The sequence below is a fragment of the Apodemus sylvaticus genome, chromosome 1 (assembly GCF_947179515.1).
Source record: "Apodemus sylvaticus chromosome 1, mApoSyl1.1, whole genome shotgun sequence".
Classification (NCBI taxonomy): domain Eukaryota; kingdom Metazoa; phylum Chordata; class Mammalia; order Rodentia; family Muridae; genus Apodemus; species Apodemus sylvaticus.
This window is the reverse complement of record NC_067472.1, coordinates 156816530-157104887: the sequence shown is the minus strand read 5'-3', so window position 1 is coordinate 157104887 and position 288358 is coordinate 156816530. Positions and strand designations below refer to the sequence as shown.

The window sequence follows — 288358 nt, the reverse complement described above, 5'->3', positions numbered from 1 at the left end:
TTTGTCATACAAGAATACACACAAATATAAACATAAAATATAAATCTTAAAATACCATTGAGTGCATTTTGTCTTGCACAAAATGGTGGTCCTGGGGCCTACTCTTGACTTGTTTATGTAGGCAGTGAGATTCCACTGGAGAAATACAAGTTTTCCGTGGCAAACAGTTGTCAATCAGACAACTTTTGGGGAGTGGGAAATATTGTGGTCCACTTCCCAATCTCAGCTCTGGGACTCTATTTGGCTTGGACGTCTGCAGGTCCCACGCATGCTGCCACACTGTCGGTTCATATGCGTGTCGGTTCTGTTATGTCTGGAAGACACTTCCTTGGTGTCAGCCATCCTTTCTGATTCTTACAATATTTCTTCCTCCTCTTCCACGGAGTTAAATGAGCTCTGAGGAGAGGGATTGATGAAGACATCCCATTTAGAACTGAGGGGCTCAAAGACTCTACCTCTACACATTGTCCAGCTATGGATCTCTGAAGATGACTGAGTAAGACACCAATCTGAGCACATATCAGAATCTCCTTAGAAATAATTTTATTGCTGTGTTCTTTTATCAGAAAAATAGAATTTTCCCTTAGGTCCATGGCCTATCTAGTCTCATCCTCTTGGGCACCTGAACAGTATCAGACATGGGCTATATCTCATGGAGTGAGCCCTAATTGTAATCAGACAGTGGTTGATTAATCCTACAATGTCTGTGCTACTATTGTTCCAGAGTATCAGGCAGGCAGGTCACCATTGTAGACCGCAGGGTTTGGAGGCTGAGTGGTGGTTACCTTTATCCTCTGGTAGCATGCAGATTGCCAGTACCTCGAACACTAGCCAGTAGAGGTGAAGGCTCTAGTCAGGCCCAGCTCAACTCCTACATGTTCACTGAAATATGCAAGTGTTAACGTCAGCAACAGGGCCTTACCATCAGCTGTGGAAAACAACAATTATCCTTAGTAATTGTCTGAGTTGTTCAGGGGTTTAATCATGCCCCTTTGGCCAAGACTTAATTAAATGGAACCCACTCCTGACATGGAAAGTTTCACTTAGTGATGGAAGATGTCTAGTTGGGGCATTGTCTCCCTTGTTATTTGGCGGTACATTAAGATTTCTTTCATATATGTATATATTTAAAGAAGCTTCTACAGTAGTACATTTCCCTGTGACCCTCAAATGGCCCTTAGTGCTAGATGTTCCTCTTCATATTCCCTCCCTTACCTCCTAGGACCTCAGTCTCTCCATTTAATCCATGCATTATAGTCTCCCCCACACCCATCGCTCCGTAACTATATATCCTATTTCCCCTTCCTTGGAGAATCCTTCTCTCACCCCTAACCTTTTATCTATACCTAATCTTAACTTCTGTGGTTGCATAGATTGTAGCACATCTGTTGTCTTAGTTGGGTTTTATTGCTGTGAAGAGAAACCATGACCACAGCAACTCTTGTGTCTTGTGGAAGACAACAAGTTTCTGACCTGGATCTTGGCATGGAGATCTTGAGGCATAGTGTCTATGAAAAGCTTGGGCCCAAGCAAAGTAGTACTTTAATCCCAGAAGACTAAGGCAAGGAGATCTCTAAATTCAAAGTCAGCCTGGGACAAAACAAACCCCAGATCCAGGCGCGGTGGTGCACACCTTTAATTTGGGCCACACCTTCTGATGGAGACCTACATAAGGACGTTGGACAAAGGAAGATTGACTCTTCTTTGACACTTGCATTGACCTGCCAGCATGTCTGTTGACATCTACTGCTTCAGAAGATCAGCTGAAACAACTAGCCTTGTGGGACTGAGCAACTACTAGATTCTTGGACTTCCCATTCACAGCTGACCACTGTTGGGGAGGTGAACTATAATAAATTTGCTCACTATAGAAAGGTAATCTATATATTCTGTGAGTCTAGAGGACCTTGACTAATACAATTATTAAATGTGGAATAGTTCTGTTATCATAAAAGTTTTGCTCCAAGCCTCTATTCTGTTTAGCCCAGCGACGGTTTTATTGTACCTATATACTTTCCTTTCTGTGTTAAAGAACACAGAAAAAACTGATTGAAAGCTGTTAAAGAACTGATTAAAAGCTGAATTGATTTGAAGCAGTTTGCCATTTAAATCTGAAGAAGTGTTTTTAAAGATATGTTTGTTTAAAAAAAATAACTGGAGAAAGAAGAACCAAAGGTCAACTCTGTACTTAAAAGTTTCTTCAGAGAGCTATGCTTTATTAATATAATTGTATAATTACAAAGTTTAAATTTTTAAAAAGTTTACATTTTTCTTATTTATTAAACTTACATAGAAAAACTCAAATCCATTTATTTTTTAAATATAAACTAACATTTCAACAATGTGATATTTGCAAGAAAAAAGTTTAAAGGAAAATCAACTTTAGAAATGCATTTCTTGACACATTCAAGTAAAACACATAAGGTAGTTTACATACACTTTTGCGTAATTATTCAGAAGTAAAACATATCTATATGTTTTGACTCAATTTTTCCAAATAATATTTTTACTAGTTATATTAAAGTTTGTGTCATACAAGGACAATGTCTTGGCTTTCTAATCTCTAATACAAGAATAGAAACTTTAATACTTTTAAATTTTTTTTTTTTTTTGGTTTTTTTGAGACAGGGTTTCTCTATGTAGCCCTTGCTGACCTGGAACTCACTCTGTAGACCAGGCTGGCCTTGAATTCAGAAATCCACCTGCCTCTGCCTCCCAAGTGCTGGGATTAAAGGCATGCACCACCACTGGCCGGCACTTTTACATCTTAATTTGAGGAATTTGAGAGGAAATTTCCCTTACAGGATGTGTTTATTTTAGTACTTGTTTTCACCTTTTCTGTTAGGTGATAGTTCCTCTATTTGATTTTTTAGAAAACTCTTTTTACCTGTTTTATATTCCTCTCTTTTAAAAGTGCCATGCATATATTATCCAATTGTCTTGTATATCAAGTATATTATAGATATTTCTTTCTTATATAATTATTATGGGTTTGCATTACTTATAGTAGACTACTTTCTTTTAGCAGCATTTCAAACATTTATTTTCTAAATATTTCCTTTGTTTGCCTTGGGAATGAAGTACAGAATACTCTCATTTCTTTTCTCGTGTACTCTCTTTTTACTTACACAGAAATTTTGAAAATCTTTTTTTTAACACAAGAAGCACATTTACGTACTTAACACTGCTCTGTTTTATATTCAGTTTTTATAGTATTAAGGTACTATTGTGGAAATGAAATGGAATTGATTTCATCAGTGCTAGAATGGGAAGAAATTTAAGTTGAATACTTTAAATAACAAACAGTTGGTTGTAATGATTTATCACTAACACAACTGTATTGCTAAAAGCAAAATTTTACTTTTCCAAATAAGAAATGGTGTAGGGGTGCCCACAAAGGAGTAGAAAGGAAACTCTGTTAGCACTATTTTTCACGTCAGGGTATAAGATGAATAGAAGTCATGAAAGAGATAGTGAACTTACAGAAAATTAAACTAGACTATCAATGGTGTAATTCATATCAATCACTTTGTAACCAGCGATGTTACAGTAGTATTATCTGAGTCTACTTCACACTTAATTGAAAGCGAGAGAAAAGTGCTTACACCCTTTGAAAGTTAAGGAAATAATATCTATTATAGAGTAAAACAGTTACTGTTGCTACTATGGAATGTAAGGAGGGGGGCACAACATAAAACAAAGATCAGCAGTCATTTGGAAAGAGCCAGACAACAAATAAGATACAAAACCAGGCTGTTTCAGTCATACTTAACTGAGCAGCTGCAGCATGAAAACAGCTGTAGATACCATCACAAATTAATGTACCCATGCTCCAACAAAACTGCTTTAAGCCATCAGTCTGTGTTTGCCTGACAGACACAGTATGCTAGTTCCTAAAACGATCAGCTGGGAGCCTAGATAGTGTGACAGGACAAGAGAGTGCAGAGGTTTCTCCATCTTGTATTCTTACAGTGGCCGTTTGGTGTTTAACTAGAATTTGACCTCGCTGAAAGAGAATCTCATAGAAAATAACCCAACTGTATTCGAGGAAGCTGAGTTCTAGATGCCCCAGTTAACTTACCTTAGCTTCTGCAAAATAGCCTGCTTGGGCAGAAGCCCCTCCAGCTAACTGTTTGTTTATCTGTTAAATTGCTTGCTTCTTCCAAGCATTCCCCTGTCCCTACCTTGTAGCTGCTGAGCAAGAGGCCACGATATAGGGGGGTTTGCCTTTAAAACCCTGTGCTCTGGACACTTGGGACTACATATAGGGCCAGAATACATGAGTGTGTGGTCTCAGCTGACTGAAAGAAAGACTTTCAGACTGGCAGGCCTTTAATCCTGCAAAGGATTTAATGCATAGGAAGGCCTATCTCTATGCACTCAAAGCCAACCTGATCTACATAGTGAGTTCCAGGACACCTAGGGATATGTAAGAGATGATGTCTTCAAAAAAAAAAAAAAAAAAAAAAAGACTTTCAACTGGCTATAATCTCTGTCTGAGTGGTAAGTTCTGGCAGACTCCCCAAAACAATAGGAATTGAAAACCTGATTGCTTCAAAAGAAATCAATTGCCCAGCTCTCTCAATCCACAAAACCCAGTGGGATAAGGTTAACATTTTTTCTATGTACTTCATGAGGACCATTGAAAGAACTTAGGCCAAATTTTAGCTTATCAATTTACCTTCCAAAAAAATGGGATCTTTCTAAGGTAAGGGCATAGGGAAGATAGCAAACTGATGGATTCATGGGTGAGCATCATGTTTTTCTTATAGATATGAGAAAAAGAATAGTCAGAGGCCTTTGAGGTAGCCCAGGGTAGCCTAGGGTAGCCAGGGCTGTGTCTCTGAGGTGGAGAGAAGGGTAGACAAGGGCTGTCTCTCTTGAAAGCTGGGGAAATCCTCCCAGATTATAAAGGCGAGGAAGCTGCAGATGCTGGTGGGGTAGCATGATCCTGTGACTTGGGACGGTCTGGAAGTTAGTGTAGGACTTTCATATTGCCAGTCAGTAGGGACCAAGGGAGCCTGGAGGTTAGTGTGACGGTTTGTATATACTCCACAGAGAGTTACACTACTAGAAGGTGTGGACCTGTTGGAGTAGGTGTGACCTTGCTAGAGTAGATGTGGCACTGTGGGTGTGAGCTTTAAGACCCTCATCCTAGCTGCCTGGACATCAGTATTCTGCTAGCAGCCTTCAAATGAAGACATAAATATTAATTAATGACTGTCTTAGTTCTGGTTTTATTGCTGTGAAGAGACACTGATCAAGGTAACTCTTATAAAGGAAAACATTTCGTTGGGGCTGGCTAACAGTTTCAGAGGTTTAGTCAGTTATCACAGCAGGAAGCGTGGCAGTGTCCAGGAAGACTTGTCCAAGTGTGGCATGGACCCACAATCATGGAATCTACCAGTCTTACCACATTGCCCACCATCCTGAAGCAGCTAGACTAATAGAAAAAATGGAATGGCCTCATGAAGACACGGTTACAGTGCCAATTACATGGCAGTAGACTGGAGAGCTGTGGCAGGGTTCTCCAAAGGTGGTATAGGCTTTGAATCAGCAACCAATATATGGTACGGTTTCTCCCCTACTGTAGCTTGTAAGTCATTCTGACAAACCACCCTTTTAGATAGATAGATAGATAAATAGATAGATAGATAGATAGATAGATAGATAGATAGATAGATAGATAGATAGATTCATTCTATTAAGCTCTATTACTCTAGAGAACCCTGAATAATACACAATGGGATAGTGGGAGGGAAAAGAAGAGGTGGTAGAAGATAATAAAGGGGAATATAAAAATTTTTCTGCTACATTGTACTTAGATACGGTGTGCTCACAATGGTCTGGCTGTGGACACATGATGTATCAGAAGGAAAATGTGAATCTGAAACACTTCACTTTGTAGACTGAACATCAACAAATAAGAAAGCTTTTAAACACCAGAAAATAGAGAATGGCACTCGGGAGGAGGCTTGCCCACTTCCTCCTTTGAGGTCACTCAGAACTCGGTAGCTTCCTCCTCATAAGCCTCCGACAGCCCCAGACGCAATCACACACAGCAGGTGTCTGAAACACAGATGCTTGCTCTCTTATGGTGCAGGAGGTTATAAATCACAAGTCATGCTCCTTGGGTGCCAAGCAGCATGTTCCGTGAGTGGCTGTCCCTGAATGGATCATGGGGACTGTCACCCCTTGCTTCCCCACTTCGCGGAGGCCATTGTCATCCTTATCCCCTTGTCACCACTCCCATCTCTATTCTGGGGTCACATGGCCTCAGCTCCGAATTAGCATCCCATCTCCCTGTGCTTTTCCCTTAGGGAAACCCTTGTGATTGGATTTGAAGGCCATAGATAATCCAGGGTGGTCTCCAATGGGCAAAATCCTTACTTAGTCACATCTATCAAGACCACTCACAGGTGGAAGGAAACACCTATAGGTCCCAGGCAGTGGGTCCTGGGTTTGTTTGGACGGAGCTACTCTGTGGCCTTTGCCCCAGGATGTTTGTCTATCTGAAGCAGCCTCCTTTATAATCTTTGTTTCCTTCCTCCTGGCCTTGTGGTTTTATATATATATATATAAAGCAAGAATGTTTAGGAATCAGTATCTAGCTGTCCTGAAAAGATAAAAAGCTGTAAAGAGGATGAAATATTGCACACTGTGAGAAAACATCTAAAAGTAGGTGACTGTATCCATGGCGTGTTAAGGATCCAATAAAACAGCTTATAAACAAAAAGAAATCATTCCAAATTCAGAAAACAAGACACTATTCAACAATAACAAGCCAGCTACATATAAAATTTTCAGAGAATAAAATACAGCATGCTTAGCCCCACGCAGGACATCTATACTACACTCTACCTCCCAAGGCTCAGGAATCCTTGCATAGGGGAGGAGGAAATGTCAGACCCAGAGGCAGTGAATGCGTACAAGGAACAGTGGTTGTGATAGCATGTATAAGACCTGTGCAAACTCAAGCCAGGCCAATTCCCAAAACAGAGAGGAGTTAGACATGGAATCCTGCACCCTAGTTGAAGAGTTGCTAAGAAAGGGAGAGTAGGTTTTCTTTAAAAGTATGGTGCCTGGTAGGGTTGGCCACACCCCAGTGGATTCACACCCTGTAGGTTCACAATCAAGAGTATATGGGTAACACAAATAGGAATCAATGGGTGTTACTTAAAATGAGAACATGAGGGTGGATAGATAGGGAATATGGGGTGGATTTGATCAAAATACATAGTATAAAATTCTCAAAGAATTAATAAAAACAGCTTTGAGACAGTCTCTTACTGTGTAGTTCTGGCTGATTTGGAACTCATTATATAAACTAGACTCATTCAAATCACAGAGATATGCCTGCCTCTACCTCCAAGTGCTGGCCTTAAAAGAGTACACCACCATATCTAGCAAATAAGTTTAAGTGTGTGTGTGTGTGTGTGTGTGTGTGTGTGTGTGTGTGTAAAACATCAAATTCTATGACATGAGAAAGCATAAGAACCTAATCAAATATTGAAAAATTTCCTAAACAATCCTCTTAGGCTAGCTGACAAAACAATGTCTTATGATTGACATCTAGCTGGGAGATACAAATCTGAGACAGAAAGGAAGTGCAGATCTTCAAGGTGAGGACTTAGACGTGGCGGCCACCCAGACCACACCATTGGCAGCTGTTTAACTGGCACTGGATGAGAACTTGTGTCCTCCTTTTGTGTCACATTGATGATGGTACTGTGGTTGACACCTTGGGAATCAGTCCATAAGATGTGAGGGGGGAAAAGTCCCAGCTCATGCTTTACAAATCTCATATGCATGCCTCAGTGGCAGGAAGAGAGCTGTTCCGTGCCAGCAGCTCTGCCGCCAGTAAGTAGCACCAGTGTGTGGAGAGCTTGAGGCTCCTGCACAGCAGGCAGCACGGGAGGAGACCAGACATGGTTCTCTTCTTATTTCTAGCTCTGCAATGCCCACAACTCATTATGTGTTTCCTGGATAAATGAGTGAGCAAACAGATACTGGCTTCAGTTCATCAGAGATCTTCCTCCTAAGAGGAGACCTGAGACTAAGAAAAGCTCGTAGACTCATCGCTGTGTCCAGATCCACCCCAGTGCTGTAGGGAAGTCCCTCAGAACTTGCTCTCTAACCTTCCTGACCCCTTCCTCCCTTCCTTCCTTCCTTCCTCCATCCTTCCTTTTTTCTTCCCTTCCTTTTTGTGCATATGTGTGTGCATATATTTGTGCACTCACACATGCATTATTCATGCACAAGTGTGGCTATAAGGACCAGGGTTGATGTCAGGTGTCTTCCTCAATGATTGTCTGCCTCATGAAAATGTTTTTAACATTTATTATTTTATGTGTAGCGAGTACATGTGTGCACCATGTGCATGCCCAGTGTGGATCAGATTACGATGTCAAAACTCTTGGAACTGGAGTTATAGATGGCTGCAAGCCACCAAATAGGTGCTGGGAATTGAACCCAGGTCTTCTGTAAGAGTAATAAGTGTTCTAAACCACTGAACCATCTCACCAATTCCTCCATCTCATTTTTTTTTTTTGAGATAGGATCACTCACTGAATCTAGAGATAACAAATTCAGGTAGAATGGCTGGATGATGTGCTCTAGAGATCCTCCTGTCTCCGCCACCCCCCCCCCAGCCCTGGGATTACAGATGTGCAGGGTCATGCCCAGATTTGTATGTACATGCTGTGAATCTGAATTTAGGTCCTCACGCTTGTGCAACAAGAACTTTACAAACTGAGCTGTCTCCCCAGCCCTCCTTCCCTGCTCCTTTCTGCACCCCCACCCCACCACCCCGCACCACCCCCTCTTCCCCTCTGCCCCATCTCTTTGATGTCTGACTTCTGAGCTTTCATTTGCTCTCTGCAGATAGGAGGGAAGATCTGGGCCACCTGCAGTCCCTAGTTCCTCTTCTGTGAGCTGAAGTCTGTTGATTCTCTGCTGCTTTCCCAGTTCCTATAAGTGAGCCCTCCAGTTTGCTCACTCACAGGAGTCCAGGCCATCTGCTGGGATGCTGCTGCCCCAACTGCTTCCCTTGCTCTGGGTGATTAAGTGGGCATCTGGAGACTGCATTACTCTCCCTAGAGAGTTCAGAGGTACGTATCCATTCCTGACAATGGAGTATCCGTCACTGAGTTACAGAGTTACAGTCTGTGACGGTGCAGGAGGGTCTGTGCGTCCTTGTGCCCTGCACAGTCACTGAGTACCCCATGAACTCAGACCTTGTCTTTGGGTACTGGTTCCATGAAGGAGAGAATACAGACCGTGACTCTCCGGTGGCTACAAACAACCCAAGTCAACTAGTGCAGAAGGAGACGCAGAGCAGATTCCACCTCTCTGGGTACCTGAGGTTAAATCACTGCTCCTTGGACATCAGAGATGCACAGAAGGGTGACAACGGGTCTTACTTCTTCAGACTGGAAAAAGAAGGTGTAAAGTGGAATTTCTGTGAGGATAGGATCTTTGTGCATGTGACAGGTAAAGTACTGGCTCCACGTTAGCCACAGAGGACGCTTACAGGGCAGGGCTAGGACCCCAGCCTGAGAATGACTGGGGTGACACAGGAAAATGGAAAAGTTGAATCAAAACCTGGGCTTCCCCATAGCTGTTCTTCATCCCCATCCTGATCCCACATGTCTTTCTCTCCTCACCAGCCCTCACTCACACCCCCAACATCAGCATCCCACAGACACTGGAGCTTGGTCGTCCTACCGATGTGATGTGCTCTGTGCCCTGGGCGTGTGAACGGGGAACACCCCCCATCTTCTCCTGGATGTCAGCTGCCCTCATATCCCTGGGCCCGACGACCGCCTTCTCCTCAGTGCTGACCCTCACTCCCAGGCTCCAGGACCATGGAACCAACCTCACCTGTCAGGTGACCTTCCCTGGAGCTGGTGTGACTGTTCGAAACACTGTCCAGATCAATGTCATCTGTGAGTTCAGGCCAAGGCTGGGGATTCATGGTAGCTGTGTCAAAGATCATAGTTGGATTGGGGACAATAGACCCAAACCTCTTCCTTCCTGCCTTCTATGCTTTCTGGACAGTTATGAGAAATGTTGCTGAAACCTGAGATGTTAAATTCTTTTTTTTTCCCTTCAAGATACTCCACAGAACTCCACAATCCATGTCTCTGGAAGAGCTGGCCCAGGTAGGGGGAGTCATCTTGGGTTGGAGGAACAGGATCCCTTTAGCCCAGAGCAGGGTCCATCCCTTTCTATCCTGAACACAAGCATCCCCTTCTTGGGAAGCTCATTCACAGCACATTCATGTTCTGGTGCACCTGCCCCACCCCCATTCTTCCTCAATCCTTTGGGCTTCTGGACTTATTCCTGAGCCATTACAGGGATAGGTCAGCATTCATGTGACAGAATTACACACCCTAGACACTTTCAGTCCATTCTTGAATCTGCCTGCAGCCTCAGCACTTAAGTCTGTCAACAGCTTTGATCTGAATGCTTGCGCAGAAGACACGGTCATATGGGCAAACATGCAGAGAAAACACAGAGGGCTGTCCACAGAAATTCAGTTCCCTTCTCAGAACAGACCAGGGACTACACCCAGTACCAAGCTTCGGTTTATCCACGTGTGGCCTGAGAAAAGTCAGGATTCAGTAGCCTACTGACCATTGTCCCCCATGACTCTGGTACACACTGATTGGATCTAGTTCTGTGAACAGTTTCTACTCTCTGGCAGCCATCCCACTGAGGCTATTTAGCCAAAAATCAATGTGTAGTAAAGAGTTTATTATCTATCTTCACAAGTGTGTGTGTGTGTGTGTGTGTGTGTGTGTATCTGCCCACCTTTCTATCTGTCTACATGTCTGAATTACTAGTTCCCAAATGCAAATTACAGTGGAATCTGGTGTCTCTCTGATATAGAGAATGATGAGCAAATGTTTCTTCACGGGCGTTGGACAGTGGAACATTCCCAAAAGGGAGCTAGGAGAGTTTGTACTTCCGCCAAGGCACTGTGGATGAAACCCTTTCTGTTTTGTTTTCATTTTGGTCCTAAGGACTGATCCTAGGATAAGCATGGACCCGTATCCCTGTCCATTGGAATCTTTTGTATCTTTGTCAATATCAGAAGAACGTTGGCATTGCCTTGAACTTTGACTAGATGTAAAGATTTTATGCACTTTGAACAAATAAAAAGAAAATGTAGCAATGGAGAGAGCTCAGTGAATAAAGAGCACTTACCTTACAAGGTCCTGAATTTAATTCCCAGAATCTACATTTCACACACACACACACACACACACACAGAGAGAGAGAGAGAGAGAGAGAGAGAGAGAGAGAGAGAGAGAGAGAGAGCTGAGTATGATAGTCATTATAATTCTACTGCTGGGAAGATGATGTGTAGCTTACCAGACTGTTAACTAAATGTTAACAAGGTGAGTTGCAGGCCATTGAGCAACCCTGTCTCAAAAAAGAAAAAGAAAAAAAAGATTGAGAGTTGGTCATTTGTATACGTTCAGAGAAGTATGAATTTAAAATCCTGTGACTATTATGAGCAGCATTGTTGACCTCTTTGTAATTTGTTTTTGAGCCAGGGTCTCACTATGTTACTAGGTTGGCTTCAAACTATGAATCCTGAGGGTTGAGATTAAAGGCATGTGAGTTCCTTATAGCTTTAATTGTAATGATCCTTCCCTGGAAGCTGTCGAGCTGGTTTACTGGTAAAGCTGCTCTTGGAGAGCACCTGGATTCACTTCTCAGCATCCACGTGGTGGCTTGTAGCTGGCTATCTGTTACTCCAGTTCTAGGGGATTCAACAGCTTCTTTTGACTTCAGAGGGCACTAGATCCTCAGGTGTGCACATACAGACAAGTAAAAATATAAATTTTTAAAATAGTTCTTTTCGTGTGCTTGACAACAGCCCCTTACCACAATCCACAAACGTGCTCCCAAATTCTGTAGGTTATTTATTGATATTTTTCCATTGCAATTGTTGGTTTTGATGTTTGATACAGAATCTTGCTACATAACACAGACTGACTTTGAACCCATAATCCTATTGCTTCATCCTTCTGAGTAGCAGGATCACAGATAGCCACCATGCCTCTGTGACAGAGGCCTTAATTATGATAGAAAGTGTTTTTTTGATATATTGTTGGACAATGGGATGAAGGAATTATGGAGGCATGGACTGAGGCAGTCTCAGGTCTGGGGATGAAGTTTGGAAGGCCATATCTAAGCGCTACTGTGAGAAGGCGGGCTCTGTCTGGGATTATCATGTAAATTCAGCTCTATCCATCATTCTCCAGGGAAATCAGGGCCCCTGGCAGAGGTGGTGCAGGTAGCCATGGGAGAAGCAGCACTCAAATTCCTGCTTCTTGGGATCTGCTTCTTATTCCTCAGGTGAGTGTTGCTCCTTGGATAAGACAGAGGTGTGAGGAAGGCAGAGGCCAAAGGTTAAATCCCAGATCCCCAGGGCTGGGAGTCTTGAGGTTTGCGATCCAGGCAGGGAGTTTGTGGGTACTAACAGTTCCTCATCATGATGGAGCTGTCTGTCTAGTGTGGCCAATTGGGGAAAGTTAGGTCAGAGTTTTCTAGAGAAACAGAAATAAAATGTATGTACATGTCCCGACCCGCGGGACCTAGAAATTCGGGGAGCCGAGGAGGACCCAAGCCTGAAAGAGAGAATGGGCAGGAAAGAAAAGTCAGACCAAGCAAACAGCGTGTTCTTTGTCAAGGCCTCTTTAATGAACCGCAAAACACCTGGTTTTGAACCCACCGTAAGAGGAAGTAGGGAGGGGCTGAGGGGAAAGCTAAAGACACAGGAGGAAAGGTTATCCGGAATGGATGCTGGCTGTGGCTTCCAGCAGCTTTTCTGGAATGCTGGTTCCACCTAGACAACCCCAGGTGTTCGGCCAGGATGAGAACCAGTTGATCAGCTTTGTGTGAAGAAGGGGGTGGTTCAGCTGTAAACCTAAAAGGTCAGTGGAATCTCAAGGTGAGAGCTGTTGAGGGTCTGTTTTTCCACAGTTTGGTTTCTGACGTGTGCATACACACACACACACACACACTGGATTTATTGAGTGGCTTATGGATTATGGTCTACAGTCCTACTATTTCGACAATGGCTCACAGAAAGTCCAATAATTTGTTCAGTCCACAAGGCTGGATGTCTCAGCTGGTCTCCTGTATACACTGGAATCTCAAAGAAGTAGACTCTTATACTGCTGAAGGAATGAACTTGTCAGAGAGTAAGAACAAGCAGGCATAGAGAAAATGCTTCTTTCTTCCGTGTCTTTTATATAGACTGCCGCCAGAAGGTGTGGCGCAGATGTAAGGTATAGCTCCCTACTTCAAAATATCTATATTTAGGATAGGTCTACACAGCTTAAATGAATCACTCAAGAAAAATCCTTCACTGGAGTACTTTATCACTTGGCTTAATGTCAGACAAAGTCAAAATGACAATGAGAAGAGCCATCATAGGAAGAAGGCTGTCATCCACAGCCAGGAGGTCCTGTGGTCCATGTGTCTATCTCTCCCCCAGCCACCATTACAGTCCATGACGGGTTCAGGACAAGAGGTGACTACTATACCTGCTCCCCTACATGCTCATACTTAAGTCTCTGTCTCCTAATTTAGCATGGGACCCCATAAGAAGAGAGTGAGGAGACCAGCAATATACACGGTTCATGCAGACACTGTCATGGATTAGTCTCTCAGGTGAGTGATGTGGGATCCCAGCATTTGATGTGCTTCAGGACTCTTCCCTGGGACGTACCCAGTATGGCCTGGTTTAGCATAGCCATTGGTAATCTGCTACCCTCCTGTGACTCTATATCCCTGTTGTGTCCCATGATCTCCTGAGTCAGTGGTCCCATCGTTTTCTGAACTGGCTGTGATTCTCTATGGTCACCTCTCTTCACTCTTCACCCCATGACCCATACTGGTCCCTTTATTCACCCAACCTTGATCATTCCTGAACCTCATATTACCATGGTCACTGATTCTCCCTTGCCTCTGTAACAGGGCCCCAGATCTTAGTAGGCCTCCAGACCTTAGCACCACTGATTCCATAGTGGAAGTACTATTCAGGCCATAAAACTCAGCACATAAACAGTTGCACCAGCCAAAATGAAAACAAAGACCTAATCCATCAAAGTCCATAATTCTGGGAAAGTCTTTAAAAATACTAATCTGGTCTTTTGGCTTCTATAATTCTGCTTCTGACTAATTGTACTTGTTAACTTAAGTATGTCAAACTACAACAGTGTTTTTGTACTTAAAGGCACATGCAGAGAAAGGTTCAATTGCTACATTGGGATCCCATACACCCAGTGCAGTCACCAGCCAGCTAATGTAATTTTTCTACTGGATTAAACCCATATCTGAACAGTCTTCTCTGGTGGACACCTCACAACATTTCTGGAGGTTCCACAGAGACCAGACCCTGAGACACTGGGGGTCTCAGAGCCCTTCAAAATGGGAAAGAGTATGGTAGTCAAAGAGCTCCTTGGGGTGCACAACCTGAGTTCCAGATCCCCCAGACTGCCTTTTATCAACTGCTGCCTGAGGTTTCAGAAGAGTCTGACACCTCCCTTATAAAATGAAATGAATTAAAAGTCACCTGGTCTGTCACCTCCAGGAGTAAGTCTGGTTAAGGTGCCTTCTGCTTAGACACTTAGGACAGGTCGGGCTGCTGATCCAGTGTCCAGATTCCCCAGGTCTGTTCAGGTGTATGAATGTATGCTGGCCACCCCTACTTGTTTTCTCTCTCTCTCTCTCTCTCTCTCTCTCTCTCTCTCTCTCTCTCTCTCTCTCTCTCCATATATATTATATATATACATATATATGTATATATATACTTATAAAATCATATACAATCTCTGTGGTGTGTGTGTGTGTGTGTCAGTTCTGTATTGACCAGTGTGTGAGAATTAAGACCTGTGCCTCCTCCTAGTGGAGACACAAGCCCTTTTGTCTCTGTTGCTCAGAGACACTGCCCTCCCCAAAAGATAAAAACTTTCCCTGTCCATTCCACTCCCAGGGTGAGAGCACTTGCTTGTTTCCTTGCTTGACTCCTGCTGGGGTTGGTATGGAGGTGGGGTGGGGCTGAGCCTCTCACAGGGAGAGGGGAATAGCTCCCCCAGGTGAGTGGTCCCTCTCCTCAGAGCCCTTTCCAAGCAGCCCCAAGGGAGGGGGAAAGTTCCCCTGGAGTGAGCTCAAAGGAAAAGAAAGTTCCATTCTTTTCTCTTTTTTATGATTTATGTCTCATTTTCAACTAATGAACAGTATAATTGGAAAACTCAAAACACATCATTTTCTTAAAAAAAAAAAAAAAGTAGTAGAACCGTCCCTGGGCCAGGCAGGGGGATCGCAGCCATGTGAGACAGCAGGGAAAATCCATCCTGTCCAAAACTGACCAAGGAGATTTAAACATCCATTGGGTTCCTTTATAAAAGGATTAAAGACAGCTGCTAGAAAAGATTTCCTTTGTCACTCAGTTGGTCCCAGATATTAGAAAAAATTGCAAAAGTTAAAAAATTAAAATATAACCAGGTTCCAGTTGCTGGAGGTAGCTCAAAAAGTGTTTAACCACAAAGAACTGAATGGGACGAGACCTTTTGTACAAAGTGAAAGTCGCCGTCACCATCTCTGATAATGAGACACAGTTAGAAACCCAGAAAAATGTTGGCATCTTACCCTCTGTCAGAAGAAGATCTCCTAACTGAAATTTCTGCCTCCAACCAAAGTCCAAAATGCAATTGGACTGTCTCTCAGATTGATAACAAAGGTTTCTGAGGATAAGGGCAGAAACCAACCCACCAGGACTGGCCCAACACCAACTTCCTATAATTGTTTAACTAAGAAGTTCAGCTACCCCAGATTAAACAATATCAATGGCCCTGGAAACAAAAAGGGAAATTGCAGACCAGATTGCCTCGTTTGGAGAAACAGGCATCCTTGTGTGCTGCCAGTCACCCTGGAACATGCTTCTCCTGTCTGTGAAGAAAACTGTGACAACTGACTCTCATGAGTCTGAATCTTCCAGAGAAACAAGTCCACACTCTTAGATCTGAAAGATGCTTTCTGCAGCCTTCCATTGGTAGAGGCGAGTGAACCATGTATGCTTTTAAACAGACAGACCAAGAGGATGTTACAGCAGGCAACATATGTGAGCCAGGTTACTCCAAGGATTTAAAGACATTGAATGCAGACCTCCTGCCCTTCTGTCAGAGGTTTCCTGGGGAAATAGATTATAAAGGGACCACTGAGATACTGCTGCAAGAGTTACAGGCCTAGGGCTACAGAATTTCAGCTAAGAAAGCTCAACTTTGTGCATCAGAAGCTGCCTATCTTAGCTACCTGCTAAGGCGAGGCAAAGGGAGCCTGTCTCAGTAGGAGTGCTGTCATCCTTCAGATACCAACTCAAAAGACAGGTTTGCAAGTTCCTAGGTACCATTAAGTATTGCTGCCGCTGGATATCAGAGTTTGGGGAAATGGCAGGGTCTCCATACACCAGCACAAAGCGGGACACTGAGTTCTTGATCGGAACTGAAACTAAACCAAAAAACATCTGAGGCTTTAAAAATGCTTCTGGTTTTGGCTCCAGCCCTGGCACCTCCAGATGTCTGAAAACCTTTTTCATCCTTTTGTCCCTGAAACAAAAGATACTACAAAAGGGGTTGTATCTTTAGGGCTACAGAAACTTGTTCAAATAATTGGATCCTATAGTCACAGAATGGCCCACCTGTCTAAGAGCTGAGGTAGCTACTGCTAGGCTGACGAAAAACAAGCAAACAAGTTGACTCTGGGTCAAGATCTTATACTCACAGCATCCCATGGCACAGCTCAGGCCCCTTCCAAGGAACCCCAGAACAATGGCTGTCAAATGCCTGTGTGACCTAGTGCCAGGCCCTACTCCTGGCCCACCCTTGAGTCCCGTTTAAGAAACTCACCACCATTATCCTGCTATCCTCTTGCCTGGTGACAACCCCCAGGTGCTCATCCGTGACTGGCATGAGATGAAAGACGAAACTAAGTCTGTGGGAACTGCAGTTGTCACTTTAACCTAAACATTTTGGACCCCAGCTGGATACCTAAGGGCAGAGAGCAGAACCAATCCATCTGACCCAGGCTCTCCGACAGGAAAAAGGAAAGGACAGTTGCTATATTTTTACTACTGTGTGTGTCTAGGGTATAATCATCTGTGGAGAACAAAGGCTTCTCACCGCTGGAGGAAGAACATTATAAACAAACAGAAAATCTTGGCCCTCCTAGAAGCTATCCATCTTCCCCTACTAACTGCTATCCTGGGCCATTGACCTGGCTATCTGACAAATCACCCTAAGACCAGTGGAGCCTATTGATCTGATGGCAACCCAGTGCTATCTGAGACTCCGTGGTAAAGAAAAAATGGACAGCTCAAACCCACAAGGTGATGAACAACAGAAGGAAAGATCATTCTCCCAGAAACATCTGCCAGGACTCTGGTAACTCACCTTCACCAGGCTCTGGAATCCACAAAACAGAGTTGCCCAGACCAAGGTGTATTAAACCTAGACTGGATGCCTAGCTCAGTATATCTCAGCCAGATACCAGTTTTGTGCTCAAGTAAATCTAAAACAGACAGCCCTTACCCAGGAAGGAGTCCAAATGAGTGACCAACACTCTATCAGACCCTGGGAAGTTTCCCTTGCTTGAATCTGCAGATACTCTCTGGGTCAGGCGGGTAGCTAAAGGGGCACTGATGCCAACTTGAAAGAAAGCTACAAAGTGGTGATTCTCTCCATCCCTTAGGTTGTGGAGATAGCTGGCATTACACCCTGGATCTGCCACACCCAGTTCAAGAGAGTCAGGGATGATGATGCCCACTGAACAGACTCCAGACTGTGGACCTATTGAAATTACATTTTCATCTTGCTCCTCTGCTCTCTGCCCCTCTACATCCTCTTAAGTCTTGTGTTTTATTCTATGGGTATGAATATAGGGTTATGGTCCTATACCCACAGCCCTCAGGCCTGGAACTAGGAACTGAGAAAGATGGATACAGGGAGGGTATTAACTAGTGTGACTATAGGCCACCAACCCATAATCATCTTGACCTCTGCTCACGGATGCCCACTTTAAGTGTTTGGTTGTACTGGAAAAAAACAAAGATATGGGAGTTTATCTTTTGAGGTAGAAATACAGAGTTTAACATCCTATGCACACTCCCTAGTTACCAGGAACAAGAGATATCTGTGGCAAAAATTGGGGTGATGAGACTAAGGCTCATAACATTTCCTTTATAAAAGATTTTAGCCTTTGGAAAACCTGGGAAAATCAGACTCTATGCCACAGGAAGGGACAGAATCTATCAAGGGATAGAGTTAACCATTCCCAGGCAGAAATCAGCTAAGTCTGCTGGTTATCCTTGGGCATCCAGCCCTCAAACTTCATAGGATAAGAACGAACAAGATTGTCATCCCATTGACTGACCAAACTCTCTGTGACTGGGGCAGCCCAAATTAACATTAGAGAATTTACAAGAGACTAAAATTTGTCTACTGGGGCAGCCCAAATTAACATTAGAGAATTTACAAGAAACTAAATTTTGTCTAATACTCAAATCCTTCAGTCTGCACACTTTCCCTTATTCTGATGCCTGCTCTTCTGCCTTGTGGGTTAACACATCTGGAAAACAGCAATATGACTGAGACTACTTGGTGAGAATGGACTAATGGTTTGACAGAAAGTTCTTCTTCTGATGTTTTCCAAACTAAATAGACAGATTGATCAGGACTTAGAGGTATTAAAAGCTTCTGTTTCTGAATTAAAACAACAGTTAAATTCCCTTGCAGAAATGTCCCCCAAAGGTGAAGAGGCTTAGACTTAATTCTCCTGAGATAAAGAAAACTATGTACGGATTTGGAAAAAAAAATCTGTTATCTCTATGCTAATTAATCAAGAGCAATTAGAAAAAAAATCCTTGTCGTGGTTAAAAAAATAAAACAAAACTCAGTACTCAAGAGGCAAAGGCAGGCAGATCTCTGTGAGTTTGAGGTCAGCCAGATCTACAGAGTGAGGTCCAGGACAAAAATAAAGAAAGAAAAACAAAAAGAGAAAGAATGAAAGAAAGGAGAAAGAAAGAAAGAAAGAAAGAAAGAAAGAAAGAAAGAAAGAAAGAAAGAAAGAAAGAAAGAAAGAAAGAAAGAAAGAAAGAAAGAAAGAAAGGAACTCAAAAAGAGATGAGACAAAGACAAAAATCACACAACATCAGTATTGTTCTCTTGGTCACCCTGGCTAGCTACTCTGCTATCAACACTGGCTGGGCTGTTAAGTCTCATTCTGACTGGGTTAACATTGGGTCCCTGTATCTTAAACTAAAACAGGCTAAGTCCACCATTTGACTCATTCACTAAGACTAGTGGGGAATGCAACAGGGTCCCAGACCTTAGTAGGCCCCCCAGACCTTAGCACTCCTGACTCCATGGCAGAAGTACCACTCAGGCTATAAAACTCAGCACTTAAACAGTTACACCGGCCAAAATGAAAACAAAGACCTCATCCATCAAAGTCCATAGTTCTGGGGAAGTCTCAAAAGGCACCAACCTAATTTTTTGGCTTCTGTAGTTTCGTTTCTGGCTAACTGTTCTTGTTAAAAGAAGTATGTTAAAAGCTCACCCTGAGAAAGGCTCAGTGGTACACCAGCATTCCAAACACTCATTGTCCCAGTGTAATCACCTGTGACTAATAAAGATTTTCTGTTGGCTTACACCTGTGTCTGGGCAGTCTTCTCTGGTCTATAACCCACACTACCTTGCTAGCATGGACCCCCAGGATGTACTTGAAGATCCAGCCATTACCTCCCTCCTCCACAGTTGTGTTCTCACCATGGGTAGAGACTGAAGAACGTGGCAGTCTGCACACTGAGCCCTCCCACCCTGCATGATGATCCTATCACACTTCGTGTCCTTCTGTCCCCCACACCAGAAACTGCGCATGTGCTAGTCCCACTCCTAAATACCCTTCCATTCCCTTTTTCATCTGTTCTCATTCTAACCTTCCACAGGCTTAGCCTGTGTGTCCCTTTGGGTGATAACGCTTGTGATGCACACAGGGCTGTGTAAAGGAATAACATCATCCACTATGTATAGACCATATTAGTGACTAATACCAAGCTCCTACCAGGGACTACCTCCATTTTGTGGGGAAGAAATTATCAATGATCTAATGATCATAACTGAAATGAAAAGAAATAAGCAATTAGGACAAATTAGGGAATATGTGCGTTCAGATAAATCATGCAGGAGAGGGGTTGGTGACTCTGGGGACGGTCTCTTCGTCTGAAGGCATCAAGTGATGTTTCAACACCCTCAAAGTGAGGAGGAAGGAGATCTGGTGCATTTGAGGGGGTTGGGGGGGACATGCCAAGAAAGAGAGAGCATTGGCTCAGGGGTAGGAATAGATTGCCCAGCAGGTCATTTGGGGACCTATATCTGATATCATGTCACCCAGAGATAGAGGTGGTGATTTAGAGCAGAGAATGGCAGGATATCAAATGAGAGGCCCTGAGGGTAAATCAAGATTGCAGAGTCTTTGTGGGAAACAAAGCTGTATGGATTTTCACATTAACAGGATTCCATGGCTGCCCTGATTCAACCGGACAGGGCAGGTCCAGAGCTGTGAAGGGAATGGTGTGTTTTCCATCACTGTGGAAACATGCCCTAGTCAAACAATTCAGAGGGAGGATTAGTTCACACTGTTATTTGGCTCTGCTGCTGTTGGCCTGTGGTGACAGTGGGCATCATGGAGCAAACGCACATTGAGGAGGCCTGTCCACCTCATGGCAGCTGGGAGGGGAGCATGAGACCAGGGAATGTGTCAAGGTCCCAATAACCATTTCAGATTCACATCTCCAACGTCCTGTCTTTTACAAGGCTCTCCTCCTACAGGGTCCATCATACCCGAGTAACAGCATCGGCTGAGGCCCAAAGCTTTAACTATGAGTCTGGGTGATGGACGTGCATGCTCAGACTGTACCTAAGGGGAAAGGGCTGCTACACTCTAAAGGGGGTGATGGTTGCTTGAACCAGGCAGGTCCTATGAGGACACGTGTTTGGTGCATGTTGACAGTCAGGCTAAAAGGAGTTCTAGAGGGTGGGGGGAGGCAGAAGACTCACTTAATTTGATGAGCAGCTTTGCATTTTGATCCAACCCCAGTTTTGTATTTTAACTTTTGTTTCCTGTTGAGGTGGACTGGATCATATTCAAGTACGTATAGCTTCCCAGATTCAAGGTCCAAGGCCTGCCCAGTGGTCTAAGGCTCTCCAATGGTTTTTTTTTTTAATTGATTCTTTGTGAATTTCACATCATGTATCTCCATGCCTTCTACCTTTGCAACCTCCCCTCCAAAAGAAGCCAACAACAATGACAACACAAACATCTCACTATGGAAGCTGTGGTGTGCTACACAGCTTTGCTTGCAGCTGTTCATTGCAATGAGTCAACGCTCTGGTTCGAGCTCTCTGGCTTCTGCTACCCTGTCAATTCTGTATCCTCACTGGGACTCCTCTCAGATATCCTGTGGTTGCCCTGTATCATGGAGATCCTGCTGCTTTGATTTCTAGAGGACCAGCCCCTTTATGCACTCCAGAAGTTCATTGAAGGGGTGGACGTTGGAGTGGGCCAACTCAAAGCTCTGGATCTGGGTCTGGATGGTAGCTGGATTGCTTAACTACTCGCTCTCTTATACCTGCACCACCAGGGCCAGGGCTCTTCTACTTTGCCCAGGCAAGGAAGCCAGACAAGGGGTGGGACCAGCTCTTCTGTCTGCGGTAGTGGCAATGGTCCATTTTCAAAATGAAAATGCTTTGAGCCAGCTTAAGTCTATCTATAGATGAACAAAAAGTCTAAGAGTAGAACAGAGAGTTGCTAACAGCCAAGACTGCTTATTACCTGCAGATGTGACAAGGTTATGTACCCAATATGCTTTCAAATGAACAGGATGGTCATGAACCTCCCAGCTTCATCTTGGGCCTCCTGTTCTCGCTATTATGAAGAAGGAGTCCATGTTTCTCACAGTATTGACTGGCTGAAGACCCCCCATTTGACACTCTTGTCCATTCTGAGCTGTTCAGCTATGTAGCCCAAGACCATTCACAAGGGATGTTCTGATGGAGCCACGGGAACGGATGTGAGATTTAGTTGAAGAAAGGTCAGCAAAGTTGAAAGTGGACTGGGGGAGCACAGGCAGCCCCTTGGGAAGTGTAGTCAGATAAAGAACAGTGTGACATAATTTGGGGGGAAATGAGCAGAACTGGAGATTGATATGCTAAGCAAAATAAGTTAGACTAGAAATTCACAAATGCCATGCTGTCTGTCATATATGGAATGTAGGTTTCTTTATGTACACACACATAGAACATGAAAGAGGGTAGGGAAAAGAAAAAGAAGGGGCAGGGAAGATGGAAGAAGATAATGGAAATGTTTATGAGCAAAATGTGTGGTGCACTGGACTGAAAGATGTTAAACTGTTCCTTCACAGCCTGAACACACACTAGTAAATACAATTTAAAACAAAACAACAACTGAAGACCCTCTGTCTTCTTTCTTCTCTGTGGTCTGCTAGGTTAGGTGGATGCCTCCCCCATGAGCCTCTGATGGACCCTGACAGTGTCAGGCACAACAGATGTCTAAATCACAGATGTTTCCTCTTTCCAATCAGCAGGCCAGAATCTGAGATTGGATACCCTGTGGTGAGATCAGTGTCACATGGGTAGCTACCCCTCCAGAGAGCCAGGGACTGTTCCCCTGTCACCTCTCCAGGTGGTGGAAGCCATTGACCCCCTGGCCTCCCATGAGTCTTGTCTCTGCCTCTGCAGTCCCTTGAATCTCCCCCTGCATCGGCAACCCATCTCCCTTTGCTTCTCTCATAGACGGACAACTGAGATTGGATGTGAGGACCAATTGTGTGATGCAGGATTGCCCCTGCACTGCAAGATCCTTTAGTCACTCCGTACTTCACCGGCACACACAGAATCCTGAGTTTTGACCCCAAAACTGCTGAAACTGAGTGTGGTGTTTCGTGTCTGTTGTCCTAGCACTTAGGGGGAGGGGGTAGGATGGTCAGGACTTCAAGCTCATCCGTAGCTACAAAACTAGTTTGAGGTCTGTCTGAACTGCATGAAACCCTGTCCTAAAGAAATCTGGAAACAAGAAGAAATAGCTTCTTTTATTTCCTTTTGAAAGCGGCAGCTTCGAAATAAAGGAAGGATAACTGCAATTAAAAGTAGTCCGGGGATATGGACAGACATCTCTCCAAGCCAGACACAGACATAGTTGATACACACATGACAAAATGCTCAACATAACCCGGCATTTGAAGTGCAAGTCAGAGCCTCAAACTAGAGGCTGGGAATGCATCCCAGTTGGAAGAGAGCTTGTTCAGCATCGTATAAACCCAGCATGGTGGCTGTGGTGGCTTGGATGAGTATGGTCCCCATGGGCTCATCGATTTGAACGTTTGATCACCAGGGAATGGTACTATTTGAAAGAATATGGAGGTGTGGCCTTATTGGAGGAAGACTGTTACTGGAAGTGGGCTTTGAGATTTTCAGAAGCCCAAGCCAGGTCCAGTGGCTCTCTCTTCTTGCTGCCTGTGGCTCAGGATATAAAATTCTCAGCTATTTCTCCAGCACCGTGCCCTGCTTGCATGCCAGCATGCTTCCTCCATGATGACAATAGACTAAACCTCTGATAGCACAAGCAGGCATCAATGAAATGTTTTTCTTCCTAAGAGTTGCTGTGATAGCAGTGTCTCTTCACAGTGATAGAAATCCTAACTCAGACAGTGGCCCATGCTTACAATTCCAGCATGTGGAAGATAGCAGCAGGGAGATAGGAAGTATAACAGCATCCATGGCTACACAGTGAGTTCAGGGCAGACTGAGAACTAGAAACACGAGCATAAATACATAAATAAACTCAGCATCGTTATGTTGCTCCTGGGAGAGCAGATGGAATGGACATCATGGTGTGAGGTGAGAGAAGCCAGACTGAGAAGTACAGGTAGGAATTAGTTTCTGCTGTGTGCAGAATAGCAAAGACACTGCTATTGCACTTGTGACCCCTAAGAAAAGACCATAGACTCAATCCAATTAAAGTTTAAGAACTGATTAGTTACCGCCAGCAGGATAACAGGACAACAGTTTCTGAGCCAAATTTGAGATGGGCTGAGAAAGAGGGTGAGGAAAGGGTTGTTAAATGTGAAATCCACAATAAGACCTTCAATACCTACCCAAGCAATTAAAGACTAGTCTGTTCTGCCAAGTGAAGTGGCTAAAGCTACTAAAAAAATCCTTTGGGTACCTGTGTAAGAAGGTTATTGAAGCTAAGAAAGCAATTAGTCGTATCATCACAAGTAGATGGTCATAGCTGTACATTTCAGAATGGGGTTCACTGAATCAGGGATGCTGGAACTTATCATCCAGGGACTGGAGTCAGAGACAAAGGCTAGTGGATACCAAGATAGATGCTAGGCATAAAATAGGGTGTCTTTAGTCATGATAACACAAAAACATGAAAATAGAAGATACTGGGGAATATCCAAGTAGGGAGTAGGGATATTGGGGAACCGGGCTGGTGGGATGGGACTGAGGTGTAAGAGAGAATAGTAGAGGATAAATGTGATCAAATCACACTCTGCACGTGCATGAAAGTATCAACATGACCCCTCAAAACGAACATATGCCAATAATCACTTACAACCACAATCAAATACCACTTCAAGAATAACTATTGAAAATGGGAAGTGGCAGGTACTGAAAGGGACAGAGGAACTGGAACTCCAGGGCACTTCTGCTAAGAATGTGACAGGATGCAGCTGCTGCGGACAGCTCCATGATGGCACCCCAAACAGACACAGACACAACGCGCTGATCCAGCAGCTCCACTCTGACTGCGCTGCCTTCTCAAGGCTGAGGGAACTTCCACGGTCCGTGATCACATCAGTGCTAGTCACCGCAGCTCAGAGCACGGCGAAGCATGGGTCCCCACCACAGAGCAGCGAGGCACACACAAAGGAACACTATTCATCATGTATGTGGGACTGCATTGCTAAGTGAAGCCATGAGGGAAACAGGACAGGAATGTGGGAGTTCACTCCCAGGAGGTGGCTCAGGTGTGCAGAGTCACAGATGAGCAAAATAGAAAGTCACTTTTATTTTTAACATACTGTTTACATGTTTTTAAATATTTACTTATTATTATATGTAAATACATTGTAGCTGTCTTCAGACACTCCAGAAGAGGGAGTCAGATCTAATTACCGATGGTTGTGAGCCACCATGTGGTTGCTGGGATTTGAACTCAGGACCTTTGGAAGAACAGTCAGTGTTCTTAACCGCTGAGCCATCTCTCCAGTCCATACTTTTACGTTTAATACACACACACACACACTCCAGTCTAACCAAATGGAGTCCCAGCCCTGAGAAAGGAAATGAACACAAGCCCCATCCCTAACCCAAAGCTATTTCTAGTCCATCACCACTTGCAAAGAAAAAATTAGTTTTTTTCAACTGAGTCTCACTTGTGTATACAAACCACTCTTTTTTTTTTTTTTTTTTTTTTTTATACAAACCACTCTTAAAGCCAGATCCACACCCATCAGTAGATGGCCAACACAAAAATAGTTCTATTGTATTTTCAGAGAGATATTTGGTCTTATAATACTTTTTCTGGGCTTTTTTAAAAAAGTATTATAGATCTTTTGCTTATATATTATGCTTTCTGATTTTGTTTTATGGGTGGTGTGTGTGTGTGCCAATGTTTGTGTCTCTGCATCTGTATGTGTTTCTTCAACTTGTGTGTGTGTGTGTGTGTGTTTGTGCATATGCATATGTGCATGTCTTATTTAGTCCTATTCTGGTTTATTTCTTTTTATCTTATCATTTTTTTTAGATTCCTGTTTGCTGTCTAATGAGAGAGACAAAGAAGGAATATAGATTTGGGTGAGTGGGACAGTGTGGAGAATATGGGTGGAGTCCGAGGAGGAGAGATCGTAATCAGAGTACATTGTATGAAAAATATTTATAATAAAAAACAGAAAAGTGTTTATTGTGCATTAATGTTTTGCATGTATACATGAATATCCACCACATGTGTTCATTTCCTTCAGGTGCTAGAAAAAGTTGAATGATTGGAACTGACATTACAGAGGATTGTAAGCTACCAAGTGGGTTCTGGGAACAAAACCCCAACCCTCTGTAACAGCTATAAGTGTTCTTACGGACTGAGTCAACTCTCAAAACCCTCAAGACCCTCAGGTTTTAAAAAAGAGATTTATTTTATTTTAAATTATGTGTATGGGGTTGTGATCACGTGATCTCAGTGCTCACGAGCTTAACACTCTAGAGGTGGTGGGACCTGGGAGAATGGAGCTGATAACCGTGGCACACTAAAGTCTCGTGCATTTGCCAATTTTATACTCTGCACCAGGCAATGTACACTCCAAGGGTTAAGTAGAGTCACATGAGTCAATTGTACATTCACAAGAACAAGCCATACATGGCAAACAAGCTGCCTGTGACATACAAGCAGCATGCAGCAGACAGGCTACATGCACCAAAACATGTTTTTCCTAGAGGCACATAAAGAAATAATAATATCGATTTGTAGTTAACAATCTGAAGTAAACTCATTCCTATCTGTTATACCTTTGAGTATCACAAAAACATAATCCAAGAACAGGTCTGTCTTCTGAGGAAACTAAGATCACAGGACTCTTGTCTTGTTTTCTCACAAGCACTCAAAAAGCTCCTCACATGACTCCATCCTTAGAACATGTTCCAACACCCACTGAGTCCAGAAGACACTGAATCTCACCAAGTTGGAACTGCAGGTGGTTGTGAGACACCAGCTTGGGTACTGGACACCAAGTCCTTGAGAGTTTTTGAGACAAGTTCTCACTGCGTTACTCAGGCTGGCCTTGAACCCACAATCCTCCTGCCTCAGCTTCCCAAGGATGTGTACCATCTATCACACTTTGGAGACATCTCTCTTTAAACACAAAAATTCCAACTTGGAAAGATCAAAGGAGTTGTGGAGATGGCTGGTTCTGAAAGCTACTTCTTCTGAACGTGCTTCTTTGCTTAACCTACTGATAAGTTTAAACAGAAAAATATGGTAAATTTCTAATACAATGTTACCATAATAAGGCAAAGGTCCCAAATACATTGGTGTTGGCTTCTCCAAAATCATCATCATCATCATCATAGGCACACACAAATACATTTAACATAGTTTGCTGTTAGGGAATTACATGTGAAAACCAGCGTGAGATGCTCACACATGACAATTAGAACAGCTGAAAGCGATGCATGAATAAGTCATAATTCCCAATGCTAGACTGGGTATGGCACACACACAGTTCAAAAACTTGCTTAGTGGGGAATGCAAATGTATAGTCATCTAGAAAGCTGTTTGCTATTTTCACACAGATTTAGACCCGATAGAGCACAAGCTCTAACGTTTATGGAGTAGAAAGTAGAACAAAGCAGTGGACAGGATCTTGAACAGCATGGAGACTTCGCAGTAAATCCATTTTAATGGCCCCGAGGTGGCAACCCATTCACAGCAGTCCACAGCCATGGCCTACACAGTTGGAACACCTTTCCCTCCATAGCAGCAGAAGTTGGCTGCTAACTCTCTTAGCTACCAGCACGGGACCTTCCCAGCCTAGAAGGCTCCACTCCAGGCCCCCTGAGAACAAACACCAGAGGTGTCTGTCTCTGTATTTCCCACCATCCTGTGTACAGATCCTTGGTCTTCCTCTCCTGAGAGCTCAGAAAGCTCCAGGCACGTCTCTCTACAATCTGCCTCCGCCCCGCTGGCCAGCTCGCCCACCCCGATCCAACATCCACAGTCTCAAGGAAGGCTCCTGGCTGTGGTCAAGGGAAACCCATTTTTCACTGTGCAGAAAATATCAGCCGATGGGAAGAATGGTGACAAGGAGGGAGGGAGAGGAGGTGATAGTCATGTATGGGATATGATGGTCTTAGGATTCCAGAAGTGGGCCTGGGTGGTGAGTGGCTGTTCTTCAAGGACCAAGGGCCCTGATGGCGCTGGGCTCTACAGCTCCCCCTCTGAGGCAGCCACAGTCCTGGTCTCACCCCTGCTTCTAGTGGGGCTTCTCTAGGCCTTCTATTTCTTCGTTCCTCAGAGAGGAGCCCAGACAGATACATTTCTCCTCAGTAGCTCAGCAACTTCAACTGGCCATGCTGCTGCTGCTGCGGCTGCGCTGGAGGATGTATGTGGTAGAGGGTAGGGTGGAGGCCAAGAAGAGTTACACTCTGGAGATGAGGAGGGAGGAGATGGGACAAGAACGGCCTGAGTATCCTTGTACCCTATAAGCTTTGGGCCAACAGTCGTTCTAGCTTAAAACTTGTTTTATCATTGTGGTGGTTTAAATAGGTTCGGCCCCCATAGATTCATATTTGAATGCTTGACTATAGGGAGTGACCCTATTAGGAGGTATAGCCTTCCTGTTGGAGGAACTGTGTCACTATGCAGGCAGGCTTTGAGTTCTCCAAAGTGCAAGCTTTGCCCAGTGAATTAGTCTCCTGTCTTCAGATCAAGACATAGAACCCACAGCTCCTCCAGCACCATGCACATTGCCATATTTCCCACCATGACAACAGACACCACGACAACAGACCAAACCTCTAAAAGTGTAAGCCAGCCCCCGATTAATTGTGTCCCTTATAAAAGTTGCCTTGGTCATGGTGTCTCTTCATAGCAGTAAAACCCAAACTAAGACAACAATGTCTTCTCCGACACATGATAGTTGTAAACAAACTCCCTACCATGCTGATTCCAGTCAACTACTATGAAAAAATCCAAAGCCTACTGCTCAGTCAAGAAATAGTATTATTATTGACCCCCTCAAGCGAGGATTCATCCTTCTAATGCCCCAAAAGCTGTGTATGAGGATAGGACCAGAGAATGGGGCAGGAAGGCAACAGCACCCAATTAACATACAAATAAAGGCTGTTGTCCGGGAAACTGGAAGCTTCCTCCTCTGAGCTTTTCACAAATGGAGAGAGCTCAAGCCAGGTGGCAGAGGAAACAGGCACACACTTGCAGTGTGCCTTTCCACAATGTCAGAAATTATTGAATAGCAATACATTCACAAGTCTTGCTGACTTTAATGATAGCAATTTGCCATAAAAATCCATCTACCTTAGTAACTTAGCCTAGGTGAATACAAATTCTGTATTCCAACCTAAATTACTAATATCAACTCTCATATCACATAGCACACATATCCAAATCTGTCTCTGTCTCTCTCTGTCTCTCTCTGTGTCCCTGTCTCTTTCTGAGTAAGAGTGTGTGTGTGTGTGCGTGTGCGTGTGCGTGTGCGTGTGCGTGTGCGTGTGCGTGTGTGTGTGTGTGTGTGTGTGTGTGTGTATAGACTTACAGAATGGATGAGTTCAAGAGGCTTCGGAAGTGGATGGAGAAAAGATCTGTATAAATAGCAAGTCAGACCAGTGCCAGGAGAAAGCTACTGGTAGAAACTGCTGGTGAAGCTACTGGGGCCCGGCTTGAGTGGCAAAACCTGGATACAAGACAAAAACAGCAATTCCTGGTCTGGAGCAGGAAATAAGTCAGGATCAGGACAATGCGGATTAGCTCCAGATCCAAACAGGAGAACAACTGGGCTTTTGAGGCAGTGGGGAAGGCTACATCATGAGTGGGGGACTTAGCCAAGTCCTTGATGCACGCACCAAATATTAGGTTTGTGAGTGGCCATAGCATCACAGTGTCTAGCTAGGTGTCTATCCCTTATAGGATCCAGTGAGGGAAAGACAGCATTTTCTCCATCTGGTATGTTTGATAAGTCTTTGGGCCTGATTTGTTGGACTTGCCCTCACAGTTCCAAGTCTCCCCCATTCAACTTACAGCGTGGCTCCCTTTCTAGTCCCAGGGACAAGTTAACAGTCTTTGTTTTATCCGGGTGCCTGTCTGGTGCTTTTTCTGGGTCCATTCAGCCACAGAATGGAGTCCAAAGCCTCTTGTAAAACAATCTCCTGGGGCAATGCACAGCTGGGGTGGGGGTTGGGGGGACAGCTGTTTCATTCAATATGGAGTAACTTAGCCTGACCTCAACAGATTCAAAGTCCTTCCTCGGGAGGGATTCATCTAATGAGCAAGCAAGAGAAGGCAGCCAGATGCAGACTGGGGTGGCAGGTGCTACATAAACGTGACTGACTCATAAAGGTTCACAGCTTCAGCTGGCACTCTGGTCACTTTACCCCTCAGCTCACTAGCCCACTCCTACTCTCAAGAGTGCTTTCCTATGTTTTTATATTTTTAAAAATTACTTTTTTAAATTTTATTTCGTGTGGGGTGGAACTACACACACCTGGAGATTACAAAGCTGCGTATGGGACTTGGTTCTCTCCTTCTACCGCGTAGTCCGGAGGATAGGCCGCAAGCAGCCAGGCCTGACAGCAAGCAACTTTATTGAGTGACCCAGCTGTGAGGCCCTCTTCCCCGTTCTTGAGACCTTGTTTGCGGGCTTTAGCAAGAGAGCACTGCAACCTGTATTAGACCAAGAACCAGTCTTCAGTAGCGAAGGTCCGCCTAACCCAGAGCTTTGGGTGCACAAAGACAGTTACAGAAAAACGTCCCTGGCCATCAAGTGGGTGGCAGGCAGCTGGCCTTCACAGCTCCATTTCACCTAAGAAGCCAGCAGTTTTCAACATGGTGGGCAGTGACCCCCATAGGGGATCGTAATTTACATTACGATTCACAAACTAGCAAAATTATAATTATAAACTAGCAACGAAATAATTTAATGATTATGGGTCATCACAACATGAGGAACTCTATTAAAGGGTCACAGCATTAGGAAGCATTGTAATGAATAAACGGACACTATCTCTCTTTTAACCATATGTCCCTGGTCTAATCAGAAGCATGTGTTTAGTTGGGGAGTCCTGAGAGTCCAGTTTATGTCATCTGGAGGAGAAAATGAAGCCCGGAGCATGTACAAATAAGTCACGATGTTCAAAAATGTCGGCAACTATACCCTGAACAGAAAAACTGGTTGCCTCAAAATGCATCATTATTTAAACCATTAATCAAGAGTATGCAGAGTTCCTTATTAACAAATGGCTGATAATAAGTAACGACTAGCTCTCTGAAGACACTCAGATTTTGCAATGTGCAAACAGAAAGAGCACATCTCTCTCACACACACACACACACACACGCACACGCACACGCACACGCACACAAACACACATATGTACTGCATCCAGCAAACAAAATCCAAGCCCGTAAGCACCGCCCGGGGAAGCACCGCCCCCGGACTGCCTGAACTCTCGCGGAAACACCCTCCATGTCTCGAAAGCCCAGTGCTACGACAGGCAGAACTCTCGCGAGAACCGTCGCCGCATAGTCGAGACTCCTGATAGGTAGGTCGTGGAAATGGCCCGGCTTAAGCCGTCCGGGAGCCGGATGGACAGACAGCTGGAACGCGATGTGTGTGAGCTCGTCCGGCAGGTTACTGGCCTGCAGGACGAGGCGGATCCCAACTTCCAGCTGGCCTTGGACTTCGTCTGGTCCAACTTCAGGTGTGGGATGGCGGCTGCGAGCTGAAGTCGCGCGGGCGGGTGGGTCCGGGGCGGGAGTACGGCCTCCGGCAAACCTGCCGCTGCTGCTGTGCCTTGGTTTCCCCTGAGTGCCCTTGCCAGAAACACGCAGTCGCAGCGGCACACTCCTAGAGAGCTGTTGACTCTGCTCTCCCTCACGCAGTACGTTGCACGTCCAAAGTCATTTAATGGCTGGGAGCGTGAATTTTTAGCGCCAGAATCTGATGACATCCTAGTAGAGTTTTTAGTCTCACCCCCCCCACCCCCACTCCCACCCCCACCCCCTCTTGCTGGGGCCACTCACAGATTTCCCTGATTCTCTGTCTTCCCTTTGCATAAAACAAATTCAAATTCTACTATTGAGCAACACATATCATGCCTAGAAAAAAAAATCATCTTAAACAGTGAACAGTTTGTCAGACTCTATGATCCTGGCTCTAAACGCAGACATGAGTGTCTGCCTAGCTTGTGAGAATACAGACCTCTGAAGTTCATGGAAAACATGCCAGCTATCCAAAAGAACAAGTGCAATTTCCAATTATAATCTATAAAAAGAACAGTGACTCAGATAAGTCAGGTAACTCAAAAAGCAATTGTATCACAAGTGATTTTTCTAGTGGCAGACAGGAGGCGGGTAATAATCATTTTAGAGTTGGGAGAGACATAGATGTTGCACAATATAACAGCAGGAGTAAAAGCATACCTATAAGTCTGTCACCAGTAGAAAACAATGGCAGTCATGTCCTATTACAGTTGCTTTATTTCCAGATGTTCGTTAGTACAATAATGACAGCCTTTGGTCTTACGGCTAAATTTTAGGTTTTGTTGATGATGTGTATGATTTGACTGTGTGTGTGTGTGTGTGTGTGTGTGTGTGTGTGACTGAATAGAATCTAGGGACCCTGGAATGATGACAAGGGCTCTTAACCCCGAGCCATCTCTCCAGACCCTTTCAAAGCTTTCTGAATATTTGATAATTGTGCTTGAATATGCTTGCTTTTCTTACTTCATTTTGTACACTTAGCAAAATTACTCAGAGGACAAATGTTAAGATTTCACTGGGTTTCTCTCTTACATTAAAAAGAGAAAGAAAATCCAGTCACCATGGTGTATGCCTGTAATTACATCAGAATTTTGCACTAAAAATTATACCCGCTTGGGTGGCTCAGGCAGGAGGACTGCTGTGAGTTGAAGGCTATACTTGGCCTCCTAGTGAGTTCAGAGCCACATAGGAAGATCTAGTGAAAACCCTAGGAAAGTATGTCATACTGAACATAACTATAGAACATATAAAAAGACAGAGGAGCGAGAGGACAGGGTGTACGGGGTATCAGATATATGCAGGGATGTGAAGAGCTGTGACTCAAGTCTACTTAGCTACCTGACATTAAATACTGTCATGTAATATTGGCATTAAAAACTGTATTTTATCTTTACCAGATTTCATCGTTTCTTGGATGTCAACAGTCACAAAGTAGAAAAAACAATAGAAGGGTATGTTGATTGTCTGTGTATCTGTATGTATTCATTGGTATGTTAAGTTATTTAGGTGTCAATTGATTTTTTTTTTATATATTTTAGAATTTATGAAAAATTCACCATTCATTCTGATCTCAGCAAAGCTGCCAGTTGGGAGAGGTTAACGAAGGAGTTTCTAAATGCATCTCTTCCCAGCACAGAGAAAACAAAGGTAAGCCTTCAGTCGGGAGCTCTCCATTTGTATTCACTCTTCTGATTGCCGTTGCTGCCGTTTCTGCCGTTTCGTTGTTCTGAGACAAGGTTCTCTGTGAATCTTTGACTGTCCTAGAACCCACCTTGTAGACCATGCTGGCCTCGAACTCAGAGATCCGCCTGTCTCTGCTTCCAGAATGCTGGGGCTAAAGGCGTGCGCCACTACTGCCCACTGCCCGGCCTTTGTATTCATGCTGTTCAGTATAATCATCATCAAAGTGTTATCTCTTCATAAACACTCTATTTAGTGGTAGCCCCTGCTGGAGAAGGGCCTCCTTGAGCATGCGTTACCTGTTGCCTCAGGTTTGTTATGAAATACGCAACATGCTCTTGTTTGCTTGTCTCACTTGGAATTTACTGAGGTCACAGAAATCAGCGCTGCTCGGTTACCTTGAATTTCTCAAATAGCAACTGTATTCTAGATCCCAAGTGTGCTTTTATATTATGTCAGGGACTCCAAGGCCAGCCTTGGGTACAGTGATTTGTACCAGAATTGTTAGCACTGGAATCTTCTTCGTCTGGGATCATCATTACTATAGCTTATTACCATTAACTAGTGTAGAGTACAGCCAGGGAAGAGATGAATAGAACAGAGACTAAGCACACGAGTGATAGGCTTTAGGTTTGTGTAAGTGTAATCAATGAGGTTCACTCACACAGGGACAAAACTGCCTAATGGTGTATTTCTCAAAATGTTAAGTGGCACTTGGTGAAAATTAAATGGAGATTACATCATTTGTTGTGTGCTATGAGGGTTTGTATATGTGCACATGTGTGCTCTATTTTGTTGTTGATGATGTTTATAGGGTCTTCTGAGAATTTCATACGGTGAATTTTGGCCATTCTCACAGCCTCTCCAACTCCGCTCAGACCCATCCCTCCTTCTGTACTCAGCCAATTTGTGTCCGTTTTTATTTTAATGCATAAAGTCTTCATTCATGCTGCCTCTGTAGTAGTCACGAGGACGTGGGCTTGTTCACCTGCCCTGTTGTGGACAGATAACAGACTGCCACCAAAACTGATGAATGGGCAATGCAAATATAGTGTATTTATATAGTGAATATTATTCAGCCGTTAAGAAAAATGAGGTTATGAAATTCACAAGCAAACTAAGCTGGAAACAGTCATTCTGGCCGAGGTCATCCAGACCCAGAAGGGAGAAGACCACATGCGTTCTCTCATTCATGAATGTTAACTTTGAATCTTGTTCCTGTCCTCTTAGTGTGAGAAAAGAGAGAACTTGAGAGTTGTAAGTTCAAGGCCGTCTACATACCAAGACCTTGCAGCAAAGCATTTCCTGGCTACATTTACTGAAGTTCCAGATTTCCTAAAGAAAAACCCATAATTCTTCAAAAATATGTATATAAAAAAATAGGACTGTATGATTCTAGACATGAGCTTTCTTATTACTGACCAGTTAAAAATTCTAAGAACTGTTAACTAGAAGTCAGCTGCAAGCCATCCGTGAAATCAAGCCCTTTGGGAGAATGTTCAAAGCTTTGGCTACTTGGATCTCCATTAACTGTTTTCTGCATAGCTTACAGTTTAGACATCAGTGCTGTGAACAAGGAAAGACTTAGAAATTTGGGTCATAGAAAGGCTAACATGCAAAAATATTTTCATTAAATAGATTTTATTGGTTTATGAGAATCATAACAAAGATCTATTAAAACTTGAAAAGTCTTGACAATATGGTTTCTAATAAAAGAAAATCAAAAGACTTTTAGGTTTATTTTTAAAAATATACTGACCCCTCCCCCCATAAGATAAATGCAAACTCAACACTAACAGGGCTGGAGAAATAACTCAGCAGTTAAGAGCAACTACTGCTTATCCAGAAGACCTGGGTTCAGTTCCCGCACCACTTACAAACGCCTATAAGTTCAGTTCCAGGGGACCAACACCCTTTTCTAGTCTAGGAGAGTGTTGCATGCATTCGTTGCATATGCACACATAGAAGCAAAATACCCACACACGTGAAATAAAAAGTAAATCTTTAAAGATCAAGACCATCTCTCACTTGTCTGAATGTAGCAGACAGGTACAGTTGTACTCTGTACTGCAATTATAGATGTATTTGTGCTAAATATAAATGTGATTCTTATAGAGGCTATAATCAAACTGTTAGATATGTCTAATCTTCAGGATACATATTGCTACTGGAGAATAACTTCACTTTTAGCCACTTTTAGAATTATATTACAGTTCCTATAAAAATAAAATATTTTGGGCTGTAGAGATGGCTCAGCAGTTAAAAGCATTGACTGCTCTTCTAGAGATCCTGAGTTCAATTCCCAGCAACCACATGGTGGCTCACAACCATCTGTAATGGGATCCAGTGTCGTCTGCTGGTGTGTCTGAAAACAGCAACAGTGTACTCATATAAAATAAATAAATCTTTAAAAAAAAATAAAATAAAATTTTTAATCCAGTCAAATGTCTTACACTTGTTAAAAATATGGAACCAAACCTCATGTGACTTAGATTCTTTCTACGTAAACATTTGAATTATGAAAGAAGTTTAGAGACTACAATTTATTTTTTGATAACTCATGTTTCCTAAAATGTGCAAAGTAGGTATATAAACAGCTGTTGTGTAGCTCTTCCATCACTCAGTGTGGTTTCCGAAGCTCTCGCCACGCTCAGGCTGATTCCCTTTCCTCTGTTTGTTTTAAAGACAGATGCACACTACTCCATACTGTCCCTCCTGCTGTGTCTGTCTGATTCTCCTTCAAACAGCAGTTATGTGGAGACACCGAGAGACAAAGAAGTGGGTATGTTACCAGATACAAATTTATTTTATTACGTATAATCGTCATCAGAATTTGTATTAAAAGCTGTAAAATCACAGCCAAACTACACAGAGGAAAAAAATTGTTCTTTTGCTTAGGATAGATGCAAAATTTCATTTAAAATGTATGCTCTAGCTTTACTTTTTTTTATGAAGAGAAAACTCGATACCTGAGGGTGAGGTAATTCAAATGGTTAAAGATATATTGGAATTCCGATTTATTAAGTGTGTCTTGCTTGCTCGATCCCAGGCTGGCTTCACGCGACTTGACCTTCCTGAAGGTCAAGGTGTACATTACCGGTGTGCGCCACTTTGCCCAGCCGTCTGTCCTTCAGCTCCATGCATGCTAGGCAACATCAGCTTCTTCCCACTCCCAAGTGTCTTCGATATTTTCAAATTAGTTCCTTGAATGTATTTTAAATTTTATGTGGATTTTTTTACTTGTAGGTTTATGGGTTGTTGAGTTCTTTCTCCCAGATATTTATGATAAAGCTAACACGGTTCCTTTGTTAAATTGTAGAAAAAAAGGATGATTTTGACTGGGGGAAATACTTGATGGAAGGTGAAGAAATTGGTCTTGGTCCAAATATTGATACACCGGTAAGTAGCTGTTGTTTTGGTAATGCAAATATAAGTACTTGCTCACACGGTAGCAAGAGTTCTAGTGTATCCTTCTGCCAGGGAGGATTCCTATTTAACAGGAACTCTCTTCACTAAACCAGTGAGTCTGACTCCTCATGTAACGGTGCTTCCTGCCAAACCCACACACCTCACGTGCATGGAGAGAAGAAAGTCCTGCAAGCCGGGCGTTGTGGCACACACCTGTAATCCCAGCACTTGGGAGGCAGAGGTAGAGGCAGGCAGATCTCTGAGTTCGAGGCCAGCATGGTCTACAGAGTGAGTTCCAGGACAGCCAGGGCTACAGAGAAAAACCCTGTCTCAAAAAGCCAAAAAAAAAAAAAAAAGTCCTACAAGTTGTCTCTGATCTACATATGTGAGCCGTGGGTGGACATACTCACTCATGTAGATAAAATGGAAAAAGTTAACTTTTAAACATGTGGATTATGGAAGATGTATTTATATACTGGGCTAAGTCAGCGTATGTCAATATAATTCACGTATTAAATAATACTATAATTATTTGCTGTTGTTTTAAACAGAAGAAAAAAGGGGGAAATTTTCAAATTATAATACCCCTCCCCCAAACTGTTATTTTTAAGCAGGTCAGTGCAATAAATGTACTATTTAATTATATTTAGTTCCCATTGTACTTTTAGTCAAGGAGATTAAAGGGCATGTGTAACTCTTATTCACTGCTTCACAGCAATAACATGTGGGCCTCTTTTGGAATTCAGAAGTGGCTCTCGCTGCTTTCATTCACAGAAAATTGAATTCACATATTCACCACAAAAAGGAAAAATGGTTGAGTTGAAACTAGAAACAGATTAGCTTCCTCTCGCTCTTCATGACTCACAGGCACTTGTGTCTGCGCTCTGTCCTTCCTTGTCACCTGTTTCTGCCCCTTCTCCACCCCCTTCCAACACTTAGCCTTTGTCCACACTAATCCCACGCATGTAGGCATCACGGACGAAGATCTTCAGTCTTGGGATTTTTTTTTTTTTTTTTTTTGGTTTTTTGGATTTGGTTTTTTCGAGACAGGGTTTCTCTGTGTAGCCCTGGCTGTCCTGGAACTCACTCTGTAGACCAGGCTGGCCTCGAACTCAGAAATCCGCCTGCCTCTGCCTCTCAGAGTGCTGGGATTACAGGCGTGCGCCACCACCGCCTGGCTAGACTTGGGATTTTTATCACGTCAAATCAGACTTTTGTCATTATAGAAACTTATGAGATAAAAAAGGTTTTATTTGGCTTTTGTTTCTCTTCAGGAATGTTCTTCATTTTTAGCCTAGGTTGTCACAGTCTCAAGAGTAAGATCCTTTTTCTCCTTAAATCAGAATTGGTCTGAAGACAGTGAAGATGAGGACGCACAGCAGCCCTTGAGCAGAGAAGACTCCGGGATACAGGTGGACAGGACCCCATTGGAAGAACAAGACCGCAGCAGAAAAGGGGGGTCTCAAGTCTGCTGGGAAGGTATCAGATGTGGCTCAGTGCCAGTGTCTTCTCACAAGAGGGCTCAGGCTTGAGGCTGATGGCACTGATGAGACTGCTGAGCTCTGACATTCCTGGTACAGCGGTTCTCAGCATTCCTGATGTTGCAGCCCCTTAATGAAGCTCCTCAGGCTGTGCTGACCCACAACCGTAAAATATTTTCATTGTTCCTTCATAACTGTAATTCTGCTACTGTTATGAACCATAATATAAATATCTGCTATTCAGGGTATGTGATGTGACCCATAGGTTGGAAACCACTGTGCTAGTAGATCTTTAGTGTGTGCCTAAGAATTAGCACTCTAGCTTTTATCCCTTCTGTCATTTCAAAAAGGAAACATAGCACTAATATTCTAATATTTTTAGTACTATTTTATGTGTAGGGGGCTGCTGTGTTTCTGTTTACACCATGTACAAGTCTGGTGCCCTCAGGTAGAAGAGGCCATTTGGTTTTGTATCTACTGCTTTTTCTGCTACAGTTCTTTGTTAATGTCAGTTTTTAAGTTAAACATTTTGTAGATCACTTTTAATTATCTTGCTTAAATCAGAAATAATCTCTGTTCCTCATATTTTTCGATCAAACCTGAGAGTTTGAACCACTGAAGAAGGGGCTGAGCACTTGAGAGCATCCTGCGCTCTAAGGACCAGTTCAGTTCTAAGCTTCCAGGAGAGCTGCTCAGAACCACCTGGAATCCAGCTCCACAGGATCCAGCCCTCCTCTAGCCGCTCTGGATACTTCGAGCCCACGCACATACATACATTCACACACTCGCATACACATAAATAAACATTTAAACTCTTTAAACAAAACAATTTTTCAGATGCTTAATGTTTGGTCTTAAAATTTTTGCTCAAAACTGACATTTCCGTGTATTTTTGTGAGGGTTTGTTTTATTATTGTTGCAGGAACTTATTTTCTTTATTTTTTTTTTTTAGGGTATTAAAATAAAAAAAAAAAAATAACTTCATTTGCCCCTTTCCTTTCTCTACACCCTCCCAAATGCTTCCTCCCTTTGTTCTCTTATAAATTCATACGTGAATATAAACTACTTTAGACTGTATAATGTTAATTTGTATGTATGTTTTCAGGGCTGACCATTTACATTTGGTGTTGGAAAACCAATTGGTGTGTTTTCCTGGGCAAGGCTCCCCCCGCCCCCAGCTCTCAGCATTCCTTGGTTGCTTGTAGTTCTTTGTGTAAGGTTGAGGTCTCATGAAGTTTCTCAGATCTACATTGGCATGTCGGTTGGTGGTGTCCTTGTTCAGGTCATGTTCAGGCAGCCATGTCGATGAGGCTTTATGAGATTTACTGACATTCCTAGGAGACAACCTCAAAGCAAACTCCTTGTTTTTCTACAGTCTTTCTGCTTCCTCTTCTGTGGTCTCAGAGCCTTAGGTGCAAGACTCTTGTAGATGGATCAGTTGGGATTGGACTCTACAAATCTGCATTTTGATTGGTTGTCTTTTTCTGTAGTTGTCCCCATCTGTTGCAAAGAGAGCTTTCCTTAATGAGAGATGAAGACTACACTTACCTGACTAGACTCTAGATAGGATCACATTTGGATCATGAGGTGTCTCCGAAGTCTGCTTTTTATATGCCATGAGATGCAAGACTGCAGTTTATTTTTCTACCATCTCATTAGACAGTTTACCTAGCAGCAGCATTGTGTGATGGTTTTATCTTGATTATGCATCTCCTTTGTACTCTATTATAGATCTACTACATTAGTGTTGTCTACACAGGAACAGACTTTGTGGTTTTGTAGCTTGTAGTTTTCTGTCTTAATGTATGGAATACATTTCCTATCCTTCACTGCTTTCAAAATTGTCTTCTCTCTTTGTGAATCTGTACTCTTTTGTGGACATTTTAAAAGCAGTGTGACAGATAATTCCAACTGGATTTTTAATTAGGGCTTTAGTAAATTGATAGACTTAACTTGGGGACGCTGTCAATACCTCCTTTTTTTTCTAATTATCTTGTATTATGTTAGACTTTACTTGGAAGTAAACATATGGCTTTGTGAATGCTAGTTAAATGCTCTGCCACTGAGCATACCCCCAATCCTTTAAGATTTGTGAGTTGTTTGTTTATTGGTAATATTCTTTTTTATATTCTCAAATATTCATCTAGTAGTTTCTGTGTCTGTTAGAATTTTTATTGTGAATCTTGAGCAATTTGTTTTGCTTTGTTTACATAAGTATAGAAGAACACTTGGTTTCTGTGGTCTGTCTATGTTGGGCATTCTGGGTGAATCTTCATTGTTAATTTGATAGTTTGTTGGCTTCTTTGGGCTTTTTATATAAGTGATTAGTATTAATTTGTAGGCATTCACAGTTTTATCTCCTTTTAATTCTTTTTGTTTTTCAAGACAGGGTTTCTCTGTGTAATCTTGGCTACCCTAGAACTCACGGTAGACCAGACTGGCCTCAAACTCAGAGATATGCCTGCTTCTGCCTCTCAAGTGCTGGCATGAAAGGCAGGCACTGTACCTTCTAACTCTTAAACCTTCTATTTTTGTGACAACTTGAGTTGTCTCACAGACTGGCCTGTGGCCATGGGAGGGCCCTCATAGACAGGGTTTCATCCCAAGGGAACTACACTTTCAGTCAAGAAGAGATGAAAGTACCTAGTCACTATAAAAATTGATACATATTCCTCTCTTTGTGGCAGATGAGCCAGATAACCGGAGCTGGCTGGAACAGCATGTAGTTCATCAGTACTGGACAACCAGGCGCTCCCGAATTCCACACAGTTCACATTTACACTCCAATTTAGCTGCTGTCTGGTAAGCTAAACTTCTTGTTTAATATGACAGAACAAACTTTGATGGTTAAGCATAGAACTTTGATTTGTGATTTAAATCAACAGTCAAAACTTGTAAACTTGTCAATTTTAAACAAGTGTAGTAGGATGTATGCACGAGTGCACATAACATGGTGTTTGGGATGAATTGAAGGCCTTATGCACACTAGACAGCACTGCTGTGCTGAGCTAAGCCTTGCCTCCCTTGAGCAATTTCTAATTAATATTGATATCCTGAAATTACTAATGGTACTATGTTTATCTTCCATTTAAGTAGATTGGTGTATGCTAGCCTGTATCTAATTTCCATTTTAGTGCACTTACTATAAAAATACACTAATGTTTAAAACCTTGCATAGTTTTAAGCAGTTGATTGAAAGATAAAACAATTGTAATTGCTCTGAACATGCTTCACTAAAAAGATTTCTGTGAATCTGAAAAAACAGGTATGGAGTGAGCTTAAGGCATTCGTTGTGTTTGTTAATCGCTGAGTATGAAATTGTATATATTCATTGAGGCAAGTAGTTTTACTTAAAACTTTTCTGTTGATTTTTGATGTTTGCTCTTTAATAGGAACCAGCACCTGTACAGCAGTGACCCGCTGTATGTTCCAGATGACAGGGTGGTGGTTACTGAGACACAGGTCATTCGGGAAACTCTATGGTAAGATGCATCAGCCTGGGAGATTGTGTTATTGAGAAGTAAAATTGGTTTGTTCTGTTTTTAAGGAATATACTCAAGAAATTCTACTTGGAGGCTAGAAATAGGCCTTAGGGATGGATTTCAGACTTAAGAGATTTCACTGTGAAGATTGTGTAATTTTGATATATTCGTTTCCTATTTTAAATACTTTGGAATTGAGTTAGGCCATCATTTTTGAATATCTGAATTTAAAGCAAGGTTTGCTGCTGACTGTTTTCACTTGAAATGTGTCCATGAGAGTTGTCTGTCCTGGTACCCAACACTGTGAGTCTGCTGCAGCCTCTGATGAGCCTCTGGGTCCAAATGGGACTAGCATTCTATCAACATTCTGACAGTTTTAGACTTGTAGGGTTCTCTTTGTATCTTAGAAATTTAGTGATTATGTATGTATATGTGTATGTGGGGGGCGGATTGAACTTCTTAAATGATGCTGAAATATCTTGAGTCTTAATCCTGTGAAGTTTGATAATCTTCCCATTTTTGTGCAATTGACCCATTTTGTTCCCCAATTCCAAATTTTCAAAATAAGTTTCTCAGCTATACTTTAATGATTATTTTAATAAACTTCAAGCATATTGGTCTTGATCTTTTTTTATTTTATTTCAGGTTACTTTCAGGGGTAAAAAAGCTGTTTATATTTCAGTTGATAGATGGGAAGGTAACTGTGAGAAACAATATTATCGTAACTCATTTGACATATGTAAGTATCTTGTTTATTGTCACTTAAAAATTAAATTTAAAATTAAACAGAAGTTTTTTAAATGTTGGTAATATACCTTTAGAGCATTTTACATTATCAAATTTATTGAGTAGAGTAAAAAATCTAATAGAGCATTTTACATTATCAAATTTATTGAGTAGAGTAAAAAATCTAAAAAGCAAAATTAAATTGTGCATCGTTACAGGCTTAACCAGTTCTTACATATTTGTGACATTTAATTTTTATTTAATTTTCTTTTTTCTTTTTTTATTAGATTTTTTTTTTATTTAAACTTCAAATGTTATCTCCTTTCTTTGTTTCCCCTCCAAAAAACCCCTATTCCATCCCTCCTCCCCTTGCTCACCAGCGCACCCACTCCTGCTTCCCTGTCCTGACATTCCCCTACACTGGGGCATCGAGTCTTCACAGGACCAAGGGCCTCTCCTCCCATTGATTTCCAACAAGGCTATGCTACATATGCAGCTGGAGCCATGGGTCCCCCCATATGTACTCTTTGGTTGGTGCTTTAGTCCCTGAGAGCTCTGGGGATACTAGGTGGTTCACATTGTTGTTCCTCCTATGGGGCTGCAAACCCCTTCAGCTCCTTGGGTCCTTTCTCTAGCTCCTTTCTTGGAGACCCTGTGCTCAGTCCAGTGGTTGGCTGAGAGCTTCCACCTCTGTATTTTTCAATTTTCTTTTTTCTTATATTCTGTATCGATAAAGCTATAACTATTTTTTCTATATTTTATGTGTGTTTTTAAAAAGTGTAAGCTGTAATTCTGTATTATGTACAAATTGATTGTTCACTGCTTTTTTTAAATATCAACTAAACTCATTATGTTACTTTGTCATGTATCACACGGTTTCTTTTACAGTTGACCATTTGTGGTAGGCCAGCTCTAAATATGTATACTTGACTTCTGTTGTAGAACTGTTTACGATCTGTGCTGGAACAAATAGCAGCATATGGCCAGGTTGTGTTTCGGCTCCAGGAGTTCATTGATGAAGTCATGGGGCACAGCTCTGAAATTTCATCCCCGGGAAATGGTCCCATTCCTAAGAAGCCACCTGACGCTCCCTTCAGAACCTACCAGGCCTTCATGTGGGCCCTCTACAAATACTTCATTAACTTCAAGAAGGAGCTTACAGAGATTGAGAAGTGTGTCATCAGTAGTGGTAGGTCATCTTTTTTTTTTTCCCATAAGCTACCTAACTCATTTTGAATATTTTTAAAGCTATTCAGTTACTGGTAAAATGTTTAAAAATTACATGGTGAATAGGTAATTCTCATGAATATATTCATTTTTAAAGTGATTTTAGGGCTGGAGAGATAGCACAGCAGATAAAGGCACTTGCCACCAAGCCTTGCAGCCTGACTTTAATCTGTAGGGCCTGCATCATAGCATGATAGAGGAGAAAACCAGCCTACACTATGGCATACACACATCTACCTACTACCACCACCCATACATGCATGCACACTCATGTGCAAGCACACGCACACATGCACTCATGTGCATGCAAATAAGTAAATGTAATAAAAATATTAAAAAAAAATTTGAAGCTACCTTAAATTTTTAAGTGATTTGTCTCTAAAAATCCAAAAACTACCAAACAGCTTACAGTGATCACTTTTTCTTATTCTAGTTCCCCTCCCAAGACTGGCAGCTTCTATACATCCATTTAGAGAGCACTGTGTATGCATAGACAGCTCCCTTATTTCTTTTTACAAAAAAAACTGTTTTGTTCATCCCATACCCCAGTTCTCAATGGTGGACATTTGGACTGTTTCCACCCTACTGTTAGCAGTACCTGCAGTGGTTACCTCTTAGGCATTGCAGTAGTTGCACACATGCAGAATGGAACTGATATATCAAAGAGTTTATATGATAATGTGTGACTTTTGCTAGATTTTTCTCTATTTCTCTACAATAAAATATAGATAAGTTTATGCTCTTGCCAGCAGGGTCTTGTTATATATTACTAAACTTTTGTTCTTCGCAAATTTTACAGATGTAAAATGGTCAACTAGTGTGTGGTTTTGGGTTTTTTAACAGAGCCAGCTAGGAAGCTGCCGTGTCACTGCAGCACATTAGCCAGACTTGCACTGTGGGGAGACGTGCCATCCCTGCAGCGTGCCAGTTTACCACACGTGTAGAAGTATACAACTGCTCTGATGGTCAGGATAAGGAGCTGGGTCACTGCCATTCAAGAACTTGATTGAGCTGCCTTTTTGTAGCTTTACCATGTGTAATTTTAGTTTGTGTTCTTTAAGTGAAGTTTAGTGCCCTTCTATTACATTAAAGACCACTTCTCTTCTCTGATATTTGTCAATTCCCATATACATTATTTTTGTCTGAATTATCTTTCTATCCTTGGCATATGGATGTTACTTCTTTAAGGAAGATACAATATTAAAGATAATGATATTAAGGCATGGTATTAAGGTGTGTGAAGAGATGGCTCAGAGTTTTAAGAGCACTGGCTTATCTTCCAAAGGTCCTGAGTTCAATTTCTAGCAACTTATGGTAGCTCATAACTATCTGAAATTTGGTGTGTTCTCCTGGTGTACAGGCATGCATACAGGCAGGATGCTGTATACATGATATTGAAGAAATCTTTAAAAAACAATACTTAAAAAGATACGATATTAAAATTACCACCCTTCATTTGGATATGCCTTTCCATATGTCAAAGAAATAACATTATCAGCATCAATATTATATGTTGGTCACAGATGCCTTTCCTTGCTATTCAGTTTGATTTGTTGATACTTAACAGATACAACAATAACACTTGCAATAGTGGTGAACAAGTTGGCACCTCGACTGGCACAGCTAAAGGTCCTGGACAAAGTGTTTAGTACTGGAGTGGCAGAAGTTCCACCTGATACTCGCAATGTTGTCCGGGCATCTCACCTGCTTAACACCCTGTACAAGGCCATTCTTGAATATGACAACGTTGGAGAAGCCTCTGAACAAACTGTATGTTGGACTTCTGGATGAGCTAAAGTATATGATGAAAGGACAGAGGATAACCTGTAATTCCTTGTTAAATGATGTTTAATTCATGGTATGCCAGGCAGTTTCACAGCTTCCAAATTTGTGACTAGCTTACTAGTTTAAATTACCAAAAGAACCAGAAGGATGAAGCAAAGAAAAGCAAAAAGTGAAAAATCCTTATGCAGCTTATATAGATAATTATTTTTTTAAAAAAACAAACGTTTTTTGTTGTTGTTGTTGTTGTTGTTTTTTTAACATAAAACACGGCCAGGAATAGTGGCATACATCTTTAATCCCTGGCTCAGGAGGCAGTAATAGGCAGTTCTCTTGAATTGAAGACCAGCCTGATCTATATAAGAAAGTCAGCCCATCAAGGGCTACATAGTTAGACCCTTCCTAAAAAGCAAAGAGATCACAAGCCTGACATGGAGTATCTAAAGTAGCCACAGCGTGTGTGTAACAGACTTCTAGGAGCTGGGGTGGGAAATTTTCAGTATACATGTATTTAATGCTACTGAACTTACATACTAAACGACTAAGATGGCTATGAGCATGTAAAGTCAGGAGGCTGAGGCCAGAGGGTGGTGAGAGTGTGAGGAGTACAAACCCAACTAGAGACCCATTGGTAAGTTACTCATGTGTTCCAGTGCTTGGCAGGACTCTTATCTTCTTTACATTTTAATGTCGAAGTTCGGTACATAAAACAATTTGACTTTTTTCATTTATGCAGTATTTTTTCCTATTAGTAACCAGAAGAGAATAAGCTAATTCTCTCATTCTTTTTTATTTATTTGGGAGTAGGAGTGGGGACGCATGTGCCACAGCATGCCTGTGGAGGTCAGAGGACTTGAAGAACTTAGTAGAATCAAATTCAGGTTGTCAGGCTTGGCAGCAGTATCTCCATTAGCCATCTTACTAGTGGTACCGTGTCGACAGTGCAGCTGAGTGCCTCTGCCTTGGCTGTCTCAAGTTCAAAATTGGATCTTCATTCAAAGAGATAACTTAGTCTACCTTCAGCTGCTGATAAACATCTTGTCCGAAAGCAACTAGAGGAGAAAGTGGATTATTTGGCTTAAACTTAAACACTTAAACTTACAAGAACATAGTTGAGGGACGGTATCTGGGGCCAAGGTAGGAACCTAACAGCAGGGACTGGAGCAGAAAGTGTAGAGAAATACTGCTTCATGGCTTATTCTTTGTGGCTTGCTCAGCCTACTTTATTGAACAATCTAAGACCTCATACCTAGGGTGACACCACCCTGGAGGCACTGGAACCTTCCACACCACTCATTAATCAAGAAAATGCCCCACAGGCTTGCCTGCAGGCAATCTGATGGAAGCATTTTCTTAACTGAGGTTCCCACCCTACCTGCATCAAGTTGACAAAAGTTAAGCAGCACAGTTGACCCCAAAACACACAAATATGTCATTATTAAGCCATAACCTTTGCTTTCTAGTTTATCCCTAAGATCTTACCATTACAACATAAAACAGTATAACTTCAAAAGTTCAGTCTCTTTAAAACAAAATGTCTCTAAAAATCTAACTATTGTGTCCTCCTAGATGCTCAAAATAAGTTATATCTTACTCTAAGAGGGAGAAACCAGGGCACCGCTATAATATGAACAAAGAAAAATCAAATTCTCTTTTTCTTTCATTGTTTTTGTTTTCCGAGACAGGGTTTCTCTGTGTAGCCTTGGCTGTCCTAGAACTCACTCTGTTGACCAGGCTGGCCTAACTCAGAAATCTACCTGCCTCTGCCTCCCAGAGTGCTGGGATTATAGGTGTGCGCCACCACTGCCCAGCCGCAGGTCACACTTTCACCAATTGCCTTCTGGCTTCTTGAGGGACTCTGGTTCTTCCAAAAAGTGTCAAGCCTCCACCTCTTTCTCTGTAACTGAGGCTGTACTATCACCAATGGCCTCTTCTTGCTTCTTGTGGTGCAAGCCCCAGCTACTTTGCATGAAGTCTTCATGACTTTAAAACCAATACCACATGAGAGACCCTCACACATGACCAAGTTTGTCAAAAGCCAGATCTGTATCCAGGTATACTGAGGAAGGCAGCGAGATGTGACATCTGCAATTGGGGTTGGTGCTAATAGTAGCCGGTTCCTGTGCCCCTGCATGCCACCCCTCCCCCACACCACCCCCAACTCCTGCAGGGGATCTACAGGATCAGCACTAGTAATGCTAATAGCATAAAGTATCTGGGACCAGGCTTCTTGCCAGCTTTTAACTCTTAAGTGGCCAGTAAGAAAGAAAAGGATAGAAAGTCATACACACACACACACAATCAATCTCTCTCTCTTTCTCTCTCTGTTTCTCTCTCTCTCTCTCTCTCTCTGTGTGTGTGTGTGTGTGTGTGTGTGTGTGTGTGTCTTTCTCTGTCTCTCTCGGCTGGACCCAACCACCTGTTTCATCTGTTTTTAAAGTGCACATGTATACATACAAACACACATTTACATATATACATACATATATACATATAGCAGAGTCCCAACAGCCACACTTTTTTTGTTTGTTTGTTTGTTTGTTTTCCCGAGACAGGGTTTCTCTGTATAGCTCTGGCTGTTCTGGAACTCACTCTGTAGACCAGGCTGGCCTCGAACTCAGAAATCCGCCTGCCTTTGCCTCCCAGAGTGCTGGGAGTACAGGCGTGCGCCACCACCGCCGGCCACACTTTATTTTTTTCTCAGCATTTTTATAGCTTCTTAGACAAAAGATCTTTATTAAATTACCTCACAGATAAAATGTTACACAAAAGGAAGTTACAGAGGGATATCAATAAGTTCAAAGCAGTGTTTCATTATAAATTCAAAATAACAGTTTCACATGACCTCGCTTTATCATAGTGCAAATGTGTAGCGTCATCCTTGGAACTGACCTAGAATGAATATTATCCTTGATCACAGATTTGTCCCAAGCCTATTTGTCTTCTTAGTGCAATTTATAAAAGTTCATTGAATTCCTTATTATGCAGCCTTTGCTTACTATCTTATGAGGAGGAGGCTCTTTCTATTCTTTTTTTTTTTTTTTTTTTTGGTTTTTTGGATTTGGTTTTCTCGAGATAGGGTTTCTCTGTGTAGCCCTGGCTGTCCTAGAACTCATTCTGTAGACCAGGCTGGCCTCGAACTCAGAAGTCCGCCTGCCTCTGCCTCCCAGGTGCTGGGATTACAGGCGTGCGCCACCACCGCCCGGCTTGCTTGTGTTCCCATTAAGGCATCCTTTTTTTTTTTTTTTAAAGATTTATTATATGTAAGCACATGGTAGCTGTCTTCAGACACCAAGAAGAGGGTGTCAGATCTCATTACAGATGGTTTGAGCCACCATGTGGTTGCTGGGATTTGAACTCAGGACCTTCAGAAGAACAGTCAGTGTTTAACCGCTGAGCCACCTCTCCAGCCGGCACTTTCTATTCTTGATTCTAACTTTATTACATCTTTCTGGCAAAACAAAACAATCTCCTCAAACTTTTTTCCTAAAATTATTATTTGGGGGAGGGGGTGGGTACTCAGACCACTCTTTCCTTTTGATTCAGTCTTAGACCCAACTCATGGAATCGTGCTACCCACATTCAAGGTGGATCTTCCCACCTTAGTTAATCTACTCCCACCCTCACAGCTGTGTCCAGATGCTCATCTCCTAGGTTATTCTAGGTTTTTCTTCTAAAATTATTTTAATCAAATCAGGAATTCTACAAAGTCATTAATAGATCTATACAGCATTATTTTTTTTTATTTTATTTTTTTATTTATTTTTTTTTTTTTTGGTTTTTTCGAGACAGGGTTTCTCTGTGTAGCCCTGGCTGTCCTGGAACTCACTCTGTAGACCAGGCTGGCCTTAAACTCAGAAATCCGCCTGCCTCTGCCTCCCAGAGTGCTGGGATTACAGGTGTGCGCCACCACCGCCCGGCTCTATACAGCATTATTATATGAACTATATCTTCATATTGATCTTCAGAAAATCTGCTCAATAGGGCAAGCTGATGCCGAGGAATTATTAGGCTATGTAATAGTGATAGAAAAGGCATATCAGCAGCAAGAAGCAATTCTGGACAAGGTATCTGGGATCCATGCCTCTCAGAGCTCATCCATTGTAACCATGCAAAATGGTAGGCCATCTCCAGAAAAGTCTCTTGCTTGCCATAGCCTTTTCTTCATGGCTTGTGCCTCAAGTTAATCTGCCAGGATGATATGCCGCCTTGACCCCCTCTGGATCATAGCTTCTGTGGTCTTACCCCAAGGAAATACTCCCTGAAGATTTTGACTCAGTGTTGCTGATCTATTAATCACAGTTGATTCTTCAGTCCTAGTTGACCAGAAACCACAGATTCTTAATTTACATATATCATGTCCCCAATAGAGTATTAGAAGGAATCTCAAACTTCCTGCTAAATTCACAAACCAGGTCTCCATCATCTTCATTTCTCTTAGCATTCTTCCTTGTGGAGCTCCTACACATCTCATTAAACTCTAAGGTACTCAGTGGCTTTTTTTATACCAAAGTTCCAAAGTCCTTCTTCCCCAAAACAACATAGTCAGTTCACAAATACCTATACCTGGTATAATTTCTGTGTTAAATTGCTTTCTCTTGCTGTGATAAACACCATGACAAAAGGCAAATTGGAGGGAAAGAGTTTGGCTTATACATCCATGTTATATATAGTACATCATCCAAGGAATCCAGGCCAGAAAGTCAAGGCAGGGGCAGAGCGAGGCGGGAGGCTTGGAGGAATGCTGCTTACTGGTTTGCTCCTTGTGGCTTGCTCAGCTTGCTTTTTATGTAACACAGAACTACCTGCCTAAGAACGGTACTACCACTGTCAATGGACAGGGCCTTCCACATTAATCATTAATCCAGAAAATACCCCCATAGACTTGCCTGCAAGGCCAGTCTGATGGACAGATTTTCTCAGCTGAGGTTTCCTTTTTCCAGATGACTCTAGCTTGTGTCTAGCTAATAAAAAATAAATCATTGTAGGAGGGCTTGCATACGAATGATGAATGTTACATTTATCCCATATTTAGATGGATTTCCAAATAAAGATCTTACAGTTTACATTTTGAGAATTTCTGTTTCTTCATGTCAAAACATAGGAATACAGTCACTTTTTAAAGGCTCTTTCAAAAGAGCCTGTTTAAGTTTGATCTCAGCCCAGTGAGATCTCTGAAGAGTAACCAGGCAAGGTCTCATCCATAGGTCTCCCTCCTGTTCTCTCTCTGGGTGGAAACAGTGCGGCCCTACCTGCAGACTGTAGATGAATGGATTGTCCATGGACACCTGTGGGATGGTGCGAGGGAGTTTATCATACAGAGGTGAGGCTTTGCATGGAGCTCGGGGGATGCTGGATGGATGTTGCCATTTACTTGATAACCACATCTAAAATCTTTGGGCATGCAACTGAGAGGGTGGGTTGCTGATAGCACAGGCATTCCTGCTGCTGCTTTATAAGGAGATGTCAGGTCCCAACCAGTAAAGATATCCTTGAGTTTTATGGCACTTCGCATCTTTTCATAGCAGTTTATATTTGTGAATGGAAATTAAATGCTTCCTATGAGATAGATGAACCAAGATGATATCACGTTATAACCTACCTCCATTGTAAGTTATCAATAAATGTGACAATAGTATAGAATATGACTTTGAGGCATTTATTTCTTAAAATAAGGTACATATTTTCTTAATATAATATTTAATAAAGCAAACAAAGAAAATGTTAATCCACTTACAACAGTTTCCCATTAGTTAATTGACTTTTCTGAACAAACTCATAAGCTGGAATCGAAAACTTTTTGTACTTTTATAAAGGGAACTAAAGTAGTTCATATTCAGTTTAATTCCAATTAAGGAAAATATTTCATTTAAGTTTTAATTGAGAGTACTTATTTTTACACATTAAACTGAATGAGGATAGATAAAAATTGTTCCATATTGAAGATCATTTTACTAGCAGCTGATTCTGCTACAGTATAGAATGTCTGAACAACTAACCTAAACTAAAACAAAGAATACTGTCATTTTAAAGGAACATAAATTAACACTTAAAATGCTTTTGAATCTCCTTAGGAATAAAAATGTTCCAGTAAATCACAGAGACTTCTGGTATGCAACGTACACACTGTATAGTGTATCTGAGAAGACAGAGAATGAAGACAAAGTGAGTGACAGTGCCAGCGCCAGCTCTGGCAGCGACCAGGGGCCCTCCAGCAGACAGCACACCATGGTGTCCTTCCTCAAGCCTGTCCTCAAGCAGATCATAATGGCTGGCAAGTCAATGCAGCTGCTGAAGAACCTCAACTGTGCAGAGGGCTCTGCGTGTCAGGCAGCAGCCAGAGGTAGCCTGTCTCTTCTGTGCACGACTTCTCTGGCCCCGCTAACTTTCCCATTCCCTGTCGTCATCCTCAGATACAAATGGCCCCAGCTGTTTATGTCGGTAGAAATTAGCACTGTGCTTTTTGTTTGTTTGCTTGGCTTGGTTTTTTGAGACAGCGTCTCCCTACATAGCCATAGTCCTAAAGCTCACTGTGAAAATCAGGCAGGTCTTGAGCTCAGAGATCCTCTTTCCCCTGCTTCCTGAGAGCTGGGATTAAGGGTGTGCACCAGCATACCCAGACATCACCCTGGTCATTTAAATACATGTTTTCCTTTTGAAATTTCAAGCATATATACAATATATTTTGATACTCACCTCTCAGCGTTGCCATGTCCATCTCTTCCTAAGCTTCCCCCAACATACCTCCCTCCCAACTTTATTTCCTCTTAACATTATGTTCTTATAACCCACTGACTCTAATTAGCTCTCCTTACAGGTACATGGTACGGATAACCTAACATTGGCCACACCCCCAAGGAAAAGTTTCTCTCCCTCAGTAACCACTAACCTATAATAGTGCCTCCACTTGGAGTGGGCCTCGAAAGTCTCCCTCATTTTTAGCTGGCTTAGTTTTGTGCAGGTGATCACTGCTGCTGTGACTCGACAGATAAGTACGGTGGCCTTGTCTTGTCCTTAGGCAGCATTTCACAACACTCTGTATACCTTAGTGCTTACCCTTTCTCCACCCTCTCTTCCTGGATGTTCTCGGAGCCGGGGCAGGGATTGATGCAGGTGTCCCATGAGAGCCTGAACACTCAGTCACTTTGTCTCATCACTTTGAATACTTAAGGGTTTCTGCATTAACCACTACCTGCAGAAAAGGAAGCTTATTTGACCAAGGTTGAGGTCTGTGGTGTTGTGGTCAGGGTTTTGTTGGCTTAACACTATCTAGAGTCATTTGAAAAGTGGGATTCTATATTGAAAACATGTATTCGCAAAACTGTCTATAGACAAGTCTGGGATTATTATTATGATGACTGATTAATTGGTAGATATGGGGAGCATAGCCCAGTGTGGGTGTTGCTAACCCTACACAGAATAGTCTTGAGTTTTGTAAGAAAGCAGACTGAGGAAGCCATGGGGAACAAACAGTAAGCAGCATTCCTCTGTGGCTGCTGCTTCAGCTCCTGCCTTGAGTTCCCTTCATGATGGAGTGAGACTGTAAGCTAAATAAACCCTTTTGTTTCCAAGTTGCTTTGGTCATGGTATTTAACACCTTAATAAAAACCCTAACCAAGACATATTGATTTAATAGTAATAAATATTACCCCTATTACTAAATACTACTGAATTACTAAACAGTACTAAATATTAGTAAAAATGTTTAGAAGGCAATTTGACAACATAACCTTTTAGCTAAACAAATACTAAGTTCCCCATAGGGTTTATAACCATGAGAATGAGCCCTAGGTCTTTCACCAAGTTTTCAGTACCAACATAAATTTCTTCCTATGGTTCCAACCCAAAGCAGCAGGCTTACCACACAAACTCGATGCAACTATTATACCTCTGTGCATGTCTTTCCTGACAGGTTGGCTTTGCAGCATTCAGGGTCCAGCACTAAATAAGGCTGTTGATAATTTTTCTTCCCTAGCACCTTCTACTACCATAAAAGCTAGCCAGTGAGTTTTCTGTCAGTTTGAAATTGATTTCACTATGCCTACAAAGTAGTGTTTTAGGCAGTAGTCTTGACATCAGTTGAGTAACCAAGAGCAATGGTAGCAATCTATATCATGATTGAATGAAGTCGTACTGTTCTTTATAGAAAATCCAATTTATCTTCTTTGGAATAGTCAGTGCTGTTTAGAAAGAGACTGGCAAGTTCTATTTGCATTTTTTGTCATTGTCAGTTTCTTAGGACTGCTTCTTTAAAAATAATTGTCTGCCTTTTTTTTATTCTTTTAAATATAATTTCCATTTGCTTTTATTTTTCTCAGAAGATATTTCTTCTGTCCTTAGGACACCAGGTCTTTCCATGGGGTCTGGTAGAAGTCATGGGGCAGCACCAGCAGGACTGAATTGTGGTGAAATGTTTGGTCCTTCAGGGTTTCATGAGACAGTTACTGGACCACCTAGCTGTGGATGGTACAGCTCACACAGCGTAACGTGGAGCTTGCAAAGCAAAGACGGTTGATGACATTTGCTTTGGGGCTGTCCCTGATGGACAGTGGAGCAGTTGCCTCCACTGTGTCCTTCATTTTATGTGTATTACTGTTTTGCTTACATGTATGTATGTCTGTGTACTACATGTATGTCTGGTACCCACAAAGGTCAGAAATGAGTGTTGTATTTCCTGACATTTTAAGTTGCAATGAGGCTTTTAGGAATTGAACCTGGGTCCTGTGTAAGTACAACTACTCTTAACCAATGACCCATCTCTCCAGCCCCCAAGTTTCTTGATGGCCTTCTCCTTGAACTCCAGCAGACACTGTGTGTGATTAATACAATGAAGTGGGCATAGGCCTACAGTTTTCGTTTCCTTTCTCTTTTCTCTTTGGTGTAAGATAAGAGTCAGCACTTGACAGGATCGAGTGCCTCTGGCATTTTTAATGTGGTACACTATTTCACTTATGAATGTACCCTGGCAAATTTAAACTTGGTAATTCAGTTCAGACGGTCTTCATAAGGATTTTTTCCTTTTTAATCTTTTTAGGGGATATAATTAAGTAATTTACTTAAGCTTTATAAGCTGAAAACACTTGAATAGGGTCTACATTGTTTGGGTTTTAAATGACCTCAATACTCTATTATTTTTTAATTAACTTTAATATTTTTTACTCTATTAATTATTTTATTCTACCATATCTACCTTAATATTTTTTTGCCTTGTGGAAGATTTCTTTTTTAACAAACTATAATGGGCCAGTTTTGAGAGTGTCTTTTCCAGTGAAATTGACTCCTGTAAGTCTTCCTCTGATCTTAAACAGTATGTTAGTAACTTAATTTTAAGTACTTTGCTTCAACAATTATTTTGTTCACAAAATTAGCCTATGTAGCATTATAGTTAATTGGAAATGTTTCATTTAACTGAGAATAAAAAGTGGTCTTGATGTACTGTAAAGTTAAAACAAAAACAGTAATAGGTCTTCATAGATAATAGAAAACTATCAAGCTCTATAAAGATGAAATTCATTCTTAAACATTTTTAACATTTATTTTTATTTCCACACGCATGTGTGGTGTGTGTGTATTTTGTATATCATCTATGTATGTGTATGCCTAAGAAGGCCAGAGAGGACATTGGAAAGCCTTGGATTTCTTTCCCTTTTTTTTAACGACTTATTTCATGTATATGAGTGCTCTCTCTACATGTCAGAAGAAGACATCAGATCTCAGTATAGATTGTTGTGAGCCACCCTGTGGTTGCTGGGAATTGAACTCAGGACCTCTGGAAGAACATCAAATGTTCTTAACTGCTGAACCATCTCTCCAGCGTAGCATTTGATTTCTCAAAGCTAGAGTTACATGCAGTTGTGGCCACTTGAAGTGGGTGCTGAAAACGAAACTAGGATCCTCTGCAGACACAGTATGCTTTCTTCGCTGCTGAGTCATCTTTTCTCTCCACCCCAACACAGTCAGCCTTTTCAAAATATGTTATGTCTGTGTGAGTCTGTGCCACAGGTAAGGATGATGATGATGGAGACCAGAAGAAGGAAGGCATTAGATCCTCTGCAACTGAAGTTAGTTAACAGGCAGCTGTGAGCTTTCTGATGTGGGCACTGGGAACCACACTGATCCCCTGGAAGAGCAGGGAGAGTGCTTCACTGCTTCGCTCTCCAGCCTGTGAAACTTACTGAAACTAGTTTGGGGAACAGAATTCATCCTACATATTTGTATTTCAGATGCAGAAAGAAAAAGCTTATATACCCTCTTTCTGGAATCTATACAGTTACGTCTTCAACATGGAGAAGATTCTGCTCCACACATTGTTAATGAAGAGCAAACAACCAAAGAGAACCTAATAAAGATGCAGTCCATTGCTGAAAGGCATCTTGAGCTAGATGATATTCATGACCCTCTGCTGGCCATCAACTTTGCAAGGTGATAGCATGCATACCGTGTTTCAGTGACTGAGCTAGCGGTGTCTGTGGGATGCTTTGTAGTTGTTTCTGCCAGGTCCAGCTTTCCCTCCTTAAAAACAAAACCCTTTTCTTTCTAACAGATGGACGACAACAAGATGTTGTGTTCACCTGTGTCCGGTGTATAGTTTGCTCCCTTTTATGAAAGTATACAGATGTGACTCAGATGTGACATCTCTCTTGTACTTTAGCACCCCTAGGAATATTGCTGCCCACCTAGAATATGCCTTTGAAAGGTGCAGATCGGCCCTGTACTGCCTCCCTCTGTCTTACATGTGTTTGGGGCTGAGAACGATGTGAGGAACTTAACTCCAGTGGAATAAGCCAACAATGCCCTTCATTAATACCATTCACCATGTGTAGCACTAATGAAGGACTAATTCCAACACACTGACCGTAATGGCAGCAGTGATCTAGAAAGGGTGTTCTGGGAAAAAGGTTTCTTTCTGTAACGACTGATAATCTGAAGCTAAAGGTAAAATTGGCACTCTAGGTTTTGGTTTATTAGAATTCTGTCAACAGCTCATAAAAATGACTCACGTTTTAATATTGAAGGTTATATTTGGAGCAGAGTGACTTTCATGAGAAGTTTGCTGGTGGTGACATATGTGTGGATAGATCATCAGAATCTGTGACCTGCCAGACTTTTGAATTAACGCTGAGGTCTTGCCTCTATCCTCACATTGATAAACAGTATCTACATTGCTGTGGAAATCTCATGCAAACCTTAAAGAGAGATTTCAGGTAAAAAAAAAAAAAAAAGAAAGAAAGAAAAATGCAATTTATCTCTGGAAGTAATGTTATTAATAACCAGTAGAATTTTTTCCCTCCTTTTCCTCTTTTTTTTTTTTTTTGGTTTTGTGTCTACTTGTTTGGGGAACTGAAAGTCAAGTGTAGAACCTTGTGTAGAATAATTTTTGAAGTCTGTATTCCAAGAAAACTTTAATTATAAAGAGTATATGTATTTGTTAACAATCTTTTTTGAAAAGATTTCTTAACTGTCAAGATTTAAGTATATTGTAACTTTAAGTATCTGAGGATCTGTGTCCAAATACATACCAAAAGAAAGAAAGAAACCCTCAAAATGTGCACAGTGTACTCTCAGAAGAAAAATACAAGTTACTTGGTCATAGATAACTAGTTCCAGCTCCAGCTTGCTCATGTCCACGCATGGTCTCCTTACAGTTCACAGAACTAAGGGTCCTAGTGTGCTTTCAGTTGCTGTGATAAAACACTGACCAGAAGCACCTTGGAAGGAAAGGCTATGTTGGCCTACAGCTCACATTTCATCATTGACGGAGAACAAAGGAGGAAGCCAGAGCTGGAGCAGAGGCCGCAGAGTAGCTCTTCTTTGGCTGGCTCCCCTTGGTTTGCTCAGCCTACTTTCTTAGATAACCCAGGGCCACCAACCCAGACAGAGATGGCATCATCTATAGTGGGCTGGGCCCTCCTTATCAATTGTGAATCAGAAAAATATCCTACCGGCCAGTCTGTCTGATGGAGGGGTTTCCTAACTGAGGTTTCCTGTTCCAGGATGACCCAAGGTGTGTCAAGTTGTGAAAAACCAACCCGCATATTAGGTTAAATACAAGGTTAATAAATAGGATATTAATACAGTAGAATCTGTCTTTTCCTTAATGCTCAGCAGAAGGCTGAAATGAAATATTCAGTATAGTAACTATTTATATGGTAGAATTTTAATTTTGTTTCATTTTTGTGATTTGCCCAAGTTTTTGAGAAGAATGGATATTTCTAATTTCAGTGGCATCTGTCTGACAAGTGACTTGGTGTATAAGCCTGGTGTTTTTCTATAATTCCACAGTACAGGCATAAGATGTGTTCACTTACATGTCTTCTCTTTGTTCCAAGGCTGGTGGAGTACTTGCAGGCCATGAGGAATTTTTTCTTGATGGAAGGAGGAGATACCATGTATGACTTCTATACTTCAATTTTTGATAAAATAAGAGAAAAGGAAACCTGGCAGAATGTGTCTTTTCTTAATGTCCAGCTTCAAGAAGCAGTAGGACAACGCTATCCTGAAGATAGTTTACGGTAACATAAACCAAGAAATCATTTCTAGATTTTTATATATGAGCATTGTTACTTTTTGTCTTTATGACCAAAATACCTAATAGAAGGTACTTCAAACTTGAATATTTTAGCTCACAGATTGAAAGGCTTGTGTGTGTCCTGGCAGGCCAGATGTAGTTAGGCAGAGCAGTTAACACCTTGTCAGAGGGAGTACAGTAACTCAGTAGGAAGTAGGGTAGAAAACAGCTCAGGAATAACAGTCCAGAGGGCATCTCAGGGCACTGCTCCTTCCAGCTTGGCCCACCTCCTACGTTTTCAGAACCTCCCAACACAGCTCTAGCATTCAAATAGAAGACAGAATCACTGCCCCATAGAAGACAGTACATATTCAGACCACACCGCACATGTTGCATATTCACAGTAATCCTGCAAATTATTTTGCAAATTAGAAAATGAAAGCTGGGCCAAGCAGTGGTGGTGCACATCTTTGATGCCAGCACTTGGGAGGCAGAGGCAGATGAATCTCTGAGTTGGAGGTCAGCCTGGTCTACAGAGTATGTCCCAGGACAGCCAGGGCTGCACAGAGAAACCCTGTCTCAAAAAAAAAGGAACAAAGGGAATTAAAGCTGAGCTCCTGCAGTGCCGGGGGTTAAGGTCTGAGATGGGGAACTCTGCTGAGTCTGGGATTTGGGGCCAGCCTTTATCTCCAGACAAATCACAGGAAGGGCTAAGGTGTGGTCCGTGGATAAAGAACTTGCTACACAAGCATGAGGACCAGAGCTTGCATCCTCAGCACCCATCTAAAAAGGCATATTGGCATGGCAGTCCATCTGTAATCCCAGCACTTTGAGGGATCAGGAGGTGGGGACATACGTGTCTGCCACAAGCAGTCTTAACAAACTTCAGGTTCAGAGAGAGCCGTGCCTCAGTGAATCAAGGGAAAAGTACTAACCTCTGACCTATACCCAGACACACACAGATACACAAACACATTGCACACACCGCACACATGTACCGCCTACACACCAAAAAAGAAAGGAGAAGGGTAAGTTAAGTCAGCAGCTGGTATTTTAAGATATGGTAAGGCTTCTGAGTGAGAAATCAGTAGGTCAGGACCAGCCAGCTTGTCGAGTACGATGGCTTCCATGATGGTTCTTGTCTTAAGCTCCTATGCATCAGTATTACTAACTTGTAACGGCCCTGCCTCCTTGAAGACATCCATAGCCTCTCTGGCAAGCCAGGTTCTCCTAATGACTCAGCCTTGCTCTCCCACCACAGGGACTTAGCTCAGGATGATACCCTTCGCTGTGCCTTACACCAGACAGCAAGGGAACTTTTCACTTTCAGCCTTCATTTTTCCCGGCCTACCACACCGTGTTCTCTCTTCTGCTGCATTTCACATTGCAAGTATTCACACATGTGCTTTCCTTCCCTGAGTGCCTCCTTCAGTGGTGTGCTCTCCCATTCATGACCTGCCTGCCAGTCAGTTTGTCTGCTCTTTAGTGCACCCTGTTTTCTGTGCCATGAAAGCAGCAATACGGATCTGCTCTGGAGGCACGAGAATACGTTTCTGTCATGTAAGTGAATGTTGATGTAACAAACTGCTAAAAGCTAAGGTAGCTTTATCTCGTCCTTGTGCCGTGGCAATGAGTCGGCTAGTTCCTAGTTCATGCGCTGCCCTTACCTCTTACGTCCTTGGATGCCTTATTAAATCTTCCATAGTCTGCATCCAGGTTATCCACCAGGATTCTGGAACTGTAGCAAGATCACTATCAGGACCTGTAAATCATGTGAGGAAAGGACAACAGTTGCTGGCACATGGATAGTCCCCTGTTCTGTTTTGCTTCCTTCCTTGGGGAAAGGAGTGCATAGATAGAGCAGTACACAGCACCTGCAACAAAAGCAGACCCCACTGTACAAATCAGGAGGCTCTAGGAGGCACTAGAGCAGTTGTAGTCCTTGCCCACAGTGCCTCGATGTAAAGTTCAGTCTTTTTAGCCTGGCTTTGATCAGATTTAGGTTCCCAGACTATTTTCAAAGTTTGTTTTTAATTCCATTTTCCTTCTAACATTGTCAAGTACTTCTTATAATAAAATTCATTATTTTAAAACTAATTGGATGTTGGAGCACACACAGCTACAATCCCAGCACTACAAAGGTAGAGTCATAGAGATCTCTCAAGTTTGAAACTAGTCTATGATACCTAGTGAAAGACAATCTCAGAAACTAGACATGTTGGCACTGTCATTTGGGAGGCTGAGGCAAAGAGGTCACCTAGAGTTCTAGGTCATCTACATACCCAGATCTTGTCTCAAAAAAAAAATATTGCTAGTTGAGGTAGCGTATATCTGTAATTCTAACACTCAGAAGTCTGGGGAAGGAGGATTGCCATATATCTGAAGCAAAGCTGGGCTGTACAGTGAGACCCTGTCTCAGAAACTCGGGGTAGTGATGAGGGAGGAGGATCAAAAACAACTGCTGCTCGTTTCTAAAAGCAAGTTCCTGTTCTGAGGTGTATGCCAGAACCTGGAAGGAAATCAGCATATTTGTACTGTGAGATGTTGCAGGGTGGGGAGGATGGTTGTGTGGTACCTTTACTGTCAGGACCTCGGTCATAGTACCTAACTGCTGGGCCAGTGAGAGTCCCTCCCTGGAACCCTTCTGTAAGAATATTTTTCTATGAACATAGTATTATCACAAACTAAAATGGTAACTTCTTCATTTAGTTTATCTATATCTTTTGAAAATGTTGATTCAACTAAGAAGAAACTACCCGTTCATATCTTAGATGGTCTAACCCTAAGCTACAAGGTAAGTACAAACCATTTTTTTTATATAAAAATTGTTTTTTAGTAAAACTGAGGTATGTAAATAATACTGTATTTTGGTTTTTCTGTTTTGATTTGGTTTTTGTAGGTCCCATGGCCTGTGGACATTGTTATAAGTGTAGAATGTCAAAAAATTTATAATCAGGTGTTCCTTCTCCTATTGCAAATAAAATGGGCAAAATACAGCCTGGATGTTCTACTATTTGGTGGTAAGACTTGATTGCAATAAATTAACTAATTTGATTTTGGTCCTGCAAAGTTTTTTATAGGTTGCCTTAGGGCTTTATTGCTGTAAAGAGATACCATGACCACATTCAACTCATAATTGGGACTAGCTTACAGTTTCAGAGGTTTACATCTTGATCCAAAGGCAGCAGGAAGAAACTCTGTCTCACTGGGCAGACTTATGAGACCTGAAAGCCCACGCCAGTGACACACATCCTCCAACAAGGCCACTCACAGATGTGCCCTTGTTAGGTTCCCAGCCATGCTGATGCCTCATCGCTCACCTCTTGTAAGGGAACAGTGGCTCTCAATTAATTCCCTGTGTGTTCATTTTGTCCTTTCAATCATCCATAGAACTGGGTAATGCTGCTGAAAGATCCCAAGCAAAGGAAGACATTCTACGTGACCAAGACACACCCTCCCAGTTTGGACCACCAAAAGAGTCATTAAGACAGCAGATTCATCGCATGTTTCTCCTAAGAGTGAAGCTCATGCACTTTGTGAATAGTTTACACAACTACATCATGACCAGGGTTGGTACTTGTCCTTCTATCTTCTCTGTTGTTTTGTCTTGTGTAGGTGTAGTTCAAAGACAACACTTATCACATATTTAGATCTATACAACAGTCACAGAACACTTAGAGATTATGAAAAAAAAGATAAATAATTTCATCATAAAATAACAATGAGAGATAATATGGCCTCTCTCTCCCAAAAGCCATCAACTGTCTTAGCTCTTCAGTTAAAGTGGGAGTTTATGAGTCTCCATGTTAGAACGATGACAGGCTTGATCTTATAAAGGTACCCACAGCTGCTGTGTGCTTCCTGAGTGCACTGGTGCTGTCATTTCCATTGGACACTGTTCGGCTCTGCCCTTCCTGATCACCTGGCCTCACAGTCTTTACCTCTCCTCTTCCATGACGGTGCCTGCCTTAGCGGGATTTGGGGGGCTATAATGTAAATACCTCATTGTGTCTGAGCTTTCACACAAACCAGCATTGTGTCCAGAGACTAGTTCTTGTCGGCATCCATAAAAATGGGCACACCAAAGCTCCTCTTTTAGAATGACCTTTAGAACTTGCTCAGCAGCATAGTAGATTTCATCCCTGGTGATAGCTGTGTCTGGAAAATAGCGTCAGTATTTAATAATAACCCAAATCCTTGGTAAGGGTGATATATAAGGAAGAGATTCAACTGAATTACATGCTTTTTTTTAAAAGAAGTGGGCTAAGGAGACAGCTCAGTGATTAAGGTGCTTACTGCACATGTCTGAGAACTACTGGGGTGTAGCTCTCCAGAACACAAAAGCCCAGCAAGGGTGTGGTAACCTGCTTGTGATTCCTGCCCAGGGAGGCAGAGACCTGCCTCAGTAAATAAAGTGAAGACTAGCTTAGGAGCTTCATTTTTTACTTTCTTTTCTATTTAAAGTAAAGTTAGGTTTCTCTTAGAGAAAGACCAATACTATATTGTGTAAACTTATCAAAATTCATTTGAAGTTGTTTGTATTGTAAAAGTGGTGTTAGAGTTACAGCAAACATTTTTATATTTTTCAGTGATGTTTTTGGATTTTTTTGGTTGGTTGGTTGTTCTAAGGAAAGGTCTTCATTTTGTGTTCAAGTGGCTATCCCAGAGGCTGGTTCTGCCATTGTCCAGGGCTCAGAAAAAGAAGCTTTTAAAGAAGAGTATTGGGGGTGGGGGGGTGCATACACCTACAGCTCGGTGGTAGAGATTCTTGTTCAACGTGTGGGAAGCCTAGGGCTCTCTGTCCAGCACCGAGTGAGAGAGCTCAGTTGGTAAAGTGCTCACCAAAGAAACATTAGTAACTGAGTTTGAGCTTGGATCCCTAGAACCCACCTAAAAATCCACACTTGGAGCTGGTGGCACACGCCTTTAATTCCCATACTCGGAGGCAGAGGCAGGCATATTCTCTGTGAACTCAAGGCCAGCCTGGTCTACAAAGTGAGTTCTAGGACAGCCAGAAGTACACAGAGAAAACCCTGTCTTTAAAAAATTAAAAAAAAAAAAAATCACGTATGGTTGCACAGACCTAGAGAAGGAGCCAGAAGCAAGAGGATCCTCCGCTAGCTGGCCGTGCCACCTGCACACAAACCGTTGCTAATTTAGCTTCTTGTCTTTTTTTGTCTTCTTATTCAAGATTCTTCACAGTACAGGGCTGGAGTTTCAGCATCAAGTTGAGGAAGCCAAAGATTTAGATCAGCTGATTAAAATTCACTACAGGTATTTGTCAACCATCCATGATCGATGTCTGCTGAGAGAAAAGGTATGTCAAATGCCATGTCAGGGAGAGCCAGTGGGGAGAACAGGCATGTGGGAATGTCTTCCCACTGTGGAATCTTGAAGTCTAAAACTACTGTCATGTGGTCATTTTTTAGGAAAAGCTAGGTTAAATGGGGTTATAATGTGTGGTCCACTACCAGCAATAACATTTAAGAAAAATATAAGAATATAGAACCGGAAACTTAAGTCTTCAGTTAGGCAATAAAAGTGTACCAATTCATTATGAATATGTGGAACTGAATAGTTTTACAGCCATTGGGACTTCTGCCTCGGGTTCACTGATAAATCTAAATGGCATTTAAGAATGAAAGGCTGCCGTCCTGGAATGCAGATTTACATCCCATGTGGGCTTGGTTCAGAGCCTCATACCTTCCTTATACATAATGATAGTCATTATAATAGCGTGCTTTTCCTGTGACTTAAGTTAGGCAAAACTATTGGTGTTGTTGTTAAATAGTTACAAAGCCCATATTTTATCTCGCACATTGATCTTAGGTCAGCTTCGTGAAAGAAGCCATTATGAAGGTGTTGAACTTGGCGCTCATGTTTGCAGAAGGTTGGCAGGCAGGCCTAGGGGCTTGGCAGTAAGTATGTGCTGTGTGATATGCAAGCTGTATTGTAACCTCTCTAACTGGCTGCACTTGAGGAGTCTTTCCACCCCCAATCTTGATAATGGTTCACACAATAGTGACTGAATTTAAAAGTGTAGTTCATTGCCTTTCCTGCTCTGCAGAAGACCTGAAGTTCAAGCCTTTGTAACAACAGCACCTAGAACCTGATTAAACTAGACCGCAGCATCAGCAAAGTCAGCTGCCCATAGGCACAAGCAGTTTAGCAACCTAAGGTCTTTTAGATAAAATAAGCAAACATTCTTTGATTATCCGCAGGGCTCAGTTTCTTATTGTACATACATTCAAACATGGAGAAGTCTACAGGGCAGGATAACACCTGGATGACTCCCCTCAGCACTTTCTGAGGAGGACTGGTTCTGGATCATGAGCCCTGCTGAAACATTTTAAAGTAAATGGTGGATATCATAATATGCTGGGTTACTTTCCAAATGTCTATGTAAGCTTTAAAAGATGGTGTATATGTTACTTATAGAATATTTTTCACTTGTGTCATTTAGAAAAAGCAAAGGACTTAAAGTCGATAAACAGAAAAGAGCCAGTCTATAGGAACATCTCCAGTTTTTGTTGTTGTTGTTTGTTTGTGTTTGTTTCTGTGCTAGGGTTTGAACTCAGGACCTTACTCACATGTGCTATGTAGATGCTTTACTATACTGGCTACACTACCAGCCTGGCTATGTTCTTATGTCAGTTTGAATGTATAGTTCAATGCTTAGCCTCTGTCTCCTTAATAAATTCTATGCAAGGATTATTCGCTGAACTAAAGCTTCATGTCTTGTGGCTTGGAGGTTTTACTTGTGTGTTTGTGCCTGTATAAGGAGTGTATTCACACGAATATGTGAGGATGTATATCCCTTTGCACATGGAGGCCAGAAGAGGGTGTCTGGGTATCTTCCTGTTATTCTCCACAGACTCCTCTGAAATAGAATCTCCCTGAACCTGGGACTTAAATGTTCTCAGCCACACTGGAAGCCAGTAAGCCCCGGCAAGCCTTTTGTCTCCTCCCTCCTCAAAGCTGTGGTTCCAGCCATGTGAGAGATTATTGTGTGGGTGCTGGGATCTAGATTCTAGACCTCACGGCTGCACAGCAAACCCAGTTAACACTGAGCTACCTCCCCACCCCTGACAGATTTCATAGCAGTCTGTACTTCGTCCATGCTAATACAGAGGGGAAGAGTTCACCTCGGTGCTGCTGTCATTCAGAACCTTAAACTGGAGCCGTGTGGTAGTGAGGACATTCCTAAGTGAAGGTTTGAAAACACAAGTGTGGGCTGGTGCGATGACTCAGCACATGAAGGCATTTGCCATACGAGCCTGACAGCCTGAATTCAAGCCTCAAAACCACAGAAAGGTGGAGAAAAACTCACTTTGTAAAGTTGTCCACTGACATCATCACACATGTAGTGGCACACACATAAATACACACACATTACTCACAGACATGCACAACAATAGTAAATACAAAGAAACAAAAAAAACAGAGGCTAGGAATATAGCTCTGTGGTGAAGCACTTGCCTAGAATGGCCCATGTCCTGAGTTCTATTCCCCGCAACACAAAACAAGAAAACAGACACCTTCTTGACTATGTATGTCCTCTCAAAGTAGACAAAACTACTTTAATCCCGTAGCACTTAGCTAGATGAGGGAATTACTATTCCAGATGCTTTTCTGAATTTGAACTGTTTTTATTTCTACAATAAGTTGTCAGCAAAAAGCAGGGATTAGGACATTAAGCATTTCAGAGTTGGTATGGGGACATAAATTTTTGCCTATTTAGAAAGTAGAGGCTCTAAGATCATGAGTTAAAGGCTCTGTGCACAGCAATATTTATGAAAGGTTTGTGCTATATGAAGTTTGCTTCTAAGTAAATACTACGGTGATGCTGAGGAGGGTTTTTTTTTTATACTTTAGGTAGATAACTGCCAGAGCTGTGAACACACACACACACACACACACACCTGCTCACCCCAGAAAAGAAACCATGACAGCAAAGTGATAAATATACCAGAGTCAAACTCAGGAAGCCCATGAGTACACACTGGGGTTATTAAAAGGAGTACAGATGATAGGTCACTTAGAAGACCAAGAATAACCGAAAATATATCAGCTATGCCAGCAAAAGGGTCCCGAGGATTGGGTGATGATTCATCAAAGCCTCAGCCCGTTCCAGGCTCCCTCTGCAGGGCCTGCAGCCAGCTTGACAGCCTCTCCTCTGTCGCTCCTCTGGGCAGGTCTCCTCCCCCTGCACTGACTCCCTTCTGTAACGGTGGGGAGGGGACATCAAGAAGCTTCCTAGTTTCCACTTCCTGCCTTGTGACCCGTGACCTTATTTACTTCATGAGTTCCTGGCACTCCCCTCTCTCCTAAGAGCTGTGGGTAGGGGGCTGATATCCAGGAATGTGTGAATTTGGAGCAAACCCCTGTACAATATGAGCATGTTATGAAGTGTTTTTCTATGTGTGTTTTGGATGTCTGAGTTCGAGGACAGCCAGGGCTACACAGAGAAACCCTGTCTTACAAGGAGGGGAAAGAAAGGTAGGATGTGAGTCTAGCTGCTACTGGGAGCCTGAGCACACTCCTTTCCTGTCAGTCCTAGCCATATGAGCCCCTGTCTATGAAAAGTAATTCATGTAAGGCAGTGTTGACTGTTTTATGATCATTAGTTAGCCTGTAGGATTTTAGAAATTATTTCAATGAGAATTTTATAGCCTGCCTATTACTAGTTCCTTAATACAAATTGAAATTTGCTTTCTTTCTTAGAATGGAATCTATAGAGAAAATGGAATCTGACTTTAAAAACTGCCACATGTTTCTGGTAACCATTTTAAATAAAGCTGTCTGTAGAGGATCTTTTCCCCACTGTGAGTACATCTTCTTATGTTGTCACTGCCTTCTAATTTCATTGTACCTAAGTCTGTGTGCCAATATTTGTTACTGGTCACATGGAGAGTTGGGTTTTTTCAATTTCAAAACTGGAAAATACTTAATCATGATGGGCATCACTAAACTAAAGATCTCCATACTCATGTGCCTTTTATTCCAGAGGATTTCTTTCTTTCTCTCTTTTTTTTTTTTTTCTGGTTTTTGGTTTGGGGGATTTGGGTTTCTCTCCCCCCCCCCCCCCCAGACAGGGTTTCTCTGTGTAGCCCTGGCTGTCCTGGAACTCACTCTGTAGACCAGGCTGGCCTTGAACTCAGAAATTCACCTGCCTCTGCCTCTGCCTCCTCTGAGTGCTGGGATTACAGACGTGCGCCACCACCGCCTGGCTTCCAGAGGATTTCTAAAACTGAGCTGCAGTAGCTTGGGGAGTTGACCTCTCACTCTTGACTGTCATATGGACCCTTTGTAACTATTCCTTTCTGAATGACATCGACTTGTAGGAAATTCAGAGCTTCTAAAGCTGCCTCTCATTGCAAAGAAATATGGATTTTTACAGTTCAGAACATAGGGTGTGAAGGAGATATTTGTGAAGTGAATTATTGAGGAGTTTTTAGTCTGTTGAGATAGACTAAGTGGTGTCTCTACCTGTCCCTCCTTTTTTGGTAAAGAATGTATATGTAATGTCAAGCCAGGTGGCAGTGGTGGTTCACACCTTTAATCCCATCACTCAGGAGGAAGAGGCAGGTGGATCTCTGTAAGTTTGAGGCCAGCCTGGTCTACAGAGTGAGTTCCAAGATAGCCAGGGCTACACAGAGAAAGTCTGTCTCAAAAATTAAATAAATAACAATAATAATAGTGTTGACCCCTCTCCATTTGTGCACTGACTGTTAAACACTTAAAAATAGCCAAATGTGGCCGGGCTGTGGTGGCTCATGCCTCTAATCCCAGCACTCTGGGAGGCAGAGGCAGGCGGATTTCTGAGTTCAAGGCCAGCCTGGTCTACAAAGTGAGTTCCAGGACAGCCAGGGCTACACAGAGAAACCCTGCCTCAAAAAACAAAAAAACAAACAAACAAAAAAAGAATAGCCAAATGTGAAAAAAGTATTGCAGTCTGTCTGTGTAAGCAGTAACATTGGTGCATTTGTCTGTTTACACCGGGCCAGGGTTATAGAAGCAGATGCCATCCATAGATTAGAATGTGGCACTGAATTGTGAGCTAACCCAGGATTTACACCATGTAGAATAAATGCTGTGTTCAATGAAAGGCTTTTTTCAAGATTAAAAGATCTGAGATAAAAATGTCATCAACTTTTTCCACTTATATTAACAAATGTTCTCTTTATTATATATTAAAAATACTGATATTTTAATTAAAAATAATACATCTTTAAATACTTTTAAGTTTTAATTCACTGCAAACTTATTCAAACATTTAAACATATTTAGAACTAATTTTTAACCTCTTTTTTTATTTTCTTCCCACAGTGGAGTCTCTCGCATTGTCGCTCATGGCTGGCATGGAGCAGAGTTAGATATCTCTAACTTAACAAGTACCTGGGACTTCAGCATCCATGCACATATTTACTGTTTACAGCTGAGAAATAAGAACCTTTTTATTTTTATTTATTTTTATTGTTAAACCTGCCTAGATAAATGGATTGTAGGTATTTTTCTGAAGATTATTATCAAGTATGTATAGTTGTGTATATAATGTGTATGTAATTGTAAAATAATAGTCATTGTATAAAAATAGACTATTGACTACTATTTCTTCTGAAGGATTGGCTTATTTTAATGTGTATGTGTATTCTACCTGCTTATGTATGTGTACGTACATACCATGTGCTCAGAGGCAATATGATAACATCAGATACTACAACCTGTAAGTTTTACATTTTCTCTTACCTAAAAGTAGTCTTAGATTTGACTATCCTTAAAGCATTTTTATGTGCATAGAAAATCCCAAAAGAAAAATAGCAACCAATATCAATGTATAAAGTGTACTTTACTTAAGGCCAGCTGTTATATATTGATATTTGTCATTTATTAGCTAACCAGTAATATCTCAAATAAAAGTATGTATATCATTCCATTTCTCAACATATTTCCTGTGTTTTTCTTAGTAGGCACTGTATGAGAACAGATGGATGATGTAAGCAGATAAATGGCAAGGGTGTAGCAGAATGTACTTTAGCCGGCTGAGTCAAACCAATAGCCCTCATCCAACCATAACACAGTGTATATTCCTAAGCATTTCTAATACATTCACTGAGATAGTCTGTCTATTCCGTGCATGAAATATGCTCGACCTGTTGTTTGTTTTATTTTGGTTCGGTTTGGTTTTTTGGGTTTTTTAGTTGGTTGGTTGATTGGTTGGTTGGTTGGTTGGTTGGTTGGTTGGTTGGTTGGTTGGTTGGTTGGTGGGTTGGTTTTTAGAGACAGAGTTTGTGTAACAGTTGGGGATGTCCTAGAACTCACTCCATAGACCAGGCTGACCTCAAATCCAGAGATCCTTCTGTCTCTGCCTCCAGAGTGCTAGGATTAAAGACATTCATCAACAGTCTATTTTTGGCTTCTTGAAGCAGTCTTACTCTTTTTGCCAAGGCTTGCCCTAAATTCAGGATCCTCCTGCCTCAGTTTCCTAAATGCCAAAATTACAGGCATGCACAAACAAAACATATCTGGCATTTGGGTTTATTTGGCTTATCCTTCCATATCTCTGTTCATTGGAGGAAGTCAGGACAGGAACTCAAGCTAGGACCTGATGGAGGCAGGAGCTGATGGAGAGCCACAGAGGGGTGCTGCTTACTGGCTTGTTCATGGCTTACTCAGCCTTCTTTCTTATAGACCCCAGCCAAGGAATGGCAGCCCCACAGTGGGCTGGGTTGGGCCCCATCAACTAATAATTGCGAAAACGCCCTACAGGCTTCCTGCAGCCTGATCTTAAGGAGTCATTTTCTCAACTGAGGGTCCCTCCTCTCAAACAACTTCAGCTTGTGTGACGTTGCCATAAAACTAGCCAGCACACTCTGTTTTTTAGAAACAAGTCACATAAAAAAAAAAAAAAAAAAAAAAAAAAAAAAAAAAAACTCCAATCACAATACAAGTAAAATAAATGCACAAAAAAAGCTATAGGAATCAGGTTTTATATTATATAGTACTTAGTTCAAGATCCCAGAGCAGTGGCTCTCAACCTTCCTAATGCTGTGACCCTGTGTTCCTTATGTGGTACCCCCAACCAAAAAATTATTTCTGCTGTTTTTTCATACATAGCTATAATTTTGCTACTATTATGAATTATAATATAAATATGTGTTTTTCAGTGGTCTCAGTCAACCCCTGTAAACAGGTTGATTGATCCACAGGTTGAGAACCTCTGCCATAAGGAATCAGTTTGGTCAGTATCAGTTTTGTGGCTGACAGAGAAGTTAAATCGCTTAGACTGAAGACCACATGGACTGCCCAAAACCAAATGGACTGTCCAATAGGGGAACTAGCCACGTGGGCCTGTGGTAGGAGATTCACAGGCAATAAAGAAGTCCCTGTGGAGCTAAAGTATCCGAGCACCCTGGAGCAGTGTGCTTTTGGGGTTCTGCTGCACTCAGCCCTCAGTCTCTAGCAGGAACTCTAAACCAAACTTTGCTCTAGGTGCTGCTCCTGGTACCTGCTCACGGAACCTAATCTCTTTGTGATTCTCTGTCAGATATGGCCCAGAAGCTCTGGGAAGGCACTAGAGGTATAATGGACTGAATAAACCATTGTCTCAGTTTACAAAAAAGTATTTTATATATCTAAGTAACAAATGAAAATTTAGTTCTTGAGGGCTAGAGAGTGGCTCTGATTGCTGGTCCAGAGGTCCTGAGTTCAATTCCCAGCAACCACATGGTGGCTTACAACCATCTGTAATGAGATCTGGTGCCCTCTTCTGGTGTGTCTGAAGAGAACTACTGTACTCAAATATGTAAATAAATCTTAAAAAAAAAAGAAAAAAAATTTAGTTATTATAATACATATGTGAGAGTACTGAGTTCGCTCTTTTTATATAAATAACCAAGATACTCCAGGATAATTTATTTAAAAGACTTCTTTCTCCATTAATTTGTTTTTTAAGATTTATTTGTTTTATGTATATGAGTACACTGTAGCTGTCAGAAATACCAGAAGAGGGGATCGGATCCCAATTACAGATGGCTGTGAGCCTCCATGTGATGCTGGTATTTGAACTCATGATCTCTGGAAGAGCAGTCAGTGCTGAGTCATTTCTTCAGCCCTCCATTGAATTTTTTTTTTTCCTTCAAGACAGGGTTTCTCTGTATAGCCCTGGCTGTCCTGGAACTCACTCTGTAGACCAGGCTGGCCTCGAACTCAGAAATCCACCTGCCTCTGCCTCCCACAGTGCTGGGATTATAGGCATGCGCCACCACTGCCCGGCTTCCATTGAATTTTTTAAATCTACTAATTATGGATGTGTGAATTTATTTCTACTTACCTCTAGTCTCTTTTCTTTTATATGTCTATCCTTATTTCTTCCATGATCAGACAAAAAAGCAGGCACATTCAGGGTAATATGGTGAAGACTTGTATGATGTTTTAAAAACTATGTTTGAGTCATGTAACTATTCATCTTTTAACCTAAATTATTTTTGTCTACTTTAAACCCTTTGCATTCTCTTATGGATTTTAGGATCAGCTTTTCTAGATGTCAAAAAGACCATTGGTATCTAGATAGTGATTGTGTTGAGTCTCAAGACATTGGGATCCAGATAGTGAGCATGTTGAGCCTCCAGACATGGGGATCTAGGTATAGAGTACATCGAGTCTCCAGACTGATGTGAAGTGTGTTGTCAACAATCTTCTGACCCAGAAACCTGTGATCTTTGCTCTGTATTTAGTCCAATGTTCTTTCAGCAGAGTTGTTTTTCAGTATAAAAGTTGTATGCTTTTGTTAACCTTATCCCAGAGAATTTTCTTAATATTGAGGATTTGTTTTCTTTTTTAATTAGTAATTGTTAATATATAAACATAAGTGGTTTATATCAGTCTTATATCCTGCAGCTTGCTGGCCATGTTCAGCACCAACCCTCTCCTATTGTACGTGTTTCCTTTATGCTTGTGTGTATGTGAGATCATGTTATCAGCGAGTGCGGTCCTCTGGCCTGAGGATGGCTCAGTCAGCAAGCATGAGAGGACCATGCACCTTTGATCTCCAGCACCTTACGTAAAAAAACAGACATGGTGACATATACTTAGGATTTTAGCACTAGGTCTCTCACAGCCAGCTAATCCTAACCTGCAGATATTATTATAAAGATAAAAGTTGGAAACTGGAGAGGTGGGCTCAGCAGTTAAGAGCGCTGGCTGTTCTTCCAGCGTGCCTGGGTTAGATTCCCAGTACTCACGTGGCAGCTCCAGTTCCAGTGGATCAACCTTCTGCTCTCCACAGGTACCAGGCATCCATGCCTGCACAGACACATGTGCAGGCAAAACATTCACACATAAATAATAATAAAATTCTCTTTTAACAAGTGGTTGGCTAGGAACAACACCTGGTGACTACAAGTTTTAGTTGTTTTTTTGTTTTGTCTCCCTTGTTCTGTGGATCTATCTATTGGTTTTATTACATTGGTTTTTGTTTGTTGAACAAACCTTTTTGATTTATAATAAATGCAACCAGATCATGATGTACATTCTGTTGGGATCAATTTGCTAATGTTTTCTTGATGATTTTTATGGTTTTGGATATATGGTAAAAAATCACCAGTAAAGAGATAAGACCTTAAGCTTTACTTTATTTACTTCCTGGTTAAACTTGATGGATCCCAGGATGGTCCTGTATCTGGACATCTATAGACAACTCTGGTGTTCCAAGAAATGACTTTGCCTTTGAATGTTTCTGACCTTGTGGGAGGAGAAGCAGCCTCAGAGGTTTCTGAGATAACAAGCCCCAAGGCTCAGCAACCAAGGGCACTTGGAACTCTCCAGAAGACCCAGGTTTGGGCCCCTGCACTCACAAAGACAGCTCATGGCCACCTGTAACTCCACATCCAAGTAATCTGATGATTCTGACCTCTGTGGCCACCCACACACATAAGGCACATACTCATACAAACATACACAAACAAAAATAAGAGATTGTACAAAGATTTCTGAGATCCACTTGAATTCCTTTCCTTTAGCCAGTGTTAGACTCTTCAGAGTTTTTTTTTTTTTTTTTCTTTGCTGCTGTTTAGACAAAACTGGATTTTCCAAATCACAGACAGCTGTCCTCAAGGATCCTCATTGGACCCTTAAACTCTTTAAGTATGTGCCCAAGTCACTCCATTTGACATAGTTCCAGATGTACTGTCCTCTTGCTATATTCTTTTTATTCACCAGAGGTCAAATATTTGGGGCTCTCTCGTCTTGAATTTCCAGTCTTGGATGCTGAAGGTCTAAAAACCTGTTCATAGAATTAATTCAGTTTAGCTTTCCATTATAGTAATGCAAACCACTGTGTGATTGAAAGTGCAGGCTTCTCCTTCTGGAACTGTTGGGGATGGAACCTAGGGTCTTGCATATGCTAGGTAGACAGTCTACAACTGAACTTCATTCTCCACAACAAAACTGACTAATATAGAAGAACAGGAAATTGGTACTTGTAGTGGAGCTTGAGTATACGGAAGCATCTTTGGAACTATCACAAGAGCTGATCCAAACAGCATTATAGACACAACATATGCATAAAGAGACAGGTAAACTAGTCAGTCTCCAAGGAAAGAACTCATTGGCACATTGTGGGAGGTAACACAGTCAGTACAGCACTTGCCTAGCATACTCGGGACCCTGGGTTTCATACAGACCATTGGATACACTGGGCTTGTTAGCATGTGCCTGCAATCCCAACACTCAAGAAAAGTAGGATTAGACATTCATCATCACTGGAGATCAGGCTCCGAACGCATAAATCCTCCGGGAATATATCAAGCTCTTTCCAGACCACTCTGGATAGCCCCATTAGCTGCTGAAGTATTAAATTTGCATGTAGCTATAAAAGCTACCAAAAACACTGGAAGTAGGAAAGTATTCAATCTAAAGGACTAAAAAAATAAGATTTTTAAAATGTTATTTATATGTGAAAGACTTCTTTATTCCTAGGGTTAAGAATAAAAGAAATAAGCTGGGCAGTGGTAGCACACGCCTGTAATCCCAGCACTCTGGGAGGCAGATAGGCAGATTTCTGAGTTCGAGGCCAGCCTGGTCTACAGAGTGAGTTCCAAGATAGCCAGGGATACACAGAGAAACCCTGTCTTGAAAAACCAAAATAAAACAAAAGAATAAAAAGAAACGTATACCTGATTCAACATTTCTATTCAGTATTATACCAGAAGTACTACGTGATACATAACAAAAACATATTCAGATTGGAAGATAAGTGAACTATTCATGAATTATATGGATTTATATGTGAAATGAAATATGCCTTCCCAATGAAAAGTCAATCCACCACTTAGAGATTAATAAAGGAAAAACTTTAATAGTACATGTCAGGTTCTGGCTAATGCACAAAAGGAAAATAACCCTAAGCAGAAATCTATCTGATTTTGAGCAATCAGACATGCTTCACATAGACAAAAATTCTAAAGTTTGGTTGTTTGAACAAATGGTGGTATTTATTTATTTATTTATTTATTTAAAAGTCTTAACTTTTATTCTTTTTCTTTTTTTTTTTATTAAGATTTATTATATATAAGTACACTGTAGTTGTTTTCAGAAATACCAGAAGAGGGCATCAAATCTCATTACAGATGGTTGTGAACCACCATGTGGCTGCTGGGATTTTAACTCATGACCTCTGGAAGAGCAGTCGGTGCTCTTAATCGCTGAGCCATCTCTCCAGCCCGGTGATATTTAAAATGTAAAATATTACTATAGCTTTTAACCAAGTTCATCCGGTTTGCCTGGCAGAATTAAGCTCTTTCTGATAGGAGGACCAGCGTGCCCCTTTAAATTCTATCTTGTATAACTATTTCCTGATCAAGCTTAGTAGATCCTTAGTAATATTAGTTTATTATTCCCACTTTTGCATATATTATAGCAATAATTACAAATCAAAACTTTTTAGGTATCAATAAGCAAGTGTTGTGTGGCAGATTTGGAGAACACAGCACATATGGGTCTAACCCCCCCCCCCCCAGAAAGAGAGCTCACTCAAGACCAGAGTAACAATATCATCAATGTCAAATCTGGTAAATTGATTAGTTTTGGACTTTTGTTTTTGTTCTGAGACAGGATCTCTACACAGCTGCATGTGAATAGGCTTGGCCACCATAGACTCTTGTGTTTGAATAGTGCCCACAGGGGTGGGCACTATCAAGAGGTGTGGCATTGTTGGAGTAAGTGTGTCATTGGGGTGGGCTCAGAAAACTCCTTTGCTCAGGCTCCGCCCAGTGTGGAAGACAACTCCCTCTTGGCTGCCTTTGGATCAATATGTAGAACTCTCAGCTCCTTCTCCAGCACCAACCATTTCTTTCTTTCTTTCTTTCTTTCTTTCTTTCTTTCTTTCTTTCTTTCTTTCTTTCTTTCTTTCTTTCTTTCTTTCTTTCTTTCTTTCTTTCTTTCTTCCTTCCTTCCTTCCTTCCTTTCTTTCTTTCTTTCTTTCTTTTTGGTTTTTTGCATTTGGTTTTTTCAAGACAAGGTTTCTCTGTATAGCCCTGGCTGTCCTGGAACTCACTCTGTAGACCAGGCTGGCCTTGAACTCAGAAATCTGCCTGCCTCTGCCTCCCAGAGTGCTGGGATTACAGGCGTGTACCACGACCACCCGGCTCCAGCACCATTTCTTTTTGCACAATGCACAATTCCTGTTATGTTCATAATGGACTAAACCTCTGAAACCATAAGCCAACCCCAATAAAATGTTTGCCTTTGTAAGAGTTGTCTTAGTCATGGTGTCTCTTCACAGCAATGGAACCCTAACTAAGATACCCTGGCTGGTCTGGAGCTCACAGATATCCACGAACCTCTGCCTCAAAAATACTAGGATTAAAGGCATGTGGCACCATGCCTAGCCCCCAGTGAGTTTTTTAAATCGAAGTTACAAACAAGTACAGATGAACAGTTACGTACTAAGAAGCAGAGACAACTCAAAAGCAGCCAATTCATTCACCAGAAAGCATGCATATGGTGAAGAGACTTTGACTAGTTCCAGCATGATAGAACTAGGCCCTGGAAGGCCTTGCCTTTCCCCTACCCTCTCCCTTGTCAACCATAGATCACATCCCTAGGCTAGCCATCAAGGTCTGTTCCCTTTTTTGAACTCTTATGCCAGATTCATTTCTGAGGCAGACTACCGAGGACCATCAAAACATTGAAATCCAGCGATCAGAAACTCCCTTTGGGGGCTGGAGAGTGGTTAAGAGCACTGACTGCTCTTCCTAAGGTCCTGAGTTCAATTCCCAGCAACCACATGGTGGTTCACAACCATCTGTAATGGGATCCGATGCCCTCTTCTGGTGTGTCTGAAGACAGCTACAGTGTACTCATATACTATATATAGTATATGAGTACACTTCATATATATAAGAAGCTCCCTTTGGTTCACCTAATTAGCATGCCAAATCAAAACATCCCATCACGTCCTAGACCATTCTAACCCAGACCTCCCCCCCTTCTCGCCTTGTAAACATTACACCTGCAAGGTCATTTGCTGCATTTTTTCTGCCTGAGTCAGCAACCACTTTTACTTTTCTTTCCCACTTGATAAAAGATCTCTCTACGAAACAGGTATTTGGGTGTGGTTGCTGCCTAATCCGTGGTCTAAGAGGGAGGCCCCCCACTGTGCAGGGGTCCCCTTCATGTGGTACACAGACATACAAACAGACCTAACACCCCAAAGAACATTAAATAATTTTTGTCACACCTTGTATTTCACCCAGCTTACAGCCTCTGAAAAGTAGGAATTGTAGGGAATACCAACAGTTACACTTCTTATGTAATATTGAATAGGACAAATTATAGCCTTTTCTGGTTTTGAAAATTATAGCCTTTTCTGGTTTTGAATCTTTTCAAATAAAACATTTTAAGTCACACAGAAAAACATGATTGGTAGCCATGGGCGTGGGAGTGGAATTGTCACCTCAGGACACACTGCAGATCCTGTTCCTGTCTTGGAAAATCAAACGTTTTAAGTATCAATAAGCAAGTGTTGTATGTGACAATTTTAGAGAAGAACACAACACACATGGGTCTAATCACCCCAGAAAGCAAAACTACACTACTGATGCACCATGGTTGCACTGTTTAGCCCTACCAACTCCATTTCTGAGAGTGCACAATGCCCACTTGAGCAAACATCCTATGGCACCCCCATCCTTGGCAAAAGCTAGTCAGACTATAACAGCAGTGTCAAGTACACATAGGCAACCTAAGACATCCTGCAGAAAATAGATAACCTAGCCATCCTATTTGTCAAGTGGTTTTGTGCACATGTTTGGTTCCTGAAGATTACACCAGAAATGTAATTTTTAAAATATTAACTTGCTGACCCATATGGAAATTCCTAAAGCATGCTGTAACTACAATATCCTGCACCCCTAGAACTTGGGGCTCTCACTTATGACCCACTGTGACAGTGATGGTTAGAGTCCTTGCTTGAGAGCTCATATTAAAGGTCCTTATGTGTTTGCATTGGAATTGTCTCACCAGTGGTCTTTGGAATCCCTGCAGCATAGACAATAATGACACCAGAAATGAAATGTGAAAGATAATTTGTTTAAACTCCACAGTAGAAAAGTATACTCCAAATCTGGTTATATAGATTTCAATCTTAATTGTAAGCCATACCTCTCTCAATTTCTGTATTTGTTGCTTTCTGTTGCTGTGACCAGAAGCAACTTAGAGGAAAAAGCATCATTTGGTGTATAGAGGATTTCCTCATCCCTGGGGGGGGGGGGGCAACCAAACCCTGGGAGACTGGTATTCAGCAGTACAATATATAGCAAACAGACCAACCTCAACACACCAATATTTTTTTTCTTTGGTGGGATAGATTTTGAATGTCTTCCTTTTCTGTGGTGTTTCATGTACCCAAATGCAATTGTGGTTTGAAATAGAAGACAGGCTTGTAGTTATCGAGGGGATACAGTCCATCATTGTGGCGGCATGCTAGCACGAGCCATGAGGCTGCCCAGACAGTCAAGGAGCAGAGAGAAAACATGAAGTGAGATCAGGTGTAACCACAGAGCGCACCCCCAGGCACAGATTTCTTCCGGCAAGGCTCCAACCTCATGATTCTGCAGAGGCTACAGTGTAGACTCCTGTGCATGTGCTTTCCAAGCAGTGTCATCTAGAGGCCCCACTGTACAAACACACAAGTCCGTCTTCTATTTCAAATCACAATTGCAGCTTGGCACATGAAACACCACAGAAAAGGAAGACATTCAAAATCCATCCCACCAAAGAAAAAAATATTGGTGTGTAGAGGTTGGTCTTTTGCTATATACTATACTAATAAATACTAGCCTCCCCCCAGGGTTTGGTTGCCCCCAGGGATGAGGAAATCCTCTGTAGACCAAGTGATGCTATGTAAACTCATTCCCCAAGTTATCCCAGATTGGTTAACAAAGATGACTACAGCCTGTAGCTGAAGAGGTTTGCTGGGCTTGGGATCAGAGGCAGAGACCATGAGGAGGAGATCAGAGAGGGAAGAGAGGAAGATGCTATAGGCTAAGGGACCATGCGATCCCATGTGGGCGGCCAGTCAGTGTGAGGGCAGCCCGTGCAGACCATGGCAAGTCATGTCTCAGATTATTTGACAGGGAAGTAGATGAAATACCTTAGAGAGTTGATATCAGCTCAGCTCTAGTGCTATTATGGCTTATTATAAATATAAAGGTTTTGTGTCTTTTATCTGGGAACTAAACAATCAAAGATGGGGTAGAAACCCCAGAGTAATTTCTTTTTTTTTTAATTTTTTTTATTCGATATAATTTATTTACATTTCAAATGATTTCCCATTTTCTAGCCCCCCCACTCCCCGAAAGTCCCGTAAGCCCCCTTCTCTTCCCCTGTCCTCCTTCCCACCCCTTCCCACTTCCCCGTTCTGGTTTTGCCGAATACTGTTTCACTGAGCCTTTCCAGAACCAGGGGCCACTCCTCCTTTCTTCTTGTATCTCATTTGATGTGTGGATTATGTTTTGGGTATTCCAGTTTTCTAGGTTAATAACCACTTATTAGTGAATGCATACCATGATTCACCTTTTGAGTCTGGGTTACCTCACTTAGTATGATGTTCTCTAGCTCCATCCATTTGCCTAAGAATTTCATGAATTCATTGTTTCTTAATGGCTGAATAGTACTCCATTGTGTAGATATACCACATTTTTTGCATCCACTCTTCTGTTGAGGGATACCTGGGTTCTTTCCAGCATCTGGCAATTATAAATAGGGCTTCTATGAACATAGTAGAGCATGTATCCTTATTACATGGTGGGGAATCCTCTGGATATATGCCCAGGAGTGGTATAGCAGGATCTTCTGGAAGTGAGGTGCCCAGTTTTCGGAGGAACCGCCAGACTGATTTCCAGAGTGGTTGTACTAATTTGCAACCCCAGCAGTGGAGGAGTGTTCCTCCTTCCCCACACCCTCTCCAACACCTGCTGTCTCCTGAATTTTTAATCTTAGCCATTCTGACTGGTGTAAGATGAAATCTTAGGGTTGTTTTGATTTGCATTTCCCTAATGACTAATGAAGTTGAGCATTTTTTAAGATGCTTCTCCGCCATCCGAAGTTCTTCAGGTGAGAATTCTTTAACTCTGTACCCCATTTTTTAATAAGGTTGTTCGGTTTTCTGGAGTCTAACTTCTTGAGTTCTTTATATATATTGGATATTAGCCCTCTATCTGATGTAGGATTGGTGAAGATCTTTTCCCAATTTGTTGGTTGCCGATCTGTCCTCTTGATGGTGTCCTTTGCCTTACAGAAACTCTGTAACCTTATGAGGTCCCATTTGTCAATTCTTGCTCTTAGAGCATACGCTATTGGTGTTCTGTTCATAAACTTTCTCCCTGTACCGATGTCCTCAAGGGTCTTCCCCAGTTTCTTTTCTATTAGCTTCAGAGTGTCTGGCTTTATGTGGAGGTCCTTGATCCATTTGGATTTGAGCTTAGTACAAGGAGACAAGGATGGATCAATTCGCATTCTTCTGCATGCTGACCTCCAGTTGAATCAGCACCATTTGTTGAAAAGGCTATCTTTTTTCCATTGGATGTTTTCAGCCTCTTTGTCAAGGATCAAGTGGCCATAGGTGTGTGGGTTCATTTCTGGATCTTCAATCCTGTTCCATTGATCCTCCTGCCTGTCACTGTACCAATACCATGCAGTTTTTAACACTATTGCTCTGTAGTATTGCTTGAGGTCAGGGATACTGATTCCCCCAGACTTTCTTTTGTTGCTGAGAATAGTTTTAGCTATCCTGGGTTTTTTGTTGTTCCAGATGAATTTGATAATTGCTCTTTCTAACTCTGTGAAGAATTGAGGTGGGATTTTGATGGGTATTGCATTGAATCTGTATATTGCTTTTGGCAAAATGGCCATTTTAACTATATTGATTCTACCGATCCATGAGCATGGGAGGTTTTCCCATTTTTTGAGGTCTTCTTCCATTTCCTTCTTCAGAGTCTTGAAGTTCTTGTCATACAGATCTTTCACATGTTTGGTAAGAGTCACCCCAAGATACTTTATACTGTTTGTGGCTATTGAGAAGGGGGTCATTTCCCTAATTTCTTTCTCAGCCTGCTTATCCTTTGAGTATAGGAAGGCCACTGGTTTGCTTGAGTTGATTTTATAACCTGCCACTTTGCTGAAGTTGTTTATCAGCTGTAGGAGCTCTCTAGTGGAGTTTTTTGGGTCACTTAGGTAGACTATCATGTCGTCTGCAAATAATGATAGTTTGACTTCTTCCTTTCCAATTTGTATCCCTTTGACCTCCTTATGTTGTCGAATTGCCCGAGCTAGTACCTCAAGTACAATATTGAAAAGATAAGGAGAAAGGGGGCAGCCTTGTCTGGTCCCTGATTTCAGTGGGATTGCTTCAAGTTTCTCTCCATTTAGTTTGATGCCGGCTACCGGTTTGCTGTATATTGCTTTTACTATGTTTAGGTATGGGCCTTGAATTCCTGTTCTCTCCAAGACTTTAAGCATGAAAGGATGCTGAATTTTGTCAAATGCTTTTTCAGCATCCAATGAAATGACCATGTGGTTTTGTTCTTTGAGTTTGTTTATGTAGTGGATTGTATTGATGGATTTCCCTATATTGAACCAACCCTGCATTCCCGGGATAAAGCCTACTTGATCATGGTGGATGATCATTTTGATGTGTTCTTGGATTCAGTTGGCAAGAATTTTATTGAGTATTTTCGCATCAATGTTCATAAGGGAAATTGGTCTGAAGTTCTCTTTCTTTGTTGGATCTTTGTGTGGCTTTGGTATCAGCGTAATTGTGGCTTCGTAGAAGGAATTGGGTAGTGTTCCTTCTGATTCTATTTTGTGGAATAGTTTGAAGAGTATTGGTGTTAACTCTTCTTTGAAGGTCTGGTAGAATTCTGCACTGAAACCATCTGGTCCTGTGCTTTTTTTGGTTGGAAGACTTTCTATGACTCCTTCTATTTCTTTAGGCTTTATGGGACTGTTTAGATGGTCTAGTTGGTCCTGATTTAATTTTGGTATTTGGTATCTGTCAAGGAAATTGTCCATTTCCTCCAGATTCTCCAGTTGTGTTGAGTACAGGCTCTTGTAGTAGGATCTGATGATTTTTTGGATTTCCTCAGTTTCCGTTGTTATATCTCCCTTTTCATTTCTAAGTTTGTTAATTTGGATACTTTCTCTGTGCCCTTTGGTCAGTCTGGCTAAGGGTTTATCTATCTTGTTGATTTTCTCAAAGAACCAGCTCCTGGTTTTGTTGATTTTTTGTATGGTTCTCTTTGTTTCTACTTGATTGATTTCGGCCCTGAGTTTGATGATTTCCTGCCTTCTACTCCTCCTGGGTGAAATAGCTTCTTTTTGTTCTAGGGCTTTCAGGTGTGTCATTAAGCTGGTAATGTATGCTCTCTCCATTTTCTTTTTGGAGGCACTCAGGGCTATGAGTTTTCCTCTTAGCACTGCTTTCATTGTGTCCCATAGATTTGTGTATGTTGTGTTTTCATTTTCATTGTGTTCTAAAAAGTCTTTAATTTCTTTCTTTATTTCTTCCTTGACCAAGGTATCATTGAGTAGAGTATTGTTCAATTTCCACGTGTATGTGGGTTTTCTGTTGTTTCTGTTGCTATTGAAGACCACTTTTACTCCATAGTGATCAGATAGGAGGCATGGGATTAGTTCGATCTTCTTATATTTGTTGAGGTCTGTCTTGTGACCAATTATATGGTCGATTTTGGAGAAGGTGCCATGAGGTGCTGAAAAAAAGGTATATTCTTTTGTTTTAGGATAGAATGTTCTATATATATCTGTTAAATCTAATTGGTCCAAAGCTTCAAGTAGTTTCATTGTGTCCTTGTTTAGTTTCTGTTTTCCTGATCGATCCATTGAGGAAAGTGCAGTGTTGAAGTTACCCACAATTATTGTGTTAGGTGCAATGTGTGCTTTGAGTTTTAATAACGTTTCTTTTATGAAAGAGGGTGCCCTTGCATTTGGAGCATAGATGTTCAGGATTGACAGTTCTTCTTTTTGTATTTTTCCTTTGACCAGCAAGAAGTGTCCCTCAGGGTCTCTTTTGATGACTTTGGGTTGAAAGTCAATTTTATCTGATATTAAAATGGCTACTCCAGCTTGTTTCCTGAGACCATTTGCTTGTAAAATTGTCTTCTAGCCTTTTACTCTAAGGTAGTGTTTGTCTTTGACCCTGAGGTGTGTTTCCTGTAAGCAGCAAAATGTAGGGTCCTGTTTACGTATCCAGTCAGTTAGTCTGTGTCTTTTTATTGGGGCATTAAGTCCATTGATGTTAAGAGATATTAAGGAATAGTGATTGTTACTTCCTATCATTTTTGACGTTATTTTTTAAATTTGATTGCTTAACTTCTTTTGGGTTTGAGGAAAGGTTACTATCTTGCTTTTTCCAGGGTGAAGTTTCCCTCCTTGTATTGGTGTTGTCCTCCTATTATCCTTTTTAGGGCTGGGTTTGTGGATAGATATTGGGTAAACTTGGTTTTGTAGTGAAATATCTTAGTTTCTCCATCTATGGTGATTGAGAGTTTTGCTGGATATAGTAGTTTTGGTTGGCATTTGTGTTCTCTTAGAGTCTGCATGAGATCTGCCCAGGACCTTCTAGCCTTCATAGTCTCAGGTGAAAAGTCTGCTGTGATTCTGATAGGTCTTCCTTTATATGTTACTTGGCCTTTTTCTCTTACTGCCTTTAATATTCTTTCTTTGTTTAGAACATTTGGTGTTTTGATTATTATGTGACGGGAAGTATTTTTGTTCTGGTCCAGTCTGTTTGGAGTTCTGTAGGCTTCTTGTATATTCATGGGCATCTCTCTCTTTAGGTTAGGGAAGTTTTCTTCCATAATTTTATTGAAGATATTTGCTGGCCCTTTAAGTTGTAAATCTTCACTCTCATCTATGCCTATAATCCTTAGGTTTGGTCTTCTCATTGTGTCCTGGATTTCCTGGATATTTTGGGTTACAAGCTTTTTGCATTTTGCATTTTCTTTAACTGTTGAGTCCATGGTTTCTATGGAATCTTCAGCATCTGAAATTCTTTCTTCTATTTCTTGTATTCTGTTGTTGATATTTGCATCTCTGTCCCCTGATTTCTTCCCAAGGCTTTCTATCTCCAAAGTTGTCTCCCTTTGAGTTTTCTTAGTTGTTTCTACTTCTGATTTTAGATCCTGGATGGTTTTGCTTAGCTCCTTCACTTGCTTGTTTGTGCTTTCCTGTAATTCTTTAAGAGATTTTTGTGTTTCCTCTTTCATGACCTCAGCCTGTTGACCAAAGTTCTCCTGTATTTCTTTAAGTGATTTTTGCGTTTCCTCCTTGTTGGCTTTTATATTCTCTTGGATTTCTTTCAATGATTTTTGTGTTTCCCTAGTAAGGGCTTCTAACTTTTGATCCATTTTCTCCTGAATTTCTTTAAGTATGTCCTTCATGTGTTCCTGTACCAGCATCATGACCAGTGATTTTAAATCCAAATCTTGTTTTACTGGTGTGATGGGGTATCCAGGACATGCTGGTAGAGGAGAATTGGGTTCAGATGTTGCCATATTGCCTTGATTTCTGTTAGTGGCGTTCCTGCGTTTGCCTTTTGCCGTCTAGTTCTCACTGGTGTTACTTGGTCTTGTCAGTGCTGGACTCACCAGTGCAAGCTGCCCCTTCCCCGTTGGCCTCTGGTGCACAGCTTACACCCTGCACTGCCTGTAGACAGGGTGCTGCTGCCCAGGCTGTTCAGATCCCGAAGCAGGCTCCTGAAGGCTCCCGCTGGGGCCCGCAGGATTTATTGGAGCACACTGACTTCTCCCAGCTGGCCGCCCGGAAGCCCCCGCTAGCCTCTTGCAGGACCTGGAGATGTGGTGCGGCAGCCCAGCCCAGGCTGATCTGAAGCGGAGAGAGTTGAGCTGAGGGCTTCCGCCTGAGGCCTTGCCCCAGATTGTGTCTGTGGACCAGATGGAGCCCGTGTGCACCCCCAGGGAGCGCCGACGTTGACACACAGATGGTCCACCAAGCCACCCAGTTCTTGGGGTCAGTCCTGTTCCTTTAGGAGCCTAGACCCCCGTTTTGTTAGCCTCAGGCTACGCTTGTTAGCCGTCTCTGCCCTCCTGAGCACTCTGGGTCCTGTAGGCAAAATGGCGGTGCGTGCGCTGGCCAGGGCAAAAAAAGAAGACTCTGCACTGACCAGCTAGCTGTCTGGAAGAAGCAGAAACCAGCCCAGCTACCTGGAAGAGGTTTGGATCAACAACATCACTTACAAATGATTCTCCAACCTGTTGGCATACCTGCTGGCTGTGTAGTGCACCACAGGTTCCAGCTTTTGTGAGCTGTCACTCATACTGGGGTGGGCTTTGTTGATGCAGCTGTCTTGAGGCATTTCTGCCCTAGTAGTAATCTATCACCCATATGCCTGTAAGTAACCTCAATAAACCTCTCTGGCTCACCAAGTTGGACTTTGGTGATATTGGTCCTTTGACCTGTGTAGGCTCCCTATGTGGGATGAGTAGATGTATGTTAGATCTTCTCAGGAAAAGTCCATCACATAACATTTGCCTAGTCTTCCCCAGATTTCTGTAGGCCATTAGGTCAGACTGTAAATATTCTGAAGGGATAAACTGCCATCGCTAGTTTTTGTGTACACTGGTCCATCTTTAGTCACTCAGAACTTCCTCTGCTCCTTATACCTAAGTAACCTCTTGTCTATCAGTTTGATTTGAATTATTAATACCATCCTGTAGACTCTCCTACATAGCTCGTGTAAGAATTGCTGAAGCGGGGGTTCTGCTCTCCTAGGTGACGATGATAGGCTGTGCAACTGTCTTCCTTTGCTCTCTATTGCTCTGATAAAACATCACTATCAAAGGCAACCTGGAGAGGAAATGGTTTACTTGGCTTTCATATGATATAGTCCATTGAGGGACTGATTGAAAAGGCAGGAACCTGGAGTCAGGAACTGAACCAGAGACTGTGGAATCACTCCACTGATTGACTCGCTCCTCATGGCTTGCTCAGCATGTTTTGTCACAGAACCCAGGACCACCTGCCTAGGGGTAGAACTATCATAATAGCTGGGCTTCCCCTATCAATCATTAATCAGGAAAATGGCCCCATGGACTGGCCTGCAGGCAATCTCATTAAGGTTTCCTCTTTCCAGATTACCCTAGATTGTGTCAATTGTCAAAAAAATAAATAACCAGGTCAAACGCCTCTCAGCCAAATGCATAGTCTGGGATTACAGACATGGGTTGATATAGGATCCATTGAGAGTTGATATAGTTGATACTTGACATTATAGATGGCTGACATCCCAGAGCTGCCTTCTTTACACGGCTGGTATTGACAAAGCAGGTTCATTTGGTTTTTATAGTACAACAGTTTATGCCCAGTTCTGCAGGATTGTAAGTAACTCTTTATAAGATATTCTGATTACTTGTGGGTTCATTACTAGATCACTGGTTATAATGAGACAAAAACTGCTACATTGACCTTGGTCTCTTGGAGAATTTAATCAAAGGTGGATCATTAATACAATTGACTTGATTGTGAGTTCCTATTTCTCCCTTATTGGATGTGGAAATGATCATTTGGGTCCCTCCATTTCAGGATGGGCTCTGGATGCACCTACACTGCCTGAAAACTGAAGACAGGAGCATTCCATTCACTAATTTAATCAAGTTATTAATATTTAGACTACATATCAAAATGTGGAATACCTTACATTCAATCCATATTTGTCTTGTACTATATATGTATATGTATATATGTATATGCATATATATATATTTCTTTTAATTTAATTTCTTTTGTTTTTTTCAAGATAGGGATTCTCTATGCAATGGAATGGATGCCCTGGAACTCACTCTGTAGGCCTCGAACCCAGAGATCTGCCTGCCTCTGCCTAGTAAGTGCTGGGATTAAAGGCATGAGCCACTACTGCCCAGCTATAAATATATTTGTATTCTTCACTAAACAGGAGAAAGGGAGGGAGATAGTGGTGCCCTTGTCATAAATCATGGAAGCAGCTGTGACAACCTCTAGTGGGTTTAAATAATTTCAAACCCATTTCCAATTATAAGCAAAGAGTTCTTTAAAATACACTTGTACATTTCACCTATGGCTGTGTATAACCTCATCTTTAGTGTGTTCTCATATCTGCTGGCATTGAAAAGACACTAGTGGGTTTTCTACTAAGTATATTTCAAAGAATTATTTTCTCAACAAAAGTTATTATTTTCTCTCAGGATGACAAAAATTTAAATCTCATGTGTGTTCAATAATAAATAGGTCATTTTTAACTTCCATTTCCACTTGAAAAGTTCCATTTCATTTAAAAGTTCACAATTTTTTAAAAATAAGATTTATGCCGGGCGGTGGTGGCACATGCCTGTAATCCCAGCACTCTGGGAGGCAGAGGCAGGCGGATTTCTGAGTTTGAGGCCAGCCTGGTCTACAGAGTGAGTTCCAGGACAGCCAGGGCTACACAGAGAAACCCTGTCTCGAAAAAAACAAACAAACAAACAAACAAAAAAAAGATTTATTTATATTTTTACTTATATGAAAACACTGTAGCTGTCTTCAAACACACACCAGAAGAGGGCATCCGATCCCACTACAGCCACCATGTGGTTGCTGAGAATTGAACTCAGGACCTCTGGAAGAGCAGTCAGTGCTCTTAACCACTAAACCATCTCTCCAGCCTTCACAAATGGTTTTTAATCTTTATTTTTAAGTATAAAAAAGTTGTATTGATGGCATATTGTAAAAAATAATAAATCCGTTTTTCCTTCCAGCCCCTGCTTCCAGAATGACTGTAAGACATTAATTACTTATTAATAAATACCTAGGCCATAAGCTTTGGCTCAGTCCCTGATTAGCTCGTAACTTACCTAACTCATTTAAACTATTCTGTCTCACACGTGGTTAGTTACCTCTCCCTCAGTCCCAGCCTGCTTCTTCCTTCTCCTCAGCTTCTCTCCCTTAGAGACTCACTCTCTTGAAGCCTTTACAGTCTCTCCCTGTGGGCTCCTTTTATACTCCCACTATTTCCCAGAATCCTCTCTCTTCTTGCCAGTGTCCTACTCCTATTTCCTGCCTCAGCTCATTGGCCATAGGCATGTTTAGCGACAGGTGATAACTTACTCTCTACAGCATATAATGACATAACTTGAATTGCTTGTAGGATAGTTACATGCCAGTACTGAAACTTAATCTCTAGATTACAGTCCTGTAGAAGCAGAGGAACATCACCAAGCCTGTGTTTTGTATTTTACTGCACCAAGGAATCAACATGTTACATTTGTATTATCACTATAGTTTAGTTTTTGTTAATTTTTACTATACTCTTGTCATGCATATGTAGAGAAGCTATAGGATTATACATTTAAGTTTAACATCTTATATTTTGTGATAAACCCGAGATGGTTAAAACACTGATATGTGTCTGATGTAAATACAATTACATGAGTTTTATTTTCTGATATTAAGTTAATTAATAAAGATTTATTTCTGTTAAGTCGGGGAAAACAAACTGGTGCGGGAGTTGGGCATGTTGGTGAATGCCTGTGATTTCAGCCCTTGAAGGATGGAGACACGATTTGGTGTTCAAGGCTAGCTAGCCTGGGTTACATTAGTTACCGTCAGACCCCAACTACAAACAAAATGTCAGAATTCTTAGCAGTAAAGAGGGTCGTCGGGAGTGAAGAAGGGTAGGACGTTTGCAGCCATTTTTCTCCTAAGTTCAGCATTACGATGCATGCTACTTAACCTTTCCCTTCCTTTTCTTGGGGTTTGGGGAGGGCAAATTCAAGTCAGGTTTTCTTCTGTCAGCTATTCCTAGGAGTCTGAACTTGTGTCTGCCAGTCCTCAGCAGACAGATGAGAAGGTAGCACTGTTACTTTAGGGGCCAGGGTGGGTTCTTACCTAGGTCTGGAGCATACACATGTCCCTCCAGCCTTGCTCCCACCATTTAATACACATATGTATATGCGCCCCTTCTCTATCATGGTTGTACCTTCTGTATCTCTTTTGAAGTTCAACCAGAGACAAGACAGGAAGGCAGTGAAAATTTGGGGGACATGCAGAGGAAGATACGCCCATCACTCATGGATTTACTGAGGCTTCTCACCAGCACTGAGGACAAGTTATAGTCAAATGAGCCACTCCGTTGTTATCGCAGAAAATCGAGGCTGAATTCCCACAACCCTTGTATCGGCTCACTGGCTCACACCCAATTGCTGGGGGGAGCCTGCGCCCTTTTTGGACCTTCGCGGGCACCAGGAGCTCTCGCAGTGCACAGATACACACAAGCAAGCCGAACGTTCATAACAAAATAAAATGAACGACTTTTTTTTAAAAAAAATATCTTTAGTGAAATTTCCAGCTCTATGCTGGCTAGTCCTGGAATTCTTTCCTCATCCGGCCTTAGCCTCAGCAGTGGTCCCCCAAATCACGGAAAACTTGTGAGGCTGGTGAGCCTGGTAGTGCGAAGCTGAGTCTCCATCCTCTCCCAGCCGGCTTGACGGGTGGAGCCCACCAAGCACATCCCGGCTTCCTTTGCAGCGGTGACCTGAGCAGCAGGCGGCAGGCGGGGCTACGGCACGGGAGCTTGGGGGGGACTTAGGATCGACCGGGCCGGCCTAGAGGAGCCGGACCCAAGGCGGCCGGCGGGAGGAGGGAGGGAGGAGCGCCGGGAGGAAGAGGCCGAGCTGCGGAGCGCCGCCCCGGAGGAAGGGGAGGAGGCCGGGTGTTTCCTGGTGCATTCCCGACCCGCCCAAGTGACTCATTGGGGTAGGAAAGCTCCCGGGGGCCCGCCCTGGACAACCGAAGGCGGCGCAGACCAGGTAAGGGCGGTCGCCTGGCCTCGGGGTCCTTGCTCCACTCGTAGTCCTGTGGGGCGAGCCTGCAGACGGCCTCGGTGCAGCCTCTGGGACCGCACGGCCTCCCGGGATTGCCTCCTGGGCTCTCGAGTGCCCCGGTCTCTGCACGGCAGCTCCCGAGCCCGGGACTCCCGGCCCAGCTCGGCGGCTCCAGGGCTCCCTCCTCGGAATCACGTTCCAGAATCCCCGGGCCATGGGCTCCCCAGTGCTGATCACCTGGTCCCTCGGCGGGTGCGCAACCTGCACTCCGGTGGCCCGGCCCCCGCGTCCGAACCCCCAGTCCCCGAACCCCCGCCCCGACTCACCCTGGATCCTTGAATCCCAGAGGATCCCAGATGTCGCGCTTCCGGCACGAGGTTTAGCTCCAAAGAGGAAGAGACAACGTTAATGTTTAGTATTTTACTGTTGAACTGTAAGGAGCGACGGATAGTTAGGGTTGCACTAAAGTGGCAAAACAAACCCGAGTTTACCGTGGTTCTGCCTTCAGAGTTGAAAGGACTGAGAGTGGAGTCTAGGGAAGTGGTTCTCAGATTCTTGGAGAGAGGCATTTTGGGCTTTGTTAAGGAAACGGGATTGTTCAGGAGCAGTAGTGCGCCGCCGCACATTCATACCGAATTTTGTACTTTAAGCCTAAAGCATCTGCGTAATTTGCAGCATTTTGTGAGAGTGAGAAAAGAAGGAAGAAATTTTTGCAACTGGGGGTTGATGAGGGGGCTGGCTGGGCAGAGAGAAGCATCAGGCAATCCGAGTGTTACTTGGGACAGTAAAAGGTGAGCCTAGAGATTTCTCTCGGTTGTCTGTGAACTGATCGCTCAGTTGAGTTGTGTTTGAAGCACCACTGACGGATACCGGGGTACTCCTCCAGGTACTGTTACTGCCATCAGTGCTTGCCAAGGTGGGGGTATTGCTCCTAGACCCTGACCGCGTTCACTGGCTGGAGGTTGAAGCACCGGTGGTATGCCTGAATACCACACTCCCCAAGTCCTGAGGATGCTAGTGGGTCTTAATAAAAAGCCTACAGGCACATAGCCTGAAAGAATTAATTCAGTTTTTAAATACATGTAAGCTACTGCAGTCATGCATTGAAAGAATTCAGTAGGAACATTCCTACTGGGGAGTGGGGAGTGTTTCTCTGCTGCTCTCTCACAGCTCTCTCACTGTAACACTGATAAATGCTGCAGTTGAAAAGTCCCTCTAAGAACATGCATCCACTAAGTGTCTGTGTATTTGAGGGAGTCTGTATTAAGTTTGTTTTTTTTTTAACTAAACATTGTGTATTTGTGGTATGTGTATTCTTACATGGTACACAGGTGTGTGAATGTGATTGTATGTGCATGTAGAGGCCTGAGGCTGATTTGGAGTTTTCCACCTTATTCTTTGATGCAGGGTCGCTCAGCTGAGCCCAGAGTTCACTGATTGGACTAGTCTTGCTAGCCAGTTTGCTCTGGAGATCCCCTGTCTCCACCCTAGAAGCACTGGGACTTCAGTGGACTCCCATTGGCATTTATGTGGGTTCTGGAGGTCTGAACTCTGTACTCATATTTGTGTGGCAGGTGGCTATCCACTGAGCCATCTCCCTGGCACTTATGCATGTTTTAACTTTATATATAGTAAAACTCGTGCTTTGGCGTGTTGTGCTGACTGCCACTGTAATTAAGATGCAAAACCGGTTCCTATCACCCCAAGATTTTCTTTCCTGTGTCCCTTATAGTTAACTCTTTCCTACCATCAACTCCTGGAAACTGCTGATCTCTCTTCATAGTGCTATTTTGTTTTCTCCAGAATGTCCTGTGGTAATCTTTGAGTCTGCATTTAAGATCATTCTATGCTCTCAGTATAAAGTATGGAGGTATTGGGGAGAGGGTTGCTACATTTAAGGCCATCCAAGGGGTTTTACAAGCCAAACACTGTTAAGTGAAAAATGTATGATGATATATATAATATTATTTGTGTTGCAAAAATGCTACTCAAATATATAAATCCAATGTTTTGAAAAGTAGAGCTTTGGGAAGGTGGGGTGACTTAGTGGGTGTAGGTGGCACACAGTGGGTGTAGGTGGCACACAGTGGGTCTAGGTGGCACACAGTGGGTACAGGTGGCACACAGTGGGTCTAGGTGGCACACAGTGGGTGTAGGTGGCACACAGTGGGTATAGGTGGCAGACAGGTCTGGCAACCTGAGTTATAACCCACAGTGGAAGGAGAGGACTGATTCCTGAAAATTGTCCTCTGATGTCCACAGAGACACAGTGATTTGTACCCAAATGCATAACCCTTCCTCCCCATGAACACACACCATACACAAATAGCATAAAGTACTTCTTTAAAAGGAAAAAAATGTGGGCAGTGGTGGCGCAGGCCTTTAATCCCAGCACTTGGGAGGCAGAAGCAGACAGATTTCTGAGTTCGAGGCCAGCCTGGTCTACAGAGTGAGTTCCAGGACAGCCAGGGCTACACAGAGAAATCCTGTCCTGAAAAACAAAAACAAACAAACAAACAAACAACAAAAAAAAGGAAAAAATTGTAGCTCTGGATGCAACCTGGAAGAAAGGCTAAAATGCTATTTCTTCTCTCTTTCCCTTTATCTTACCATTTCAAAAAAGCCTTTTAAATATGGATTTGACTGGTGTGTATTTGTTGCTGCGTGCATGCGCTTGTGTGCACCACGTTCATGCAGGAGCCTGTGGAGACCAGAAGACGGCATTGGATCTCTCGCAACAGGAGTTAAAGGCTATTGTGAGCTTCCATGTGGGTGCTGGGGGCTCAGTCTAGCTCCTCTTGAAAAGCTCTTAAGTGAAGAACCGTCTTTCTCCCCACCCTCTCTGAGACAGGGCTTCATTACGTGGTCCAGACAGCCTTGAATTCGTGGTCCTTCTGCATGAGTCTCTGTGTGTAGGGAGAGGAAGGGGCTTGAGACTGGGTCTTATGAAGTCCTGGAGGGGCTTGAGCTTCTGAGTCTCCTGCCTCCGCCTTCTGAGTGCTGAGACTGGAGGTGTGGGTACCGCTCGCTCTTCCTCTCCAGCTCAGCTCCTTGAGTTCTGACATCACAGAAGGAAGATACAAGCTAGCCTGAAATAGTACTGTTAAAGGCGAGAAAATTTACAAACCTCACCTCAATAATTTTTTAAAAGTTCAGAACTATATACAACTGTGTGTGTACTGAAACATTCTGCTCTGCCTTTAGCCTTTTATGTTTGATTAGGAGTTTCTGTAACACCGGCTGCATTCCATGTGTTGTACATTTTCACTCACTGATGCGCAGCTGGGTAACGATCCTGGAATTCCTTAAATGTTTCCATATACAGAGAGTTCAATAATTCTTTCTATTGATTGATGTGTTGCTCAAACTATAGTGATATATTCTAATGTATATCTACACAATTCCATCACTGCATCAGAATTTAATTAGACAAATGAAAATAGGTACAGATATTAATTATGTCTTACGGTTCTAGGAGTGCCGTGATCACTGACTGAAACATTGGTAGGCAGTGTTCAACTGTAATCTTTAGTGTGGGTGTGTTATAATGTATTTGATCAGTCTTCTGGATATTTTTCTGACATGAGTGTCTGTGCACTGAGTGTACCTGGTGCCAGAATATGACATTGGGTCCCCTGGACTTGAGTTGTAGGCGATGGAGCTGCTATGTGGGTGTTCAGAATCGAACCTGGGTCCTCTGGAGCCACTTAACCACTCTTAACCACCGAGCCTTCTCTTCAGTGCCTGACATTGCGTTTTAACATTTATCTCCACTGAAGGTGATCTTGTGGTAATATCCTTGAGTGCATGCTCAAGGTCATCATTCAGAAGGTGTCTGTCTCACTGTTGTATTGGTATGAAGAGACGCTTTGGCAAGGGCAAATCTTAAAACACTTAATTGGGGGCTTGCTTAGAAGTGCCAGAGATTTAGTCTGTTATCATGGCAGGAACACTGTGGTAGGCATGGCACTGGAGTAGTAGCTGAGAGCTACATCCTGATCCAGAGAGAGAGAGGGGGAGAGGGAGAGGGAGAGGGAGAGGGAGAGAGATGGAATGAGATTGGATCTGGCATGGGCTTTGGAACTCTCAAGTGACACATTTCCTCCAGCAAGGCGACACTTCCTTCAAATACAGCAGTTCTCAGCCTGTACATTGAGATTCCTTTGGGGATCGAGCAAGCCTTTCACAAGGGTTGCCTAAGACCATTGGAAATATTTACTTTATGATTCTTAACGGTAGCAAACATGACAGTTATGAAGTATAACAAAAATAATTTTAAGGTTGGGGGTTACCACAACATGAGGAACTTTATTAAAGGGTGGCAGCATTTAGGAAGTTAAGAACCACTGTTCTAATCCTTCTTAAATAGTGCCACTCCCCAATGATGGAGCATTCAAATAGACCTCTGGGGACCATGACAATTCAATCCACCATGGAAGGAAAATTGTTCTCACTCTCTTAAGATGTCCTATGTTTTGGGCATCATTGTAAGCCAGTGCTCCTTTTCTTGTAAAGGTGCAGATTGTGAGTAGTCTCGGTTCTGCTGGCCTTGTTGTTTATGTGCTGTAGCGTTAGAGCCTCACGGAAAATGAATGGGCATGGCTGTGTGCCAGTAAAACTGCTTATGTAGAAAGACAACGTCCTGTAGTTTGCTGGCTTCTCACTTCACATATTATTCGCACTACGCTTGAAATAGATGCAGCTGTTCTTTACACTTGGTGGATGAAGATTCGACAGATGAAGTAGGAGTCCAGGATTATATGGAAAGCCGGGTGTTGAGTTCAGTCATCGGATCCTTAAGTTTGCAAGTTTAGAAATTAGAAGAAAAGGCACAAAATACTGCCCTCCAAATGTTAGACCCTCAGGCATCTGTTGAATCAGTATCACAACAGGGCTCCTTCTTGACTTTAGCTAGACCCTCAGTGTCTGTCTAAAACATGGTTTTTGATCTGTATCACTTAGTAGCAACTGCTAGGCATACATTTTGGTTCTATTTTTCTAGAGTTTATACAGGTTATTAGATTGGCTTATGATTTAGGAGCTAGGTTGTTCAGTAGTAACTGTTTACATGCTTTTTTTTTATAGTATTGTTTTACATCATGTGACTTTGTTGAGAATTCTCTTAAAAACTGTTTTATGCAACCAAACATTTTCTCCTTGTCACCTGTAGCTTCGTGCGTTGACTGGGTTGTCAGGTACCTGTATGCTTGTAATTGTTATATCGCAATGCTGGATTGTGATCGATTTCCATAATGCCTCCTCATCCCTACCCTGCCAAGGCCCTGGCTAGTCTGGTATCCAGGATGTACATAACTGATGTAGTCCAGGATGGTCTCAGACACACAGTCATCCTCTTGCTTCAGCCTTCCGAATGATGGGGTGCCCGGCAAGTGCCACCATGTACGGCTATGTTTCTTTCAGTAAGACTGTTTTTTATTTTCAGGTTACTTTCTCTGTATCAGGATAGTCACTACTACCATTATTTTTTGGTTTTGCATTTCATTTTTTATCTTTGCTATTCTTCTGACAGGGTCTTACTCTGTAACCTTGGCTGGCCTGGCACTTACTATGTAGACCAGTCTGGCTTTGAACTCATGGAGATCCACTTGCTTCTGCCTCCCCAGTCCAAGGTTAAAGGTTTATTGCACTGTGCTTGTTTGGTGTATCCTTTTCCATCTTTTGTTTTACTTCCTTAGTGTCTTTAAAATGTGTTTCTCATGGTCACTAAGTAGTTGGCTCCTTTGGATTTTTTTTAACTATTTTTTATATTTCTGCCTTTCAATTTGAACATCTTGTCTATTTACATGTAATGCAAATTAGGTAATACTATAATTTAGCCATTTTACTATTTGTTCTGTTTATCTGGAGAACTGATGGCTACCAGTAGCCTTTGTAACACAGGCGCTGGCCTGGTTACGAATTATCTAATATAAGGCTTCTAGAACACAGCATTTGTGTTTGCAATATTTTTAAAAGATTTTTGTTAACAGCTTCTGAGCAGATGGTCCCAAAGAAACCATGTTGTCCTTCAGCTTCTGGGGAGGTGGCAGGGACTGGGGGGGGGGGGTGAGTGAGCCTAGCAGAAACTCTCAGTTCTTCCTGGTTGCTCACCAGCCAACTTTAATATCCTTGCTTCTTCATGCCTGGCAGTGAAGGCAGAAATGGTGGACTTTATTGGACTTCAGCTTCCGAGGATTTTAGTTATGAACGAAACAGATGGACAGGGATAGCTGTAATGATGCTGAATCCAGAACGCCTGTGATTTGTATTCATGTCACAGCTGTTCTCCTGGACTAACTCGTCAAACTCTTTACTTTGCAGTCCCCAAAGGATTTTTTTCCACAGAGAAGAAAAACTGATAGTCAGAAAGCAGTGCTTTCCATCCCTGAATGTGATTGCTTGTGAGTCCTTGTCCTGGCTAGGGCAGTCGGCACGAATATCGGATTTCTTCTTAAAGCCACCCGATGAAGGAAGACTTCGGTCTGAAGAATTGTCCGTGGGAACCAAGTTAAGGCACAGCCCCACACTGAATCCCCTTAATATTTTGGGGCTCTTGACTCAGGTGAAACCAGTTCCTTGCCAAAATATCAAGACCGGCCAGTTTGAAGTAAAGGTTGCAATGTATTGAAAGAAAATGTTTACATGAATATTTAGTCCCAGAGTTAAGAGAGACATGCTTAATTGCCCTTACAATAGCCATGTGAGGTGTAAAGAGTTAGGATATCTGTACTGTGAACAAAATTAATAGTATTTGTGTGTGTGTGTGTGTGTGTGTGTGTGTGATTCCCAAACAAATATCCAGGATAGGAGTGAGGCCCTACTGTGCTGGTTGACTACTTGTTTGTCAACTTGACTAACCTGGAGCCACCTGAGAAGGGAGGGGAGTTGCAGTGAGAGTGTGTCTGGATCTAGCTGCAGCAGGTCTGTGGAGGCTGTGTTCATTGCCGATTGATGCTGGAAGACCTAGCCTATTATGGGTGGCATCATTCCCTATGCAAGAAAAATAGAGAAATTAGCGGAGAGCAGGCAAGCCAGGGTCCATGCATTTATTCTGTCTCTGTTCTTGACTGTAGATATGATGCTTTCAGTTCTTGACTTATTTCTCTGAAACAATGGACTGTAAGCTGGAATTGTAAACCAGATAAGCGTTTTCTTCCTTAAGTTGGTTTCTGTCAGTGTATTTGTCCTAGCAAGATAAATGGATTTAGAACATCTGTTGAAGGTCATACACGTTAAGCCTGGTTAGTTGCTATTTTAACATTCTCTATATAAAGGAGGCCTTGTCTCTGTTTCCGTAACCCTCACGGCAAATGTGCATTGTGCTGGAATTCTTGAATTTCAGCTGGTGACTCCGGAGCGAAGGTCTCCGTTCTTATGCACCCGTAATTTACCCCGCCTTTCTGTTCTGCCTCAGAATCACTCGCCCAGAGCCTTCCTTGGCGCCGCCGCAGCTCTAAGCTGTACCCCAGCCTAGAGCTCTTCTATTTTAAAGCATGTTCTTTTGTTTACCACCCACAAGCCATGCAGCAGCCTCTAAGAAGCAGGGAGCTAGAAAGCCACTTCTCTTCCTGGCTCCCTAGGGTGAGCTACCTTCAGAGATCCCCTGTTACTGTGAACACACTGTACTCAATCTCAGAGGCCGTCGAAATTCAGCGTGGTTTCTGCCCCCACACCAGGCTCAGAAGGATTTTGTACAGACCCGTTTGTGTTTTCTTGTTTGCTTTGATGGCAGGAGTCGGGGATGGAGTTCTCCAGAAAAACAGAATAAATAGGGTATACACGTGGGGCGGGGGAGGCAGGCAGAAACACTGAGATCCACTTGAAGGAGTCGCTTCACACAGCTGTGGAGACTGGCAGGTCCAGAGTCTGCAAAACAGACTAGGCTGGCACCTCACAGAATACTAAAATGCTGCATGCAGTCTGAGACCAGAGACCACGCAGAAGCAAAATTCCCTCTTTCCTGAGGGCTGTCAGTGTTTTTTTCCTAAGACCTTTAGCTCATCAGATGAGACCCATCTAAATTGGGGTGGTCTGCTTTGCTTAAAGTTGACTGACTTTAATATTTATCTCATTTAAAGATTATCATTACAGCTACATCTAGACTAGAATTTGACTTTGACCATAAACTTCCTAGATAGTTGTCATCGGGGTGATTCTTGGTATTTTAATAACTTGTGTTCTTGAGAACTGCCATCTCCAGAGATGGGGTCAGTGTTCCTTTTGTGGAGATACACTAAGTTGCTTGTCTTCTGGAATCTAGCCGGGAGGAAACTTGGCACTCATACATACACACTGTGAGAAGCTGTGAATCCCACTTTTCTTGCTGTACGCGTCTTCCTAAGTCATCCCTCTCTGCCTTCCGTAGCTCACATGTTCTGTTGTTGCTCTCAGCATCCCGGTCACTTCTTTTGTACTGTCTCGTGGGCCCCTTTGCACTTCTCTGGGTTCTCCCCACACTTATTCTTTCTCCCACACAGACCCTCCCCCCCACCCCAATCCCCCTAGACATGGTTTCTCTGTGTAGCCCTGGCTGTCCTAGAACTTGCTTTGTAGACTAGGCTGGCCTCGAACTCAAAGATACACCTGCCTCTTCCTCCCAAGTACTGGCATTAAAGGTGTGCTTGTGCCACCATAGCCTGGGCACATATGTATAGATCATATCCGTATGTGAGAGATCATGTGGTATTTGTGTTTCTGAGCCTGGGTTATCTAACTTAATCCAAGGCTTTGCATTTGTTCATAGTAACTGTCGTTGTCTGCACAAGGCCTGCACAAGAGTAAGCCAGTCAATAAGCCTCTACTCGTAACTGAGGAATTGTGGATGGCTGGTGGATTCTGGGGAAAAGTCATTTTGCTGTCAGGTGTGGCTCCTGATATGTTGACCGTGTTCCAGTGGATGGCCCCACACCCAGGAGTATGTGGGCAGCTCAGGCTCAAGACAGTGGATTATTAAAAAAGCAAAACAAAACAAGAAAGCTGGAGGTGGGGCAAGGAGGTGAGGGTGAACCCTGGGGGTGGGTTGGAGGTGAATATAATAAAAACACATATAGGAAGTGCTCAAGGAGTAAGAAAGGAATTTGCAGCTCCATTTTCCTGCAGATTTTTCAATTTTATTTTTTTAATGGCTGAATAAAATTCCAATGTGAGCCTGGCGGTGGTGGTGCACGCCTGTAATCCCAGCACTCTGGGAGGCAGAGGCAGGCAGATTTCTGAGTTCGAGGCCAGCCTGGTCTACATAGTAAGTTCCAGGACAGCCAGGGCTACCCAGAGAAACCCTGTCTCGAAAAAAACAAATCCAAAAAACCAAAAAAAAAAAAAACAAAAAAACAAAAAACAAAAAACAAAAAACAAAAAAACAAAGCAAAACAAAAAAAAAACCCCCAATGTGTATATATGGCCTGTTTTTATTATCTTTTACTCTAAAAATGAATGATATCTGGGCTAATTTTGTTCCCTGACTGTTTTGAAAAGAGGGGCAGTAAAGATGGATGTGCAAGTGTCTCTTGTAGGATATGGAATAGGGGAGTGGCTGTAACGGTTGGGTATTGCATCAGCTGTAAATATGGGTTCTTTCCCCATATCCTCAATGGCATTTTTTGTCCTTTTTCAAGTTTCATTTATTTTTAATTACGGTATGTACACCTAACTAGAGGTGCCTAGAGAGACCAGAAGAAGGTATTGGCTCCCCTAGAGCTGTAGTTGGTAGTGGTTGTCTGTTGCCCAACATGGGTGTTTGAGAACAGAACTTGGCTCTTTTGAAGGAGCAGTGTGTGTGTTTATCCATTGAGTCATCTCTGGAGCACTTCATCTTTTTTAACTTGATGGTAGTCATTCTGACTGGGGTGAGATGGAATTTCAAAGTAGCTTTAATGCACATTTTTCCGATGTCTGAAGATATTCAGTTGTTTTAAAAACATTTATTGATTATTTGTCCTTCCTTGGAGAACTGTTTTTGTTTTATTTGTCCATTTAATAGGTAGAAGTTTTGTGTGTGTTTTAATTTTCAGTTCTGCTCGTCAGTTTCTGTTACCTTGACTATCTGGCTTGAACATATCTGCGGGGAGAGGGAGTCTTTGTTGAGAGATTGTCTCCATGGTATTGGCCTGTGGGCTTGTCTGTGGGACATTTTCTTCAGCACTGACTAATGAGGAGGGCCCGGTCCACTGAGGAGCCATCCCTGGGCATTCAGAAAAACAGGCTGAGTAACCCACAGGGAACAAACCAGTAAGTGGAATTCCCCCACAGTCTCTGCATTATAGTTCCTGTCTCCAGATTCCTGCCCTGCCTGAGTCCTGCCTGACCTTTGCTAGTGATTGACTGGTACCTGGAATTTACATAAACCCTTTCCTCCTAGGTTTATTTAGTCATGGTGTTTATCACAGCATTAGAAAGCATACTAGGACAACACATATATTCTAGACACACACACACACACATCTCATCATCAATTTATTCAACTTGGATCCAGATTTTACTTTTAAATTAATTCTCTGGTATTACTCATTGCCTTAACACTGTCTGACATGAGAGGGTTTTTTGGCTTCTGGGAGTGACATCAACAGTTTGCTGAGTTGTGGACTATTAGAGACCACTTCCTCCCCGGGCAGGGCTGGCACTGTTTGGTAAATTTAGAAGTGAAAGAGGAAATTCCAGAGTGGAAGGCTAAAACCTTTGGCATGGTAAAAGCATTTAGACCTTGCAATATCTACTCAGTTCAGTCTCCAGCTCCCCAGCCCCCAAGAAAACAGAAGTTAAGTTTCCGAAAAAGCAAGCAAAATGGAAAAACAGATAGCTTGACCTGGAAACGAGTTTGCTGCAGTTCTGCCAAAGTGGTAATGGCAGAAGGGTAGCGAATGACTTCATGAATGGCTGAAGAAGAGGATTCAAAGCAAAGTAGCAGTCAGCCCGCCACAGCAAATCATTGAAAAGGTGGGGGAGGGTGGTGGGGGGGGGGGCAGGGGCGCTGCAGGGCACAGGCTGGCTACTGTATAGGAATGTGCCCAGTCAGAGAGGCCGCAAAAGAAATGGAGATTAAAGAACAGTTATTATAGGCAGTGATAAAAATAAACAGGATTCTAGTTGCTTTTTTGACAAAGTGGTCTTAATTCCTTGGATAAATACTCAGTAGTGGAATTGTTAGCTCTTATGGCAGACCTATTTTTAACTTTTTGAGGAACCATGTACTGTTCCATAGCGACTGCGCCAGCTCACTGTCATCTAAGGATTCTCATGCCCCACATCCTCACCAGCTGTTTTCTTTTAAATAATGGTCATTCCCCTGGGAAGTGGGGAATCCCTCCCCACTTGTGGTTTTGATTCATATTTCCTTGGTGATTAGTGATACTGTTCGTTTAACTTCTTTTGAGAAATGCCCGTTTGTCCTTTGTCTAAATGTCCTTTGTCCATTTCAAAATGGAACCATTTGCTTTTCTGTTGTTAATTGCCTGAGTCCCTTGCCGTCCTTATTAGCCCCTCGTCAGTACGTAGTTTGCGGCGCTTTCTCTCATTAGATGCTGTTCCACTTAGTGAATCGTAAGCGTGACAGTGGTCTATGTCTGCCTTGCCTGCTGGTCCCAGTGAGAGTACACCCACCCTGGATTCACCTTCGCTTTAAAGTTAGTCACGTGATCCGAGAATCCTCCCTATGCTGTGTCAAAGATGGCCTGAAAATACAGCACACAGCCAAGGCTATCCCACGGGGTGTCTTTCTTAGGTATGCTCTGTACGCAGGTATTTTAATGGTGATGATTCCCATGAACTTTGTGAACGATGTGTTCCCTTCTTCTATCCTGCTGATAGATGGCTAAATAAATACCTGGGAACAGAAAGCCAGTAGGGAGCCAGCTGGGTGATTAGAATTATGATTCGCCTAACACCCAAGCAATTGCAGCAATATCTACAAAACCTTCTTCCTCTAGTTCATTGCTGGGAGAGGTGCACTGTGGTAGTTGTAGCTTTGGCGTCTCTGGGTCAGTCTCTTGTGAGAGGATATAGGCCTCTGTGCCCTGTGAGGTCTATGGGGTCTCTTGGTCTCTAGAAAAGGGAGATGTTAAAGACATTTTCAACCCAAATAAAGTGAGGGCAGGAACCTTGGTAGGTATTGAGAATTGAGTGTGGAATAGATAGGCCTTTTATTGGATCACAGACAAGTTATTGATGATCTTAGGAAATCCTGGATGGAAGCTGGCCCGGGACCATGGAGGGCTGACATTCCTTGTGGCTGTGCCTACGGACAAGAGGCTGAGTGCGGATGGTAAAAGGCTGGATTGTCCAATAGAACTGTGCCCTTTCTGGGTAAGAGGAAGGACGAGGCAAAAAGGGCATGTGTTGGCAGTGTGCTTGCCAGGGACGGATGACGTTACTAGCTGGCTTTCTAGTCCTGTGATAAAACACCATAACTAAAAGCAATCTGGGGAGAAAGGGGCTTATTTGGCTTTCGTTTCCTGTCACAATCTATCATTGAAGGCAACAGTCCGGGCAGGAAACTCAAGGCAGGAATACAGAGGCAGGAACCAAAGCAAAAGCTAGGGAGGAAGGCTCCTACTTATGGCTTGCTTCCCATGGCGTGTGCAGCCTGGTTTGTTTTTGTTTTTTGTTTTCTGTTTTTGTTTTCTTTTTGAGGCAGGAATAGTCCTGGCTGTCCTGAAAATCACTAAGTGCAGTAGGCTGGCCTTGAGCTCACAGAGATCCACTTGCTTTCTTTTTTTGTTTTGTTTTGCTTTTTTGTTTTGTTTTTTTGATTTTGTTTTTTTCGAGACAGGGTTTCTCTGTGTAGCCTTGTCTGTCCTGGAACTCACTCTGTAGACCAGGCTGGCCTCGAACTCAGAAATCCGCCTGCCTCTGCCTCCCAGAGTGCTGGGATTACAGGCGTGCACCACCACTGCCCAGCAGGAGGCTTCTTTTCAATTGAGGTTCCTCTTCATAGATGACCCTAGCTGTGTCAAGTTGACAAAAAGCTAACTAGAACATGGATCAAGTGGTTGCTGTGTATCAAAACCTGTAGCCTGCTGCTCTGGGGGGAGCTGGGAGGGTAACAAGGGAGAGGTGGGGACTGGGGAGTATTGATTGTGTGCAGGATGGCATCCTTAGCTGTATGCTTGCTAAGAGTATGAGCTTGCAGATAGATACATACATAGCCTGTTAGTGATAGGCAGCAGGCAACTCCTTTCTGGAGAAAACGTAACTTCTGGATGCAGCAGTGAGCACTGGGCACTGGGAGAGGAGGTGTTTGGTTATGCTCTCGGGTGCTGCCTAGCACATGAGTGTAGACCCGCTCTTCTGAGTGGAGCAGATGCACTGTAGTTCTGTCTGAGCATCCAGGCTGACACAGGCTGTTCCCGAGTCAAGGTTGTGGAGGTGGTCCACGGGTGAAAGGGAACCCTGGGAGCCCATGCTGGCCTCCGAGCTGCTCAGTGGGAGGCTGGAGCAATCTACTTCATACCTCAAGGCTCTGCTTCTGCTTTTTGTAAGTCAAGACTACGCAGCAGTCTGTGCTGGACACTGACAGGCCCCCTGTCTGGGGTATGGCAGTTCTCCTAAGCACAAGAGGCCACCAAGGAGGAACAGTTCTAGTGATATAATAAGAAGCCCACCCCTGTCCCCACAAGGGAGATCCATACCAGCCATCCACGCATGGTCAAATTGGTCAGCCACTGGAGTTTTGCTAGTGTTTTCTTTCTGAGAGATATACTGGGAGCAATGGGAACTGCAAGGACTGTGTGAGTGTGTGTGTGTGTGTGTGTGTCTGTCTGTCTGTCTGTCTTTAACTTGCTCTATAGTCCAGGCTGCTCTCTGCCTTCCAAGTGCTGGAATTAAAGGCATTTACCTCCACCACCTGGTTCTTTCTCTTTTGTAAAATGTACTTTTTATGTAAATCCTTGGCATCCTCCTAGTATATGAAATATACTAAGCAGGGGCTCAGGAGATGGCTCCGTGGGAAGAAGTGCTTGCTTTGTAAGCCTCATGAGACCCCTGGATGTCAAAAGCCAGATATGGGGGAGGTGGGGTGCAGCTGGCACATGTCATCCCATCATTCCTACTTGGAGATGGGAGGCAAGACAGAGATGGACACAGGAGAATCAGCTGGAAACTAGTGAGCCAGCCAATGTGGTGTTAGCAGTGCAGAGACAGAGACAGCGCCAAAGTGAAAGGTGAAAATGCACTCTGCAAAGTTGTTTTCTGATTTCTACATTGTCTCACACATCCACATGGGCACACATGTACACACACTGAATGGATGGATGGATGGATGGATGGATGGATGGATGGATGAATGGATGAAATCTACGGAGATTTGTACTTGTTGCCATGGTGAGACATACCAGAATTCCGTGGAACATGGATTGCAACGACAACACAGCTCTGGGCAGAGAAAGCTATTGGAGATGTAAGCTTGAGAGTGACATGATCAGAAGTTTGCATCACACAGTTGAAATAAAAAGGAAGAGTGGCAGTTTGGAGCGGTCCAGGCTTCTTAGTGCACAGGCTGCTTGGGGCAGTGTCATGAAACCTAGTGTGAGAGTGTGTGTTGGGGCGGGGCAAAGAGACCACTGTGTCATGGGAGTGGCTGTAGTTGGTGGCTGCCCACTGAGCATGAGGGCCAGTGTGTGTGGTCCGTGGACGTGGACCCTAGAAGACTGAAATCGCTGTGCATCCTGCGTTTCCAGTTTCATTGCCTCATCCTTGTAATATTGCAAGCCAGACTGATTTTGAAGTTGAAATTTGGAACTTTTGGGTACTAAAAGTGAATTTCTTCTTTAGAAGCACTAGACAAGGGTCTGTTGTTTTGTTTCTTAAAATTCTATTTATTTTTATTTTATGTATATGTGCAGTGTCTGCTGAAGCTGGAGGAGGTTATCAGATCCCCTGGGGCTGAAATTATAGCCATTGTGAGTTCTCATGTGGGTGCTGGGACCTGAACCTGGGTCCTCTGCCAGAGCAGCAAGTGCTGTTACCCACAGAGCCATTTCTCCAGTTCCTTTGCTTGCTTGCTTTTTTGTTTGTTGTTTTGAGACAGGGTCTCCATCCTGTAGCCCTGCCTGATTAGATTTGCCTGCCTCTGCCTCCTGAGTGCTGGGATTAAAGACGTGCACCTCCACACTTGGCCCGACAGAATTTAGTTATAAGCAACTTACGCACCTTGTCATAGCAGTTACTTCTGTGGTAAAAGTGGCTGCAGATTAAGCCTTGCTAATCTGACTTAGTTCCTAGTTTAACCATTTAAATACAAGGGAGAAAAAGGAACAGTTCAATTAGACAGGCTTTAGAAGTGAGTTCTTAGGAGTTTGAACAGTTTGAAACTGGACAGTTCCGCCTTTCTGAGAAGGGCTTTCATTTGCATATAGAAGAGGAAGAAAATCAGTTGCATGTGTTAACAGGAACATGTCATCGATTATCTTTCTGTGTGTGTTATAGTTAGGCAAGCACACTCCTTCCTTTTTGTTTTAAAGCTTACTATATGGAGTACTAGGTTTCATCATGGCGTTCAAACACAATTTGGTTTTGTTGATCTTCCTCCACATTCCTTCCCCCCAGTCTCTCTACATGGCTTCCCAGTCGTCTCCTTTCTGCTCCTGTCCCCTGTGTCTTACTGGCTTCTCTGCTTCCTTGGAAGAGAAAGCAGCAGTCTTTCCCCTTCCTGTGGTCTCCTAGTTTCATAGCCTATCCTTATACTTAGACCCACATATATGCATGGCCTTTTTAAAACATGAACCTTGTGTTTTATGTGTATGATTGTTTTGCCTGCATACATGTGTGTGTGTATGTATACGTATACACACACAATAAATATATATACATATATATGTGTGTGTATATATATGTGTGTGTGTGTGTGTGTGTGTGTGTGTATGTATACACACACACATCACAATAAGTACAGTGCCTGTGAAGGCCAGAAGACCTGGCATTGATCCTCAGTACCTGTCTGGTCACCCATAAAATATTATCTCTGTGTAATCCCAGCCACTCTGGGAGGCAGAGGCAGGCAAATTTCTGAGTTTGAGGCCAGCCTGGTCTACAAGAGTGAGTTCCAGGACAGCCAGGGCTACACAGAGAAACCCTGTCTCGGAAAAAAAAAAAGAAAAAGAAATCCAAAAAAAATCCCTGTCTGTGGCTGGTTCCCTTGATGGGAGTCTGTGTCCCCTGGCGGTGCTGTCCAGCTGAGCATATACCTAGACTCACTGTTCTCTTTTGTCCTTCTTGGTCTCCTCGAATTGTGCCAGCAAACAGGCTGAACCTCAGTCCTGGCGTTCTGATTTTTACTGTTTTGTGCAGCTTACAGCCCAGGAACTTGTTTGGGTTTTTTTGTTTGTTTGTTTGTTTTTTTAATCTTTGAGACAGTGTCTTGCTAAGTTTGTAATCCCTCAAATTCTTGGAAAGTAACAAAGCCTTATGGGAAAGTATGGTGTCCTATGGTTCTGTCTGTTAAAGCCCCTACAGCACATGTCTCGGGGCCTCTCAGCTGGAAATCCCAGGTAGTAGCCCTGACCAAAGTCTCTGTCTTGGTCAGTATTTAATAAGGCTTGCTTCAAATTTGTCTCAGAATGGTAGAACTGGTTTTTCTTCCGTGAATCTCAGGATTAACGAGTTACCTGGGTTGGCTTAGAAATTACTCTGTAGCTCAGGCAGGGCTTGAACTTGTTATCCACTTGCATTAGTCCAGTGACCTGGAATACAGGCTTGCGCCGTGAGCTTTTTTTTTTTTTTTTTTTTTTTTTTTTTTTTTTTTTTGTGAGCTAGAATTTCCAAGGACAGCTTGTCTAAACATGAAAGCATCTGTTCTCAGCTATCTGCCTGAAATTGCACAGAGATGGGGAAAATTATCAAGTCGTAATCGGTTTTGTAATGAAACAATAGTTTAAATTATTCACCATTCTTTGTTTCAAAATGTGGTTAACTGTCTGTCTAATGATAGTTTTGCAAAAGTCATTTCACTTTTTCATTGGGTACTGACTTTATGGACCCCTGGGGGTGGGGATGGCTTCTCCCAGAACCTGGTGCGTTTGAGAGCAGGAGAACAGCAAATGCTGGGCTTTGAACATAGTGTGCAGCCAAATGCTGGGCTTGGATCACAGTGTGCAGCATCAGGGCCGGATGGAACTGTCCCAAGCTGCATTTCCAAGGTTGGTACAAGTTCTCTCAGGAGACAGTGCGTTTAGGACAGGGCTTGTGTTTTTCCACAGGACTGCCTCACTCACAGCCCACTGGCATCTCAGGACTTGGTGGGGCCAGAACGGAGGAGGGCGCGGCTCTTACTCTTGTGTTGCTGGCAACTCCTAGGGATCTGTCTGCTAACCCTGGCCTGGACCCCACCAGTCTAGTTACTCATCACTGGATAAGGGACACACATTATTCAGGACTAGATCCCTCCCTCCCTCCCTCCCTCCCTCCTTCCCTCCCTCTCTCAGTGCCTCCCTCTCTCAGTGCCTCCCTCCATGCCTCCCTCTGTGCCTCCCTCCCTCTTTCTCTCCCTCTCTTTCTCTGTGCCCCCCACCCCTGTGCGCGCACGTGTGTGTGTGTGTGTGTGTGTGTGTGTGTGTGTGTGTGTGTGTGGCTCCAAGCTCAGACTGGGTCTCTCACTGAATGCTGAACACTTGCTCTATGCAAATTACCAGCTAGCCTCCCAGAGGAGGGGAGGGCTCTCCTGAGCCATGAAGACACTTGGTGACTAACTTGGGAGAGCCCTTGAAAAGATCTTTTAGAACATTCTGTAACAAAAATGAATTGACGACTTATTAAAATACCAGGTCCGATACGAGATTTCAATTAATTTTTGTGACTCAGGAAGTGTGGGATTTAGAAACAACTGTGAACGTGGAGCTGCTGCCTGTAGAACTCAGTCAGAGAAGCAAAGCATCCTGGATGCTGCCTAAGCAGACAAACCACAGCAGTGTTCTTTACGGCTCAGTGCAGGGCCTGAGCAGGCTACAGCACCTATGACTTGGACACGTGGAATACCAGGCTCTACAGGTCGTGCTTGAGCAGGTGGTTGTCTGCTACAGGAGCATACCTTTGAGTATATATTAAGCATGTATTGCGTTCCTATCAAAATGCCAGTGCATACTCTTTTTTTTTTTTTTTTTTTTAATCTGACAATCCAAGGGCATCTGGACCCGGCCCAGGTGATTCTTTGTATATATGTGTGAGAGGCCTGTTACACAAAATAGCACAGATCAGTGGGAGCTTTTGTGCTCACTGTTCTGGAGGCTACAAGTCCAAGGTCACAGTAGTAGGAGGGCTGGTTTGGTCTAGCACCGCCCTAACATGGCCTCTCCTAATCTCTCTGCTCACACATGATGTGCTGTTCTGACCAGACCCAAGGGATGGACATCTGTGTGTCTGATTATGTCATTAAACTGTCAACTGCTTACTGGTAGCACCAACAGAAATAAGAGTTATTCTAGGTATATGATTTAAATTTTACTGTGCAATATTCATATTATGGTATCTATGTTGGCTAGTTTTATGTCACTTGAAAAGAGAAACTTCAACAGAGACATTGCCTCTGTAAGATCAAGATATAAGCAAGCCCATGGAACATTTTATTAATGGCCTGTTGGATGGTAGAAAAAAAGGATTCTCAGCCTGTGAACAATTTCCAGCCTTGAGCCAGTTTATAAACCCCCTTAAATTAAGGAGTAGTCAGATTCCTCTGAGAAAGGAATCTGATAAAATACCTTTTTTGTTTGTTTGTTTGTTTGTTTGTTTGTTTGTTTTGGATTTGGGTTTTTCGAGACAGGGTTTCTCTGTGTAGCCCTGGCTGTCCTGGAGCTCAGAAATCCACCTGCCTCTGCCTGGGATTACTGAGCGCTGGGATTACTGTCGCGCGCTGCGCTGCCACCACCGCCTGGTTGATAAAATACCTTTAAAGTTTACTAGCCTTCCTCCATTCCTTCCCCAGAGGGACCTACAGCTTCTTTTACCAGGGTAACTACACCATGGAAAAGAAACAATCAGCCTTCTCCAGGTCTATTAGATCCTGGTTCTGAATTGATGCTGAGTCCAGGAAATCCTAAGAAACATTGTGGCCCTCCTGTTGAAATAAGAGGTTATGGAGGTCAGATGATAATGGAGTTTTGGCTAAAGTCTGACTCACAGTTGGTCTGGTGGGTCTCTGAACTCATCTTGTGGTTATTTCTAGTCCCGGAATGTATAATTATAATAGATATATTTAGAAGTTGGAAGAATTCTTATATTGGTTCCCTGACCTGTGGAGTGAGGGCTATTATGCTAAATGGAAGGCTTTAGAGCTGCCTCTGCCAAGGAAAATAGTGAATAAAAAACAGTATTGCATCCCTGGAGGAAAAGCAGACATTAGTGCCACCATGAAGGACCTGAAAGACTCGCGTGGGGGTGGGTAGAGGGCTTTCCACCGCACCCCCTTTAGCTGTCCTACTGGCCAGTGCAGAAGACAGATGGATTGTGGAGAATTACAGTTGAATATTGAAAACTCAATCAAGTTGTGACTCTGATTGCAGCCGCTATACCAGATGTGACGTCTTTATTGAGCGTACTAACACATCTGGTATATGATATCCAGCTATTGATCTAGCAAATGCCTTCTTTTCAGTACCTGCCCATAAGGACCATCAGAAGCAATTTGTTTTAGATTCTCAAGGCCGGCAGTATACCTTTACTGTTTTAACTTAAGGATATATTAACTTCCCAGCCCTGTGTCTCCAGTTAGTTAGAAGGGATCCTGATCATCTGTCTCTGCCACAAAACATCACACTGGTGCGCCGTATTGCTGATGGTTTCTGATCGGACCACATGAGTAGGAGGTAGCAATCACTTTGGACTTGTTGGTAACATATGTGCGCATCAAAGGAAGGGAAATAAATCCAACCAAAATTCTAAGACCTTCTGTATCAGGAAAATTTTTATGCGTCTAGTGGGGTGAGACATGCAGAGATAGTCCTTTTAAGATGAAGGATAGATTATTGTACCTGGCCCCTCCTACCACCAAGAAAGAAACTCAGTATTTTGTTGGCCTATTTCGGTTCTGGAGTCAGAACATTTCTCGCTTGGGTCTGTTACTCTGGCTGCTAGCTTTGTGTGGGGCTTGGAACAGGAGAAGGCTCTTCATCAGGTCCAGGCTGCTGTGCAGGCTTCTCTTCCACTTGAACCATATGATCCAGCAGACCTGATGGTTCTTGCGATGTCAGTGGCAGATAGGGAATGCTTTTTAGAGCCTTCAGCAGATGCCTACAGGTGAATCACAGAAGAGATATTTGGAACTTTGGAACGAGACTCCATCATCATCTGCAGACAGCTATTCTCCCATGAGAGGAATCTCTTGATCTGCTATTGAGCCTTAGTGGAAACTGAACATTTGACAGTGGGTCACCAAGTTACTATGCAACCCGAGCTGCCCATCATAAGCTTAGTGTTATCTGACCCACCAAATTATTGCATGGCAATAATCCATTATCAGACAGAAGTGGTATATACATGGTTGGGCTTGATCAGGCCCTGAAGGCACAGTTTATGTGAAGAAGTTTCCCAAATGGCTATGGTTTCTATTGCCATTACTGCCATGCTGTCCTCTGCCAAGTACACCATGGGGTGTGCTCTGTGATTGGTTCATGAGGAAGAGAAGACTAGGGTGTGGTTTACTGAAAGTGGTGTATACATGATCCACCCCAAAGTAGACAGATATGGCATTACAACCCCCTTCTGCCACAACACATTAAAGGATACTCATATATGTATTTCAGGATGCCCTAAAATATAACAGTGAAGGGAAATCTTCACAGCAGGCAGAGCTTCAGATAGTACACACGGTCATACATTTTGTTTGGACGGAAAAAATGGCCAGATTTGTGAGTGTTTCCTGGTTCATGGGTGGTAGCCAGTGGATTGCTGGATGGTCAGAGACTTGAAAAGAGTGTGATTGGAAAGTTGGTAAGAAAGACATCTGGGAAGAAGTATGTGGATAAGTATCTCCATAATGGTGAAGGATATAAAGATACTTGTGTCCCATGCTCATCAAGAGGTGACTTCAGCAGAGGAGTTGAGTAATCAAGTAGATAGGATGGCCCATTCTGTGGATAGTTAACCTCTTTCCCCAGTGATCCCCATCATTGACCAGTGGGCCCATAAACAAAGTGGCCATGGTGGGCTCAACAACGTGACTGACCCTGACCTGGCCATAGCTACTGCTGAGTGCCAGATATGCCAACAGCAGAGCTCAACATTGAGCCCCAGATACGGCACCATTTTGTTGGGTGACCAGCCAGTGAGTGACCTAGTGGCAGGTTGACTGCGCTGGACTACTTCCATCATGGAATGGACAGTGCTTTGTCTTTCCTTGAGTAGATACTTATCTGGTTATGGATTTGCCTTTCCTGCACATAATGCTTCTTCCAAAACTACCATCTGTGGACTTATAGAATGTCTTATCCACAATCGTGATATTCCACACAGATTTGCTTCTGACCGTGAAACTTATTTCACTGCCAGAGAAGTGTGACAGTAGACCCATAATCACGGAATCCCCTGGTCTTACCATGTTCTCCACCATCATGAAGCAGCTGGTCTGATAGATGGAATGGCCTTTTGTAGCTACAGTTACAGCACCAATTAGGTGGCAGCATCCTGAAGGGCTGGGGCAGGGTTCTCCAGAAGGCAGTATGTACTTTCAATTGGCATCTAATATATGGTACAGTTTCTCAACTGTACCCAAAGCCAGGATCCACAGGGATGGAAAACGGAATAATTCTACTCACTATCATACCTAGTGACCCCTTAGGAAAATTTTTGCTTTCTATTTCATAATCTTAAATTCTGCTGGCCTAGACGTTTTGGATTCAGAGCAGGGAATGTACCTGCTAGGACCCTGAACAGTCATTCTATTGAGCTGGAATGGTCTTCTGATGTCCTTAAGCCAACAGGTTAAGAAAGGAATAACAGTGTTAGGAGGGGTGATCCGATTACCTAGGGGAAATTGGATTGTTTCTTCACAATGGAGATAAGAAAGCATATGTCCATAGTGCAAGAGATTCCTTAGGACAGCAGTTCTTAACCCATGACCCCTTTGGGATTCAAACAACCTTTTCACAGGGATCACTTAAGATACTTGGAAAACACAGACATTTACATTATGATTCATAACAAGCAAAATTACAGTTATAAGGTAGCAACAAGTATTTCATGTTTGGGAGTCACCAGAACATGAGGAACTGTATTTAAGCATCACAGTATTAGGGGGCTTGAGACCCACTACTTTAGGGTGTCTCTTGGTGCTACCATGTCCTGTGATTAAAGTCAGTAGGAAACTACAATCACCTAATCCAGGCAGAATGACAGAGGACACAGATTCTTCAGGATTGAACGTACGGATCACTCCTCCAGAAAAGAGCCAAGATCTGCTGAGGGACTTGCTGAGGAAGGAGAATATGCAAATAAGGAAGTTATAAATACCAGCCAAGATCATGTGATCAGCTACAGAAACAAGGATTGTAACCGACACAAATGTTGATTTTTGTAAAGAATGTGTTTGTACCGTTATTTGTGCTTTCTTTCCTCCATTTCTTTCTCATGTAATGTAACATCAGTTAAGAGAATATCAGTGGATGATATCACATTTAAGTTTGTGATACTAAAAAATGTCCCTCAAGGGACATTGCCACCTATTTTAAATTTCCAAAGTGTTTGCCATTGTACAAGGGATCATTATATCACGCTAGGTATAATTATGACTTGGGTATTGTTTTCATTTAGAGATTAACCATGACATGAGATGTGATTGTGTGTCAAGTTGACAAGGGGTGGACTTGTGATGGCTGTTCTTGGTTGTCAACTTGACTACCTCTGGAATTAACTAAAACCTAAGCAGCTGGGCACTTATTTTTCTTAGATATTTGTTTGTTTGTTTAAGATTTATTTTATGTATATCCCATTACAGATGGTTGTGAGCCACCATGTAATTGCTGGGAATTAGACTCAGGACCTCTGGAAGAACAGTTGGTGCTCTTAACCTCTGAGCCATCTCTCCAGCCCAAGATTTATTTTATTTTATGTGCATGGGTATTTGGCCTGCATGCACAATTGTATGCACCACATGCATGCCTGCTGCAGTTGATCACCTCCAGGGAGCTGGAAGTACAGACAGGTGTTAGCAGCCATGTGGGGTGCTGGGGATTGAGCCCTTGTCCTCTAGAGGAACAGCTTGTGCTCTTAACGGCTGAGCCATCTCTCCAGCCAGATTTTTTCTTAGTGAAATCATTTAAAGTGGGAAGACCTTCTTCTAATCTTTTGAGGTTGGAGGACCCACCTTTAATCTGGGCCTCACCTTCTGCTGTCAGCCTATGTAAAGGACATAGAAGAAGGAAGCCGGCTCTCTTTCAGAAGGAAATGAGAGACATTTTATTAGAATTAGAGGAAAGTAAACAGGTCGAGCAAAATGGAGATCTCAGCAGGTTCTAGGAGGCAGACTGATAAGAGGAAGAGAGAAACCTATGCTTTCTAATGTTCAAGAAAGCAGAAAGCTCAGTGCTGGAGACCAGAGATCGTGTACATGGCGGACGAGGGGGACGCTCGGGGCCAGGGCTGGGAAGATGGCTTGTTCAGAGAGCATGGTAGTTCTCTGAAGCTGGCTTAGAATTTTGGCCAGTGTTCATAGAGTTCTGCTTCAGACAGTCTTAGCAGTGAGGGGCTGTTAGCATTAAAGATTGGGCTTCAAGCATTGGTAAGTACATATGCCATTGATAGGGGAAAAAACCATTTTGTTTCAAAAAGAAAACAAAAATCGAGTCACGCTTTGCCAGGAGGAGACAGCTTTTCCTTGATGGGCCTCCGCTTTTTCAGATGGCATTTTCAGTTTTGAGGAGGGACAGCTGTGGTGCTTTTACATGCCATTTCAAATTCTAAGGGGGAGGAGTTCTGATATTTCCTCCTTCCTTGAAACTAGTGTGTTGCCAGGGAAACCAACTGCTTCCCAGCCTTCTACTAGCTGGCCTGCGGTCAGTCTCCAGTTTGGAGATGTGTATTTTCCTAGTTTTCTTCCCAATTCTGTCCATTTTTTGCAGTGGAATTTGAAGGTTTTAGGCTCAATGCAGACAGAGCTAAGGTTATTCTGCCTTTGGAGTGTCGCTCCTTTTATGATGGAAGGCCACTGTTTAGCTACAGTAACCTTCTTTCTCTAAAGGCTGGTGCCCAAACCCACCAACTTCCAACTTCCTTTTGACTAGTTCTTACCTGTTTGCTGATTTCTCTTCTACTTTCACTAACAGATCTAACAGTTAGAGAGATCACTAACTCTTTAATCTTTTTAGATCATTTATAGTTAATGTAATTATTGATATGTTTGGATTTAGCACTCTTCTTTATTATTGTTGTTGATATATGTGCTATTTTTATTATGAATTCTCTTTTCCTTTATTCTCTTTTCTGGCTTTGTGTTATTGGTTTGTTTGTTTTGGTGCTCAGACTTGAGTGCAGGGCTTTATGCACACTGAGCAGTCTGTCACCGAGCTACACTGTCAGCCCTCTTTCCACCTTCTTTTAGAATTTGAGCATTTTGTAGGATTCTAATTTATCCCATATTGTATCTATTTAATAATAATTTCCAGTTAAACCTAGGACTTTGTGCATTTAAGAAAAACAATCTGGGGTGGTGGTGGCACACGCCTATAATCCCAGCACTCTGGGAGGCAGAAGCAAGTTGATTTCTGAGTTCGAGGCCAGCCTGGTCTACAGAGTGAGTTCCAGGACAGCCAGGGCTATATAGAAAAACCCTGTCTTGAAAAAACAAAAACAAAAACAAATCCAAAAAAACAAAAACAAAAACAAAAAAAGAAAAACAATCTGAGCTAGATCTTGAGCCTAATAGTTACTTTATTTTATTTTTATTTATCTTTTGATATTCTTTATTTACATTTTCAAATGTTATCCCCTTTCCCAGTCCCCCCCTCTCCTAGATAGCCCCTATCCCATCCTGCCTCCCCCTACTTCTATGAGGGTGTTCCTCCACCCACCCCACTCCCACCTCCCCACCCTCAATGCCCCTACAATGGATGCCAAGAAATGCTGAAAGGAGTCTGATATGGCTGGCTCCTGAGATGCCCTGCCAGAGCCTTACAAAAGTTACTTTTTTAACACTGTAGCTTTTTTTTAGTGGGTGCTGTAAAGATTACTGAGTACATGCCTATTATTAACTTGCCCTAATCTTTTAGGACTAGAGAATGTGGAGATCTTACCACCATGTAGGTGTGCTTTTCTCCAGTGAATTGGAGTTCCCTTTTGGGCCTTTGTAATCTCAGTAAAATAATTGAAAAACAGATTTAGAAGGTTGCTTGAGAACCATTTTATTAGAGTTTTTGAAAACAAACAAACAAACAAATGACAGGGTGGGCAAGCTGTAAATCTTGGCAGTTTCCAGGGAGAAAGAGATGGGAAAATGCTCCTTGAGTTAGGAACAGCAATGCATGTCTCTAAACAGCTGTTACAGAAAGCCTGCTTAGAGCCATGGGAAGAGACACAGAGACAAAGTATGGAGTAGAGACTGAAGGAAAGGCCATCCAGAGACTGCCCCAACTGGAGATCCATCCCATATACAGTCACCAAACCCAGACACTAATATGGATGCCAACAAGCACTTCCTGAGAGGCCCTGCCAGTACCTGACAAATACAGAGGTGGGTGCACTCAGCCAACCATTGGATTGAGCACAGGGTCCCCAATGGAGGAGCTAGAGAAAGGACCAAGGAGCTGAAGGAGCTTTCAGCCCCATTGGAAGAACAACAATATGAACCAGCCTCAGAGCTCCCAGGAACTAAACAGCCAACCAGAGAGTACACATGGAGGGACCCATGGCTCCATCTGCATATGTAGCAGAGGATGGCCTTGTTGGACATCAAAGGGAGGAGAGGCCCTTGGCCCCGAGAAAGCTTGATACCCACCCCAGTATAGGGGAATGCCAGGACAGGGAAGTGGGAGTGGGTGAGTTGGTGAACAGGGGCAGAGGGATTATGGGATAGGGTGTCTTCGGAGAGGAAACCAAGAAAGGGGAAACATTTGAAATATAAATAAATAAAGTATCTAATAAAAAAAAGAAAGAAGAAAGAAAGCCTGCTTAGGATTTTGGCTGGTGTTCAAAGAAGAGGTAGACAGGAGGAAAGGAAGAAGTTACAGCTCAAAAGATGGGCACCCTTTGCAGAGAAGATCTGCGGGCAGTCACCCTGAAGGAGGGGCTTCTGGGTAATATAAGTACTTTAATTCATTAAGGGAATGATTATTTTTCCCGTGTCCTTAGCATGGTGAATTGGCTAATCAGGTAATCTCGTGTCCTTAGCATGGTGAATTAGTTAATCAGGTAATCTGGCCAGGAATTGACACATCTAGTTGGATTATCTATCTATCTATCTATCTATCTATCTATCTATCTATCTATCTATCTATCTATCTGTCTGTCTATCTATCTATCTATCTATCTGTCTGTCTGTCTGTCTGTCTAGTTGGATTATCTATCTATCTGTCTGTCTGTCTGTCTGTCTATCTATCTATCTATCTATCTGATCGATACCCCATTCCCAGTCTTTACCCACCCCTTCCTCTGAGAAGGTGGAAGCCCCCTTATCACTCTCCCTCTGATACATCATGTCTCTACTGGGCCAGACAAGGCTTTTCCTCTCTCTACAGGGTGCTGGCTGGCCTTGAACCATAGAAATCCACCTGCCTCTGCTTCCTGAGTGCTGGGATCAAAGGTGTGCTGTCATGCCCAGCAGCTGGGGTAACTTAAAAATTTTTTTTCCACAACATTGTATTTTTATTAATTATTTAGGAATCTCATACAATGCATCCGATCACACTTGCTTCCCATTCTCCTAGGTCCACGTTCCCACCCTTGGACCCCCTCCCCCCATGTCCCCACCAAGCCCCATATAGTCACTGGAGCATGGTCACACTCCCAGTGGCTGGCCATTTAAAGAAAACTGAGGTGTTCTGTCTGTCCCGTGTCGATTGTGTCATGTCTCCCTGCACTCCCCGCCAAGCTCCAGAAGCCATCAGCTGTGAAGAGCTACACTTCAGCATTTTTATCACAATCTGTAAGGACTCTCTTCAAGAACTTTCTGTCTGGACTGTTTTTTGAGGTGGGGGGTGGGCTGGGGTGGGGAGGAGAAGGTCATAGAAGCCTTCAGTGTCTCTTTCTCAGTTCTGAGTCTGCAGTCATCACTCTTAAGGTCTGACACAGTAGTAGGGCATCGAAGGGGTATTTAGTAGGCTACAATTGCCTGAGATAAATTGTAATCAAGCTTTAGAGCCACAGCAGCTCAACCTCTCCACACCACTGAGGGTTTGATCAGGAGCCGGCCTTTGTGGACACAGCTTCTTTCCTGGAATTCTCTTTACAGGACATTGACCTAAGTACTTAACACTTTTCTTTTTTTAGCCCATATACCCCTATTGACTTTGTTTTTCAAGTATGGTTATTAAATACCCAGAAGATTAGTTACACCAGTATTGACAAAGGAATCAAGAAGTAGGGTCCAAAGCTGACAATGAGGGTCCATTCTTTAATTGCCTTCAGGCCTGCATGTCTATCTAACACTCCCTTAAGCTATAGTCATTTTATATAGCATATATGATTGCACATAAGTATTATTTGCAGTTGCATTTATTACGTGTTATATGGGGCTACAGCTTAGTGATAAAGTATCTTCTTAGTGTATGCCAAGACTCTAGGTTTGCTCTTCTGCACCAATATAAATAATTAAATGCTATGTATTTATATAATTGCCATTTATATAGACTGGATATTGTGGTAGACTAGGTGTGATAGACTGTCTTTCAGACAGAATTAGGAGTCATATATGCTGGATAACTTGAGTGGAAACTGGACATTGTGGATATTGTGATATTGTGATACGAGTCTTTGGTCTTACCATAACCTCTGGAGGATGTTGCTGTTTTTATGTTTATTAAGCAAACAGCCTGTGTTCTCTGGGCCGTGGCTCCATATCAGTACTCCTTCTGCTATGTCACTTAGACCTGTCTTCTGCTGTGCGTGTTTCAATGGCTGTATCAGATCTTACTGTGGCCTCATACTGAGTCTTAGATCAATACTTGGACTGTTTGAGGTCAGTCTGGAATTTTTAAAAAATGTTTATTTATTCATTTTATGTATGTGCGTACACCATAACTATCTTCAGACACACCAGAGGGCATCAGATCCCATTTTAGATGGTTGTGAGCCAGTCATTCAGTCTGGTGTTTGAAAAGCAGTTCTGAGGACTCTGCTCCTCAGCACACTGACTGTAGACTTACTGGGTCTCTGGAACCTCCCTTTTCAGTTTTCATGGTGGAAGGTAACTCTGTTCCTTCAGAGGACGCAAGGGCAGCCTGCCAAGGCCTGGGGGTCTTTAACTTCCACACTGCCGTTTGGCTCATGTGTGTGACTTCCATTTTAGAACACAACTGTCCTGTGGCTCCACCTGTGGACATAGCCCAGGCCTTCATCTCTCCCCCAGGAGAGTAGACGATCTTTGTACCCCACCACCTGTCCTGCTAGGGCCAGAACACTTTCAGCGCGCTTTCAGTGGGAGAGAGGGTATGCGTGCTTCCTCTGCATTTTGAAGCTGGCATAGAAGACCCGTGTTATGCCTGAATCTCTCTGCGTCTCTGGACTAGCCTTCGTGTGTATGGCTTTCTCTCCAGCAGCCTCCTCCCTAGTTCACCTTGGACATACTTCTCTAGTAGCGTCTCTGTGATTCCAGCCTGCCTGTGTAGCTGTACTGCTGGTGGCCAAGGGCAGTGCTCTGTGACCTACATCTGTCCCTTATATATTTGGGATAACCATGCAGGAGATGCTGCCCTCTTCCAGTCATATGAAGGGGTTAGCATGGAGGGTACTCTGGGGCCGTAAGCACCAGCAACTAGGACTGGAGCTCCAGTGTGGAAAGGGTGTGGGAAGTGACAGCAAATGTAGTAACCAGAATACTCTATAGTAACCAGGTATCTTAGTTAGGGTCTCTATTTGCTGCGATGAGATGTCATGAAACTCGTATAAAGGGAAACATTTCATTGGTGCTGGCTTACAATTTCAAAGGTAAGGTAATATCATCATGGAGGGAAACGTGGCAGCATGCAGGCACACACGGTGTTTGTTGGAGGAGCTGAGCGTGCTACATCTTGATCCATAGGCAGCAGAAGCAATTGTTGGGTATAGCTTGTGCATAAGAGACCTCAGAGTCTGCCCGCACAGTGTCACGCCTTCTCCTATAAGCCACACCTCTTAATTGTGCCACTCCTTATAGGTCAAGCATTCAAACACATGAGTCTGTGGGGCCCATTCCTATGCTCTCCACCACACCAGGGTAACCCTGAAGGCTGAGCCTGGAGGAAGCAAAGTGTCCTAAGGACAGTCCCCAGGCCCTGCGCTCTGGTCATCGTTAGTGCCCTTGAAAGACAGGGAAGAGAAGCCCATGTAACCCACTGAGAGCTTGTTGTGTATTCCAGGTCACGTCTTTCCTCACGGGTGACGCTGTGCTTTGTTCTATTGCAGGATGGCTGCCCAAGTGACACTAGAGGACGCACTGTCCAATGTGGACCTCCTGGAGGAACTGCCTCTGCCTGACCAGCAGCCCTGCATTGAGCCCCCACCCTCGTCGCTGCTCTATCAGGTAGGTCTTGGGGCAGATGTGACACAGCTGGCTCCTCTGACCTCACCGTGATGGTGTGTTTGTTTTCCATTTTCCTTCAGCCAAATTTCAACACCAACTTTGAAGACAGAAATGCATTTGTCACTGGCATTGCAAGATACATCGAGCAGGCAACTGTCCACTCTAGCATGGTAATGTGTCTGTTTCTTTCTTTCTGTCTTACAGGTGTCATATTTGAACAGCAAACAAACTATATATTTCCTGATAGTCTAGGTAGAGAGAAAGATAAGAAAATGGCTTATAGTTTTAAGAAGTCTTTGCCTTTATTATAAAACCAATGCATATTCTTCTAAAAAATTTAAAATATACATATATATAATTTAAGATAGGTGGTGGTGGCACATGTCTTTAATCCCAGTAATACCCAGGCAGAGGCAAATGAATTTCTGAGTTCAAAGCCACCCTGACTTATAGGGTGAGTTCCAGGACACCTAGGGTTACACAGAGAGACCCTGTCTTGAAAAACAAAACAAACAAACAAACAAGCATGCATTTCTCTGGCCCAGAGAAATTCTTTGCTGGCATTGCAAGGGTGCCTCTTTTGGTTAGTGATCTTCCTTGTTCTGTATCTGTACTTATATATGTTACCTGTATACTCACATGGGACTTGGGTTTTCTAAATGAATTCTGTTCTTGTAATTATGTATTTTAATGGTTTCGTGAACATTTTCTGATCATGGCATTTACCTGAGAAAATGAAATATCTAAAAAGTCTGCATAACCCATTTTGCAATATCTACAGTTGACTATTTTACTACTGTATTTCCCCTTTTGTGTAATAAAGAATACAGTGATGAACATATTCCTAAATATTAGTGAAGTTATAAGAAGAAAAACAGCAGTACTTTTAATGCATCTTAAAAACCATTGCCAGATTTCTGGTCACATCTTAAAGAATACCTTTGGGTTTTTACCCTTTTTTGCTTGTTGGTTGGTTTTTTCAAGACAGGGTTTCTCTATATAGCTCTGGCTGTCCTGGAACTTACTCTGTAGACCAGGCTGGCCTGATTTTTACCATTTTTACAAAAGCAAATAATATGGAAGTAATGGAAAAGAACATCAAAAAGCAGATTTTAAAAATGATGGTAGCCCTCTTCCTGTGGATCCCATCCCTGAACTTTTAGTGGTGTGAGAAGTATTCTGTCTTTTCCTCCTGTATATCCTGGGCTGGCAGACCCTGTCTGAACCAGGGAGCTTGGTGTGACTGGAAAGAAGCTATGTCCAGGCTTTCACACCCCTAGCTTCGGGTCTGCATTAGGGTTGAGTGGGGTCACCTCGGTGGCACCTCTCCTCAGAAATGACTGCGTTGTCACCCAGAATCCTTTGCAGCCTGCTGAAGCTGAAGGGGATGTTTGTAGTAGTTATGGTGGTCTGTCATGTACAGTATGCTTCTTGTCAGGCTGCCATCTCTCAAAGGGGTAGGTAGGTGCTCTGTGGGACTACCAGCAGTTTCCCTCTCTCTCTGTGCTTGTTCCCTGCTTGTGTGTCATTTGTCCCGTGTGTATTTTGCAGAATGAGATGCTAGAGGAAGGCCAAGAGTATGCTGTCATGCTGTACACCTGGAGGAGCTGCTCCCGAGCCATCCCTCAGGTGCCTCACCCTTTTCTGCCTCTCCTGTCCCAGGCCCTACCGGGGCGCCCCATTTTACAGCCCTTGCGCGGTTGTGACATACCTGCTTCAGCCTGACAAAACCTGACTCTGAGTTTCTTTATGCTCAGGTGAAGTGCAACGAGCAGCCTAATAGAGTTGAAATTTATGAGAAAACTGTGGAAGTCCTTGAACCCGAGGTCACAAAACTGATGAATTTTATGTACTTTCAGGTAAAACATTAAAATAATTACATGGGTTTAATGCTAAAGAGTACGAGCAGTGTAGTCTACCGCAAGATGGCTGCATCAGGCAAAGGAGGACTGACTAAGTCCTCAATAGTCTTCAGAGCATTTCACCTCTCTTTTAGCATGGATTTTTATCCTGCACAAAAGCTTGCCATCATCACTTCCAAGTGCAGTAGATGTCTAGTTTTTCAGCTGTTTTCTTGTCTTCCTGGTACCTTGTGCTCGACCTCCTTTGACTCTTCAGCTGGGAGTTGAAAGGCCACATGGAAGACACTTGCTGGTTCTTAAAGTAGTGGAAATATCTAAACAGTTTTTAACTGTAGCATTCCTTGAGTTTTGTTGTTGTTGTTGTTGTTGTTTAATCTTAAAAGTTATCAAAAAGGATCCCCTCTGCTTTCACCTGACAGTCAGTATCAGTATTGTAGACGTTGTATTGGAGCATCTTCAGTTGTTTGCTGTTGCTATAATAAAATACCCTAGGGAAGCCCTTAATGGAGAGAGGGTTCATTTTTGCTCACAGCTCAAGAGTAGAGTTCATCGTAGAAGGCTCTTAAGGCTGTAGGAACTTTAACCACCTGGTCATGTCACTGCCGTCCATAATCCTGACACAGAGATAAGAATGCGTACTGTGTCCCAGCTCCTTTCTCTACTTCTATGGCCCAGGATCCCAGCCAGAGATTGGCATCACCTGTAGCAGGTGGGTCTTTGTACCTCGTTAGTATAATCAAGGTAATTCCCCCATAGGTAAGCTCGCACACCCATCTCCCGGGTGATCAGAGATCCTGTCATTTGACAGTCGACAGTAATGGACACCATCACAGTAGCTTCACTGGATTAAACAGCAAACTTGTTTTGCTTTAGTAAAAGATGCAATTGCTAAACTGCAAAATAAATAATGGTTTTTCCAGAGTAAAGGCATGGAAATTGCTCAGACAAGGGTCTCTCTGTGAGGTTGAAGGGGATCCTAGAACCTCAGAGAGAAGCAGTGGCTGAGGGACTGTCCTTGAGGCGTAGCCATGGCTTTGATAAGCTGTTCACTGTGGCTCTTCGGCCCTCCCTTTTGTGTGCTCAGAGGAATGCTATTGAGCGTTTCTGTGGGGAAGTGAGACGCCTGTGTCATGCTGAGAGGAGAAAGGACTTTGTGTCTGAAGCCTACTTGATCACCTTGGGTAAATTTATCAACATGTTTGCTGTGTTGGATGAGCTGAAGAACATGAAGTGCAGTGTGAAGAATGACCACTCGGCATATAAGAGGTGAGCTCGGACTTGCAGCATGTGGTGGGTCTACCCAGAGAGGGCCTATCTTAGCCTTACAGGTAGCAGTTGCATATCTCTTATGTGCTACAATAATCATTTTAAAAGATTTATTTATTTACTTATTTATTTTATATGAGTACACTGAAGCTATCTTCAGACACACCAGAAGATCCCATTACAGATGGTTGTGAGCTACCATGTGGTTGCTGGGAGTTAACTAGGACCTTTGGAAAAAGCAGTCAGTGCTCTTAACCGCAGAGCCCTCTCTCCAGCCCATCATTTTTATTGGTAGCAGCTACTTATCAGTCTTGGGACTGAATACATGGCACCAAGAATAAGGTGCAGGAGTAGCTGACAGTTTGCACATCTTGTGCGGCCCGGAGTTTTCCAGTGAGCTTTAATGGTTTTGGAGGAATATGGGTGCTTAGTTCCCTTGCGATGATAAATATACACATCTATCTCTGTGGATATGTGGAGGTGCTTGCCCTAGGGAACTGCTTATTGTGGGGAACATGGGTTTTTTTATCCAAGCATACCAAGTTGACGTCTCAGAGAATTCATCTCCCTTTTCTGTCTCTTGTGTGCTGAGAGACCCTAGCACTTGATTGCAGACATGAGGTTGTACGATCTTGCCCCATGCACAGTTGGCAGGTGTCTTAGGATCACACTGAGCATTCCGGGGCTTCTGGACAGCTAGCTTTTTTCTATGGCAACTTTGGCTTTCTTTGTTTAAGGCAGAGAACTCCTGGAAAGAGGCCAGCAGGGGTGTGGTAATCAGGTTTGATGTTGCTATGATAAAATACCTGAGGTCCAGATTTAGGGTAGGTCTTCTGACCTTAAATGATCTAGGATTAGGATGAGTCTTCCCTCTGCAAATGATCGATCAAGAAAATCCATCATAGGTCTACCAGGCTACTTGGGTTTTACCTGATTCCAGATGTAGTCAGGTTTACAGTAAGATTAGCAATCACACTACCCTTTATATTCTCATATTCATTCATATTATATTTCTCTCTCTCTCTCTCTCTCTCTCACACACACACACACACACACAGATGATAACTCCAGTACATATTCTGAGTAAAATGCAAAGGTAGCCCACACAACTGTGGTGAGCCTTGACAGAAATAGAACACAGTGTCCTTAATCCCTTCCTTCCTCGGTTGCCATGTCTTCTACCCTAGCATGTACTGGAATCAATAAGGTGAATACATGAAAAGATAGAGCATTATTATATCAGTGATATGACTGAACTATATACAAGTTTTTAAAATACTAATTTTTAAAATTTTGATTTAATTATTTTAGTTAGGAAGTTATCGTTCATCATATGTTGTTCATGGTTGGTATGGCTGCTTGAGTTCTGCCCCCAGTTTACATCTGGTGAGCAGGGAGGAGAGAGAGCATAAAGCTGAGCTCTTTCTTAGAGGTAACCATTCAAGTTCCTGACAGGCTTTTGCATCATATCTCATGGCCTATCCTTGGTTACCTGGCCATAGCCACTGCAAGGGAGACTCATCATTTCTTGGAAAGTTCAGGCTGATCATGAGGAAGAAAGGAAGTGAATTCGTTGTGAATATGATCCTTCCTTGCAGAACCATAAATGTTTGAGATTCTGGGTTGCACAGATAGAGAGAGCCTTGTGGGCAGTTTCTGTGACGTGTAAAGATTTTTTACAGTTTTTCCACCCAGACTCAACATGCACCTTTGAGGATTTTACTGTGCAAGCCCTTTTGTTTGTCTCACACTGTGTAGCTGACTAGTTGGCAAATCTAGGACTCTGGGAAGTTCCGGTGCTAGTAGACTGAAGCAGCCTAAGTGGGGAGGGGCACTTCCTGTTGGAAATAGTGGTGGCCCGGAGAGGCTTTTGGAAAGATCCTTAATGCATTTCAGGACTTTTTGGAGTCAGAGTATGCATAGTCAAGGTCTTCTCTGACACAGAGCCTAGGGCTGGACTCTTTGACATAAAGGTGACATTCACCTATGTATAGGAGAGTGCAGAGTATAGGTGCCTGTTGATGAAGTCCATTGGCCGTGGACAATAGAGTACAAAAGCTCTCAGGCACTGTTTAAGATGTGTCTGAGTTGGCAAAAGCTTCCCCTAAAGTCAAGTCATGGATGCCTCAAGAAACTGAAACCATAAGCAGTTCTGCAACACATATCTCTGCAAATAACTGCAGTAGGGGAGAAGAATAATGATCCCCCCCCAAGATCCCCGTGGGGCCTCCTCATCCCCCCTCCCACCCTCCACCCCCACCCCTCATCAATTTATAGATATGTTTTGGAATTGACTCTTTCCTTTCTAGGGCTGCTCAGTTTTTACGTAAAATGGCAGATCCACAATCCATCCAGGAGTCTCAGAATTTGTCCATGTTCCTGGCCAACCACAACAAGATTACACAAGTAAGGCCCGCGCCTCTGCACACCATGGACGCCCTGTGTTGCTGGGGAGGCTGGAGTGGGCGGTAGCTAATGTCTTCCCTTCGTGCTCCAGTCTCTGCAGCAGCAGCTTGAGGTCATCTCTGGCTACGAAGAACTCCTGGCAGACATCGTGAATCTGTGTGTGGATTACTATGAGAACAGAATGTACTTGACACCCAGCGAAAAACACATGCTTCTCAAAGTACGTGTGTGGAGGAGAGCTTCGCTTACCACCTCGGCTCACGGTTGCTCTGGGGCACGGTCTGCTCAGTTTGCCTGCTGCTCCAACTTGTGGCACATCCTTGTCAGGAGAGCACCTGATGGGTGTGGTCTGTGATAGCAGACTCCTCATGACTATGACTGTCTACGGGACAATGGTCCCAGGACACATTGAGACTGTGCAACTGGCTGTTACCAGATTGAATTTATTATTTTATGTAGACACCGAAAGTGAAGTTAGTAGTAATGCATGGTTGTGTCTTGGAGAGAGCAGATCTGCAAGAGCCTTGTTACTCAGGTTAGGCTAGTTAGTACTGCTTCCGTTTTTAGCAACCAGCCTGTAACCGAAATTACCCTTTTTAACCCAATTTCAATGAAGGAGAAGATGCATACAGAGTGGAAAACATAGGTATTAAACCATAATAAAACCTTTAAAAATACACAGCTTAACACAGTCACAGTCGCTGTGAGCTAGGTAACTACCGGATCTGACCGTGTGTCATTCCAGAGGTTAAGTACTCTTGATTATATGCTTGTCCACCCTTGTTCATGGTACTCCGGGAACAGCGCTATTGTCATTCTAGCACTTGGCTTTAGTAGGCAAGAATGAAACCTGTGGCATTACTGAGGAGCCACCTCAGAATTCCCTTATGCAGTCGCCTGCACCTATTATGTAAGCACTGTCCTCGCTTAGCAGGCACTAGCACCGGAGTGTCTGTGGGGGAAGCTGACATAGCCACAGGAGATGACATGAGGAAGGGAAAAGGTTTTCTTTCAGAGGGAAGCTCTTTATTTCCTAGCACCACTGAAGGAAGGGTGATTTGTGATTTCAGAGTTACCCGCTCTGGCAGTGTGCGTCTGTGTGGGTCAGCTCACAGGTCTGTGCGTGATCTTGTACCTTTTTGTGACTTTGCAGGTCATGGGATTTGGTTTGTACCTGATGGATGGGAGTGTGAGTAACATCTACAAACTTGATGCCAAAAAGAGAATAAATTTATCCAAAATAGACAAGTATTTCAAGGTGAGTTTCAGATGTATGTGTACATGGGCTATATGTGTATGTGCATAAAAGCATATATATATGAATCTATACATGTATGTATACATGGGTTATATGTGTATGTGCATAAAAGCATATATATATATATACATATATATGAATCTATACATAGATAAATACTTTTGACAAAGGCTTTTGCTTAGTTCTGAGCACTGATGATAAATGTCTTTATGGATATACGCACTGAATTTTTGCCACGTGAATCTGTGATTGTGATGACGCATATGACTTGACAATTTCCCTTCTGTAAAGGTGGCTGCTGTCCCCTTCCTGCTCCTTGCCTAGCTTTTCCGTGGGCTGAGTAGTGTAGAAATGGAATCGTATGGGTTTTTCTTTTCTCTTTTGCATCTTGCTGTGTATGTCCAACCTTCTGATTGTAAAAAGAATCCCCATGGAGCCTGTGGGGAGAGCCTGTAGGTTTGCTTATTTTTATTTTATCTTGTACTAGAACCATTTCAGTAGAATGAAATATACCTGCAAGATCCAGGAAGGAAAAGGTTATGCCTGTATGTCTTTCAGTAAGACCTATAAACATGAAGAATGATGATCTAGCTGAGTTTCAAAGTTCTCCTGTTTGACCAGTGTCTCTTTACTGTTAGTCATAGTAACTAAATTACAGATAAATTAGTGTCCCTTTGCTTCTCTCATTCTTTTGCTCTAGAAACATTTTTACTAGGAAATTATAATGCAGTTCAGTGATTGTTGACTCTGAATCTTCATATAATGATGACGTGTTTAGTTACAGAAGAATCCCTGCAGAGAAGCAGTTCAGGCTTGTACCCAGTACCAGGAAATCGTGATTTTGAAATCTAGCTCTAATAAAAAACTATAGATGAGTAATTTATATTAGACTCACATAACTTTTCTTTTAAACTACACATTATTAACTAACATTTTTACATTTCTTTTTTTTAAGTTTTAATACAGGTATATCTTGTATATTTTCTGTCCTCCCTTTTCTTTCTACAAATATTACACTTTAAATAAAGTAGTGCTTGTAGGACAATCGGTTACACAGTTCACTCGGCTCTGAGTAGTTTCTCGGTGCCAGCTGCCAGTCGACATGCCATGTGAGTGTGCTTGATGAAGGAGTTGACGGAGGGTTGGTTAAGACACTGGATTGCTGCTCAGCTCTGTTTTTAGTGGTGAGTGGTTGCATATGGTTTAGAGCATTTATTTGATCAGTCGCTTTGCAAATCAGAAAAGGCAATTATCTAATGCATAGCATCTTAAGTAGGTTGCTCCGGCTGTTTTTTGGTGGTGGTTGTCAAGGCCACCTCTAAGACCCTTGACATTTCCTTCTGTGGTTTGTAGAGCTCTGATCAGAGGAATCTGATAGTTACCTCTTCTTTTTAGCCAGTGTCTGGCTAAACCTAGATGTCTCGCCTAGAGCATTTAAAGAATATCCATATAAAGATCCTACAGGGCTTCATAAACCTGGATTTTCCACAGGAATGTCTGATCTTTTTAATCCAGGCAGTTGGTACTGCAGGTAAGCTTCCCGGAGACACTTGGTCCTTATAAAGCAGTGTATAATGCCCTGTTACATTAGTTAAGACCCAAGCTTGAAGCTCCACATGCCTGGGTGGGAAGGGAAGCTGGGGGCTGAGCGAGCAGGTTTGACCCCGGTCCGGGAAGGTACCGGTGCAGAGGATTCAAATAAGATCCTCTATCCGGGGCTGGGAGATGGCTTAGCAAGGTAAAAAGCATCTTCCGTCTAAGCTTTATGGACGGAGTTTGGTGGCCAGAACCCACGTACAATGCCAGATGTGGTGCTGAGTATCTATAACCCACTCCTATAGCAAGGTGGGAAAGTAGAGACCAGAGAATTATCTGGAAGCCCATGAGCCAGTTAACATGGAGCATGTAGAACAGCTCTGTGGTGCTTTGCATGAGAAATGTTCCCCTTAGTCTCAAATGTGTGGACACTTGGTCCTCGGTCGGTGGTTGTGCTGTTTAGGGAGATGGTGCTGCCTTACTAGGAGTCCCAGGTGGGCTTTGAAAGTTTATGTCTTCAGGCCACTTCCAGCTCAGTCTGCTTACTGTCGTCATCTGAATGAAGATGTGTTCTCTCAGCATCCTGCCTCAGCCATCTGCTGCAGTGCCTCCCAGGCCATCGGAATCTCTCTCTGGGACTATAATCTAAATTCTAAAACCTCTTCCTTCATAAGTCATTTTTGGTCATGGTGTTTTATTATAGCAACAGAGAAGTAACTAAGACAAGGAGGGAGGGAGGGAAGAGGGAGGGAGGGAGGGAGGAGAGAGAGAGAGAGAGAGAGAGAGAGAGAGAGAGAGAGAGAGAGAGCAACCCAGCTGCAACAAGGTAGAAGGAGAGAACTGATTCCTGAGGATTTTACCCTGGCTTCTACGTGATTGCTGTGGCATGTGCAGCGATTATATAATAATTCACAATGATGGTGATGATGGTGACGATGATATTTTAAAATCTACAGTCCATGGCCCCCAAACAGGAAATTGAGTCAGCAGACATGACTGGTACAAGGCTTGAATAATGGGTAAAGCCTTTGCGTATAGGAGTAGGTAGACAAGGGCTATGTCAGCGTGGAGGCGGAAGCTGTGCTCTAGAGGGACACAGTGGAACTCACCCACCACTCACATGCTGTCCCACTTTTCTTTACAGCTTGATGCTGCTGTTGATGGCCACATTTAGCTTTTTGATTTTTGTTTTTAACTGTAGTTTTTTTGAGAACTTTATATATGAGCACTGTGTCTACATCACTTCTGCCTCCTTCACCAACTTTTCCCTTGTCTTCCTTGAAAATTTATGATGTCTTTAATTTTTGTAATACACATATACATATGTGCGTACACACCCATGCATACTCACATGTTTACAATGTACTCAGTCCGTTTTGCACAAGTGTCTACAACTTGGGTTTGGACAGCCTGCTTCCTTGTTCAGCTGTATATTTTTGCCTTCTTCAGTTCTATACAATAGCCTCATCTCCTAGTTTTTTTCATTAATTAATTTATTCACCTTACATCTGGATTGCAGCCCTCCTCTCCTCCCAGTGCTACCCTCAAACCCCTCTTTCCCAATTTCTCCCTCCCCTTCTCTGACATACCCATAGGTACCAACCAGCCCAGGCGCATCAGGACTGAGCGCATCCTCTCACTGAGGCAGGCAAGGCAGCCCAGCTAGGGGAAAGGCCATGGGCAGGCAACAGAGTGAGTCAGAGATAGCCCCTGCTCCAATTGTTAGGAGACTCACACGAAGACTGAGCTGCATATCTGCACATCAGTGTAAAGGGGCCTGGGTCCAGCCCCTGTGTGCTCTTTGGTTGGTGGTTCAGTCTCTGTGAGCCTCCATGGGCCCAGGATAGTTGACTCTGTAGGTCTTGTGGTGTCCTTGACCCCTCGAGCTCTACCTGCTGTTTGGGTTTCTGTATCTGTTCCCATCAGCTACTGCATGACAGTTACGCTAGGTTCCTGTCTGCAAGCATAGTATCATTAACACTGTCAGGGGTTGACTCCCATGGGATGAGTCTCAAGTTGGACGAGTCATTCGTTGGCCATTGCCCCATCTCTGTTTCCTTTTTATGCCTGCATATCTTGTAGGCAGGGCAAATTTTGGGTAGAATGTTTTGTAGGCTCACTTTCTCATTTAGCTGTCTACAATAAACCCACTCCCTTGATTCAGCAGTTTAAATTGAATGTGCCGAGTTGTGCAGCAGCCTGGATTTTGTAGCCTTTGCGTTGGTGCAGGACCACCCAATCCCAACTCTTCTGTACTTGTTAGGCCTAAGCCATGCAGGTCACGGAATTCGAGGTTTAATTTTGTCAGTTTGGCTCAGTCTAGTAATTCAGTCCTGACTTTTACTTTTTACAGCCTAATGGAGTGCAGGTGTTTAAAGAATTCCCTTAATATTCTGCATTTCTTTGATGTTTCTGTTCACTTGTGGTTCTATCAATTCGCAGTCATTCTTTCCTCTCATTAGTTGGATAAAGGACCGGTGATCGTGTTTATCCTACAGAACCAGCTCAGAGGTTTGTTGATTCTTTGTATTGTTTTCCTTGTTTCTATTTCATTAATTTCTACTCTGATTTTTTTACTAATTCTTGCTGTGTATGTTTGAGTTAGGTTTTTTTTCCCCTTGATTTCCCAAAATTTTGGATTGCATCGTGAAGTCATTTATTTGTTCTCTTTATGCTTTATTGTTACGTTATGTGTATGGATAATTGCCTGCATGTATGTCTGTAACATGTTGTACTGGCTGGTTTTGTGTGTCAACTTGACACAGGCTGGAGTTATCACAGAGAAAGGAGCTTTGGTTGGAGAAGTGCCTCCATGAGATCCAGCTGTGAGGCATTTTCTCAATTAGTGATCAAGGGGGGAGGGCCCCTTGTGGGTGGTGCCCTCCCTGGGCTGGTGCTCTTGGGTTCTATAAGAGAGCAGGCTGAGCAAACCAGGGGAAGCAAGCCAGTAAGGAACATCCATGACCTCTGCATCAGCTCCTGTATCCTGACGTCCTTTGGTGATGAACAGTAATTTCTAAGTGTAAGCTGAATAAACCCTTTCCTTCCCAACTTGCTTCTTGGTCATGATGTTTATGCAGGAATAGAAACCTTGACTAAGACAAATTGGTACCAGCATAGTGGGGTATTTCTGTGACAACCTGACCAAGCTTTGGGGAGGACTGTGGAAGGACTTTGGAACTTTGGGCTAGAAGATCCATTCGGTGTTAATAGCTCTGTGGGATGTTGTGTAAGAGCTTGGAAGATAAGGTTGAGAACAGTATCGAAGATGGAGGCCTGGCTTATGAAATTTCAGAAGGAAGATTAAAGACTCTTATCAGAGCTGTTGCTATTTTGATTGTGAAGATTCTGTGGTTTTGGTTAGCTGGGGCTGAAGAATCCGCTGTGATTACCAAGATACCAGAACTACTAAAGCTAAAACTTTGCATTACTGGGATTATTGATGCTGGTTAGTTGGAGCTAAGACATTAGTGGTGATTAAGAAGAGACCAGCATCATTGAGGTGAAATCTTCTGGGAAGTGTTTTCTGAGAGCAAAGAGGCTGTGTTCTAGAGATAGCCAAAGTTGTACTTTGTGCTGTGGCTGGACTTGGAGATGTATAAAAGTCACCCACATGATACTGGTTTTGAAGGCATGAAGGGGTCATGAAGAACAGCTGAGGCCTGGCACTGTGAGAGGCTGTGGAAGGCCATTGGTGAAGATGCAGCCTCAGCTGCAATTGATGGCCGAGGACTGACGGGGTCATGGGAAGGAGCTGAGGCTTGACACCATGAAGAGAGGCTATTGGTGAAGCCTAGTAACAGCAGAAGACAGCAGTGTATTGTAGATGTCAATACCATGAATTACCACCAAGAACAGCAGCAGCAGTTGAGTATAGGCAGCTGAAGCCTAGAAGACAAGGTGTGCGTTACAAAGGGCATAGCTGGAGAAGTGACCCAAGCCCTTGGAAGAGCCCGGAAGATCATGAGTGGATCCCAGGCATTGAATGGTTGGGGTTTGATTTTGCTTTTGGTTGTGCTTTGCCCTTATGTTTTTCCCTAGAAGTAAGAAGGTATTTTAGTGGAGCCCACTGTTAAGAAACTTTTAATTTTTAAAAGACTTTGAATTTTAAAAGATATTGGATATTTTAAAGGGATTGAACTTTTAATCTGTAAAGACTGTAGGACTTTTAAAGTTATTTAGATCATAGGGATGAATAAGAAAGTAGGGGTTGCTATACCTCTCCTGGGCATATACCCAGAGGATTCCCCAGCATGCAGTAAAGACACATGCTCCACTATGTTCATAGCAGCCTTATTTATAATAACCAGAAGCTGGAAAGAACCCAGATATCCCTCAGTGGAGGAATGGATACAGAAAATGTGGTATATATACACAATGGAGTACTATTCAGCAATTAAAAACAATGAATTCATGAATTTTTTAGGCAAATGGATGGAACTGGAAAATATCATCCTAAGTGAGGTAATGTAATCACAAAAGAATACGCATGGAATGGAATGCAATCATTGATAAGTGGATATTAATTAGCCCTGAAGCTCTGAATACTGAAGATACAATTAGCATATCAAATGATTCCCATGAAGAAGGAAGAACAGGACCCTAATCCTGGAAAGGCTTGATCCAGCATTGTAGGGGAGTACCAGGACAGAGAAAAGGGAGGGGGAAAGACAGGAGAATGGATGGAGAGAAGAGGACTTATGGTACATATGGGGAGGGGGGAACTGGGAAAGGGGAAAGCTTTTGGATTGTAAACAAAGAATCTAGAAAATAATATATATATATATATATATATATATATATATATATATATATATATATATATATATAAATATAAATATAAAGAAAGTAAGGGTTGAGACTTAATAGTGATGTGTTTGTCAAGTTGGCAAGGGGTCAATAGTACTGGCTGGTTTTGTGTGTCAGCTTGACAGGCTGGAGTTATCACAGAGAAAGTAGCTTCAGTTGGGGAAGTGCCTCCATGAGATCCAGCTGTGGGGCATTTTCTTGATTGGTGATCAAGGCTGGGAGGGCCCCTTGTGGGTAGTGCCATCTCTGGGCTGGTGCTCTTGTGTTCTATAAGAGAGCAGGCTGAGCAAGCCAGGGAAGCAAGTCAGTAAGAAACATCCCTCCATGGCCTCTGCATCAGCTCCTGCTTCCTGACCTGCTTGAGTTCCAGTCCTGACTTCCTTTAGTGATGAACTGCAACGTGGAAGTGTAAGCTCAGTAAACCCTTTCCTCCCCAACTTGCTTCTAGGTCATGATGTTTGTGCAGGAATAGAAACCCTGACTAAGACACGTGTGTTTCTTTTATCTATGTGTATATATGTGTGGGATATGTACATGTGGCAGTAGGTGTATGTGTATGTGGATGACATGGGTGATGTCAGATGTTTCCTTCAGTCTCTGTAACTTACTTTTTGAGATAGGATCTCCCCTGAACCTAGAGCTTACCCAGGCTGGCTGGCAGTTGAGCTTTAGCGATCCACGCATGCCCTGCATTCAGCTTTAGCGATCCACGCGTGCCCTGCATTCAGCTTTTTCGTGGGTTCTTGGGAACTGAGCTCAGGTACTAAAACTTGCATAACATGTATGTAACGCACTCACTGGATCTCAAGCTCATAGTGTTCTTATTGGCTGATATTTCCTGGTGTGTCCCTGGTGTGTCCCTTTTGGGTTAATGCTATTTCATCCTTACTGCTCTTTTTTGCTATTGATTTGTAATTGTCAGTATGTGTAAAGTTAAGGCTTTTATTGGATATATGTTTTAAGAATACTTCAGTGTAGGCGCAGCTCACAGAAAGCCTAGAAGGTCCAGAATTGGGTTTTTTGGGGGGTTTTTTTGGATTTGGTTTTTTTCGAGACAGGTTTTCTCTGTATAGCCCTGACTGTCCTAGAACTCACTCTGTAGACCAGGCTGGCCTCAACTCAGAAATCTACCTGCCTCTGCCTCCCAAGTGCTGGGATCACAGGCGTACGCTGCCACCACCACCTGGCTCAGAATTGTTAACTATGATGGCTTTTTATTTTCTTCAAGGAAAGGAAGGAAATGATGCTTGTTCACCTGAAAGAGGGTGGAGTCAATGTTGTCTGACACTCTGGTGACCTTTTGCTCTTCTGTGGAGCCAGCCTCCTGAATTCCCCCAAACCCTGGGCATTGTTTAGGCCCTAATCCTGAGCCTTGTCTCTCAGTGACTAGACCCATCCTTATGAAAAAGGTCCCAAGTACTTTGCATCCTTCACCAATAGAATCTATCCTTATGCTTATTGGAAATCATTCCTCCTCAAGCCTTACCCTGAGCTCTGTTTATCATCAGTCAGTAGAACTACTTTACGAGGGGCTTTCAGTGTAGCTGTCCCTGAAACTCTGTATTGGGAATTGCATGTGAAGACTTTTCCCTCAAGTTTGACTGTGTCTAAATGTGTCAAAAAATTAAACCAGAGGATCAGGCTCCGAAGTTTCGATCCAGTTTGGGTGACTAAGTCCGGCTGGTCAGCTGTAATGAGTTTTCATTCTCATCTCTTTGCAGTTGCCCTGCTCGGGGTGAAATCTGCAGAGATACCCCCACTCCACTGTAGTCGTGCACCCCCTTTTCCTGTCTCAACTCTCTCCTCAGCTTTAAAAAGACAGCTGACAAATAAACCCAGGTTATATTTATGGTGTATAATGTGATGTCTTAATACATGCATCCTCTGTGACCTGTTCATACTTATTTTTCATGTAGAGAGCATTTAAACATATTCTAGTAGTGAATTTCAAGCAATGTTAAGGTTGTTAATGTTGTCAGCGTTAGATCCATTCCAGGGCTGAAACTTTGCGCCCTTAGACTTCATCTCCCCTTTCCCTTCTCTCATTCAAGTCCTTTGCTTCCTTTTGCTGCTGGGGACTGAACCCCAGGGTCCCACCCGAGCTAAGCATTTGGCTCTGTCATTGAGCTGTGAGAGGTTTGTCCTCAGCCCCTCTGCCCTTCACTTGCTTTATGGTGTCATTTGGTCGACAGAAATTCTTGATTTTATTGTGTCTTTGAAAACTGGTCTTTTCATTCATATATATTTTATAAGGCATCCCAAGAATCTTCTACTAAGTTTCTTCAGTGAAGCACTCTGTTTCCTTTTTCATTTAGACCTATAAGCCCTCTCTGGACTGGCTCCATATTTATTTGTGTATGGAGAGGGTGAGAGTTGACATTGTTGGGATTTTTTTCCTAGTATGGTTACTCAGTTTACCCTGCTTATTTGTTACACACATGTATGTCTCCATTGCTCCACAGCCTCTCCAGCTTACATTAGTGTGTGGATCTGACCCGGGTGTCCGCCTCATATTCCACCATCCTTCCTATCCTCAGCTTTCTTCCAGGTGTACTTACGTATTCAGAAGATGCTCTCTTCCAGTTTTATTCTTTAAGATAATCTTAGATACTTGTAGGATTAGGCAGAAGAGGGGAGCTCAGTGGGTCCCGGCCAAGGTATGCCATAAAGATCATGTCACGTGACAGATCTGATCCAAGAGGTTTACTGGGGGAGGGGTGAGAATGAAAGGCTGTCTCGGAGTGGGGACAGCAGAGAGAGAGAGAGATCCTTGATGTTCAAATGTTAAGGGACCTTTTGAAGGGTGTGTGCATGCGCATGCTTTCCAGTATACATTTTGAACTGGTTTGCTGGTTTACAAGCAAAAGTATTTTTCTACTGAAATGTCGATTGAGATTCCATAAATATTGATCTGGCCTGAGAATATAGCTTGGTAGTAGAAGTGCTTATACTTGTTATATTTACTTGATCCTGGATTTTGATTCCCAGCAACAACAACAAAGAATAAACTTAATGAGAACTATCAAGTCCAAAGGGAACTTCATTTCCCAAATCCCAGAAGGCAGAGGGGAAAATGGCTACCTGTGGTGCCTGTCAGCACACTGAAGCCTTGCTTCACCGTCCACGCCCCGCCTTCCAGGCTCGCTCTGATTACATGGCCCTGGTACCCATTTCAGTGTCCACGCTGCCCCCCCAGCCCTTCTCACCTCCTCCCCCACCCTAAAGTCCCTCCAGCTCCTGGGCTTCCCCCACCGCAGCTACTCCTACTCCTTATAACTCCGCTGTATTTGATATTCACAAGCTCCTGCGGTCCTCGTTCTCCTCCTCTCTGTGTCCTCACTGCTGCTTCTCACTCGTTTCTCTTCATCCCTCTTTTGCAGATAGTCCTGGCCATGTCCAGTCTGCTGCTGGCCATGTTAGTCTACTTCTTCCTCTTTCTGCTCTAGATTCTTCCAGATGCCTCTGCGTGCTCTCGCTTGCTCTCTCTCTCTCTCTTCCTCATCTGCAATAAAAATCTTCCCCTTAACCATACAATGGACCAATCATATAATCAGTTTATATGATAGATAGATAGATAGATAGACAGACAGACAGACCGACAGACAGGTAGATCAATAGATAGATAGATAGATAGATAGATAGATAGATAGATGATAGATAGACAGACAGATATTTGGCCTTCTAATACATGAACATCATATTCCATTCACTGAGAGTTTTTTCTATGATTTTTTTTAAGGGTAGAACTTTTGCTTTAACATCTTACACATCTTTTGTCCATGAGTATTAGATCTATTGTATACTGTTTGCCTATAAATTTTTATCTCCTAAGTGTTTGTTAGGAATATATAGAAATGCAGCTATTATTATAGCAACATGGTAAGTTAAGTCTTTAAACATATTTTCGCGTGTTGTTTCTTAAATTGTATTTTGCTCTTTTCAAAGAAGACATTTATTTATTGAATGACTGTGTTCAACTCAAGCTAATAGCTTTAGTTATTTTCCTCATGATCATTCATTTGGTGACTGGATGTACTTTGTGACTTTCTCTCTCTCTGTCTTATGTGAGTGCAGCAGCTGCAGGTGGTTCCACTCTTTGGAGATATGCAGATAGAACTGGCAAGATACATCAAGACCAGCGCGCACTACGAGGAGAATAAGTCCCGGTAGGAAAAGAAGGAGCTGCTCCCTGGAGCCTGCAGAGCTCTCTGGGCACCTCCAGTAGTTACTACTGCATTTGCCTACAGTAGTTAGACTTCTCAAGAATGTGGAAGCAGATGTCCCAGCCCTTCCCAAATGTTGCTGTTAACGTTTACATTCATTGATAGAAGCACTAAACATTTTAATTTCTTTAGTAAAGCAAACAGTTTGAATGTTCAGTGGCCAGTGATTAGCATGTTGGGCAGCAAAGACTTAAAATATTTTTATTATTGTTAAGATTTCTAACACACAGTACAAGTTGAGAATATAAACTTACTTGTCTGGACCCAGAGATGTGATGAAACATGCTTGTCAATTCATGTATATTAACAGAGTTTACAAAATTGTCACCTGGGGGCTAAACCAATCCAGGCCTATGTTTGTAAGGTCCCTAGAACTGAGACTAGTCTTAAATGCCTTTTAATGGAAATGGATTTTACAAAAAAGGGAGTGTGTGTGTGTGTGTGTGTGTGTGTGTGAGAGAGAGAGATGACTGTACCAGATGTGGCAGACACACTGTGTCCCCAGGTCCTGAAGCACATACCCTGTCTCTGTGCAGAGAGTAGTCTCAGCTGTCAAGGTTCCATAGCTTACTGGTACAATTTACAATATGCATATGATCTTACTGTGCCGGTCGAGTAGACCATTGAATTTCTCAGGTATTTTTACTGATTTGTTGGACGCCCATACTAGTAACCAGCCTGTACTAACCATTTAGCTATGATTTAGACATTGTATTTCTCCCTTCGGGGAGTCAGCCAGTCTCTCCTAGTGAAAGCTATACAGTTCATACTTCAGGTTTTATAGGCCCCTGTCACATGGTTTCTGTCAGATATTTCTTTAACAATTCCTTTGAGACCATAAAACTTGTTGAGTAGTCTTAGCACCCCAGTGCCTTCCCCTGTTGCAGCTGATGTGGTACCTAGGCGCTGTGCTGGGGCCTCTGGTCACCTGAGGCTCTCTCTCCATGTCCAGGTGGACCTGCACATCCTCAAGCAGCAGCCCACAGTACAACATCTGTGAGCAGATGATCCAGATCCGCGAGGACCACATGCGCTTCATCTCTGAACTGGCACGTTACAGCAACAGCGAGGTACGCCTTGGCTCCTTCCGGCCGCTGCTGCACACTAGCAAGTGGTGATTCTGTTCTTTTGAATGCAAATATTTACATTGCTTGTATTGAAAAAAATCTCAGATTTAAAAAAAAAAAAAAGGCCGGGCGGTGGTGGCGCACGCCTGTAATCCCAGCACTCTGGGAGGCAGAGGCAGGCGGATTTCTGAGTTCGAGGCCAGCCTGGTCTACAGAGTGAGTTCCAGGACAACCAGGGTTATAGAGAGAAACCCTGTCTCGAAATAAAAACAAAACAAAACAAAACAAAAAAAACAAAAACAAAAAAAACCCCAAACATTTCTTTTCTTTAAACTGACAAAACTAAGGGAAGGTTCCCCAAACCCAAACCTGAATACTTAAAACAAAAAAACAAAACCCCTCAGAATTGATGAGTCAATGCGGTTAGCCTTGCTTGTATCTGTTCAGATGTATAAAATACAGCTTTGCCTCAGGAAAACACTGGGAGGACTGGAACTGTCAGAACACTTGCCTAGAGTGTAAAGTGCAAAGAGGGTTGGAGTGAGAGGGAGGCAGGAGGAGAGTGGAGGGGTCAGAAGAGGGGAAAAATAAAAAGACAAGGACAAAGAAAGTAAAAGAAAAACTAAGGAGAGGATGGAACACTAGGGAAGAAGACGTCTTCTGGTCTGTGAGCCTTGTCCTGTTTAGAAAGGACGTCAGTTGCAGGCTCTAGGTTGGTCCAGGGGATGGGATGTCCTCCTTGGGCCTGGACTGGGTTCATTTGCCTTGCCAGTTAAAGAATTAAAAGTCAGGAAAAAAATCAAGCACAGCAGATAGCATCAGGGGAATTACAGACGTGCTCAGCCAATAGAAAACACTTTTATTAAAGTGAGCATACACAGCAGCAAGGCACACAGACTCCCTAGAAGGCAGAGGTGAACTCTGAAGCGTTCACGGTGTGCTGGAATCTTCGCCTTCTATCTAGGGTTGGTCATTTTAAATAAAGGGAAGCTGATACACCCACAACTTTGGCTAAATGTGTCTGCTCTAGCCTTGAACTCCTTGGACTGGTCTGCTTGTAGGGGCTCTACTGGTACAAAACCCTGTCTGGCCTTTGTCTCCCTGGCAGGTCTTCATTTCAAATTAGGAAGCTGAGGACAAAGCAGGAAGATTATGACCTTTGTTATCCATGGAACTTTTATTGGCCTCTCAGGGATTCAGGAATGTCTAACTCCTCGTTCCTTAGTAGGTGCTGTCTGGCAAGTCTGGGCCTAGAGTTGAGTTAGGAAGAGAGATCCCACAGAAATAGTCTTTATAATTCTTTACTGTTCTGTAGTCTGGTTGCCATGAGGTTTTTTCTCCTTTCTCTCTCTCTCTCTCTCTCTTTTTTTTTTTTTTTTTTTTTTTTTTTTTTTTTGGACACTCACTTTATTTTACCTATCCAGCATGGCTACTAGATTAGCAAGAGGGTAGTTACAACTTTGGGAAGGATCTAGGCAGGAGGAACATGGAAGTCACTTCTGATCTTAGTGAGGAGGCAGTGATGGCAGTGAGCGGGCAGGGATGTGAAGGCCACAGTGCAGTCATGCCTGTATGTATGTGAGATCAACTGGGAGGAATGCAGGTCTTAGTCTGGTTTTGAGAACCAGTTGGTTCTGCAGATTTATAGGAGGACAGTTAACACAAGTGGAGAACCTCTGCTTTCTGGTCATACGCATTGCAAGATTTGAAACACTAGTAATGGAACCTAAATTACTGAAAAAGTCTGCTTCTCCAAATGTCTCAGGTTGTCTGCTGCTCGCAGGATATACCCTACCTAACTGGGGTAGTTCCCCAGTGAAGAGTTATCGTCAGACCACTATTCCTGCTGCTGGTCCAGCCTGTGGTGTAGAAATGAATAGTGGATCCCAGCTCCTCGGGACCTTGGGCTATGCTTGTAAATTGAATTAATAGGAAACTCTTAAACAATATGATATCTGGAGGATTCAAGAGCTCCAGTTAAATGCATTTTATAGCATTCATTACCTGTCTTCTTCCTAGGGTCTGTGATAGGTTTTTGGCCCCCCTCCCCCTGTTTTGTTGTTGGTTTTTTTTTTGTTGTTTTTTTGTTTTTTTGTTTTTTTGTTTTTTGAGATAGGGCTTCTCTGTAGCCCTGGCTGTCCTAGAACTCACTCAGTAGGCCAGGCTGGCTGCAGACTCACAAAGAACCACTGTCTTTGCCTCCTTAGTGCTGGGATTAAAGCTGTTCCCAGGTGGCTCTCACCACCGCCTTAGCCTCTTTACAGGAAGATGGTAAGGGTTTTGTTTGTGGGTGGTCCTGAACCCTCAGCCTTTTGAGTGTTGTGATTCCTGCATGTACCACCACACCCATCTTTTTATTTTTGATCCTGACTTGTGGTGAATCTGAAGTGGTTTCTGGTTGTGGTTTAGCCATGAGTGTATTATGTCCCAAGCCTAAAAGAAGATGCATGTGTCTTTATTCAGTGTTAGAATTTATTGAATAATAATACACTCACAAATTGCTGGTTTCATTGAAATTTTTTGTTTGTCTGTTTGTTTTTCGAGACCGGGTTTCTCTGTGTAGCCATGGCTGTCCAGAAACTTGCTCTGATCATTCTGTAGACCAGGCTGGCCTCAAACCCACAGCTTGGCTGGAGGCAAGCCTGAGGCTGATAGAAATGCAAAGGGCTCACCATGGGCTCAGACAGTGAACCACAGGCAGGTCTTCAGGTTGTACTGCTGGGTCCCAGGCTTGAGCTGAGCCTCAAGGGTTGACTAAAGCTGTAGAAGGGGAGGTTCAGGATCATGGAGGATACAGAAGAGGACAGGAAAGTCCAGATTGGTGAAGAGGCAGCAGTTCCAGATGGACAAATAGGATGAGTGGGCTGTGGTAACCATGGAGACCGAGCTGGGCTAAAGCCCTTGGACAGTTGAGCTTTCTGTCCATCTCTTGACACACACACTGGATGGCCAGGAGACAGGTTTAAGCAGGCTGTCCCATGGTATAGTTATGTATCTGTAGGAGCATGGCTCTATAGACTTATGTGCCACCAAGTATCTGAGTCCAGAGGCAAATGCTGCTTGTAAAATGAAGTTTATTAGGGCAGGGTACAACCTGAAAAGACAGTTTCTAACATTGTGATGTGATTTAGATCAGACCACAGCCAGTTCTCACCTTTGGATTTAAGTTCTCCCCTGACCAATATTGTTGAACATCTTTTCATGTATTCATTGTGCAGCCATACATCTCTTCTGTACAAAGGTCTGTTCATGGGTCTGAGCTTAGAGGTCAACATGCGTATCCAGCATGTGTGAGGTCCATCTCCAACACCATCTAGTTAAAATAAGAACAACCAAAACTGAAAGTGGTACCTACTTGTGTAAGATTAGCACTGAGAAAGTAGATGCAGATCGAGCAGCAGTGAGTTCAACTCAGTCTTAGCTATGGAGCAGAAAGGGGAATATGGTCAGACTCTGCTTAGTTATTTGTTTATTTATTTATTTATTTGCATATGGGACTTCGACATAGATTTCCAGAATAGCATTTCTGGATGCTGTGTGAGCTTTTCTCGGGGAGATGAGACTAATGTCTATTCCAGATAGGGCAATGATGGCAAATCAAAGAAATAATTCTATCCAAGTGTAGTTTCACGAACTAAGAGTTTAACTGGGGTACTTGTAATAGCATGGATCATTTTCAGATAGTTACAGACTGCTGAACCCAGCAGCCATTAACTGCCTACACACCGAGGAGAGGAGCAGGCCCTCCAGTGACCTCGCCACACAGCCTTCACGAATGCCAATAGGTCTCTGAGAGAGTTCTTCAGGAGGGCAGGCTGCGGCAGTGAGTCTCGAGGGAAGCTGGGTGGATTCTCTTAATGCCTTTGCTTCTGTGCCCTAGGTAGTCACAGGCTCTGGCCGGCAGGAAGCCCAGAAGACCGATGCTGAGTACCGGAAGCTCTTCGACCTGGCTCTGCAGGGCCTGCAGCTTCTGTCGCAGTGGAGCGCCCATGTGATGGAAGTGGTAGGCACAGCGTTTGTCACGGGTGGACGTTGGAGTAACTGCAGTCACTCCTAGTTGCTGAGATATGCTTTTACTCCAGGCCTTGGCAATGTCCTATTAAGGGTTTCATCTTTTCAGATACAAAGCTATGGGGGTTGGAGGACAACTTGCAGTGGCAAGACCGTTCACAGTAATCCAGCTCTGGGCATCAGGCTCGGTGGCAAGTGCCTTCACCATCTTGCCGGCTCTCATTCTTCTCTGGACCAGCATTTCACTCTTTAGGTTGTATTAGCATCTTTAATGCTAATTTAGTAAAAGGTTTCTGGTAACATATAAAAATGTAACTAGAAATTGCATACATTTTTCCCTCTTAAAAGTTTGTTTTAGTCAACAATATACACTATAGCAACAATAAACACTACCACACTAAGTTACTAGCACTCCAAACAAAGGAGAAAGACCAGTAGATGTCAATGAGATATTTCTCATTCCACTCATTTGAGACTTGGCTACCAGGCTTGCTCTGATAAATGGGAAAGAAAATGCATGTAGCAGATTGCCAATTTTGCATCTGGACCAAAAGTCTCCCACAGTTTGCTTATTCCTTCCTTTATACCTTGCCATCACCATACGTGATGGTTAATCTTGGTTGTCAACTTTACTACATCTAGAATCAAGAAAATGCAAACCTCCAGGCACCCCTGTAAGGGGTTTCTTTGACCAGACTATCTGAAACAGGAAGATCGCCCTAAGTGTGGGTGGATCATACAGTGGCAGCCCAGATAAACAAACATGGAAGAAGGAAACTGCTTTTTATCAGCTTGCCTTCTTTTCTCCTTCTGGCAAGTTCATATATTTGGGAGCTGGCATGTCTTCACTGATATTAGAACCAGCTGGTTTTGTTTCTCTGTGTTTCTCTCTCTCTGGATTTTTTTCTTTGTTTTTTTGAGACAAGTTTCTTTGTGTACCCCTGGCTATCCGGAAACTAGCTCTATAGACCAGGCTGGTCTGATAAAAATTATTTAATTGGCAGAGTGAAATTAAATAATTTTTATCAGACCAGCCTGGTCTATAGAGCTAGTTTAAAAGGCAAATTTTTGTTTTAAGTGCAGACAAGTTGATAAAGCTTTATTTGTTCAATGTACAATAATTTGGACATTTTGCTTGGGTTAGTTCTTAAGCTTAGTTTATGACTGAGTGGTTACTATTTTTTGAGGTGTGTGTGTGTGTGTGTGTGTTAGAGAGAGAGGGGGAGAGGGAAGGAGAGAGAGAGAGAGAGAGAGAGAGAGAGAGAGAGAGAGAGATTCAGAAAGCAATACATGTTTTAAAGGTTCACTTCTTAGTGGACTCAGCCATGCTGTTATTGTCTGTCTTTTTTTTCTTTTTTTTTTTTGATTGCATCAGTATTCCTGGAAACTCGTACATCCAACCGACAAGTACTCCAACAAGGACTGCCCCGACAATGCTGAGGAGTATGAGCGGGCCACACGCTACAACTACACCACTGAGGAGAAGTTTGCCCTGGTGGAGGTGAGAATAGCTCTGCTTCCTGTGCTGTGCGGCTGCTATTTCTGCCTTCCACAGGCACAGGGAAAGCAAGGACAGACTGTCGCGTAATGCCATTGCTGGATGTGGGCAGCCCACTGCGACTGTAGAGGAGAGTAGCTGTTAGCTGCTTAGGGATGTGTGCAGCCTGTGTAGGTAGCCGGCCCCTCTGAGAGCTCGTGAGTGGACAGCAGTCTCTCAGAGGTGGGAAGACAGGCGATGAGTTGGGATTTGGTCTCTGCCCCATGAGAGGAAAGCCACAGGGCAGGCTAGGTTGTTTCTTCCTCAGAGTGGCTACAAATTCTTTACTGGCACTTCTCTGTGACCCAGCAATCTTGGGTTCCCCCCTCTCCCCTTTCCTACCTCCTTCTCTCCCTCCCTCCTTCTTTATTTTTTAAAGATTTTCTTCTGAGCCTTCTAATGGAAAATTTTTAATCCCAGTTTAATTTATTTATTATTGGGGTGTGTTTGTGTGTGTGTTTGTGTGTGTGTATACTACAACTTATATGTGGAGGTTCTCATTTTTGCCATGTTCTGGGATTGAACCTAGGTTCATCAGGTCTACACAGCAAACACTTCACCCACTTAGTCATCTCACTAGCCCATGATAAACATTTTAGAATAATCCTTTTATATCTCACAGTGAAATAGGTTGGAATTTCCCATCAGAATAAAACTAACTTACTAGATCATTTTAGAGATAACTGATGAACTTCTAATAGTATATCTCTCTTTTTCTTTTTCTTTTCTTTTTTTTAGTATGTCATATATCTCTTCATTTATTTGGATTTTCTTTAATGTTTATCATATATCTCTGGAAATTCTAGAATTGTTTCTTTTACTTCTAGGTATTGACTCTTAGCTGATGTAATTTTAATGTTTCCAAATAACTACTTAAAATGTAAATTTTAAATATTTTTCTTTGTATCTACCAATATGTCTAAGCTCATTAATTATAGTGTTCACAGATTTTGTTTTTTGAACGGGGTAGTTTTCTACTCAGACAGCCACAAAACCCACAAATGGCATGTCAGCTTGATTTTTTTTTTTTTTTTGCTTTTTCTTTTTGTACTTATTGGTTATTTGTATAGTCTTTCTATTTTTTAAATTGATTTCTTATTGAGTTCTTTATTTATAAGAGTTCTTTAGTTCCTTTTCTAGGTATTATTGTTAAACTAACTTTGCATTGCTTTCATCATCTAATCTAGATTATTCTGTGTTCTTTTTATATTTATTCCTAGATTAAGTTACCTAGTGATTGGCTTAGGATTTTTGCTTATGAATTGATGAGGTACCTCATTAGCTTAGTAACCAATGGGTAGACCTTATTATTATTATTATTATTATCATTATCATTACATTTTTATTTCTATGTATATATCTGTGTGCGTGAATGCCAAATGTGTGTGTAGGGGGGTTGTCTATGTGGTCAGAAGAGGTCTTTGGATTCCCTTGGAGCTGCAGTTACAGGTAGTTGTGAGCATTTGACATGAAACCTGGAAATGCAGGTCCTCTGGAAGGATCTCCAGGTGCGCTTAAGTACAGAGCCATCTCTCCAGCCACAGTCCTTTCTTAATATGCAAGGCTATAATCATCCCAAGCTTGTTACCCTAACCTCTTACTGTAACGGAGCCCACTTCATTCTTTGGCATGTGAGTATCCAGTTGTCCCAGTGTTTAATGGAAAGGTAACCTTTCCCCATTAGACTATGTTGACACGTTGTTGAGCATTGAAAATCAGTTGCTTGTCCATGTAAGGATTTAGTGTATTGTATTCCATTAATAGAGGTGCAGAATAGAAGGTATATTCTTTTGTGTTTGGGTGAAATGTTCTGTAAATATGTCTGGATGATCTGTAGGTTAGGCTATTGAAGCATGAAATGTGTCCCAAATATGTGATGTCTTCACAATGGGAACCTCTCTTCAAACTAGGGAGGCAACCAAAGGGTAGTTTGCTACACAGACAGTCACAAAACCCGCAAATGGCATGTCAGATTGATTTTTTGCCTTCTCTTTCTTTTTGTACTTATTGGCTATTTGTATATAGTCTTTGGAGAAGTACAAATAGTACATACAAATAGTAATGGGATATATCTGTTTTTATTGAGGGAGGGTGTCTTGACATCCCCTGACCAACAACTCAAAAAGAGTTGTGTGTGTATGTGTGTGTGTGTGTGTGTGTGTGTGTGTGTGTGTGTGTTAGAAGCATACAGATGTATATACCATTATGGTTTCCCATTACATTTCATGTAAACATAAAGTGAGCTGACCTTTTGCAGGCATCCTTATGGCTATTAATCCCTGTTTTTAATCTATCTGTCTAATGCTCTCCTCCTTGTATTACCTATAGTAATGTCTACCTTTTTATTCTCAACCTGATCATCTATATCTTTAATGGAAAGGTAAATCTTACTCCTTTTTCCTTGGCCAATCCTGCCTGTCAGTATTTATTGTTTACTAAGCAACTTTTCTCTTTGTTAATCACTCATTGGACTTCTCTGCTGTTTTATTACTTTTTTCAGTGTTGTAAATATATAAACACACACGCACACATACTCAAATATTCCTTCCCAGATACTTTTAATGGTACACTTTGCTCTTCTTGTGAATTTGTGATAACCATTGCATGGCTATTACCTTCAAGCTTTGCGTTTCTATTGTTCCTCTTCAGGGCTTGGCCTCACCTTTCAGGTTTCTTTTGCTTTTTCAAGTCCAAATACATGGTGCTTTCATTTTTATTCCGATAGAGTTCCCATGTGCTCTTTAGTTTGTTTTACTTATTTTATATATATGGGTGTTTTGCTGTGTGCATGTCTGTGCACCACTTGTGTGTCTGTTGCCCATGGAGGCAAGAAGGGGGCATTGGACTTGGAACTGGAGTTATAGATAGTTGTGAGTCACTATTATGAGTGCTGGGAATTGAACCCAGGTCCTCTGGAAAAGCATCCAGTGCTCTTAACTGCTGAGCCATGTCTCTAGCCTCTATCCTATGCACTTTTTAAAAGTAAAAGTGTCTTCTGTTTTAAACAGAAAGCAATATAAATTCATCAAATAGTTTTCTAGGAGGGGCTGGAGAGAGATGGCTCAGAGGTTAAGAGCATTGACTGCTCTTCCAGAGGTCCTGTAAGTACATGGTGGTTCACAACCGTCTTTAATGGGATCTGATGCCTTTTTCTGTCATGCAGGCACACATGCAAATAGAGCACTCATACACCTAAATAGAATTAGGTGTTAAGAATTCTTTTAACAAAGAATTAGTTCTTCATCATGAACACATGGAAACCCTAAATAATGTGACTTGCGGGAGCTATGTAGTGACATCTGTGGAGCTATCACAAAGTCAGAATTCAAGCAGTTGACTTCATTTTTTTCTAGGTTTTTTCCATATGTTTTAAGTCAATGTCCCACTGTTGTTTAACAAGTGGGATTTAATATGCAAACTCTTTCAGCTCCTTTTCTTTTTCTATAACTTCCATATCTGCGGTTTGAATGTTTACCTCTCTGCATTCGAAGGCCATCAAGGATGGACTAGTTGGGCAGGGTGTCCTTGAGTCAGATGTCCCGCTGCTCTCAGGGTACTCACAGTGAGAGGAGATGAGTTCAGTTCCAGGCAGGCATAGAGCACACTGGGTCGTCTGCTCTGGGGAAGATGGCAATGGGACAAAGTAGCTTTGTAGTGGAAAGGGGAGAAATCAGGGAAAGGTCTGGGCAAGAGATCTAGGCAATGGAGAACTGTCCCTGTCCCCATTCAGCCCCTGAAAGCTGTGTCCTTACAGGTGATTGCCATGATCAAAGGCCTGCAGGTGCTGATGGGCAGGATGGAGAGTGTGTTCAATCACGCCATCAGGCACACGGTTTATGCTGCACTTCAGGACTTCTCCCAGGTGACCCTCAGGGAACCACTGCGACAGGCCATCAAGAAGAAAAAGAACGTCATCCAGAGGTCAGCCTTCCACAGCCCTCTCGCACAGCCCCAAAGCAATGGACGGAGCCTAGGTTCCGACAGATGGAACGCTATGTTTTCATAAGGAGGCTCACTACATTTATCTTTAACTCCTAGTCATATTTTTTGATGATTATATCCACATAGAATGTAGTGAGTCCAGTTAATATCCTGAACAACAGTAGTTTACTACTGAAATCAAGGAGTTTTGCAACCCAGGCACAAGTGCCAATTCCAGGCACCAGGTTTTCTTCTTTCTCCCCCAGACATATCATCTTTGGCAGGTTTCTTTTAGACTCTCCTACAAGTCTGGCAAAAATGACCTAGGTATGGTTAAACTTAAGAGATCTTGAGAGCTCTCTGAATGTGAGCTAAGTTGACTTTCAAAGAAACGTGTAAGTGAAACCTACCAGAATTTAGGCATTTATAGTGCTGGTTTTGCCTTACAGTTGATATGCTTGTTACCCAAGATAGTATTGGTTTGTAGCAGAAAATTACATACTGTGTGTACATTGTAATGCTCCAAAAGTCTGAGAGACAGAGCTCTTACATGTATGTACGTTTATATGTGTAAGTGTGGCGTTAAGGATCAGCATGGATCCTTGTACATATTAAACATACTCTACTACTGGATCTTTTAAATCCAAAACTTTGTAATGCCAGCAGAATGCCATAGTAGAAAATTGCATCCTATATTAGATAATTTTATATGCAAAATTATATAATCCATCTGGATATATGTATAATTTATAAGACAAATTATTATCTATTTAGACTCGAGTCCCCTGAACAAATTTACTTATATTCAAATATTCACAGCTTCAAACAGATAGAAATCTGAAACCCTCCTTGTTCCAGCCTTCAAGTTAAAAGGCACTTTTGTTAGAGGCATATCAGATACAGAAGTACTTGACCAGGTTGAAAATCAGACCTGTTCCACTAGCCAGAGTCTATAGAATGCATACTGTACTTTGTGTTTTATCTACAATGTTCTACAAAAGGTGGCCGAGTCAACATGAGCTGTCTCAAGCCCGTGGGTGGTGCTCCATTAATGAAGCCTGTTGGCGGTGGGGCTACCTTTCCAGTGAGCCAAGGCTCATGTCCAATCCTGAGATGTGTGATGGCTTCCCATTCTTCACACGAAATGACTTGGCCACAGTCAGGGGGCAGCTCTGCTGTCTGTTCGGGCTTTCGAGAGTTCTGTTCTTCCTGCCCTCACTTGGCCGCCTGGCTTGTGTTCATGAAGTTAAACCTTGCTTCCTGACTACTGGGTGCAAACTACAGCTGAGACAAATCTTTTGGGGATAGTGGTGGCACTAAAAAGTGCACTCTGCTTTTGATTCTTTCATATGAACTAGACTCTTAGCTTGTGGTCTCAACCCGAGGGATTCTCTCTGTGCATTGGTTGGTTGTTAGGTGAGGAGATGCTGTGATTGTAGAAATCCATGTCTGATGACTTTATGGGGCTGTTCAGTGTCCTACAGGCCATCAGGAAGACTGTGTGTGACTGGGAGACTGGGCATGAACCCTTTAACGACCCAGCTCTTCGGGGAGAGAAGGACCCTAAGAGTGGCTTTGACATCAAGGTGCCGCGCCGTGCTGTGGGACCCTCCAGCACACAGGTTCTCATCATCTTTTTCCCAGAACTGGGCTAAGGGTGGGGGAGGGGAGGGCAGATGAGGCAGGGTTGCAATAGTGGGTGCTGGATCCGCTTGGGCACTCCTGGTCTGCCTGAGGTTTTTCTTCTCTTCTACCCTGCCCAGCTCAATTTGAAACCTTACCTGAGACAGTCCTGTGAGTGCCTGGTTGGTTCATTTAACTGCAGAAGTCATTTGATGCCATTTCTACCTCTGTCTTTGAAATATATGCCTACGTTTTCCCGATTTATGCTGTTTCCTTTTTGCTTTTTGGAGACAGGGTCTGATATAACCTAGGCTGGCCTCCAGCTTCTGATAATACTGCCTCCGCCTCCGCCTCCTGCGAGCTGGGACTATAGTATGCTCCTCCATGCTCAGCACCCCTTTTGTATTTTTAAAGACGGGGTCTTACAGCCTCGGCTGGCCTGATACTCACTGCACATAGCTCGCGGTTAGCCTCAACCTCAGCAGCCCTCTGTCTCAGCCTCCTAGCACCGCAGGCATGTGCCAGCATGTCTGTGTTTCCCTTTCAGTGTTTAAATGTATGATTGTAATTTTCACGTCGAATCTATAAATCAAATGCTCCTAAAAATGAACTGTTGCTTTCATATGTCCTGGTCTGAAGCCACCGTTGCTGCTTTCTCTTCCGACGTGTGTAGGCCTTCCTTGAGGTGCTTCTCACTGACTCGTACTCGGTTTATACGCTCCTCTGCTTTGGGACCTGTCCTTCTTACCCGTCTCTCTCAGAGGCCTCATAATCTCTATCCCTCCTGTAGAAAGGTACCAGCAAAGCCCATGGCTGGGTCTCTATGGAACCTCTTACAGATCAGGAGGAAGGCTCTTGGCCATTCTTGGGGTCTGTGTGAGGTGTATCACTGCCCTCCGCTCTTCCATTCCATTTGCCTGTCCCTGTGTCCCCCCTCCCCCACTCAGACCTGTGCATCATGTGACTAACGGCTCTCTCCCGCTTCTCCTTCCCTGTCTGTCTATGTCTAGCTCTACCTGGTGCGCACTATGGCTGAGTCCTTGAGCTCTGCTGAGCTGCTGAGGCAGCTCAAGTCTCTGGGCATGGAAAGGCTCTTGCATGTGGTAAACGCGTTTCTGAGGCAGTCGTACACCTATCCACCTCTTTTAACCTTTGGTGGTAAGACATCGTTTGTTTTTCTTGTTGATGCTTATGGAGGTGAGCTGCTCCTCTACACACAGCTCATCCTACGAGGCAGCGTCTTGGCTGTGTGGATCGCCAGGCCCTCTGGACAGCCTGTCTACATTGGGCTGATTGCGGGCGTGGGACTTAGTCAGGGTGTATTGGAGCAGTTCTTCTTCTATAGATTTTCCCATTTGATGTAACTAATGTACCATTTATATTTTTTTCCCTACAAATATTTCCTTGGATAATACAGCTTTACATGGTGAGAACTATGCTAGAGTCCCTCATTGCAGACAAAAGTGGTTCCAAGAAAACTTTGAGAAGTAGCCTTGAGGGGCCCACCATATTGGACATAGAAAAATTTCATCGCGAATCATTCTTCTACACTCACTTGATAAATTTCAGTGGTAAGAGACAGTGCTGACCAGAATATCCGGCCTGGCATGCTCTAACCCTGCTAACACCACCCGGGATGCTTCCGCCTACCTCACCATTCTCCTGCCCATCTCTTCACGCACCCACATGGTGCCACGTCCTAACCTTTGTGGTGGTGGCCAGACATCCTGGAGATCCCCCCAAGACCCTTGCCATCCCTGACCTCTGCCATTATCTCTGTAGGCCATCGCCCTTAACGGGACAGGGACAGTTGGGCTTTGGTTGGCCTTGCCATGTGAACACAAAATCAGGATCACAAAACAGGGAAATGGAACCCCTTACCTGGATCAAACTCCGGGCATTGATGCGTAGAAGACATGGCCCCACCAGCCCCCACGGCCCAGGTAGCAAAAGTGCTCTGAGACAGACTAGCCACCATTTTGGTGATACCAGCCACTTTGACCTGGCACTGGTGGGTGCTTTCTGCCCTCTGTGTCTGCCTGTGGCCTCATCAAGCTGTTCATGTCTTCTGCTTAGAGCAGGAAGTCATGCCTTGCCTGGGGTGTTGCAGACCGTGAAGTAAATAGTAACACTGTTATTGTTAGCTCAAAGAACATAAAACAAATCTTGATTGTTTAATTCCATTTCTAGTTTTACTTAAACCATTCCTGGATGTGCACGTAATCCTAGACACTGGTGTTTGTCCCACATAAAGGGAAATACAGGTTGAATATCCCTCATCTGAAATGGTTGGGACCAGAAATGCTTCAGATTCCAAGTCTAGGGGGTGGGCAGCAGGTAGTTAACTGTGTATAATGACGAATTTGGGGGAAGGGATCCAAGTCTAAATACACTGATTTTTATTCACCTCATACACACGGTCTGAGGATTGAGCAGTCATGGCATAACGCCATTTGTGTTACGTGCAGATGCTGCCTTGTGCCGTTACCCTCATCTCCATCTGTGTCCACATCCAGGAACACTGTGGCACATTGCTTCAGAGTGTGACCCTGTCACTAAGACACTGCATTACCATACCATACTCTGTGTGTCTGCGTTTGGACCTCGGCCCATCACGTGAGACGGGCTGTGTAATGTTTCACTTAAGACATCACGTAGTACCATAGCACTTTGAGATTTTGGAGCACTTAAGATTTCTGGTTTTCAGATTCGGGATGTTAAACCTGTGGTTCTATTTTCACATCTCCGTTTCAAAAGGTTGTCGCCCCTGTTCCTGCCAAGAAGGGCTCCTAAGGTCCCTGATGGCTGGGTGACACTGGCTGCTCAGAAGGGGTAGAGTCCTGACCTACACTTAAGCACACCCGTGTCCGTCTTGTCCCTCGTGTGAAGTGTCTAGTGACCCCTTCCTGCTCGCATCCATGCTGCATGGCTGGGAGCTAAGCATAGAGGAGTCACATCCTGTGTGCAACACCTCTTGTCTCCTCTGTATTGAATCACTTCCTGCTCATGAATGATAACCTGCTGTCGTTTGAACCCTTCAAGAAACACTGCAGCAGTGCTGTGACCTTTCTCAGCTGTGGTTCCGAGAGTTCTTCCTGGAGCTGACCATGGGCAGGAGGATTCAGTTCCCCATTGAGATGTCTATGCCCTGGATTCTGACTGACCACATCCTAGAGACCAAGGAGGCATCAATGATGGAGTGAGTGTCCTATAGGTCTACCCCTGAGGCCTTGGCGCTCACATGCATGTACCCTCACACAGTCATTCAGGATTGAAAGAGAAAAAGAAATACTGAGTACTGATACTGATGAAACACTTTAAACTGCAGCATGGAGAAGATAAAGTCATGGAAGCCTTTGTCTGGGTAGCTCTTGTATGACCGTCATATAGGATAAGGCACCTGGTTTTCTCTACTCTGGTGCTATGCAGTAGACCTGTGTTTCAGCTTTGTGCAAGAACACCATTTACCATGGGAAGTAAGAAACTGGATTTTTTCATATGACAGTTTCTTCATTTAACAGTTAAATTTATCCAAAGGTAGGCAGCTGTGAGGGCCACAGGTCATTGGCTTAGCTGGCTGGGAAGTGACTGGTGTCCCCCTGCAGGTATGTCCTCTACTCTCTGGACCTGTACAACGACAGTGCTCACTATGCCCTCACCAAGTTCAACAAGCAGTTTCTCTACGATGAAATCGAGGCAGAGGTAAGGGACCAGCTTTAGCTTCTTTTATTAAATACCTATTGATTTTTAACCTATTTTTCTGAGTATTCAAAGAATTAAATTTTTTTTTTAAATGCACAGTGGTTTAAATGATAACATATACTTTCTGGTAAAAGATACTTTTTGGTATAAGTTCTTCTGACTTCTTCCCTTTATGCATTGGAAATTGGTAGGATGTGCTTTTCCACCAAACAGTAAGCAGTTTCTGCATCACTTTCTGTTTCTGTTAGGAGGGTGCTCAATTCACTAAACCAACCCTTCTTTTTAAAAGATGCCACCGGGTTTTTAAAACTTAGAGGGGGTAAAACAGTCCTTGTTGAACTTCTTGATACACACACTTTTTTCCCCCATTGGGTGAGTGTACTCTTGTGTGTAACCCTCCAAACCCCACATTTTCTCTGTAGCCCAGGCAGTCCGTAGACTTCCTGCCTCAGCTTTCTGAGTACTGGAATTACACGAGTAGCCGTCATACCTGACTGTGACTTCTTGAGGACACATTGTCACAGGTAAAATTGTCAGGTTAGCACACACATATGACTGAGAGGATATCTCTTGCTCTTTAGAATAAGAAGTAAGAGGACTCAACCCAAGAGATCATTTCTGTATCTGGGCAGCACTACCTCCTTCCCTCCCTCCCTCTCTCTCTCCCCATTTCTCTCTTATATAATCAGTTTGTTTTTTATATTAAAAATGCAGATATGTCTTTTTTCGATTATGGTGTCCTAAAAAATGCAACCACTGGATTAGACAAAGTCTTTCATGATTGATTATACCTCATAAATACCTCAGAACACACAAGGACACTGTGAGATAATGAATACAATAAGAAAAATAATGGGGTGGGGTTGGGGATTTAGCTCAGTGGTAGAGTGCTTGCTAGGCAAGCGCAAGGCCCTGGGTTCACGATCCTCAGCTCTGAAAAAAAAAAGGAATAAATAAATAAATAAATAAATAATAAAATAATAATGGGAAAATTCAGTTTGATCACAGAAGTTTAAGAGGAAATTTCAGGATCCTGGTCAGATTCTTTCTGTGACTGGGGCATAAGTGCTCCTTCCTTGTAGACCAAGGTTCAAGGCAGGCTAAGGAGAAAAATGCTCCTCCTATGAAGACACAATCAAAGAAACGGGCTACCAAGCATTCTGTGGGAATTAGGTAGCCATGAAGAAAGAAGGCTCTAGTAAGGACAGCAATGGAAGCAGCTTGCTTCTTATATAGAGCCTGAGCCTGGAACAAAAACCAACTTCTAGACATAGGCATGATGCAGTTTCACCATCCCTAAACAACCCTCAGGGCATGGAAAGGACTCCAGGTGTGGCTCTTTTCTGTTGTGAGAATCTACCACTGAACACTAGACATGGGATGACCTGCTAATGGACCTTCTCAGAGTATTCTTTGGAAGCCGTTGGACTTGGCTTCAAGATCATAGGGGATTCTGGTGCCCATGACAGGGCAGACTTCTGCATGGGTTTCCACAAACAGGAATGCCTTCACCAACTGAGGGTTTTTCCAGGCTGCTCCTCCCAGAAGGTCTTTGACACTCAGTGCTTGGTGGCACCATTAGGGTCAATAACTAAGAGGCTTCTAAATGTAATGCCAGCACCTTCAGGAATACCTTGCGGTCTCAGGCTATTTGCTTAGCTAAATTTGACAACAGCATGATATTCATGTGGCCCAAATCACCATTCTTCCTTTGTGTATTGATCTACCATTCTTCTTTGGGCAAACTGGCTAAAGTGGAAATCTGAAACTGAAACTACTTAACAGTCATGAAAGTCACTAAAAGCAAGGATTTCCATAGGACACACGAATGTGAAATCCAAAGGCTGGAAAAAAGACACCAACTATTTCCAGTTACAGTCTTCATGACTCAGCTCTTTGAACTGACATTGACAACCGTGGTACCCTTAACATAGGACACATGCTGTGTGACAGCTGGGGTGGAATGAACAACTGATGCTAAAGGCAAACTTTGCCTGGGCAGACCAGTGTATGTCTGTCAAGCCAGTTCTTACAGAAGCAATAGGCCTAAAGACTGCCAACACAAAAATACCCCTGGAAATAGCACTCGTATTCTGAGCAACCAAGGAAAGAGCAACCTTCCTGTGGCAGCCACCATCTTCAGTGTATAATCAGTTTTATTGGCATATTCAGTGCAGGTTGTGCTGGATTTCACAAGGAACATTTTCCCAAGTATATCATGTACTTTGAACATAGTACACAGTATATCTTCAAGTTTGAACTTCTGATCCTCTTCAGCTACATAGGTGCTATGAGAGAGATGTGCTACCTACCATGCCTGGCCTTTTCTCAATAGTGCTCCAATCCATAGTAGTTTCCTATGCTGGCCTGGTGGCCATCCCTGGTCACAGCACACTTTATATGCTCTGTTGGACAGTAAGATCATCTCTATTTTCTAATAACCTCTGCTAGGTAGTGGTGTACATGCCTTTAATCTCAGCACTGGAAAGGCAGAAGCAGGCAGATCTCTGAGTTCAAGGCCAGCCTGGTCTACAGAGCAAGTTTCTAGACAGCCAGGGTCACACAGAGAAATCTTGTCTTGAAAAACCAAACCAAACCAAGAGCCCCACCTTGTGTTGAAGCAGGAGTTTGAAGCTAGGAATAGTGGCATATAATGCTGTAACCCAAGGGTCCAAGAGGCTGAGCCTAGAGGATCAGGAGCCACTGAGTTCAGCGTTAGCTTGCGCCACATAATGAATTAAAGCTTACTTAAAGTAACAACAAAATAAGCAAGGAAAAGCAGAAACATTTGTTTTTGAGTTGTTATTTGATCTTGGTTTCAGGAGTTGAGATCTAACACCGTTTGCTTTTTGCCAGGTGAATCTGTGTTTTGACCAATTTGTTTATAAACTGGCAGACCAGATATTTGCCTATTACAAGGTTATGGCAGGAAGGTAAGTGTATCATTTGCGATTCCCATGCAGAATCCTGGGTAATTTGATTTGATATTTCTATTGAAATTAACAATGTATGACAAATATCCCGCCTTTCTTCTGCACCAGTTTGCTTCTTGACAAAAGGTTACGATCAGAATGCAAAAACCAGGGAGCCACGATCCACCTCCCGCCATCCAACCGCTATGAGACGTTGCTGAAGCAAAGGCACGTGCAGGTGAGCTGAGTGACTACTGCCAAAGTGTGTCTGGGAAATGATTGGCTTGTCTTAGCACTATCCGGATTCTTACAGGTATTGTTGCCTGTGAATGTCTTAACGAAGTATTAAGGGGTTTTGTGGTTTTCCTTCCATACCCACTTCCTCTCTGAGACCTCAGTGTTGCCCAGGCTAGTCTTTTTTTTTTTTTTTTTAATTATTCTAAAGGCTTTTCTATTGCTACATAGAGAAGAAACCATTTATTTCAGGCTTATTCTTTCAGAGCATTAGAGTTTATGGGAGAACATGGCAGCTCTGCATGATACTGGAATAGTAGCTGGGAGCCTACATCTGGTGACACAGCCACAAGGCAGAGATAAAACTCTGGAAATGGCACAGTCTTTAGAAACCTCACCTCAGAGCCTTTCCCAGGTGATACACTCCTCCTAACAAAGCCACACCTAGTCCTTCCCAAACAATTCCACCAACTCATGACCAAGTATTGAATCTTGTGTATTCAATACACTAGGTAATGGGGGGGGGGTTATCATTCAGACTACCTCAGGTTATAATATACTTGTATCAGTTCCCTCTTCCAAGTCCTCTCTCCAAAGCCTTCCAAATACCCTCTGCCATACTCTTTCAAATTCAAATTCATTTCCTTTCTCTTTAATTGTTCTCTCTCTCTCTTTTACTGTGTTTCTCTCTCTCTCTAAATAGATAATAAATTTTGTATTTTTCAGGACTAACTGTTTGATACTGGATAACCAATTTGTGTGTTTTTCCCTAGGAAGGCGATTTCTTCTGTTCTCAGAATTTCTTAGTTGTGTAGGGAGTGGTCAGGCCTCCCTCACAAGCTTTCTCTTTTCCATGTTAGCTTGTCTATTTGTGTCATCCCTGTTCAGTCACATTTAGCCAGCCATGTTGGTGAGACTTTGTGGTCTCACTGCAAACTCCCTGTTTTTCTGGGTCTTATAATCATTATGACTACTCTTTCACAAAGATTCCTGAGCCTAAGTGCAGGAATTGTGTTATGGATATATCAGTTGGGACTAAGCTCTATAACTCTGTTCTCATTGGTTTTGTTTTTCTGTAATGGTCTCTTGTCTGTTGCAAAGAGAAGTTTTCTCTTTCTTTAAAGATCCATGTATTTTATATTTCTATGTGCATGTACATTTGCATGCCAGAAGAGGGCATGAGATCACATTATAGATGACTGTGAGCCACCATGTGGTTGCTGGGAATTGAACTCAGGACCTCTGGAAGAGCAGACAATGCTCTTTAACCACTGAGCCACCTCTCCAGCCCTGAGAATTTTTCTTGATAAGGAGTGAGAACTGAATTTACCTGTGGGCATATTTAGAATTTAGTTAGGAGCCGGATAGTGGTGGTGCATGCCTTTAATCCCAGCATTTGGGAGACAGAGGCAGGTGGATTTCTGAGTTCAAGGCTGCCTGGTCTATAGAACGAGTTCCAGGACAGCTAGGGCTGCACAAACCCTGTCTCAAAGGAAGGAAGGAAGGAAGGAAGGAAGGAAGGAAGGAAGGAAGGAAGGAAGGAAGGAAGGAAGGAAGGAAGGAAGGAAAGAAAAGAAAAGAAAAGAAAAGAAAAAATTAGTTAGGGATTATGCTGGTTTATTAAACTGACAGTTACAGGTTTTCCTCTAAGATTCATGACTTCACCAGTTCTGGGTAGTTGGCTGGGTTTCCAGTACCCAGCATAGTTTATCTCTTGTTGAGTGAGTCTTAAGTCCCATTACTTAGCTGTTTGTTGGTTACTGGCAAGGTTTGTGTGCCACTATTGTGCCCTTAGGGTCTTATGCCATAGTTTGGATCATTGTGGCTCATAAGTTAATGTTAGGTAGGACTTCTAGGTGCTTCCCTCCTTGGGAAACTTGCATGGCATCTTCTGGTAGTGTAAAAGTTAGTTCTTAGGGAGGAAGGCTTTGGGTCAGATCCGTCTCAGGTCCTTTGGGCCTTGTACTTGAAGTGCATGGTGTCTTCAGCAATAGGGACTTAGCTTCCGCCTCTGCTTAGGATGTTTTGGGAGTCACTTGGACAACCCTGACAAACAGCTTTAAAGGGGTCTTCTTATATGCCCAGGCTCATCTTACACTACTGGGCTTCCCACCTTAGCCTGAAATTTTACATTTATATTTACACTGTGTATAAGTTTACATTTTATATTGGACAACCTTAACTACAGGGGTGAAACTGCAGCTCTCTAAACCCTGATTGGCTTCTAAGAAGCAGGCCCAGTCTGGGAGAGTTGTTCCTTCTCCAAGAGCCCTGAATTCAGACCTTTACATGAATAAAGATCAAGCATGGAATATTAATGAGCACACCACAGAGGTTCTTGTACATCTGTATTCATTGAAGCATTATTCAAGTTATAGAACTAGCTTATCAACTGATGGGTGGATAAAGAAAAAGAAAATGGTATCTATATAAAATAGAAATTTATTGACCTGAGAATAAGAATGAAATCCTGTCATCTACAGGGAAAGAGAAGTAGAAATCACCATATAAGTTAAATAAGGCAGACTCAAGAAGACAAACATGTTTTCTCCCATATACAGAATTTATTTTTTCTATACGTGTATGTGAATGACAGGAAAGCAAGAGAGGAACCACCATGAGGCAGGATCAGAGCAGATCATGGGACGGGCAGTGACGGAGCAAAGTACAAATAATGTGCATGTGTGGAAATTATGACATTTATTTTGTGATGTAAAATTTTAATTAAAAATAAATTTAGGCTGGGTGTTGGTGGCACACGCCTTTAATCCTAGCACTTGGGAGGCAGAGGCAGGCGGATTTCTGAGTTCGAGGCCAGCCTGGTCTCCAGAGTGAGTTCCAGGATAGCCAGGACTACACAGAGAAACCCTGTCTCAAAACAAACAGATAGATAGATAGATAGATATAGATAGATAGATAGATAAATTTAGACTATGTGAACAGATAGAATGAAGTGAGAAGTCTTGTCATCACAGAAATCAAAGGTGAGCTTTTTTTCTTGGCCTAAGCAAAAGTCTTTAGGATAGGCAGTGCTTGTGTTCTGTTGTATTTTTAAAAACAAATAGTAATGTACTACATATTATCTTGCTCCATTGCAGACTTTGAAGACAGTAATAGTCCCGATATCACTTGGCTTGAGGATCTAGTTCAATGGTAGAGTCCTCGCCCAGCATCTATGTAGACTTGGGTACCAACTTCAGCAGTGCTTGTGTGTATGCATGTGAGTGAATGCATACACACATTCTCACATTATTTTTTGTATTTTCTTTTGATATAGATGTCTTGGGTGTTTTATGTTGCTGCTTGTTTGTTCTTTGTATTTACTTTTTAAAAAAAATATTTCTTTTTATGTATTTGAGGGCACTGTGGAGTATGTGTGGAGATCAGAGGACAACTTTCATGAGTCTCTTTTTTCCTATTATTGGGTCCCAAGGATTGAACTGAGGATGTCAGGCTTGGCCATAAGTGCCTTTCCCTACTGATGCCTCCCGCCAGACCTTGTGTTTGTTCTTTACCCTGCTATCCCATGCTCTCTCTCTTCCTCTAGCTGCTCGGGAGATCCATTGATCTCAATCGTCTGATTACACAGCGTGTTTCAGCAGCCATGTACAAATCTCTAGAACTGGCAATTGGACGATTTGAAAGTGAAGATTTAACATCAGTAGTTGTAAGTAGTAGAACTATTTTTCCCTTTCTATTGATGAGTTAAACTAAGAGTAGGTCAGTTCTTGAATAGATGATAAAAGATGAGAACTGATTGATCTTTGAATATGTCAAGTATCATGTTACTACCTACCTACTCTTAGTATTTGTCATTTACATTAACTTAAAAGAGAAACTTATCCTGATCTTAAATAAATTACACCTGCTGAGGACAAAGATAAAAGTCTACAAACTTCATTACAGAGAAGAATGAAATTAAGAGATTGAATGGAAGTATTTATATATATTTTATTATAAAACTTTGTGTTAGATGATTTTGTCCCAACTCTAGGCTAATGTAGGTGTTCTGAGCATGTTGAAGGTAACACTGGCCTGAACAATGATAATATTGCAAAGGTTAAGTAGAGTGGTGAATAAATTTACTCTACTTAACCTTATGTGCCCAAGCTCATCTTATACTACTGGGCTTCCCACCTTAGCCTTATATATAGCCATACACACACACACACACACACACACACACAGAGCACAGAGTATATTACTTTGGTTTGTCTATATGGAGTTTATTACTTGGGAAAAGTGACCCAAAGTGGCCAACACCAGCTGGATTATATACATGTGGTGGAGGACAGGGCTTACAACTTAGATGGTACATTGACAGGTGGTAGTGTTAGGTAGGTAGTGATTTGTCCAAATTGCCTTTGCCCAAGGTAGGTGGTGGCTTGAGGGCCGTAGTAGGTTTCTGGATGTGACCATAGAGGAAAAAAGACCAGGGCCCAGTAGATGTGACTATAGAAAGGAGGAGCTTAAGTTGAGTACCAAACTCCGGTCACCTACAAAAGTCCAATTTCATGTGGTTCTGGCCCGCAGCTTGGTGGCCACCTTATTGTAACTTTCCACTGTCTATATCTCCCCATGTGCTAGTCCTCCTAGGGACAACATAGCTAGGTGGGGATTGCAGGTGGTGGGTAAATACCTCTTTCCTGGATGGCCCATCTCCTCTTACCTCCTTATCTCTATGATCCTGCAGGAGCTAGATGGGCTCTTAGAAATCAACCGTATGACACACAAGCTGCTGAGCAGGTACCTCACACTAGACAGCTTTGATGCCATGTTCCGGGAAGCCAACCACAATGTGTCTGCGCCTTATGGAAGAATTACCCTCCATGTCTTCTGGGAGCTAAACTACGACTTCTTGCCCAACTACTGCTATAACGGCTCCACCAACCGGTAAGCATTAGTGACAAACATGTTTGGATACTCCAGTTCAGATGCATCGACAGCGGGTGATCTTCAGCCCTGACTTTCTACAGACTTCCTCCTTTAACTGAGTCTCTCCTTCTTCCTCCATGATTTCTCATGTTCTGGTCTCTCAGGCCTTCCTGCTTTCTTCTGTTTACAAGGATAGCCCTGGGCCAGGACGTGGGCAGATGGTCATCACTTTTTATGTAGAAATAGAATACTGGGGGAAGGCTGGCCCTTGAGGCAGGAGAGCCAAGGTTCTGCCAGCTCACTTAGTTGAGACTGTAGACAGGATCTCATGTGCATTGGAGTGGCGGCTGGAACTCTACTGCCTACTTTTAGTCTCCCTGATGTCAGAACCTGGCAGCTGATTCTACTTCTCATGTTTCTATCTGAAGTGTTGAGGATCGTAAGAGTGTGGGAATGCCTTCCTTCCCACTTACCTTCTTGCTGTTGTATTAGTGGGAATAAAGGAGTCAGTTTGGTGATAGAATGGTTGTAGCATAATTGCTACACCGGTCAGCAGAATGGAATTTCCTTAGGACCAATGTGGTTTGTGTGTGTTTGTGAGAAGATGACCAGGAACAGGGTATTCTCTTAAGATGACAGATCCACCACTGGTCAAACTAACTTCTGTGTCTTATTAAGGTCATTGCTCCCAAGTTTTTCCATTGTCCGGTTACTACTTTTCTGTTTAAATTTTGTAAGTAACTCAACTGAGACTACTACAGAAGAGTCATACTTTGTTGGTATCTAACCCACTAGTTTCAGCATCTGTAAAAAATGCTTAGCTTTATCTTATTTGTCCCTGGTTGGTTGAAGAGTGAGTTTCTAATTCCTTCATTCCTCTGTAAATATTAATCAGCATTCTACAAGATAGCATTCTTTTCTTTGTTGATGATTATAAGTATAATCAGGGATTCCATCTTAGAGTTTGTATCTTCAGCTGATTTCTGTATTCAGCACCATGAGCACCTGTTACAGTGGTGTATGTGTAGTCCCACTGATTTATAAGTACCACTTTATCTTCTGGACCACAAGATGGAGTGTCTGCGTAATTGGTTTGCTCACTGGTACTAGGATGACGCTGTTCTAGATCCTTTTGGTGGTAACAGTAGGGAATCCTTATATGCTCACTGCTTTAGGTTTCTAAATGGAGACGTGTTCTCTTACAATCCAAAACAATGTGTCAGCAAGCTACACTTCCGTTTTAGACTCTGGGTGGAATCTCTGCTTGACTCTTGCTAGCTCATGTAGCAGCTGTCTGTTCCTGACACTCCATGGCTTGGAGCAGAATCATGCCAGGATTTGCTTTTACCATGAAATGATCTTCTTCTGAATCTCTCTCTCCGACCTTCATTTTCTTCTTGTAAGGACAATAGCCGTATAGATCTGGGGCCTTACTCTCAGCTCATGGTCTTCTCATCGCCAAGCCCATGTGTAATGGCCCTATTTCTACTTTCTGTGCTATGGAGAAGGAGTCTGAAAATATCTTTTGGATGGCCTCATTTTAACTAGTAGTATTTATGTGTTCTTGTATTTTATTCCTATACAGTTATCTATATATTAAAACTGAGTACATTCTGATCTATCTCCAGTTTCAATTCAGTACCACAATATTCATTTAAATCATCATTGTGACTTTGAACTTCCTTAAACATGGAAAAGATCCCTTCTTTTATTATGATGTTGGCTTGTCCAATTACACAAAAGGCAAACTACTTTAAGAATTGCTGGTTCTGACTGCTATAAATCAAACCTCCCCATTATAGTTCAGCATTTGTTTTTGGTATCTTGGCTTTAGATGAAAGTATATAGGTAATACTGTGTTAAAGTTATTTTGCACGATAGAGGAAGAAAGTCTATTCCTTTTCTTTAAATACAAGGACAAATGGAAAAAAAAACACAGGTCACCTATTTTCTAATACTAGTCATTTGCTCTACATAAAGGAAACATGAGAAGTGTCTTCTGGCTGTCCTAACTTTCTGTCTAGAAGCACATTCTGAGCAAAATTCATAGAAGGTCAGAGTAGAGAGCTTGGTAATCCTGCTTGCAGGAAGAAGCACAGTAGACCTCAGGGAAGCTCAGACAGCTAGAATTTGTAGAGTTAAATATGGAAGAGATGGCACTCTCACACTAAAACAGCTCCTGAAACCAGTATAGGCTCTGTGGTGTCGGGGACCTGTAGTCTTAATAATCCATAGAGCTCGTAGCAATAAAAATCATTTGCTGTCCTTGTCAGCACGAATTTAGAAGCTTATTCGGCACCCAGATACTTCATAGATGCTGTAGAAGTCTCTTGCCTTAGTAGGAGGTCTTAATTCCAAACTATTGCCTGCCTTGCCTTCCCAGAGAAATACCATAAACAAGTCATTAAATGTTTACTTCATATGCAGATAAATTTAGCTGCTTGCTGCCTCAAAAATCAACATGCTAAAAGAAAACAGGACCCAATAAGAAGATATCAATCCAGCACCCAATCTGAAATTAGGTATGCCCAGTATCAGAAAAAAAGGTGAACTATAATCAGGTCTTAAAACACAGGCAGAGATGATAGTGCCAGTGGGGTCAGAAGACAACAGTGTTAGCCATTTAATTATTCGTAAAGATTTAAGAAAGACAAACATAACAGATATAATGGTTTTATAGAAGAGAATGAACTGAATTAATACAGTAAATACAGAATCAGAAGTGAAAACTCCCTTAGCTTAGCTAAATGTTGGATTCTATTTTGCAGAAAGCCATTGAATTTGAAATTGTTATAGCAGGAAATATCTGATGCAAAGCCAGGAGAGAAAATTGCTGAGCAAAATGAGAATGGCCTCTGTGAACTGCAGCATGATGTCACATGTTCTTATAGCTGTAATTCTAGTAAGAGCTTAGCATTGGAGCAGAAAGACTACTTAATTTAATACTCCCAAATTTGCAAGTTTAGTGAAAACTGTAACTGCAGATGTAACTGAGGAAGCTCCCAGAGCTTATCGGGTCAGACATGGAGGGGAACTGCTGGCTCAGCTCAAAGCGGGGTAAGGAAGTGCTGAGACTTAACTTTCAAGTTAGTGTGGAGTTACAGCCCTGGGGGTGGCTGCTGAATACTTTCCCTATTCGGGGATTTTGACAACCCTGCTGAACTCTAGTCCCCGAGGGCATAGCATTTCACAAGACTGCCTTCATTTCAGTACTATCAATCATTCACTGACCAGCTGGCTAGATTCAGGAAAAATCTCTGCCCAGGTAGTAGATCTTCCTGAGATTCCTGATTTCCATCCTGGAGATGTGTTACCCTCCTAGTAATAAAGCAGCTAATATGGACAGGAAGACTTGCGCCAGCTAGAGGCCAACTGGCTATTACTACGTGACCATGTTCATTAAAACTCCAGCAGCTGCCCTTGCACATTGTCCTCTGCTGTCACCCAGCCTACGCCCTCATTCTCTGGTCCTGTCACATGGTTGATCATTCTATCAGTGCCAGTCCCTGAGGACTTCTGAGCAATTCTGAGCGTTTCTTTTTGGCGTAGACTCAGGTATGATCCAAGAGGCCGTCAGTGTGTATTGTATATGCCATATGCATCCACCACTCTATTTCTGTGAGAAAACATCATGGCCAAGGCAACTTAACATGAAAAGGGTTTATTTGGGCCTAAACTTCCAGAAGGTTAAAAGCTCATCACCTTCATGGTGGGAAGCATGCCAGCAGGCAGGATGGTAGCTGGAACAGCAAGATGAGGACTTGCATCTTGAGACATGAAACAGAGACTTGGAAACATCAAAGCCCCACCCCAGTACCTACCCCAATAGTGCCATTGACTGGAGGCCGTTCAAATGCCTGAGGGTATGAGGGACCTTTCTGATATATCAACATGCCTCAGTGCAGCAACACAATATCCTTTTGAAAAATTACATAAAAAGGCTTTTGTTTTGTTTTCCTGAATACAAATTGAGAAGATTTACAGCTTACTATTACTAGGGTCTGACACCTGCCCTTCAGTAGACAAGAATCTGGCCCCTTAACTGCATTCTCTCTGTGAAACACTTGGTCTTGCAGGTTCCTGGCCTCTCAGGTACACATGCTTTCTCTACTAACTATTGAAAGGTACTTCCTTTCTAATTTACTGTACTACATTGTGAGTTCACCAGGTTCACAGATGAGTATTATCAGCAAACCTGTGTGCATTATTTTATATGTGTGAACATTTGCCTGTATGTTTGTGTTGGTGTCACATGTGTGCCAAGTCATGTAGGATCAGAAGAGGACATTTGTTCCCTTGAAACCAAAATTACAATACTGAGCCACCATATATGGGTGCAGGGTGCTTAGCCCAGCCTTCTGGAAGAGCAACCAGTGCTCTTAACTGCTGCGCCATCTCTCCAGCCCCGTTTCAACAGCAATTTGAAAGTTTTTGCTTGAAATTTAATGTAGTTTTAAATGGGCTAAATATATTAATCACGATGCAGTCTTGGCTGAATTGGGCTAAATATATTTTACTTGGCTTCTTCATAGTCCAAGTAAGTGCTCTAAGTACCCAGGATGTCACCACTCATGTTGTAGACTCCTGTCTTCCCCTGTTTCTGGTACATACCAAAGCCAAGAATGTGTTCATTATAGGTATCCAGTATTGCATCGGATTCAAGATAGTTTTGATGCTAATAGGCCAGAACCTTTGTGAACGAGTAGATGTGTTTATAGGTAGGAGGACAGCAGAGGTTCCTATTCTGGCTTGGATTTATTATTATTTATGGCATTTTAGAGTATTTTTATATATATTTAATTCTGTGGGGTTTGATTTACTAGAATTTTCCTATTTGATGTAATGAGGTAACTATGAGAAAGATTTAAGATACACAGTAAAACTTCTGAAGCTAAAGAATTTGCTATTAAATTTGGTTTTCCTTATTTTCCCTTATCCTCTTTCTCACTTAGGTTTGTTCGGACAGTATTACCATTTTCTCAGGAATTTCAAAGAGACAAACAACCTAATGCACAGCCCCAGTATTTGCATGGATCCAAGGTAGGTTGTTTTCTGTTTGTGTAATGACAGATTTCCATTGCTGTGATAAGCACCTGACCAGCATGAAGGGAAGTGTCCTTTTCAGTTTGCAGTTGTAGTGCATCCTGAAGGGAAGTCAGAGCAAGGACCTGGAGGCTGGCACTGAAGGAAAGGACAGAGGAATGTGCGTCCTCACTTGCTCAGCCTGCTTCCTTATAGCAGCCAGGGCTGCCTGCTCACGGTGGTACTGTCCCCAATGGGCTGGACACTCCCACATTAATCTTTAGTCACAAAACACCTCACAGACTTGCTTCTTGGTTGAGGTTCCCTTCCCAGATAACTCTAGGCTTTATCAAGATGATAAAAAACTGAGACAGAAAGGTATTCCTTTCTAGTCCTTGAAGAAACTTGGATTATTTTTAAAAGTTAATTATTTAACCTAGTATACAAATAGTAGTTTGTTATAGCATTTTCATACACATGTGTTATTATACTTTGTTCTAATGTGCTGCTCTTTCTGGTGCTCCTACCTCTCTGGCTAGTGCCTTTCCTCACCCCTTCTGTTTTCATGTCACATGTATTCTGGGACACACCACCACCACCACCCACAAACAAACCTTAGATTTCATCTATTTCACGATCTTCTTTCTAGTCATGTTAGGAGTGGGTCTCAGGTTTAGGAAAATAACCACACATTCTGATGTAGTTGGGCATCACTGTACTTCTGCAGAGAGGTGCATAGGCACATGAAGTCAAGACGCCCAGCAAGAGTCCAGCGTGACTTTTATTTCTAATGCTAAAGGGTCTTGGTCCTCACTGTGAGTGGTCAGAGCCCAGCCTCATGTTCTTACATTGGCTAATTTAAAGTAGTGTGCTTGATAGACAGAACACAGTGGTTAATATGATAGAACCCCAAGCACATAGTTTGTTTGTTTCCAGTTCTGTGAAGACTGTCAATGTGATTAGATCTAGTTCTGTCTTGTATTATATTTGCTAATTTGTATATGTTGAACAAAATTTGCATCCATGGGATGAAATCATGTGGGCCATGACGGGTGACATTTCATAATACGTTCTTGAATTCTATTGAGGATATTTACAGTTTTGTTCACCAAGGAAATTGGTCTTTAGCTTTTGTTACTTGGCCATTGTCATTCATGTGGATCACAGGAAGAGGTCCCTGCCTCCCGTAATTTATGAGGCAGAAAAGTGCGTCTTAATTCTTTTTCAGGTTTGGAAGAATTTTTTCTTTTATGTGGGTCCAGGGGATTAGATTTAGGTCACTGAGTCATCTTACTGGTCCTTTGCAACAGTTTTTAAGTTCTTAGGGACTGTGTATTAGAAAAGTGCCTGATGTTCATCAGAGCTCTCTTCACCTTGGCAACATTATCGTTTTTGTTGTTTTTGGGTTTTGTTGGTGTTGGTGTTGTTTTGTTTTTTTTGAGACAGGGTTTCTCGGTGTAGCCCTGACTGTCCTGGAACTCACTCTGTAGACCAGACTGGCTTTGAACTCAGAAATCCTCCTGCCTCTGCCTCCCAAGTGCTGGGATTACAGGGATGCGCCACCACTGCCTGGCGGTATTATCGTTTTGCACACTGGGAGCTTCTGTTGATCACACTTAGCGTTGCAGTGTCCAGGCAGTGTTTCAGCTAGAAGGTGTCCTCCGTGTGCGTAGGGGCGTGCAAGCCTATGCATGTGTGCAGTGTGTGTAGATAAGGACCTGTCGTCATACTTTGAAAAACTGGTGTTAATTGTGCTTATGGAGGAGTGTGGTGGGGGTGTTGTGTGTACTCTACATCTTGGGAGTTTGCACAGCAGTCAGTAACGGATTGGTGGCTCCTGATTTGATTTGTTTCCCACTTAAGACTCAGAGTTGTCAGACTGGAGGGTTCCTCTCAGTTAAGATCTGCTGCTGAGGTAGGGCAGCTTTCCCCTGTGCATTTCCCTGCCTAAGCCAAGTCTGCTGCTGCTTCAGCTCGTCAGAGTGTGACCCTCCCGCTGCCCACCACCGTGTTCCACCTTCACCCAGGCGCTATGGTACGTCACAGTGAGACGTCCTGATCTGTGTCTGTTTCTCTTATCTTTTTGTCATATTAATATTAATAAATGTTGACTCTTCTATTCCTCACTGACTGTTGAATTTCCATTAGTGTCCAGGTTTCTCTCTCTCACACACACACACACACACACACACACACTTTCTTGCTGGATGAAAGGAATTCCAACAAGCTCCAATAACTTCACACAGACTGACAGAATATTGGATGGACAGAGGAAAACTTTAACAGGCAGGCCCCAGGCGTTGCATACACGTACACACACTTGTTGGTATATGGCGCAGACTCCAAAGAGCTGGGTCAAACAGCTTTCTTTTTTCCCTAGCCTTGTGGACTACCTAAGGCAGTGTCTATGTAAGAAGAAAATCATCTCATAGACACAAGTTATGTATATCCTAAAAACATTCACCACAAAAACATACTCTTCAGAAAACAGATTAAGGACTGGAGAGACGGCTCAGCAGTTAAGAGCATTGACTCTCTTCCAAAGGTCAGAGTTCAAATCCCAGCAACCACATGGTGGCTCACAACAAGATCTGACGCCCTTTTCTGGTGTGTCTGAAGACAGCTATGGTGTACTTACATATAATAAATCTTTAAAAAAAAAAAAACCAAAAACATTAAAATCACTACCCAAGAGGAAATTATAATAGGATTATTGACTATATTCTTTTTTTTATATTGACGGATCTTTCTCTCCCCGACTTGAATGTAACTCAAAGCAATAATTCTTTTGTCATCGATTATGCTTAGCTGACAATTTGTATTTACCAAGAAACAGATCATCTGTTCTCTGTTCTTATTTTCATTATTTACTCTTAGTTCATAATCCTGTCTTCTCAGGGCAACTCTGAAACTTGTGGCCTTACCCCTAGATACGAGATCCAGGAACTCAGACCCAGCCTTGAATGAATGTTTACGTTGATCATTAATTTGTCCCAAGCCCATTTTCCTTGCTGCTCCATTACATGCTTGTAACACACAGAAGTTCACTGTACTCCTTTTCTAGCCTGTACAGCACTTACTGTTCTACAAGGAAGGGGCACTTTCTAGTCTTTATTTTAACTTTGTTAGATCTGTCTGGCAAAACAACTTAAACCATCTCCTTAAACGTTCACTCAACTACCTTAACTTCCTAAAACCATTTAAATCATTCCTAAAACTACTTCAGCATATCAGGAGTTCCATAAAATCCTTACCTGCTAGGAACCTAGGATGTGAGAGGTGGCTGGCAGTGTGACCAGGAGCTTGGGCAGGGCCAGGGCACTTCCCTGCTCCATGGAATGCTGTTTTCAAGTGTTCTGCTGTAGAGTGCCGCTGACGGCAGAAACAGATTTTGTGTGCTCAAGACCAAGAGTGACTCTGGTTCCAGGGATCCAATGTCCTTTTCTGAACTCCATGGGCACCAGGTCAAACACTACACATCCACATTAAAAGCAATATTTATAAGGTTATCATGACAGATGACACAGGCAAAGGCCTGTGTCTCAGGTTTCTACAGGTGTGCTAGGATACTGACCAAAAACTTGGGGAGAAAGGGATTTATTTCAGTTTTTACTTTCACATCACCATCTACTACTCAAAAAAGTCAGGACAGAACTTAAGGCAGCAACTAATACATAGGCAGCCTTTCTGACACCAAAACCACTAGCCCAAGGCATACTACTTACAGTGGGCTGGGCCCTCCTGCATCAATCACTAATTAAGAAAATTCCTCACAGGCTGGGCTGGTAAGATGGCTCTGTGCTTATGAACAGTGGCTGTTCTTCCAGAGGACTTGAGTTCAATTCCCAGCAACCACATGGTGGCTTCTGGCCATATTTGAAAGGATTTGATGCCGTCTCCTGACATGGAGATGTACAGCTGACAGAGCACTCCTACATTAGATAAATACGTAAATATATAATAAATACATGGATAAATTGTTAAAGAAAATGCCTCACAGGCCTGACTATTGGCCAATCATTTGGAAGCACTTTCTTAACTGTGGTTACTTATTCTTAGATAACTCTAGTGTCTACCAAATAATCTACAGGACTTTTTCTTTTTGAGTCTGAGTCATGCAGCATAGACTTGACTTGAACTTACTCTGTGGACCTTGAGCTCAATAGTTCCCTCTGCTGCTGCTTCTCAGATGCACTTACACAGGAAGATGATTGTAACCCTTTCCTTTCCCATCTGTTCTGTGCTCCTGGATGTGTCTCCTGTGATTGCAATGTTCTTGGATGCTTGTGGCATCTCACCTCACATCGAAGAACCCTGTGAACCTAGATCAGGCTCTGTCAGGCTGCCATCTTTTGTCCTCTGATTGAGACTTGGGCAGGAGAATCTTGAGTGAAGCTATGAGTTTGGATATCCTCAGAGTCTAAATATTTTAAGTACAGCCTTTACAGCCTTGCCCTCTCAGAAACAGCAGCCTCCCCATCCCCCATTGAGATTAGCTAATCCACTGAGTAACTAAACACCCAGTTTGGTGAAGAAGCCAGGAACCATGGATGTACTGAGCACTGGTTCCTCTACAGCCACAGGCAGGGTTACTCTGGGAGTGAACATTGTCACTTGCAACATGAAGTCAATCCATTTCACTAATAGTTTTCAGGTTTTGTTGTTTTTCCAAGCAATGAACCTCTTAAAAACCAAATATCTTACTCAGAATCCCCAGCCTTTGGAGCAGAGTGGTAGACTTCAAGGAAGACCTGGAGGGAGGGGTCGTCTAACCTGATTGTGCTTCTTTCAAGTGTGACGTGATATGATGAGGGTGTAGGGGTTGGCACTGCACGGGCAGGGTCTTTGCTCTTGGTGTGCTCTGTGTAGCCAGTCTTCCATGAGCAGCATAGGCTCAGACTCTTGTTTTAGGGGTCCATCGTGTCACACATCTGAGATTCACAGAGGACTCAGGGCTCAAAGTCATTTATGCTCAAGACTTGCAGCCAGAGTACAAAGCAGGATCCACACAGGCAAAAGATGAATCGGATGGAGGTGAATTTTCCTTCAGAGGCTAAACAGATATGTCATGTGTTTCTGTCCATGGAGGAGAAGCCATCTAATTCCTCAGGTTAAAGGCTGCCCTGGGCTGGGAGGTAGGCACTTACTACCCCTGTGACCAACTCTGTCTTCTGAAACCTGTCAGAGAAAAATCAGTTAGTATAGTAAATATGTTTACCTAGGTGACCTAAGCAAGCTTATACGCCATGCTAGTCATGGGTTCCAGATGTAGAAAGCCTTATTAGCTGGTAACACAATGACTATTCTAAGGAGTGGGCTCCTAGGAGGTGCAAAGAGAGCCTTCTTCAGATGTGTGGCGCCCTTTCTTGCACACTGAGATCCGTGTAGCCTTCTTGAGGTTCTCACTGTATGCGTAAGGAGGACAGAGGGCCCAAAAGTTTCAAGTGGCAAATGCTGGCAACAGCAGACTTAGCAAAAATTATCTATTTCTAAGTATGAAGACATACTTAGAAATACGATAAATGAGTCAAAGTGGAATGTCATTCTTTATTTTATATATATATATTTGGTTTTCAAGGCAGGGTTTCTCTGTGTAGCTCTGGCCATCCTGGAACTCACTCTGTAGACCAGGCTGGCCTCGAACTCAGAAATCCGCTTCCCTCTGCTTCCCAAGGGCTGGGATTACAGGCGCGCACCACCACGCCCGGCTCCATTCTTTATTTTATTTTTAAAAGACTGTATTTATTTTATGTATGAGTCCTCTATCTACATGTGCACCTTCACTCCATAAAGGGCATCCGATCCCATCACAGATGGTTAGGAGCCACCATGTGCTTCCTGGGAACTGAACTTAGGATCTCTGGAAGAGCAGCCAGTGTTCTTAACCACTGAGCCTTCTCCTCAGCCCCAAAATAGAATTATAAAAACTGTTAACAATAACCCAGTGGGAATGCGGAAAGACTGAAACAGAAGACTAGGAACCCGAACAAGCAGAGAAAAAGCAGAAAATGAGAATAAAAGGCTTACACCTCAAAATACCAGCTTGTAAATGTGTTAACTATAAACAGCCTAAAATGCATTTGAAAGACAGAGATTGGCAAAATGGTTAAAAGATGATCAGGATCAGCATGTAGCTCAACTATATGCTTAGCTTAGCTTGGTTTCAGTTTATGATACCAGAAGGTAAAGGTGAGAATAGAAAAAGATGTGTGATGCACGTGTCAGTCACAATGAAGCAGATGTGGCAGTATTACTACAAGATAAGCTAGACTTCAGAGCAACGGGCTTGATACTTAGAATAGACCAATTCTGCATGTTTATATGCCAATGAGAGCTTCTATACAGAAACAAAAACACAGTTTTTAAAGAGGAAATGAGACATTCCATAGGCTATACACAAGAATTTCAACTCTTCTCAGCAACTGGTAGATGTATTGCAACAAAACAAGCGGTAGTGAAGAACTGAAACTCAACACTACATAGCGTCAGGGTGCGCTCTCAAATGGCCATGGACGCCAGGCGATGGTAGTGCACGCCTGTAATCCCAGCACTCTGGGAGGCAGAGGCAGGCGGATTTCTGAGTTCGAGGCCAGCCTGGTCTACAAAGTGAGTTCCAGGACAGCCAGGGCTATACAGAGAAAGCCTGTCTCAAAAAAAACAAAAATTCAAATGGCCATGGACATCACATAGACCATATCCTGAGCTACAAGATAAACTTCAAGAATACCTAAATCTGGAGTTGAAATCATAGACATAGAAAACTCAAACTAGAAACTAATTTTTAAAAGTTAAGACAGGCTGTGGAAGTGGCTCCGAGGATAAGAGTACTTCCTGTGCAATCATGAGTATCTGAGTTCAAGTCCCCAGCACCCATGTTATAACATAGGATTAGAGGGGCCATTACCACAATGCTGGGGGTGGGGGTGTGGAGGTGCACAGAAGCCATCAGGTCAGAGAAGTTTTAAGGGAAATTTAGAAGATACATCGAAGGAAATGAAATCCTTTAATTCCGTATCTCCCTGTTCTCCTTCTACAAGGTTAGAGACCCTTCCTGCATAAAATCTTTCATCGCCTACCCCTGCGGGCTGCTCCCGTCAGCTCCTGAGTGCCTTCTGCCTCCCTCGGGATGGCCTCCACTGTCCCATTAGTTGCTGTGCATTCGTTTCTCTGCCTACAGTTTGCTCTTTAAAAAGGTGAAAGCCTCCGCATCAGCAAGGGCGGTGTAGGTTACAAGGGAAGTAGCACCTTCTCTTTTATGATGTGGTAAAAATTGAACACATCTGCAGTGCCATCTGCATGAATGTGTGAGAACGACACTGAGAGCTGCCCTTATTTCCCCCAGGCTTTGAACCTAGCCTACTCAAGCATTTACGGCAGCTACCGGAACTTTGTGGGGCCTCCGCATTTCCAAGTCATCTGCCGGCTGCTTGGCTACCAGGGCATCGCGGTCGTCATGGAGGAGCTACTGAAGGTTGTCAAGAGCCTGGTGAGTTCTCCTGGAGTGAGTTTCCCCTGTAGCATGGATTCACTGTGGTAGACAGTATCAGCCATGGGCGCCCTTCTCTTACTGTTTGGGATGCTTCAACTGAGCTTCAGGCGTTCCTCCTAACCAAAGAGAATGGTTCTGGATGTAAAAACATGTCACTGGGCTGCTTGGTTCTCAGGAGATGGAGGCAAGAGGTTTGCTTAAAGCCAGGGGTTGCAGGCCTGCCTACAGAACCTGAGAGGATCCGATCCGTCTCTTACAAATAATACCCCCAGTTTCCCAAAAGGAAAGATTGAAGTTATAGGACTGATTTATAATTTTTGCTGCTTCTGCCTGTACGAGATATAATCTTACTGTATTTAATGTAAACTGGCCTCAGCCATCGTCAGCCTGCCTTGGCATCTGGGTTGCTAGTGTTAGAGATTTGCACCACCATACCAGGCTTTGGGAATGTTTAATAGCCAGAATATCATGTTTATTATAAGAGAATGTTGCTTCTTATATGCAGAAGTGATTCGAGTCTTATCAAAGACTACTACTGTAACCCTGAACTTGAGGGGGATGAAAAACAAAGTAGAAGACAAAAGTCCGAATCAAAAGATGCTTGCCACAGCCTGCTTTCTCCAGTTTGTTTCTGTTGGTGTTTGTCTGTGACAGATATGTAGATGCTGGGAACCAAATGAGGGCCCTGTGATCCAAATGAGCAACTGTTCTTAATCACAGAGCCATCTCTCCAGCCCCCAACTCTATAAATATATTATGGGTTTTCATAAAACACAGATCTCTAGGAAACATTGTATAGAGGTAACTGGAGATCATACTGACCACAGGAAGTTACAGACCCTCAGGCATTCATGGTGGGCAGGAACAGCCGCTATCAGGATAGATACCCACTTCAGCTGTGGGCCATTCTTCACAAGTGCTCAGTGAGAAGGCTCCTGACAGATAAAAGTGCATAGTTTTATCTGCACTTAGTCACTGCATAGTTAGTGAGGCGAGTGGCCTGTGCTTTGTTCTGGAGTGAAGGGCTTAGATGCACATGTGTAACCTCAGAGTGCGGTCAGAGTTCTACACCAGTCACCATCTGCACAGAAGCCTGTCTTATGTTACTATTGCTATGAGAAACACCATAACCCAAGGCAAAATAAGGAAAAAGAGTATTTTGGTTTTGGCTTACACTTCTACAGCACTGTTTATCATCAAAGCAGTCAGGACAGGAATGAAGCAGGGCAGGAAAATGGAGGCAAAAGCTGATATAGAGGCCATGGAGGGGTGCTGTTTACTGGCTTGTTCCTCATGACTTACTCAGCCTGCTTTCCCATAGAACTCAGAACACTTGCCCAGAGGCAGCCCCACCCACAATAGAGTAGGCCCTTCTACATCAATCACTGATCCAGAAAATAATCTACAGGCTTTGCCTATATGCCTATAGCCCCATCTTATTGACTCATTTTCTCACTTGAGGTTTCCTACTCTCCAGGAACTCTAGCTTGTATCAAGTAAACATAAAATTGGCCAGTACAAAGCTTTATAGTACAGGGTTTTGAAAAGGGAACATGATGTCATTTATAGGCCACAGTGGACTTTTGGTTTTTATTCATAATCAGTCTCAGTGTCTGTCTGTCTCTCTCTGTCTCTCTCTCTGTGTCTGTCCATGTAGAGGCTATATAATCTCAGATCTTTATACTTTTAGAGCAAGCACTCCTACCCACAAGCCATCTTTGTTGCTTCCGCCTTGTTTTATAAAGCAGAGTATTGCATTGGGATAGAACTAATCAAGGGTAGACCAGATGACCAACAAACCCCAGGGAACTACCTTTCTCTGTCTTACCAGTGCTGAGATTGCAAATGTGCTGCATGGTTCCTTTTTTATTATTATTATTTTTTAATATATGTTTTGCAGCTTGAACTTAGATCTTTGTCCTTACATGGCAAACACATGGATTGAGTTATCTTCTCATCCCTCATAATTTATTAGTATTCACTGCAAAAGAATGTTTTAAAACCTTCAATCATTTCTCCTTAATGTTTATTTTTTGGTTGTTTGTGGTGCTGAGAGTTGAACTTAAGAGTCTTACACGTGTTCTGTCATTGAGTTGTACCTATTCTTCCATAATTTATCTTTTTGGGAAAGTGTATTTCTTTAAGTACAGATTTTCATGTTTTCTATGATCTGCCATGTTGCGGGAAATATTAAAAGAACAGCATTTCCCGCGCTATACCCGGCACTGCCGAGCCTCGTGGCTCCAGCACGGTGTTTTCAGCACAGCAGACTCTTTGGCTTGGAGCTCCCAAGATGTCTCCACCCAACTAGCTAAGTTCCCTTGGTGGGTCGTTGCCACTCCAGCACCATGCAATGACCGCCCAGCTCTTGGTTAGCTGTCACAATTCCCAGTAACCAGGTAAAATCAAAACTCTAGGAGCTTGTAATTAACCAGTCAGATTTATATACCAATAAATTCTCAATTCACAAGATGCCTTCACAGTAATTTCAGAGCCAGTTGGTGATACAAGCTGCCACCTAGATTAGACAAGTTATCCCAATTAGTCTATCCTTTATTGTATTTCTAGCTACCTGTGGCTGTTTAAGGCCACTTGAAATCTGGATCATCTTCCTCTTGCTCCATCTTTCCTCCTCCTTCCTGTCTCCATCTCCCTCTCTGCACCTCTGTGCTCCGCCTCCCTTTTCCCTGTCCAGTCCCAGGCTTCTTGTTGTATTAATAAATTAATTGGACAGGGAAAATCCTGCTATATGCCCATGGTTTAGTTAGGGTTTCTATTTCTGTGATAAACCATTATGACCAAAAGCAAGATGGGAAGAAAGAGTTTAACTTTCATGATTCAATTACAGCCCATCATAGAAGGGGGTTGGGATAAGAACTCAAGGCAGGAATCTGTAGGAGGGAAGTGATACAGAGATCTGGAGAAGTGCTTGTTCCCAGTGTCTTGTTCAGCCTGCTTTCTTATAGCACCTAGGACCATCTGGCCAGGGGGTGGCACTGTCAACAGTGAGCTGGGCCCTCCCACATCAATCATCAAACAAGAAAATACCATATAGACATGCCTTCAGGTCAGTCTTAATGGAAGCATTGTCTCAGTTGCATCTTCCTAAATGACTCTAGCTTGTTTTTTTTTTTTGTTTTTTTTTTTTGACTCTAGCTTGTTTTAAGTTGACATCAAACTATGCTGTACAGCCCACTAAGTGAAAAGAAAGTTTGAATCTGAATTTGTGGCCACCTGAGTACAACCTCAGTCCATCAAAAGACATGACATTGTCTTGAACTTAAGATGTAGCAAAAATTAACAATTCTGAAAAGTTGTAGAGTTATAACATAGGTTATATATAATGACTTAGTTACTGTTCTGTTGTTGTAAGGAATGACCAAGGCAATTCTTATAAAATAAAGCATTTAATTGCTTAATTGCAGGCTTGGTTACAATTTCAGAGGGTTAGTTCATTATTATCTCAGCAGTGGATGGAGAAGCACATGGGGCAGGCCTAGTACTAGAGAACTGGCTAAGAACTCGCGTGTCAGGCAGCAGGCAGAAACATCAACCCTGGGCTTGGCATGGACTTTTGAAACCCAAAGCCTAATGCCCAGCAACACACTTCCTCCAACAAGGCCACACCTCCTAATCTGTCTACTCTTTCAGATAGTCCAACTCCCTGGTGACTTTAAGCATTCAAATAGATAAGCCTATAGGGGCCATTTTCATCCAAACCATCACACTTAACTAGAATGTAGAAGAGTTTGGTCATTTGCACATCTATGATCTTGGGAACCACTCACACTTTATGGACTGTTCTGCCCTGAAATACTTGGAAGTTGGGGAAGAAAATTAGGAATGCAGCCCTCATATGGCTAAACACAAAGGTGACATGGTCTAGTCTGGAAGCTGTCCTAAGCTAGGACGGAAACAGAAACTATCTTATAAGGGCTGTTGTTCCTGGAGTTGCTGACACTCCTGGTGTTGACAGTTGGTCAGCATGGAAGCTACATGGGAATGTGAACTCTGCTGCTCTATTTCCTGGATACTTCATGTCTTGTATTTTAGAGTGTGAATATAGTTGTCTCTACAGATGCCCAGTAGACAGTGCTCTTTTCACAGGTGAGATTTCATTCCATAACCAAACTGATTCTACAGTCTTGGTCCTAACTGTATTTTGCTCATGGACTGATTTTCAGAGCACACAATTACCAGGGCCTTCCGTGAGAATGGAGGGAGATAGCTGACAACATTTGTCTCTTGCAGCTTCAAGGCACAATCCTGCAGTATGTGAAAACTCTGATGGAAGTGATGCCGAAGATCTGCCGTCTTCCACGACATGAATACGGCTCTCCTGGTGAGCAAAGGTGTCTGGAGTACCCGCTATGAGTACAGCCCTCATGAAGAGGGAATCAAGTTGGAAGCTATTGAGAAGGATCAGATTTGAAAGAAGCCCAAACCAGAATTTGCCTGTATAGAGTAGAACAAACAAGCACATCATACACCTGGGTAGCAAGCAAGTGTGTAGGACTTTGGGGTCATTATTTACAGTTAAGGAACTGAGGGACCCAGCTGGTCAGCTAGCAAGGATTTTGATAATGGGGTATTGAATATATTCTTATCCCAGATCCTGAAAATAATCACCTACCAAGAAAAGCAGAGGGAGCTTAACTACCAGATCCTAATGCTCTCTTAGTAGGGAAAAGCGTTTAAAGCAGCCACAAGGCTCTACTTCCTGCACCCTCCCTCTGCCCTCTTACCCATTAGATAGTCTTGTTGATCTGTAAAACAGTCTGCCTTATCTGGCTCACAGGCTGTAAGAACTTCACCCAAAGTCCTTGGATGTGTACTTCTAGATCAACCTCCATGACTTGCTGCAGGCTGATATAAGGTCATCCAAATGAATATCCATAATCATCTCGGTGTTGCTTTGGAATTAACCTCAGCTCTACAAACCTTTGTCACTAAAAGTGCCTTTTATAGCTGGGCAGTGATGGTACATGCCTTTAATCCCAGCACTTGGGAGGAAGAGGCAGGTGGATCTCTGAGTTCAACACCAGCCTCATCTATGAAGCAAGTTCTAGGACAAGCAGTGCTATATAGAGAAACCCTGGAAAGGGACAGGGAGACAGAGAGACAGAGAGTGACAGAGACAGAGAGACAGAGAGACAGAGACGGAGCCTTTTATAAACTCGTCACCTGATAGTATTCTCTCCAAAGATGGCATCAGTTAGTTCATTCTGTATCACTCTGACCAAATACCTCTGAAAAGCAACTTAGGGCAAGAATGATTTATTTTCTCTCAGTTTCAGAGGGTTCTGTTCATGAACACTTAGTTCCATGTTTTCAGGCAAAGCATCAGAATGGCAGCATATTAAAGAGACTGTTTGCCTTCTGGCAGACAAAAAGTGAAAGGCTTACAGAAGAGCCCAAGGCAAAATATAGCACCCAAGGACATGTTCCCAGTGACTGGCTTCCTCCAGCCAGGCCCCTAGTAATGCCATTATCACGACATGAATTGTTCATCACAACGTCATAATCTAGTCATCTGAAAACACCGTATCCCCTAGAGGTGCGCTTCGCTGCCGTTCCCCACGTGCTCCGCTCGTCTAGTCTTGCTAATGCATCTGAGGCTACACATGAGTACCTCATGCTGCCATCCTGACGACGAGCCAGCCTGATGTGGCTGAACTTCCAGATACAGTTGACATTTAAGGTTACTCTGCCTTCGTAAAAGAAAGTAGCCATCAGCATGCACCTAGCTTAGAAGAATCGTATTTCAGTTCATTGATGGAAAGTAGATAAGTAATTTTAAGGTAATAAAAGTACAGATGAAAACTTAAATGCTGAAGAGAAAGCCATTAGGTCAGATGAGTCTTGGTAGAGCACAAATCAGTAGTTCAAAGCATTGACTTCGTTCCTGCTTGCCAAGGGATGACCCAGATGAGCAGGTCTCCACTACACTGGGTAGCTAGATAGTTGCACTGACAAGTGGGAGATAGCAGGAAAAGGAGGCATGGACTCTGTCAGGTGAGCAGGAGGGTGAATTCTTAAGAAGACATTCAGGGCTAAGCTGCGTCTTCTGTGGTTAAATTGAAGTGTGTTAAATCGCACTTTGTTCTTAGGGTAGTTTTGAGCTCTTACTAGGTTGGACCAGGTTGGCATTGTATGTATGACTCAAGTTAGCCGTGTTGGCTTCTGTGTTCTTGGACCATGCTATGTTGTCTAGGCATTGGCAAAGATGACTTAAAATACTGTGGGAACTCAGAGATAAAGTATGCCAGATTTTCCCAATATGAAATAAGCTGCAGGGTCTTTATACTCTTTATCAAATCAGACACACTACTTTCTATGCCTGTAGAGATCTGCTGAGTTTATCAAAAGCCTTATCCGAATCCACTAGAGATGGTGCTCTGGACTCTCCTTTATTCTTCTGGTATGTTGGCATTCTCTGTCAGAATTGCCTTCTTTGAACATATGGAGTTGACTGAGCAGGGTGTCAGAGGCTAGGCCCTGTGGTCTGGTAAGGATGTGCCAGGTGATATAAACCATCATTGCTGGAAGCATGTGGCAATCTCCACAGTCAGGCAGTGTCAGAATGGTGGGTGCTAGTGCTGTGCCTGAATCCCTGAAACTTCTGCTGCCGCAGGCATCCTAGAGTTCTTCCACCATCAGCTGAAGGACATTGTGGAGTATGCAGAGCTGAAAACCGTATGCTTCCAGAACCTGCGGGAGGTGGGAAATGCTGTTCTCTTCTGCCTGCTCATAGAGCAAAGCCTGGTGAGTTCTCAGTTCTGCCCAGCCTAATTGGGCCAAAGTTTTCACTGCTTGTGACAAAAAAGTTTTTGTTTTTTCTCCTTTGTGCTTTCCACACCCCTCTTTAGTAAGGGTATGAGGTGGGCAATGTAGCTGTTTATTGGTTCCCTACATTTAGAAAACAAGAATATAATGTTTCTTTGTTTAAAGAGTGTTTTTCCTGTGGACCAGAAAAGTAGATCTGTGGGACATTAACACTATTCCAGGAAATTCTGTGGGCAATTGTTTATTTTATTCTAACTGGGAAAAGTAACTTTGCTGCACCAGACATTTGTCACCTTTTTCACTATGAGATACCCTTCCTGGGATGACGTTTTCTACTGTGTTTTAGTCTTTAGAAGAAGTCTGTGACCTGTTGCATGCAGCTCCTTTCCAGAATATCTTACCTCGAGTCCACGTAAAAGGTGAGTCTGCATCATAAACCAGAGTCCACATTGCTCATAAAGGAGTCATACTTATTTCACGGTGCAGCCAGAGAAAAGGCCAATGTTCAGTTGTGTTGGTGCCAGCTCAGTCATATCTAGGGAGTCTCTGTGGGGAATGTCTAACCTGGTTAGAATTTATAAGCTCAAGTATTTAAAAATATCTAGGAAATATCAAAATAACACAGAAACACAGTAAAGTGGAGATAATAAAAAAAAAAAAAAATGGCCACCAAGTTGAGAGTTGTAACAGTTGATGATGAGCCAAGAAGTTCGCTGTACTATTTTGCTTTAAATCATGTTTAGAATTTTCAGTGAATTTCAAAAACTGCACATTAAATTCTTCTATATTCCCCCATTCTGTTGATAATTGCATGAAAAAGTTACACACTAGTCCAAAGTAGATTCTAAATGGTTACATTGCATAAGTAAATCTGTTAGCTTTAATTAAAATTACAAATAAGCCATTTTAATATACTGTATATTTTAATATACTACAATATAATCTTTCCAAAGAGAATCTGCACCCATGGAGTTAACTGAATCTTTAAATTTCTGTTAAAAATTATACTTTGGCAACTTTAAAATCTGACATAAGGACAGAGCATAATAATGTGTTTTCCAATACAGAGGGAGAGAGAGTTGATGCCAAAATGAAAAGACTAGAATCCAAGTATGCACCACTGCATCTTGTCCCGCTGATTGAAAGGCTGGGGACCCCACAGGTAAGGGATGCTATGGTTGCTAGGGTTTGTATACTGGGTGGAAATTGTCAGTGGAGGGGTTGGAAGCAGCCAGAAGTTACTGTGAGGTTGAAGACTGTTGCAGGAGTTGGGAGGATTAGAGACGGTATGCGGAAAGGGCTGAACATCTACCTCAGAAATAAAGATGTACTCAGATGGTGCCTGTTTTCCTACTCCACCCTTTCATGAACAGTTGTTTTTGTTTTTTTCCTTTTCTTTTTGAGATAGAGCCAGATAGCCCTGGCTCTCCTGGAACTTGCTCTGTAAACTAGGCTGGCCTTGAACTCATAAGTGATCCACCTGCCTCTGCCTCCCAAGTGCTGGGATTAATACTGTGTATCGCCATTGCCCCCAAAGCTTTTTTTTTTTTTAAGATGTATTTATTTATTTTACATATATGAGTACAAGGTCACTGTCTTCAGACATACCAGAAGAAGGCATCGGATCCCATTACAGGTTGTGAGCCACCATGTGGTTGCTGGGATTTGAACTCAGGACCTCTGGAAGAGCAGTCAGCTCTTAACCGCTGAGCCATCTCTCCAGCTTGTTTTTTAAACATTTATTTATCTTTTATATGTAAATACATTGTGGCTGTCTTCAGATACACCAGAAGAGGGTGTCAGATCTCATTAAGGATGGTTGGGAGCCACCATGTGGTTGCTGGGATTTGAACTCAGGACCTTCGGAAGAGCAGTCAGTGCTCCTAACCACTGAGCCATCTCTCTAGCCTGCCCCAAAGCTTTTTAAATAGGGTTTCTTCTTAGAAGAAATTGTGACAAAAGGCAAGGTATCAGAATGAAGTTTACCCTAGATCTGGCATACTTAACTGTTTCAGCCATTACTGTTTTGAACCAGAGTCTTTGTCTGAGGTTGTCTTCTGGACTCTGTTCAGTGGCACTCCTGACTTCTACCCACGAGATGCCAGTAGATTTTTTGTGACCACTAGAAATGTCTTTGGAAATTGCCATGTGACCTGGAGGCAAAGTTGCTTGCAGTTACAAATGGCTGTACTTGGCTCTTCTATACAGACTTCAGTATTTTAATCTTTAGAGTATAGGTAATTGCTGATATAACCTGTTGATGCTTCAAAACTCCGTTCTGCCAACTTAGCTTTTTCTGCCTACTATGGAATAAGTGGGCTGGTGGTAGTTTGTTTTTAGCCCTTTAGTATTCTATCATGGCTTGTAATACTCCATGTACTTTTTGCAGCAAATTGCAATTGCAAGAGAGGGAGACTTGCTGACCAAGGAGCGGCTCTGTTGTGGTCTGTCCATGTTTGAAGTCATCCTGACACGGATCCGGACCTTCCTGGATGATCCCATCTGGCGTGGGCCGCTGCCCAGCAATGGGGTCATGCATGTGGATGAGTGTGTGGAGTTTCACAGACTATGGAGTGCCATGCAGTTTGTTTACTGCATTCCTGTAGGGACACACGAGTTCACAGTGGAGTAAGTGTGTGTGTGTTCTGTGACTCTTTGGAAGAGTGGGAGAACTGGCAAGGGAGAGGGTTGCTGAAAGGAGTGTGGAGTCAGTACAGAGACAAAACACTTTTAGAAAAGTATACAAACATTGCACTGGTTTAGTGCCATTCAGGTGTGGCTCCTTCTTTGCCAAAGAAAGGATTTAGTATGAGTATCTGGGAATTATTTGAATCTAAAGCAACTAAAAGCAAATTGGACATTCTTGTTTCTGAGTGGCAGAACCTTCGAGTTATTCTGTGCAAGTCTGTGACCTATCAAACCATAAACTAGAGGAACACAAAATTAGCACTGACAAAAATTAGAAAATTTCTTGTGCTCATCTTTCTCCTATCTGAGAAACTGTACAAAGGAACTAATGTAGCCTGATTATTGACCTTTGGAGACACCGCAGAGTCTGCCTGTTTGTTCATTCTCCTTATTGCTTGGTGCCTCTAGGCAGTGTTTTGGAGATGGGCTCCACTGGGCGGGCTGCATGATCATTGTACTTCTTGGACAGCAGCGGCGCTTTGCTGTGTTGGATTTCTGCTATCATCTTCTCAAAGTTCAGAAACACGATGGCAAAGATGAGATCATCAAAAATGTGGTATGTGAACAAAAGCTTTTATACATTCTAGGTGAAGAATGCTATTATCCCAACATAAAATTCAAGCGTAAACATCATTATGTTTACTCTACACAAACATAACCCAGAAAGTTTTTTATTAAGTATTTTCTACTTCCTTTTTCTTTTTAAGGTAATTAGATCTACCTATCTTACCTGCAATTTCAGATTGTTGAGACACTATTCTAGTCTTCTAGCTTCCAAACCATGTGGTTTTTAAACTGCTTTTATTACCTTTTTGTTGTCTTATAAAGTTTCCCACAACTGAATTACAGAAAATATTCATTATGCTCTTCAAATGTTTTCTCTTTTACGGCTCCTTTTAGAACATTATTGTTAAACTTTCTTTGGCTTTCCATATGACTTACTCTGGTGTATTAGTTTTCAGCTGTTCCCAGAACTAATCACAATACACTTAATATCACCATTATCTCACTTTTCAGCATCTACATAGCTCATCTGATTCCCCTGCTTAGTCTCACAAAGCTAAGGGGCGTGTGTTTTCTCTGGAGGCCTGCAAAGATGAATGTGCTTTCAGTCTCCTTTTAGTCAGTGGCTGAACTCAGTTTCTTCTAACTGTAGAAACAAGGTGTGTTCCTGCCGTCAGCTCATCTCCTCACTTGCTTTCCACGTAGCCCCTTCAAATGGCAGGGCACCACCTACTTTTGCTACATCATTCCTGTTAACAACTTAGGAAACTTTTCTGCTTAGATTATTAGACTGGGTCTGTCCAGACAATCCCAGGGTTCTCTTGAAGTCACTCAAAAGACTCTCCATAGGTGCAAAGAAATTCAATGTGGGCATGTATGAAAGGGTATTCTAGTTTCCATACCTCCTTTATTAGCTCTCTGGAATATAACCAGAGTATTTTCTTCTGCTGTGTCTTTGAGGTAACCAATTCATTTCAGGTTAAGTTAACCAGAATTTTTAATTTCAAAATTCTTAATTTGGTTCTTAAAATCTTGGCAGGTATATTCAATTTGTAATGTCTTGTTACTTTATATAACATATTATATATAAAATATACATTTTATATTCTGATAATTGAAGGCCTTGGAGTCAGACATTTAAGACTGGCATTCTTGTGGTACATGACAAGCTTCTTTTTTGTTTAACCTGATTTAAATGTCTCCATTGAAGACTTGCTGTGCTCACTGTCAGTTGTTACCACCCTGGGTTATTACAGCTTCTCATGAAGTCTCCAGCTGTTGTACAGGCTGTCTTTTCATTCCAGCCTACTCTTCTCACATTTACCTCCTGTGTGGGCAGAACCAGCAATACTTTCAAGTTCTGTTTCTGTGATCTTTATCCAGACTTCAAAGCATCTTCTCCACAGAACTGTTAAACTAGAAATATACAACTTACATCTTATTTATAGTATTTGCATACTAAGCATTTTATTATATATACATTAATATATACTATATATTAATATTCCAGCTTTTGGCTCATAGGTTCTTTTCTTTGTTTGCTTTTGGAGGAAAGGGTCATCCAGCATGACCTGATAATCACCATGTACCCAGGCTGGCCTTGAACTCAAAGTAAACCTGTTTCATCTTGAGTAGTAGAGTACTGACCTAAGCCACCTCTCCTGGCCAATAGGTAACTGATTAATTGAACGAACGTGTTTTGTACTTATAATACTAAGGTTACAAGGTGAATTTAAATTGGAAATGTATTCATTATTCCAACTGTGATAATATTAGAAAGATGGTAGGGGTCAATTTAATTTTCTTTAATTGTTCTGAAGTAAAATCCTTGAATTTTAAAGTACAATAAATATAACAGTCTGATCTAATTGTAGCCATTGAAGAAGATGGTGGAGAGGATTCGAAAGTTCCAGATTCTGAATGATGAGATCATCACTATCCTGGACAAGTACTTGAAATCTGGCGATGGGGAGAGCACACCTGTGGAACATGTGCGCTGCTTCCAGCCACCCATCCACCAGTCCCTAGCCAGCAGCTAGGGCTAAGCTCACAGCATCCTAGTGGCTGATGGCACATTTGTCTTTATGTAAACTATATTGAGATTTTTAGGGGCTATTTTCCATTATGTCTGAACCTACTTAAGGGGGTACTTTTTGATCTGAAAGCTTAACTTTATAAAACTTACTTATTTTTCTATACTAAAATTGTATATGCCTTTGGAATTGGGAAGTCTGAGAATATGATAACTAGTTGTTGCCATTATGGTCTTAACAAATACTTTCATGCTGAATATTCCAGTAGCTAGTTATAAAAATGCTAAATTCACTCATTCTGTAAGAGCATAATACCAACTAATTGTATTAAAAAAAAAAAACCTACCAATTACTTTTAAATTTAATGACTAGCTTTGTTTAGGGTTTTTTCTGATGGCCTTTTAAGAAATCTTTTCTAAGTCATCATTTCCTTTTATGCCAAATAGTGAAATGGTTTCTTCTGTTCAAGTAAATCCAACAGTGAGTCTGATTTATGAGGTATGACTTAACGATTAGAGAAATAAAAATTAATGGAATCTGTTTGCATTTGTTCACTGGCATGAACAAGATAGTACCTACATTTCACAGGACGTGTTCAGTAGGACAAGATCATGACATCTTTCAAACACAACTAGAACTTAACATTCAGGTCTGGGCAGGGATAAAATGAAAGCCGGAGAGATGTAAGACAACAATTGTGTTGTCCCAAGGACATGGAAGGAACACCAGAACTTCTATGGCATGTGCATCTACTCTTTAAGGCCAACAGTGTGGGGGGGAGGGGGGGGGGCTTACAGGGGGCAATGGATACTGAAAAAAAGGGACTTTGGGAAACTTGACCCTAACTGTTCTCAGGATACCTTCTCGATTGTTGGGGGAAAACAAGATCCCAATTTTACTCTACTATCAGAAGTATAAAAGTGGAGAGAAACTGAGAGTCTGGTATACATCCCAGCTACTTGGGAAGCTGAGGAATGAAGAATGATGGAGCCAAGGAGTTCAAGGACAGCATAAGGAACACAGCAAGAGCCCTGTCTTAAACATCACTGGGCTGGAAAACACCAAAGTCCAAAAGCTTTCAGCTTTATTTTACACAGAAAATAAAACACAGGTACTATTCAGCTGTACTGTAAACCTGAGTTACATTTTAAACAAGCCTATTTATCAAAAAGTTACCTAAAATATTTTTGATATGAATAGCCATAATGGCATCAGTACTGACCCTATGAAGTATAGATTTTAAAAGTTAACTATATTACCAAGTGATAGGCCAAATAAAATGCTCATGTATAAAGTGTTGTATGTACAACACAGACATTCTCAATGAGGAAACTTCACCCCCAAAGGAATGAACATTGGCTTTTTTTATGTGCAAAATAAGACATAAATACAGTACATAAAACAGACAAATTATATCTGTGAGGGTAAGGGGGAAACCTATTCTCTCTGGCATTTAAGTTATATAGGAAGGCTGGAAATGTAGCTCAGTTTTAGAACATTTGTGTGGAATATACAAGGTCCTGTGACTGAAACAGAGTATGATCCAAAAAGGACTTACACAGAGGGAGGCAGAGGAAAAGGCAAGAGTCCTTAAGAATGCCAATAATAGAACAAAGCTACCCCACTCAAAAAAAATTTTTTTTCACTAAACCAGTATACAGCCATGGGCCCAAACCTCAGTTCTTCCTGTCAGTGGAGGATAGGATGGAGGGGATGGTTTTTTTTTTTAAGCTAATACATGACTTTGAAGTGGGCAGGTCTGAAGCTGGAGTGTTCCTTACATTGGCCTAACCTTTTTGTATCTGCTTGCATTTTTCTATAAACATTTTTTCACAGTTTCTTAAAAAAAACCAAAAGTGCAAAATAAACTACTTGGTTCAGAGACCTATTTTACAAACATTTTAAATCTAAGCATTTAGAAACAGAATAAGGACTTTGTTCCAACCTGCCATTTTATGCAAGCATGAGTTTCTAAATTTAAAAAACCACAAGAGTTTCTGTTGACATCCCAGAGTTAAGGGCTGAATGACAATCTAATCCATTCTGAACACTGAAAGGTCCAAGAGCTCACAGAAGATGACACAGAGATCTAGTCACTATGGAAACAGCAAGTACTAACTGACAGCACAGTGGGTCTTTCCAAAAGGAGGCCAGCAGATGTGTGTGGAAAACCAGATGTTTGGGTGACAAACCACCACCTGAGAATAATTTTTTTGGAATCACACACACATACATATCTTTATAATCAAAAAGCCTTAGTATGATGAGGTATTGATGGAATGGGGATCACAAATATACATTTTAATGTTCATCACCAATGGAAAAAATAAAACATTTTTGTAGGCTTAAAACTTGTCATTAGTGCATTTAAATTTCTGGAGAATGAATAAAAATGTAAAATACGTTTACAATAATACAATGTTATTAGAAATTAGCCACGTACTGAGGTCATATTAGTGAGCTACCATTGTTTAACTATAAGAAAAGTAATTTCTTGATCCAAATTAGTGAAAACGTAAAAAAAGATTGTCTTTACAGGACATTATTTGAGGACAATATTTTTCAGATACATTCTGATACTCAAAAAAAATCACTTTATAACAGAATTATAGGTTAACTTTTCAAACATATCCTTAAAAAGATGTCAGATTTCCATTTCTACGGGAGATATTTTCACCAGTGTGTTCAATTCCACAGGGTAAGTCTTCTTCATTATTATTAAGAACTTCATACATATTAGAAAGATTGCCATTCATTGCCTTCTCATCTTTTCGGAAAGATACCGGCAGACTTGCTAGACTAAAACTGACATCTTTAAAGGCATGCAACAAAAATATCCCCACAATGATTGTGAAGAAGCCACTCAAAGTCCCAATGACATCATCAACAGGCATATCTTGCCATTCTTTAAAAAGAATAGCTGAACAAGTCAAAACTGAAGTTGTAAAGAACACATAATATATTGGAGTCACAATGGAAGTGTTGAAAATGTCCAGAGCCCGGTTTAGGTAATTGATTTGTGTGCTCACACAGACCACAAGGCTAAGCAGCAGGATCCAGGCCAGGGGGTGCTGCAGAACGGGCTTTCCAGCCAGCAACTCCTTTATGGCGATTCCCAAGCCCTTCACACAGGAGACTGAAAATGCTCCAATCACAGAGCAGATTGTTATATAAACAAGAATGTTTGTCTGTCCATGTCGAGGTCCCACCACAAAGATGAATATCAACGCCACGATGACCACAAATGTTGCAAAGACCACAAAACCTAGAGGACACAAAGAAAAGCTACTGAAACAATGCACACATAAATTCAACAGATCGTCCAGTACTGCATGCTCAGATTTATCTTGCCTATAAAACTATTTGATGGACTCAATTTGAAAGGTTAAACAATTTGTAAGTTACTCATTGTAGGTAACTCCTATTCACACCAAAGAGACACGTGACTCTACGAAAACAATTCTCAGGTGGTGACTTTTTTCTTGCTCCTCTAGCAAACTTTCACCTATACAAATACATCAGAAGTACATCTGGAGGGCTGGAGACAGTACAGCTAGCAGAGTGCTTGCCTGGAATGTGCAAAGAAAGCCCTGGATTCAATCCTCAGTACCACTTTAAAATAAAAAGTACACAGTCTAAAATTAAAATATGCTTCATAGAATAAAAAAAAAAAAGAAAACCTTACACCACTAACATTTTTATTTTTACTGGATTTTCAAGACAAGACTTCTCCACATGCCCTGGTAGTCCTGGAACTTGATCTGTAGACCAGGCAGGCTGTCCTCTGCCACTTGAGTGCTAGGAATGAAGGAGTGTAGCAGCACCACTAACACCTTTAAAGTATTCTAAACTACAAGCCAGGGGAATGACAATCACAACAGGGAAGGAGATGGAGGTGTGACTAAGTTCAGGAAGTACCCTTGAATGCTCATAAAAGGCACAGGTCTGGACTCAGTCAAGTGTCAGGATAAGCAGCAAGTCAACAGGAGAACCTGAAAGCTGCTGTGGTCCTGGCGGAGTACAGAGAATAGCGGATCGTAGCTGATGCTGTATGATGATGTGGGCCAGCCACAGTTCTCAGTGATCCTCAGAAGTTTGCCACTGCACATAGTACCTAAATAACCTTCTGTATCTGAAGAGGAAAAAGGGAAAGGGGAAGAAGGGGGAGCATGCCAGTAACCCTAATACTCTGGAAGTAGATTCAGAAACATGGGGAACTCATGATTATCTCTGGCTATAGCAAAAGTTGAAGGCTAGCCTAGGCTACATGAGACTTTGTCAAAAAAAAAAAATAATAATAATAAGAGAACAGGAAACAAACCAAGGCTAAGAAAAGCTACTCTACTACTTCCAATTCCACAAATAACAGGCTATTTAAATCAGACAGAAACAAAGAAAGAAAGGTCATAATAGACATATTTCTGAGTGTATCAAGAGTACAGGGTGACTCAAATACTGCAGTAATCTGAGAACACTGAATCCTCAGCTGGGCATGGTGGCACACACCTATATTCCTAGCACTTGGAAGGCAGAGGCAGGGAGATCTCTGCTAGTTTGAAGCCATCTTACTGTATCCAGAGCTCCAAACAAGACATGATAAGGGTCTCAAAAGCAGGTTGGATTCTACATGCTGCATCAGAACGTGACGCAGTAGCACAGAACACTCACACCCACTGTGGAGCAGTTCAGAGGTGACAGGGAACCAGATAACTGGTTCAAAGTCCACCCAGGCTGCTTTAGAGAACTTAAGAGTAGAACCAGACAATGGAGAAGAGTTCTAAGAGGAAGTGATGATTTCTTCCGCATAATTAGGAATAACTAGGCAAGTAAGATAACAATTGTGAAGTAAATTTCAAGCTATACAAGAAACTTCCAATAAGCTGGGTAAAGTGCTACAGCCGGAGACTGTGAGGCAGGCACCATGTGTGGTGGCCAGCCTAGGCTCTGAAGTGAGAGCCTGTGAAAATAAGAGAGAAAGGGAGTAATCATAATGTTTAAGAATAAATGTTTTATTGTAAGGGGAATATAAAGAAATATAGTAAACTATATAAATGTAATAGGTACCAGATAATGACTATGGTCAGGGAAACAGCAGTGATAGAAGCATAGTATTTGGAAATTTAAAACATAATTAAACAACAAAAAGGACAAGCAGCTAGGGACACATGAGAACCATTTCTTATAACCTGTGCAAAACAATTCATCTCTGTACACATTAAAATCTAGATTAAAATAAAAATAAAATTTAAGTATAGTAACAATGAAGCTTTTCTTACCTGGATCACCTAACTTATGTGACATTTCATTTAAGGTCTCAATCTCCTCTTCCTTTGGAGCATGAATGACCATAACTGTAGACCCTAGAATACTTAGCAAACACCCAATTTTTCCATGAAGATTAAGTCTTTCATTTAGGAAGTATGAAGACAGAATGGCACTAAAAGGAAGAATAAAAGTTGAACACTTAAATTAGCTCTTTTCAAACTTTAAAAAATTAAGACTTGCAATGCAGATCACCGAGCTTACACAAAAATATTTCTAGTTTTTTGACAAAGAAAATGTACAATCAATCATAAAACTGTAATGAGGTCTTAAGTTTTCTTAGCTAGAAAGCACTGTCTCTTCACCTGAATTTGTGAGCATCTAAACTAGTAGGATAAAAATGTGGCTGGCCTCTGCCTCCATTCTGCAACCATTTCCTGACCAGACTGACTGAGACTGCTGGGCTGTGAATACTGTGGCTCCCTCTCTCTGTACCAACTGGGAACTCTCAAGTCAGTACACAAAAGATACTGTAATAAAGCACTGCCCTCTTGGCTTTCCATCATACTTATTATACCTCATCCCTTGTCTTCTTTACTGCTTCACTCTTAGATTGACATTTTTGTATGAGCTGCAGAATCTAGTCTAGGACCACCAAAACTGTTGCTCTAAAACTCCTGGAATAAAATGAACCACCTGCTTCATATACACTGAAACTGCATTTACCATCCTTTTACTATAAGACTCCACATGAAGTATCAAGGGCTATAATTTATACAGCATAGTTCTTAATTTTAAAAAGTTCTTAAATTTAAAAAAAAAATTTTTAATTAAAAAATTAAAAAAAAAAGCATTCAAGCCAATGCTTCAAGTTTACAAAACTTCAATGTACTAACATTTGCCTTATTTTCTAAAATTAACATTTATTTATCTCCCCTCACCCCCATCTCTGTCTCTCTTTATCTGTGTGAAGATGCGACGACAACTTGCACTAGTAGGTTGTCTCCCTTCCACCAAGCTTGGCAGTAAGTGCTTTACCTGCTAAGTCATCTTGCCAACCCTTATGTATTGACTTAATTGTGTATGATTTGCCTGCAGTCATCCGAAGTTAATTGGAAAATCAGAATCAATAAATTATAATCTGAGAATATTTAATTACTAATTTGCCTATAAACTGCAAAGGTTTTATAACTTATAGACTTAGGTATTTGAATTAATCATTACAGTAACCAAACAGGACAAATTTTAAGTTGGTCTTGCAAAACTAGTACTTCATGTCAATCTTTAGAGGTATCCAATCCCTCCACCACACCACCCCTGAGACTTGATGTTCTATAATAGTTAATAGATCCTACCTACAACAGTATATGTATACTGAATGGCAAATGTTAAGACAAGTAGCAACATTTCTAAAGTTAAAATCACTAATATGCTGGTCCTGGATATAAGCAGAAGGACAGATAAAATGGTTTTGTCCCACAAATTAATAACTAATCAAAGATAACTTTGAAAAAACACTACTATAGATTATTAAAAAATCCTTAAGGGTGTACAAGTGTATTGACATATAATCAGCACGTTAGTATTTTACAGACTAGAATACCATTTCTCACGTGAAATACAGAGTCTTACCTTACGAGGACACTGAGCGCACCTAGTGGAGTCACTAGTGTGGCCGGAGCAAATGCATATGCAGCAAAATTGGCCACTTCACCAGCTCCCACTGAAGAGATGAACAATAAAAACCCGTCAGACAGTCTCAGACAGGAATGGACTCCATTTGAAGATGTCTGCATTTTATGCAACACATACCTATTATTTCAACTATATTGTTCATAATAACTTCCATATTGTCTTTCATCTAAGTATGATGCTGTAAATTACCAACATCTGGTACCAATAATCCAAGTCAGTAAATGTAATTAAAATCAATAGTTTTAATTTAAAAGATATAATTTATACATAAGGGTATTAATATCTTGTTAACTAGGACAACAAATACACTTAAAAGACACCGACATTGATATAAAGGTAAATTTCACAATTTTTTCTGGATCCTTCTTTTTTTTTAAAAGTCAACCCTTTTTTATTTTTACTTTTTGAGATGTTGTCTTTCCAGTTCAAGTGCACACTCTCAGCTCATCTTAGTTCCTTCTTCTCTACTCCTTTTTCCTTTTCTTCTCCCCTTCTTTGCATCCTCCTTAAGGGATGAGTCTCGTTATGTTTGTTTCCCAGGCTGAACCTCACATAGACTCAAATGACCCTGCCTCAGCCTCCCACACAGCAAGCTGCAAGCACACACCACTTTAGCAAACAGACACTTTGGAGGAACATTTTTTTCTCCAGCTTTATAACTTGCTTTCAGTGAAAATGTTGATTGATTCATCCAATACACTATTACTACATGCTTTCAATACTGCTTTCTGTTTGACTGGTTTTCCTGGTAGTAGTGAGAAGGCATTTTTCCGCTTCTTTGGGTTGTTTTGTTCTTGAGACCAGTTCTCATTATGTAACCTGGATTGGCCCCAGACTTTTTAATTTTGATTTTATTTTATGTGCATGAGTGTTTTGTCTACATTTACGTCTATGTACTCTCTGCATGACTCGTATCTCCCAAGGCCAGAGAGGATAGCACATATCTTGGAACAGTTAGACAGTTGTGAGCAGCCAGTGCCTTTAATTACTGAGCCATGTCTCCAGCTCCAGGTCTCAAACTCTTGATCCTTCTGCATCAGTCTCTTAAGTACCAGGATCATATGGTAGGCACCATTCTAGGCTGCATGTTTTTATTACATTTTTGCCAGGCATACAAAGTAATGTCTTCTACTGCCATTTCCATTCACAGTCCATCACTGAAGGAATGCTATTTACTGGCTTGCTTTCTTTTTTTAAATTTTGTATATGTATATCTTATGTGTATGAATGTTTCTGTTTGCCTGTATGCATGTATACTACACATGTGCCTGATATCCAAGTAAATCAACGGAGGATTTGAGCTCCCCTGGAACTGATGTTACAGATGGCTGTGGGTTTTCTGCAAGAACAAGTGCTCTTAACCCCAGAACCATCTCTATCCAGCCCACCTTGGTCTGCTTTTTTATATAACCTAGAATCATCCACCCAGGTTGATATTGCCCGAGTTGAGCTGGGCCCTCTCATACCAATCATTAAGGAAATGTTCCACAGATACTCCCTCAGGTCAGTATGATGGAGGCAATTCCTCCACTGAGGTTCCCTCTTCCCAGGTAACTCTAGATTGTGTCAAACGGACAAAAACTAATCAGCACATCACTGACCAAAGAGAGTCTGTTGTCTACTTACATGACATTGTCAAAAGGGATGGCAGGGGTGTGATATTTGTATTTTAAGTCTTCTTACATTCTCCTGACTGATATTTCCTGCCTCACCTAAAAAGTAACTGGGTGCTGGGCATGGTGGAACATGCCTTTAAGCCCAGCACTTGAGAGGCAGAGCCAAGTAGTTCTTGAATTTGAGGCCAGCCTAGTCTATAGAGACTAAAAGGGAAATGTTGTCTTAGAGAAAAAAGTTTATTAAAGTAACTGGGGTTACAAGTACATACCACTGTATCTGGCTCGAACACTGTACCACTATATCCACCTCACTTCTTTCTGATATTCAAAAAAGTTTTGTGTAAAACTAAGTGAGAGAACGTGCCTGTAAACCCAGCACTTGGAACATAAAAGCAGCAGGGTCAGAAGTTCAAGATCATGTTTAGCTACTACCTTAGCAGTTTAAGTTCTAGGCTATGTAAAACCATGTCCTTTAATTAACTAACTAGGTAATTAATTAATGAGAAATGCTCTCACTGTGTAGCTCTGGTTGACCTTGAACTAGCTATGTAGACCAGGCTGGCCTCAAACTCAGAGACCTGTCTGCTTCTACTGGGATTAAAAGTGTGAGCAACCATACTCTGTAAGTTTCTATCTTTAAAAAAAAAAAGTTTTATATGGAAGATATTAATATCAAAACTGCTGCTGGGGCTGGAGAGATAGCTCATCAGTTATTAGGACTGACTACTGTTCCAGAGGTCCTGAGTTCAATTGCCAGCAACATGGTGGCTCACAACCATCTGTAATGGGATCCAATGCCCTCTTCTAGTGTGTCTGAAGACAGCTACAGTGTACTCGTGTAAATAAAATAAACCTTAAAAAAACAAACAAACAAACAAACAAAATGCTGCTTATGGTCACTAAGGCTTTATATACTGATAAATCCAATAGTCGATGTTTGATCCTCACTGTACTCACTTTGTGTCAGTATCATTGACAGCAACCAGAACTGTTTTCCCAAACCCTATCACTTGGCTCCAAAGATAGAAGGTTTACTTGGTCTCACCTTGTTACTTTGAGGCTCAGTTCCAGGCTCTTTCCTCCTTTACTCCTGAACTCCAAATCAACCTACTGTGTATTTTGAGTATTTGATATTTGGACTTCTATATATTCTCATTTCCTAATGATATCCTGCAATCTTTTGGCCTTAAAAGAGATAGCCACTCCCAGTTTTTTGTCACTAGCCTGAATGACCTGGTAGAAGTCCAGAGCTATCTTAACTGCCAATCTCACATATCTGATTAACTATTTAATATAAACTTTTAACATCAATGCACTCAGGACAAACTCCTGACCTCCTCCTAGCTGCTCTGCTCAGGTCCTTCCTATATCTTTAGCATCAGAACAGTCATTTCTATTGACTGTGGCCAAGTTTTCAATGTCCTTTCTATATTGAATGTCAGTTCTACACTGAAAACATTCAGAACTTGTTTCCTATATTCCCTGGTATTCCATGTTGTCACCTCTTCTTTATATAGTCAATCTATGCATCAACACAGCAGGCAAAGAAACTATACCACACATTTTACTGAAGCCCTCCAATAGCTTTCTATCCAACAAATTCACAATCTTTTGTGTGACCTAAAAAGCCCAACCTGGCTTAATAAGTGCCCTCGTTTCTCTGACCCTATTTCCTACTGTCCTTATTGCTCTCACTCCCTTACTACTGAACTTTCTTTAATGCTTCCTGATGTTTCAATATTCTAGCACTACCTATGGAGCAAATCACTCCAAAGTAGCCTAAAACTAGCAGTTTACTGACATAAGTTTGCTGGCCCAAATTTTAACAAATGGTCAATGTCTTTTAAGAGCCTGGGTCATATGTAAACCAAGGCTGCAGTGTCTGTAGGTTGGAAGCATATTCAGGCACTGGTATGACTGGCTGCTGTTCAGGGATCTCTGTAAAGATAGCTTGAAAGTCTTCACAGCACAGCAACTGGCTTCCCTAAAAACAAACAATCCAAGAAAAAAGGGGAAAGCTGCACCTGCATTTATGATGTAGCCTTAGAAGCCATACATCAAACTTCCTGGATTCTGTGACCATAGAGGGCCAGCACTAATTCTATGTAACTGAAGATTACTCAAAGGTATGAATATCAGGAGGCAAGAACAACTGGGGTCATCAAAGAGAAGGCTGTCCCATTCACAGGCTAGACCCACTCCTTAGCAATGTCTTTAGTTACTATTTCTTTCATTTCAAAAGTTCTTTCCTCTTACTGTCAAGACAGGGTTTCTCTGTATAGCCCTGGCTGTCCTGGAACTCACTCTGTAGACCAGGCTGGCCTTAAATTCACAGAGATCCACCTGTCCCCCAAATGCTGGGATTAAATAAAGGTGTTTAACACTACTGCACAGCTTATGTTTCAGGTGTCTTAAGGACAATTTATCTCACATTTTAAAAAAAATTAAGTTAAGTTTTATTTACATTGTAAGTTTTATTTACATTGGTATTCTGCCTCTATGTATGTCTGTGTGAGGGTGTCAGACACCCTGGAACTGAAATTGCAGACAGTTGTGAACTGCCATGTAGATGCTAGGATTTGAACCTGGGTCCTTTGGAAAAGCAGCCAGTGTTCTTAACCACTAAGCTATCTCTCCACTCCCATTAAAAGATTAATTTTGTGTCTCGGAGTTTTACCTAAATGTATGTATATACACTATGAGCATGTTTGGTGCCCACAGAAGTTAGAAAAGGGTGTTGGATACCCCAGGACTGGAGTTATGGATGGCTGGGAACAACTATATGGATGCTGGGAATAGAATTCAGGTCACCTACAAGAACAACATGTGCTCTAAACTACTGAGCCATCTTTCCAGCCCCCTCCCCCCACTTACCTTCATAAAGACAGTAGTGACCAAATAAAAATGAACAGTCTCAAGAAATAATGGAGGAAAATAAAATCAGATTTTGTTTTCTACTGACTTTCATCTGCCAATTTTTTCTTTTATTTTTTAAAGTGCTAGGGAATCAAATCCTAGGTGTTGTGCTCTATTCCTCCCTCCCCCAACAAACACACACCTTTTAACCTACTTATCCGGTAATTATTTATTTTTTTAAACATTTATTTATTTTTTTAATTTTCATTGTTTTATATGAGTACACTGTTGCTGTCTTCAGACATACCAGAAGAGGACATCAGATCCCATTACAGATGGCCATGTGCTACCATGAGGTTGCTGAGAATTGAACTCAGGACCTCTGGAAGAGCAGTCAGTGCTCTTAACTGATGAGTCTGGTAATTATTTTTAAAGGCAAAGATATATCAAATGTTTTAGTCAGATTAGTTTTATAAAGATACCTGAAATAAATAAGCAATTAACTAAACTACTTCTATAGGCTTCAATCTATTTTGAGTTTAACTTATAAGAGCAAAATGTTCTAAAGTTTGTTAATATGAGCTGTAACCACATATGTATTTAACATATAGCTATAATGCTTTCTTGAAATGTTCTCTATACATACTTGACAGCAGTCCAGCCCACCACAACCATTCCTTAAGATATGCATGGCCTCCTTGACCTGTGAATGAAGAAATATTTTATTTTTTTTGGAAGACTATCATTCTTTTTAAAACCTATAAAAAGTATTAATCACAGATTTAAAAATGTCTGATATGAGATTTCTTGGATATTTCATGATTGTCTTAGAAAAGAGATCTAAGGATCATGACTCTTAAGAATGTCTATCTTTGTACTATAATCTGGAGTTAAAGAACTAACTTAACCCTCATACCTAGTGTCCTTTTTAAAAGGCAGCTTTAAGGAGTAAGAAAGATGAACCAACAAAAAGTACCAAAGCTGGGGAAAGTGGTGCACACCTGCTATGCCAGTACTTGGAAGTCTCAAGTGAGATGAGTCCTACAAGTCTGAAGCCAGCCTGGGATACAGTAAGTTCCAGGAGAGCCTGAACTAGAATAAGATCCTTTCTGGAGGGAAGAGGATTGCAGAAATAGCTCAACTTCAAATGAGTTAGTCTGCAAAGAGAAAGCTATTTAGATGGATGTATGTAGCCCCACCTGAGAAAACAGTAAGGTCGTACAAACACTGAGAAATGCTCACAAACCGGGCTGCCAGGAGGCGATCTACTTTTTCCTTGACCAAATTAAGTTGAAAAGCAACTGGTATGCGGGGCGTGGTGACACATGCCTGTAATCCCAGCACTTGGGAGGCAGAGGCAGGTGGATTTCTGAGTTCAAGGCCAGCCTGGTCTACAGAGAAACCCTGTCTCAGAAAAACCAAAAAAAAAAAAAAAAAAAAAAAAAAAAGATTTATTTATTTCCCAGCAGTGGTGGCACACGCCTATAATCCTAGCACTCTGAGAGGCAGAGACAGACGGATTTCTGAGTTCGAGGCCAGCCTGGTCTACAGAGTTCCAGGAAAGCCAGGGCTATACAGAGAAACCCTGTCTGTAAAAAACAACCCCCCCACCCTACCCCCCCCACCCCCACCCCCACCCCGCAAAAAAAAAGAAAAGAAAAGCAACTGGTATTTCAGCCATTGTGGGGGGGGGGGGGGAGTGAACTTTACTTTACAAGCCTATAATTTAGGAATAATAACAGAGATACCTTAAGACTAGGGTTGGACGGCTATAGAAAATAGCTGAGATTCTAGGATTTCCTTTCTCCTTTGTCTATTAAACCCTAAGAGACTCTGTCTTAAGTTTTAACATTGCTGAATTAGATCTGTATATTAATGAGATCCAATAAGGTCTAAAATGAAGCACAGCCAGGAAGACGGAGTATAAGCACTAATATCTCATAATGAAGGGAAATATATAGATGCCCATGGATTGGGCCAAAGTTCAATTATACTGAGTATCCTCCCAGGTCCTGCTACAGGTCTGTAAATTGGGGGGAAACAACATACACCATTCAGGTCAATTACTGGAAAAACGTAACCAGGCAAAACCATTCTTTCCTTTGTTCAAGTTCACATCATCAAGAAAAACATCTAAGGCAGAAGTCACAAGTTCTCTCAAGTACAAAATATCCCAGTCTTCAAGAAAAGCCTGGTTCTATTCATGGAGCAAATTTTCTCCTGTGCAGATATAATGAAACTTAAACCTTGGAAATCAGCACTTTGGCACTGATCCCGTTCCTATTTTGACAGTAACTATAAAAGGAAACAGTTAACTACTTTTGACAACTTATTATTCTCATTACAAAACTGGTATCTGATTATCTATTAAATATTTAGAAATCTCTTGAGCAGTTCAAATATTCAAATATAATCACAGAGAATGAAGCACTGTCATTCTCTGTGATTATTTGAGTGTCTGAGTAGATATGTATGTTTTGATAACTTACCTGCTCTCATGGAACCTTTTCTGGCAAGTCGCAGAAGGCCTTTTTTTTTCAAAATGAAACTCCCTCCAATGAAAATGCTGGAGGTCATAGCCAATCCCAGACCAATATAAAAGTCATATTTTCCACGCCCCAGGCTCATTTCGTTAGTTACTTAAGTTCCTGTGAGTGACATTGATCACTGAACAGAGAAACTGCTTGTTCTGGAGACAGATGATGCAGTCCTCAAACCTAAATAATATAAAATAAGGTGAGATTTTCACAAAATGATCATGAGAACTCATATACAATTCAAATAGTTATTTCATTTCTCTCCGCATAAAGGAAAAAATAAACTACTTTGGTACTACTGCCTGCTCCTATTTTGACAGTTCCTATTCCTCCTATAGAAGGAAGCAGTTTACTTTTGACAACTTACTTTTCTCATTACAAAATTGGTATCTGATTAACTAATAATTGATTAGAAATACATATACTATCTAAACTTGGCACTAACCTAATTATGTTTCTTCTAATTATGACAAAAGAGTGGACTGTAATACAAAGTCAAGTTTGGATTATTTTATAAATTCTGGCTTTGGGTTGTTTTAACTATTTCCAATCTTAACCAATAGTCCATAATATAATTTTGCTGTTAGGAAAAGAACAGAAATGAATCTAGGTTATCAATATATTTATCTACGTGCTTATCAACATATTTATCTTCATACAGAGGGAATTTTTTTCTTATGAATATATTATTCTTTCAGAAACATGCATGGGGCTAGGTGTGGTGAGACACACCTACAATGCTAGCACTCAGGAATCTGAGGCCAGCTTAGGCAACACAGGGAGCCCCTAGACAGCCAAGGGAAGGAAGCTGGAAGGATATAAAAGTATATGACTGATAATCTGTCTATTTAGCCTATCTGGAAACATGCTAGTCAGGGCAGGTTTAGCACTATTTTGTTAGCAAAGGGTGACAATTTTAACAAACATATCTACTGGGATATGGACTGTAATACTGTTGGTCTTTAGAAAACATAAGAACCAGAAGGCTCAGTCCACAGCTGACAGATAGTCCATTTACTTTCCAAATGAGCCAACTTCATGAACTTCACACATGTTAAAACTAAGGTGTACAAAGCAGAGGGGAAAAAAATAAACATACTTTTTTCCAGCTTTCAGCATCCCAGATTGGGCTTGAAATAAAAATACTCCTTCCTGTACTCAGCCTCCTGAGTACAAGGTTTCATGATCACTAACACCATACTCGGCCCCATAATGAATCTGTTCAAACAGTATGTATTAGATGCATGCTATATGCAATAAATATTATTTTAATCCTCTAAATAAATGGTAAATACTTTTGGCTAAGTAACTCAGTGGCCAAACAGGCCTAACAGGAACAAAGCCTTATATTTGATTCCCCAGGGGCAGACACACCCATGCAAATGTACATACAAAACAAATGTGGTAACTTTTAGTCTTCAACAGGGAGGCAGACAAGAAAGCAACAATATACACTATAGCAACAATAAACACTACCACACTAAGTTACTAGCACTCCAAACAAAGGGGAAAGACCAGTAGATGTCAATGAGATATTTCTCATTCCACTCATTTGAGACTTGGCTACCAGGCTTGCTCTGATAAATGGGAAAGAAAATGCATGTAGCAGATTGCCAATTTTGCATCTGGACCAAAAGTCTCCCACAGTTTGCTTATTCCTTTATACCTTGCCACCACCATATGTGATGGTTAATCTTGGTTGTCAACTTTACTACATCTAGAATCAAGAAAATGCAAACCTCCAGGCACCCCTGTAAGGGGTTTCTTGGACCAGACTATCTGAAACAGGAAGATCCGCCCTAAGTGTGGGTGGATCATACAGTGGCTGCCCAGATAAACAAACATGGAAGAAGGAAACAGCTTTTTATCAGCTTGCCTTCTTTTCTCCTTCTGGCAAGTTCATATATTTGGGAGCTGGCATGTCTTCACTGATATTAGAACCAGCTGGTTTTGTTTCTCTGTGTTTCTCTCTCTCTGGATTTTTTTCTTTGTTTTTTTTTTTTTTGAGACAAGTTTCTTTGTGTACCCCTGGCTATCCGGAAACTAGCTCTATAGACCAGCTGGCCTGGAACTCAGAGATCTACCTGTCTTTCCCTCCTAAATGCTGGGATTAAAGGCATGTACCACCTCAACTGGTCTTTTTTCCTCTCTCAATTTATGTTTTAACTAAAATCTAACTATACCACTTCTCTAAACTTCCCTTTCTTCCCTCCAGTCCCTTCCATATCATACTCCCTCTTAAATTGAGGTGCTCTTGCAGAGAATCCAGGTTTTAATCTTTTTTTTTTTTTTTTTTTTTTTGGTTTTTTCTACACAGGGTTTCTCTGTGTAGCCCTGGCTGTCCTTGAACTCACTCTGTAGACCAGGCTGGTCTCTGCCCCCCAAAGTGCTGGGATTACAGGTGTGCACCACCAGGTTTTATTCCAAGCACTGATATGGGGGCTTAAAACCATTTGTAACTCACAGATCCTCTTCTGACTAGCATGAGCACTAAAGGCACACGCAATAATATAGGTGCAGGTAAAATACTCATACCCATTTTTAAAAAAATATTAAGCCTTTTTTAATATATATGGTCATTCAAAAAGCTCAGCTCATTTAGATAATCCTGACCAACACACCCAGTGAAGAGCATACCCCACAGAACCCACTGTTAACACAGGGAAACATACAGAATTATCACTGCTGACCAGCTGACTCAAACCTATGAACACAATGATGTATATATCCCTATATAACCCTTAGATGACTGACTTAAACAGTTCAACAGACTTTGTACAGTAAGTAGAAAATTTCCAACATGGGAACTGAGGCTTAGTTGTAAAGACTTGAGTTTCACTCCCCAGTGCTGCACAAAACCAACGCAACATGCTTTACTGCACACTTTGGAGCTGCCAGAAAGCTGTGGTCTTACAAGGCCAATAATTTGCTTAGAGCTCAGGTTACTTATTTATAAACACGTAACCAGGCATGTAGAATGTGACAGGAACAATGTAGGCAGAATTCTTTTGTGGGTCTTACAGAGATCCCCAGTACTACCTAAAACCCACCCAACATTTTCTATTTATGTGTTTTAAACTTTGTTAATTTTTTGTTGTGTTTTGAGGCTTTTATTCTGTATCCCAGGTTGTCCTCAAACTTGCATTACAGCTCCTACCCTAGCATTTCAAATATTGGGATTACAAGGTATAAGTGAGCCATCATGCCTAGTTTACATCTGACTTCTGAAAAATAAAGATTTGCATGTAGAAACTTTTATGTTTGACTTAGTAATTCCACATTAAAGGTTTTAAAATACATCTTCAATGCTGAAAAGCTGCAGGAATCTAAGGGCAGAAATCACAACCAAGTTCCAAAAGCAAAGTCACCCCAATAGTCTAAGTTAATGTCCATCACATGAAGGAGAACAGGTCAAAGAGCAGCATCAATATAGTACTCATGCCAGTAGTCATCTATAAAACATTTCCTGGATTCCTTTTCAAGAGATTTCTAGCATTCCCTCTGCAGCTCCTAAGGCAAGATGTAAAAATGAAGTTCTAGGTAAAGAGTTTGGCTCTGAGTGCAAACAGATACACGTAAGAAAAGAAACAAGCTAACCAAACTAAGGCACCGCTCTATGTGCCCAAACACTTGTCACCTCAAGTTTAAAGGTAACTTCCTCAGGCGCTATCTGACCAGAACCAGCAGCTACAGAGATGGAAACATATGCAAGGAGGAGAAAAGTAGGATTCTGAACAGGATGGACAACCATTTCTATATACTATCAGGATATTTTAAAAAAGAATTCTGCCTACATTGTTCCTATCACACTCTGCAAGTCACTAGTTTATAAACAAGTCACCTAAGCTCTAAGCAAATTATTAGCCGTTTAAACCCATTGCTTTTTGGCACCTCCAAAGTATGCTTCAGGTTTTCTGGGTCAATACAGAGGAACAGACATTAATTGACCCTAAAAAATTAAGCTGCCTGTTCTGGAGTGGCCATTTATTATGTAATAAATAGCTTCATCATCTAGATAAGCATTGTAATATGGAACCAAACAGCCAGAGCCAGAACTGTAAAATATTAAACTATGCTAGGAAGTACTAACATTAGATATTGAGTAAAATGCAATGACAATGCTCACAGCCCAGGAAAAGGATAAATTAAAACACCTGTCAACCAGGTGGTGGTGGTACATACTTCTAATTCCAACACTTGGGAAACAGATGCAGGCCAATCTCTGAGTTCTAAGCCAGCCCGGTCTCCAAAGTCAGTTTCACGATAGCCAGAGCTACACAGAAAACGCCTGTCTCATAAAACTAAAACCAAACCAAACCAAACAACACTAACTATGCAAACACTCCTGTCTCATAACAAGGCACTCAGAAGGTGGAATACTCACAACTGAGGTGGTCCTCTAATCTTCACATATGCACCAAAGAATACACTCACACACCCCAAATACACACACTCACACACAAATGTTTTTATCTACAAGTGACCAATAAATAGCCAAAAAATGTTCAACACCCTTAGCTATCAGGAAAATGTAAATCAAATGGAACTGCGATTCCAGCTCAACCCAGTCAGATTAGCAATCATCAAGAAAACAATAAAGGGAGAGAATAAGGAAACATACTAATAGAGGTGTAAACTAGTACAACCTATTTGTATGAAAATACTTCTGAAAACTAAATACAAAAGATACAATCTAACTATACTATTTATGGACCTGTACCTGAAAAAAACTGCTGGCAGGACACAACATCATCTTCATATACATGTTTACTATAGCTCTGTTCACAAGTCAAAAAATACCTACAGCTGATGCCTATCAACAAATGAACAAAAAAAAATGTGTCATACAGTGTTAGCTGTTCTAGAACTCAAAAGATCTGCCTGTCTCTGTGACCCAAGTGCTGGGACTAAAGGCGTGCGCCACCACTGCTCTGCTTGGCACAGAGATTTTTAAGAGCCAAAGGAACCAGCATCTTTAGACTATCAAGGTTGGTATGAACTACAATATGAGGTCATAGTCTGTGACAGAACACACAAGTGCCACCACACAAATCCTAGCACTGAGAAGGGGAAGTAGACACAAAGTCTCATTCCTACCCTAGACCAATTTATAACCAATCCCTACTGGGAAAGGGAAAGTCAGATTTTCTAATGGAGTGATAATGGATATATGAACCACGCTCCAGGAACAGTTAGCTAATGCAAAATGTTTTTGCTTTGTTATTTTTTTGTCTTACTGGTTTTCGTCTTTTTTTCTACCTATGGATCTATCTATTGTTGTTTCAAGAGAGAGAATGAGAACATGAAATGGGGGGTGCTGTCTAAAAGAAATGGTAGGAGGGAAAAGAATATGCTCAAAACATACTATATGTATCTTAGGCTTTCTCATGCAGTGCTAAAACACTATAGCCAAAGGGGTTCGGAAAGGAAAGGGTTTATTTTGCTTGCAGTTCTACATCACAGTCTATCATCAAAGTCAGGGCAAGAACTCAAGGCCGACTGGGAACTTTGAGGCAGAAACTGATGCAGAGGCTGGGAGGAGCGTTGTTAACTAGCTTGCTCAGCCTGCTTTCTTACAGGACCATCAGTCCCAAGGAGGCATGGCCCACAATGAATGGGCACTCCCATATCAATCATCATTAAAGAAAATGAATCATTAGCTTGCCTACTGGCCAGTCTAGTAAGGACATTTTCTCAACTGGGGTTCCCACATCCAAAATGATACTAGCTAGTGATAAGTTGACATAAAACTAGCCAGCATGGTATAACAAAAAAATTAAAGCAAACAAAAACACCAATATTATTTGCTACCTTGACATCTGATACAGCTAGGAAAACCATGAACTGCCTCACCACAAATTCTCCATACTTCCACTGATTTAAGAAAAAAATTCCAAAGTCAAACTACCATTATCATGGTAACCAAGCACTGTTTTATATCAGGTAGTGGGCTTTGGTACTCTCCCAGCCTAAGAAACTATTAAGTCAAGTAATCACATCTCCCCCAGGAGCTACAAGCTACTCCTCTGATTAAAAAGCTTGCCTCCAACAGTTCTTTATTCTAGTCTGAATACCACACCCATGAGGCTCTGCATGGTGTGTGCAGTGTGCAGTGTTCTCTTTCTCTAGTTTGAGAACAGAAAACTAAGAAACTGCTGTCTACCTTACATGGCAGGGTTGGGAAGTAAGACTGACTGCCCTCCCCACACCAATCAATAAGGTAAAGGGGTAATTAAAATGATGCATTTATATTATGCACTTAAATTCAAATAAGGGCATTCATTTTCATAGTTTGGTGGCTGGTGGCTAACTTAGAATTTAACAACAAGCCTGCATTTCTCCCCAACTGGTATATTTCCAGAAGTAAACAAAGAAAAAAAAAGACCTAATTTTAGAAAGCCATTCATTTTATTCTAAGGTCAAGGAAAGTTAATTGCTCCTACTTTTATTATGCCTTATGTAAGAATTTCCTTCACAATTTAAAGTTTTATGACACTGTCCAAAATTTATTTTCCCTTTTCTTTTTATTTTTACCTACAAACTATCCAAACATAAAGTTGAAAGGGCTTTGGGAACAAGTTGCTTCAATCATGTACATGTGGTTTTAGAAATTATCAATTACTGTTCTGTCTTTGAAGACAAACTTTTAAAAAACTTTAAATAATTATTTGATATGTAAGTGGTTTCCCTACATGCATGTGATGTGCTGTTGAAGGTGTCTCCTGGAACAGAGTTACAGATGGCTGTGAGGGCTGGTCATCTCCAAGAGCAACAAGTGCTCTTAACCACTGAGCCAAGTCTTCAGCTCCCTGAAGAAAACACTCTTCATCTTCAAACTCACTAAGTTCCTTAAAGACAATTACTTTGGCTATCTGTGGTGGTTTTCCACAAACGCACTCATTTGTGGTAGCAAACTGTATACTAATGGCTTTCTAGAATTAAGGTTGCTTTTTCAGTCTGTTTACTTCTGGAAATATACTAGTTGGGGAGGAGTACAGACTTGTCTTCAAATTCTAAAGCAGCCACAAGCCACTAAACTATGAAAATTAATCACCTCATTTGGACTTACAGTTTACTAATAGGATATATGTGTGAATGTCCTGAAAGAAATGAGTTACTCTGATCCTGTTCTACTCTCTGTAACTCAAGGCCAAACACAGCTGAGCACATGCCACAGGGATATTTTTTATAAGACAGGGTCAAGCTTAAAGACAGCTGAATGAGAAAGCATAGAAGGCATGGAAGATAGCTCAGCAAATATGAGGAACCAAGTTCAAAACCCTGCACTTAAGTTTTAAACAGCTGGGTATACCCTCAGCAGTACCCATAATGGCAGCACTGGGAACAGGAGAGAGAGAACAAAGAAATAGGACCGCTCAGACTTGTTACCAGCATAGCCGTAGGCTCTGTGAGAGACCCTGTATCAAGGTAGTAAGACAACAATTAACAGAGCAGGACATTTAACATCTTTAAGTGGAAGAAGCTAGGAATGAGAAGGGGCAGAGGCATTAAATAACTTGGTATGCACCAGCAGGTATCGAACCAGGACTCATTCAAGGCTCCATCCTTTGTTCTCTCCTTTTCTCAATGGGTGTCTCCTAGTTATAGCAAGTAACTTGCAGCTAAAGCCGGGTCCCAATGTAGTTACCTTTTCTATCCCACGTATTCCTCCTACTGCTCTGACAATAAATACCATTACCATTCTTATCACCAAAAGGGTACAAATGAGCCAACAGTGTCATATGTATTCTACCTTTAGAACAGGATCTTATATCTGCTCTGCCTAATCTCAACGGTACCTCCACGCCTTCTGGCCCTACACACCAATTTAAACCATACAATGCTGTCAACTGGGGTACAAAACATCTCTGCTAATCTTATTCCCAAGCTTAAAAACTTGGGAGCTGGGGCTGGAGAGATTGCTCAGCGGGTAAGAACACTAACTGCTCTTCCGAAGGTCCTGAGTTCAAATCCCAGCAACCACATGGTTGCTCACAACCATGAAATCAGATGCCCTCTTCTGGTGTGTCTGAAGACAGCTACAGTGTACTTACATATAACAATAAATACATAAATCTAAAAAAAAAACAACTTGGGAGTTAGGGTGTAGTACACGGTTAACATGAGCAAAAATGAAAAAACCTTGGAATGATTTCCCACTATTTACCAAAGTCTTAATGTTGTAATTAAGACCAATAACTAAGACCCTTCCTTTGTTCCACACCTAACTTTTAAATCTTATTTCCTAATACTATATTTCACACACCTTGTGTTCTTTCCATGGCTGCCACTTTAACCTACTCCTAATTGTTTATTTACCATCTTCATTGCCCAATCAAAAAATACTCCTGTAAGTAAGCCCTAATTGAATTCCAGGAGCCAAAGTAATTACCATGTTTCCTGAATTCCCTAGTCTTCAGCCTATACCATTCTGAATTTCCTAACCTGTATTACGGTTACTTATATAGATCATATCCTTGACTGTGGCTCTCAATCACATTTACTTAAACTAACAAAAATGTTCTGAGCACATAATATATGAACAGGGGATTGAGCCATGAAGAAAAAAACAGGTCAAAACTCTGCTCTTCGTGGAAGTTACCTCCCAGTTGGAAGCAGGGTAAAACCGGAAATAAAAGGACACTGCAATGTGGTAAATGCAGTGGTGAAAAACAATGCACACTAAGGCACTGTGGGAGGACGCCTTGATGAGGTGACACTGAGCAGACTTGAAAGGGATGGAAAAAGAACAAAGCAGCAATATAAATGCAGGCTCTACTTAAGAGCAGGTATGCTGTTTTCTGGGAAAGGAAAGATTACTATGGTTGATCCTAAGTGAGTAAAGTTATGTGAGATATCAGAGTAGAGTAACATTACATCATTACATGTTAGACCACATGGGAGCCCCATTATCAAGACACAAAGTCAACAGACATAAACACACCTGCAATCCATTTATTCTTACCTACAGTCATCACAGAACTTTATACAAGTGCTTTATACAAATTTATCTACACAAAATTAATGCAATTATGATATATACAAAATATTATAGCTGGGAATGTTTTAATCTGAAATATGTGTTTAGTTCTACAATATATAAGTATGTAGAACTTTGTTTAGCTTGTCAAGTAGAGAATTTTAAAGTCTCTAATACAATTTTTACTAACTATAACCTTCATGTTATACATTAAATCTCACAACTTACTCTACATACTTGTTACTTTGCATCCTTTGATGCTAGAAAGCTCTCTTCTACCCCACTATCACATGTCACTCTACAGAGAAGTTCTTGTATATACCAAAACAAATATCATTAAGTAAGTCAGATTTAGGTGAACCTTTTTATATTTTCTATAAAAAAGAATGGGTACTATTTAGTCATGTGTGACTCATTTTATATCTTCACAGAGCTTCAAAACAAGTAGAACTGCTTTTCTTACATCAAAGGGCTACCACTTCACACAATATCAGAAGATAGGGTTTCTTTTCCTTTACAGCCACAGACAACACATCTCAGAATGTTAAGTACTCATGAGAGGATCACTCAGAAAACAGATTAGCTCCACTAATCCTGACTGCCATATCATCTTAAAATGTTAGAGCTGAAGGGTCTCCTTATGTAGTCCAGGCAGTCCTTGATCTTCAAATCATCTTGTCCTATCCTCCTGAGTGCTGGAATTACAGGCTTGTATCACCATACCTGACTCTGAAAGTTCAGTTCTTAAGTCTACTTCTACATAGTTTTTACTGCTATCTAAAGTTTCTAGCAGTCTCAACTTTTTTTCTTGTGTGTGTATACCAGCAAGTAGTAGTGGGGTTTCCTCATATCTGTGGAAAACTAAATAAAACAGCATTATCAGTCACTCTCCACCTTATTTCTCCAGATGAGTCTCTCAATCAACCTGAAGCTTACTGACTCAACAAGACTAGCTAGAGAGAGGTGGGCTGCTACATACCTAGCTTTCTCCCCAGTTCCTAGGCTGATAATTGTAAACCCACACTTAAAAATACTACAGAACCTAATCTCCGATCTAACTTAGTAACACTGTTAGAAATTAAAATTTTAACTTACATGTAAGTTTAGTATGATCTTTCTTTTAAAAAACTGAGATGATTTATTCATTCTCATTTTCTTGGAAATGCTATCCTTTATGCCCATTTAAAGTATTTAACCACGGCAGAGTAGTTCCACCCTGGAAAGAAGAAAATATGGGAAGTAGGTGAAAGGACAGAAAACTACTAAATACTCTCAGAAATATAGTTACTGGCCTCCACGTTCTTTCCCTTAGTAAGTACTGTAAGAACCAGTCAACTGAGCTTCTACATACAGTTACTGGAATGAAAGACCTCTTAGATAGACTTCCTCTTTTAACTTTAAAAATAATATGGTATCAAATGGGTACGTGATATAGAATCGCAAGAAACAGAACTCAAGACGACTCCTAAACTAAATGCCTTGCCATTATAGTAATCAAAGAAGCATGAACCCAAAACCCTGCGCTTTGTTTAGTTGTATGAAAAGGGAGATTTGTCGACCCTATTAAGTACTAGGGAATTGATGCTCAAAACGTGACAGCAAGCTGAAACCATCTTCTGAAAACTCATGAAGGCAAATAAAACTGATATACAGAACTTATCGAATACGCGAGCGGACAGGGCCAACTAGCCAGACTTCCGCCGGATTGAATGGCAATCAATCCGACTCACCATGGACTTCCTCACTGCGGATCACGAGGGAAGCTGCATCCACCTCAGAACTCTCGAAAAAGAAAGTCGCCCCTGGGGCCCTTCTCCGACCTCAGGCGGCCGAGACAACCCGCAGCTCAGCCCTGAAGCTCGCTTACAGGAAGTAGCTACCTTAGGGCAGTCGCAGGCCGGCAGGCGACGCGGCTCCCTCCGGGACGCGACCCGGGTGCCCGCTCAGACCCCCACGCAGGCAGCTCGCTCCTGCGCGCACACAGCCACCGTCTCCGGCGACGTCCCGCTGGAAGTTCGTGCATCCGGGACTGCAATGAGAGCCGCCTCCTCCATGGGAGAGCCGAGAAGAGCCTACCTCGGACAGCCTTCGGCCGCTACGCGGCCAGCACCAGAGGAGCCGCAGAGAACCTGCCAAGAAACCTGGACGCAGATTAGTGACGTAAACCGCGTGCGCACTGGGCGGGCACAGCTCAGGCCCCACCCCCGCAAACAACGAGCCGAAGGAGTGGTGTCTTCTAAGGTGATCTTTGCTCTCCAGCTGATCAAAAATCAAGCTCTGTTATTTAAAATCCGGTCTCCTGGGAGTCTTCACTTGGGACCTTTGGGACTGAGGACGTGGGCTTGACCGCAAAGGGCGGAAGTGGGCGGGACAAGGAGACAGGTTTCCAGGAAAGAGGCGGTAAAGCCTGTAGAGGACCTTGTGATTTGGTAAGATCTTTTTGGACAAGAGATCTTTTCCACTCGATGTACAGGAAACAGTACTAGCTTTTCCTCAGCTGCTTATGGTTTGAAAAATCCATCAAGGGCTACTGAAAATCCTTGATTACAGGTGTAAAGGTCTTTGAATATGTTACTCCAGGATGTGACTAACCTCAAGAACATTTGGTGTGTTTGGGAGGGGCATCCTTGTAAAATGAATTATTTATTTATTGAAACATAAAAACCTCAGTGTAATTTTCCTATTTCCTATTCTAATGCTTTGTAAGTGATGGCCTAAAACATTGCAGGAGTGGCTAAGCAGCTAATTTAAAAGCTACTCTGCTGTGAACTTGATAACCAGATACCCAAGTGTCTTAGAACTGGCTCTGATCACTTATTCTGCTCAATTCTTAGGTTCAGCTAATTTCTAGATGACATATAAGGTACCGAATCATGACTGACAAGTGGGACTTTGATGGTCTGGTAGATAAATGAAGAATAGCTCCAATTTTCTCCAACTTTCCATGTGTCCACACATTTTACAGTACCCACATCTCCACTCTCCCTGAATCTGCATGGGGAGGGGGGAGGTATTCGTCAGAGAAAAATGCCAGTTATCTGAATGAAACTTGGTAAGAAGCCTGGATCGGTGGGAAGGAGGGAACAACGTAGAACAATGTTGACCAGGAACAAAGCCACCCTCCTGACTTCTTGGCTAACTCATCATTGCTGGCATCATTGTCAGGTTGGTTCATATCAGCAAAACTGCCTCACTGACCCATAGGCATATGAGAAAGAATAAGTGACTGCCATCTCATTCTGGATTGAAGTGATAGGCAGTAATAACTTAGCTGATAAAGATGACAACAGACATCTCCAAAGACCTGCTGATTATCATCAAGGCACTGATTGGTTCATTTGAATAGGTGTGTGTTAAATGGGGGATCAGCACTGTAATTTAACCAAAGTAAAGACTTGTCTTGTGGTGCCTCTCTCTCCCCATCTCTGGCTCTGGTCTCCCTTGTGCCCTCCCACCTCTCTCTCCACTGTCCTAATCATCCAAGATACAGATCTGTCTCATCTCTCTAAATTCATCATTATAATCCTTAAGCTACTGTCACACTCATTATCTGGCCCTCCAAACCAGTATTCACATCATACAGTGGAGCAAGTGTGTGCACGCGCATGCGCGTGTACTTACATGCCTATTTAGTATGATGCAGGCTCCTTAAATGGCTAAATCATTGTTCTAATGCATAATGTTTCATATCTAATATTTTGTGACTGTTCAAGCAGTGATCATGGGTACCTTTAAAGTTTTAAAAATCTAAATTTTAGCTGGGCAGTGGTGGCGCACACCTGTAATCCCAGCACTCTGGGAGGCAGAGGCAGGTGGATCTCTGAGTTCGAGGCCAGCCTGGTCTACAGAGTGAGTTCCAGGACAGCCAGGGCTACACAGAGAAACCCTGTCTCGGAAAAAAACAAAAACAAATCCCCCCCCAAAAAAAAACCAACCCCCCCCCAAAAAATCTAAATTTTATAGGCCCTTAGGAGACAGAAACAGCAGGATTGCCATAAATTCAAGACTAGCCTGAGCTACATACATATTTTCAGGGAAGCTTGGCTACAGTGTGAGACCTTGTCTCCAAAGGAAAACAACAAAAGAAAATTTAAATAAAATTGTAATTCTCAAATGTTCCTGATGGAATTTAAAATAGCACAACCTTGGAAAATGGACTTACAGCTTCTACAAAAGTTAAATATAATTAGACGTGGTAGCAGATACTTTAATTTCAGCACTCAGAAGGCAGAGTTCAATCAATCCAGTCTGGTCTACACAGGAAGATCTAGATAGATAGGGCTACATAGAGAGACCATGTCTCAAAAAAAAAAAAAAAAAAAAAAAAGTTAAATATACTACAACCAAATGACCCAACAGTTTAAGGTATCAATCAAAAAAATAAAAGCATATAAGCATGAGAGAAATTGTAAATAAACATTCTATTTGCAATTACAACAAACACACCCAGATACATCTGAAATGGCCTAATGTGAATTAAGTCAATAAACAGTATCATATTTATATGATGGAATGAACTACTAACAGATGCTATAAAATGACTGAGCCTCTCCGTGAACATTAAATTTCTAGCTAAGAGAATAAAAGGAAATAGGAATTACAGAGAGGGCTCAGCAGGTAAGAGCACTGGCTGCTCTTCTAAAAGACCAGGGTTCGATTCCCAGTACCCACGTGGCAGATCACAACTGTAACTCTAGTTCCAGAGGATCTGGCACATACATACATGCAAGCAGAAACATCAATGCACATAATAATAAGTCTTAAAAAAGAAGATCTAGGGAACGGGAAGCAGCACACAGGGCATACTGTGATTATGTGGACGTGGAGGGGCAAGAAAAGCAGGTTCAAGTACCGAGAGGAACCAGGGATGATGACTTTACCGGTTTGTTAATGACGTTTCTTTCATCATATACACCATATTATATGCTTGTGCTGGTTTGCATATGCTTGGCCCATGGGAAGTGGCACTATTAGGAGGTGCGGCCTTGCTGGAATATGTGTCACTGTGATGGTGGCAGCGTTTGAGGTCAGATATGCAAGCTCTGCCCAGTGCACAGAGAGTCTCCTCCTGCCTGCCTTCCAATGAAGATGTACTCTTAGCTCCCTCTCTAGCATCGTGTCTGCCTGGACAATGCCATGTTTCCCGCCATGATGATAATGGACTGAACCTCTGAAACTGTAAGCCAGCACCAATTAAATGTTGTCCGTAATAGGAGCTGCCTTGGTCATAGTGCCTCTTTAAAGCAATGAAACCCTAACTAAGACAACACACTATATGATTATAACCTATTATGTGCCAATTATACTGCAATAAAGCAAGTAAATCCTATTTGTCACTGCTACAAAACCAGTCAAGATTTACAATTGTTTTTTGTTTGTTTTTGGTTTTTGAGACCTATTCTCACTAGGTAACTCTAGCTATCCTAGAACTCACCAGGCCTTGAACCCACAGAGATCTACCCACCTCTGCCTCCCCAGCTCTGGGATTAAAGCACTGATATATATATCTGCACTACCATACCCAGCAGATAGTATTTTTTGTTTTGTTTTGATTTGTTTTGTTTTTCAAGACAGGGTTTCTCTGTGTAGCCCTGGCTGTCTTGGAACTTGCTCTGTAGACCAGGCTGGCCTTGAACTTACAAAGATCCACCTGCCTTTGCCTCCTGAGTGAGAGGATTAAAAGCCTGTACCACAACATCTGGCCATTAAATAGTATTTTTTAAAGTATGGTTAATAAATAGTTTTCTTGTGTAAGTTTTGGTTATATTATCACAAAAGCACAGAACTGCAGAACAAATCATATTTTCCACAAGCAACACCTATCACTAGAGTTGTCCTTTCTCTAACTTGCTTTTTGAAGGACATTGGAAGGAGCTTGATGGAGGTGAACTCCAGACTTCATAAGTATTTAAAACTAGTATATAATAAATATATATTACATATTACATATGAAAATGATTATATAAATGCTTTTCAGTTAATATTAGTTTACTTAATCATAGATGACCTGAAATGTCCAAAAGCAGGGTAAGAATCACAAAAGTTAGGTAATGTGCTATGACAATGGGAGAATGGTCACAGAGAAAGGAAAGCAGCAGGGGCTGGAGAGATGGCTCAGTGGTTAAGAGCACTTGCTGCTCTTCCAAAGGTCCTGAGTTCAATTCCCAGCAATCACAAAACAACCATCTGTAATGATGTGATCCGATGCCCTCTTCTGACATGTAGGTGTCCATGCAGATAGAGCCCTTAAACACATTAAATAAAGCTTTAAAAAAAGAATTAGAAAGAGTCAGGAATAACATAAACAGGCACACTCGAAAATATAAGAGGGGCCTTGGAAAGGATGTAATCTTTCCATGACCAGACTAAAACCTGAATTGGACTTTCAGTTCCAGAGCCTAGAAACCAACCTGTGTTACTATAAACTCCAAAATCTGTGGAGGAAGAGACAATAGCAAAAGCCCCAGATATCTGAACTAACTGTAAAAAGGTACAATTTTGTACACAGGTAAATTAGTTGGATCATTCGCCATTTCCTTTATTTTGCTTAGATTGGTTGTGTTTTGTTACTTAGTTACCTTGTCACCAATTAACATAGTCCAGTTCCACTCTGAACCCCTTTTCATGTCCTTGACTGAAAACCTCTCTCTTGGAAATACTACCAACGTTTTTGTTTTTGTTTTTGTTTTGTTTTGTTTTGTGACTGAGACAGAATCTCCACCCTAGGCTGGCCTGGAACTCAGTGTGTAGCTGAGCGTAACTCTGAACTGATCCTTCTGTTTGCACCTCCTGAGTGCTGTGATTACAGTGGTAAGGTTCAGGAATCCCTGAAGGAAGACCCCAGACTCAAATAGTATACAAGAACAAAGAGCGTTTATTCTGCAGAAACAGCCAGCATGTGGGCATCACCATAGCATCAAAATGGCAATCCAAAGACACTCAGGCCTCATTTATAGGCAACTAAGGGAATTTTCCAGGATTAGGTAATCTCTAATGTGATTAGTAGGGGCCAAAGTCCTGACATTAGTACAGTTTTGATTGGCGACTATGATAGGGTTAGATAATCTAAAACCCCATTAGTGGGTGTCAGGATGCCCCAGATGGACTGCTTTCTTACGACATAAATGATTAACCACAGGATGGGCTGCACAGCACAGATAGCCTATCCTGAGATAAGAATCTCCCATTCGGGCTGGAGAGATGGCTCTTCGGTTAAGAGCACTGACTGCTCTTCCGAAGGTCCTAAGTTCAAATCCCAGCAACCACATGATGGCTCACAGCCATCCGTAATGAGATTTGATGCCTTCTTCTGGGGTGTCTGAAAACAGCTACAGTGTACTCACATATAATAAATAAGTATTTATTTAAAAAAATCTCCAATTCATGTGGCTATCTTCAGGCTGTTCCTCAGGTGGGGGATTTTATTATCTAGTTCCTGGACTTTGGGATCTGCTGCTAGAGCAGATGACCTATGGCCTAGTTTCATGGTCTGCTCCCGGCTCAGATGACCTATGGCCAGGATTAAATGGAATGAACAGACTCCATAGACCCCCTTCAACAGGAATGGGCCAGTTTCAAACTGTTTCACGACTCTTCTCTCCACTTTTCCAACTAAAAAGCCCTTCCTGAAACTAGCATCAAAGGTTCAAAAACAATAGACTGAGTGTATAGCTCAGTCTCCCTGGTGGAAAGATGGTCTGACATGTGCAGGGCCCTTGTTCTATAGAAGGGCTCGTCCAAATCCTGGCCAGAGTAACTCCATCTTAACACTGTTCCACATGCCACCCTGCATCCACACAAGCCTTTCTCCCCAAAGTTGGACAATGTTTTCCAAGACCAACAGAATCCCTGATTAGGACAAAGTTTGGTTTTGTTTATGCTTTAAGTTACCTTACTGTGTAGTTTTCTCAACTGCTTTTAACACTGGATCTGAATGCAGGTTTGTATTTATTCAGCTGTAAGCTTACAGCCATATAACATAGCTTTGTGTGCAGGAGATTATAATTGTTGGGCAATGGAAATACTCCATGTTATCCATAGTCATATAAATAATCCCAATCCATTTCTATTTTACCAAACTTGTTGGAATCTTTCCTTGGTCTGTCTGCACACTCCATATATGAGAGGAATAGATGTTCCTTTTCCTCATTAGCTAAAATAACAGGTTGGAGGGGAAAAACACTAGTAAAAAGAAATGCTGTGTGTGTAAAAGGATTAGTTCTATCTGCAGCAACAACAACAATAAAAGTCATGTAGGACAGTAAGAAAGATTTTAATGGCAAGATTCCTAGTGATGCTTAGAGTACTAAAAATGTGCTATGGTACTTGTATTTTTCTGAGCTTAAAATATAAAATATACAACTCAAAATATGAAAAAAATTAGAACAATAGAGTTTTCTGTAAGGCGTTCTGTGAACTAGGAGAAGAATTGAAAGGATGAATTCCTTCACATTAATAATAAATATGCCTCCTGCTGTTGGTGAGTTGATGGCAGTGTGTGGTTGGATGGACTACAGAAGCTTTAGAAGATGGAGCCTGCTGGAGAAAATGCATTACCGGTGGTGGTAGCATCACTTCCTGCTTCCACTGTTTTATGTGCATAGATGCAAAACGGATGCAAAACGTCATCAGCCAGCATCTTTCTCCCACTGCCACACCCTGTCTTCCCCACCGTGATAGAGTCTCTACCCTTCTGAAACCGAAAGCCCAAATTCTCCTTTATTGTTTTTTGTTTTGTTTTGTTTTCGAGAAAGGGTTTCTCTGTGTAGCCCTGGCTGTCCTGGAACTCACTCTGTAGACCAGGCTGGCCTCGAACTCAGAAATCCACCTGCCTCTGCCTCCCAAGTGCTGGGATTAAAGACGTGCGCCACCACCGCCAGGCCCAAGTTCTCCTTCAAATAATTTCTCCTTCAAATAGCTTTTGGTTATGGTATTTTATCACAGCAACAGAAAAGTAACTAATACAGAAGTCTGGATGAGGAAGGCGGGGTTGTTGCTATGAAGAACCTGTGTTCGTTTTGAGGGGAATGTGGAAGACTTTGGAGCCTTGGACTAGGAGACGGGTTAAAAGTTCACATAAGCAGAACTGAATGGAGTTCAACCGCTGTCCTTGAACTGTCCGGTACAGCAATTCTAAGAGTGACGCGGAAAGTGGAGGGCGAGCGCACGAGGTTTCTGAGGAGGACAAAGACTGTAGCAGTTGGGCCGAAGGCCATTTTTGTGATGTGTTTATAAGGAGTCTCATTGCATTCTGCCTGTTTCCTGAGAATTTTCATGATGAGGCTAAATCAAGAAACTGACTATTTTTATTTCAAGACAATATAACATTGAATCTGGGATATGGTTATTGCTAAGTTTCTTGTAAAGAAAAATCTTTTCTAGCCGGGTGGTGGTGGTGCATGCCTGTAATCCCAGCACTCTGGGAAGCAGAGGCAGGTGGATTTCTGAGTTCAAGGCCAGCCTGGTCTACAGAGTGAGTTCCAGGACAGCCCGGGCTATACAGAGAAACCCTGTCTTGAAAAAAATCAAATCCAAAAAACCAAAAAAAAAAAAAAAAAAAAAAAAAAAAAAAGAAGAAGAAGAAGAAGAAAGAAAGAAAAAAAAGAAAAAGAAAGAAAAGTCTTTTCTATTAAACTCTCTGAAATTTGTATTTATGAAGATTCAAACTTTTGTAGCTCTCTCACTTTGTAAGACTTTCAATCAATTGTTTTAATCCCGAGATAAACCAGTTGTGCAAATGCCTCAGGCTCACCTCCTTTTCCTTCGCGTCTTTTGTGCAAATTCTTTTTGAGCTAACCAATCTCAAGGGAGTGAGGCTGGCCAACCCGGTGGGGAGAGAGTCCACCTGCCTTAGAGTAAACCCATGCACAGCACGCCCTGCCATGCGCACTCCCCTGCCATGCTTCCTTTCCCAGGGTGCTCTTGATCAAGAACAAAGCTTTGACTTATGGGGACACTTCATTGCACTCCTAGTTTCATCCGTGACATCGCCGACCTAATTTCTAACGCTCCTGTGCACATGCACCTTGAAAAGGAGCAACTAGCAGAGTAGAATGAACTGAATAATGTGTAGCTCGGAGAGGAAAAGAGCAAGCAAGCTTAAAGCTGCAACCATGCCCTGTGCTGAAAAGGTGGCTGTAATGGTTAAGGAGGGCGAGCGGAGCCTTCAGAGAGAAGCCTGATGCTCCTTAGGATAAGAAGGGTTCCCTCAGGGCAAGACCACACCCAGCTAAGCAGCCAAATGGTGGAAGAAGGCCTAATGGGTTTCTTCTAAAAAGCAACAGCATACAAAAACTTCTGTGATTGTGTAGAACAAAGTAGGGAAGGGTCCAGCCTAACCTGGGAACTTGTCCCAGTTACCTTGCAGGTTAATGGGAGACCAAAACTGGAAAAAAAATATCATTGGAAGGCTAAGGGTTATGTTTGCTGTTAAGACAGTTAAGAATAAGTTCCTGTTTGACGTATGTTAAGTCCTTGTAAGTAAGGGTTTTTATCTGTAATTAAAAAGTCCCTGACACTACTATGGATGACAAGAAATATATACCAAAAGGAGCATGCCATGGTTGTCTCTGGAGGGGCCCTGCCAGAGCCTTACAAATATAGAGGCAGATGCTAACAACCAACTATTGGACTGAGCTTGGGGTCCCCAATGGAGGATCTGGAAGGTGGTCCAGAGGAGCTGAAGGGGGTTTACAGCCCCATAGGAAGAACAATGATTTTGGCCACCCAGACACCCCAAGACTCACAGGGACTGAACCATCAACCAAGGGGCACATATGGTTCCAGCCAAAAATGTGGCAGAGGAAGACCTTGTTGGGCATCAGTGGGAGGAATGGTCCTTGGTCAGGTAAAGGCTCAACAGAAGCCAGAACAAAGGGAAACTGAGGGGGCGGGAGGTGGGAGTGTGTTGGGGAAGGAAGAAGGAGAGGGGTTGTGGGTCTTAGGGGAGGGGGGATATCAGGAAAGGTTTTACCATTGGCAATGTAAATGACGATATTCAACAACAACAAAAAAAATAAATTAAAAAAAATGACATTGGGAATAAACCACAAAAAAAAAAAGTTCCGAGCTGGACATGGTGGTGCACACCTTTAATCCCAGCACTTGGGAGGCAGGAAGATCTCTGAGTTTGAGGCCAGCCTTGTCTACAAAGTGAGTTCCAGCACAGCCAGGGCTATACAGAGAAACCCTGTCTCAAAACCCGGTCCTGCCCCCAACCCTGCCTGTAAAGCTCCTGCCAGGTGGTAGGGCACAACTTTAATCCCAGCACTTGGGAGGCAGAGGCAGGTGAATCTCTGAATTCAAGTACCAGAGCTAGCTCCAGAACTAGAAGGACGAGGAGGAGGAGGAGAAGGAAGAAGAGGGGTGGGGGAGGAGGAGGAGGAGGAGGAAGAGGAGGAAGAGGAGGAATTGTTCCTACTTGTCCTGTGCAGACTAAGGTTTCTGTTTGCAAAAAATAAGTTCCTGTTTGTGCTTGTGTTAAGTCCTTGCAATTTAAGATTTCTATTTGTAATTAAAAATAAGTTCCGAGCCGGAGAGATGGCTCAGGGGTTAAGAGCACTGGCTGCTCTTCCAGAGGTCTCGAGTTCAATTCCCAGGAACCACATGGTGGCTCACAACCATCTGTAGTGGAATCCGATGCCCTTGTCTGGTGTGTCTGAAGACAGTGACAGTGTACTCACATAAATAAAAATAAGTTCCTAGCTGGGCGGTGGTGGCGCACGCCTGTAATCCCAGCACTTGGGAGGCAAAGGCAGGCAGATTTCTGAGTTCGAGGCCAGCCTGGTCTACAGAGTGAGTTCCAGGACAGCCAGGGCTATACAGAGAAACCCTGTCTCGAAAAAATCAAATCCAAAAAAACAACAAAAAAGCTCCTGTTTCTTAGATCTGCTACAAGCTGCTTTACAGTCCCATCACGTGATGCACACCTCTGCCCTTGTTCCTTCCTTATTGTATTTTTAATGATTTATTTTTATTTTATATGCACTGGTGTTTTGCCTACACGTATGACTGCATGAAGGTGCCAAACCACTTGGAGCTGGATTAGACAGTTATGAGTTTGCCATGTGGGGGATGGGGATTGAATCCGGATCCTCCGGAAGAGCAGCCAATGCTCTTAACTACTAAGCCATCTCTCTAGCTCCTCATCGTTCTTGGGCTGTATAACAGCCAACTCTCTAGCCCCTGTGAACACATTGTCTCTCCTATAAAAGGGACTTCAAGCAGTCGGCAGGGGCTGCTCTCTTCAAACAGAATTAACAGTAAGACAGCTGGCTGGCTAGTCTCAGGAGATACCAAAATACTTTACTTTGTTGGACAATCGAGGAGTTGGTCTTTTCTCCTCATAACTCAAAGGTTTAACCAAATCGAGCAGTGTTGTCCATGTGATACTGCTTTTGGAGACATGAAAGATAAAGAGAAAAATAAAAAGGAGAGGATTTTACATTCTTTCTTCACAGACTGACTCGCTAAGGCCAAGTACTGTGTGATTCGGTGGGAGTCCTTGAGAGGACACAGAGGGGAGTGTAGATGGTGAAGCCTATGTTAAGCCAAGATGCTGGGGATGCCAGAGCTGTCAGACATCTGCCATGGGGAGCTACATACAAGGATACAACCAGGCCAAGAGAGAAACTTGTGTTCCGGAAAGCAAAGCTGGAGCCGCACAGCATCTAAGCTCTTAGGAACTAAAGACCCAGACACTTGGACATGGGCTACAGGACTTGGGGTTTGCTCTGTGGGGTTTCAGACTCGCTTTGACCCAATCTTTCCTCACTATGTCCCCATTCCTTACTTTTGCAATGGGAATGTATATTTTGTGCCTTCTCATGTTTAAACTATGTAATTTATTTATTTTTTATTTTACCTGAGTCACAGGTTTAAGGGAGTGTCTCAGAAGAGACTTTGGACTTTTGAAGTGTTAAACTGTTAAAAGACTTTGGGGACTTTTGAAGTTGGACTACATAGTTTTGCATCATGAGATGGCCATGTGGTCCAGAGGCCAACTGTGGAGGTGTGAATAACAAGTGTCCCCTGTAGGCTCACGTAGTTGAACATTTGTTCCACAGATGGGGGTACTGTTTGGGGAGGGTATAGAACTCTTAGGAGATAGAACCTTACTGAAGAAGTATGCCACAAGGGCAGGCTTTGAGAGTCTATAGCCTTGCCTTACTTCCTGCGTGTTCTCCCTGCTTCCTACATAGATTTTAAAATGTGATCAGCCAGCCCCCTCCCCCACTTACATGCCCTACTATCCCCATGATGGGCTGGCTTTCTTATCTCTCTGGGGTAAATGAAACTCACTGGTCCTTAAGGCAAATGTATTTTATCACAGTAACATAAAAGTAGCAAACACATCCCCTAAGCCAAATACACAAGTAAACTAATAAAGGTCAAGTCCAAAGGAAATTCATTTTCCCCAAATTAAGGCAGCAAGACAAAAGCCAGCATTCCTCAGGAACTTGTGAAGCTGGTCCCCCTCTAGGAAAGAGCCATTTCCCTTACCTGTGGCAGAAGGGACATATGGGGACCTGTGGTAGCTATTAGAGCATGCTGGCGTCCATGCTCTCAGTATCACAAGTGCCCCGCTCTCCTCCTGCCTCCTCTCCTACATAAACATTCCAGGCCCAGGAGCTTCCCTGTCCCAGCTACTCACGCCTCCCCATAACCCTGCCATTTCAGCTAGGTGTTCTCTTCAGTCCCCGTTTCTGGGTCGTCTCTTTTTCTTCACTTGCCTCCCTCCCCAGGTCTAGTCAGCTGGCCTTGTTCAGTCTGTTACTTTCTCTTTCTGCTCTGGACCCTTCCAGATGTCTCTGGCTGTTCTCTCTCATCTACAACAAAAAACTTCTGCTTAACCATACCATGGAGCAGTCTTTGAGTTTTGTTTTTGTTTTTTTGTTTTGTTTTGTTTTGTTTTATTTGGTTTTTTCCAGATAGGGTTTCTCTGTATAGCCCTGGCTGTCTTGGAATTCACTCTGTTGACCAGGCTGGCCTTGAACTCAGAAATCCACCTCCCTCTGCCTCCCAGAGTGCTGGGATTACATACAAGTGTGCGCCACCACAGCCTGGCATCCATGGAGCAGTCTTGTTGTCAGTTTATACAATATGTGCTGTATTGTGGGCTGTAATGATAGCTCAGTGATTAAGAGCACTTGCTGCTCTTGCAGGGAGCCAAGGTTTGAGTGTCAGCACCCACACTGGACAGTTCACACCCGCCCAAAGCTGCACTTCCAGGAGATCCACTGCCACCTTCTCATCTCCTTGGGCACTGAATACATATGGCACACAGAAGTATACTTAAGCACACACAAAACACATAATGTTTTTGGAGACAAGTTCTTTTTATATAGCTCTGACTATCCTGAAACTCACTATGGAGACAAGGCTGGCCTTGAACTCAAGAGATCTGCCTGTCTCTGTCTCCTGAGTGCTGGAATTAAAGGCATGCGCCCCCATGCCCAGCTTGCACATAAATAAAACAACAGAAATGTGATACATTGGGATGATTTAGAACCTTGGAGTACATAAGAATTCCAAGCATTGGGAAAAATCAACACAGACTCAGCTAGAAATGTTACTTTATTTTAAAACATATACAGAATAATAAATATTATTGTAAAACTTAAGAGCCTTTTTTATCTACATAAGGCAATTATAACATGCTATGACTACTTCTATGAAGCAAAATATAAGCAAGTCTTAGACACTGATAAATATGTATGTGTGTACTAACTGGAAACATTTTCCCCTACTACATTAATGTGAGAAAGCTTTCACAGAAACCAACATTTGGCATTCTTTTTGTTTCTCTCATTATATTCATTTCATGAGGAAGTAATAATTATCCTTTTTAAAAAGCAAAACCAGAATTACAACCAAAATGCCACACCTTTAAACTTTTGTGAAGTGCAAAAATACTGATGGGGTGAAATGCAAGGAATCATGACAAAAGAAGCGTTCTGAATTTGTCAAGGTGACTCTTTGGCATTAGTGTTTCGGGAGTTCCTGACATGTGCCTGGCATCAAATAGCTGAGTATCAGGGCTAAGGTGCCCTGGTAAGCAGAAGTTCAGCATGGCTCATGGGAAATTCAATGCAACAGAATTGATGGGACAGATAGGCTACATATACAGCACACAACCCAAAGTCGGACACAAAGGAAACTCATCATAGTATCAGAATTTGGTCTTCCATTATTTTTTGAAATCCGTGTTTTATTTCCTCCTTCTCAAACAAAATACATAAACCCTTAAAACAAAAATGAAAGTCTTATGGAATTATGCAAACTTTAAACCCAGCGTTCCCCTTACTTGCTTGGTGTTCAAGGCTACATGCTCTAAGCACAGTCTTTCAGATGCCAACATCTGCAAGCTTCCAGAGCCATACTGAGCATGGTGCTCCTCCCTTCAGTTTTCAGAGAGGAGCTGAATGCACTCTCAGTTTAGAATCAACTTTGGAGAACCTTCCTACAACTTTCGAGGTAGAAAAACTGAGGCACAGAAAGGTTAAAAAATTCACATATATATATATTCACAAATCAGGAGAAAGTTGGGGGGAAAAAAGTAAGTCCCCCGGAACTGGAGAGATGGCTCGGTGCTTCAAAGCACTCGCTACTTTGCAGAGGGCTCAGGTTGGGTTCCCAGGGCCCCGGTAGAGCCCAGCCTACAGAAGCTCCAGTTCCGAGGGATCGTCCAGCCCCTTCTGGCCTTAGTGGGTACTGCATGCAGGTGGTGCACATACATGCATGCAGGAAAAAGCCCATATAACATGGAATATAAAATTTTAAAAACAACAAACAAACAAATAAATAAATCCTTCCTGACTCCATGGGCCTATGACTATCCTTTTAAATTACTGTGGGTACATTTGAAATAGATGTTTATTTACATTTTTTTCTGTATAATATCAATTTTTAAATAGATATCTTTTGATACAACAGCTGTTGCTTTTTAAAAATATTCTTTTGCTGCATTTAATTGCATATGAGAAATGTGTATGATTAAAAACGAGTAGTGATACTGGGCTAAATGCACATTACTGTTCCTATAACTCTAATCTTCTTGAATGGTTAATACAGTATATGGATGGATCTTGCCAGATGTAAAAAATCATGTACGAGTGAAAATAACAGACTCTTAAAATTCACCAGTGACAACTATCATGTGGAAGTGAGAAATACAAAATATTTAGGCCGTCTATGTGGTAAACTGGCTTATGGTGTGACTGGTGTGCCAAGTAGCTGTTTGCCAACTCAAATGAACAGAATCTAGCAGTGAATATATGTAAAACATAGGGAAAATGTGGCTATGTCCTTAGAAAGTCTGTGCTAAGGAGCTGATAGTACAGTTGTGGTCCCTGAGAAGGCTTCACATCAAGATTCTCTCCAGTCCTGCTTAACAGACTAGCAAGCTCCTTTGTGTCAGACACACTGAGAATACTTCCTTAGATCTAACTGATATAGTCATGAGGCCTTTTACAGACCCCAGAAATATTGACCAAGACCTAGTAGGTATCCAAGACAGGAGCACTGCTCTGCTAGATAAGTCTGGAATAAAAGTATCACTGCTAACAAAAATTATGAACATGCCGGAGGCCCAGTGTAATGACATATGCCTGTAATCTCAGCACTGGAGAGGTTTAGGAAATAGAGTCCAAGGCCACCCTGGGATACACAAGACCCTTTTTAAGGGGATAAAGAGAAAATAATTATGCAGCGGGCAACAGTCTATGCTCACTAATACTTGTTTCAACAGCCATCTGTTTTTCAAGTCACTACGTCTGAGTACTTGACAGAAGCCTAGAGACTAGCTTGTAAAAATTTAGCACAGCGCTGACCAAGCACTGGACCGTTAGGAGCAAAGGAAGAGGATCTGTGAGCACACAGGCTTGAGCAAGGTTCTACCAAAAGTGCACACGAGCTGGCTGGGGATCTAGCTCAAGGGAAACTCTCGCCTAGCATGCATAATGCCCACATCTGAATTTCCTAGTACCACAAAAAGGGATAAGAAAACATGTGAAACTCAATGAAAGGAAAAGATCAATATATTATTCCTGTGATTACTTAAGAAATAAAATTAAGCAGAACAAAATGGCTTAAACAGTAAAAATAGAATCTTTTCTTTCTTTCTTTCTTTCTTTCTTTCTTTCTTTCTTTCTTTCTTTCTTTCTTTCTTTCCTTTTCTTTTCTTTTCTTTTCTTTTCTTTTTTCTTTTTTAGTTTTTCAAGACAGGGTTTCTCTGTGTAGTTGGAGCTATCCTGCAACTCACTCTGTAGACCAGGCTGGCCTCGAACTCAGAAATCTGCTTGCCTCTGCCTCCCAAGTGCTGGGATTAAAGGCATGTGCCACCACTGCCCAGCAGAAATAGCCTTATAGTTGAATGGACAGCAGCAAAATATGTTTTATTGGTATTTTAATAGAAACAACTATAGTGATAGTCTCAGTGATCAGTGAGGACACTGGAGAAACAGTTCCTCTCCAAAGGTCCCAGTGTGGGCAGTTATGCCTTCCTCCTCTAGAACACACACAGCCTTTGTGCAGACCAGACCAATGTTCCATGTGGTATCCTAGATCTGGGTTCCAGTAGGAATCCATAACTGATTTTATACTTAATCAGTATTTACAACAGGAAACAGCCTTTTCAAATATAAAGATATTTATGAGCAAGGGCACTGTCCAAAAAGAAGAGGAGAGAAATGACTTAAATGTCTTCCAAGAGTAATTCTCTAAGTTGTCCCAAAATTTTTTATTTTGATGATTTAAAAAATGTGGGAAAAAGTGCACAGTAGACATGTTTTCTTAAGTTTTATCAGAAAGAAAACCCAAAACTACATCGTAATGAAAGTGTTTCTTATAAACTAACTTTTAGAGACCAGTAAGAAATTCTTTTGTATTCTAGATTTTCCCCCAGAGCTCAGTCTTTGGAATTCTTATTTTCTTTTGCATTAAAAATTGTGAAAAACTGAATTTGTAAAATAGTAAGTATGCATACATGTGCACTACATTAAATTTGAAAATTAGGCCCTATTCGTGCTTGTTATTTGGAAGTTAACAGTGACAACTTGTTCTTTCAGAACAAAAGCATGAAACCTACTGAAGTAATCTGCTAACCAGATGTAAATCTGGGTGATCTGGCTATTCCAGAATTTGGATACTCATGGTATAATTGTGGATTGAAACTTCAGGTATATCAACGGGTGCATTTAAGCTAACTCCATGGGAAGTAGCAAAAATGAACAAGGTTATTTCCACATTACAAATTTCTTCACTGTACTAGTATAGCTATATTCTTTACCTCAGAGACCTTTGTATCAAAATTATTCAGATCCTGCTGCATAACACTTTCCAGCTATTATAAATTAAGTTTTATATTCCTAAAGATACTAGTGATTAAACAAAAATTCAAAAGCTGATACAAAGAAGAATGAACTGGAACATTTACTGACTACTACTTTATGCAAGGTTTCAACTGTTTAAATCACTTTGTTGCTGTTCTTCACAAATTACTGACTGATGCACCAAGATCATTATTCATGTTTTCACTTTATTGAGTCTGACAAATGGCCAGAAAACAGATTACTTTATGCTAAACTACTATTTTACTCTTTTTTTCCCTAGAGTTCAGAAAACTATTATCTGGGTCTTTTGAGGGGTGGGCTGAAACAGGGTTCCTCTGTACATCAGGCTGGTATCAAACTCAGAGGCTTGCCTGTCTTTGAAGATTAAAAGCATATGCCACCAACATCCAGCTATTTTGAGGGACTTTACTGTTCAAATGCCCTATCTGGAAAAGCACATTTTTGTCTTAGTGAGAAGTTTAATTGGGTATTATTAAAATTCATGTTCTCCCTCACCTCACTTATTTATCCAACCCCATTTCTTTTAACTTGGCCTATTCCATTCAGAGAAAACAAAGCAGGTGGAACATGCAACATCATAATACGGTATATCATAATATGATGCTATGTTGTGTTGCCTTGTGCCTTGCTCCAATTTAATGCACAGAAAGGTTACTGTGGAATAGAAGGATCATTTCTGAGCTAAAAGACTGCATGGTTAACAACTATTTTCCATTTAAGAAGGTTGTTTTGTTTTGTTGTTTCTCTTTGATGCTGGCTATCAAGTCCAGGGCTGCCTTGCATATAGTCAGAAGGTTTAGTAAGAGGCTCAGTAAGAAAGTATAGAAAGTTCTATCATTTCAAATGAGAAGGCTACATTGTTTTCATCTTTGCTAGAAACTCCCTTAGAAACTACACATTACACTTTGTAGAAACAGTCCTAAACTGTGTTCCTGTACTGAGGCACTTTTACTAAACTCCTGCAGTGTGTACTAAGGAGACATTCTCTAATATAACAACCTTAGTTTCAAGTTCAATAGTTTATTCTTCCGAATGGACACAATACTGCCTGAAACAGAAAGCAGGTGTTTTTCATAATGAATCCAAGTAACAGAGGTTAAATGCAAATTAAATATCTCTTTAACTTAATCAGTTGCCCTTAATTGAATGACAATATACACCTGGGTCACTTTTCAAATTGTTCTGTATCTTTAGTTTTTGATATCTTCCACTGAACATACTATTTTTCTAACTGCTTTACATACTTGTAATTAGAAAAGTTAACATATACACAGTAATAGTTAAATTAAGTGAATAATTAAAATGATAAAGGCACTAAAATCTATTTGAGCTACTGGAAAGTCACCCTGTCAATGGAACTCTGCGTCACTGTCATTAACTCCTCTCCCTCTGCTGACCTCAGCTTTGGGGTACATGTAGGAGAGTCAGGTTGTTAAAGGACTAAAAACAACTCGATTCACATACCACTTATTTTAGTAAAATACCTGAATGCTATACATGCTTAACACAAGCACAAAGTCACTCACGTTTACTGTACAGAGCCAGATTTCACTTCCTTTTCCAAGGTACTCTAAGAATATCTGCTCCCCTACAAAGACTAACTAGAAAGACCTCATCTTTATTGTCTGGTAAATCATGTTAAAATGTTTTAAACAAGTAATTAATGAAAGCTTCTCGGTTAATGGAAATGAAAACAGAATTTGTTTTATCAGAGAGAGTTTACACCCAAACAACCATTGGGAGCTCTGTGCTGCAGAGGTCTGAATCTCACCCTGGTACAAAGCCTATTGTCCACTAGATTATTAGTACACAGGCAACTAACTCTCACCGAGAGTCTCTTGTACTTGACATGTAGTAAGAACCACAGACCTCCTCCAATGCCTGTTCCTTAAGCCCCCACCCCTTGGTTGCATCTCAGTCTGTTTTCATATTGGATTTGTTCATCTCCCCAAGGTTGAAGTTGAATTCTTTGAACACTTGTATAAGGACAATTCCCACGGAGACAGTTGTAAATCCACAGGCCATGCCCAAGAAGTCCACCAGCCCCACATTGCTCCACTCTCGGAAGAGGATGGCTGAAGCCAGTAGGACCAGTGTGGTAAACACAACGTAGTAGATGGCCCCAAATACAGAGGAGTCGAAGCACTCCAGGGCCTTGTTGATGTACCTGAATTGGACAATGATGCTGCAGCCCAGGACAGCCAGGAGCACCAGGCACAGGCAGAGGGCTCTCTGACTGGATGGATTGTTGTGCAAGATGTCTTGGGCTGCCAGCCCAATGCCCTTGGTGGAAGGCACGGTGAAACTCCCCAGCAAGGAGCAGATGCTGATGTAGACCATGATGTTGGTAGGCCCGTGGGCTGGTGCAATCCAGAAGATCAACAGCAGCAGCATGAGCAGCACAATGCACAGGTAGCCCACAAACACTGCAAGACAGACGGTACACAGTGACCAGGGAAGCCATCCCACCGGAGACCACCCAGAGTGCAGACCTGAACCGCCGCTGGATCCCTTCCCAGCCACCCCTTCAACCAGGGGAAGAGAGGCCTAAGGGAGGACAGGTAACCACCCAACAGCTCTAACTTGAGTTTATTCCGCCCACTAAGTCCATTCCACAAAAAAAAAAGTCATACAGTTATAAGTAGCTTAGTGGCAGAGCATCTGCCCAACATACTCAAGGCCCGGGGTTTGATCCCAAGCATGGTAAAACAAAAAAATGTGTAGCTCCAAGTTACTGCAGCCACAAGGATAATGTTAGGCCAGAAGAACTCTTGCTTTCCCTGGAATGCCCATGCCTGGGAGTCTTTGCCTTGAGTCCTTTGCCATTAAAGACATTATAATTTTCAGTATAATTCTGCCTCTGGTTGATACAACCCTATCCAACCAGGCCATAACTACCCACACTGCCCCTCCAAATGGATGGAAACATGCCCTAGCCCCCTCCCCCCAAATCCATCCCCAGACCTCTCAGGACCAAGCCTGGAGGAGCTGAAGAAACTGTAACCACCTCCATTGACCGGAAACCCCTTCGTGGCTCCCAACAGAGATGTGAAATCCTGCCCTAAAGGGTTATAACTACTAATGTTTATATGACCTACTCCATCAGTACCATTAACAACAACAAAAAACAGGTTTAAAAACCCAAGATAAAACAAACAGAAGCCAACAACAACAACCAAAAACAAAGCGGCAGTTGGAGAGATGGCTCAGAGGTGGAGAGCACTGACTGCTCTTCCAGAAGTTCTGAGCTCAACGCCCAGCAACCACATGGTGGCTCACAGTGTCTGTAATGGGATCCATCTGATGCCCTCTTCTGGTGGGTCTGAAGACAGCTACATTGTATTCATGTACATAAAATAAAAATAAAAAAAAACACACACACACACACACACACACACAAAACAAAGCTAGTCACGTGGTAGACTTTTTTTTTCTTCTTCTTACCGACTGGACTTTGTTTTGTTATTCTGACTGGTCTGGAACACCTAAGTTCAAAGGATCCTCCCAACTCAGCCTTTTTAGTAGCTGAGACTGTAGGAACAAAGTACAAGATGAATTTTCTTCCTTCTGAGTTAATTTCAACAAATGTTTACAGAATACCTTCCATAGACAGATGATTCTAAGCGTGTAACAGGATATAAGCTAAAGTAGATAAACTGTGGCAGTGTTTAGGCCCAATTCAACCTGTTCAGTGGTTCTCAACCTGAGGACAGGTCAAATGACCCTTCCATGGGAGTCACTTAGACCATCAGAAAACACTGATACTGACATTATGATTCGTAACAGTAACAGAATTACAGTTATGAGGTAGCAATAAAAAGAATGTTAAGATTGGGATCACCACAACATGAAGAACTGTATTAAAGGGGTGCAGCATTAGGAAGGTTGAAAACCACTGGTCTAGAGGATGCATACAGTGGGTGTGGGTATGGTACAAAGAGTACACACAACCATAAATTATCCTATATTCTTCACAACTTCTGAATGTCTCCTTGGACATCTAGCTGAAATATCTGGTTATTTAATTACAAATTATCAGAGCCAGAGACTATATGGGTAGTTCTTGCACATATATCATACACATTAAAATTTTCACAAATATAACTTCTATGTAGGCTGAAGGATGGTTATTCTTTCTTTGAGACTTCAAGAGTTATCCTCCATTTCAGACAGTCATACTGCTGATAGCGAACGCTCATGCTGATGGAAAATGCTCAGAGTAAGTCATGAAAATGCTACCTCATGCCAGTTTGTATTTATGTCAACCAAAGTCTTGCCGAATTCACGCATTTTGTGTGGTCTGCCAACTTTTCCAATAGTTGTATTTGAATATTTATATTAAAGGTAGAATCCTGCTATGGACTCTTTATACAGTTTGTCATTAAATTGACTGCTCTGAAATTCCATGTACAAGGTTGATTTCATATGCTGGCCTTCACAGATCTGGAAAGCAGTGGTTATGAAAATCAGTCATGTAGACATGCACGGCTACAGATGTCACATGCAAACAAGCAAGTAGGCAGTAGGAGCTCAGGCCCTCGGGAGATCTAGCCATGAACTGAAGGCAGCCTCGGGAACAGTCAATGGAGGGAGAGCTAAAACCTGTCTGAGCTTCACCAACAAACTGGCAAACTGGCACTAGAGGGCAGGAAGAGTGGTACATACAAGCACAAAAAACTACCTCCCTGAGGGCCAGGCTTGGAGGCTAAGGGTATAAAGCCAGAAGCAGCCTGAATACAGGCATAGGATCAGCAGCAGAGTGTAAATGTGGATCTGTCTGGGCTTGTGCTCATGGAAAAATGGATACAAAGAACCTTGATGCTAGAAGGGACAAAATCAGATGACACTTCAGAGGGGTCTGTAAAATCAACAAGGCTGACTTAATAGGAACTAGAAGGAAAGGGTAGTGGAGACTGGCCAAATCAGGTCTCACCCAAGGCATCCATGAGGACAGCTGAGGCATCCTGGCTAACTAGATAAAGAAGGGACAAGAACGCCAGCCAGGGGTGGGGTGTAGGTTTGGACAGCAGCCTCAGGAGCTATATGTGAGAACAAAGAATTCACAAGCAGGAAATCCTCTAGTTTCCTGTGCTCAGCCTGGGTTTCTCATTTCTCAGATGCCCCCAGATGTGTGTGTGACTTTTCTTTCTTTCTTTTTCTTTTTTAAAGATTTATTTATTTATTATATGTAAGGACGCTGTAGCTGTCTTCAGACGCACCAGGAGAGGGTATCAGTTCTCTTTATGAGTGGTTAGAGCCACCATGTGGGTGCTGGGATTTGAACTCAGGACCTTCGAAACAGCAGTCAATGCTCTTAACCCACTGAGCCATCTCTCCAGCCCTGATGTGTGAGTTTTCAATCTGTGTGTCAAGCACGTTTTTCATCATGGTCCTCTTTAAAGGAACCAGTTTACACCTTTTCAGTAACTCAACCTTGTGAATCTTAAATCACGGACACTCTATCCATTCAGATTTGGTCTCTAAATCTGTGCTTCACTGTCAGAAGCCATAATGGGACAAGCTAATACACTAGCAGGTGATCATCTTGAAATGCCTGCTTTGGATTATTATATAATCTGCAACAGGTGAGCCCTCATTCAGCAAGGCTGTGTGGGACTAATTTTAGGAAAGATGCCTGCTATTAATATGCTTTTCCTGTTGTTATTAAACATATATAATAATCAATAAGTAGCCGGGCAGTGGTGGCGCACACCTTTAATCCTAGCACTTGGGAGTCAGAGCAGGCAAATTTCTGAGTTCGAGGCCAGCCTGGTCTACAAAGTGAGTTCTAGGACAGTCAGGGCTACACAAAGAAACTCTGTCTCGAAAAAACAAAAAAACAAACAAACAAAAAACAATAAGTAATAGCACACCCCTTTGGAGCAGATCTCTGCAGATCCACAAAGATGTACTGTCTTATAGTGTGCTATGTAGATAAATATGTGACTTAAGTTTTAATGATGATTCTATAAGAATTCCTAAAATTATATCTGTGATTATTAAGTTCTTTTATAATGGAACTGCTACTAGGATCTTTTTCTGATAGTCATGACTGCAATGAGAACTCTGCCAGTCTCCCAGTGTCACAAGTTAATTTCTCTTAGATGGCAACCAGACTTTCTCCTACTCAGAGCACATTTCAAGAGGTTGTAAAACAATTAACCAAAGGTCATAAAAAGGGAACTAGGATTTATTATAGGTGTTAGGACAGAAGTTAATTCCCCCCCCACCACACACACACACAGGGTTTCTCTGTATAGCCCCCTCTGCCCCCATCCTGGAACTCACTCTGTAGACCAGGCTGGTCTTGAACTCAGAAATCTGCCTGCCTCTGCCTCCCAAGTGCTGGTATTACAGGCATGCACCACCACTGCTTGGCTCAGAAGATAAAATATTGACTGGGTTTATCTATACAAAATTTCACTTACAACTTAGTTATGGTTTTAAACTTTGTAAGAACCTGTAGAGAAGACAAATGATAGCTAGATAATTACTCCTTTTTTAAAAAAGATTTATTTATTATATGTAAGTACACTACAGCTGTCTTCAGACACACTAGAAGAAGGGCATCCGTTCTCATTACAGATGGTTGTGAGCCACCATGTGGTTGCTGGGATTTGAACCCAGGACCTCTCGAAGAGCAGTCAGTGCTTAAATAATTACTCCTAATAGATATGCAAGTACACATTCTCTGTTGTAAACTTCTATTTCAATTTATGACTTGGTATTTTGTGTAAACTTATGATGAACTTTGTAACATGTGATCATGTGTTCTGAAAGATGTTTAAGGGCTGAGGACAAGAGAAATCAGACCAGAAGAATTGAGTGAGAGGAACAGAGCTGAGAGAAGAACTGAACTGAGAAGTTTTTAGTCAGAAGAGAACAAGATTAGAAGGAGAATGCAGAGTGGAATAACTTAGAAACTATAGGTAACATAAAATTACTAAGAGAACAATGTGCAGGAGGCAGAGGGAAAGAGGAAAAAAGAAAATGCTGCAGAGAGCAGAAGGAGCAGGCAGGCTTCTCCTTACCACGGGACAGGACAGGTCCCATGGTAAGGACAAGGCGGGCTTAGTCTTATTAAAAGAAACAAAGCCTTTTTCCTACAAACATGGATTGAGTGAGTTCTTTCTGCACCAGTGCTTGGTCTTTTGCTCCATATGCTTGTGTAAGTATGGGTGTGTGTGTAAGTATGTAATTGTGAGAATGTATGCATGTGTGTGTGTAAGTATGAAATTGTGAGAATGCATGCAAGCTGGGCCCAGCTGACTACATGAAAATAGGTATGAAGCTATATGAATGAATTTATGTGAGATTATGCATATTCACTTATGTAGAAGTTTCTCTCTCTGCAGGTGTTATTCTCTTCTGGTTCAATAGAAGTTTATTGCTCACTTAGTATGATGTTCTCTAGCTCCATCCATTTGCCTAAGAATTTCATGAATTCATTGTTTCTAATGGCTGAATAGTACTCCATTGTGTAGATATACCACATTTTTTGCATCCACTCTTCTGTTGAGGGATACCTGGGTTCTTTCCAGCATCTGGCAATTATAAATAGGGCTGCTATGAACACAGTAGAGCATGTATCCTTATTACATGGTGGGGAATCCTCTGGGTATATGCCCAGGAGTGGTATAGCAGGATCTTCTGGAAGTGAGGTGCCCAGTTTTCGGAGGAACCGCCAGACTGCTTTCCAGAGTGGTTGTACCAATTTGCAACCCCACCAGCAGTGGAGGAGTGTTCCTCTTTCTCCGCACCCTCTCCAACACCTGCTGTCTCCTGAATTTTTAATCTTAGCCATTCTGACTGGTGTAAGATGAAATCTTAGGGTTGTTTTGATTTGCATTTCCCTAATGACTAATGAAGTTGAGCATTTTTTAAGATGCTTCTCTGCCATCCGAAGTTCTTCAGGTGAGAATTCTTTGTTTAACTCTGTACCCCATTTTTTAATAGGGTTGTTCGGTTTTCTGGAGTCTAACTTCTTGAGTTCTTTATATATATTGGATATTAGCCCTCTATCTGATGTAGGATTGGTGAAGATCTTTTCCCAATTTGTTGGTTGCCGATCTGTCCTCTTGATGGTGTCCTTTGCCTTACAGAAACTCTGGAACCTTATGAGGTCCCATTTGTCAATTCTTGCTCTTAGAGCATACGGTGAATCATGGTATGCACTCACTAATAAATAAGTGGTTATTAACCTAGAAAACTGGAATACCCAAAACATAATCCACACATCAAATGAGATACAAGAAGAAAGCAGGAGTGGTCCCTGGTTCTGGAAAGACTCAGTGAAACAGTATTTGGCAAAACCAGAACGGGGAACTGGGAAGGGGTGGGAGGGAGGACAGGGGAAGAGAAGGGGGCTTACGGGACTTTCGGGGAGTGGGGGGGGGGGCCTAGAAAAGGGGAAATCATTTGAAATGTAAATAAATTATATGGAATAAAAAAAAAAAAAGAAGAAGTTTATTGCTCCTAACTTCCGCCTAGACTGACAAGCAAGAGGCATCTGGACAATAGGGAAAAGGCTCTAGCAACTAATCCTTTACTTAATCTCCTACTGTTTTAGGATGAGGTGTTAAATGCCTGAGACTGCAGTCTCTGGCTTCAGAGAAACACAGAAGGCAGGTCAGCTACATTAGCATAGTAACTTAGACTTAGAGAAGTAAACCTTTTATTATACAGCAACTGTAAATTTTCTGTAAGACAAAGTCTTACCCCAGAACTTTGTAAGACAAAGTCTTAGCTCCCCCCGCCCCCCCAGAAGAAAAGAACCTCTCTGCTGGGACTGGCTCCCGGCACTTCATAAACTAAAACAGTGTATGTGTTCCCCCCACCCCCACCCTGCCTCCCCCCAAGCATGAGCTTTCACTTTCTGAAGTGATGCAGCCAGCACTGAGAAGTGTGGACATTGCAGCCACTAAGTGTTGCCTTCTCTTTCTGCAGTGCTGTGCATCTTAGCAGGCTCTCGACATTCTAACGCTGACATACACACCCCAGGCCCACCATGCTCTAAATACCATTACAAACATTTTCTCTGACCTTCCATCTTTGACTGGTAGGCACTGTATATTAGGGGGGGTGGAAATATAATTACGTGGTGGTTTAAATTTCCTCTAGGGCAAAAACTACTTGTGCTCTTTGTACCTTTAGATGAGAGAGGAGGGGTGGGGAGGGAGGGAGGGAGAGAGAGGCAAAGAGACAGACGAGACAGAGAGCAAGCACAAGAGCTGTGCCCTGCATAAACTGAGCATGAAGCACTGAGTGGATTCTGTAGGTTAAAGAAAAGTGCATACAGTTGAGAGGGTAAAGAGTATATGGGAGGAGCTGGAGGAAAAGGAATGTGGGCAGATTTCATCCAAGTAAATTCTTTTTTGTTTTTGTTGTTGCTGTTTTGTTTTTAGATTAAAACATACGGATATTTTACATGCATGTATGTCTGTGTACTGTTTGCATGCCTGGTGCCTGAGGAGTCCAGAAGAGGGAGTCAGATCCTCTAAAACTGGAGTTACATGTGAGTGTGAACTACCATTTGGAGGCCAGGAATCACAACTCACTCTTCTGGAAGAGCATCAAGTGCTCTTAACCTCTGAGCCATCTTTCCAGCCGATCAAATTACATTGTATACATATTATGAAATTCTCAATAAATAAATATATTTAAAGACATCTTAAAATCATCAACAACAACGGAATAAATCTGGGCGTGGTGTCACATGCCTGTAATCCAAACAGTTAAGACGTTGAGGGAGGAGGGCTGCAACAAGTTTGGGGCTAACCTATGCTACATAGCAAGCAGCAGGCCAGCCAAGCTATATATTGTGACCCTGAGTAAGAAAAAGAAGCAGAACAGGAGGAGGTGGAAGGGGAAAAATGAATTAAAATTTTTCACCTAAGAAAGTAATCAGAATCATATAATTTTATATTTTGCATTTTCTAAATATTCTCATGTTAATTATACACAAGGCTGGAGAGACAGACCAGCGGTTCATAGCTCCTGCTGCCTTTGCAGAGGACCCCAGTTTGTCCCAGTACCCAAATGGAGCAGCTTGCCACGGAGTGAAGCTGCAGTTCCAGGACGGCGTGACACCTCTGGACTCCACGGACACCGTACTCATGTGTACAGAGCCACATCAAAGATAGAAATAATAGGGCTGGAGAGATGGCTCAGAGGTTAAGAGCACTGACTGCTGCTCCAAAGGTCCTGAGTTCAAATCCCAGCAATCACATGGTGGCTCACAACCATCTGTAACAAGATCTAACGCTCTCTTCTGGAGTATCTGAAGGCAGCTACAGTGTATGCACATATAATAATAAATAAATCTTTTTTTAAAAGGTAAAAACAATATAGCATAATTATATAAGTTACAAATGTATGAATAAGTGGGAATACGAACACATCAGAGTCATTCACACTCATCCCAAGGAAGGGGCCTCAGAGGTGCAAGGCTTATTTAGCCTGCAAAGGCCGAAGCGGCATTCCGAGCTTGGGGACAGGTCACCTGTAGAGCTGTTCCTCTGGAATCGCATGAGCCTTTCGGGGCACCCTTGCCTAGTCCATAGAGCTGTCAACTTTTTAATGCCTTCGTCTTTATACCAAGACTCAGAAAACACTTTGAATTTTATGAGAATGAGGAAATATTAAAATGTGAAATGTGTGCAGAGATGGTGGCTTGAATGTAATGGCCCCCACAGGTTTGTATATTTTAATACTTGATCCCCAGTTGGTGGAATTATCCGGGAAGGGTTAAGAGGTGTGGCCTTGTTGGAGGAGCTGTGTCACTTGGAGGCATGCTTTGAGGTTTCAGAAAACCCATGTGAGTCCCATTGCTGTCTCTGCGCCTCCTGCCTGTGGAGGGTCAAGCTGCGAGCTCTCAGCTCCTCTGATCAACATTCTCTGTTCCATTATTAGGGACCTTAACCCTAAGCTCTCACATCATAAGTTCAGTTAAATGCTGTGCTTCATAACCTGTCATGTCCATGGTGTTTTGGTGTAGCCACAGAAAAGCAGCTAAGACCACAGGCATAAAATACTCAAGGGAAGGTCTTAGCTAACTTCAAAATGAGTTCTCCAGGCAATCAAACCAAACTCTGAAAACTGGGCTAGGCTTGTACACACAGCCAGCTGATGTGCACACATAAAATGGACAGACAACCAAGGTCTGTAGTGGAAAATCAGAGCAGACCTTGTCCACCCGCCTGCCAGAAAGCGTCAGGACAGTGGTAGTGTGAGCTGTCTGGCTCCCTCAGGAAGCACGCTAGCCGCCCTGCTAGGAGTCACCTGGGTTGGTCAGCTTCTCCTCCAGCTCGGCCTGCGTGGTCACGCTCTCAGACTTCGGGGAATGGATGATGAGCACGACGGAGCCCGCGCAGCTTAGCAGACACCCCAGCTTGCCCAGGATGTTGAGCTTTTCCTTCAGAAGATAAGAAGCTAAGATGGACCTTCAATTAAATAGAAGAAATCATTGCAGTTTAAATCAAACTTGTTTCTAATAGTTGATATTTGTCTAGAAGACTTGCACTTTCTTTATAGGTGTATTTTATTTTCATTGAGCTTTTAAAACTGTTTTTATTTGTATTTTGGGCCTGGGAATCAAACCCAGGGCCCTGGGTACGCTTTAACGCTCAGCAACAGGTACGCTCCGCCCAGCATCGACTTTTTACAGATACAAAAACTAGCCTTCCCATTAGACACTTATAGAAGCTTTTTTTTTCAGCACAATTGGATTTTTATATCATTTTCATGCATAACCAATATGTAGATTATAAGATCTTAACTCATACTTCTGAATAATATCTTAATTATCTTATAGATAGAAAATATATGAGAGGTTTTATTATTGATCAAAAAAATAAAAATATTTCTTCTTTACTTAAAAAAAGCAATATGCTGGGTGGTGGTGGCGCACGCCTTTAATCCCAGCACTTGGGAGGTAGAGGCAGGTGGATTTCTGAGTTCGAGGCCAGCCTGGTCTACAGAGTGAGTTCCAGGACAGTCAGGGCTACACAGAGAAACCCTGTCTCAAAAAACAAAAATAAATAAATAAATAAATAAATAAAATAAAAAAGCAAATAAAATGCATACACACGAAACAAAAAACAAACAAATTGAGAGGTGCTCCCAGCAACCAAAGTATGGAAGACAGAATATGGACGGCTACTTTTCACTAACATCTGAAACTTAAAAAACATTGCAGTATTTTCATATACAAGTAGTGTATAAATTCATAAAGTATCAATGTGTTCGTCTCTTTTTCCTTTACCACATCAGCATACAACCAAAATGAGAAGAAAAAAAGATGGGCTTCCGCTAGGTCATTCCTAATTTGCTGTTATTATTACCGAAGATATTCAGAGGACATGACCATCTGGGATCAGGGTGCAACGGGCTCATGGCTATACTGGATTATTTACTTTGACAAATAGTTCCCAGACAGGATTCACATAGAAGCTAAGGCTATAGGTTAATGAAAAAGCAGAAGAAATGTCCCTCATTCTTGCTGAAATTGACAACAAATTGTTGATGGGAAAAAGTACCCAAAATCATTTAGTGTGTATCATCATTTGTAATTTTTAGGGACACAAAGACAATGAGACAGAAGGTCCCTGTGTAGCCCCAGCTGGCCTGGAACTCACGGCAGGCCTCTGCTTTCGTCCCCACGAGCCACCAAGCTCAGGTGATTCACGTCATAAATGTCTGGCTGGGCATTAACGCAGTTTCCAGCCTGTGATGTTACTGGGAAACTAGGTCATCAGAAAGGGAAGGAGGAGATCTAAAGCGAGGGAAGAGGGAACTGGAACTGGCATAGAATACCACAAAAGGCAGAAGGGAGGACTGCCCTCGGGAGACAGAGCGGCCAGCGAGCAGAGTGGCCAGGAGAGGGCGCTAGTGGGTAGAGAAAGAACGAAGTCCATGCATGAGGGTCACGATGAAACCCACCACTCTGGGTCCCAACTAAAAACATTAATTAAAAATACTTAAGAACAAAACCCAGAAAAAAATTAAAGAAAAATTAAGGCCATATGGTTGGAACTTAAACGTTGCCTTCCTAGGAGAGTGAGAGAGAGGTATGTGGCTGCAGGTGACTAGTGCAGGGCTCCTCTCAGCTCCGGGAGGAGGTAGCCTGGAGTCACAGTAAGCGAAGGACAAAAACCTTCACTTCTGAGGGAATCAGTTCATCTCTTCAGGTGCCCTTAGAAAAGCAGATGATCAGGGCGTCTGGGTAAGGTGATGAGCTTCGACTCTTTAGACTCAGTCAGTGGCTCCCCTTTCCTAATTATTCAAGTACTGGGAGGGGCACACAGTTAAGACTACATTTATTTTGGAAGACATGTACTCAGCCGTATAAGCGAACTGAGAAATCCTTAACTTGTACTCTGTTAATAAGGAGAATAAGAGATACCTAGACAGACCAGGGGCAAGAAGGCACGGGTAAGAGACCTGGGCTGGAAGGCTCGCCCCGTCAACACACCGCCCTTGGGAGTATCATTTTCTGAATACCTGCACACAGTCCCCACCTCCTGTCTTACACTACTTTGTGTAAAGTCAATACAGTGTACCATACTGTGCCTACAGTTTTGTCCTAAAGGAGGCCTAGCAGTGCGGTTTGGAAAATAAACTGCATTGCTGACATAATCTAATAAGAAAACCATGGCAAAACTTGCCTATATCTTAAATCACGGCTGGGATAGTTTGAAGGCCCCATAGGCTCATATTTTTGACTACCTGATCCCTAGTTGGTGGAACTGTTTGGAAAAGGATTAGGGGTGTGACCTTGCTGGAGGAAGTGTGATACTAGTAGAGGGATTTGAAGTTTCAAAAGGCTCGAACCATGCCCAGTGCTGTCTCTGCCTCCTGTTTATAGAGCAACAAAGGAGCTCTCAACTATCCCTTTGCTCTGCCATTGTGGACTCTCACCCTCTGAAACTGTAAGCCAAAGTGAACACTTTTTGCTTTATAAGTTGACTTGATCAAGGTGTTTTGTCACAGCAATAGAAAAGTAATAAAGGGAAGAGTCTACGTTGCTGCCCAAAGAATCAGGAACAGAAGGGGGGGGGATAATAGAACAGAACCAGGTTCACCTGGGACAACTGTCAGATTGTGCTATGGTTGAAAGGGTCTGCCGCGAACAAAAGCAGCAAGACAATGAGCATGGACCACAAGGCCAGATGACCTCCCACCCCACTGCAAAAGACCAGAATGCAATAGCCACATGTAAAAGTTGGTTACTGATGACTTAGAAGCGCTTGATAATAGGAAGTACAAGTTCCTTATCACATACATAATTTGAGACATTTTTCTCCTAATCTGAATTTTCTTTCTTGACAGCAATCTCTGGAACTTGGTTTTTAAAATGTTTATTTGTGTGTTGTGTATGTGTGCGTGTGTGAACATTCTATAGTATGCATTTGGAGGTCAGAGGATAACTTACAGAAGTTTGTTTACGTAATGTGGACTGTAGGACTGAATGTAGGTCATCATTAGGTTTGGCTGCAAACCTGATGGAAGTAAAGATCACGTTTGTCTTTACCTGCTAAGTCTTCTCACTAGATCACTACTTATTTTAAATTTATTCTTTTTATTAACTTCATACAAGAACAAGATACAATGCACCTTGATTATGTCTACCCCAACTCCATCCTGCCACTCATCCTAGACATCCCAAACAAGTCTCCCTCCAACCTTCCCTTCTCTGTAAAATAGAGATTTTAATTTTGGTATCTGGTTTATTTTTTTTCTTCATGTGATTCTGGTATCATACTTAAATAACCCATTGCTTGATTTAAAAATTATACTGACTTAACCTGTTTTCTTCTAGGAGTCTGCCAGTTTTAGCTCTTGGATGGATTTTGAGTTCCTTTTTCTGTGGTGAGGTAGAAGCAACGACTTTGAATATTTGCATGCCAATGTCCTGTTGGCTGGCACCCTTTGGTTTGTTTCTTCGTCTGGTAATGCTGGGATCAACCTCAGGACCTTGCATGTGCTCAGGACAATGTTGAGTAGATGTGGCAAAGGTGGACACATAGGGCTACAGCCCCAGCCCTTGAGCACAGTTTTTGAAAGCCTGGTCTTTCTTACAGAGTTAGTTCAGTATTTCTGGTAAAAATTAAGTATAAGACTGTAAGCGTACCTCTGAAATCCCGATCCCATTTTCATCAGTTTGTATACCCGACCCTAACCCAGTCTTAGGTTTGGATTTCTGTAGCGTTGATTTTATTTTATCTGAGATGAGGGCTCACTATGAAGTCTAGTCTCGTCTCAATCTTGAAGTCTCCTTAAGTCAGCCTTCTAAGTGTTGGGCTTACAGGCGCACACCACAGCATCCAAATTCAACCTCCCAAGTGCTAGGCTTACAGGTACACAGCACAGCACACAGCTTCATTACTGGGTTTTAAAGATGACTTGAAATTAGAAAGTGTCACTCCTCCAGTTACTTTATATTTTCAAGATTGTTCATCTATTTAAAGTTTTCTCCATCTGCATATAAATTTTAGGAACAGTGTGCCAATTTCTATGAAGAATTCAGCTGGGATTTTGATAGAACTGTGTGGAACCTACAGATTAATAAGAGAACTACCATGGTAATATTCTTTTTCCTGGCTTGTAAATATGGAACATTTACTGCATCTCCTTTAAATATACTCAGAATAACTTTTGGCACTAGCATCTGCTTGAAGACTGCAAAAGACTTTCATAGTTTTCAGAGTATGACTGCCCTTTTTTTGTGAAATTTATTCTATTTTATTTGCTTTGGTTCTACTGAATATAAAACTTTAATTTTTATTAAATATTTTTATTTAATATCCATACATGTGTACTTGGATTCAGTATACTGGACTCTATTCCCTCCTCTCTAATTCCTTCCCCCCCCACCCCCTCCTTTTCTCTCCCTATGTCATGTTCTCATTCTTCCTCCTACACACTTCTCCTTCCCTCCCCTCCCTTTAATTTAATACCATCTGAGAACATTTAACACTGTCTGTATGAACACAGGATGAAACCGTCTACATGGTCTACTCAGGGCCAGTATCTCTGAAGAAAAGTGATTCTACCTCTCCCAGTAGCCATTAGTATTAAAACGTGCTATGAATTCTATAGGGAAAGAGAAATAATAAATAGTTTTACACAGATGTGAGCCTTGAGCTCCAATAATGATTGGCATTGGCAGGATATGCCCACTGGAGTAATAGTGGAAAAGATTATGGGACTAACCAACCACTTTATGTACCACAGATGGAACTCAAGCCTGCAAGAATTAGCTGAGCTAAAACCAAAACCAACAACTGCACATGGCTGAACCTGTAGTATTGCTCTGCTAAATGGACGTAATAATAAACCGCCTCCTACGTTCTGGGCTTTCTAACCATAAGTGAGTCTCACAATCCTTGAAGGGGAGGAAGCTTCTTTTTACAGTGGATGGTGATTGATACCAAGGTCCACAACTTATCAATGTGCAGAGACTATGAGACAGACTGTGGAATGCTTAGATCTAAGTGGAACATGTGGATCACACCCCCTCCTTCAGAGGTCACTGCAGAAGAGGCGGGAAGCAGAAAGATTCTAAGAGCCAGAAGGGTTGATCGTCTTGTACAGAAACAGGTTTTACGTGACATAACAGCTATGTTAATAGCATGCATGAACTCTAGTGGTTGTGACTGCTTGCACAAGGCCTGCACAAAATCAAGCCAGGCAAAGTCCCGACATGGATGGAGGAGGGGCTCATAAAGTCTCATGCAGAAACAGGAGTCCGCTTTCTTACTGTGCTGCATGGAGGCATGCTCCTGGAGATGGTACTACATCCCACCACATACGGGGAGCATCAAGTGGACTTGGTGGGTGGTTTAGATTTTTTTCTAGAGTGTATATAGATGGGAGGAAAGCATTGGGAAGTATGGCACTAGAGGGGACAAGAGGGGGGAAGGGAAATCGGATCAAAATGCATTACATGCATACATAAAATTCCCCCAAAACGGAAATCATCAGTGAATATTTTTGTTCCTTGCCTTTACTTTTTTGGAGCTTTTTTTTTTTTTAAAATTAAAAATTAGAAATTTGTATTCTTTTTTCTTGAAAAAGTTTCAGTAGGCTCTCTAGGAATGTGGCCATTTCTCCTAAATTACCTAATCTGATGCCATATAATTATTTTCATTTCTATATAGTTGTAGAAATGTCCCTATTTTGTTTCTGGTTTTAGTGGTTACAGTCTTGTCTTAGTCCATTTCTGTTGCTGTGAGTTAATATCCCAAGCTAGGTAGTTCACTGAGAACAGAGCTTAGTTTAAAGCAGTTCTGCAGGCGGAGGATCCAAGGGCACAGCACTGGAATCTGCTTGGCATCGTACTCACGTGGCCTAGAGGAGGAGATTATGTGGCAGGGTGAAGCAAATGCGTGAGCTCAGGTCCTTCCTTCTTAAAGGGCCACTGGTGCAGCCGTGGAAACCGCCCTCCTGACCTCATCTCCATCACGTGCCTTTATCACATTCACACCCTCTATTAACGTTGTAGACATCAAGTATATTTTACCTACTTGTTTTTCTATAAATGGCTGCACGTAGGTCTGTCTATCACATGCATGCCTAGTGGCAGTGGAGGCCCTGAGACCAGAATATGGACTGCTGTGAGTTTGTCCCCACAGATGCTAATGCTGAAATTTGATTTGCAGTTCTAACTAAACCAGGCTAAAGCCTTTAATCCCAGGACTCGGAGGCAGAGAGCTTGGTCTATAGGGCAAGTTCTGGGACAGCCAGAGCTACAAAGAGAAATCCTATCTCCAAAAAGAAAGGGGCGGGGGTGGGAGGAAGGGAGGGTAGGAGGAAGGGAAGGCTTGAGATTAGTGGAGCTCTAGGGAATGGATTTGTTGCCACGGAATCAACTGTTGGAATGTGGGGGTTCTCTTTGGATGGCCCCCTTGGCATAGTTGTCAGTCTCACGAATGGGGTTGCCCAGGGCTGGAGAGACACAGCTCAGTTGGTAAGAGCACATGCAGTTTGTCCAGAGGATACAAGCTCAGTTCTGTGTTCTGACATCAGCACTGGCTGCCATCAGGCAGTTCACAACAGCCTATCACTTAACTCCAGGAGATCCAAAGTCCTCTTCAGGGTGTCCAGGATGCCTGCACTTACATGTATACATACCCACTTACATATACAGATAATTAAAAATAAAAAGAATTATTTTAAAAAACCAAATAAAATAAAATGAATAAAAAAATAAATCTTTAACTAGATGTGGTGCTATGTAACTTTAGTCTTAGCACCTGAGGTAGAAGCAGACCACCTCAAGAACAGCCTGGTCTAGATAATGAGTTCCGGGCCAGCTAGGGCTACATATCAAAAGAATAAAAGAAAGAAAAGAAGAGGGGGGGGTGTTACCAAATTTTTTACTTTGTAGCCTCTAGAATTATGAACCACAATTAAGACCTTAAAAAAACAAAGTATTACTTTATTTTTTTAAACAGAAACATTTATAATGAAATGATCTTTTCTTACATAAACTGATTATTAAATATCAAAACAGAATGTCAGTTCTTACCCAAATGGTACTCCAAGGGCACCTAAGGGAGTCACCAGGACTGTAGGGACCGCAGTGTAAGCTAGAAAGTTTCCAATCTGGCCAACAGCCACTGTCAAGAGAATCACAAGGTTACATTATAAAATTCCTTTTTTTTTTTTTATCACCAATCAAGATTTTGCAAGATTCTGTTCTGAAAGGGCTTCTTCTGCCCCACTTCTGAGGAAGCAAATCTACGTGCCCACAGATCCCAAAGGCAGAACTTCACTGGTTAGGAAGTAGTCTCCACTCTGTGGAAATAGCCAGCATTATCACAGTAGCAAGTACAACACTGAATATATTCATACTCTTTAAATTCTACCTTAAAATATTTCAACTTTTACATTTTAAACTTATTTGTGGCCAGGATGCAACATAAAAGTAGTACACTGGTATCATGTAATACTTGGATATATGCATGTATGCAAACGTTTTTCATTGCTTCATGGTGCCAACACTCAAAAAACTTTAAACTATTTTTATGATATACACAGTAGTTTCTGTGCACACTATAGCAGTACACCAAGGTACAAAACTGCTTTTGACTGCCACTTTATACCCAATGAGCAATCTTTCCTAGACAAGTTGGGCAGAGCTTCCCAAGAGCCTTCCAGTGACCTTGGACTTGGCCCAGTATGAGATGCTGTCTAGAGCTGGGTTGTACAGGACCCAAGTGTACTACTCAAACAGAGTGTAAAAGGGGGTTCCCCAATGAGCATAATCACCCTCATTCAAGTAGCATTTTGCTTAAAATGCCATGTATGACAAACCACCTGGTTATTAAAAATCATAGTTTATGATTTAAGCTCTAGCACATGTGTTTGATCTGTAGCTGGAGCCCCCTGCCTCCTTCTCCCGGGTCAGCATCCCACACTTTCCCATGTACCCTCTTTCAGCAAAGGGAAGGACAACAGGAAAAGAGTGAGTCTGAAGTACAGAGAGGGGAAGTATGAGAGGATCTTCAAAGCCACACTCATCTTGCCTTCTCCATCCCCACCCATGTGATGACTTTAGAGAAAAAAAAAAGAAGACTGTAATCTACTATACAAACCACTTACTTGCAATTGTGCCAGCCCACCACACAATGTCTGTTAAGTAGGAAGTACCTATTAAAAAAAAAGTGAGAAGAATATCAGGAAAGCAGGCTTATAGTGGTATGTGCTTTTGTATGTGTGTGTGTATGTGATGTGTACACATATATCTATAGGGATTTGTTAGGGTGGGGCCATCAAGCCCTAGCAGTTTACCTGTTTGTGCTCTGGAGTTACAGATACTTGTGTGCATTTCTAGATTTGCACATGGATACTAGGATATGAGTTCAGAGCTTCAGCAACCGCACAGCAAGCATTCTTACTAACTGATACATCCCCCAGCCTTAGGAAGAAGGCTTATAAACCATGTATAAGTACTGGAGAGATGGCCCAGAAATTCAGAACACTACTCTTGCAGAAGTCCCAAGTTCAATCCCTGGCACCCACACCAGGCAGTTCACAACTGTCAGTAACTCTAGTCCGGCCTCTGAAGACACACGTACATGACATACCACCACTGCCACCGCCGCCACCACCCACACACATATTGAGAAAGCTAAGCTGTTTCCATGATAGGATTCAAATTGGCAGTTAAACACTAGGCCTAGCTAGATCTTTGTTTCCAAGAAATGGGCAATTCCAGGCAAGTCTAGGCCTCACAGGGCCTAATGAGGCAAGGACAATGGGTTAGCAGCGGTTTCCAGACTTCCTGAGCTACTTTGTTAGCAAGAGTTTCTGTGGGTCTGTGAAAGGTGGCCTGGTTTCTGGTTGAGCTAGGTTTAAACCCCGGTGTCTCTGCAGGTGACCCCGCAGGGGATAACCCTGCAAGAAATGGTAGGCATTTTGCCACACTCTTGAACACATAAGGGCAACGCCCCAAGCCCATCCACAGGTACAGGGCATGACCACTGATCATGTGGCCTCAAGACAGATCTCCATTTTAAAGAGGTACCTAAATGCCTGAAGGACTTGACCAATTAAGCTCTCCTTTCTAGACATTCCTCCCTGCAAAAAGTATTTAACCCCAGGCCCTTCCTGAGAAAGTAGGGTATGGTTTTACTCATCACAACTCTCCACCACGACAATAATTGCCTTAAAACCATGGACTGTCTCTTCGTTGGGATCTGGTTTAGAGTTAGGGAGCCAAGGAACAGGCCTTCATCTAAAGAGCCGGTCTAATCTCAGGTAGAAGGCCTCTCAGCGCTCCCAGCCATGATGACCTCCACCCAGCCAAGCTGCTCTTTTCCCCTTGGGCCCTGGGACCCCAGCTCTTTCATGGCACCCAGCAGGCGTCTGGGTGCTCAAGAACCTGAGAACCAGACAGTCCTGGCCTCTCTGCAGGCCCGGAAACGAGAGCTAGCTCCTGCAGCCCCGGGACCTCAGACTGAGATTCCCATCCCCCAGGGCGAGGTCCCAAGGCTTCATGTAGCCTGACACCCGCCCAGGGCCAGCGTGGGGCAAGTGTAGTCAAAACTACTTGTCCTATCTCCCCAGTGGCAGGAGCCCTGGGGCAGTGAACTGGTCCACCATTTAACCCCACAGGTTTCCAGCCCCCATGACCTGGTAATGGAATGTCCCTAGAGATGGGTTAAGATAAGGGTCACCTACCCTGGAATCCCCTAATGTGTTTTAAATCAGGCCTTCGAGCACACTTGGTGGCCTGTGAACATACTTGATTTGTCTTTCTATCTTGGTAATGAGAGACCCCAGCATGCTAGACTTCTGCAGAATAAAACACCCTGCGTTTACATACTATTTGAGTCCTGGGTATCATTCTTTGATGAATTATGGCGCCTTACAGTGTGTAATTAAAATTTTTCAACCTTTAAAAAAAAGTTAGTATATATGTATTACCAAGTAAGAGACTCACAATGATACTTAGAGAACTCTCCACATAAAAACTAAGCAAAAAAAGACTGAGTGTTATCTTGCTTATTCAGTAATCTTTAGTCTATCAATGGCTGAGATGCTACTAAAGTAGTAAAGTGGGGTTTGGGTGGGTTGTTTCGCTTTTTCTCAGCCAACCCAGACTGACCCAAAAGACAAACAATTTGCTCACAGATTGGTGTTCTTTGGCTAAATAAGTCACGACCTAAATATTCTTGGGACTCTCCACCCTATTCTCCTGACTCATGGGGACTTTTAAATTCTACTTATTATTGCTGTGTGAATGCAAAGCGATTTTCCCCCTTAGATTGGACTTTAAGGTGATTATTAAAACCTAGTGGTTAGACAAAAGCCAGCACTCCTCAGGTGCTCTGAAGCCAGTTCCTCTCTACCTAAAGGAACCATTTCCCTTATCACCCACAGGAGGACAAAGGGCTCTCGTTGGGTGGTGTTTATCAGCATAACAAAGTGCCCTGGCCTCCAGCCTCCCTCAGAGTCTCAAGTGCCACTACACCAGTCAAGTCCACCTTCTCTGCTCCTTCCCCGTCCTAAACTTCCCCAGCTCCAGAGCTTCTCTCCCTACAGCTAGCTATTCATTCTCCTTCTAACTGGGCTCTCCCGCCCAGTTTCCCTCACTCCTACGCATCTCCCTCTCTGCTCTGCCTTTGCTTGTCTCCTGACCAGATCCAGTCTGCTGGCCATGTTCAGTTTGCTACTTTCTCTCTCTCTCTGCTCTGGATTCTGTCAGGGAAATTTGAGAAAGATAATCTACAACACAACGAGGGAAATAAGGTCTAATGGCTGGGAAGTGGGAAGTCAGTTTAATTAGGAGTCCCCAGGCTGTGTCAGCAGGCAGGTATCGGGAAACTGCAGATCCCTGAGCAAGAAGAAAATGTATGCTTGTGTGTGTGTGTGTCCGTAAAGGTCAACAGACAACTTCTAGAAGTCAGTTATCTTCTCTCACCATAAATTCCAGAGATTAAACTCAGGTCTTTAGGCTTGCACTGAATGTGCTTTAAGCTGATGGGTATCCATGAGCACTCCAACTTTTGAAGCTGGAGCAAATCCATCTTGCACTGTAAGATGGCCAGGAATGGAATGCTGTGGTTTGAATATGAAATGTGCCCCCAAAACATCATGTGTTTGGACACCTGGTCCCCAACTTCTTGCGCTGTTGAAAGGTTGGAAAACTTCAGGACGAAGAGCCTTACTGGAGGAAGTATGTCACAGGCGTGTCCTGATGTTTAATAGCACAGCTCTCTGCCTCCTGACTACAGACAGTGACCAGCTGCCTCACGCACCTGCAGCCTTGTCTTTTGTAACACAATGGGCTGGATTTCTTGTTAATCTGTAAGGCTAATGAAATAAACTCTCCATTAAGTTGTTTCTTGAAAGGAATTTGGTGACCTCAAGTAGCAAAGGATCACCCACAGTGCAACTGTGGCCCAACAGCAGGAATCCTGTGAATTAACAAGATCATGACCAAGGGGAGGATCAGATCCCTACGGCACCAGGATAAACAGGTGAAAGCAGTCTATATTAAGAGAAACGTGGAAACATTCCTGAACACTGGGTACATGTAATAAAAACTGGATCGTCAGAAAAGGTGCACAATATGTAAGTGACCTATTAATGGTTACAGGGGCCCAACCTTGATCTCTTCTGGGACCTAGACTGTTGGGCATCAGTGAGCTTAGCTCAACTTCCCCAGCTGAGCTATTTTGCACAGAAAACATCCTGCAGAACATCCTGTAGAACATCCTGCGGCTTAATTTGATTCCTGTTTTCCCACCCAGCATGATAGGGACCTCCCTGGTGCCTAACCTACGGCTATGATTGATTTTTTTCCTGTTGTTTCCCCTGGCCTCTGGTATATATTGCTGGTCCCTCAGTAAAAGCTTTAGCATTCTCCTTACTGAATGACCTTACTGAATGAGTCTGTGTCTTCTGTCAACCCCCCAGGCCTACGTCCAATACTTGGTAAGGTGGCAGCGTGGGCATTGTCACTAGACCTTACCTAGCTCTGCTGTATTTCCAAGTTTGTTTCTTTCTATCATCTAATGAACTATCTTTTCCCATTCCAAGTGTCTTTGTCTGAATCACTGTTTTCAGACACAAGAACCTGACGATTTTAGCAGCTGAACTCAGATGTGCACCTGTAACCACTGTGAATAAGGCAGCTAGGGGGGAAGCAGGAAAGGCTTTGCAATGCTCTCATCCTTAAGATTACAAACCACAGTATAATTCTCTCCTTCCTCAAACACTTGGAAGTGATGGGAAGTTCCCATGCAATGCCTGATCCACGCTTGGGGAATCCATAGTCAAACACTCTTTTTTAAATCTTTCCTTTCCAAGATGCCCAGATTTGGTTCCTAATAATATAATAAAGACCATGACCAAAACCAACACTAAAGGAAAGCCTTTTTGGCTTACATTTCCCAATCACACATAGTTCATCACTGAGAAAAGTCAGAGTAGGAACCTGAAGGCAGGACCTGAAGAAGGCAGGACCTGAAGCCGGCGCCGTGGAGGAGCACTGAGTGCTGGCTCCCTCTTCATCACTTTCTCACCCTGCTTCCTCATATAACTCAGGACCGCCAGCTCAGAGATGGCACCCCAAAGTGGACTGGGCCATCCTACATCGATCATCAATCAAGAAAGTGTTCCACAGATTTACTTAGTGGCCAATCTGATAGAAGCATTTTCTAAGATTAAACTGGTGTTTATCTGGGAGAGTCCACCTTTAAACTTGGAAGTTCACAGGAATCCACATGGACCCCAGCCATCTTATAAGATACACTCCCAAAGAGTTATGCATGGAGCTGCCTATCACCCACAGACATCTAGCTGGTCATTCGGCCAACAAAGATGGTGATGTCACATGAGTAGCCAAGGTGGCCACACTTATGGGTGAGGCATAGTGTTATAGCCACAGAATTTCTCTTCAATCCACTGGCATTCACTGTTCATACCCGCTATTCCTCCCAGCTTCCTAGAGGCCTACTAGGCATGACATGATATGGCAGACTCATCTGGGACTTGTAGCCAGACCATAGCAGCTCACACCTGCACCCTCCTCTTGAGATAATTCTCCAGGATCCACTCCAGACCCTGCATTGGGGAGGAGCAGGATTCAACTCTGGCACCTGAAGGTTCTCAACACCTGCCTGCTTCACATGCAGACACCACCTGTGACTCCCAACTGACTCTACTCCCCATTTTACTACCATTAAGCTTTTATTTACTTGTGTTCCATCATAAGATATTTTTCTCAAATTTTCCTGTCCATTTACTGTAGGCAACACTAGCATAAGGATATGGAGATAAGACATCACCTTAAGGGTGAGGTCTAAGGAAAACATTGATGCCATTGCATTAAATGGGAGTCTACAAGCAAAAGTCATAGTCACACATTCAAGCGAGCTTTTTTTCTCTGAAACTAGTCACCTAATAACTCAAGAAGAAGGGAGTAGTCCACCTAGGTGAAAGAATCTCAGGGCAGAGACATTGCAAGACTTAATCCCAAGACAGAGAAACAATTTAAGCAAGTGGTTCAACGCTCTGCCAAAAGAAAGAGTAAAGCCAGAAGAACTGGATGTTAACACTGGTGTTTTTAACTGCACTGACACTATGGTCACCCACACCCAGAGATGCCTGGGTTCAGACGATGGAGAAGAGGACATTCTAACCCACTAGCTCTCCTTGAGGACCCACGAGACTTACCCATTCCAGAAGCACTGGTACATGTGTCTGCCCCGACACCCTCAGAATCTTTATAGGAAACCTGCCTTCATTTCCCTTGGACATTACACCACATCTTCAATAAGTGAAATAAGTTAGGTCCTGAGAACCTAAAGAATAAGAAGCTAATATTTTACCGTAACAAGCTCCAGTGCTGGGGAAGTTCAGCCAAAGGATGTTGAAGTAACTATGACAACATTCTGCAGCAAAATCTATCTTTTGGGAATCAAGGGAAATGGTCTGAAATGTCTTAGGTTCAGGTTCTCTACCAGGAAAGGAGACTGTGTAATGCAAAAGCAAGTGATGATGTGTCCAAACCCTACTTTTGAAACAGAACACCATGGAATACATAGAGACCCTGTCTCAAAAACGACAAAAACAATGGGCAACAGGCCTCAGGTAAATATCTTCTCCCACTCAATTGAGGCCCACCCCACCTCCATATTCTCCTACTTACCCCAAGGTACCAGCAAAAAGGGAACCCAGGCTTGCAGGCCATATGAAGAGTGGGGCTTCCACTCTCTTCTGTGCCTATGACACTCCCCATAAGAGAAGAGCCTAGACTGGTGGTGACAATTTGAGTCCCTTTTCAATCACAAATCTTCGATAATACGAGACACTGGGAACATTTCTGAGGAGCAACACATTTACTAGTTATTTCTGAACCTTAACTTTAGCTTATGACCTCCCAAGGGAAGACCTACACTTCCTTCCACATGCTTACTTGCTACATCCCTGGAAGCAAAGAGAGAGAATCTTGGAGGATACTTTAAGAATCCGTACAAACAATTTATTTGGTAAAGTTGTAATGACAAGCTCTCATATCAGGAAACCACGACTAGGATCCTAACTCCTTGTCAGGGAATCATAGGCATAGGCAGATGATAGAAAGCCTTATTACAGGAAGTAAAAAAATGACATTTAAATAACCAAGACAACATCAGAGAAGATAGATGCAGAAGGGAGTAAAGAACACCTCAGGAACAAAAGAGTCAACCACAGAAGCCTCACACTTTTCTGTTCCACACCATTCTCTTCGTGTTTAACAGCCAAGATCTAGAGGAAGACCAAAAGGAACAGAGATGATTACATTTGCCCTTGAAGGCACTGGCTAGACCTATCCAAAGGATCCACATAAGCCCCAGAGGTTTAGAAGAAAGAAACGGAGAGGGGATCTGGACATTATGCATGTAAGAGCACCAACCAGAACTATTCTATCCTGAGAGTTCAACATCTAAGGACCTGGAAGTCTAACACTGGAAAGTGGATTGATGCAGTCTCAGAGAAAGAAGAGCCCAACCCCCACCCACAACATCATGGCTACCTTACAGGGCTGAGGGTGCCCAGGAAATAGGCTAACTCCTGAACCTTTGCTTAAGTACCTTGAATTATCCTTGAAGTATCGGGTAAGAAAACTAATCTGTTATATATAGTGAAGCTACTTATCTGGTCCTTACCTTTCCCTGGAAACCTGTCTTGCTGATCTACAGACACAGTGGGGTTGAGGGGGTAGAAGGAATCCCCTCCAAGATACTACTTTACTACTTCAAGCATCTGTCAAATTGAAAACCAGGTTGTTTTTTTTTTTAATTTTATTCGATATATTTTTTATTTACATTTCAAATGATTTCCCCTTTTCTGGTCCCCCACTCCCCAAAAGTCACATAAGCCCCCTTCCCTCCCTCTGTTCTTCCACCCATCCCATCCCACTTCCCTGTTCTGCTTTTGTCTTATACTGCTACACTGAGTCTTTCCAGAACCAGGGGCCACTCCTCCGTTCTTCTTGTACCTCATTTGATGTGTGGATTATGTTTTGGGTATTCCAGTTTTCCAGGCTAATATCCACTTATTAGTGAGTGCATACCATGATTGATCTTTTGAGACTGGGTTACCTCACTTCCCTCAACAGAAGAATGGATGCAAAAAATGTGGTATATCTACACAATGGAGTACTATTCAGCCATTAGAAACAATGAATTCATGAAATTCTTAGGCAAATGGATGGAACTGGAAGACCAGGTTTTTAATTATGTATTCCTGACAGTTGCTCAATAACCTCCCATTTTGGAAAGAGACTTGTGCTACCTGTGGGCAATCTTACAATTCTCTTGGGGCTCTAGAGCTCTGATAACCCTAGCCTTCAAAGTACCCCCAAGAAAGTAACCCACAAAATTGGTCCTGACTGTTTGGGGTACAAGGACCCCTGGATAAACTAAAACATCTTGTTCCAGTCAAAATCCATTCAAAATCTGGGATAAGTTAACTAGTCAAAACAGGTCCATTAAAGAGGGAAGCTGAATTAGAAATACAACCTATCACTGAAACTTTTCTACAACATGTCTTTCTGGTCCTCTATCAGTTTCCCTGGAAAACCCTAATCTTCTTCTTACATAAGGCATGTGGAGAAAGCTGACTGGTCCAAGACTTAATGTTTTTCAGAGCAAGAAGACAATAGAGGTGTGGTAGAGCCAAAAGACACCCTTTCTTTTTTCCATTCCTTTACACCCTGAACCTTGGTTGGTTGGTTTTGTTTTGCTTTTGGATGGAAAGACCCAATGACTGGAGTTTTCCAACAGAGTGTATGGATAACCTTCCCTCAAGGGTTCAGAAACAGGCCCCATATTTTGCTGCATCATTAGAAACAGATCTTTGGACCTAGTTTTGACACAAGGAGCCATTCTCAAACATGTAGGTGATGTTTCAATAGCTAGTAGAGAAAGCTCAGACCAAACACCTTCAAAATCCTAAACTCTCTGAAAAGAAGAGAAAAAAGACAAAAGGAGAGAGAGGGAAGGAGGGAGGGAGGAAGGGAGGGAGGAAGGGAGGGAGGAAGGGAGGAAGGGAGGGAGGGAGGGGGAGAGGGAGAGGGAGAGGGAGAGGGGGGAGAGAGAGAGAGAGAGAGAGAGAGAGAGAGAGAGAGAGAGAGAGAGAAAGAGAGAGAGAGAGAGAGAGAACACTCAGCAGGAAGTACCACTATAGCTGCTACATCAAGTTGGGGATAATTGAACTACTTCAACCAAGAACAAGACAGCTTCTTGAACATGGCTGATTTTGTCAAATTTGAATTTCCAACTTTGGATTAATGACAAAACCTCTCTATGCAGCTAGTAAGGGTCTAGACTCTGAGCCCTTCAAACAGGGAGGCTCAATCAAAGCAATTTTTTTGTCAGATAAAGTGGGCTCTCACAGAAGCCACAGCACTAGGTATGCTTGATCTCCAAAAGCCCTCTCCGGTATTTGGGGTGGAAAAGCAATCTTGTGGTGTTGATTAAATTTATAGGGCAGAACTGAGACATGTGGCCTGATTTTCAAAGAAACCAGACATCCAAGCATCAGAATAACTACCCCTATTGTAACTGCATCACTATTCTTTGAAGAAGCTTCTATACTGTCTTTGTGGCAATAACTAGAAGTTCTCATGCCCCAACAGGAAAAGGACGTATTAGAACTAAAGGGGCCAGAGGTAGGCTTAATATCAGCAACTGTCCCTGATAACCCAGAGGTAACTACTAAAATGACAACAGCTTAAAACCGCTTCTGATTTGGCACACTTGTGTACTGAAATGCTCTCATCTGTGTCAACTGGATTTAGTTGAATGACAAGCTGCTGGACAATCCAGAAGAGATATAGATATGTTACATTTCAAATGGAGAGTTTAAGATAAGATGTGCAGTGGTCAGCTAGAGCAGAGTAATTGATGCCTCCCTACAACCACCTTCCACCCAAGCCCCAAAGGCAGAAATGAGGAGACCCATTCTGGGGAAAGGGAAAAGAAAAGGAAAAGGGAAATAATATCTACATTGATTCAAAGTATACCTCATAACCTTACATGTCAATGCTGTATTTGGAGCACGTGGAGTCTGTTAACAGCTAACAATCTGAGCATCCTGGGCAATAGATACTAAATCTATTGGAAGCCATCCAACTCCTACTAAACAAATGGCATTTATCTACAAGAGCCATCAGAAAAACATGCTTAATGATGCCCAAGGAAATAGGCTGACCAAAAGATAGGCCAAAAAGGTAGCCTTACAAATCCCCCAAGAATTAACATTGTTCCTTCCAAACCCTGATGTGCAGGAGTTGGAGTGGGCTCTGAAAGAGAACAGCCAAAAGGAATCATGAGTCTCTGGGGAATAAGATACTAAGACCTCAGGCCCTACCTACAGTAGAAATTAATTTAGGGACTACGTGATTCAAGGAGAGATGTCACTTTAGACATAGTAACTTAATTGTTTCAAAGACAAGAACTGACTGTCCTTGGGTGTAAAGCCCACATTGTCTACATATAGAACAATTTTAGTTATCTGTGTTCTCTGGACTCCTTAAGCCAATCTACAGGTGAAGCACTTACACAGGTTAAGGACTAAAAACCAGATGTGCCTTCTTGCCCCAGCATCAAGAATACTGGTGTTTATAGACACCATCACTGGCAGGACCCAAGTTCCCCACTAGTACTAAAAAGGCTACTAGAGTGGCAAAAGGCCTCTCTGGTGGTTTGAAGAGGTATGGCCCTATACACTCTCATGTTTGAATGCTTTGCCACAGGGAGTAGCACTATTAGGAGGTGTGTCCTTGTTAGAGGAAGTGTGTCACTGTGGAGGCAGGCAGGAGGTCATGTGATCAAGCTACACTCAGTGTGGCACACAGTCTCCTACTGCCTGTGGATCTAGATGTAGTACTCTCAGCTCCTTCTCCAGCACCATGTCTGCCTGCCCACTGCCATATTTCCCACCACTACGATAGTGGCCTAAACCTATAAGCCAGCCCCAATTAAATGTTTTCCTTTCTAAGAGTTGCTATAGTCATGGTGTCTCTTCACAGTAGTAGAACCCTAACTAAGATAGCATCCTCAAAGCAATTTCCAAAGGTTTTGCCTTCATACTCATTAAGAGCACAATGGACTGTCTTTTACATCAGTGAAGACCCAGTCTATATTGATTTCCCTGAGAAATGAAAACTATCTTAAAGGCCACAGTTCTCTGGCAAATTTAAAAGGTCCTAATATTAAATTGAACCTAACAATGCTTTACCAAGATATCTCTAAAAATTACTAAAGCTATTTCCATTGCCCTCAGGAAACTCAGAACAGCTCCAAACTCTTGACATGAGGCTCAGTCCCTATGACTGAGAGGGAAGGACTTCCTCATAATTAGACCCAGTCTTATATCCTGGGTCAATTAGATGAGATGCTCTACTTTAAAATAAACCTAGGGCCTACAGGAAAGTGGAAACAAAATTATTCCCAGCTCCAAGGATCTGGTCACAAAAACTGTAACCCTTGAGGACTAGAGATCTTCCATGGAACCTGGAAAGAAGAACTGATGAAATTATTGGGTCCTTGTTAGAAGGGACCTTGCCATGTGGTCCTAAGTACTCTTGTGACTATCCAAATTCTAGAAATCAACAGCTAGGATCACTGTCACCAGGATGAAATAAGTAACCTCAACCAAGAAGTCCCATATGAAGATCTGGAGCCAATCAAATATCTCAAACTTTTTTCAAAGGACAAAGATAAGTAACACCTTGATGACTATTCATGAAGGCTTTCTAGCACAGTCCCTATTCTCTGTCTATAAGAATCATGACCCTGAACCAATGTTTAAGAGCTTATATGCTCTAAGACAGAAGACAGATGTAATCATTTCTCCTGCTCTCCTTTCTACAGAAATGAGCCACCTACTGGCTTGCATTTTAAATAAGGTGGACAGCCTCATCAACTCATCTGATTTCTGATTTTGTCCTATCAAAAACAACTGCCCTTTAGAAACCTACCAATTGGCACAGAGTAAATGTGTATATATATATATATATATATATATACACACATACACACACACATACTCTGTATATTGAATATACAAATATACTCAGTAAGCAACCATTAACAGAAGGGTAGAAGCAGCTGAATTACCCAGCCCTCCCTCAAAGACTCATGGACAGCTGCCATATTTCCAGGACAGCACTAGAAAAAGATCACTGGGACCCAATTTGGCCACAAGGAGTGATTGTACGATACGTAGATAATGTTTTAATGTATAGTCTTAACAGAGAAAGCTCAGACTAAAATAATTACTTGAATCCTAAACTCTCTGGCCTTTTGAGGCTCCCAGGTCTCCTCCTAAAAAGACCCAAATCAGCCTTCTATAAGCAGAGTCTTGCCCTCCAAGATCCTGGTGTGTAGTACCAGGTTTCTCCTCAATAATGCTAAACTCTAATGTAGTTAACTCAACTACAGATGCTTTAAAACTTACCTTGACTTTAAACTCTTACCCCTTTCCTGGCACATAATTCTAGCACATACCCATTCCCTACACACAATCTTCTATTCCACTTTTTGCTCACTCTAGACCTGGAAAAGAACACCCATCAGTGACTGTCTTAGTCAGGGTTTCTATTCCTGCACAAACATCATGAACAAGAAGCAAGTTGGGGAGGAAAGGGTTTATTGAGCTTACACTTCCACATTGCAGTTCATCACTAAAGGAAGTCAGGACTGGAACTCAAGCAGGTCAGGAAGCAGAAGCTGATGCAGAGGCCATGGAGGGATGTTTCTTACTGGCTTGCTTCCCCTGGCTTGCTCAGCCTGCTCTCTTATAGAACCCAAGAGCACCAGCCCAAAGGTGGTACCACCCACAAGGGGCCCTCCCCACTTGATCACTAATTGAGAAAATGTCCCACAGCTGGATCTCATGGAGGCACTTCCCAACTGAAGCTCCTTTCTTTGTGATAACTCCAGCCTGTGTCAAGTTGACACACAAAACTAGCCAGTACAGTGACCATTACAGCCTAAATACTTTTAATTTCCTCTGCCAAACAAGTTATACCATTACTTTTTAATTCAGCCACATTCAAATTCTTAGGACGTGGGCAGAATGTTGTCAGTTTCTTTGCCTGAATGTAACACAAATTATTTCCAGTTCAGTTCTCAGGAGAGTATATTCCCCTCTGAAACTTGATGAGCTAGGTGTCCACGTATATTTTTCTTTCAGCATCCTGGGCTTCTAACTCATCTAACAGGTCTAACAAAAATGACCTATTGAGTGCTATTTATAGCATTCTAGAGCATCACTGGCCTGAAGACTCAAACTCTTCGATGTTCCTCATGCATATCAGTTCTACAGGACTAAGAACCGAATGGTCCTGTTTATCGCAGAAGCAGACACAAACTGAGGAATGCTTTATTCTGATTCTCCACTTAAGGATGGACACAGTTTACACAGGCAGGAAGGCATGGCAGCAGCAGTTCAAGCTAGCTGGTCACACTGTGTCTGCAGTCAGAAAGCAGGGGCTAGACAGATGTGAGACCAGGCTATAAAACCACAAGACCTGCACCTAGCAGCTCCTGCCAGCAAGGGAACACTTCCTAAAGGTTTCACAATATCTCAAAACAGCATCAAAAGTTGGTGACCAGGTGTCTAAACATGCGAGCTGACGAGGGACATTTAACATTCAAACCACAAGGGCTAGAGAGATGGCTCAGCAGTTAAGAGCACTGACTGCTCTTCCAGAGGTCCTAAGTTCAAATCCCAGCAACCGCATGGGGGCTCACAACCATCTGTAATGAGATTGGATGTCCTCTGGCATGAATGAAGACAGCTACAGTGAACTTACATATAATAAATAAATACATAAATAAATAAATAAATCTATCTTTAAAAAAAAAAAGAAACATTCAAACCGCAAGACCTTTCTACAATGAGAACTGGCCCAGTGTTGTCAGTGGCCAGGGCAATGGTTCCCTGGGCTCTCCCTTTTCTCTACCCTGGTATTCTCAACATCAGTGACCTTCAGAGTGTAAATTCTGTTAATGATGATTTAAATGGTGCTATTACCAAGGTTGGGAGAAAACTAGGATACCGGGTACCTAGAAATAAGTAACAGACTTTTGCTGCCCTGTAACAAAGGGTTCTACTAAATTCCCAGCATTCCAGGTCTTTCTACTTATTTTTCTCAGTAGGAACTTTCACCGGAATTTAGGTCATTCTCACCTTTTATGCCAATAGCATATTTACATGCTTTTTCTGCACATGAGCACGATGACAAACTTTCCCTGAGAATGAACTCCTCTGCATCTGATACTTCCCTTTCTCACAGCTGGTAAAGCCCTGCACATATCCCATGGAAGAGTGAAATGTGTGAGCAGCTTCGTACATCCACCCATCTGTGTTAGATTCTCTACTAAGTCACTCCCCATATTTATTCCTTCCTTCCTCCTCCTCCTCTCCCTCTTCCTCCTCCTCCTCTGAAGGTCTACAGGGAGCCTACATTTCCTATCTTGTTCTAAAACTACTGGATTCCATCAGTTTTACCCTCAAATGTAACTGTTCCTGAAACTCCTGGTCATAGGAGTAACACCCTCAGGATTACTTCTTCAAGCCTTACCCACATTTCTCTACCCAGGTGGTTCCTATCCTCTATCACCACACAGATTCTCTGGCCAGAACAAGAATAGGTAGCCACAGAAATGAGCATTTGAGATTATCTGTTTGTTAAAAGTCATTGTCCTAGGTGCTGTTTGTTTGTTTGCCAACTGGACACAAGATAGAATCATCTGGGAAGAGGCATCTCAACTGAGACAAATACCTCCATCAGACTGCCTGTGGGCAAGTCTGTGGGGCACGTTCTTGCTAAACGACTGATGTGGGCGAGCCCAGTCTACTGTGGACGGTGCCACCTCTGGGCAGGTGGTCCCGGGCTATCTAAGAGAACAAGCTGAGCATGCCAGCATGCAGCATTCTTCAATGGCATCTGCTTCAGTTCCTGTCTCCAGCTTCTTGTTGTGTCAGTCCTACGAGCATGTTGGTTTTGGAAGGACAGGAGATAGAATTTGTAACTTCGGGCTGAGGAGGCCATTCAGAGCTTAATGGACTGATGTGGGTGGGAGCTTGAAAGATAAAAATGTTGAAAGAGATGCACAGGATTGATGCCTGGCTTTTGAAGTTTCAGAAGGAAGCAAAGGCTCTCTCCAGGCCATTCATGTGATATTCTGAATTAAGAATTTGTAGTTCTATTCAGCTGGGACTGAAGAATCAGCTGTGGTTAAGAAGACACCAGCACCACTGAGGATAATTAAGTCTAGGAATGTTTCCTCAGGGTCAGAACACAGAAGCTGTGGTCCAGAGGGAACCAAGACTGCATTTCATACTGACAGTCAAACCTGGTAATATATGAGTCACCCAAGCAGCATTGGTTTTGAAGGCATGAAAGGGTTATGGATAGCAGCTGAGACTTGGCATTGTGTGCCAGGCCTGAAATCCCTCAAGAGAGGTCAGGAGAGGCCACTGGTGAAGTAGAAGGTCCAGGACTGAAGTGGTCATGGAGAGAAACTGAGGCTTGGCACCATGTGGCAGGGTCAGAGTCCCTGAAGAGAGCCCAGGAGAAGCTGTGGGTGGAAGTACACCCTAGCTGCAGCCAGAGACCCCAGCATTTTAAAAATGGCAGTACTAGGACTGGAGAGATGGCCTATCAGTTAAGAGCACTGGTTGCTTTTCCAAAGGATCTGGGTCCAATTCCCAGATCCACACGGCACTTCACTGCTGTCTGTATCTGCAATTCTAAAGAATCTGACACTCTTACACAGATATATGGTCAAGCAAAAAAAAAAAATCAATGTACATAAAAATAAATAAAGATAATACTATTGTATGACTGGCAAGGACAGAAGCAGCTGTGAGCAGAGCTGGCAGGAGTTTAGGAGACAGGTCCCCTGTGCTGCAAACGCTGGAGAGAGAGAGAGAGAGAGAGAGAGAGAGAGAGAGAGAGAGAGAGAGAGAGAGAGAGAGAGAGAGAGAGAACGGTCCAAGCCTTTTGGAGGAGCCCAAAAGTTCCTGAATGAAGCCCAGATATTGAACAATGAACTATTGACATTGTTGGAGTTTGGTTTTGCTTGGTTTGAATGTGGGTGTGTCCTGGTTATTCCCTATGTCCTGGTTAAGTTTGTTTGTTTTTGTGAGTCCACAATCATGAGACTTTGGATATTCCAGAGAAACTACAAATATTTAGGAGTAACTTCGAATGTTGAAGGTGAGTCTGAACGATTTGGGTTTATTGTTTTTTGTTTTGTTTTCAAAACAGGGTTTCTCTGTGCAGCCCTGGCTGTCATGAAATTTGTTCGGTAGACCAGGCTGGCCTCAAACCCAAGAAATCCACCTGTCTCAGTCAGCCAAGGGAGGGCTGGGATTAAAGGCTGTTTGCCATGGGCCACCACCACCCAGTTGACTCTGAGTGTTTTCAAGAGACTGAACTTTAAAGCCTGTGGAATTTTAAAGTTTGAAATATGTTTTATATTGTTATACAGATATTACTATAACATCTTGGGCCAGGAAAGAAAAGGTTATGGCTTACCAATGACGTGGCAGCGCATGTCTGTGATCCCAGCACTCTGGGAGGCAGAGGCAGAGGCAGAGGCAGGCGGATTTCTGAGTTCGAGGCCAGCCTACTCTACAGAGTGAGCTCCAGGACAGCCAGGGCTACATAGAGAAACCCTGTCTCAAAAAAACCAAATCCAAAAAACAAAAAAACAAAAACAAAAAAAAAAAAAACTCTGAGAAGTTAACACTTTACTGTGTAAGGTAAGAGGTTGCAATGAAGACCCCAGAATGTTGGAAATGCCAATACGATAGAATATCTGCCAAAGAAAGCCACAGGCACCAAGCAGAACCTGCACAGGAGAGACGCCACATGTGCTTTTGTGGGGTAGAGCAAGAGGGACAGTCCTGCTAGTGTCACTGGAGCCTAGTTCATTCTATTCCAAGGCTCAGAAGTCCATGGAGCTGCAGAATTTGTTATGTAGCCCGTCTGATATGAGTCTTATTCTATGCCCAACCTTTCCTTGCTCCCTTAAGGGAGGAAACGTTTATTTTGGCCTACAGATAGACTTCAATAGGATACTGTCCCACGTAGCAGGGAACAGTACCAAGAGCAGAAGGCCAGCCTGTCGCATCTCATCCAAAATCACAAGCAGAGAATAAACAGGAAATACTATAAAATCTCAAGGCTTGCCCTCCAGTGGCTTACTTCCTCCAGAGAGGCTCCACCTTCTCACTGGTCCACAACCTGCCCTGTGCCACCATCAGGTAACCAAGTGAACGCATGTGACTACTGGGAGACATTTCACATTTAAACTACAACACAGCTGATACACACCCCCAAAGCAAAACAGCCACCTGCCTATGCCCTCGCTGGGACAGCAGACTACCTCCTTAAACTGGGAGCCAAAGTGAAACATCCTCCCTTACAGTGCTTCCTGCCAGACAGATGTTCACAGTAACAACAACGGTAATAACAATAACTCATCACTCCATTCCTCTCTCACTCCGCTCTAGCGGGTAACCATTAGCACACTTTCCATCTGCCCATACATTTGAACTGCTCTGACGAACTCATATAAAGGCGTCACATGGTAGTGCCCTTCAGGACAGGCTCATTTCAGTTGTCTTTAAGATTCATCTATGTTTTAACATACCAAATGTTCCTTCTGATTGAGGGCTGAATGATACTCAACCTTAAAAAACTACATTTTTGCTGGGCAGTGGTGGTGAATACCTTTAATCCCAGCACTTGGGAGGCAGAGGCAGGCAGATTTCTCAGTTCGAGGTCAGCTTGGTGTACAGAGTGATTTCCAGGACAGCCAGAGCTATACAGAGAAACCCTGTCTCAACCCTCCCCCCCCCAAAAAAAGCACATTTTGCCATCTGCTAAAGTTTGGATCTAGACTATTTTCCAAAGGGCCACATGCTCAAGGCTTAGACCCCAGCTTGTAGCACAGCTGGGAGGAAGCAGAATCCATCATACCTAGAGCTAAAGCAGTCTTTTTTTTTTTTTTTTTTTTTTAGATATTTACTTTATTTACATTTCAAATGTTATCTCCCTTTCCTCCTTACTCCTCTGAAAACCCCTATTCCCTCCCCCCCTCACCATCCCCCCTCCCACTTTGCTGACCTGGCATTCCCCTACACTGGGGCATCAATCCTTCACAGGACCAACAGCCTCTCCTCTCATTGATGCCCAACAAGGCTACATATGCTACATATGAAGCTGGAGCCATGGGTCCCTCCATGTGTTATCTTCGGTTGGTTTAGTCCCTGGGAGCTCTGGGGGTACTGGTTGGTACATATTATTGTTCCTCCTATGGGGCTGCAAACCCCTTCAGATCCTTGGGTCCTTTCTGTAGCTTAAAGGATGGACTTAAATCATTCAGTAATTCACTTGAAAGAGATCTTGGACCTCTGAGTCCTTCTTTTCTCCATCTTTACCTTCCAAGCTTCTGCTTGAGGTATGTGAAATGAAACTACCAAAATTACGAGTCAAAGGAAATATTTTCTTATTAAATCATCCCAGTTACTTGTTACAGAAGCAGAAAACTCACTAGCACACCATCATCAGTTAATGGATTGAGTCACTCCCATCTGCTGGCTCTGTGAACAACGCTTTTAAAACTAAAAATGCATAATCTCTCCATTCCCTGCTTTCACCCCCTTTAGGTATGGCCACAATATTTCAGGTCTTTGCATAATCCAAGAAGTCACACTTCTGGGTCAAATGGTAACTCTATATTTAACGCTTTGAGGAACAAACTTGCTACTTTCCAAAACAGCCACCTCAGTTTACATCCCCACCGGCACTGCACGAGGGTTTTAAATTCCCTAACTCCTTGCCAGCGCTTGTTTTATGTTTCCTCACTGACAGTTATTCTTGTGAGTGTAAGGTAGAAAATTGTATCTTGGGCTTGATTTCTAAGAAGGAAACTTGAAATGATCAACCAGTTCTTCCTGGTCTACGGCATCCAGCATAGAGTTCAGTAACTCTATGAAACACAGTCAGCCAGTTCTGAGTAACCAACTTTTCTGAGGCTGCTCTCCAGGCAGCCCTGTCCTCTTTATCACCATCCACAGCCTCTCAGCACTAACCAGGCCCGGCCCCTCCTCTAACTGGCTATCGCTATGAAAGCTATGGATGCCGAGAAGAATTTGTTCTTATCAGACTCAGACAGAAAGCTGGAGTGGCTCATGCTTACCTGCTTGGGGTAAGTGCTTCCTCAACGACTTTCTATTCTTCCTCACAAACTAGGCCGATACAACTTCTTTTCTTTTCTGAATCATTTATGTAGTTGGCTTTTTGATACAGGTCATGCCTCACAGCCCAGTCTAGCCATGAACTGTGTAGTCCTGGCTGGCTTCAAATAATCCCTCTGGTCCAGCCTCCCATGTGCTAGGATGACAAGCACGTGCTACAACACACTCAATACAGTTTGTTTTCAACATTCTTTAAGACCACCTCAATTCAGAGAAGATTCTCCAGGCAGGGCACTGCCAGCAAGAGCCCCTCTACCAATGAGCTGACACAGATGCCTGTCCAAGTCTCCAAGACCAATAAACTCCATACTATATGCAAATTTCTCCCTTTCTGAGAAATTTCTGAGAAAATTTCTTTTTCTCTTAACCCTCCACCCCTTGCCTCAAATCTCCTTGAATATACTCGGGGTTTACTATGGCATGCCCAGTCCCATTACCATGCTCTTTAACACTCTGAAATAAATAACCTTATTTTGGAGTAATATCTAGTTACTATTTAAATAGTCTTATGGTTTGGACCTAAGGACCATATGCTAAAAGTTTGGTTACTAGCTCATGGTATAACTGGAAGAAAATACAACCTTTAGGGGAAGGAGCTTAGTGAAAGGAAGTTGGAATGTTTGGTGCATACCTTCTTTTTTTGGGGGGGGGGGTTGTTTTTTTTTTTTTTTTTTTGATTTGGTTTTTTCGAGACAGGGTTTCTCTCTATAGCCCTGGCTGTCCTGGAACTCATTCTGTAGACCAGGCTGGCCTCGAACTCAGAAATTCGCCTGCCTCTGCCTCCCAGAGTGCTGGGATTACAGGTGTGCGCCACCACCGCCCAGCCAGGTGCATACCCCTTCTTTAGAGAAGCTGTGGCACTAATCCTCACTGTTACCCTGGCTGCCTAAGTTAATGGTCACCTAAGGCTTCCATCACCACATGTGCCAACACCCACAATATGCAATGCTGTCACAGGCCCAAAGCAACAGACAGAAACTTCTAAAACTGAGTTAAAATAAACCTTTCCTCCTTTTAAGTTATTTATCTCTATTTCCACAGCAGCAACAAGCTAACAAAGGTTGGTACCACACACACCTTCCCACCTGCAGGTTACCTATTCTCTGCAGGTAATCCCACTTCCACCGGGCTCTAACTCTGGACATTTGGGACAGTTGGCCCTCTACATACATACAAGGATTCAAACAATTCTTTTGAAGAATATGTCCGTGGAGCTAAGGATATAGCTCAGCAGACAGGGTGGTACCTAGCATACATAAAGGCTCCATTTGACCCCTCCAACAGTGCTCAAAGTGCACTGCACTAGAGTGCATACTTGTAATCCTAGCAAGTGGGACAAGGAAGAGGAAGCAGGAGCAGAAGTTCAAGGTCATCTTCAGCTGCACAGCCTGGCATGCCTGCTAATCTGTCTCAAAAACAAACAAAAAGTCCATACTGAACATGTTTGAACTTTTTCTTATTATTCCCTTAAACAATAAAGTGTAACAACTATTTACATAATATTTAAAGTTTTACAAGTTATTAACAGCTTATTGGAAGCATAAATATAAGTTAAGCAAAAAAAAATACAAATTGAGGAATGTCATAAGTTATATGCAAAGACCATACCATATAAAGTATAAAGCAAGGGAATTGAGCATATGCAATTGTGGTCTCTTCTGGGTTCCTGAATGAATGTCCTGTGAAATATGAGTGGGACCTCTTGCCCAGGTCCCACTTACTTCATTCAAAGGCACAACAAAGAAGCTAGGTAGCTGAATCCTGACCTGTGCTTTCAGAGGACACTCTCCATCCGTGCAGGAGTTACAGCAGGCCTATTTATGGAGAAGGTCCTTTAAAGGTGAAATTCAAAGCCAGTAGGTCCCCAAACCTCCACCAAAGAACTACGATTAGAATTTACCTTCTCTGAAATGCTACCCCCTGTCATTTATAAAGGTATAGTCTTCTAAGGACGCATACTCAGTTACAGTATAAGAAATTATAAGGTTTAGTCTCCTTTAACTTAAGAACTTAGCCTTCCAGTTCTTTTTGTTTGTTTGTTTTGGGGTTTTTTTGTTGTTGTTGTTTTCGAGACAGAGTTTCTCTGTGTAGCCCTGGCTGTCCTGGAACTCACTCTGTTGACCATGCTGGCTTCGAACTCAGAAATCCACCTGCCTCTGCCTCCCGAGTGCTGTGACTAAAGTCATGCGCCACCACGCCTGGCAATCTTCCAGTTCTTACAAATCCCCTTTTCCGTTCCTCTTTCATTTCTATTATTTGATGGCTATCAGTTCTGTTGGCCTTTAAACAGATCCAATAAAGGATTATGAGAAGTTTGTTTTATTTTATTTTATGGGGACTTAGAAGCTCAGGCTGGGATTATAGGCACGTGCCATCATATCTGGCCTGAGAATAGATTTTAAAACTGCTGTAGCTTCAATATCTATAGTAGTATATAGCATAAGAGTTTCAAAATTTTCTGTTAAGCAAAGTAGATTTATTAAGACAAGACTAAATGCCTTCCACCACCATCTCAATCTATAACAGTTTGTGGAAGGTGAGGACATAAAAAAAATTAATGAAGACTACATATTCTCTTTATTAATTTAAAGGCATAGTATGGACCCATGTGTGGTAGCACATACCTCTAATCCCAGCTACTCAGGATGTTGAAGCAGGAAGATCGAGAGTTAGAAACCAGCCTGGGCTACACAGTGAGAGACTATTTCCTAAAGTATATACATACATACATACAATATTCAGTATATAGGTATAAATAAAAGCATCCTCCATTGGTTTTGGTTTTTAAAAATATGGTACTTAAGATTGGATGCAGGACTTCAAAAACATTCCAGGCTAGTCTTTGTTTTCTAGTTGAACACAAAAACTTAGCTAAAATAACACACTTTCTTGCTAGTCAATTGGTTTATCTTGTTAATGTATTTTTTCCTAACTAAAGTCTGTACTCAAATTTCTTTTGTTTTCCTGTAATGTCTGGTATGTGTCTTCTGATTCCTTCTGGCTACGAGAGTTCCTCAGATTTCATGGCCTTGGTTTGAAGATCAGTCAGGTGTTTTCTATGATGTTCCTCAGCTGTTGTTTGAGTGTTTTGTGTCATGTTTCTCTCAGGGTTATCTTCCCCATCTCACTCAATCCTATAAAAGGCACATGTATTTTTTATTTTTTTGTCACCACAAACACTTTTGCCCAATCTTAGTGCCTGTACACATCGACAGATAGTCCCTAAATGTAGCTGCCTGATGTGTCTGTACATTACAGACACTTCTGCAGCCTTGAGAGATTCTATCTCGCTTGACTTGGGTTTTACATTAGGATTGCAATGCTTTCCTTTTGAAATAAACTTATTTAAATAAACATCACTGGTCTTGTACTTTCACCCCATATTGTCAGTTCTTCGTCTCTTTTCCGAAGGTCCCTGGCTACCCAGCCAGCTTAGTAAAACTTTCAAACGTGTTCTGGAACTGGAACTATTAAGTGTATTTACTTCTCATACACTGGCAACCAGGTCGTTACCCCTAGAGCTCCTGAGGTTGCGGCTCCAACCACAAGCCTTTCTTGGTTTCTCTGAAAGCAATGTTTACTTTCCCCTTCAAAGTATTCTGCCTCTTACACGCAGTGCCTGTCACAGGCCTCTCAACACAATGACATGGCATGGACAAAGAAGGTCTCTGTGCCTCAGCCCACTTCTGTATCACTAAGGAGTGGTATCTGGTGACCGGTAGACCCAGTGCATCCTCAGCGGGCCCGTTTGCATGCCTGTTTTATGTTTTCTTCGCGCTCCAGACACTTCAGATGGTTGAAATGACAACCACTGGTAACTTATCTAAGGACCCCAGGGTGAAAGCCGCTGGGAAGAACAGACCTTGCAATCAAGGTGAGATTGGAGACTGGACATCCTCTGGACCCACCACACACCCTTACTTCTTCACACCACCAAGTGCTCTCTCAAGAGCACCCCAGGCCCAGTCCAAGAGAAAGGCAGGCCTGGCTCCACCCACCTCGGGATCCTATGAATAGGAAGCTCTGGCTGACAGTGGGCGAGTGAGGCCTCTGGGCACAGGGCTCCAACCTGGGCACCTGTCCCGCAGCTCTGCAGCGGGGTAGGGGTTGGAGGACTGGACAGGTATAGGAACGGGACAAGATGCCCGGTGAAGGGCTCCTGAAAGAGTGAATAAGGCCTCCCCAGTCGCTGAGAAGCGACAGAGCGAGACCGCCAAGGATGCGGAGGTGATGCCTGCGTGGGAGGCCAAGGAAGCCGGCCGACGCTCTTCGCCCAGGCACCCGCAGCCGCGTGGCGCGGACCCCGGCCCGGCTTCGGCCCGTCCTACCTCGCCTTTTAGCGCGCACAATGCCCTTCTTCTGCAGCACGAACGTGGACCCGTTCACTAGGCTCGACACCACAGCCACGCCCAGGCCGAGCGACACGGCGGCGGGGCTCGGGCCGCGCGCCCCCTCCCCGGCCGCCGCAGCCGCCGCCGCAGTCCCCATGCCGCCCGCGCCGCCCTCCGCTGCGCGTGCGCGCGACGCGCCCCACGGGCTAGGAGAGGAGCGGCGCGGGGCGGGGCGGGGCGGAGAGGGAGCGGAGTTCGGGGTCGGACTGCGAAGTAAGACCGAGATGGGAGCTGGGTTAGGGTTGGATGGGAAGCACGCAGTGGGGACAGAGGAGGAGCCGAAAGGCTTCTGCAGTCTGTGCGGACGCTGAGAGGTAATTCGGTAGAGCGGTAGAGCGTGCTGGTGCAGCGCGTGGGGCAGAAAGCTCTGCAGTGCTAAGAGCCCTAGGGCGTCTGGTGGAGATGGTCAAGCTGTCCCCAGAGGAGCTCAGGTCCTCTAGAACTCTGATCTGTTCTATCAAAAAAGATGCTTTCTTCTCGCTGCTCTCCTCCCTGGGAGGCCCGCTGCCTTCACTCTGAATCATTGACCTTGTGATCATACTGTAGTGTTTCATTTTAATTCTTAATAAAGTATATCAAGATTATAGGAGAAAGTTATTTTGACTCACTTCGACAACTCTCTTAAGTATTGTGGCCCATTCCCACGTTTTCAAAGGCAGTGCACTTTTTTTTCTCTTTTATTGAGTGTTACGGAGTAATCTATTTCCATGTTATCACACAATTATTGTTTTAATAGCGATGTGATTCTATGAAAATATAATGTATTAAACCATTAATCAGATTGTTGGTTGTTAGGTTACTCCAAATGTTTTTTTTTTCTATTCTATAATCATGCTATAATGAAAACTTAATTTAATTTTTTTTGTTTGTTTAGGAAGTATACATGTGTTTTTGAAACTCTATAAAGCAGCATTATTTCTGAAGCAATATAAAATTGGACTATTTATGCATTGAAAGTACTGAATGACTAGCCGGGCAGTTGGGTTGCATACCTGTAATTCCAGCACCAGGAGGCAAAGGCAGACAGATTTCTGTGAGTTCAAGGCCAGGTTGCTCTTCAGAGCGAGTCTCAGGCCAGCTAAAGCTACACAGAGAAACCATGTCTTCAAAAACCACCACTACCCTACTAAACAAGTCTACCGTTGTTTTTTTCGGGATGATAATTTACTCGTAAAACTCACTGTTTCTGTAAGTGAGGCAAATGAAATCACTGAACTAGGGTAGTAAGAGGTTTTTTTGGGACAAACTGCCAGGCTGACTCAGAGACCGGAGAATAGCATCCTGCCAAATGAGCCTTGTCAGATTTATGGGGAAGAAACCTGCTGGCCAGACAGCCTAGGGGTTGGTGTAGGGATTTGGATCTGTTGCAGGCTGAGCTGATCAGAAAGAAGATGACCTTTCCCTGAGGTATTTGACTGGTCGGGGAAGAGAAAGGGAATTTCTGACGACCGAAATTGAGGAATGCTGAATTTAGATTCCTGTGTACTCAATAATAACCTGTTTACTGGGTAAGAATCTGGTTTGCTTTGAGTTGTTTAGGATATTGTCAGTAGCACTGACACGGGCCTGCTTTGTGACCTAACAATTTTAACCATTTTTAAGTGTGCACTTCAGTGGCACTAGCTGTGTTCAGGGTGCACAGCTGCATTTGCCACTATTCTCTTTGAAAACTTTCACATCACTTTGATTTCTACCTCACCCCAAGCCAAGATAGACTTCAATTAGCTATCAGTGTCTGTGAGTTTGCCTATTCTGGCTATCTCACATTATAATGAATGTCCCTGGTGACTAGCTTATCTCCTGGAGTATATATATATATACTCAAGGTTGAAACACATTGTACCACACTTAATAGCTTCACTCCTTTTTATGCCTGAGTATTATTCAGTCATTCATATTCATATGCAGCATTTTGTTAATTTATCTGCTAAAAAAAAAAACCATGGGTTGTTTGCATCTCTTTTAAAAAATATTTTTACCTGTATGTTTGCCTGCATGTATGTGTGTGTGCTAGTTGTGTTCCTGACACCTGTAGAAGTCAAAAGAGGGCCCTGGAACTAGAGTTCCAGATAGTCGGGAACGGCCACAGGACTGCTGAAAACTAAACCCAGGTCTTCTGCAGGAGCAGCTGGTACTCTTTCCGGCCAAGCCATCTCCCAGCTCCTGCTTGGATCTTTTAACCACTGTGAATTAAGCTGCAGTGAAGACTGGTGTAAAAGTTTATATGAAGTATCTGCTTTAAAAAAAAATGTTTTTTTTTGTTTTTGTTTTTTGGGTTTTTTTTGTTTGTTTTTTTGGATTTTGGTTTTTTTGAGACAGGGATTCTCTGTATAGCCTTTACTGTCCTGGAACTCACTCTGTAGACCAGGCTGGCCTCGAACTTAGAAATCCCCTGCCTCTGCCTCCCAGAATGCTGGGATTACAGGCATGCGCCACCACTGCCCGGCTACAATGTTTATTTTTACTAGTAGTTATATATATGAATGTGTATATGTGAGTGTCCTTGAGTGCAGGTACCTGCAGAGGCTGTTAGATCCCCTGGAGCTGGAATTACAGGCTATTGTGAGCTATCGTACGTGCTGGGGACTGGACTCAGGTCTTCTGTAAGACCAAAGCACAGTCTTAACTAATTAGGGATCTCTCTGGCCTATTATTATTTTTAATATTATGAAGCTTATTTTTTAACCACTCAGGTGCATGTGATCCACACAGACACACATGCATATGTGTAATTAAAAGCAAAAATAGCCGGACGTGGTGGCACATGCCTGAAATCCTAGCACTTGGGAAGCAGAGGCAGGTGGATGTCTGAGTTCGAGGCCAGCCTGGTCTACAGAGTGAGTTCCAGGACAGCCAGCTACACAGAGAAACCCTGACTCAAAAAAGCGAAAATAATTTTTAAAAAAAGCAGACACTTCATATAAACTTTTACACCAGTATTCATTGTAGCTTTATTCACAATGGTCAAAATCCCATTATCTAAGCTTATTATTTTTTAAATTATTTTTAAACCAAGGGTAATAGTATAATTCCATGACTCAGGAGACAACAATGAAAAGATGATTTCAAGTTTTAGGCCAATGAGGCTGTCTCAAAAAGAATCTGGGGATGTAGTTTAGTATCAGAGTACTTGACTAGGCTCTAGGTTATTCCTAGCACAGAAAAAAAAATAGTTCTTGAAATAAGCAATAACTCCCATGGGTAATTTCAGCAAATGAAGGCAGCAGAACAGCAGGAAGTGAAAGGAGGTGATTTGAATGAGAATGGCCCCTGTAGGCTCATTTGCTGGTCCCAGTTGGTAGAAATGTTTAGGATTTGGAGGTGTGGCCTTGTTGGAGGAGGTGTGTCACTGGAGTGGACCCTGCCATTTCACAAGGCTCTTGCCCTTCCCAGTTAGCTCTCTCTGCCTCCTCCTTGTGGATCGGGTGTGCTATCTCAGCTGTTCCTGCCACCATGCATTTGTATGGAAATCGTGGACTCTAACCCTCTGAAACTGTAAGCCCAACTAAACCCTTAAGTTGTCTTGATCACCATTGCATTTTGTCATAGCAATAGAAAGATAACAAGACATACATATTTTTTGTTTGTTTGTTGGATTTGATTTTTTCGAGACAGGGTTTCTCTGTATAGTCCTGGCTGTCCTGGAACTCACTCTGTAGACCAGGCTGGCCTCGAACTCAGAAATCCACCTGCCTCTGCCTCCCAGAGTGCTGGGATTACAGGCGTGTGCCACCACTGCCTGGCTGACATATTTTAAAAAAATTCTTGAACCTTTGAAGTTATTTATTGCTATAGCACCTTGCCCTACTTATTATTAGTTAAAATGTGTATATTACAACCAATCAACATCCTGCGTAATTCTTGGTAATCGATATAATTGCAATAACCCATTTCCTATAATCTCCTTGTTTTGATTTGTTTTAATTGCATAGTGTTTGTTTTTCATCTATAAATCAGACCTTTGAGGCCATTTGGAAACTTTTTCTGTATAATTCATGAAAGGTAGGTACTTTTTCCCTATCCATGGTGGTTAGTGATACAGTGCCTTGGTTGTAAAAACAGGAATCCAAGAGATTACAGAAGACCTTGATCAGCTGTTATCCATCAGCACAGAAAGAATATCTGTAGAAACAGCCATCTCCTAAGGAAGTCTGTCTCACCTTGGGCAAACAGTTTCAGGAAGGAGATGCTACAGCAGAGAAATGTGGGCTGTGGCTTCAATAATTTTCTCATTCACAAAGCCTGTCAACCTGCCCCTAAAAAGGTTGTAATTATCTTTTTCCCTTGCAGACCCCTCCATTGCCCACAGAAAAGAAGCTGCCCCTTGCTATATGCACTAATGAATACAATCCTGTCTGGTAGCATCAGATTCTGGTCTCTTGCTGCCATTTCTTTATGTTACCTCAGAAATCTAATAGGTTTTGTTGTTGTTCTTTCTTTTTTTATTTTTTATCAAAGGTTAGCCCCATCTCTTCACATCATTCTCTAACCTTTTTGCACGATTAGGCAATTGCATCAGTGTGGTGGTTTGAATGTCTTTGAATGTTTGACCCCATCCATCAGGAAAGACACTGTTAGGAGGTGTGCCCTTGTTGGAATAGGTGTAGCCTTGGAATAGGTTGGAGGAAGTGTGTCACTTCTGGAGAGGACTTTGAGGTTTCCTATGCTCAACCTACACCAAGTGTAGCTCATAGTCTCCTGCTGTTGCCTGTGGATCGAGATGTAGAACTCATAGCTCTTTCTCTAGCACCATGTCTGTCTGCAGGATCCCGTGTTTCCTGCCATGACAATAATGGACTACACCCCTGACATCGTAAGCCAGCCCCAATCAAATGTTTTCTTTTATCACAGTTGCCATGGTCATGGTGTCTCTTCACAGGAACAAAACTCTAACCAAGACTACCAGATTGTGAAGTCTTACACCAACAAGTAGAATGAGACAAAGTCACCATCTTTATCAGGGATAAAATGCAGAAACCTCTTGACCAAGAGGTTCAGATTCTGGTGCATACTTTTTGCAAAAAGAATTTTCTTGTCAAGCTACTTTCGTTTGATTTGTGTGTTCCTATAATGCAACATTGAAATTATTTGTTTTTACAGGACATGTAGAATTATCTTCCCAGTGGATGGTCATCATCATTTTGGCCTAACATCATAATTTTGGCTTAAACAAACTGTTCTCACACTCAGTATGCTTCCTCTTGCTGATAGGGTGATGCTTTTTACACTATATGTCTAAAATTAAAGCTAGTAAAATCATACTGTTTGGAGTTATGTGACTCTTTACTCTGTTTCAATGTTAGATGATGTCATTTGACTCCTTGGGTTGATAAAAGGAAATAATGTCATCTTGTAGTTTACTGTCTGTGGTGGTTCGAATAGGTATTACCCCCATAGACTCATGTGATCGAATGCTTGGCCCATAGGGAGTGGCACTATTAGGAGGTGTGGTTTGGTGGAGTAGTTGTGTCTTGATAAAGGAGTGTCACCATGGTGGCAGGCTATGAGGTCTCCTATGCTCAAGCTACACCCAGTGTGGTGAGCAGTCTCCTCGTGCTACCTTCAGATCAAGATGCAGAACTTTCAGCTTCTCCAGCACCATGTCTGCCTGCACATTGCCATGGTGATAATGATGATAATGGACTTAACCTCTGAAACTGCAAGCCAGTCCCAATTAAATGTTTTCTTTTTAAGGGTTGCCATGGTCATGGCCTTTCTTCACAGCAATGAAAACCCTAACTAAGATGCTGCCTGTCTTAGGTTTCTATTGCTGTGATAAAATATTATGACCAAAAACAGCTTGGGGAAGAAAGGGTTTATTTCAACTTATAGTTTCTAGTTCATCATTGTGGTGGTTTGAATATGCTTGGCCCAGGGGAAGTGGCATTATTAGGAGATGCAGCCTTATGGAGGAGGTGTAGCCTTGTTAGAGGAAATGTGTCACTGTGGAGGTGGGCCTTTGAGGTCTCATATATATACTCAAGCCTTCTCCTGACTGCTTACAGAAGACAGTTTCCTTCTTGCTGTCTTTGGATCTCCTCCAGCACCATATCTGCCTACTTCCTGCCATGTTTCCTACCATGATGATAATGGAGAGAACCTCTGAAACTGTAAACCACCTCCAATTGAATGTTCGCCTTTATAATAGTTGCCTTGCTCATGTTGTCCCTAAACAGATACAAAACCCTAGCAAAGACAACCATCCAGGGAATTCAGAGCAGGAACCTGGACGCAGGACCATAGAAGAGTGCTGCATACTGACTTCCTGTCTATGGCTGCCTCGCCTGCTTTCTTACAGCTCCCAGAACCACAGACCATAGTTCGTATCACTCAAAATGAACTGGGCCCTCCCACAGCAAGAAAATGCACCAAAATACTGCCCTTGGACCAGTCTCCTGGGGGTCATTTTATCAATTGATATTCCCTCTTCTAAAATGGGTTCCATGTTAACTTGACATACAAATACATCACTATTCAACCAGAAGCTTCCTTTCCTCATTTGTACCCAAGATGGCATATTAGTATTAATAACATAGTATAATACATTCCAACACTTAAAAGTTTCAGATCTTTAAAAATCTAAACATTTCACAAGTTCTGCCACTTTAAAACACTCAAAGTATCAAAATTTACATCTTTTTAAAATATTCTGAGTCTCTAAAATATCCATCATCTCTTTGAAACTACAACATCTCTGTAAAACTACCAAGTCTCCTTAAAATTTCAAAGTCTCTCAACTGTGGGTTCCTGTAGAATAAAAATAAATTTCATACTTTCTTATTCCACACAATTACACAGTCACACAGTAATACAATCACACAGCCACACAATCACACAGCCTCACAGTCGCACAACCCAACCACACAGCCACACACACAGCTACACAGTCACATAGTCACACACACAGCCACATAGTCACACAGCCACACAGCCACATAGTCACACAGTCACATAGCCACACAGCCACACACACAGCCACACAGTCACACAGTCACACAGTCACACAGCCACACAGCCACACAGTCACACAGCCACACAGTCACATAGTCACATAGTCACACACACAGTCACACAGCCACACAGTCACACGATCACACAGTCACACAGTCACTCAGTCACACAGCCACAGAGTCACACAGCCACACAGTCACACAGCCACACAGCCACAGAGTCACACAGCCACAGAGTCACACAGTCACACACACAGTCACACAGCCACACAGTCATACACAGTCACGCAGTCACACAGCCACACAGTCACATACAGAGTCACACAGCCACACAGTCACACACACAGCCACACAGTCACACACACAGAGTCACACAGTCACACACATAGTCACACAGCCACACACACAGTCACACAGCCACACAGTAACACAGTCATGCAGTCAAAGCAAAACCAAAGCCCATAGTGTAAAGTCCTGTCAGCCTTTAGGGCTCACTGTCTTTCGACTCTCTCCAGAGGGCTTAGCGAGTTATCCACAGCACACAGATGCTCATCTCCTAAGCTCAGGCCAGCTCCACTCGCAGCAGCTATTGTCTAAGGCAGTCATCCAATGGTACTGGCATTTCTGAAATGCTGGGGTCTCCTGCAGCATCTGGGCTGCACTTCCACCAACAGCTTCTCCTGGACTCTCTTCAATGCCTCTCTGATCCTGCCACCTGGTACCAAGGCTCATGTTTTTTTCTACGATCACTTCAATCCTGGACCTTCTATTGCATCTAGGACTTTACCGTCACAGGTGTCACCTCTTGGCTTCTTTCTCTTCAGGGACTTCAGGCTTGACACAAAATGCCAAGTCTCAGTTGTTCACTAGGACCTCATAATACCTTTAAGGTCAGTATCACCTGAGGGACTCATATGTCACCCAGTTGGGCTGTCAGTATGGGATGAAACCTTGCCCCATACCACAGCTTTTGTGTGTTGACTTTGCAGAAACACTCCCAGAAGACTTCACCTCAGTGACAATGGTCCCTTCTTAATCACTGTTAATTCCTCAGCTCCAGCTGTCTAGCACTGATTGTTTCAGAAGCAAAGATTTCACTTTAATTGCTTTATTTCAAAATATCCCCCAAAGCCCACGGATAGACTTCTTGCTTTGCTCTGAAACTTCAAAAGTCAAACCTTCATCTGCATTTCTCAACACTCTTATCTTCAAGTCTCTCACAGAATGGTACACTGAGCTCTGAGCATTCAATGACTTTCCCAGCTTCAAGTTTCAAATGCCCCCAAAATCTTTGGTCTTTTAGCAATGCCCCACTCCTAGTACCCATTTCTCTCTAAGGTTTTATTGCTGTGATAAAACACCTAAAGCAAGTGGGAAGGGGAGGGTTTTACTCAGCTTACGGTTCCATATCCACAGTCCATCAATAAAGGAAATTGGGGCAGGAACTCAGGCAGGGCAGGAGTCTGGATGAAACAGAAGCCATGGAGGAGTGATGCTTTCTGCTCAGTCTGCTTTTGTATAGCACCGGTTCCCAGTTGGTGGGCTGTTTAGGAAGGATTGGGAACTATGCCCTAGTTGAAGGAGGTGTGTCACTGGGGATGGGATTTGAGGTTTCAGAAAGCACATGCCAGGCCCCGTCTCAAGCTCTGCCTCGTGCCTGGAATTGGGATGTAAGTGAAGTCTCATCTACTGCTGCAGAGCCATGCTTGCCTGTTTCCTGCCATGATGACCATAGCCTAACCCTCTGAAACTATAAGGAAGCCCGCAATTAAATGCTGTCTTCTATAGCTGCTTAATTCATGGGGTCTCTTCGCAGCAAGGGAACAGTAACTAAGGCACATGCTATACGTAAATGTGAGTCTTTGAGATCCTCTTGTCGTCCAGGCAAATCTTGAACACTCAATCCTAGCTTTAAAATAATGTTTTTTTGCAGTCAGTTGGTGGTAGTGCATGCCTTTAATAACAGCGCTCAGGAGACAGAGGTATGAGGATCTCTGTGAGTTCAAGGCCAGCCTGGTGTACAGAACTAGTTCCAGAACAGCCAGTGCTATAGAGAAACCCTGTCTGGGAAAAAAAGAACAGTACATCAACCACAAAATCAAACGGACAAACAAACAAAACCACCAGCAAAAAAATGAAACAACCCTGAAACCAACTGGTTTACCTCCTTTTGGTTCTTCAGGTTTTATTTGATGGTCCGCTGTTACTCTGAGAGCCTGCCTTCTGTGTGACTCGCAGTTTCCTTTATGTGGCTTTCATTACATGTCCTTTGTTCTGTATCTGCTTACCTGCTGCCCTTGGAGCTCCCTCCCAAAACAACGATTTTTTTTTTTATTGAATTTATTTCAAATGCTAACACCTTTCCCGGTTCCCCCCCCCCATCCCTCTACCCCTCCTCCCACCCCCTGCCTTCAAGTATATGCCCCTCCACCTGACCCACTGCCACCACCCCCCTCAGCTCACCTCCATTGTCCTTTGTTGGGGCATCTATTGAGTCTTCTCAGGGCCAAGGACCTCTCCTCCCACTGATGCCGGACAAGGTATTCCTCTGCCACAATTGCAGCTGGAACCATGAGTAGCAGTTTGTTGATGGCTTAATCCCTGGGAGCCGGGGGGGGGGGGGGGGGTTGGCAGACATCTTCATCCTTTCCATGGGGCTGCAAAACCTTTCAGCTCCCCCAGTCCTCCCTCCAACTCCTCCATTGGAGACCCCTCGCTCAGTCCAATGATTGGCTGCTAGCATCTGCCTCTGCATCTGTAAGGCTTTGGCAGGGCCCCTCCTGAGACAACCATAACAGGCACTTTTTGGTTCACACTTCTTGTCGATAATAGTGTCGGGGTTTGGAGACTGTTTATAGGATGAAACCCCAAGTAGGGCAGTCTCTGGGTGGCTTTTACTTCAGTCTCTGCTCCATACTTTGTCTCCATTATTGCTCCTGTGAGTATTTTGTCCCCTTTCTCAGAGGAACACCCCCACTTCAGACTTCCTCCTTCTTGAGCTTCCTGTGGTCTGTGAATTGTAACTTGTTTATTTTGAGCTTTTGGGCTAACATCCACTTATCAGTGTGTGCATACCATGTGTGTTCTTTTGTGACTGGCTTACCTCGCTCAGGATGACACTTTCTAGTTCTATCCATTTGCCTAAGAATTTCATGAATTCATTGTTTTTAATAGCTGAATAGTACTCTATTGTATGAATGTACCACATTTTCTGTATCCATTCCTCTGTTGAAGGACATCTGGGTTCTTTCCAGCTTCTGGCTATTATAAATAAGGCAGCTATGAACATAATGGAGCATGTGTCCTTATTACATGTAGGAGCATCTTCTGGGTATATGCTCAGGAGTGGTATAGCTAGGTCCTCAGGTAGATTACTATGTCTAATTTTCTGAGGAATCACCAAACTGATTTCCAGAGTGGTTGTACTAGCTGGCAATCCTACCAACAATGGAGAAGTGTTCCTCTTTCCCCACATCCACTCCAGCATCTGCTGTCCCCTGAGGTTTTTGTTTTGTTTTGTTTTGTTTTGGTTTTTTTTGAGTTTTGGTTTTTTCGAGACATAGTTTCTCTATATAGCCCTGGTTGTCCTTGAGCTCACTCTGTAGACCAGGCTGGCCTCGAACTCAGAAATCCGCACGCCTCTACCTCCCAGAGTGCTGGGATTACAGCTGTGCGCCACCACTGCCCGGCTACCCCTGAGTTTTTATCTTAGCCATTCTGACCCGTATGAGGTGGAACTCAGTGTTGTTTTGATTTGTATTTACCTCATAACTAAGGATGCTGAACATTTCTTTAGGTGCTTCAGGGCCATTCGAGTTTCCTCAGTTGAGAATTCCGTTTAGCTCTGTACCCCATTTTTTAATAGGATTACTTGACTCTCTGGAGTCTAACTTCCAAAAGAATAATTTTTAAAAATTTTTACAAAATAAAACAACATAGAAAATATCTGGTTGTGGAAGCTGTAATGTGTCACGGTGTAGTCACACATCTTCATTTGCAAATGCAATGAGTTACTGATCTGGTTTTGGGCCTCTGGCTTCAGCTACACTATCATTACTGGATCCTCACCAGAACTCTTCTTGGTTATCCTGTTGTTACTGTTGATGTTTTGTCTAAGCTCCACCCCACACCTACCTGGCAATAGCCAGGTATGCCTCGCCCCAGAAATCTGGGCCACTGTAAGAGGGGCTACTTGCCCCTCCTCTCTCTCTTTGCTCTCCGCTCTCCCACATTCTCTCACCTCTCTGCCCCTTGGGCTCTTCCCCCTTCCACGTGGTCATGGCCAGCCTCCATTCCACTCTCTCTATTCTCTTTCTATTCTCTCTCTCTCTCTCTCTCTCTCTCTCTCTCTCTCTCTCTCTCTCTCTCTCTCTCTTTGCCTCTCTCTACCACTAACTCCCATCCCCTACTCTGAATAAACTCTATTCTATACTATGCCTGTGTGTGTGGTCCCTCAGGGGCAGAGGTGCCCAGGCAAGGGCCCACCTGGACACCTTCTCCCACGCCGCTGAGCCACTCCCCTAACTCCCTATACTTTCCCCTTTTAAGCCCCTTCAGTTACCCTATGTCATGGAGAGCCTGCAGCTTTGGATCTGCTGGACCAGCCCTTTCTTATGCTCCAGTACTTGGTAGATGAGGTAGATTTGGGGGTGGGCCATCTCAAAGCCCTGGATTTGGGTCTGGGTGGTAGCTGAGGTGGTCAGCCTGCCAGCTCTCTTACATCTGCACCACCAGGGTGAGCTTTCCAGCACTGCTCTGGCTGGCTCGCCCAATATTGCAGCCTGCAAGGGACAGGGTCAACCCCATGACTCTCCCCAGTGCTGCAACCTGTGAGGGGCGGGGCCAGCTCTGCACAGCCCTTGGACTGTTACGTGGTTCCAGGTGGCAGCCCAGACTAGGGCCATCCTGGTCTTTACAGGTAATATGAGCCATAGATACAGACCCCTGATGCTACATAGCCATGGACCCAGACATGACCCTTAGTGACAGCATGGGCTGGAACTTCACCATGGCCTTAGGTAGTGGGACAGGCTACTCACACCTGACTATTCTCTCTGTCTGCACGTTGTAGGGTCTCCCACCCCCAGGCAGGCCTCTGGATGTCCTCCACCTGCCTGGCTGGCTTCTGTTTCTAGTAGAAATAGCTCTTTGACAATCTCTTTCTTGGTTTTACCTGTAACCCAAATGTTGTGAGACACAGAAACAGGTAGATCCCAAGAGCTCATTGGCCATCCAGCCTTGTGGAAATGTAAAGCTTCCGGTTCAGTGATCTACCGCTTCCATATTGCTGTTCATTATTGAAGGATGTCAGGACAGGAACTCAAGCAGGACAGGAACATGCTTACTGTGAGCATGTGAACAACCACATTCTAGTTAAGACTCTCTCTTAGAGAGGGTGGATATTTGTACTGGTGGGTAGAGCAGCAGAACCCTGGGGACCACAGTAACCATATCCATTATTGAAATGAATCGCCATCTCTGGGGGAAAACAACTTCGAAAACACAGCTTGGGCTGGCGGGTAGTAAGGCAAGAACCTGTTAATATCTGAAAATGTAGGGAGTGACAGCGCTCACCGGGTTCACTGCAGACACTTGGGCACCAATGACTCCCAATTGAAAAGAAATTCCAGATCCAAGTTTGTAAGGAGCCAGGAAAAAATGGCAAATTTGCAAAAACTCGGAAGAAATCTGAGCAAAACTACTGGCCGAAGCAGCAACCAAAATCCGTGTACGTTTGTGACGCTGAAGCAATGGGGGCCCTGGCTCCCCTCCAGCCCTGAGACTACCCCGCCTAGGTACATCAGCAGGCATCTGCATGTCTAGCCCCACGGTGGCTGGCATGCACTGGAGCCGCCAGGGTCGCCCCCTTTAGCCATCGCAGCTTCTGCGGAGGCACTGGCTTCTCAGGTCTGGCTTTCTCGACATGCCAAACACAGGGCCCATCGCCAGATTTTCAAAATTTAACTTACTACCTTTAAAAAAATGATTTCTGACACTTCAGATTGGTCTTTCTGTAGCATTTTATATCAAATTTCTCTTTCTTATCAACCACCACCATCCTTATTTCATTCAGCATTCTCCGAGATTTTATCAAAGTCTCGTTATTTGTCGATTTTGTAGGTTTAATAATCTTTGGAAGCGTTATATCGTCCTGTTTTCTTATTATTACTATTCTCTTATATATTTCATCCCGACCTCCAGTTTCCCCAACCTTCCCTCTTCCTAACCCCTCCCCCCAACTCCCCTGTCCCCCAGATCTCCTCCTCGATTGCCCCTCAGAAAAGGGCAGGCCTCTCAAGGATACCAACCAAATATGGCATAACGACTTACAATACTAGGCACAAACCCTCCTGTCGAGGCTGGATGAGACAACTCAGTAGGACAAAAAGGATCTCAAGAGCAGGCAGCAGAGACAGAGACAACTCCCACTGCCCCACAAGAACACGAAGCGGCACAATCGTAACATATGCACAGGACCTAGATCAGATCCACTCAGGCTTCCTGATGGTTGGTTCAGTCTCTGCGAACTTCCCTATGATGTCTGCTTAGTTGATTCTGTGGAATTTGTTCTTGTGGTGACTTCAAACCCTCTGGCCTCAAACCCAACTGTTCCTCCGCTTCTCCTTGGGATTCCCTGAGCTCCACCTAATGTTTGGCTGTGGGTCTCTGCATCTACATCAGGTGCTGGGTGACGCCTTTCTGATGAGAATCGGGCTATGCTCTGTTCCGTGAGTAGAGGAATCATTTCGTTGAATCCCCTCCAGCCACCCCCCCGACCCCCGCAGGATGTATTCGGTTCTGTCCTAGATCTTTGAGATAGTTAACCTCTGGTTCTTTTTGTTTGTCTGTTTTTGTTTTTTGTTTTTTCAAGACAGGGTTTCTCTGTATAGCCCTGACTGTCCTGGAACTCTGTAGACCAGGCTGGCCTTGAACTCAGAAATCCACCTACCTCAGCCTCCTGAGTGCTGGGATTAAAGGTGTGCACCACCACCACCAGGCTAACCTCTGGTTCTTGACTCTTCAGACAGTGTCAGGTATGGGCTCCCTCTCACGGGCCTCAGTCATTGTTAATTCACACAAGTTCTGTGCCACCATTTCCCCAGCACATCTTTCATGCAGGACAAATTGCATGTTGAAGGTTTTTGGCTGAGTTGATGTCCCATTCCAGTGTCCCATTGGAAGCCTTGCCTGGTAACAGAAGATGGCCAATTCAGGACCCATATCCCTGATTACTAGGAGTCTTTGATAGGATCACCCTTGTAGATCCCAGAGAGTTTCTAGTGTACGAGGTTTCCACATTGTCTCCAAGATGCCCTCCTATTCCAGTCATATCTCTCAGTATTCTTTCCCTCCATTCTCCCCACACCTGATCCCTCCTGTTCCCATCCCCACCTGCTCCCCGAGTTTACCAGAAGAATCTATTTATTCTGTTTCCCCTTCCTGAGAGATCTGTACATCTTCCCCCTAACCCCTACCACAAGGGCAGGTGCTCCCCTGAACCCTCCTCTTTCTTTGGGTCTGTTGATTGTTGCATGGTTATCTTTTGTTTTTGTTTTTGTTTTAACAGCTAATGATATCCACTAATGAGTGAGTACATACCACACTTGTCTTTCTGGGTCTGGGTTACTTCACTTGGGATGATTATTTCCAGTTTCATTCATTTGTCTGCAAATATCATGATGCCATTTTTTCCTTAACAGCTGAGTAATACTTCATTGAGCAAATGTACTGTATTTTCTGTATCTATTCTTAGGTTGAGGGACATCTAGGTTGTTTCCAGTTTCTGGCTATTATGAATAAAGCTGCTATGAACATAGTTGAGCAAAAGTCCTTGCGGTAGGAGGGGGTGTCCTCTGGGTATATGTCCAGGAGTATTAATTATATACTAATGTTACTGACTTGGGATTTAATTTTTATTTTATATACATTGGTGTTTTTCCTGCATGTGTGTTGGATCCTCTAAAACTGGGGTTACAGACAGTTGAGAGCTGTCATGTGGGTGCTAGGAATTGAGCCCAGGTCCTCGGAAGGAAGAGTCAGTGTTCTTAATTGCTGAGTCATATCTCTAGGACTTATATGTGGTAATTTTGAATGTGTAATTCAGACAATAGCTCCTCTTGGGTCTGGAAAGATGGCTGAGCAATCAAGAACACTTATTCTTGCTGAGGACTCAGGTTCGGTTTCCTACACTTACTTGGTGGCTTACTACTGCCAGTAACTCTAGATTTTTGGGTTCCAAAATTCTTTTGACATCCTTGGGATCCTGATTGCATGTGGAGCACATAAACTCCTTTATGCTCACATACATACATACACATTATAAACAAGCAAACATGGTTTTTTTAAGAGAAAAGAAGAAAATAGGGCTGGAGAGATGGCTCATCGAGTAAGAAGAGCACTGACTGCTCTTCCAAAAGTCCTGAGTTCAAATCCCAGCAGCCACATGGTAGCTCACAACCATCCATAATGAGATCTGATGCCCTCTTCTGGAGTGTCTGAAGACAGTTATAGTGTACTTACATATAATAAATAAATAAATCTTAAAAAAAATAAAAAGAAGAAAATAATTTCTCAGACCAGAGGTTCTGGGCCCCCGGTGTAAGCTCTGTATTAATCCCGCAGCAGGATATTAACTGGAGAACAATCATGGCTGATTTGCTATTTGCATGACAGTAGCCATTTAGGATAAATGATCAAGGATATTACAGAGTACTCAGGTTGTAGTTAATAAAATTTGAAATGGGAAAGAAGCAGAGTGAAAAAAGATAAGAATTAATTATTAGATTGATTTTAAAAGAAAAAAATCAAGGTAGGTAAAGTCACTAGGAGAGGAAGTTGGCATAATGCTATGTTCTACAGATTTTTAGAGTTTATTAATGCTATGCAAGGTCATAATTAATAAGTAAAGAGAGGCGGGGACAATGATGAGGATGAAAAAATGAAGAAAACATGTAAGAATAAGAGGAGGAATATTGAGATATGGCTGAAGCATATAGTACAAAATGCCTTAGGGTAAATTGTGTGGAGAAAAATAATAGACGAACTGAAACACTACATAATCAAAAGCAAAATCAAAAAAGGTCATGAGACAAATATTCAAGAGTAAAGATTAAATAATAGAAAACAGATTTTAAAAAAAGTACATGTACAGCATGGATGTCTGGGACAGATGTGCTGAGATGGAAGGCGCTGTTCTCAGAATCCTGATTTAGGCTTGTGAAGGCCCTGTGCTGTTGTTGAGTTCTTGAGTTCCAGAGCCTTGTTATGCATATAAGATAGCCTTCCTCAGCCATCTTCTCTGCCACAATACTTCCAAAGTGTGTGTGTGTGTGTGTGTTTGTGTGTGTGTGTGTGTGTGTGTGTGTGTGTGTATGTGTGAAGGCTTAACACTCAGCACTCATTTGTTCCCAAGACTTTGACAAGTCATGAGTGTCTGCCATGGAAGGATGCCTCTTGCTCATCATGGCTTGCTCTACCTGCTTTCTTATAGAACCCAGTGAGAAAGGTTATTATCAAGGGAAAAAGTGACAATAAAGGCTGGGAGGATATGGAAAAGCAGGAATGCTTATTGACTGTTGGGTGGAACTTATATCTGTGCAGTCACTATGGAAGTGTGGAGGCTTCTCAAAACACTAAAAATAGAACTACCATATGCTCCAGGTATACCATAACCTGGGAGCACCTGCCCAGCAATGGCACTGCCCACAGTGAGCAGAACCCTTCCACAGCAACCAGCAATCAAGAAGCTCCACAGCCTCACCCACAGGCCAGTCCCCTGGGACATTTTCTTAATTGAGGCGTCCTCTTCCCAACGACTCTAGCTTGTGTCAAGTTGACATAAAACTAGCCAGGACAGCTGAGTAAGAAAGCTAGCTGAGTTAGGACGTGAGCCAGTAAGTAGCGTTTCTTCATCTCTAGTTCAGTTCCTGCCATGACTCTCCTCAATGTCAGATGGTGACCTAGAAGTGTAAGACAAACCTTCTCAAGTTGCTTTTGGTCAGAGTGGTTGTTTTTACTTCTAAATCAAGAAAATGAAATTTTTGTTATATAAAGTGCATTTAATGACAATTACCAACATTTTCAAAGCAGGTTTTAAACAGACTGACAAGAAGCTATCTCTTTTCACTATGACAAAAAATAATAAAGTTAACATGTTGATTCTTCTAAAACTCAACTTATAAATTTAATAAAAATCTTTTTAAAAAGCGTAGTTTTTTCATGATCTTGATGAATTTATTCTAATGACAGAAGTCAGTAAAACACATTTGAGTTCCAGGATGAAAGGGGAGCTGAGTACAGTCGCATGTGTTTGAAATTATTTTTGTTTTAAAAATTATAATTACATCATTTCCCTCTTTCCTTTCTCTAAACCCTCCCATAGACCTGGTCTTTGCTCTCTTCCAAATTTATGTTGTTTTCTACTGTGAGTACATGTATCTACATATATACTTCTAAATATAACCTGTTCAATCTATATAATGTCACTCAGATGTATGTTTTCAGAGTTCACCATTTGGTATTGAATTGTGGGGAAGCCTGTTTCCTCTGATCTCAGGGTTCCTCAGGTGCCTGCGGTTCTTTGTGTACAGTCGAGCTTCACGGACATGTCTGTTGTTGTTCTTGCTCAGCTTATGTTTAGGCAGCCACAGTAGTGAGAAATTACAGGTGCCACCTCTAACATTCCTAGAAAACACTATCTCACAGCAAACTCCATGATCCTCTGATTCTTACAATCTTTCTGCCCCTTCCTCCACGATGTTTTCTGAGCATTGGGTGCAGGAGTTGTTTTGTAGATGTATCCACTGGGACTGTGTTCCACAACTCTGCATTTTGATAGGCTGTGATTTTCTGCAATGGTCTCCAACTGTTGCAAAGAGAAGTTTTCTTGATGAGGGATGAGGATGACATTACCTGCAGGTATAAAGACAAATATTTAGAATATAGTTAGGAATTATGTTGCTTTAGTAATGTAGTAGTTGTAGATTCTTCTCCAAGACATAACTTCACTAGCCCTGGCTAATTAGCTAGGTATCCAGTATCAGACATGATTTCCTTCTCATTCAATGGGTCCTAAGAACAATTTGAGAGTTGTTGGTCACTTCCAAGACATGCATGCCACTATCACACCCTTAGGCTTGTCATATTGCTGAACCTTGCTGGTCATTGTTGTGTGTCATAGGTAGGACTCTTGGTTGGTCCCCTCCTTTGGAAGTTTACATGGTGCCTTCTGCTACCATGAAAGCTAGTCAGCTAGTCTTCAGGAAGAGGCATTCATGTTAGTTCTAGCTCAGGGTCCTCTGAGCCCTGCATCTGAAGTGGTGTCTTCAGCAATAGGGATTTACCTTCCATCTCTAGGTGGGGTTGTCAGCTAAGAACAATAGCCACAGCCTGCAATGTTTTGGGAGTCTTTTGGATAACCCTGAGAGTTGGATTATTTTATCATAGCAACAGAAAATCAAACTAGAAAAATGTATTTTATGGGTGGTGTTGATGCAATTTTGGCTAAGAATAGCAAGAATTGGAAGACATTAAAAAATATAATCAGGCTGGGCAGTGGTGGCACACACCTATAATCCCAGCACTCTAGGAGGCAGAGGCAGGAGGATTTCTGAGTTCTGGGTACTGGACATGTCTGAGAATTTTTATTTTCTATAAAAGTTAATACACCGGGCGGTGGTGGCGCACGCCTGTAATCCCAGCACTCTGGGAGGCAGAGGCAGGTGGATTTTTGAGTTTGAGGCCAGCCTGGTCTACAGAGTGAGTTCCAGGACAGCCAGGGCTATACAGAGAAACCCTGTCTCAGAAAACTAAATCCAAAAATCCAAAAAACCAACCCCCCCAAAAAGTTAATATGACAAAGGATTATATCATTGGAACAACCCCCTTCCCCTTTGCATAAATTAGCCAATCACTTCAGATTGTGAAGCCTGGCTCCCATCAATTGGCTGAGTCAGCATCAGTACCTGAACTAGGAATGAACACCAGAGGCCATCTTAGTTATGTCTGCTCACTAGCCTCTTTAGGGTTGCAGAGAACCATTTTTGAATTAAAAAATAAATAAATAAAAGCCTTGGTGAGTAGCCTTGTTCATGTGTTTCTTTGTGTAACACCAAGATTTTTTCTTTCCCACAATTTGGGGGCTTCTATATTTTTAATATAGAATTCATTTATAAATGTTCATATTGCTACCCTTGAGGAAGTCATATTCCATACCATATTGCTGTAGCTGTGGGTAACTATACTCTCTCAGTAAGTAATAATCCTAGGTTAGAAATGTTCTCAGCAATGTGGGGAGGGCCCCAAAAAATTCCTCAATGACCAGGTCACTTGGACAGAAGAGCAAGGTGAGAGTTGCCCAGAATGGCAGAGTACTGTTTGGAGGTGGAAGTTGGATAAGAGAGAGCGAATGAGATGTGTCACTGCCATTAAGTAACTGTGGCGTCCTGTTCACGGCTCATGGGCCACTGGTGACTTCTGGAAAGGCTCTGGCCAAAAGCAGGCCAGGCAGCTCATGAGCCTACACGTGAATCAGTTGGAGACAGATGAAGCACTCAGATCTGTAATGTAAGACACCTCCATTACAGGGACTGAGACTGGCTATCGGCATGGAAGAGACCTTGGTAAGGGAAGGGGAACCTCTGAGAGGTTAACTCTTAATGAAGCCAGGAAGAGAAATAATTTAGATAAAAAGATCTCTATCCCGATATGGTCCCAGAGGCTCCCCCACCTCATTCAATATA

General features: G+C 42.5%; 5 protein-coding genes and 1 pseudogene across 13 annotated transcripts; 3 read left to right on the top strand and 3 right to left on the bottom strand.

The window, feature by feature from the left end:
* Positions 1 to 8894: 8894 nt before the first annotated feature.
* Positions 8895 to 19103, top strand: LOC127668212 (myeloid cell surface antigen CD33-like). Its single transcript, XM_052161746.1, is given in 7 exon segments — positions 8895 to 9154; positions 9156 to 9492; positions 9669 to 9947; positions 10116 to 10163; positions 12279 to 12372; positions 13612 to 13692; positions 17770 to 19103. Coding segments are annotated over 6 exon segments (960 nt in total). The 5' UTR covers positions 8895 to 9025; the 3' UTR covers positions 13685 to 13692; positions 17770 to 19103.
* Positions 19104 to 31401: 12298 nt separating this feature from the next.
* Positions 31402 to 68890, top strand: Tubgcp5 (tubulin gamma complex associated protein 5). Its single transcript, XM_052161733.1, has 23 exons — positions 31402 to 31589; positions 33048 to 33101; positions 33189 to 33297; positions 36016 to 36112; positions 36650 to 36729; positions 38082 to 38217; positions 40907 to 41021; positions 41612 to 41701; positions 42347 to 42440; positions 43370 to 43616; positions 45222 to 45424; positions 50644 to 50759; positions 51511 to 51779; positions 55660 to 55858; positions 56452 to 56640; positions 57766 to 57948; positions 60654 to 60738; positions 60844 to 60964; positions 61335 to 61513; positions 63136 to 63261; positions 63774 to 63862; positions 66669 to 66769; positions 68274 to 68890. Exons 1-23 carry the CDS (start codon positions 31444 to 31446, stop codon positions 68318 to 68320), a joined length of 3075 nt encoding a protein of 1024 aa, XP_052017693.1. The 5' UTR covers positions 31402 to 31443; the 3' UTR covers positions 68321 to 68890.
* Positions 68891 to 89185: 20295 nt separating this feature from the next.
* Positions 89186 to 185238, top strand: Cyfip1 (cytoplasmic FMR1 interacting protein 1). The gene is given in 32 exon segments (XM_052161634.1): positions 89186 to 89299; positions 118817 to 118934; positions 119015 to 119104; positions 120486 to 120563; positions 120692 to 120793; positions 121881 to 122062; positions 124372 to 124468; positions 124560 to 124688; positions 125622 to 125726; positions 136146 to 136237; positions 137247 to 137364; positions 141242 to 141364; positions 142748 to 142873; positions 146664 to 146830; positions 148305 to 148452; positions 149464 to 149794; positions 149797 to 150024; positions 151496 to 151652; positions 152059 to 152155; positions 155012 to 155088; positions 155197 to 155305; positions 158849 to 158968; positions 159995 to 160194; positions 165129 to 165216; positions 172541 to 172684; positions 176939 to 177029; positions 179322 to 179452; positions 179820 to 179892; positions 180541 to 180635; positions 181863 to 182101; positions 182570 to 182717; positions 184540 to 185238. Coding segments are annotated over 31 exon segments (4167 nt in total). The 5' UTR covers positions 89186 to 89299; position 118817; the 3' UTR covers positions 184705 to 185238.
* Positions 153544 to 154496, bottom strand: LOC127668202 (thioredoxin-dependent peroxide reductase, mitochondrial-like; annotated as a pseudogene).
* A 527-nt stretch (positions 185239 to 185765) lies between the features above and the next one.
* Positions 185766 to 209792, bottom strand: Nipa2 (NIPA magnesium transporter 2). Of its 8 annotated transcripts, none has more exons than XM_052161677.1 (7): positions 209721 to 209792; positions 208740 to 208860; positions 198617 to 198844; positions 196774 to 196830; positions 191593 to 191683; positions 189975 to 190135; positions 185766 to 187963 (listed from the first exon to the last, which is right to left on the bottom strand). In XM_052161677.1, exons 3-7 carry the CDS (start codon positions 198753 to 198755, stop codon positions 187332 to 187334), a joined length of 1080 nt encoding a protein of 359 aa, XP_052017637.1. In that variant the 5' UTR covers positions 198756 to 198844; positions 208740 to 208860; positions 209721 to 209792; the 3' UTR covers positions 185766 to 187331. The 8 variants fall into 8 exon arrangements, with proteins under 8 accessions (XP_052017637.1, XP_052017606.1, XP_052017628.1 ...); XM_052161646.1 differs by lacking the exon at positions 209721 to 209792 and adding an exon at positions 209525 to 209621; XM_052161668.1 differs by lacking the exon at positions 209721 to 209792 and adding an exon at positions 209375 to 209471.
* A 12408-nt stretch (positions 209793 to 222200) lies between these two features.
* Nipa1 (NIPA magnesium transporter 1) lies at positions 222201 to 268815 on the bottom strand. 2 transcript variants are annotated; one of them, XM_052161622.1, is made up of 6 exons: positions 268606 to 268704; positions 265593 to 265682; positions 245600 to 245647; positions 244524 to 244614; positions 237275 to 237435; positions 222201 to 228420 (listed from the first exon to the last, which is right to left on the bottom strand). In XM_052161622.1, the coding sequence occupies exons 2-6, from the start codon at positions 265648 to 265650 to the stop codon at positions 227909 to 227911; spliced, it is 870 nt and encodes a 289-aa protein (XP_052017582.1). In that variant the 5' UTR covers positions 265651 to 265682; positions 268606 to 268704; the 3' UTR covers positions 222201 to 227908. The 2 variants fall into 2 exon arrangements, with proteins under 2 accessions (XP_052017582.1, XP_052017572.1); XM_052161612.1 differs by lacking the exon at positions 265593 to 265682 and having other exon boundaries at positions 268606 to 268815.
* Positions 268816 to 288358: the final 19543 nt, after the last annotated feature.

What these genes read in the sequence shown, in the direction of transcription:
- Nipa2 (XM_052161677.1), bottom strand. Translation starts at nt 198,755, where the DNA reads ATGAGCCTGGGGCGTGGAAAATATGACTTTTATATTGGTCTGGGATTG. An exon ending in AAAAGGTTCCATGAGAGCAG is followed by an intron (nt 196,831 to 198,616) that starts GTAAGTTATCAA and finishes CTTCATTCACAG; the next exon opens with GTCAAGGAGGCCATGCATAT. An exon ending in GTGGGCTGGACTGCTGTCAA is followed by an intron (nt 191,684 to 196,773) that starts GTATGTATAGAG and finishes TCATCTCTTCAG; the next exon opens with TGGGAGCTGGTGAAGTGGCC.
- Tubgcp5 (XM_052161733.1), top strand. Translation starts at nt 31,444, where the DNA reads ATGGCCCGGCTTAAGCCGTCCGGGAGCCGGATGGACAGACAGCTGGAA. An exon ending in GTCTCAAGTCTGCTGGGAAG is followed by an intron (nt 38,218 to 40,906) that starts GTATCAGATGTG and finishes TCTTTGTGGCAG; the next exon opens with ATGAGCCAGATAACCGGAGC. An exon ending in GTGTCAGGCAGCAGCCAGAG is followed by an intron (nt 51,780 to 55,659) that starts GTAGCCTGTCTC and finishes TTTGTATTTCAG; the next exon opens with ATGCAGAAAGAAAAAGCTTA.
- Nipa1 (XM_052161612.1), bottom strand. Translation starts at nt 268,765, where the DNA reads ATGGGGACTGCGGCGGCGGCTGCGGCGGCCGGGGAGGGGGCGCGCGGC. An exon ending in TGTGCGCGCTAAAAGGCGAG is followed by an intron (nt 245,648 to 268,605) that starts GTAGGACGGGCC and finishes TTTTTTTAATAG; the next exon opens with GTACTTCCTACTTAACAGAC. An exon ending in GTGGGCTGGCACAATTGCAA is followed by an intron (nt 244,615 to 245,599) that starts GTAAGTGGTTTG and finishes TTCTCTTGACAG; the next exon opens with TGGCTGTTGGCCAGATTGGA.